General features: G+C 45.9%; 7 protein-coding genes across 13 annotated transcripts; 3 read left to right on the top strand and 4 right to left on the bottom strand.

Moving 5' to 3' along the window:
- Positions 1-4,372: 4,372 nt before the first annotated feature.
- Positions 4,373-8,259, bottom strand: INS (insulin; the record flags this gene model as incomplete). The annotated part of the gene is made up of 3 exons (XM_082058304.1): positions 4,373-4,509; positions 7,436-7,639; positions 8,181-8,259. The coding sequence occupies 3 exons, from the start codon at positions 8,257-8,259 to the stop codon at positions 4,373-4,375; spliced, it is 420 nt and encodes a 139-aa protein (XP_081914430.1).
- Positions 8,260-25,430: 17,171 nt separating this feature from the next.
- Positions 25,431-43,167, bottom strand: TH (tyrosine hydroxylase; the record flags this gene model as incomplete). Its single annotated transcript, XM_082058758.1, has 13 exons — positions 25,431-25,590; positions 28,478-28,611; positions 28,786-28,881; positions 29,481-29,537; positions 29,834-29,903; positions 30,036-30,171; positions 30,572-30,717; positions 31,703-31,753; positions 33,530-33,597; positions 33,814-33,902; positions 34,693-34,867; positions 38,320-38,529; positions 43,078-43,167. 13 exons carry the CDS (start codon positions 43,165-43,167, stop codon positions 25,431-25,433), a joined length of 1,482 nt encoding a protein of 493 aa, XP_081914884.1.
- A 61,013-nt stretch (positions 43,168-104,180) lies between these two features.
- ASCL2 (achaete-scute family bHLH transcription factor 2) lies at positions 104,181-105,804 on the bottom strand. Its single transcript, XM_082059088.1, has 2 exons — positions 105,030-105,804; positions 104,181-104,920 (listed from the first exon to the last, which is right to left on the bottom strand). The coding sequence occupies exon 1, from the start codon at positions 105,557-105,559 to the stop codon at positions 105,041-105,043; it is 519 nt and encodes a 172-aa protein (XP_081915214.1). The 5' UTR covers positions 105,560-105,804; the 3' UTR covers positions 104,181-104,920; positions 105,030-105,040.
- Positions 105,805-113,542: 7,738 nt separating this feature from the next.
- TSPAN32 (tetraspanin 32) lies at positions 113,543-144,469 on the top strand. Of its 2 annotated transcripts, none has more exons than XM_082059553.1 (8): positions 113,543-113,700; positions 115,716-115,830; positions 117,008-117,105; positions 123,911-123,985; positions 136,933-137,034; positions 138,618-138,710; positions 140,282-140,365; positions 142,540-144,469. In XM_082059553.1, the coding sequence occupies exons 1-8, from the start codon at positions 113,635-113,637 to the stop codon at positions 142,633-142,635; spliced, it is 729 nt and encodes a 242-aa protein (XP_081915679.1). In that variant the 5' UTR covers positions 113,543-113,634; the 3' UTR covers positions 142,636-144,469. The 2 variants fall into 2 exon arrangements, with proteins under 2 accessions (XP_081915679.1, XP_081915678.1); XM_082059552.1 differs by lacking the exon at positions 113,543-113,700 and adding an exon at positions 113,954-114,097.
- An 8,401-nt stretch (positions 144,470-152,870) lies between these two features.
- CD81 (CD81 molecule) lies at positions 152,871-188,886 on the top strand. The gene is made up of 8 exons (XM_082059506.1): positions 152,871-153,029; positions 165,147-165,261; positions 177,197-177,294; positions 180,233-180,307; positions 183,128-183,235; positions 184,168-184,269; positions 184,601-184,690; positions 185,399-188,886. The coding sequence occupies exons 1-8, from the start codon at positions 152,964-152,966 to the stop codon at positions 185,459-185,461; spliced, it is 717 nt and encodes a 238-aa protein (XP_081915632.1). The 5' UTR covers positions 152,871-152,963; the 3' UTR covers positions 185,462-188,886.
- Positions 188,887-196,116: 7,230 nt separating this feature from the next.
- Positions 196,117-200,161, top strand: TSSC4 (tumor suppressing subtransferable candidate 4). Of its 6 annotated transcripts, none has more exons than XM_082058846.1 (4): positions 196,117-196,227; positions 196,769-196,894; positions 197,735-197,858; positions 198,849-200,161. In XM_082058846.1, exon 4 carries the CDS (start codon positions 198,937-198,939, stop codon positions 199,975-199,977), a length of 1,041 nt encoding a protein of 346 aa, XP_081914972.1. In that variant the 5' UTR covers positions 196,117-196,227; positions 196,769-196,894; positions 197,735-197,858; positions 198,849-198,936; the 3' UTR covers positions 199,978-200,161. The 6 variants fall into 6 exon arrangements, with proteins under 6 accessions (XP_081914972.1, XP_081914973.1, XP_081914971.1 ...); XM_082058847.1 differs by having other exon boundaries at positions 197,735-197,797; XM_082058849.1 differs by lacking the exon at positions 196,117-196,227 and adding an exon at positions 196,285-196,407.
- A 344-nt stretch (positions 200,162-200,505) lies between these two features.
- TRPM5 (transient receptor potential cation channel subfamily M member 5) lies at positions 200,506-242,816 on the bottom strand (the record flags this gene model as incomplete). The annotated part of the gene is made up of 24 exons (XM_082058844.1): positions 200,506-203,390; positions 204,470-204,560; positions 205,569-205,641; positions 207,688-207,820; positions 209,076-209,254; positions 209,979-210,147; positions 212,322-212,496; positions 214,981-215,113; positions 215,643-215,761; positions 217,055-217,313; positions 219,703-219,798; positions 221,156-221,268; positions 222,032-222,177; positions 224,194-224,317; positions 225,473-225,604; positions 228,029-228,379; positions 229,026-229,144; positions 229,985-230,087; positions 231,904-232,095; positions 233,983-234,047; positions 236,459-236,639; positions 239,856-240,022; positions 241,570-241,750; positions 242,700-242,816. The coding sequence occupies 24 exons, from the start codon at positions 242,814-242,816 to the stop codon at positions 203,293-203,295; spliced, it is 3,516 nt and encodes a 1,171-aa protein (XP_081914970.1). The 3' UTR covers positions 200,506-203,292.
- Between the last annotated feature and the right edge of the window lie 977 nt (positions 242,817-243,793).

Raw genomic sequence — 243,793 nt, forward strand, 5'->3', positions numbered from 1 at the left:
TGAATCTGTGAGTGCACAGAATAATAGGCAGAGTTCTTATATCTGTGGCTTCCTGGAAAAGGAAATAATACAGTTGGATTAGCTCTGGGAAAGTGGCAGCTTCCCTTCCTCTCCAGATAAGCTGGAGCAGTGCAGCCCATCCAGCAACCCGGAGGACGTGGTCTGTCACCTGGCCACCGGGGTCCCCACTAGTCAGTGCCCCGCAGCGGCTCCTCTCCATTCCCATTTTGGTGTGCGTCGCTCCCTTCCTCAAAACTGGAGTGGAGTCCTTTTGAGGAAGGCTTCGCGCACTTGGGAAACGGGCAACTTTGGTCCTTTCTTTTCTAGGCAGTGTTAACAACTCGGCAGCCCAAAGAGTTTGTCTTGCAATCCCCTCTGTGGCTCAGTTTCAATTCTCTATTCAAGCAGCATGAATGAACTGAAGCCTTTATTTGCATTCTCTTCAAATTGCCCTCCACCGCTAGCATAAGACCTTTGGAAGTTTGTTGCAAGAGTAGCAGAGCCAAGATATTTTAGTTGGGCATTATGCCCCACCGCTACCACAGAAATCACTTCAAAGCAACTGCTGAGTCAGAATAAAGGGGGCTGGATGCATTTGCTTCCCAACAACCACAATGCAAAGCCCAACGGGAGAAGGAGCAGGGAGGGAGGTCAACGGATGTAGCATTCCCTGTCCCTGAGTCACTTCTCCTGCAGGAATTCATAAAATCCGGCATCTCCTAAGAACATCTGAGAGCAGGGAATGGCTTAGGCAAGGGCACAGGAGCTTGAGGGAGGCTTTATAAAGAAATTTCATCCTGGACTACAGTTAAGGACACGCCAGGCTCTTGCCCATCATCAGGTTTGTGTGGGGTAAGTGGCTAAAGCTTCGCGACCTGTCACAGCACAGGGTCAGTGAGCTGGCAGCATCACTTTTGCAAGCCAAGGAGCTGTGTGTTCCACACAGGGTTGCCTTCAGGCTTCCTTCCCTGGAGTCCCAGGAAAAAGGGTAAAAAGTACCTTTGTTCTCCTTTGGCCTTCACCTTGCTGCAGCTTTTATAAGTGAAGAGCTGTCCCTTTGTGTTATTTTCAGTCCTGGAAAGCAAAGTGTATTCATAAGGGCTTTTTTTTTTTTTTTTTTTTTAGGTTTTCTACAGCTTTTAAATTGATGCAGTATTTTCTCCTGCACCTCCCGCAGAGTGGAGTAGATCACCATATGCCGATATGCCGTACACCTCTGGGACAGCTCTTGCTTTGGGGAGGAAGGCAGCAAGGGCAGCTGCATGCGCTCTGCAGAGAGCTCAGACTGGCTGGGTCCCTAAAGCAGACATGTGGCCATCCCTTCCTCCCTGACCCCATGTCATCCCCACTCCCTCCTTTTCCCTTCCCCAACAAGGGACCTGCTGACTCCTTTTCCCAGGAAGCACAAAGGCAGGGGAATAGTGAGGAATGTCCATCATGGCCCCTTTCTGCTCCTCACCCTTCCCTCTTCTGCTCCAGCCCAAACTAATCACCAGCTGTGCCCCTGGTGTGTCCAGACCCCTGTCCCACCTGGCATCCAAAGCTGGCAAGAAAATATCACGCTGCATCTTGAGCTGGATAGGAGAGGATTGTCCTGCCCCATCTTAAGATTTCAAAACAATTCCCACTCTGTGTTTGCTGAAACCTCCTGGAATTTTTCAGCAGAAGGAGATGAGTCCACCTCGGGGTAGCCCAGAGCTTAGTGGTTAGCATGCGGTCTTGGGCAACTGGGCACAGAGGATGAAATCCCTGTCCTGATGCCTGCAGAAGGAGCACCTGAACCACCCATGTCCCTTCATCTTGCCTTGCTAAAACCAGTCTGGTCCTGTGGGAAGTGCTGATTTTGATGAATCAACATTTTCCAGCAAAAACGTGGCATTTGCAGTTTCCCAACCAGTCCTAATTGAGAGCATTCAGAAAAAGCAAACAAACAAATAAGCAAACCAAACAATGGCAGAGAGCAGGAAACGAGCTGGGCATCTCCAAAGAGCTGTCCTCACCCGAGCGTTGCTGCTAGAGCAGGAGTGCCAGCAGATAAACAGCTCTGGGGTGGACACAGGAACCACCATGCTCTGTTGCAGACACTCAACATTGCTGCGACTGCTCATCCCGTTGATGCTGAACATGTGTAGGCTATCCCTATAATGAAAGATGCAGCTCTGATATTACAAATGAGGACTCTAGACCACTCCGGTCTGCACTTGTCCTTGGCATGACCTGTGTGCCCCATTCCTAGAGAAGCCAGAGGTGTCTCCACAGACTTGGCTACATCCCTTTTCTTCTAGCTCTCTCCACCACCACTCTTCAGCACTTGGAGAAGTGCTAGTACCAGTCTTGCAATCAGGAACTCAAGGCTCCTCCTATACCACCTCCTTCTCTTCCAGTATTCACACTTCCAACTTTTCCCATCAACAGACCTGTACAATTTTGTCGGATAGGTACAGATGGAAGTCTCAGATTTGCACTAGAAAGTCTGAGTCTTGTCTCAGGAGAACGTCTCTGCTAACTTACTTTCCATGGATCCCTGATGCTAAGTGTAGGATCTCAGTCCTAGGTGATGCAGGACAAGTCCAGGTGACTCCAACAAATCTTTGGTTTTAAGCTGTGAAAGGAATCGCTTCTCTTTGATGAGCTTTCCCTCCAGACCATGGAAGCAGACATGAAACTCTGCCTTTGGAATCAGAGTGCCATCTCCTTGGGTCGAATGGATTTATGGAATTGCCAGAACTCGGTTGTGTGCCTGAATATGATGGTGGCCTTACCATGAGGAATAACTCCGCTGTTTTTACTGCAGTAACATCAGTCCTGATCTCATGGGCACCAGGACAAGTAGGAGAATTGTTTCTAGGGAGTCCCCTTCGGAAACCACTGCATCTATGTGCTGTGAGGTCTGGTGGGAGCCAAGTAACTCAGAAACAGTAAATGTCTTGCCATGCTTCCACAGCCACAATATTTGGGCCCAAGCCTGCCTGTCACAGTTGTGAGCACTGCTGTTGGGAATATTCAGTGGGGCCCAGAAGAATGGACAATGGAGAGGGATGGAGGGTGGTTGAGAGGAGCAGTACCAGCATAGCAGATCTAGTCAGCCACAGCTGCAGGAGGGGGCCCTGCAATGGGTTCTTGGATGCATCAAGGGAAGCCTGTGTGGGGGTCACCCCAGGGAATCACTGGTGCTTTCTGATTTTCTGTTTTATGGCTGTGTCTTCTCAGCAGCTCCTCTGGCTGCTCTTCCAGCCTTTCAGTTTGCAGTAGTTTTGCCAGTTTTGTGCTCACAATAGGAGCGGGAGCAATGCATCCTGGCAGGGGTGAGATGGCAGCTTCCATCTGCATGGCTACGACAGAGGCAGTCAGGTTTGATTTGGGAAAGGAAGCTGTTAAAACCACAGCCTCCTCTCAGGCTGCTTTCCAAATGTGCCACCAGCAAAATGCAGCCCCAGCCACTGCTGCCACATCTGCCAGGCTGTGCCCATCCCATGGAGACCTCCTGCACTGGCACAGGAGGCCCTTGGCAGAGGGGACATGACTCTTCCCCACGCTCTTCGCCACCCCAGCCAGCTGGCATTGCCATGGCAGTTTTTCCACCCAGAAGGCAGCAATTTGGGGGCCAGATATTTGAAAGAAATTTGCAACAGCAGGAACAGCTATGATGCCCTGAAATGCCCAGTTCTTGGCCAATACATTCAAAACTCATTTTGGATTAAATCTGCTTTCTGCATGTGACTTGTCAAATACTTGTGAATAACAAGCATGTCCCACAGCAGGGACTCTGCCTGGGCCACCCACAAGCAGAAGGGGGAACTGGACACCCTTTCTAAATTGGCCATGGTGGTCATCCCTGATTTTTCTAGGTACAATTAATAGGTGACTTAATTCTTTGCTTAATCTGAACAGTTTCTGTTATGCAGCTGAGGAAGCTTCATCTCCCAGATGCTGTATTTGGACTGTGAACTGCAAGAAGCTGATCAGCATGACATTGCCACAGATGTTCCCCTGTAACATTTCCCTAGAAAGGGAACTCCCATTCAAACCTCTCTGCCCTCTCCTCCTTGTCCCCTGGGGGTACCAGGTGCTCTGTGTACCCACTTCAGTGCTGCTTAATCCCCCTCCTCCCTCCCAGGGAGCTCCTTTGGATGGCAGAAGAATAGTGTGAAGTGATGGGTGGCTCCAGGACCTTTTAAAACTGCCTTACCTGAGCATGGATGGCAACACCCTAAAGCAAACACCAGTGGCCCCTCCTCAATCCATGGACACATGAACCAGCACAGTCCTTCAAACAGATCTACAACATTTATTCAGTTTCTTTGAAGGTGCATTAGCATTAAGTGCATGTTTCTACCCATGGCCGATGAACTCCCTGCTGCTGGCCTGGCCACTAGTTACAGTAGTTTTCCAGTTGGTAGAGGGAGCAGGTGTTGTGGCAGCATTGCTCAACGATCCCTCGCTTCACTTTCTCGAACTCCTCCTGCTGGAAGGGCAGCTCTCCTATCTCACCATGCAAGGGACCACTCACTGCCAAGGAAGAAGAAGATAAGCTGTGGGACATAATACAGTATCAGCCCTGGCTGTTGAGCCCTGCAGACACCCCCTTTGCAGACACCGGAATTTTAAGCCAGAGTTGGCTGGAAAATGGGGAGGAAGTTTCAAATGTTTCCCCAGGTTGATGCTGTTTGTAGCACCTTCATACTCTGTGTTTCCTCTCCCAAAACAATGCTGTGGTGCACAGAAGGAGCAAAACTGAGTGGATATTAACAGTGTAAGGGTCAAAGAGATACAGGGGCTTTATTGAGGAAGGTATGGAGAAGAAGAGAAACCCTACACCCTCCCTGGGGTTGAGCAGCCGGCAAGTAAGAGATAAAACAGGCTGATCTGCTCCAGAGATGAGTTACTTGGGGCTGCAGCCACCCTCAGACAGTTACTCCTCTTCTAAAAGCCTGGGCAAACAACTGGAGCATCCATGGAACTGCAAGGAAGGTCCAGTCCTGGGGCTAGATGCATTTCCCAACTGGTCCTGAACAGCCTGCTCCTGTTCATAGCTGGGGACAAGTTTTTAGAAGGAATAGTGAATTGGGGTATTCAGACACAGACAAAACTCAGAGTGTCTCATTTGCTGCTTGGAACTTGGAAATTTGAAGAGAGAACTGTTTGGGTTTTAGTTGCCCAATTAAGATACAGAAAATAGCAAATAAACTGGTGATTTTTCCTGGAAGAAGAAAAGAGCTCCTAACAACAAAAAGAAAATGCTTGGAAAGGGAGAATGAGATGTGGTTTCTAGGGCAATACAAAAGTACAGCACAAGATGCAAAATCCCCAAGCCCCCAAAGCATGATACGATGAATGAGGCACAAGAGTAACAAGAAATTATGCTAGTGTGCTAGGAGGAAAATTTAGGAAATATTTAGTCCAACATTAAGTAGAAGAGGAAATAGCTAGTCAATATTTTGTGATTTACTTTCCTTCATCCTTCAAGCCAGCTGCGAGCAGACTGTAAACACAACCTGCTTGTGTGACCAAGAGGTGGTTGGCTCAGGCAAAAATCCTGGAAAATGAAGCGGAAAACGAAGCAGAAGACCCTCAGACACTTTTGAACTGTTTAGCCCCAACAAAATTCTCCATATAGTATTTAGAGAATTTGACTAATGAAACTTCCAAACCATTTGTGGTGGTCTTCAGAAACAAATAATCAGAGAAAGGAGCAACTAACAGCCCAACTGGCTATTCGAAACAAATCATGGCAAACCCTCTGCTATGACATTACCTTGCTTCACCTTCCAAAGACCTCTAAGAATATTTCACAGGATGGTTACATATGCAAGAGAAGGAATCAGATACAAATTAAACCAGTGTGTGATGGGGAAAGAAATGGTGGGAGAGGTGTATTGTAGTCAGGAGAAGATAAGCAACGGTCCTTCTTAAAACAAGAGAATTGAAAAGGCTGGAATTCAGCAGAGATCTCTTCTACATCTATTCTAGCTTGGAAGACAGAAGAGGGAATGTGCTTGCTGGGTTCTTAGAGGGGCCAAAGCTGAGAGGAGCTGCAGGTACCCATCTCCTCACATTATAGCTGGAGCATTACAGGTCCTGTCCCCATCTAGATACAAACACCATGTTGAAGGGCAGCTCTCTGGACTGCTTTATGCCACCTGCATTGCCATGCAGACAAAAAGTGCTGGACCAGGGGCAGTGAACCAGCACCACAGGGTGTGTAGGCAGGGCTGTCATCTCCTCCTGCCTCCTGGCTCTTGCACTTGTCAGCAGTCCAGAAGTTCTAAGAACGGGAATGAAAGCAGCTCCAACAGCATTTCACCACCATGAAATAAGAGATGATACAAAGCTGTGGGTGCTGTAAGCTTCTTGAAGGGCAAGATTAGCACTAAAAATTACCTTTGAAACTATAGAAACACTGAAAAGATGGGAGACTGTTCAGTAAAAAATTAGAAAGGTGCTAAAGGTAGTCAGGGAGACTGTGCTGCACATCCAGAATCAGGGTTTGACAGTGACAGAGGTCCTTCAGGGACTGCTGATCCACCTGAGGGATGGCCAAAGTGTCCAAGGGAGGCAGTGATCACTATCAATCAACATTTCAGTGCTGCTTTGAAACAGGCAAACCACCTGTGTAAACAGAAACATGGTTTACAAAACATGCAATACCATTCTTCCAGTTTGTTCACTCAGCACTGGCAAGACCTCAGCTGGGGTCCTGTGCAATTGTCCAGGCATCACCAGTCCATAAGGATGTGAACCAAATGCAATTTGAATAGACAGACATCTAGAAAACTTGACCTAAGAAGTTAGTGTGGGGTTGTAGAGGGAATTTGGCTGAGAAATGGCTAAAACTAGACACGGGAGCAGTTTTCAAATATTTTGAAAAGTGGCCATAAAGAAGAAAGGAGTAGACACTTCCCAATGTCCACTACGGAGAAGAAAAGAAATAATTTACAGCAAGAGATGTTCAGGTTAGGTATCGAGAGGAAACACTCAAGAAGAAGGTCAGTTAAGCATGGGAACAAGCAGTTTCAGAAGGCAGAAGCAGTTTTCTCACAGAAGGTTTTACTGCACATACTAGACAAGGGTGGGTCAGGAATAGGATGGGGACAACCCATCCTGTCTTGGGCCAGAAGGAGGCTTCCTGGGTTCCTTCTACCTCTATTTTCTCCAAATGCTCCCAGGGCAGCGTAATGGCCACACAAAGAAATAGACAAGTTTGAGCTTTCAGGGACAATTCCTTTTGCCTCACCAATCCTCTTTCCCTGCCTGCCCTTACATCTGCCTTTTTAACTTGCAGAGCTTTTCATCAGCAATGTGATGCTGTTGTTAAGTTAAAGGTATTCCTGGCATTCCCCAGCAAGGGCATTTGTGATGTCACTGTCAAAGATAGGCGATTGCTGCATTTTTCATCACATGGCATACAACTGCGTTCACAGTCAGCCTGACTTACCTAGAGGCTGCTCAATGTCCCGTCGGGCTTTGGGGGAGTAGAAGAAGCCCCGATCTCCGCACACCAAGTAGAGAGCCTCCACCAAGTGGGAGCCACAGAGGTGCTGGTTGGCAGCTGCATGGCTGGTCCCAGGGCCAGAAAGAGCGAGCAGGGCCATGAGAGGCAGCGATCGGATCCAGAGAGCCATGCTGAGCAGGATGAGTCCTAGGGTTAAGAGACAGAGAAGACACAAGGAAGTCTAGGAGGGAGAAATAGGTTGTCCTCAAGCATCTTACATCCTTCAGCTCCTTTGGCATGAAAATGATACCAAAGTAGCAGATGGACCTGCCAAAGATGCCCTAGCTTGAGAGTGAAGGGCGTCTTTCTGTATCAGGCTTTACAAATCACAGTAAATGACTAATAATTATAACCAGAAGCTCATCTCCATCCACATGTTCACATCCCCTGCTGTCTTCCCCTAAAAGGCTAAACTAGACTGGAAGCACCATCCCACTGAGCCTTGTAGCATACATGCCAAGGAGAGCTGAGATCAGCAGACACCTTCAGAGGAAAAGCCCTCTCTTCCATATCAGAAGGGCCTGTTATTTGTGATGATGACCCAAAACCCAGCACAATATGCTCAAAGACCTGAAGAGACCTTATTTTCTTGAACTAGCAAGCCAGCACTTATCACCACCAACTACATCAACTTAAGAAAACAGCTTTGCAAAACAGGTAGAAGCTGAATGGTAGCAATTAGACTTACCCAAAGAAGTGGCAGCAAGAGATGGAGAGAAGTGTGCTCTGAGGGATGAGGGCTGTTTGGTTGGTAGTAATATCCCCATTCTCTCTTTCCCGTATTTATATGGTCTACATTAGCCCAAGTGACATAAGAGCTAGCACGAGTCCCACCTCCTCAATGATGCTCTAGCCAAAATTTTGCTGTTTGTGCACATTAATTTCCCTCTACATAGCATCCACAGGTCTTTATGCAAGTTAAGGTAGAAGCAACAGTTTGCAGTTTCCATCTCATTTCATCCAATCTGTTTTTGCTTCCCTGAAGCTCTGTCCTAAGCCATCAGTGACCCTTTTAGCAGGAGATAATGGTGCTATTACAGCTGCAATGATTACTAATTACACTAATGCTGGCGATAGGCACTGCTGGCATTGAGGTAGCTCAACAGCTGTTTCTAAAAAGTAAAATTAAAGGCAAACATGTTGATCTGCTTGATTAATATCACCTTGGAAAGTATGCAGTGATGGGACTAAGTTGTCGGTGAGACCATGCTACTGTCAGGTGTTCGAGGAAGGAAAACACATTATTGTGCTGAGGCTACCTGCTGCCCCACTCCCTGGCCATGCGGTACATGGCAAGAGAACCATGCATTCTCAGCTTGACCCGGGGGGAGGAATAACATCTGCATTTTGCAGGAGACCTTGGGTCGTTGTTTTAGCTCAGCATGGGGCCAGAGTTAGAGCATTTGAAATTTTGTATGGGAAAAAATAAGCCTTTCTGCTTTTGCCCACTGAAAGGCAGGCCCCTTCCTTCATCTTCCAGGTGCCCTTTCAAATTCTTGTTTGGGATTAAAAAAGAGCAGAGACTCAGTCTCTGCGGTTTGCAGGTGAGAGCTCTGTGCACCTCTTCTCTTTGGGGCTCTGCCCAAAATTTTGTCTTCGACACCAAGAAATGTTTCTGGTAAATCCCAGTGAAAACCAGGAGATAGTTGATTATCTCCATTCTGGCTGGTAAATTTGCTCTTAATAGGAGACGATGGGCAGGAGTGATCCACTGGCTTTCATGGGTCTGATTTTGGCAACAGGTCTAATGCTCTCTCACAACATTACCTCATTTTTTGATACCTCTGTGCTCAACATTTCTGTCACCAATAGCACACATATACCTTTTTTCTGGTTAAAGTATACTTTTATTTTTTTTCCTTCCTGGAAAGGCCCATTTTAAATGCTGGGGATGGGATGATCTTCAAGGTTCCCATTGCTCTAAACTTTGAGACTGCAAGTTCTCTGCACCACAGAAAGGAAGGCATTTTCATCTGTTTGAACTCTGCTGCTTGTTTAACTTAGAATAAGCCTGATTGTCCATACATAGTATATCAGAAAAAGTTCACCAAAATCTTCAGAATGCCTTGAGACTCAAAGCAGACCCTTGATTCCTTAAGTAGCTAAAGCAATTTCATCCATCAGCATCCACGAGTTAGGAAATCTCACATGCCCCTGTCATGGCTTAAAATGTGAAGTATCATATGTTTGCTAAATGAATGTGATTGCAAAAAGGCTCGTGAAAAGCGCTAAATCTCTGATGAGCGTATGGGGATGGGACTCATTTGCTCAAATAGATGTGAGACAAGGTTATCAGTTACATCCCCTGCCATGTGGTTCTTTTGGCCTCCTGCTAACAAATCCAAGTTGTGATGCTCAACTACACTTAATAGCATCTCTGCACAATGTGTAACACTATCTCTGCCTCACTTCCCCTCAAAAAAGATATGGGATGTACTTGAATGACCTAGTGGTATACTCATTAAGAGCTCTCAGGTTTCAGCAAGATATGAGTAGAGGGAATTCACTTACTCAGACCTTCTTTCTACCTCTAGAAAATAGGGAATTAGCAGCTACACAGGATAAAACCTGGCAGGCTGTCAAAACCAGGTGCAGAAGACTTGTGCTACTCACACTTCCTCCAGAGCAGGAATCTCCCACCCAGCATCTCACACGGAGGGGACAACTTGCCGAATTACCCTACAGATCTCCTTAGTCGTCATTTTCCTGCAATTACCACACTGCATGTGGCTGGCCTGATGGACCTCAGTTCAGTGGTCACCTGGGAAAGGCTCCAGAACATCCAGAGCAGCGTGTTCCGCAGATTAATCACACACACTGAGATTTGCCATTCAGGAGTTTATTTCTTGCACTTTTGAATGGTACCGAAGCTCACCTGAACTCACGTTTTGTTGATGGGGGACTTCGTGAGGAGGCTTCCTCTATCCATTGTCTTCTCCCTTCTGTGTAGCTTCCCTGGTGGGCTTTCTCCTTCCCTGGGGCTTACCCCAGTGATGTAGAAAAAAAAAAATATATTTTATTTTGCATTGGAAGTGCCATGTTATTAGTCTGTTTCTTCTCTTATTCTTGGCTAACCAAATCCTGAAAACAGCTCATGGCATTTCTGCAGCCCCAGAGGGGAAGGGCTGACTGTACCCGAGCTTTTAGGAATCCCTCTTGGCTCGCTATAGTTTGGGTGCAGAAATAAGCCAGAAGATTTATTGGAAGGAAAAAAGATATCATGTTGGCTCAAAGTTAAGCACAGACCATTTTTTTTTTGCAAAAGTTTCCCACTATGATTTTTTTCCCCCTTCCAAAATATGATCCCTTTGATTATTTATTGGAAACTGTATTTTCTTACCATAAATGGTCCTTTGGAATATGAAAAATGCTAGCAGTGATATAAAATGGATATAAACTATGGAAAGTTTTGTCTTAGAGGGAAAACTCCCATGTCAGCAGTGAACTGAGAGAGGGGGACAACAGGGGAGCCTGTTTCTCGACACTAAAGCTTTTTCTACAGAAAAATCTCAGCTCACTCTTTCCAGGTTGTGTTTCCCCATGATTTTCATGTGACTAGGCAGTGATGGGCTAAACACTCATCCATCGTTTCAGTTATGTGTGCCTCTCGTGAACCCCACAACTCCTCAGGTCCACATTGGGGTCCCTTGGCCAAAGGGTGAGAGTGTCTGAGTGGGAGTGGGCTGCTTCTGGCTCCTGCTGTTGGTGCTAAACTACCTCTGGATGTGACCCGAAGCCACCTCCCTCGATCACATCCCCTTAACTACGAGTAGTTGCGTAAGTAGGAACAAGGCTTAGGCAATCCCTAGTGTCATGTAATCAAGTTTTACAGTCCATCGCCAGCACAATAAAGTCTTTACTACTATAGATGTCTAGCATTTTCAAACCTGTCCTGAAAAAATAACAAGCCTGCTATGGGAGAACTAGTTAACAATTACAAGTTTGTGCAAGTTTTACTGACAGCAAAGGTCAGATCTGGAGGTGAGTGAGTTCTTGGAGAGCACCTGGGGACCCTGAAATGCCACCCGCATCTTCGCTGCAGTTCTTACACTCGGCAACCACTGCTGGGGCTGCTCTGCCCGTCCCCGGGTGTGTGTTGCCCCCAAAGCAGAGCAGAGAGCACCACAGCAGGGATGGTATGCCTCCATTTCCCTCAAGGGCAAGTCCAGGAGCTTGTGAAACAAATAGCTCCTGAGGAGGTGCTGCCTGCCAATGCACCCCTGTGCTGTGCCAGCAGCCTGCCAAAACACAGCCTTGAAGCACCCAGAGGGGTCTACACCCCCAAGAGCAGCTTTTGGGGGTGGCCAGCCCCTGGGACCTGCCCCAGTGTGGCCACTGGTAGCTGGACATGTGCAGTGGAGGTAATGCATTCAAACACATGGGCTGTTTGAGCTACAGAGGTGTAGCTTTTCACTTGGCACGGGACAAAGGGACCCTCTGGGGCACAGCGGTTGCCCACTACAGTCTTTGCTCTGCTCCCCGTGCGGAGTGCTGCAGCAGCTGGTCGTGTGGTGCAGAGTGGGGAAGCCGGCATCCTCTGTGCTGCTTGTCTCCATGTGGTTTCCAGCAGCTGTGCTCCTGTTGATGTGTCCAAGCACCCCTGGAGTGGCAGTGTGCGACCATCCTGCCAGCAGCATGAGATGAAGGGTGGGAAGGTGGACCCGGCACAGAGGAGGGTGCTTAATCATATGCACGCTTGCAACCAAATCCTGCGATACCTGCAGAGATACATAGGGCAGGTGGGGCAGTCCCTGTGTGCTCAAGAGGGGGTGGAGATGGAGCTGCTATAGCAAAGGGCGAGGCGCTGCGGGTTATCTGGAGCACACAGTGAGAGATGCCCTTGCTTCAAAAGGGACATTGTGCAAGCAGAGAAGGGGGCCACTCACTGGGATACAAGTAATCTCAGGTGCTTCCATAAAATAATCCAGGCGGCCATCTGGGTGCAGAGCATGTGAGACATCCCCATTGCCCCACTGGACACCAGGCTCAAGGGAGATGTTTCTGACAGACCACAGATTTCACAATTTTCCAGGCTCTTCCAAGCCAGGGACATTCATAAAATGTAACCCAAAGCCCGGTGTAACCCAAAGCCCATTGTAACCAACCAGGTCTTAACCATTTGTTTCTGTTACCTTTGGGTTAGCTGCTAAGAGTGGAGAGGGTTATGAGTACATTTGCGCCTCTGGAGATGCAGCTCACTGGTAGAAGATGCTCCAGGGAACAACTCCAGAAGCTTTCATTAGAGGAAAAGGGAGTTTCCCAGGTGTGCTGGGGCTCTGAAAATGGCCTACTGAGACTTAGACCCCTTGGCCGCACCTCCTGAGCACATCAGGCCTCTTGGCAGAGAAATGCTGACCTTTGGCCAGCCCAGATCACCAGGGACCATGGTACCTGCAAATTGGTTTGGCTGCACCTTGCTCAAGCACCCCTGGCCTCTGCAGGCTCAAACATCTACACAAGTACAGCTACCGGAGCAAAACAGACCAAATGGAATGATCTCTAGATTAAAGCTCTCAAAACCTTTCCCATCCACCTTGGGAAAAGCATATGCAAGGTTATAAATATAGATGGAAAAAACAGGTATGCTCCTTTTAACCCCATTTAAATATTACTGGCCACATTTTTTTTTGAGAAGGTAGAGGAGAAAATAGCACCTAAGAGCTACTAATAGTTCCTAGACACAGCTATTAGCAGATGCAGCAGAACAATTAGTTTGTTTATCAATGAGAAGAAGATTAAATCTGTGGCTATTAATGGCCCAAAAGTAATCCTTGTCATAGATAGAGAAACATTAGAAGAGGTGATGATGCCCTGCTAGAGGACAAGTAACGAACAACAGAAGTAACAAATAGCTTTCACAGAGTGGAGAAGTGCTGGAAAAATAGCCTGATCAGCACCGATCCAAAAATACACATTTTCAGCACTGATACCACACCTATCCTTCTTCAGGTCATGGAAGTCCATTATAAGAACCAAAGAGGATCTTGACCTGGTCATCAGGAAACAACCATGAGAGGGGCCATGGAGTTCACAAGCGAGTTTTTTCCAGTGTCCACAACTGTAGGCACTAAAGTTTCATGGTTCCATCAGCATGTATTCCACAGCAGGTGGCATCACAGACACCACTTGGAAAGCAAAGGCGTGGCTGACCTGGAGAAGCCTTTGGGAAAATAGAGAAGAAGAAGACCTGGTCCTTGGCCATGATGCTGGAAAGCATGGGCAGGCCACGAGAGAGCAGCAGACACAGCAGAAAGTGATGGGTGCTATAATCAGCTGGCTCAGACTGGATTTGTCCCCTGCTGTAATGTGGTCTTATGGATTTAAAATAAATGATCATGTCACATGCTTCTGTGTTTTCTGCTACTGCTTGTTTCTGTACCTGTGGGTGCACCATGAACATCTGCCACAGTTTCCCTGATGACGGCCAGTCACTAGTGGTGTTCCCCAGGGGTCAGTGTTGGGTCCAGTCCTGTTTATCATATTTATTGACGATTTAGATGAGGGGATTGGGACCATCATCAGCAAATTTGCTGATGACACCAAGTTGGGAAGGAGTGTTGACCTGCTGGAAGGCAGGAGGGCTCTGCAGAGGGATCTGGATAGACTGGAAAAATGGGCTGATTCCAATGGGATGAAGTTCAATAAGGCCAAGTGCCGGGTGCTGCACTTTGGTCACAACAACCCCCTGCAGCGCTACAGGCTGGGCGCAGAGTGGCTGGAGAGCAGTCGGACAGAAAGGGACCTGGGGGTACTAACTGACAGGAAGCTCAACATGAGCCATCAGTGTGCCCAGGTGGCCAAGAAGGCCAACGGTATCTTGTCCTGTATCAAAAATAGCGTGGTCAGCAGGACAAGGGAAGTGATCCTTCCCCTGTACTCTGCATTGGTGAGGCCACACCTGGAGTATTGTGTTCAGTTCTGGGCCCCTCAGTTCAGGAAAGAGATTGAAGTGCTGGAGCGGGTCCAGAGAAGATCAACACGACTAGTGAAGGGACTTGAACATAAGACCTATGGGGAGAGGCTGAGGGAGCCGGGGTTGTTTAGTCTAGAGAAGAGGAGGCTTAGAGGTGACCTCATCACTCTCTATAACTACCTGAAGGGAAGTTATAGCCAGGTGGGGATTGGTCTCTTCTCCCAGGCAGTTAGCAATAGGACAAGGGGACATGGGCTTAAACTCTGCCAGGGGAAATTCAGGCTGGATATTAGAAAGAAATTCTTTACAGAGAGAGTGGTCAGGCATTGGAATGGCCTGCCCAGGGAGGTGGTGGACTCGCCGTCCCTGGAGGTTTTTAAACTGAGATTGGACATGGCGCTTAGTGCCATGATCTAGTAAATGGACTAGAGTTGGACCAAGGGTTGGACTCGATGATCTCTGAGGTCTTTTCCAACCCAGTCGATTCTGTGATTCTGTGATTCTATGATAAAATCAGGGGCTGCAAGTAATACTGTGAGAGCACATTGAAGAACTATGTACTCATTCTCACACCACATTTTCTGCCAAGTTTAAATACAAAGCTTTGAGACCCCATTTTCTTGAACAATCTTTACTTTAAAAGCACATTTTGCTAGTCAGGTGCTCTTGGAATTTTTGGGTAAAGCTGCCCTGATGCTGCTGCCCTAAGGCCCCACTTTTACCTGGGAGATGTGGCTTGCCATCTGGAGGTGCCACTCACTCCTTTGCCTTTGCAGGATGCTCTGAGCTTTAGCACTTCAGATGCGTCCATCTGAGCTGGGGCTCAAAACAGAAGCTGTGATTTCTTCCTCCTTTCCCCTCACTCCCACAACACCGTCCACATGGGAACTGTTTTTTGCTGACCGGCACAGCTCTGCACCAATGGACCTTTCCTAACACAGCATCCGGCAGCAAATAAGACCAAACCCACCATTGCTCTCGTGAGCAGTGGCTGCCCCCAGGCATCCATCTCTCTGGGATTATCACCAGCTGCACCAGCTATTCCTAACTCCCGGGATGCTCTGCTAGGGCCGGGAGGTGCCAAGGATTTGCAGAAGGGCTGACTCCCTCCCTGCTCGCAGTCAGACGGACCCCACTGTAGAGTGCTCTGATCTCCCTTGCCAGGGCATGGGGATTCCCGGGTCTGATATCATTAATTATCACCAGGTAAGTGGATTATTTTGAGCACTTAAAGCTACTTTAAGGATTTGGATGTACACCGGTAACTGGTCTGCAGACTTGCCTATGGGTTTCTAGACAAGGAGGTGTAAATCCTACCGATAAGGCTTGTTAGTGTTAGGGGGCTGGGAAGCGGGAGGCAGGGGTGTGTTTGGAGCCAGGCACAGGGATCTCCAGGGGTTGGGAGGGGTAAGCCCGCCACTGCAGCCCCCTCCTCCTGCTGGGGAGCCCCGGGCCAGGGGGAGGCACTGGGGTGCCGCGGGCAGTCGGGGTCAGGCTGATTTACAGCAACGGAGGAACTGGGGCTCCTAATTCAAAGTTGCCGCTTATCGGTGTTTAGAAAGCAAGCTCCAATCTGTTCGTTAGCGATTTGGCCTTTGCCGTAAATAGAGGGGCCCCGTGCTTTGCTTTGACATTTTTGTCCTTATTATCTTGTCTCAGCCTCCGAGGGAGGTGAGAGAGTTATTTAAGGCTGACCTTAGTGCAAAGAAAATGAACAACTCCCTTAACCCACCCTGTTTTTCTGTCCACTGTCCTGGGTAACAACTGTTGCATCTAACTATCTGTGTGAAACACTTAATCCTCCACCATCCCTGCAAATATTTTCTGGATCAATTCACCCTGCTGTGCCCAGAGAAAATAATCGCAAAGAGACCAAGTAGAACTAATGTCAGGAGTGAAAAAAGGATTTTGCATCATTATCTCTCCAGGAAAATGAATGAGGATGGGCCTTGACCCCATCAGGCACTGGAGCTCACCACTGAGCCTGTCCAGTCTTGCATCACTGTGTTTCGGGTCTAATTCAAACCTGTGTTTCACATGAGTTTCAAAAACAGTTGCTCCATCCCGAGCTGAACCTCTGAACATCACATATAGAAACATGTGATAATGGCTGGTTGGAGCTGGAGAGCAATTTGTATTTGGGGAAATTTAGGTCTCCTCTTCTGGAGGTGGGGATGTGGGGGATGCATGAGGAGTCTGGGTGGGTCCCATCGCTGTTGGGACGTATGTGAGTTTGGGAGGCTTGCAGTGCAAATGTGAACATACGCATGTGCTCCAGCTGCTCCTGGGTGGTATACACCATGTACAAGATGGTCAAAGTGAATTTGTTAACAGAGACATGAAGAAATCCCTGTTCATTTGAAGCACGGTACTTGCAAGTCTGAAAAACATCTAATCCCCAGTGATCATTTTATTGACCTCCCACTGCCAACAGTACCAGCTGCACAATGGGAGTGCTGCAAGGCTATGATAACACATCTGTGGTGCAGTCACATAGGGTTTTAAATAATTTACCTAATCTTTGCAAACCTCTCTATTCAGTTAAAAAAAAAAAAAAAAAAAAAAAAAAAAAGATCACTTCTCAAGATATTTCAGACACTTTCTGCTTGCAGCTGTGCCAGGAAAGTGTCAAAAGATCATCTTTCCCCTAGAAAATGTAGCATTTTCCCAAACATCGTAATGAGCAAGTGTAGGAAAACTGAAAACAAATTCTTTGCAGTGGAAAGTGGAGTACCTTTTCTGGTCCCTGGCGGAAAAGAAAAAAAAGTCTGATTTGAGCTAGATTGGCAGCACAAATGACAGCTCAGGTCAGCTGCAGCCGTATCTGAATCAATTCCCGTCTCTGGGGGGCGCAGTGCATGTGTGCACAGATACCTGTGGCTATAGGATTTGTAAATAATTGAGTTCTTCTGATCCATACCATCACAGCACAGAAAGATTTGGTCCTGAGGGGGCTGACAGAGGTTCAAGCCCCAGATCTGCCACTTAGACACTTCTTCCCAAAGCTGTTTAGGCATGTAATTACTTTTCAGGCTCTGTGTCTGGTCTGAGTCTCTCTGATTCTGTGCCTCCTTTTATCCGTCAGCCTTTTACAGGGACAAGAGTACTCCTCTACCTCCCAAGTGTGTAATGAAGATGAATTCATTACAGTTGTAACACTTTAACGAGCACTGTGAAGATACAGGGTATCCTTACAAGTCCTAAATTAGGAAACTCCCTCTCAGACAGTGCTGGGGTGCCTGGATGCATGGTCCAGACCTGTGCCAGCAATAAATTAATTCACCTCTGTCCATGATTCGGGAAGGGATTTAACCACAGAAAGAGTCTGGCTTTCACGTAAAAGCCAAGCTTTCAGAATTACTGGATTTAGTTTCCGTAAACATAAGGAAAGCTCTAGAGCAGGAAACACTTATGTGGCCGTGGGCATCTCTTCTGATCTCCAGGGATGCATTCCAGTTCCTGGGCATCCTGTATCTCACTCCCACATGGTTGCAGCAGATGCCTTAGGTCATCTAAAATAGTCTCTATGCTTAAGCAAGCAGGACCCACCCTTAATTACTCTTAGAAGGGTCTTCAATACATTTAGGATTGGGGTTGCATAGCCTGGTTACATGCAAACCAGACTACATTAGCAGGCACCAGTGCATATGCTGGCATTCCTACACAGCCAGCATTACTGGAACTGAACAGAAGTAGTGTGAAATGCTGGGAGAGAAAGCACGTAGCAAAGGCAGGCCCCCTGGTGTGTTACCATTTAAAAGAGACCTCCCAACTACTGTTCCATGCCTAATTGTGCAATTGGTAATATCCTGGGAAAGAAAGGCTTAGATCAGCTCATCTGCAAACAAGGGACAGTTCTACACCTCCAAGTCAACAATTTGCATGAGCCCAATAATGGGCCCAGGGTTGGATTTTATGTGCTGCCTGAAGGCAAGACGATCAACTTGAATCTGGACAGCAGAAGGATGCAAGAGCCAAACTCAGGATGCTAGACCAGAAATATATATTTTTTATTCTTAATATAGTGTCAGCAGCAGCACAATTTCAAAATGAAAAATAATTCCGTTTCATTTTTCTTTACACAGAGAGACACACAGACAGATCCACCCACAGCAGCAGCAGCGACAACAAGAGACGACTCAGCGAGGCACTGGGACACGCATATACCAGAGGGTATGGCAGGGCCTAGCTCCAAGGAAGGCTTTTCTCCTTTCCTCCTCCCTCACCAGCCCATGCTCCATCTACAGGAGGGTTTAACCTGGGCTGACCCATCACTTTGGCTTTCTCCAGGTCACTTTTTATACATCTTGCAGCCACGTTTGGTGAGGTCTGATGAAAAGGCTCCTATGACCCACTCAAAAGACATGAGCTTGTGCTTAGGTCTAGCTAGGCACATAATCCTACAAATCTTCTCCATGGTCAGGAAAAGGGAATTTATAATATGTTTTGGTGGAAGGTGTGACTGGGTAGATTCTCTAAGTCTTTTCCTCTGAACAATCTTGTTCAAGGCAGCTCTACAAATCTGGCCAGCCTTGTGCACAATACTTAAGGGATACCTTAAGATGAAATTTAAAGCATGGGAAAAATCTAAAAATACTCAGGAAAAAGTCTAAAACCAGGAATACTGGAGGGCTACGGGAAATCCCAACTATATCGGAGATTACAGCAGGGGCTGGCACCTCGCCAGCCCACAGGAAGCCGATGGGTGATAGAGACCTAGTGTTCCTCAATATGGGAGAGCAGATGAAAGAAGACTTGAGAATACATCACCTCTATTAGTGGGACTGGTATGACATGCAGCAATAACCTATGCCAACAGAACCAATGCAACATCAGAATATCAACTGCTTCAATGGGAAAATTGTGTTTTAAGAGTGACTCAAAATAAGTTTGTCTTCAGAAAAGGAATACCATCTAGTGGCCCAAAAAGGCAATAAGGAGGAGCAATGGCAGTTAGAGAATCAGATGAATTTAGAAAAAGAGAATGAAAAACTGCAGAAGTAAGGAGAGGGATTAACACATATAGTGCAATGATTCACCCTGGAGCAAGGGAGAGCTCAAAAGGGACCTGATCATAATAAATGCAGAGCTAAAATTAGACACTTGTGAAAGCAGATTGGGATGCAAAAATTAAAAATAACGTCTGTAGCTGCAGGAAGTGGTGGAGAGAACTGGACTGGGAGCCACCAGAGGAAGATGATCTCAAGGATGATATGGGCAAATTGGAAGAGAAGTTGAGAATAGCAGCTTATCCCACAAAGTCTACAAGTGCCATCCCAGGGCAGAGAGGTATGACAGATCAACCTGCTATAGCTGTTAAAGAGAAAAAAAATGACCCCAAGTCAGGTAGCTGCAGATATGAAGCCACCGAAAGAAAGTACAGCAGTACAGTGGAGTGTAAGACTTAGAGAAACTGCTCCAAACTTTGAATTAAATGGGAATTAAGCCACAAATTGATTAGAGCTTGTGCACCACCAGCTTTTATTCACTGCATGTTGGGCACCTCCTTGATGAACATTTAATCATGCTATCATGGGCATTTAATCAAATTGCCCAGGAGAATGGCAAGACAAGGATGAAATTGGCAGCACTAACATCACTCCATAAGCTTGAGGAAGATGGAGACTCTTTAATGAACTGATGGGGAGCTTCTTGAATGTCAGCAGGACATGACACCATGTACCAACACACCCACTGCCAAGGAAGCACAGGGATCTCCATTGTCCTGGCAGCCCCAAGGCCGAGTCGGGCTCCTTGGACAGTGGGTGAATTAGGAGAGCTAGCAGCACAAATGCACCCCCACGATTCACAGCAAACTCACATATGGCAAAATGCAGGGGAAGAAGCAATCTACAGAGTCGCTTTCACATTAAGAGACAAACAATATACTTTTACTTGCATCCCACAGGGCTGAGCACCTGCCCTGCTGCACATGCTTGAAGTAGGAAAGTGTTTGAATTATGGTATCCAGGTGACAAAGAAAAGAAAATATCTTATGTGGATGGTATTTGAGGGACAGCTACGGAAGAAGAGGTACAAGTAAGAAGTAGCTGAGTTTTAAAATTAATAGACCAAATGGGATTTAAAGTCAATTTGAATATGGCACAATTAACACAATCCCAGGTTAACTGCTTGGGAATTGGAACTGCTGAAAAAAAGAAGATGGATAGATGCTAGAAAGGTTAAGCTTTCTGTGAAATAAATACTCCAGCTAATCAGTCCCACCTCTGAAGAGTGCTGGGAGGATTTAATTTCTTATGGCGGTATATCTATAACCATGCTAGTATCTTATGGCAGTGTATTCATCTTTGCTAGTACCAGCAGAGCATTATGGAAATGACAGAAAAAGAATCAGGAAGGGAGCTGGAGCAAAGAGCAAGACAATGCTTTATCTAATGTGAAAGAAGCTGCTTGAAGAGCTCCTGCACTAAAATTCCCAGTCAAAGGAAAATTATTTGTAGTAAGAATTTCAACATGAGCTGATTCTGTAGAAGCAGTACTGTTACAGAAAAATAGTGAAGGAAAATGGATACCAGTAGGATATGAGTCCTCCCCTTTCAGGGGGCTAGACCAAAATTTCCCTGGTCATGAGAAAGGCTGGTTAGAGGCAGTGATGGTCTTCAAGGCTTTGCCCCTGGACAGTCCACTTACACCGCAGTCTACTCATACTCTGCTCTTGAGCACAAAAAGAAGAAATGGATATTAATGTGGATATCCTTTTAAATGAAACCAGTAATAAACCAAAGACATTGTGCATTTATGGGAGTGCTAGATTTGAACAAGGAGGAAAAATAATCCAAGATACTGCTATTAGTGGAATGACAGAACAAATAGTAAGAAAACCAGAGAATGGATCGTGCCAAGCAGTTTACAGGCTGTCAGTAAAAGACAGACCCCTCTACACAATATCTCTCTGCAGATAGTTACTATGCTGATAATAGAATAAAATACTGGATGCATGATATGGAGAAAGGCAATGCCAAGCACGTAAAGGGATTCCCATGAAGAAAAAAGGTTTATTTTACAAGCTTAGAGGGACAGTGAGAATAAAATATATGTAAAAGATGTTAAAGTACATGGGAAGACTGAAAGCAACACTGAGAAACAGTGTAGTGAGCAAGTAGATTAATTGACTAAGAGTTTGTTTACTGCAGCTTCAACCAGGAATCAGCTAAAAGAGAAGATGGGATGGATATTTTGGCCAAGCTGAATGAGAACAAATTATTTCAGACTGTCATAATAAGTTACATAAAGGAGTACAGGGCACATTGAAAAGAGTGCAAAGAATTTCTATTTGGCCCCAAATGAAGCAAGAAATAGAGAACATGAATAAAAACTTCATAAGATGTGCAATGATGCAAAAGCGTACTAGTAAAAGAAAGCTGCCAAGTCTACTGCATTGGCTAAATCAAGGACCTCAGCAAATACTGCAAAGGGATCATTCTGATAGGAATACAGCCCCTGAAACTGTAAAAACTCTGTTAAAGAAAACTGGCCATAGGTATGGAACAGTAGCTGAGATAGTATGAGATGAAGAGCAGGGGGCTTGTAAGTGAAGTAGCTCGAAACTTAATGAGTAACCTGGGGATTAAACAAGGGCTGCAGATACACCATCACCTGCAATCCTCCAGACTGGTAGAAAGAAATGAGTCAGACTATTAAAAATAGACTAAAGAAAATTGTAGGAAAATACCCAAAGTGATGGGCTGAAAAGTTAACCTTGATATCAGTAGCTTCAAGAAGCAGTGACAGAATAAGGATTGGCTTACAATCCTACCACACTTTTTTTGATAGCTCATTCATTGGTCGCCCTGTGTCCAGGACCCTACAGTTTTATGTCAGGATAAGGAAGAAAACAAAGTTTAGGTAGAAGCAGCAAAATGAGAAAAATAAGTAAAATGAGAAAGGAAGAATTCAATTCATATATGGCTTATGATATAAGGGGCCAAGTACCGTATTTGAAACTAGATAGAAAGGAGCAAGCCTTGGAGACAAAATGGAAGGGGAACTATTATGTTACTAATAGGATAAATCTTCTAAGATATTAAATGGATGAGGGAGCAGTAAATACAAACGGGTTCATGTTTCTTAGATGTTCCCCTAATGGGCCTAAAAATTCACGGACACAAAAAATATCCCAAAGAGAAATCTTGGGTGCCTGTTCAGCCTGAGCCCCTGCACTCCCAGCATGCCCAGCACCACCTCGTCACTGGGAAGCGAGGGGATGCAGCCTGAGTGCTGCTCACCTCCTGCCTGGCTGCAGTAGATCTGTTTATATGCTTGCATACCAACAGGGCTGGTTTAGGCTTTAAGTTTTGCTTATTTTCTATTTTTGTAGGGCAACAGATTTTACTACAGCTCCTCGAACAAGCAACAGCTGACAGAGTCACAGAGCAGCAATGCAAACTCCGAGGCAAGGCGGAGGAGCTAAGGGCTCCTGCAGTTGCAAGGATTTTTAACTTGGCTTTTCGCCCCATATTGATAACTTTGGTCTTTTTCTAAATTACATTAATTTTAGACATTTGACAAGACAGATAATGACTGTGAAGTGCTTTGGAGAACTAGAGGTGACCACCTTGAGACCTTTATGGGTTTGGAGCCAGACCAGAAAGCAAAGGCCTCCACACAGACTCCCTGCTCGGTCCTGATGAGGAGCCTGGTGTCACTGCAGGCTTTGCAGCATTCTTGCTGTGCTCATGGGTTGTAACACAGGAGCTGGAGAATACCAAAGGAGAGGACAAACAGCCATGCGCAAGCCAGTAACATGGCATTGTCATTGCTAACAAGGCCATAAGCTGAGCATTAACTACACAGGCTTCATTGCTACATCTTACCTGTTTATTTTCTTTATTTTAGTCTGTTCTACTGGAGTCACCAATCAGATTTTCAGGGCTGGATACCTAACCTATGACCTAACCTGCTTTAGTCTTGCAGAGCTTACCCCAGCTGCCTAATCTAATTGTAATAATTTAAGACCCCAAATTAAAAATTGTTACAGCTCTTAAGGGAGCTTTGAGAGTTACTGTCAAGATCTGGATCCACCCAGATTGGGAAATCATAGCTGGAGCTTTGGAAAAAGTGCTCTAAAATTACAATAACTGAATGAACTTAGTATTTTTATTCACTTACAGGACAGTCCTCTGAGGATGAACAACTTGAGGAGAAGCAGTTAGCCCTAGTGTTGAACTGCTGATTTCAGTAATGGTCTTTTAAGCAATTTAGGAGGAATTTTGGAGGGGGATCAAGTAAGAAAGGAAACGGAAAGGAGGGATTAAAGCGGGGGGGGAGACTAAGTGCTGTCAGTAGCTAAGTAGTTAAAATTTGAGAGAACTAGGGGTTAAGCATATGTGTGTAAAGGTCTGAAAAGGGATAAAGCATAATGGATTGTACAGTATTATGACTCAACTATAGTAGAAGTAACATTGGAGAGCGATGGTATACATAAGTATTGGAGGGTACTTACACCTAATACCCAAAACTTAACAACTAAGCCTTGCATTTCTTTAAAGAGGAAATTATAAAAATCATATATAATGGTTAAGGATGGTAAAAGTCTACACAGAAATGTTATAACTGATCATGCAAACAACTATGTGTAATTCTCCCCTTTGCAGTCCCCCACAGCTGTTTAGCTGCCTCCACTCATCCCAACCCCAGCTCTGATACTGCACAGCTGCATAACCTTGGGCCAAACTTCTTAGCAAACCGCTAAGTTATGAGACAGCCTACAAGAAGATAAGAAGGGCAAAAGCAGGGGGAGGAAAACTGAGAACTTTGCATCAGATTGAGCCATTAATATCTACAGTGAAAGCTGGATGAAACTGGGTTTGAGCATCCTAACCATATCTTACCTTCTTCAGAAACGGCCAGCAACAGCATTAGTCACACACCTGAGCTACATCAGGTGACAGTGATACAGGGATATCTAAGAGCAAGACAATGCTGTACCTGTATAATAGACTGAAAAAGTGAAAGCACGTGAATCCCTCCCTAAAAACTGGCAAACTAGAGACACCAAGGGCCCCACTCATTCTGCAATAACCAATAAACTCAGGACACCAAGAGGCTGCCGAGGCTGCCCAGGGCCACCAGCATGCAGGAACATCGACAGCTATGACTGGTATCTGCTGTGAAGGATGGCAGCTGGGCTCTTGAGCATTCCCTGCTGTGGGAGCTTTTAAACAAGGGCTTGAAGGCAGTGTCCGTGCTCTGGTTCAGGGTGGCCAGGGCTGGCTCTGTGGTGCTTGTACTGGGGAGGATACAAGTAGATCAGGGCTGCTCTAAGCCAGACAGGCAACTCCTGGCTTACGTTAATTTAGAGGTTCAGGGAAGCTACAATGCTTATTACAGCCTGGTAGGGTGGTGCAGCTCAGGGGTTCATGCCTAAGCATCCCCCTGTGTGAGACCCGAGGGGAGGCCGGGAGATTAAATTTTAAACCTCATAGGGTTGGTGCAGGCTTCTGGAGCAGCTCTGCATTTCCAAAATATACAAGGCTGCAAGACACAGGAGATAGTGGGTTCTGAGGATCCCTCATTAAGTTGCTATAGGAGTTGCTTTGGGGCTATAAATACAGGCGAATATATGCTCTTGAATGGCAAAATAGAGATTTTTCTCCTTTTTTTTTTTTGTTTGGTTTGGGTTTTTTTTGTTTGTTTGTTTTTTTAGTTTTTGTTTTGTTAGATGAAGAAGCTTTTTTCCTCTTCGTTGTACCTAGGAGCCTAGCACACAGCTCTTGACTTCAGATTTGTAGCCTGGCCATGCTTTTGGTCTGTGCTAAGCCTCTTCCAGCAGTCAATAGCAGAGCTACCCAAAAAGCCATCAGGCGTTGGGTCCATCACTCTGCCCTCCTCTGAGCTGGCCGTACTTACAAAACTGGGAAGCTGCTGGGGTCATGGGGTGATAGGCAGCAGTGTAAATGTTTGGAGAAGACAGGTAGGAGTTATCAGCTGGGAACTAGGTGAGGGCAGAGCAGGTGGTTTGGGGGCTGTGAGGGAAGAGAGGAAAGAAAGACCCCAGTTCTCCTATTAACTGATAACATTGAGCGCGTTAATCAGCGAGTGAAGCTCATCCCTTACACTCTCCAGGGAGTGACAGATCGTCTGAGGGCTGTCCAGGAGCTCAATGCTGTGGGTGTAGGGCTCATATTTCACTGAGAAGGGCCGCTTGATGTGTGCCGCGTAGTTCCTGCAAGGAGAGGGATGAGAGGGTTTGGTACAAGAGCGGAGTCCTGAGTCTCCCTCCTGCCCATCACTACTTACCCAGGTCACAATGAGTTAATGCCTTCTCTAGGCAGTTTCTAGGTTAGCACAAAAGCTCTGGTTTCCCACCTTTCCAGACCTATAGCAGTAGTTGAGATCTCTCCTGTTCAGCAAGGAAGACCATGCGTCTGACTGCAGGTTTCTGTGGGCTGAACACATGGGCTTGCATCGAACTGGAGGATGCACTGTACTGGTCACCTCTGTGGCCATCACCAGGCATCCTCTACTTTAATTTATGCTTTTCTTTTTTGAAAATGCCAAGGAGATTTAGAAGCTAATTGCAGGGAAAGCCTATGGTATTATAGCATTATATTCCTAAATCCTTTCTGACTTTCATTTATTGACTAATCTCTGCTTGGGGAGGGGAGAACCAGCTGCAAGCCATATTAAGAATAGATTTGACAGACTGCAGCTCAGGCCTGTGAAAAAGGATGGGAATAACATCACCAGAGCCATGTGCTTGAGCAAAGTTGCACTACTGGACCCAAAGCCAACTAGAGTCTAGATCTCAGTGATGAACCTGACTTCACCTGAGACCTCTCAAGAGCAAGACCTTGTTGCTGTCTTTCTAATGGAGAAGCGCATGGTCAAGTGAAAATAAATCAAGGGTAAGATTTCTCCAAAGCTGCTCATGTTCACCTCCAACACTAAGATTTGTACACTCAAAAAAGTAGGGTTTAGTGGCTGTGTAAATATGAACCTGGGAATCTAGATGTAGGTGCTCATGGCTATAGTGTCATGCTGGAAAGGCCTGGGCAAATGAACGGACAAACAGCACTAGCAACAGGCACTCTTCTCACCTCTGCTGAGGCTTCACCCCTTCACTCCTGAATTGCTTAGCTTAGGGTACCCTCTTGTGGCTACCGCGGGTCTGCTCGGGCTCAGGGCTCAGGGAAGAGCATCCCATTCTCGGGGAGATGCTCCTCTGGCTGCTACTGAACGCCGTGGAGAAACCTAGTCCTGAATTGCCAGGATTTGGAGGAAAACAGGACCTAGAGGCAACATGGCCAAAGCCGCAGGCTTGTGCTTGCAGGGAGCTGCCATGCTTGCAGGGGAAACAAAACAAAACAAAACAAAACAAAACCAAAACCAAAAACAAACAAACAAAAAATCAAACTTGCAAACAGAGGGGTTTTCTGTCCACCTCCTAAAATATGTGGCTTATCTCAGTTCTACCAGGCAAGGTCCAGCTCACCTCGCTTATTTAATGCCATCAGCCACAGTGATGACTCACAGCACATCTTCTAATGGTTAGAAACCTGCCCTCCAACACGGGTGTGTTCACCTGACACCTTTTTGAAGCATTTAAGTATGACATGGGTGCCTGAAAGGGCACTGAGAGTGTGCTCAAAGTTTTATTTCTGGGCAAAGAGGCTTTTCTTGAGAGGTAACACTGACAAACAGGTCTATGGTGGCAGCTGCCAGTAATGAAAAAATATAGATGTTTTAATGTTTTCACTACTGAGTAACATCTGTGTGGTCTCTGAGCTCTTTAAAGAGGATCATTTCCAGTGCTTGTCACTGTCAAAACCCTCTAGCCTAATCTTGGATGTGTATGTGGTATATTTTTTCCTTTTTAAATGCAAGGAAATGACTCATGAGGCAACAGTTGTGGGTTTTTTTAAAGCAGCCTAGTGTGTGTGAGAGAACAGGCTCTCCAGGTGCTTGCTTTTGAGCAGCTGGACTCTGAGTTGTATGGACGGTGCAAGTGAGGGTAATAAAAGCAGAAATTGAAATATAGCAGTCCTCACCACATTATTTATATGAATTACCCCATTTGCAGGAAATGCAAAGTCATATACATTGTGTAATACTTCATTCCATCCTACCCCTTTCCTATGCTAAGACAAAATGGTATAGGCAAAGTTTTCCTCTGTCGGTCAAATGTTAAAGGACTGAACTTTCCTTCTTTGGGCAATTCTGAATATTGTCCAAGACAATTCTCTTCTGAATAGATGTCCATGGGTAGAATTGTCTCTCTCCATTCTATTTGCAGTCCCGTAGGATAGGGAAACTCAGTTACAGTGGTGGGATGCTGTCTGAGTTCTGCTAGTCCAAGTTAACCAGCCTAGGAAACAAACATTCCTTTTTTTTTTTTTATGGTTAAAACTATTCACACCAAGCAAATATTTTTTTGTTTGTGTATGAGCTACTAATGATGCTAGGGATTTTTTTGCTAGTTGAATGATAAATGGGTAAGTTGCCCAGCAGCTGCTCAGAAAGTCAAATGTCTCTCTGCACCCTAAATGCCACCATTTCGAGCAGCTCTTCAACCCTCCCCCAAAACTTTCACATGATGCAGAAGTTCATGTTTTAGGACACATGCTGGTGGGTGCTCTTGTGAGGGACAGCCAGTACCTGACCTGAATCATTTGGCCCTTCTGCATCAAGGAAATAGAGAGGATCCTGGTGAGTGCTTTGGGTCTCCAATTTCTGGACCACTAGCCCTCAAGTTTGTTGCTTGACATCACCAGGGAACTGAAGATAGTCTGTAACTCCTTCCTATGAGAACTAAGGAGACAAGCTAGATTTATCTTGCTCCCTCAGTCTTTTATCCACAAGTGCCTCCATCCCACTCCTCCACACCCAAGCCTTTGAGTCCAGGATGTTTTGGGGAGTTCTGGGGCAAATCCGAGGGGCTGAGGCTGGACCCTGTGGGAGCTGGAGAATCACTTTACTTGGACAGACCTGACAAAAGTTTCCAGAGTACTTCTGAGACCTTGAACTGAAAGCAGCCATGGTGCCAAGCCCCACTTCAATAGGTTATAGCTTCATTTCCTTTTCTTTGGATCTCCCTCACCATCCAGTCCTACCTCAGTTTATTTTTTGCATCACTGAAGCTCTCAGACACAAAATACACAGACTGGTAGTTCTGGTCCTGGTAGGGCTGAACAGCAGCAGCATCAGGGTCGAAGTCCCTCACCTCTGGTTCATCTGACAGGGAGTGCTATAGACACAGCAGAAAAATGCCAGAATAAAATTAAGAGGATCATAGAGCATGTATGTGATAGACAGAGATGGAGAACAGATCAGGTAAAGTCATTGGAGCTTTGCGGAGGAGGAAGGTGTTTGCTATACAGGATCTAGAGCAGAGAGAAAGGCAAATTATGCTGGGACTTACTATGAGCTCCCCATATGAAGACAGAAGCCCAGCTCCATAGGCTTTGACTATCCCATTCTGTCTGCAGAGTCCAAACTCCACTGTAAACCAGTAAAGCTGTGAAAGGAGAAAAAAAATGCATAGGGGACACAGCTTCACCTCTTCATCTCCCTGTCACTTCTGAGCACTTGCATAGCAGCCAGGGTCTAGGCTTGTTTAAATGAGCGGGTGCCTGGCACATTGTTCTCTTGCCTTACCCTGCACCCATCACTGCCACAGCAAAGTGCTAAACTAAATTGCTGCTATGCCAGGAAGAGATGGAAACTGAGTCCCCAGGCTGGTCCCCTGCACACCTGGCCATTGCATAGGCTGCCATTCAGTGCCCTTGGAGCAGGATGGGTCACCTTGCAAAGGGAGAGCCAAAGGAAGTGGATGTCATTTAATCCCTTCCCAAAGAGTCCCAGCAGTGCTGTTGCTAGAAATACAATACTTCATGATACTCTAGTGTCTGAGAAAATTGGGTTTATGTGCAAGTGAGCTCCGCTGTTTGACTAATCTCTGCTCTGCACAATCACCATGAAAGCAGGGCTGCGGCTGCTCAGGTAGGTGCTCTGAGCCTGCGGATCTGGGGAGACTAGTCTGGATCAGTCCCCCCGATACCACAGAGATGCTGCTGGAGGGGTCGGAGACCCCACCCAACAGAGAGGAAAACTTACAGTTGCAAGTTTCTCGATTTCTTCATCAGTTGCTCCCAGAGATGCCAGCCCAATGTCCTGGGAAGAGAAGGGAAGGGGTGAATGTCAGGATAGATTAGGTCTGAGGGCCTCTGTCTTACTGCCTTGAGACAACACATATTGTTGCCCTGCACTGCCGTGCATCTGCTGGGGATTCATCATGCTTAGACTAAAACTGTTTTGCTGCAGAGCCTGATATTTTTACTCTATATTCTCAATCAATCACTAGGTCTCCTCAATATTGTTTTTAATATAAATACATCCTAGAACAATAAATGCTTAGGTGGTGAGACTGTGGTTGGCTTGGGTTCCCACCTCATGCCCTTCGCCCTTACCTGAGAGAACTGGGCAAACGTCTTGTCAGCCAGCATTGGGATGTGCCCCAGCAGCTCGTGACAGCAGTCCCTGCCAATGCCCAGGGGAAAGGTGGAGAACGCAGTCAGCAGCAGATAGAGTTTGCCCATTAGGGAGAAGGTTAGTTGCTGGCCAGGTGGGATGCCCAGGCAGCGGAGGCGATTGGGGCTGGGTGATACTCACGGCTCGGGGGAGTGCATGGGTGAGGACGCGTGGCGGATGTACTGCGTGCACTGGAAGACACGGAAGGCCAGGCTGGCGAGGAAGTCCCGCGCTGACAGCAAACCAGCCACTGGCCGGAGCTGGAAGCCAGTCCTCTCTGAAACAGCACAGACCGTCTCTGCAGGGGCTGTGCTGGTGCCCCATGTTCCCCGCACAGAGAGCAAAAACATCAGTGCTAGAAACTAAAAGGTTTCTGCTGTGTCAGGCCTAGTCTTTCTGCTCCTGCTAGGGAGCAGTATCTGTTCTTTAGATGCCCAATGGGATCATTTGACTATGGCTTTGACCTTCAGTTGCAGCTCACTGTGTTTAGCTGCAGTCCCCACTGCCTAGGGTCTACTCCTGTCCTCTGTGGGCAATACACAAGCCTCCAGCAGCTCTCCTCCCAAGTGTCTGCCCACACACTCCTCATTTGGGTTCAGCTTTCTTGGCTCTAGCTGCCACCACCATGCTGGAGCCCTGGCAGAACCTGGGCCTGGGTGCTTCAGGCTTGTACCCACCTTTTAGGAAGCGGGAGACCTCCTCCAGCTGAGGGATGTTGTTCTCATTGTAGCCACAGAATTTCTCCAGTAGACTGAAAGCTTCGAGGTACTCCTTGCAGGCATGGGTGGGGTATAGAGTCTTCAGGGTGCTGTACACCTCCTTCCTTCAGGACAAGAGATGGCAGACACTCAGTGGCTTGTAGTGTTTAGTCCTCTCCTGTCCTCTGGTTATACACTATCAAACCTCTAGATTTCTTGCCCTTTCTCCTTTCTCCACCACTAAGTCTATGTCTGTGTGTGTTGATAGGGGTATGTAAACATACAGACACACATTAAAATGAGCCTGCAAAGTCAGCAGCTGTATCTGCACAGAACTATTTCTGACCTTGAAGGTCAGAAGATTGTATAAAATGTATTAACTGGTATTAAAATATTCCCTGTAGGTTACCTCCTGAAGTTGTACTATGAAGACAGTCAACATAACCAGGAGATGGCCTTGTTTAGGAGCCTGTGTACTCAGCTCATATAAGCTGGCCGGCCTTGTTTTCAGAGACACTCCTGCAGCAATACTGCTGGAAAGTAAGTTCAAAGTTCAAAGTAAGTGTTTTCATGAGTGGGGACAGCAAGGTACCCTCCAGATATTCACCATGGGCCTCATACTTCTTTCTGCAGCTATGATAACTGCCCTTTGGAGGCTGCTACTAAGCCAGGTGCTCTTGGAGAGGCAGGACTCCAATTTATCTACCTCACTCTCTGGGGAGGATCCTTTGCAGGAAACTCCTGGGGGATGCAGCGTGAAAGTGCTCTTGGTGCAACCCCAAGAGAGGAAGAGACAGAGCATCACTGTTTTGGATGTAGACTAGACTAGACTAGAAATGTCCTGAGTTGGAAAGGACCCACAAGAATCATCAAGTCCAACTCCTGTCCCTGCATAAGACAACCCCAAAATTCTGACCTTGTGTTTGAACTTACGCAGTTGCTACCAGAAAACACCATGCATTGAGTTACTGCTTTTTGTAACAAGACATTAAGTGGGATATTTGCACTGCTGATACATTTTTCAAGAGGTCATATCCTAACTGTTTAGGTTTTGATTACCAGCTTCTAGTGGTGAAGCAAATACGTGTCGCAGATTAAATCAGTGCTCACCAGGTAGCAAGCTCCTCTGCCGTGTACTCCACGTGAGGGATTGGGTCCCCACTGCAAGGCAAAGGCACCATTACTGACAGCAGCAGAGTACAAGCCAGGCTCCTCTTCCCTTTGAGAAGGAAGCACTTTGGAGAAACTCTGCATGTCAATCGCTCTTCTTAAAACAAAACAGGGGGGTGAGAGGAGAGACAAAGCTTTAGTATTGGGTCAGTGGTACAGGTGCAACAAACACATAAACACAGAAAAAAGCATTAGTCTAGCAAGAGGTTATAAATGAACAAGGGATGAACTTAGATGAGTTATGCTTAGTAGGCATAACACTAAAAAAAAAAAAAATAAATTTAAGTTTTCACTGGAAAAAAAAAAGAAACTTTGTGTGAAAAAAAATTAATTTCATGTGCCTGAACTTCAGGGGGCTGATGGCTTCAAGACTGAATCAGTGGCGGGGAAATAAAAGCAGCGAATAAGGAAAACTAAATACATTTGAACTGCAGGAAAATATATTGTCAGTAAGACTAAGGGCACAAAGACAGAAAATCTTAATGCTGTTGTAAGTGGGAATTAAATAAGACTGACACTTCTGCCTTTTCTGCATCATAATTAGCAATTGCATTTCCTGAATCCTTCTGTTCTGTATTTGAACAAATGAGATATTCACATATTACAGCAATAAAGCATAGTTCTTTTTCCATTAACAGCCTGAAGGGATGCTACACAGGGGCTCATAAATGCCAATCTGCAGATGAGATGTGAGAGAAGACATCTTAAATGGGTGCATCATCTTAGGACAGTATTTTTTCCTGTGTCCCTCAGGACTCTCTTGCTGACATAGTCACTTTCTGTGCATTTAGTATTAGTACAGGATAAAAACGTCAATGTCTATATCCTGGGCTTCAAATCTGCAAAGAACATGGAACCTAATAAAGCAGAAAGTCATTCTGGGATCACCCTAGTTCCAGGAGTAGCTCAAGAAGGTGACTCATATAATTTCCATAGCCTGCTTTCATATGGCTCGTTACAGAAATCTACATTTAAAGTCCTGCTCGGAGAGAGAGATGCTACGGTGAAAGGCAGTATTACTGAATAGGATCTAGGAAATATTTTACAAACCAGACTGAATACTAGAGTTCAATTTGATGTTGTAGTGAAGAGGCTGAGTGCTATTACTGCATATATCAGAACAGAAGTATTAAGTGGGAGTACAAGAGATAGTCTTAAATCTATATAAGACAATGATGAGACCATTACTGGAATCTATTTAATTTATCAGACAGAGTTAGGAGGTGAACAATTCAGTCTATAAATACCTTCATAAACAAAACAAAACAAAACAAAAAATGAAAATCTGATAGCAGAATTCAATCTAATAGATGAAAGGCATGTGTGATCTATTGGGTGAAAGCCAAAGCTAACAAAGTTCAGTTTAGAAATAAACCCTACATTTTTTCACAGGCAGGATAATGAACCACTGGAACAAGTTTTCTGGGAACGTGGTAGCTTTTTCAGTACTTGAAACACTGAAGTCAGGATTAGATGTCATTCTAAGATGCTACAATTCAAAATGAAGTTGGACATCTGATGGAATTATATTTTTGTTATGCAGGAAGTTTATTTAGGTTTTATCAATGTACAAATTAATGACCAGAGACATTTTTTGATTAACAAGAAACCCAAATACATAGAGAGAAGAGGCACACAAAAAGAGCTGGCAAGGCTGAATGGGGAGACAAAACGTAAAAGATGTCTCATGTAAGTAGCACAATGAGTTCCCAACAGGTTGCATTGTCATGGCATTATCCCCACATGGATGTTAGGAAAGAGACTTACTGCTTATAGTGAAAAGCAATTTCTGCTATTGATTTCCTTCTCTGGCGATATACTTGGTCAGAGTAGCCCTGTGATGACAAACAGGAACAGAGACAAGATTTTTAATCAACTACTAAAACTTCTCACCCAACAAAGTTCATCAATGGCTGGAGGAACTTCTTTCCTGGTGGTGACTGCACTATAGTTCCCTGATCAGCTGAAATAATAGGTGTTCTCCAGGTGTCTGCTTCTGAGGGAAGGCTCAGGACTCCCATGTGAGGATGTGGACACACAGACTAACTCACCGGGTGATCCAGATCCAAGTCAGGGTCAAACTTGGTGACCAAATGGTGGCACTTGTCCAATTCACAGATTTTTCTGGGAAACCAGTGAACTGTGGGGAAAGAAAAAGATAAAAACTAGCTGCGGAAGTGAAGATGGAGCATCCCCTGCTGAGTAGCGAGCTTGAATAGCACACATCTGACCTGGTGTACCAAATGCACACGCACAACATCACAGGACACAGCTGTGCCTTCTGGGAAGTAGTCCCACACTCTCAGCACTCCTGTCCTCGAGTCAGGTCTAATGCCATTATCTCCATTTCATTACTTCCCTGCCTATCTCTCAGCAGAGTATTTTGTGAAAAATGTAAACAATAAGATGAAAATTGGATTTTACTTGAAGATTCCAGACTTCACATTAAAAACAAATCCAGAGGTCCAGCTGATCATAGAGTAATTGCTGCAGATCTCTAGGGATATTTTACAGTAAGAATCACCTGTCTTATGAACAGGATGGCATGGGGGGGTGTCTTGTAATTTAGTGGTGGATCTGTACAGGGTTCCTGACACATAGTTAGGAAACTACTTTACATTTATAATAAAAAACAGTAGTAGGCATGGAAAACTCTGGGACAGGTGTGAACAAAACATGAAATTTCATAATCTATTTCTATTTTTTCAATCTGGTGACAGAAGAAATGTCTATGGACTCTGCAGTCAGTTGAGAAATGGGCAAGGAGGGAAGTGGCTTTCAGGATTCAGGTGTCCCAGAGGCACTCTTTTCTGATTTGCTCAAATTCAGTATACGGTAGCCCTTCCGCTTTTCTGGGAATAACAAAATCTCCACTCTGTGTCTACAGCTCAGCCTGTCCACAAAACTGTAACAGCTTCTAAGTTACTTACATTTGTCTTCCTTAGTGGTCCTCACATCTTCCGCTACCCTCTTGATGGAGCTAATGAAAGTATTGAGGTCAGAGCTGTGTACTTCACAGCGCACAAAGTACTCCAGTTCAGCAGTCCCTTCACGGGGCTTTCGGCTAAGCCTGGTCTCCAGGTGGTGAATTTTGGCTTCAAATGTCTTTTAGGACATGGAAAAGGAGAACAAAAACATTAAACAATACTTGAAACACCTGCCTGTACTTCCCAAAGGCGCCCATATGGATACATTTGGGAGGGACAGCCCTTTGTATTTTTCTTCTACTTCCCTTCCCTTGGGATAAACACACTTCTCCATTAATTTCACTGTTTTTCCTTCTTGCACAGACAACCAGTGAGACTGGCCAACAACTATCAACAGAAGACTTCCACAGTGGCAAAGAAGATCGTATCAAGCGGGGAAACTGATGTGGCAAAACACCACCTCCCACGACCCCCTTCCCATCCGTCTCTCAGTTGAGGTGAAGGCGCTTTGGGGCTGGTTTGGGGTTGTGGGGTGGTGACGCGCAGGGGTGGGCGCTGCGCGGGCAAGGACCGGCGGCGCTGGCCACGGTGCTGAACTGGCGGGCCTCGACGGCAATTTGGGGATCGCTATCAGAGCTGGGATCGTTCGGGACCATTATTAGAATTGACCGTCCCCAAATAATAAGAAGGAGAGAAGATGGAGTCTATAGTCTTCCAAAGGGCCCTGGTAGATTTGTGGATATTTCCTCAGTGAAAACTGGCAGTACAAGCACAAATCCCTGGGCGGCAACCCAACCTTCCCAATGTATCTGTGAGATCTTTGGTAGAGGAAGGGACATGATTTCTTTTGTTAATTGGAGGCAAAAAAGATGAGAAGGAACAGATGCAATGCCACAGGTAAATTAAATTTAGGCCTGTGTTTTTGAATGTACCTACCAATTTCTCTATTACATTGTCGCCTCAACAATCAATGCCTTTGCATTAATCTGTCAGCTGTGATTGCATTACCTATGCTTTGGCTGCATGAAACACATATAGCAGAGGGAAACCAGCTTCCCTGCAGCCTGGTTCATGATGAGGCAAATGTCATTATGCCCGTCTGCTTTCATATCTTGTACCTGCATTGCCAGAGGGATCTGGGAAATGAATCTTCCTCTGCCGTGACTTGACATGCTTGTCTTTTTATTATATTTAGAGCTCTCTCTGTGACAAGCTCAAAGAGCCCTTTTTTTTTTTTTTTTTTTTTTTTTTTTTACCAGAAGAGATCTTGATGAAGCAAGTAAATTGCTCCAGGAAGAACAAAATAATATTTGAACATAAGCTGCCCTTGTTTCTTGCTTGATGTTTTAGAAATTGTTTAGATTATAGTCTTTAAATGCAGTGTAACAGAAAATATACCAAGTACAAGAGCCTACATTTCGATGTTTCATACCCGCTAAGCAGTGTATTGCATCTGAAATGTTACACTGATGGATTTTTCATGCCTCATCTGGCAGCTGTGCACTTTTAGGAAGGAGACCTCAACTAAGGCTTTTGTCTAACAAGCTTGTCTTTGGGATTCTTTCAGTTTTGATACAAGAACAATGTTTCCCAGAAAACAGCTTTTCTTGCAACAGTCCTCCTAGAGAAGATGCAAGATATTTTGTAATTTCACCCAAAGGGTGGTGGAGCACTGGAACAGGCTCCCCAGGGAGGTGTCACAACCCCAAGCCTGACAGTGCTCAAGAAGAGACTGGACAACGCCCTCAGACAGATGGTATGAACTATGGAGTTGTCATATACAGGGACAGGATTTGGACTCGATTATTCTTGTGGGCCCCTTCCAACTCAGGACATTCTATGATTCTATGATTTTGTAATTGCTGAAGATCTTGAACACTTTTCATAAGATTAGCAGAGATAGCACTACTTGGGCGATGAATAGCTAGAATGCCTACAATTTCAGGGAAATACTTATCAACAAAACACACTTTTTATGTGTTTACAGCTGCTAGGCAGTGGGTTTGCTGTACAGTGTTTCTGGTGAACTCTTTTCACCCCAGAAGTGGTGGCATTTCGTGGGGATGGTGTTATATAATTATCATGTGTATTAATATATGAGCTAGCAGCATGCCCTTGTGATGAGAAAGGCCAACCACATACTTAATTTTAGTAGCAAGACTGCAGACAACAGGTCAAGGGAAGTGAATCCTCCTATCTATCTGGGATGACAGAGACCACATCTGGAGTACCATGTCCCATAGAAGAAAGATATTGATGCGTTGTAGCAGTTATAGTGGATGGCTGCCAAGATGCCAAGGGGCCAGAGCATAATGTTATATGATGAAATACAGAAGAAATTGGATTGTTTCAGCCTTAAGAAGTGAAGGGGCAGGGAAGATTGAGTCACTGTCTACTCGTACTGGTGGGAGGATGTAAACAACACAGAGATTTGTCTCAAAAGTACACAGTGGGAAACAAGAGGCAATGGGCTCAAGCTGGAAGCAAGAACATTGGGAAAAGCAAAAAAAAATGCAAACGGCCAAACAAAAACCAAACAGATAAAATCTTTTTATCACGTAGGCTGTCAAACACTGCTCAAGGGGTTCAAGGAGACTGTGGGATCTCAAGCTTGGTGATTTTCAGCATGCAACAGACATGTCCCCGAGCAACCTGCTGTGACTGGACCTGCTCTGAACAGGAGGTTGGACTAGAGACCTCCAGGGGCCCCTCACAATCCATGTGACTGATTAACAGGAACAAATTGTCCTCTCCCCATTGAAGTCAATGAAATTAAACTACTGTAGATAAAACATGGCTCAGAACCTCAGTTTGCAAAACACTTTTGAATCCTTCTGGATGAAAATATACTACATAAATGCAAGTTGTCATATTTTGATTACTGTTTAAATAGTCAGCGCTTGTCTCAGTCTTTCCATTCATGGTAATGAAATCCTAGATAATGCAACGTTATATTGCTGGCTCAGGGGAAAATCTTCAATTAGTTACCAGTTTTCCTTGATACTAAAACCATATACAGGTTGCATCTCTGGGGGGAACCAACAGAACCCTTAACCCTTAACCCATAACTCATCCCTTAAGTAGGAAGCTAATTTTGAAATCATTATGTAGGTTCTACACCCAGCATGAAAGTTGTTCCTGTAACTCTTTGAGCAAATAACTGTGGCATTTCCATTCAGAGACTGCCAAAGCCTTGACCCACAAGCAGGGCAGGTTTGGTCTTTAGCCACAAAGGGCACACGGTATGTTTTGAATATGGGATCAGAGCCCTGCATATGAAGTTGAAGTGCTGAGCAGTAGAGGGAACTGTCAGAGCATGGTACAAGCCACAAGGATGTGGATTGTGGGTGTGAAACTGTGTGGTTGGCTCCAGTAATTAAGCGAAATTAAGCCCAGAGCTTAACAGCCCTACCAGGCAGAGACATGATGCATTCCTAGTGATGGAAAGTGAGGCCACACTGGGGCAGGAGTAAAGCATGACTGTGGGGACATCAGACAATTAAATGATAATTGGCAGTAGTCAGACCTAGTCTGGGTCTTCTTTAGCTGACTGAAGTGATATTTCTTACAGAACAGCCAGGAAATGTGTAGTGTATTCCTTGATTGCAACACAACAGTTTGGGTACTCACCTCAAATACTTTAAATGCACGGGACAGTGGTGAAGTCTTGGTTCCTTTGAGCATGAAGAAGAGGTTCAGCATGGCTCTCCCATCCTTCTCCTCAAAAACAATGGTCTCCGTAGACTCTGTGGCATCAGAGGCTGCAGCTGCAGCTGCAGCCTCTCTTTCCTTCCTGGCATCTTCAATGAGGCTTTGGCGTCTACCAATGAACCGTGGAGACTGAAGGCAGAACAGAAATACATAACACTTCTGATAGAGCTGTAGGGGAGATCAGAGGCAACACTGGTAGCTGGGTGAGGTGTGACAAATGTGCCTCAGCAGAGAAAGGAAGGTTGGACTGACTTGCCTGGCTTTGTAGAGGAACATCTGGTAAAGAGTACTGAGGCTTAAGAATTGAACTTTTAGAAACGTTGATGTTTAGGAAAAATCTGTGTAAAATATTATTGTAGCATGATTAGAGAGTGGGCTTCACCCCTCACTTTCCCTAGCAACAGTTTTCAATATCCTTCAAAAAATAAAAATGAGAAAGGATCTTACACAGTTTTCAATGTCTGCTGAACTCAAGAGAAGAGGCATTAGATTAACATCTGAGAAAAGATACACTATGAGGGACAGCTGAAGCCCACAGCTGTGGTCAGGCCCAGAAACATTAACTGTTTGCAGGTATATTAGCAGGGCAGCTTAGCTAAACTTCTTCCAGTATCCAACGTGACATTTTCTTCTGACATTAAGTTGATGCTTGCCCATTGAAGTGTAATTGAAACCACATCCATATACACCAAAAAATAAACTCCTCCAACCAATCTATAGGTTTGTTTTGTCCCAACGAACTCCTGCAGGTTTCTGTTACTTGGAATTGCACCTAAAATGCTGCAACACTGTGCCTGGGATCATGTTAAGTCACTTGTTTGTATTTATAGTGAGCTACAAGCTATTTCCATCACTACTGCTTCTTTTGTTATACAAATAGCTCATATACTAACTTATTTGTTCCTGGTCTTTTTACAACCAGGTTTCCATTTAGAGGTAGCTCAGCTGTTTCCCATTTTCAGTGTTCAATGCCCAAACTACATGACAAACCCTCAGAACTTGGTAAAAGAAACATTTTACCAAGGAAGGAGCAGCATATAAAGCCATCTAGCATCTGCCACAGAGGGAGACAAGCCAAAGTTTTCCCTCTGATTACACTGAAAATATTTGGAAAATATCTTCCCTACCTTGTGAAAATTTGGATAATGTTTTCCTTTCAAAAAGCCTGCTCGAATACTAAGCCCATTTTCTCTCTGATTTTCAAAGCCTACCATCAGTAACTAATGTTTCCTGTGAAAATCCTCTCGGACACTTTAGTGGTGTAAAGCTGACATTTTGAATGTAGCCTGAGAAATACTGCATGTTTAGGTGCCAGCCCACACATTTCTATACAGTTGTTTTTTAATAAAGACGCCCTTCTGAAATTGTATTTGCTGATCCTCAACCCCTTTATTCCTTGTGGCACAGAAAAACTCCTTCTAACAAATAAGCACATATGGCTGCTTGTCTAAATTGAAAGTATTCATGCCCTAAGAGGAAGACATCTAATAAGTATCCTCAGCCATAACTTTTAAAAGCTTGTGAGCATCTGCTCAGCTTTAAGCGTGTGTTTTATATTGCTACTGTGTTTGAAACTAAGCTGGTGTTTACTTTAAAGTGCCTGCAATAAGTAGGGCAAACAGCCTTGTGCTAGCCATGGTAACGGGGCTCTGCAACGGTCCCAAGCCAGGTAGTGCGTTAGCCAAGGATGTTTTATCACAGTGTTCCCCAAGGCGCAGAGGTGCAGCAGGATTTTACTTCTAGAGTGGAGAGGATGGAAATTAGACACCCGTGTTTAAGCTACAAATCAGGTTAAAATCTGAATAGGGGAGTCTGAATAGTGAGTAGACCTGTACGACTGGAAAGCTGCACTGGGAGCATCAGTCCCAACAAGTCAGACCTGTTAGCTGGGACTCGGTGGCCCCTGGCAAGCAGGAGAAGGGGATTTTGGTCCCTGTTAAGGGGTCCTGGAAGCTGTTTAGTTCCACGCTGGCATGTTTTAGGTGGATAAATCTAATAGATAGATAGATAGATAGATAGATAGATAGATAGATAGATAGATAGATAGATAGATAGATAGAAGGCTGAATTTTGCTTGGGAGAAGGGAGCTGGGAGGGGTCTGCCTGCCTGCCTGTGCGCTCCCCATCTCATCGTCCTCTCCTCTGCCCCTCACATTTACGCTCATCAGGGTTTTACCTCCTTTTGCTGGAAATTAGGAATCTGGGATATAAACTAACCAAAATGATCTCCCATGACAGATGCCTTCCTTTCTTTGGAAGGTGCCGTTACATGGTATTTCCGAATTGTCTTGAAGACTAATTCCCTGAGTGTATATCTAGTTACAGCGTAAACTTTAATTCAATTTTGCAAAGTATTTATTTGCCTAACCAGGGCCTGATTCTGATACAGTCACTAACCTCTTAAGAAGTGTTAGTTTGTTTTTCCTTTTTTGAATTTGCTGCAGCTCAGAGTGCCCAGCCTGAGTAGTGTCATTAAAAGTACTGTGTTCTGAGTTAAAGTATTTTGGCTTTTTTTTTTCCTAGCTCATTATTTGCAGTAAGCAGGAAGGACCCTAAAGACTATTTCCCTCCCTGCAGTGTGGGGACAGTAATGACCCACCCCTGCTTCCCTAGGTGCTCCTTCCTGCTGGTTTGTCTCCAGCTGCCGTCTCCTGCCTGGCTCTGTTTGTGTGCTCTGTAACCAAACCCTGCCCCAGTCGTAGTCCCAGGGTGCCTTTTAAAAACTATTAGCAGCAGAAAAACTAAATACATAACAAAATAATTTTCTGCAGTGTGAGTTTGGCGCTTGGCTGGCCCAGCTGACGTGTAAAATACCTGCTGGTGTAGATGAGTTCTGAGAATACAAAGGCCATTTTTTCCCCACAGTTTGGACAGTTTCCCCTGCAGCAGGGTGCTGGTACCCAGGGGTCAATGGCAAGAGAACACCTCAGAACACCTCAGACCTGCCAGAGCTGGTGTGGTGGTGGGCAGAGACTGCGCGGCCAATTGCTCATGGTCATGCCAGGAACACGCACTGTCACGTACAAATGCAGAGTCATGCCTCTTGCCTGGTACAAGCTAGTAAAATAAATGATGGGATTGTGGAGAGCTTCTGTGCTAGGTGAGTGCAAAGGGCAAAGCAATTTGTGGAGCCTGCTTTCAGAGTGATTCTAACAGGGCTAAGGGTTTTTTTAAATTATTATTATTTTTTTTTATGAGAACTTCCATTCAAAGAAGGGATGCAGGGACAGGCTGAGGTTTTATGTCTGCCCCAGGCTGGATGAGCTGCTCACCCCAAGCAGGCTGCCACACTGCTGCCAGCACACCTGGTGAACCCAAAATCATTTGGTCCCTGTGTTCAGTGGCCCATTTCCCATCAAACTCAAAGCAGCACTCCAGAATGTGTAATAACCAAGCATTCGTCCCTTCTCCAGACAGCAACAAGCGTCTCAAGTATCAATTTGATGAGCAGCCTGGAATATACTAGGTTTTCAAGAACCACTTGAGTGTTCATTATTTTGTTAGAATGAAAAGGAGTGTGAGAGGGAAACCTTTCTTCATCTGCATTTATGAGAGAAAGCAAGCTTACTTCCTTGTTTCCTAAATGTTTCTGTTCCCTTCCAGCACACTCCACTCTACAAAACACCTCTTGCTGCCTATGTAGTGGCTGATTTTACCGAATCAGAGCATCACACAGGGTTAAGAGGAGAGTGGGTGAAAAAGGCAGTGTGTGTAGGGGAGGGAAACAGGGAGCTCTATAACTGCCCTGCTGGAGTCACCTTACAGACATCTGCCAAGCACATCTACCCCCTAACCCAGCTTGATTCGCAGGTTTCCACCTGCCGAGCATCCTGAGGGATCCCCTCCTGCTGCACCCACTGCCACGGGCTGCTCTGGCTCCTGCAGGGCCATCCACAGCCTGGCCACATTCCTTACCCACAGGACTGTCCCATGCCAGGAGTCTCCAGGTTTCTCCTGCCTGTCCTGGCATTCGGGTTAGGAGGTGAAATGTCCCTGTCCCTACAGCCAGTCCAACGGGTTGGCCAAACTCAGCTTTCTAAAGACAATTGTCAGCTCAACAGGAAGTTTTCCTTGCCCTTCCCTGCCACATACAGACCTGGTGTGCGTAGAAGCATTCCCCAAGCTAAACCCAGGGCTGAGAACACACCAGGCAAGGCTGGGAACAGAAATGGGAGTGGGATGTGCTGGGAGAGAGTGAAACTGCAGACACAGCAGCAGTGAACAAACTGATTAAACTGCCTGTGCCTCACACGTTGTCTGAAATAACAGGTACACTTATTCATTATGCTGGAACAGGTGAAATCTCTGGAGTTTTTTGCCTTGAAATCAGGAGAACATTAAGGTTTTCAAATTCCCTTTCACACTGGGGATTCCTTGTTGGTTCTGCCTTAGGTATGCTACAGGTTATTTACCTTGCTTTTTGTTGCCAGCGGCGGGATGTTGCATTAGTTCAAGCTTTAATCTACCTATAAGTTTGCATTTCACATGTACCACTATGTAGAGAGAACTGTTCAGGTAATTTTCCTTTGCCAGCCTGGAGCCTGGAGGTGCCCATCTGGGGAATCTCCCACAAAGGCAGTGTTGGTCCATCTATCCCTCCCTGTCTCTGCGTATAGCTACAGGAGAGGCTGCAGTTTTTGGAAGAGAAGGGAAAGAAGTGGAGTAGCTTTGTCTTACCATGATGGCCTCAGCTTGCTTGGAGTCCAGCTCTGACACCGCCCTGCGGAAGCCTTTGGCTGCAGAGGTGGAGATGTTCGGGGTTGGCATCTTTGCTCTTCCACGAGCTCTGATCTCCGCTTTCCAGCTTCTTGCCAGCTTTTTATAGGGCAGGGCTGACGTCAAAGACTCTTTCAAATCTTCTCTCCCCCCGCCACCTCCTCATCACCACCTCCCTCCTTTCTCCCCCTCGGGCTGAGAGGAGGAGGGGACGTGAAGGAGAGAAACGTTTCTGTCCCATTAAATCTAATCACTACAAAGATTGCAGACACCCTGCCTTCGCAAATCAGACACTCCCCCCACCTGTTTGCCTGCACCCAAAAGATTTCTACTCTGTTTTTTTCCCTCCCTTCTTCTTGGTGGAATTCACTCTTGTGCTATGTTTCTACCCAATACATTTGCTTTTCCAGTTTGGGAGGTATAAGAAAGGATTTTGATTTGTGAAAGGACCAAATAAAAGGAAGGAAGAGCCCTCTCTAGCCCTTTTTTTCCCCCTTGTTTGCCTTGTCATTGAGACAGTAAATGGATAGGAAAATAACACCGATTCCCCCAAGGCAGCTGTAGAACTGGATGCTTTTCTCATGTGCTCACCTCCCAATGCCTGGCCCCTGCAGACACTGAGCATTTCAGCACTCTCCCACAGCCTGATGTCTTGGCTTGACCATGTAACCCTGACAGCAGAATCAGGCCCCTTTAGTCCTCAGAGATGGAAAACACTTTAGAGAAAAAGAATGGGCAAAAATCTTCTCAATCCTGCCTTCCCAATGGCTTTGCTCCTCTTACAGTAATTCCTAAGACACTGCCTCAGCATATTGAATTACTTAGTATACTACTTCTTATGGAACTTGTTTAGAAACTGCTTATATAGAATTCACTTAGCACAAGTAAGTTTGCTTAAAGTGCAAGCAGTGAACTTCTGATCTTTCTCCCTCATTAAGCAAAAAAGGCCTCAGAGTCAGGTCAAACTACTAGATAAGGGGAGCTTTTGATTGCTGGTGAGAACTGCGTCCCTGGAGATAAGTAAAAGAGCAGAACAACATGTCTAAAAGAAGATGACAAATAGGAGAATGTTTTGTTTATTGCCAATAACTTATTTTTCTCCCCAGCTGCAAGTGCAAAATAATAACTGAAGGTCAGGACTTTGATGTCTAGTCTGGTCAGTAAAAAGACCACTACCCACAGAGATAAGAAATGAAGAGATCCAATGATGAACAGAGAGACCTCAGACTCTAACCTTACCATTGGCCTGAATTGATGCACAAGAGGTAGGAAGTTTATATTGTAAGGGTATAATTGCCCAAGGGTTTTTGGCTGGGAGTCCCTCTTCTGGAGGCAACCTGCTCAAGCTGGTCTATGCTGTATCTTGCAAATAAATTATTTAAGAAGAATTTCTGGAATCCATGCTTGAGTCGCTGCATCAGGAAACCTAGGGAAAAGAAGCTTCCTTAACAGATATCAAATGTCCAAGGACCATTGTGGCTATAACAGTCAGTGACAGCTCAGGACCCATCCTGGGACTCTGCTTCACTGCGAACGAAAGTGGTCTTTACCTCCTGGGGGAGTTGCAGCAGCTCTGCCACCCCAAATAAATGCTGTGGGAATGCATGGTCCTGCTTTGTGTGAGCCACCACCAACCATGCTGGGAGCAGGCCACCATCCGGCACAAATCCCTGTGGTGGGGAGGCCAGTGACGTTTCAATGGTCAGTTGCCAGAGAGCACACCCACAACCTTGCCAACTGCAGTGTTGCTCTGGAAGATGCCTGCTGAAGACACCTGATTAGCATGGGTGCTCATCTTTCCCATGGTGGGACAGCTGAGCTTGTGTCAGTGTGCTGATGATTTTTGCAATGCCAAGAGCCCTGGGGGATCAACATCACATTGACCTTCTCAAAGCTGTAAAGCTTCTTTACGTTTACCATCTCCTGTGAATACTAGGGAGCTGACAGCATGATCAACACTTCCAGCCCCACCAAGGCACCTTGGGAAGCCCTAAGTGGCTAAAGGTTTGTAGAAGTTGTAGCTAGAGTGAGCAGCTGGCAACAGCTTAAGATTTGGTCCAGTAGTGAGCCAAAAATAACTTAAACCCAGGTGGAGTAGCTTCTCTTACTACAGGTGTCAAGGATACGCTGCTCTTCAGCTCAATGGAAACCAGAGGAAGGAGCTAGGCAGCCATCGGATCTCCTCTCTCCCCAGCCATTGCATATGGCTGCAAGGTACCACTTCTCATGCTGAGAACAGCACTTGCTTTTGCTTTAATCTCATATCTAATCCCCTTTGAGTCTCCTAAACCTTCTGTTTTGCCTCTACTAAGCCATGGATGCTCGAAACACAAAATAAACCCCATCAAACTGATGGAGGGGAATGCTGCCTGGTGTCGTAGGATCTCCTTGGAAAATATTTTGGAGGCAGGTCCTGAGTCATCCCCACTGCCCAGCAGCTGGGCAGGAAGCGGCACTGCAGGCTTGGTCACCTCCTGGCTGGGGGACACGAATTAGCACAATCCTACAGCTGATTATTTGGTGCCACTGGCTGAAGTGGACCATGGTAGCTGGACAAGCTGGGATGTGGTGTTAGATAGTCTAGCATGAAGCTGCAAAGGTGTTAAGGGCAGAAAACCATAGTTAGGCTAAGTACTCAAGAAATGTTTAAATAAAACCATTCTGAGACTTTAGCAGTGTTACAATTGGAGTGTTTTCAATGAAAAGCCTTACCAAGACTTGGCCAGCTTCATTGGTATTCCATTTGTGAAAGAAAAAAAACATCTGGGGTAGGATTTGAATATTTTTATCAAATAAACATTTAATTTTGGATGAACTCTTCTGCATTTAAAACAGCATGTAGAATATGGGATTTCAGCTCTTTTTTTTTTATGTTTTCAGTTTACTTTTAAGACAAAACTGAATTTCAAAATACTTAATTTAGTGTCTTTTCCTTCATCCTGTTTTCTCGCCTTAAAATCAGAAAGAGAAAACATTTTGATAGACCTTTTATTTTTGGTAACTGATTTAATTTAAAAGTCTCTTTAGAATAGAATTTGCCAGGGATGATAAAACTAAAATCACCCATCAAAGCAAGTTCTAGTTTTCCAAATTTGTAATCAATTTGCTGAAAGGATAGCCTTAAAATGTCAGTTCATGTAAAGAATTGAGAAAATTGGTAATTAATAAATATGGGAACAGAGCGAGTCACTCAGCCTTCCTCCAGGCTGTAGCATATTCAGAGATCACTTGTGAAGGTTCTTCAGACAAATAGTGGCTTTAAAAAGCACTGATAACAAGTTTTTGAGACTATTGTACAAATAGATGGGATTTTTTTAAATATACTTTTCTGGTTTTCTTTTGTCTCATTGTGTATTGTGTCTCTCCTTGTGAAATCCAGCATTTTATTTAAGCTCATCAGTTTTTCTACTTAGTTATTTCATCCCAAAGCCCTTGATTTTTAATCCTTCTTCTTTATATGGATGATAAATTAGACATACAACTCTTTTCTTCTTTAATCCCTCCTAATATGTCACCCTCCATCCCTGCATGGTGATGAGAGTCCTGCGTTGAATGGAAACACACTACAGCATGGAGGGTCCATGTACCCAAAGTGAAGTCCTGCTTTCCATGCAACCAAGGGCAAAACTTCCAGATTGCCATGAGTGATTGTAAGACTTTCTCTGATAAGAGTAGGAAAATCAGGTTGGTTCTCCTGTCATGGAGGAGCTGACAGGGGTTATATGAGAGAAAGCATGTGGCAGCAGGTTTTCCTATTGGGCTGGAAGGTGGGCAGCAGATAGACATTGTTCAGAGCAGTGTTATCAGCATAGCTGCAAGAAGAAAGGCATTGCTTTTTCCAAGCTGGTCTGGTGCAAAGCTGCAGACATCTTTCACCTGTGTACTTTCCAGGTAAAGTCTAACTTTTTTGGAGACAGCGTGGACATTTCCATGTCTTTGTGTCTCTCCATTTCTATAAGCCACCTGTCTGGGTCCATGCCTAATTTCTGCTGATATCAAGCATGATATGCCATGTCCTGCATTTGAGTCACAACAACGTGCAATGCTACAAGCTCAGGGAAGAGCTGTAAAGTGGCTGGAAAGCTGCCCAGCAGAAAAGGACCTTGCGGTGCTGGTTAACAGCCAGCTGAACATTAGGCAGCAGTGTGCCCAGGTGGACAAAAAGGCCAACAGCATCCTGGCTTGTATCAGGAATAGTGTGGCCAGCAGAGCTAGAGAAGCAATTGTTCCACTGTACTTGGTGCTGGTGAGGCTGCACCTCAAATAGTGTTCTGTTTTGGGCCCCTCACTACAAGAGACATAGAGGTGCTGGAGGGAGTTCAGAGAAGGGCAAGAAAGCTGGTGAAGGGTCTTGAGCACAAGTCTTATGAGAAGCAGCTGAGGGAACTGGGGCTGTTTAGCCTGGAGAAAAGGAGACTCAGGGGAGTCCTTATTGCTGTGTACAACTATCTGAAAGGAGGTTGTAGCATGGAGGGTGTTGGTCTCTTCTCCCAAGTAGCAAGTGAGAGAACGAGAGGAAATGGCCTCAAGTTGCACCAGGGAAGGTTCAGGTTGGATATTAGGAAAAAATTCTTCATGGAAAGGGCTGTTGGGTATTGGAACAGGCTGCCCAGGGAAGTGGTTGAGTCACTGTCCTTGGAGGTGTTTAAAAGACACATAGATAAGGTTCTTAGGGACATGGTTTAGTTACACTGTTAGGTTAACAATTGGACTCGATGATCTTGAGGGTCTTTTCCAACCAAAATTATTCTATGATTCTTTGACTTCTGAGAGAGAGTTTGTTTAAACCAGGCCAGGCTTGTATCAGCTTTTGTCATGTTTGACTAACCACCAGATTTGCTAATGAGGAAGAGGAGCCTTTAGGAAGCTTTATGAAGGAAATACAACAGATGGATGGGTCTTCATCACTGCTTTGTTTCTCACACTCCAAACACATGACCATCCTTGAATGTGTGCAGGTGCCATGTGTATCCAGCTGTGTGTTTTAAGGGATTAATCTGACATAAAGCAGAAGCAGCAAACACTATTGGATATTGCTTAGTGCACTAGTCCCCTGACAGAAAAGCCCACAAACTGGGCAGCTCTGACTGTGCCCACCTCGAGGGTAAAGCAGACCAAAAAAGGATCCAGAAATGGCATTCAGGTGCAGAGCATTGCTGGTCCTCAGGAGACTCATTTTACCTGCCACTGGTTGCAGGATTGGTAGTGCAGAGAAAAAAAACAAGATGTCTTCTTTGGCTGAATTCATATGGTCATTTTGTGCATCTTCAAGCATTTTTTGCAATAATCACCATTCCTGAGAACCTCAGGTACAGGTATCAAGAGGAAAACCCCATATGCCAAATTAACATCCTTCATCGTGGGAGAGGAAGAGATTTCCATGCAACAGCCTGTGGTCTTGATACAAGTCCCAGTGTGAATCAATCAGTGGCAAAAGGCAGTTAAATCTCAGCCCAGTGAGAGTGTCTCCAGTGGCCCAGGGAGCCACAAGGACAGGGTTTGTGCTGTGAGAGTGCCCCACCAAGGGCCAAAGAAAGGAACAGTGTACAACAATGTGATGGCAAGCTGCTATCTCCCATCACAACCAAGGCAATCCTGATGGCTGTGTGGGGTGCTCAGGCCCCCTTGTTGCTCTTTCTCCCACCCACCTGCTCTCTTTCCCTCTTCCCCTTCACAGCCTGAATAATTACAGTCTGCCAAATGAAGCAATTACGGGGGGTGGTTAGTCAGCTCCATCAAGAGATGTATTTTTCTCTTCTCTTCTCTCTTCGCAGTTCCATTCAACATCCCCAAGGGCCACAAAGAAGTTTAATAACCCATAATGACACCTCAGGCTTCCACATCATTGCAGCCTCCCTAGGACTGGGGCAGCAGCAGGAGGAAAAAAAAAATAATTAAAATTCACATCTCCCTCTCAAATTTGCAGCCTCCTATCTCCTATTATCTAGAAACACTGGCTTCCGTGCTCACACTCCCTCACAACTGATGAGCCTGGGAGACGGTGGGCTGTGACACGTTTCCTGCCACCCTGGGAGAAAAGCTCTGCCAGATCAGATCAGGTTTAGCAGCTTCAGACCTGTTCTGGTGGACAGGTCAGATGTGGAGTTCTGGCCCTCCACTCCCCTGCTGCAGAGGTGACCATTAAGACATGAAGATCTCCAATGCAGGGGTTGTTCTTCCAGCCAGTGGGTAAATCTCAAGGCAAAATCAAAAAACTTGGCTATGTTAAAAAAAAAATTAAAAGGTGGCAGAAGATACACTTTCCTAGAGAAGATGGACCAGAGCTGTGCAACCTCCAGCAGTGGCTTTTTGCCTTGGTATGTGTCAGTATATTTTCACAGTGCAGTGTACCCTGATAGGTGTGCTCCGCAGATGAAACCAATGATTTAAGGGTCAAGGCCAACACCTTCAGCAACTAAATGCAAACCTCTGTGTCTGAGATTTCACATTTCAGAAGGCCGGGTCAGCTTTTAGCTACAGCTGAGAATATTCCTATTAATTGCACACAAAAAATGACCTCCCACCCCACTTTTTGAAGCGGGGGGCTGGTTGGTCTCACAACTCTGTTTTCGTCTCCATATTCAGATTCAAAATGTTGTAGTTGTGCTTCTCAAATTTTGCCTCAAAATCCATAAAATCTCCTCTTGTTGGTCAACAATGAAAAGGCAATTCTGGGAAGTTTTTACAGCAATCAGTTTTTCAGAGCTAAATAACCTGATTTCTAGCAAAATAGTGAATGGTTTGGGGAAAGGGTATTCAGAGGGAAGGGGAGCTGCTTGGATGGAGAAAAAAGTCAGCCTCTCCCCAGGAACTGAGAATTTAGCCCTGAGTTTTCACAAACAAATGCAGCGGCAATCCTTCTCTCTGTCACCAAATGGACATGAAACAGGCAAGTGAAAATTCAGAAATATTGTATTGATGATTCACCCACCACTGCAGAATCCGAAACAACCATCTTGTCTCGGATCAATGAGGAAGCACTTAGGAGCAATTTTCTCTTTGGAAACGCAGGCAGCAAGCAGACAGTCAGAAGAGGGTGGCGGAATGAAATGCACCGTCTCTCAGAGCGTGCTATCTTGTGGGGTTGTAAAACTAATTGCTGACACCTATGGATCACTGTATTTCACCTCGTAGACAACTTCTTTAACAAGGTCATCAGGGAACATCACCTTCATGCAGAAAGATAGCCTACGTGTATTGCAATAGGTCTCCTCCTGCACTATCAGTCCTCGTGATTTTAATTTATGTCTTTCTTACCCAATAATTTAGTTCCAGTTCCTGAAGTCAGCTGTCTTTAAAATAAATAAATAAGGCCCTTTTGAGAGGAAAGATTGAAAAGGAGTCTTGGAGCTCCTACAGAAGGGGGAAAAACCCTCCAGAAATAGTAATTAACATATGGAGATCTGGCAGAGAATTTTTGAACATTGAATTTTACAGTGAATTCACCTTTCTGGGAAAATAAATAAAAAATAAAGGTTGTCCAGGTAAACAACTGCCTAAAAACTCTAGGGCAAGAAAAACCAAATGTCCAGCACTAATCCTATTGCTGATAACCAGTGCAGAAAACACAGGGCTGCCTTTCTGATCGCTCAGCACATAGACATGGGCAAGTCATTTAACTCGCTGCCTTCCTTTCCTACCTTCTACCTCGAAACTGGTAGTAGCTGTAACCTTCAGCTGCAAAGAAACAGTTAATAGTGGGCAATAAATGGAGAACTCGATGGAAATGTTAGGCACTTACCTCCCTTCAGTCCTCTCGCCTGTCCTCTGATTGCCCATTAGGCATTTGCGTTGCTCAAAACATGTGGAAAAGGCACTCATGATACTGACTATTTTTTCTCCAGATCCTTGGAAGTCCCAGCACTAGAGGTTTGCTGTGGCCTGGATCCTCCAATTCTTTCTCTGGATGAAAAGAGAAGGTTGAGGGCATGTTCCCATCTTTTTGCCAAGTTCAGTAAGTCCCAGTTCTACTGTATTAAGTCATTCTTGAAAGTGGGTTTGGGGACACTTCACTAGTGACCATGGTGTCCTGGCCTGGTGTGTTTAACTCTCTTGCTCATCCACCCACACCATGGAGTAAGACATAATTTATCTAACCCATGGCAGCATCAGAATGGAGAAAGACAAGCTGTGGTGAGGGATCCAAAATGAGTTCCCGTCACCCTTTCAGAAGGATTGGGAACACTTCACTGTGCATTGGTGTGGTTTAGCATGACTGAAGCTGATGGCATGGGACCAGAAGGGACTTTGAGACATTGACACCAGTCCCCTGTGACTGTGAGGACCTGCACTGCAAGGCTGCACAGTGTGGCTGGGATGGGTCTGGACCCCACATCTGCTCTTGGGCCATTCCCCTGAGTGTTGTTTTTCCTTCATTTTCCTGTCACCCAGCCCCTCACTGCTCTAGCTCTAAAAGTGAATGATGCTTAAAGAAGCCAAGAATTTTCCAGCAGTTCTTTGTCAGTGTTTGCCCAACACTCTCCTTTTCCATGAACATGTCAGTTCTTTGACGTGGATATATCTCTTTGCCCTTCCTCTTACCCCCTTTTTCATCTTCCTTAATGGCAGCTCCAGGTCAGCAAGGTGGACCACGGAAATGCAGCTCAGTGCTACTTCTACATGAACAGAAAATCACTGACTTCTTACCCACTCAGCTCCCTCTCTCCTCAGGCACCTGAGGATAAAAACCATCTGCCTGTCAAACAAAAGGTCTGAAGTGATTTTAGCATTAGGAGTCACACAAAGGGCCTCAGACCTATGAAAATGTCACCATATTGACTTCATACAAATGTTTATTCATTGTCCTGTTTATAGGCAGAAAGCCATTTTGCATTCAGCATCAAATGGATGAGATCTATTATGGAGACACAACCAGTTTTGAATTGGAAATTGTCACCAGCATTTCACAGTGAAGTCAATGTTTTCCTATTGATTCATATCTGCTCAGGATCTCATCTGTTATTTCTAACAGGTAGTTATCAAGTAAATTCATAGGAAGGTGCACGAGAAAATATTTTCCTTTCCTTTTTAGAGGATATGTATCAAAGGAATGTAAGTGTATCAACCATGGCAAGGTTCATTCCACCCAGCAGGCTTAAGAGGATGACTCATCAAAGCCCTGTGCTTCTCTTCTGGATCTTCAAGGTGTATCAACAATGTTTTATTGATCCACAGTTATGGAAAGTAAAGAAAGAACAAAGTCTGAGATCTATACTGACTTGAGTAATTCTCCCATTAAGCTACTGGGATGACATGATGGAAAAACAGGGTCTACGACATTACATTTCCTATTCTCCCAGTGATATGATACACATACAGACCCCTTAATCTGGTGGAGAAGAGAAAAAAAAAGATCAGTAACTGAAAGTTAGGCAAAGAAGAAAAGTTCAAGTCGGCAGTAGGACATATATTTTTAATAGTGATGGTGAGCAAGCCCAGTGGGCATCAGGAAAGCCATGCTGCCCTTTGCTTGAAGCATCCTAACCAGAAAGGCTACCTTAAGATTGTGTCTACCAGACACAGAGACAAGACAGGTTAAGAGTAATGGGGATGGCACAGCCCACATGCTGCGCAGGAGGAGATATGGTTGTGATGACCCATTGCCACCAAGTGCAAGCCGGAGCAGGGGCACCTGCTGTCCCAAGCCAAGAAGACAGGTCAGACTCCTACCAATTCCCACCAGTACAGCACGGCTGAGGTCCTTCTACCTTGCACTGGCCTAGGAAACCTGACATTTTTAGTGAGAAAACATAGGTAAGAAAACGCCATCCCTCCAGAGGAAGTCTTTAGCCCTCCCACGTGTACCAGCTGGGAAAATGCATGTCTCTACATCAGTTCATGTGGTGGAAATTATGTGTTGTGAGTGCTCATCCTTCCCCCTTCCCCTGGTGGTGCATGTAGTGCCTGCCTCAGGAGAATTAATAGTACTTTCACTTATTTAATTTACATCAGGGACGTGCTATATGGCAACGAGATGTGCTGGTACAGGAGGCAAAGCACCACAGAAGACAAGAGACTAAAAACCCCCCAGATCTTCATTGTTCTTCTCATTCCTACCCCCAGAACATCACCAGAAGCAAATAACTGCCTTTCTGGGGGGAGCCAGCATATAATTTTCTTCAGTGATCTCCTCTTTCTCATATTGATTCCCTGCCTCTGCCGTGGCTTTGCCTTCCCCCAGCTCACCGCCCTCTTCCTCTCCACCTACACAGACAGTGGCAGGAGCCTGGCCATAGCCTGAAGGGATTTGCCTTGTGCCTTTAGTGGGATGGTGTTTGGTTTCCCTTATCTGTCCCCGGTAGGGCCATGTGTTCTGTCTCTGCTCCCCCTCCCTGTAGATGCGTGGTTGAGGGCAATGGGAGACAAGGGGTCCTTGTAAGTGACTTATGATAATTGCAGAGCGGCAACTGCTCTGAAAATCTAAATTCCTCCCTGACATTTCCAGTCTAAAGCTCCCACTGACTCAGCTGCCGCTTGTGATATTTAAACAAGGATTATCTCCTTTTTTATTATTTTCTTTCTGATAATGGGATGACAGAAGGTTAGTTTAACACTTTCCTACAGTTTGCTTGGCTGTTACAGATGCACTGGTCTTCAGGACTGTGGCCAAATCTCCTCTTCCCGAGTCAGTCGTTTGACATGTCTGAAATGAACAAAGGCTCCCATGATACTTAAAAAAAAATAAAAATCTTTCCCTGGATTGTCATGTTTTCCAAATATTGCTTCAGCATGAGCTTTACTTCTTTGGGTGTAAAAGGACTTATCCTATGGGCTTCAGTACATCTCTAGCTGACTTATCCCTCCAGGTCCTCACACATTCTGTCTCAGAGTAGTTTTCTGTATATGAAAATAGATTTTATTTAGTAGGGATGCATCTCCACAAAGGAAACCTAAAGAATGCTCAGGGCACTTTTTGATCCTCAAGAAACACAAGTGTGGCATCTCTGGGAGGGGAACATGCACTAGTCACAGCTTGCCATTAGTTCTGAAACTATTAATATCTGAGAGGTGAGGGACAGCCCTGCAAGTAAGTAATGCCATGTCGGACCCCCATCACAGTGCTGCAAAAGGGCACCCAAAACACAGTCAGTCCCTCCCATGAGAACACCAGACATCCAGCCCCAAGCCTTGGGTCATCCTGAGCAAGCCCTCCATGCCCTGAAGGACGCACCAGGGCAGCCCCGCAGCACACAGGCTCTAGGAGGGTGCCATGGGGCTCAGTCTCTGGGGGCTGTGAGGTGCTGCAGCCTCCTCGCCAGTGCTCAGAAATCAGAGTGGAATCGATGTGCCTGATAACCTGTCATTATGGCACGCACTGAGCCAGATCAGCCCTTCCAGTGCCCTGCCGTTAGCCAGACATTTATCCCTGAAATTGGCTGAGAAATTGCTGAGGATGAGGTGAGGGGCAGCCAAGGAGGCGATGCAATCCCAGCCCTGCATGCAGGACGAGCTTCTCACCCTGGCACCAAGGTGTTGCAAATGACTGACCAAAATCTGAGCATTTTTCTGTGCTTTTCAAAGAGATGGAGGGGTTAGGGGGTTGTAAGGGGGCTCTCTCATGCCTCGTGGTGGAGGTTGGGGTGGGGTGGACTGGACAAATTTAAGGACTGCAGATATGTTTGAAAGCAGGGAGAAGGTGGGCAAACGGCTATGAGCTGGACCCGGTGGAGGTTTGGGGTGGGAGTGAGGGTCTACCTGTGTGCACAGTCATCTAGAACTGACACTGGCAGCGGGAGTCCCCATGTCTCACCGCAGCCCCTATCAGACTGCCGCAGTCAGGCAAAGCAAACACATCCCTAAATGGAGATGCTCCCGCTGCCCGGACGATAAGCAGCACAGGGCGGGTGTGGAGGCAGCTGCCTGTTGTTCCCTGTGACGCAGGGCTGCTTTTCAGCCTGGAGAAGGCCGCTGTTAATCCCCTGTTTGATCAGAGCCAGTGCTGTTTGGACTGCATCCTTGCTAGGGAAGGCCAGCACCTTCAGGCATCTTAAATGAGAAAATGGTGCAGAGCTGGTGTGGCCCTGTTGTCTGTTTTGGGTCATCATCCCACTCTCATCACCCCCCCTCCCAGTGCCAGACTTTCTTCATGTGGCAGCCCGTAGCCTCGTGGAAATCATCCAGGCCAGGAGTAATACAGATGATGCCAGACATCCAATGGGCAGAAAAGCTGGTCTTCATCTCCATCTCCTGGTCCTCTATGACTCAGGGCACCTGTTTCCACCCCTGGGATGTCCCCATGGCAATTGCAGCTCCCTGGCAGTGGAGACCCAAGGCTGAAATCCAACACTGCTCACCATTTTGCTCTTTGAGAATAAAACTCCAGAAAAAGAGCATGCTCTTCTCTTCCAGTACAACCTGGGGAGCCAGCTGCAGCATATGTTCGTGCACTGGCTGTGTGCAAGATCTACTCTCCTGGTGCTATTCTCTCTCCTAGAGAGCAGCAGGTAGTCACCAAAGCATGGTCAAAGCAGTGCGGTTTAGGCACAGAGCAACAATGGCGGCTTGGGTGCCAGGGTGAGACCAGTTATTTTTAGAGCATCCTTTCTACCTTCTTTTTTTCAAATTAACATCTCCCCCTGGTCCAGATCTGTTTGAAAGGCCTTCTGTGCAAGCAGGTCTCACAGCATGTTTCGGTCTGGTCAGGTGAGAATGTGTTTTGATATTCTACATCAGAGAAGTCTATGCCCCAAAATGGAAAACACCTTGCTTTTAATTCCCAATAGTCTTTTGGCCTTAGCCACTTCTATAACCCCAAAAAGGGCCAGGGGGTCTCCTCATGCCCAGGAAGAGCTTAAAAGTTAGACGTGAATTGAGACTAGCCTCCGTTCCCCAGACTGTGATACACTTGATGGCCAGATGATCATGGTGTCCTTTGGGGAGACCTTGGTAGGCTGGAGAAGTGGTCAGATGGAAACCTCAGCAAGTGAAAATGCCAAGTCCTGCCCCTGTGGGGGAATAATCCTATAGAGCAGCACATCCTGGTGGCCAAGTGTCTGGAAAGCAGTTTTGCATGGAAGGCTCTAGGTGTCCTGGTAGACCCAGCTGGATCCAGCCCTGTTGAAGCTGCTCCACCAAAGCACCTCCATCATAAATTGAGAGAATAGGAAATAAAAATTTAAAAAAAAAAAAAAAAAATAGTAGCTCTTGAAAAAGATCCTCTTGAAAAGCCCACCTGTAAAACCTTTAAAATGAAAAAAAAAAAAAAAAAAAGACTCTCCCTCCAACTTTTAACTGATTGATGCACTTTTCAGTTTAATGGGAAAATCTTCATGTAAGGTCCACTTTGTGCTCTTGTTAATAACATGGCACCTCTTCTAATTGCCATGGCATGTCAGAGTTGCTACCGGATCACCCGCAGGGCTCCTTGCTCGGTGCCATCAGGTCCCCGATGCCTGCGAGCCATGGAGACAGAGCAATGGTGGGGCCAAGCAAGCATGGACAGGGGTGACTGGCTGCTTGTGACGTGCCTGGTGGCCTGTTGTCTCTGCTGGCAGTGTCGCAGAGTGACTCAGCATTCCAGGCTGGGCCCCATGCTGAGTCATGACATGGGAGGCTCCCCTCCCCATCCTCCAGCCATCACTGGCACAGGTGGATGATGAGAAACAGTGGCTCACATGGCTGATGTTATCACCAGGGAAGGGTCTCGTCCTCTTTTCAGAGCCTCTTCAGAAGATGGCTGATATATGTCCATCTCTGCAAGGTGCTTTGGAGATCCTAGAAAAGGAAGATGCTGCATTTATGTTCAATAGTAGTAGGAAAAGTCATATTCACATCCTTTCTAAGGCTCTTCTGTAATTATGACACCCTGTGCTGCTCCCTTCCTTGTCTCCCATAATGGGTGCCTCATCAGACCTCCGACACACAGTAAACAAAGCAGGTTGTGTTTCCCACAGGTACCTCACCAGCTCTCATAATATCTCAGTTATTTTCCTGTCTCACTGTCAGATTGACCATGGGTAGGGCAGTCTCTGGGATTCTTTTCTTGTTAGCAAGACCTGAAAAGTGGATCCCTTTCCTCCAGAACACACAGCTGTGCAGGACAGTAGAAATGTTTTATTTCTGTCCCCTTCTCCATGTGCATGGCTGAAAGAAATTCCATTTTTGTGCTTTCTTGAGAAGAGGAGGGGCCTGGAGAATTCTTTGAGACAGTTCTGAAGCTGAAATCTCTTTCTGAGGGCCAGCTTGCCCTAAAATAGGAGCTAAAGCCTGTCTAGAAACCTACTGTGCCTATTTTGTATGCAAAGCAGATATAAAGCCCCATAGCCATCAGCATCCTGCCTTTTGGTCAGTGATATCAAAACTCCGTTAGGTCTCAAAGAACTGTAATTAGAGATGCACCCAGGAAGAAGAGAACTCCAAGCCATCCTCTCAGCTCCCTTCTCCACTGTGACTCAACATCCGCAAAAGGAATTGGTCACAAACATGCCTGGTGTTCAAGTCTTCTACCCTTCCTCTGAAGCCTTCCCTCTGCCCCAATGCAGACTGCTGGTGGTCAGCCAGGGGCTGAACCAGGAGGCAGAAACCCAGAGCTGCTCCTGTGGGTCCTCATGCCAGAGGAGCTCTGCCTGGGGGACACCCATGCCAAAGGACGATTGCAAAACCTCAGCAGCTCTCATGTCTGCTCCTCTCCTCCTGCCCACTGATGGCCGCTTCTACCAGGAGATGGCTGCAAGGAAGAAATGTTTTCCTGAAACAAGAGGGGCTTGGAACAGGTCTCCTTCTTCCAGTAAACACTCATTTGTTTAATGGGTGGAGATGGGAATGAGGGAGCCTGAAATCTCATTCCCCTGCCGAATTTCCAGGAAGCCAAGCATGCTTATTCCAGCTGGACGTGCAGCCCCAGCCCACAGAAGCCTCCTGTCCTTTGTCTGCTCATGACAGCATGTTTGCTCACTCTCTTTCTCCCTTGCTTTGACCCTTTCGTTTGGATCCTGCTTTGCTTCAGGGTGACTGTGAATAATCTCTCCCTCCCCATCAGCCCCACCTGGAGCACCATGTCATGTCAGCAGGCAGGGAGCAGCTCCAAAGCCGAGTGTGCGCCATGGCAGGGCAGCACTTGCAGCCTGTCTACTCCCCTTTTTCACAGTCAAAACCCAAGCCACTCAAAAGGCTTCAGTTCAGACACCTGTATTGAAGTGATTAATCTGGACCTGATTTATGGAAAAGATGCACACTTAGGTAACTTTTGAAAAACTATCTGGCTGTTGTGAAAATGGGGTCACAGGCTTCACCTGAAACTGTTTCTAAAAGGTCTTAAACCACTTGTTCTTAACATATTTTTTTAAACCTGATTTTTCCTTTCTTCCCTGTTGTCCTTATTTTCCTATAACTGGAGGCATGGGGCAGTTTCCCTTCACTGCATTTCTTTTCAGCATTAAATATTGACCTCCTGAGGTAGCTCAGGGATGTGCTGGCATTTTGCAGTCTTTTATTAGGCAGTGGTCCACTTACAGATGCTGAAGAGGGCTTAACCATTGTGGTTGTCAGGAGGCAGGGAGAGGCACAGGAAAGGTAATTGGGGGTTTAGACAGTGCTTCTCTTCGTGAGACACATACCATCAAAATCAGGCAGGTCTATCGATCAATTTTTCAAGTGGTCTGCCTCTCCTATTAGCCCTTTCCTGGGTGATGCAGATGGTATTAAAGAAGGATAGATTTTTGGTTGCACTTTGCAGTGACACCAGAGGCAGCTGGAATTGTGTGGTGCAGGAAAATAGGAAGACGTGAAAAGGTTCCTGCTCTGGGCAGGTCTTCATTGCACTGTCACCTTGTGGGGAGCAGCGCGTCAGAGCTGGTCTGGGGCAGTCCCATGGCAAACCCCTTTCAAATAATGTAGTCTTAATTTAAGGTACCCAAAAATGACAGGCTGAAAGCTTTTCTGTTTAGGGAGATGAGGAGCTGAAATTGAAAGGAGAGTTAGTAGTGCAGTATAAAAACTGTCAAGAACTAGCCCAAAGCAAAGCACACTTAGTAAAAAAGAGGACAGCATCCTTCCTGGCCAGTGCTGTTTGATATTTTAACCACTGCTCTGAAAGAAAACTGTGGCAGCTGCTAAAACTTTGCAGACGGGGAATAAACTGATGGTGAATACTGAGAGATCTGTAGTTTTCTGTATAGTGTGTTTTAAGATGGAAAACAGATTATGTGATCCTTGCAAGATAGGGACAAGCTCTGCATGTCTGAGACTATCAGGAGGGAGCTGGCTGTGATGAACAAGTGTGTTCCTAGCAGGGTGTACCACGAGGGGCTGCAAGGTGCAGGCGAGGGAGCAGGGGCTGGAAGTGGGGACACCCTTGTTAAAATCCTCCTGCTCCTATGGGCTGCTTCCCTTTGAGGATACCCCCAGCTTGTTCTGAGGCTGAGGTTGCTGTGTGATTGGTCTGTGCTCTGCTTTGGGGCTCCACCGCCAGCACCTGGACTTCACATTCTTTGCCCAGGTGGAGCTGGACAAGGGCAGGGGACCATTTGTGACAGACGAGGCACGGGCAGGAGGGAAATACTGGTGCACACAGGGGAGATGTCATCGTCTTGTGGCCTCCATGTAGCACTGACTGTTGGGACGTCTCAGTTGTATGCCTCACGGCTGACGAGCTGTGTCCCGTGTGCCTCGGCATCCCCACGGCAGAGAGGATTCTGCTGCTCTGCTGCCACAAAGGCTGTTCCACCTGGGGAAGGCGAAGGTGGGGGGAGCTGGGCGGGACGGACCGGCGTTTCGGGACTCGCAGTCCCGAGCCATTCCCTGCTGAGCGGGTCCCGCGGCGGTGCTCCCCGGCCGGGCCGGGCGGGCAGAGCGGCCGCATCCGGCCGCAGTTCGGCGGCAGCACAGCGGGCGGCGCTGCGGCTCCGCGGCATCCTCCTCTCCGCACACCCCCGCCGCTTCCCCGGGCCGGAGGGAGCTGCAGGCAGGTTTGCGGAGGAGGGAGGGCACAGGCAAGACCCCCTCCTGAGCAGCAGCACACAGCCTTGCTAATAACAAACGAAGGAGAAACCTCTCTGCTAAAAGAGCAACGTGTGGTGCAGTGTTAGGGACAGGTCTTGCTCTCCCTGTCTGGAGGCTGCAGGTGTTCTTGCTGTCAGTGTAAGGGTACAGCTGCAAAGCCCCTCTCCAGGCCTACATCAGCCTGCACCCAAAGCATTTCATGGTTTACCACAAGGTATAAAGACAATGCTTTTTTCCTTTGAATTTAGATGCTGCAAATGCCCTAGGACACAGCTTCCACTTATAGAATGGATTTTTTTTCGGGGAAAATAACTCAGTGAATGAGCTTCTCACTTCAAAAATGACAGACTTCTAAAACGTAATGCAAAGTATTGATAATCCTATGGTAGTCTCCTGATGTTGACAGTGACCTTCTGTTTATGATAATTTGCCTTAAAGTCTCTAAGGAATTTTGTCCTGAGTTCAGTTTAACGAAAATTCCTACAAAATTCAGTCAGTTCTTCACCCACTGCTCTCCTCCATCCCTGGCCACTCCATGCCATTGCTGGGTTCCCTTTGTTTCTGATCAATGGTACCTCCAGAAAGATGGATGATGTACAGGTGACAAGTTGTTCAAGAAGGTTATGAGGTGATGATTTACAGTAGTCCCTCCCTTGGATGCCTGGTGACTCCTCCATTTACCCTGAAAGGCAAGATGGAGCTCTTAGCACTCCATGGATCCCATCACAGCAACCTGGCTTCCTCCCCTCCCTTGGGGCAGGTGGCTTCAAGATACTGAGCCACAGCAGTCAACAGTTCAGGGTCTTAGAAGATTGGCACCCATGTCTACATCTCAGACACCACTTAGTCCCTTCCCATTGGCTGTTACAGCAAAGTGCTGCCCGAGTAAGGCTGTCACTGCTGGTTTGACACTGGTTAGGGCTGTTCCAGTTAAGCCAGTCACCTTATCCTTGGCCAGCTGCAGGAGAGCAGTGCCAAGCTGGGCATAACTCTGAAGGACACTTCAATCATGGCTATGAGCCGTGCACAGTGCTACCTCTCCTCTGTTGAAGCTCCTGGACTTTCACAATCGACTCTTCTACACTCTGGACCCCAAGAAAAAGCAACCTTTGCCTAGAACATGGATATTACTGGTTTCTGCTATCTCTGGGGCTACATGGCCACAGCAGCTATCTCTGTCAACACAGCGGGACTGGCCAGTGCTTTATAAACATGCTGGGCAGACACATCCACCCAAGAGGGCACGTTTTCTGCCAGGATGCTGGCAGAGGCCCCAGGGCTGCTGTTGTCTTCAAAGTTTGGAGTTTTTTTCAAAGATGCTTCAAAGTTTTCAAGGCTATGTTAAGGGTTTAGATTTCAATCTCAGCAGTCAGTTCTAACCATGTACCCGGTCTGTCCCACACCATTGTCACCACTGCAGCATTTGAGCTCTTCTCAGATACAGATTCATTTCTCAGCCCCTGCTGTGGCACCACACACCTCTGTTCCTTGCTGGTAGCAGTGTTTCCCAGTCTCAGTCTAAGTGCTTGAAGGATCGTAGGAAACCCCACTGTTATTTTTGGCAGATAGACAGGCTCGCCAGGCTGTGGCAGACACAGTCTGCTTCTCTGCATCCCTTTGCATTTCTTCTGTTGGAGCTACGGGGGGAAGCACAGCCCATTTCATGAGACATGACTTGCAGGGATGTCAGGCGGGAGGGAAGGAGGAGAAGCAAGAACAGGAAAACTATTTCAAGTTTGCTGTGAATGAGACAGCATCACGGTCTTTTCTGACAAGCAGAGAACCTGCTGGGAGGTATGCAGCTTCCTTGTCACACAGCCAGGAGAGGGGACGATGGTCACCCCATAGCATTGGCTCCAGCTGATGAACATGCAGCTCCTCAGAGAGGGGCGCCTGAGGTCCCCACCACACCATCACCCCCCACTCCCTCTGCCTCCAGCACATGCTTCTTTCTTTTACCTTCTTGATGGAAGAGCAAAGAGCTCAGATGCTGCAATCGGGCTCCAGTAATGGAGCAAAGAAAAAGAAAATGCCAGCACAACTCAGGGCTCACTAAAAATACTCTTATTGGATGTGGAAGCTTTGGTCTGCTGTAGAAAAGGCTGGGGTCCAAAAATAGTCATTGCCCTCACTCTGCTTTTGCTATATGTGTTTGCATATAAGAGTATCTCCATCCAAGCAGTGCTTTCTTCGTATGACCACACCGAGACCAGAATAAACAGGTTTGGAAAGTCTCAGGCAAGCATTGTCAAGGTCTTCTTATCTATGTCTCATTCAGGGAAGTGGAAACAGAATCCAAAAGGAGGAACGTGTTCATAAAGCTTTGTTCAACAACTGTGTTTTACCAAATTGGCACCTGCAGTCAATTAGAAGCATGATCTGCACATTCCCAAGACCAAGAAGATGTACAGCCCTGGCTATCAAGTCTAAAGAGCAGAGCCTGTCCTATCCCATATGTTTTGCCATCATCTCCTTTAATATATCCCTTAAAGGCAGATTCTAGGTAGCCCTATAATAAAAGTAATAGCATTAATTATTATAATGAAGAGTAAACAGGACCTGTTCACTTTAGAGTCAGAGGGGCAGGCAAAGTGAACAGGTCCGCAGAGAAGCATGTGGAGCACAACTTATAGAAGCAGGAAGGCAGCAGAGGCTGTAGCAATGTGGCACGGTGGGGAAGCATGTGGCAGTTTGGGGGCCCAGGTGTGTGTCCCAGCCCTGCTGCTGCTCCGAAGAAGAACTCAACCCAGCTACAGTTTACATAGCCAGACGCATGTGCACCTTGCAGGGCAAGAGGCTGGGATCTGCCACGGGGCAAATTCCTCTCCTGTGAGGGAGAACATTTTTAATCTAACTACTAAACCTGAAAACTCATCCTGGATCTCACAAGCATTTTTTTACAAGCAATTACCTGTAGCAGGTATCCCGCAGCATTGGTACACCATCTTCTTCATCAGGTCCTGCCACGGTTTGAACCGGAGCAATATGCTCATCCTCACCATCTGCCCCTGCTTACGGTAATGTAAGCCACTGGCTGATCCATGTGATGGGTTGAAACCAAAAGCCTCCCCAAGGCTGGGGAGCATTAAAAGTCACTGCTGCTACAGTCAGTGGATGTGACTTTGACAGGGAGATGTAGCAAGGCCTCTTGTTTCAGAGATGTCCCTTTGCAGAGAAAGAAGGGGAAGGTGAGAGCAGAAGGAAGGTGAGAGAGGTGTAAATTCCACCAAATCTCTGTCAGGCATGGGAGTAGGTGCCTTTAAGTCCCTGGGAGCCCTCTTTCTGCAGCACAGAAATGGGGTAGCATGAGCATCACTGCTGTGGGATGCTCTGCTTTCCACCAGCTCCAGATGAGCTTCCCCCATTCCACCCAGCAACAAGGGTCCCTGTGGATATACAAAACAGAGGGGTCCTCTGCTGCCCTGCCAGCCGCTTACTTGAACAAAAAGCCTAGGGCAGCAGGGCCACCTCCTTACTTGCTCCCATCAGGAAAAACGCAGTTCTTCCATCATTTAAAAAGTGAGACTAGGGTACTCCAAAGCAGCTAGCCATCTTATTTTCCATGGTCTGAGCTTCTTCCCAGTACTAAGTACTACTCCGTCCTTTCTCTGAGGTACAGCCTCCACATCACCCTGTGACAGGTGATATGTGCTCACGTTGGTGTCTATATGACTCAATGCAAACAGCAAAAAGCACAGGAGATATATTCCTGGGGGGGGGGGGGGGGGGGAATAATAATAATAATAATAAAATAAATACAACAGAACAAAACAAAAACCAAAACAACAGAAGTTGTATCATCTCTGCTTGAAATGTCTCTTTGATGGGATGTACTTCACAGTATCAGTATCACAGTATGTTTGGGATTGGAAGGGACCTCAAAAGACCATCTAGTCCAATCCCCCTGCTGGAGCAGGAACACCTAGGTGAGGTCGCACGGGAACATGTCCAGGTGGGTTTTGAATGTCTCCAGAGAAGGAGACTCCACAACCTCCCTGGGCAGCCTGTTCCAGTGCTCTGTCACCCTTACTGAGAAGAAGTTTTTTCTCAAATTTAAGTGGAACCTCTTGTGTTCCAGCTTGATCCCATTACCCCTTGTCCTATCATTGTTTGCCACTGAGAAGAGCCTGGCTCCATCCTCATGGCACTCACCCTTTATATATTTATAAACATTAATAAGGTCACCCCTCAGTCTCCTCCAAACTAAAGAGACCCAGCTCCCTCAGCCTTTCTTCATAAGGGAGATGCTCCACTCCCTTAATCATCTTCGTTGTCCTACACTAGACCCTCTCCAGCAGTTCCCTGTCCTTCTGGAACTGAGGGGAACTTGGCACTTGCAGATATGCTGGGGCAGCTGAGTGCCACTTCTGGAGATTGCTTAAGCAGATACTGTGCATAAAAGTATCTCTCGTTAAAATAGCATCTGCCTCCTTGCCCTTAGGCTTTTTGGGAAGGGCTCATGCTTCCAGGTGATCCAGAAGACCTTTGGGCTTCCAGAATTTCTGCTTATAATGTACAGCTTGCATCAGAGCAAACCCAGCTGAAGGAGCACAAAGATACCAGGAGTTGGGTACCAATTCTTGGGACTTCTGGTAACTGCTACCTGCCAAATAGAAAATGCATGTTATTGAATCCATTTTAGCTTTCTCTTCCACACCACCAGTTCATACCTTTGTCCCTAAGAACAGCAAAGATTTGAAAATATTTAGTTTTTACTTCCTTTGGTCCTAGATCTGCACTAAGCCAGGAGTCGCAAAGGGATTTTCTTGAGGTCTGCCTTTCTTTTCTTCTCCAAATGCTCTCCCCACTCCTTCACAGGGATCTTGCTTCAACTGAACTGCAACCGTAGCACCAGCTCCAGCAGCCTCTGAAAGAGAGGCAAAAGTGGGGAAGGATCCATCCTCTAGAAAGGAGAAAAACATCTCTACATGTCTTTTTGGCTGTAAATGGTTAAATGTTGAGAGAGCTTGGAAGCAGCTTGCAGAATTGCCTAGAGAGCAGCACAGGCACAAAATACAATTAAAAGAGCAAAATGACAGCTTGGCACTGGAGGGCTTCAGAAGCTAGAAGAAATTATTTTTAAAAAACAGATAGAGAGAGAGATCCATGAGGAAGTTCCCACAATGGCTGGGAGTGAAAACCAGATCTGCTTGCAGTTGGGGGGCCCCAACTGCTGTCATCTCCACCCCCGTCCCGTGCTCTGTCCCCTTTTCTCACTCCCTCCCTCCAGGCGCAGCAGTTGCAGTGGGTGCCCTCTGAAGCGCCATGGGGGACAGGGAGCTTGGCAGCTCCTTGACTGTGCTGAGAAGTGACACTTGGAGACAGAAGAAGGGGAAATGTCAGAATGTTACCCTCCTGGAGCCTGGGGACCCGTCAGCTGGGGGGACATGGGCAGTTGGGGGAGCTTGCACAGGGTGGCAGCTTTCTCTCTGGTTGCCCTTTGCACCACCATTGTCCAAGAGCAGCCGAGGCTGCTAGGGATGCTCAGAGGTGCATGTACAGCATCCCACACCCAGGGATGTCTGAGCTGAGCCAAAAGACACCCACACACAGCACTTCCTTCCCTGCCACACCATCTCTTGGCGAAGAAATTCTGTTTTGTCACCATGCATAGGAGGAGACCTCCTGGAGTTGTGTTGGAATGGGCAGGAGCCCAGGTCCATGGCCAGCCACTTGTTAGGAGTCCCTGGGGATTTTCTGCTCTGTGCCCTAAGCACCAAACAGCCCTGGAACCACGCACACTACTTACTTTCCTAATGCCATGCACTTTCGCACTGTAAACTGGTGGAAACATCATGTTCTCTTGTAAAATTACATATTAAATCCCACAGGAAAGCTCCTGGCAGTTTTAAACAGACAAAGTCCAGCATGGGTGCTGCTGGAGAGTAACAAGTATTTCTTGCAGCCTGCAAAATACATATGCTTAGTGGTTACTCTTGTCCCAGAAATCTGCTTTTTCCTCTCTCCCTTGCTTGCAGGCAGCTCAGGCAGCTCCCGAGCTGCCGGCCGTGTGCTAACACCAGCTGGCTGCTTGGATGTTGCTGTTCCCAGGGTGTCTCTTAAAGGGTGTTTTGAACCCCAAAGAAGTCCTTTCCATTGCAGCAGCTCTTAGGTATGATGCCCAATCTGCAGTTCAGTGAATATCTCACAAGCAACTTTTCCAAGTTCTCCAATGTTTTTCTCATCTTTTATCAAGAACATGCTGCTTTTGCAGATTGCTCTGGAGTAGCCAGAGCAGGCACAGCAATGCATCTTGCAGGCAGGTGATTTTGGCATTCGGCTTCTTCTTGCTGCCCCACTGGGGCAGCTCTCTAGTATGGTGGTGGGTGCTGCCCTAAGGCCATGGTAGCAGCCTGAATTTGGTAGTGTCCTCCCTGTGCTCCAGACCCACAGCAAGGAGGCAACAACACAACTGAAGTGCTCCCCAGGTCATGGGGCTGCCAAAAAGCAGTTTTCCTTCCTCTCACCTGTCATAAACTGCTGGTTGTGCAAGGTCCTTGGGGCATGAGGGGGAAGAGATCTTATGTCCAGGGGCAAGAGCTTTCCTGTCTGCTTCCTAGGGCATGCGCTTTCCCCTCAATCTCATCAAAACTGCTTATCTTGAAGCCCTGTGGGTTGCCTACAGCTCTCCATGCCTACACAGAGCTGGAGTAACAAAACCAAGACCTTCTTGTGCCCATTAGCTTACAGCATCTCTTCCACTGTGGTGGTGGGAATGGCACAGAGACCTGACGGGCAGCATCTCATCAGGCTCTGGGTGTAAGTCTATCAATATTTGGGTATATTTGGGTTGTTTCAGGTGGTACTCAGGGAGGGGAGAGCAGTGTGCCCCCACAGCTGGTTGGCAGCTGGATGCTCAAGTGTTCCCCAGCCGGGTGCATGAAGCCTGGCCCCAGGCTGGAGGTGGCTCTCCCAGCTAGGGCTGCTCGAATCAGGGGGAGATACAGCCTCACCTGGGGCAATGCATTTTCGAGCCTCTGCCTGCCAAGGTACAGAACTTCTCAGAGCTGCTGGAGGAGATATGTGGGTGGGGAGAGCAGGTTTGGTTTTCTTGTGAGCCAGCTCCGATTTTGGAAAAGTTGTGTCTGCATTTCAAACCTGAAAGCATCCCCTCCCCTTCTCCAGGGGCCTGGAGTGCCCCTGTGTTAACCTCTCCCGTGCAAGGAACTCCCCCAGGTTTTGAAACTTTAATGTCATAACCTGTTTGTCCTGTTTAAAGCACAGGGTAGGGCTGGGGAGCTGACAGATCCTGAGCAAGCTACGCCTCCAGCTATCCCATGTCCTCACAGCTCAGCAAGGGAGAAGGAGGGGGAAAAACAACCCTTAAAGCCTCACATTTTTCTGTCTCAGTGTTGGTTTTTTTTTTTTCCTTCAAATATATCAGTGAGCCAGTGTTCGGATGAAGATCTTGGCTCTGGCAGGGCAACTCAGTGATGAGTTCAGTAGCATGTTCATCTGAAGGCTTTGCTCCCAGACCTGTGTGTGAAGGCAACTCACAGTGATCCCTGAGATGAAAAGGCTCCTTACCTATCTCCAAAACAAGGCTGGCACCTCTCATCCTGACGCACATCGGGATGTGTGCACACACAGAGCCATGTGGTTGCAAGTGCTCCAGTGTACCTGCAGCACGGCTGCTCGGCACCAGCGTGCCTGCCCAGACAGAGGCACGGGACAGTGGTTAGGGCTGGATACCAAAAATCACCTCCTTGCTTCTTTGTCGAGCCCACCACCACTCACCCTTAAGTAGACCCCACTGAAGAACTCAAAGCACATGAGTTTTTGTGCTCGTGCAGACTCCGACGCCCTTGATGGCAGCATGCTGGGCAGTGCTGTGTTGCTTTTCTGGGGGATGCTGAGCTTTGCTGCTAAGCCAAATACATGCCTGGAAACACACATACCAGATACCTACACTCCTTTGACACAGGCATGGCATGCTGAATGAGGGAGGTAGGCAGTACCTGGAGGTGATGCTGCTGTTATCCAAAAGGTAAACAGACAAAAGAGAGATAAAACACATTTTTTGTGTCACCAGAAATGTGTCCAGCACGTGTCTTCTCTGGGATTTCTGTCACTCTGGATCTCTGACACTTTTGATGCAAATTACTGCTTGACAAAAGGATAGGGCTTCGAAACTTTCTTGAAAAAAAACATGATTTTCATCTCTTTAAGGCATGACATAATTGATCAAGATTACTTTCAAATACTCAAGGTCCTACATATTTGTAATATATTTGTAGAAATAAGGGATTTATGTTTTGTTCTGCTGTTTAATGAAGAAGACAGTGCCAGTGTATTGGTTTGTGCCTGGATATGATGAAGTCTTTGCCAGGCAGGAGATGGCCAGCACGGAACCCCAGTGTTGAGTGTTGGGGGTCCCAGGCTGCAGGACTTGGTGAGCCCAGAGGTGAGGTCCAGTGTAATCCCCGGCCCCTTCACTGGTCAGGAGCCAGCCTGGACCTGGTGTAAGATGTCTGAGCAGTTGGCCAGAAAATATTTTAAAACCCACTTGAAGTGGCAGTGAGCAGTTACATGTTACCACACCTTGTTTTCTTCTGCTAGTCCCCACAACTGCATTTGGAAACATGCTTTCAGCCTGAGTACAGATACAAAGGTCCTTTTGCGCGCACACAGGCACGTAGAGGAGTGAAGCCGTAGGACTTGGCACTTCCCGGGGAGGTGGTGTGCAATGCTCGGTCGCTCAACAGTTGCACGACACGTGCCCAAAACAGTGCCAAGCACCTTCGCCTGTCGGTAGCGGCAAACAGAAAGCCGAGCACCCCAGCCACCCGACAGGAAACATCTGCAATCAGTGAATCATAAAGCAAGCCGGTCGTGTTTTATCCCTTCTCTTTTTTTTTATTTTTTAATGACAAAAATAAAACGATAAGTTCACTTTGAAACTTGTTCTTGACTTTAACGCCTAGGAACTTAAAACAAACTGGTTTATGGTCCCCCCTCTGATATCTCTGCTTGCAGGTGGCAGAGGCAGGCTCAGCCTGATAAGATTACTGATACGGGGCAAAACTGCAGTACAGAGCAAATGTGCTCATTAAGCAGGAATCTTAAGAAGTTAGGGATATTTGCCTAATGCCCTCCTTCTCCTCCTCCCCATCATCTTAGGGGCCAGGCAGTGGCACAGAGGGGAGCAAAGGGGCTGGGAGGGAGAGCCAGGCTGCCCCTTGCCCAGGCTTGGCCGAAACTCAAGCAGGCACAAGGGGAGCAGGATTCAACAGGTCCCTTGTCATCGGGATTGCAGCCCAGGCTGGATGCAGGTCCCAAAAGGTCTTCAGAGCTGGTCCGGTGAGCCCGAGCTAAGCACCTACATCAAAGTGTCTTTGGGACTGCAAGTCTAAAGAGACCACCACAGAGTACCTCCAGATTTAGGGTCATCATTGCTCTTGCAGAGCGATAGCTTGCTCTGGGGTTAGTGCGTGATAAACATCTTAGTCATCATAAGCAAAGATAGGAGAACGGGCCTGCAACAAGCACAGCTCTGTTCCACCTTTGTTTGAAGACTAGTTGTTAAGCAACCAACTTTTCTTGGCCTTTTTAGTGGTTTAGTGGTTGCACTAGGCATGTTTCGCTATTGCCTTTTTCTTTTCAGGAGGGGATAAAACTGTCACCATGAAAGGAAATCAGTTCCTCGAGCTCATTTCTCTCTGTTTTCTGCTTTTTGGCCAAGGATTTTTATATGCCTGAATTCAGAACTTCCTTCTTCCTTATTTGTTGTTAATTAAAATAATAGTAACTGCCGGATGCTGGGGTAGCTATGAGGGGAGGGAGGCACCAAATGACTGCCCATCAGGGATGGGGTGTTGACTCCCTCCCTTGCTCTGCTCCTTTCCTCCCCTTATGGAGCAGGTCAGACAGCCAGGGCCCCTGGCCTCAGGGTCAGCTCCACTGTCTGCAGTTTGGGGTTGGAGTTTTACATGTCATTAGTGAGATATAACCCTAAAGAGCATAAATGTGGAAGGTTTCAGCTAAGAGGATCACAGGGAGAAAGGCTCCAGGTCAGAGAGGGGACAGATGTGGGAAACTCAGAGTCCTTCATGAAAGAGGATTTTTGGTGTTTACACGATTTTATTCACTACCCAGGAGTAGTAACACCCCTGAGAAAGAAACACCTGGAAATTTAAAGTGGGATTGCTATAATTTGGTGTATTTATAACTTGGTTTGATTAAATTTCTCAGCTTGGCTCCAGGAGTTTGGAAACTTATCGAAGGGTAAAGACAGGTCCCTATCTCCATGGCTGCACCCCTCTGCATGCAGCATGTCCTCTCTCCAGGGCAGCCTTCTCTCACCACGTCTCGTCTGTCAGGTCCATTGCAATTACTTAGGGAAAAAGATAACATGCAAACATGGTGTTAGTATTCGAAGCACCCTGCAATATCAGCTCGTGTAACCGCTATATAACAAAGCACAAAGACCACAGATTACAACCATGACACTGGGCACTGCCCAGCCCTATGACTTGCCGGGGGAAGCAATAAGAGATGTAAACACAAAGGCAGCACCACGATCTCTTTTGCATGTTAACTGAGCAGCCAGGGCAAATCACAGGCATGGCACACCAGGTCGGTTTCACTGAGCGTCCTGATCTGCTACCATTCCCTGTACCAGGAGATGTTTCACCTCTGTGTACTCCAAACCTGGGAGGCTTCTACTCATGCTGGCTCAGGTAACTACTTCTCCTTCACTTGCACAATCAAAACTACCAAGATTTTCTCTCAGTGCAATGCACTGTTCGGTGCTCTGCAAAACTCACTTCCACCAGCAAGACATGGCCTGAGTGGACAGCAGGGAGATCTTCACAGACTCTGCATCAAAGAAACAGTTGCACCTCTTTATATGCCATGCTGAGGGTTTCACAACTGAGTTGTGAGGCAAGGTGTCATCTAACATGATAAAGCACAGCCCCACAAAGATATGAAGCAAATGGGGAAGGGTGTGCAGAAACAGCACAAGTAGAGGATGGGAAAAGGGGTTGGTGTGGCCTGGAGGGATGGAGGACGGGATCAAGGTGGGTAGGGGAGCGCAGGGCAGGACAGGTATGGGGCGCAGAGAGGAACAAATGGTGCAGAGGGGCTCCTTCTCTTGCTAGAGCCTCGATTGCTGCTTCTACACAGATGGGCTGGCAAGGACAGTGATTTACCTCGTCCAACAGCAGAGATGTGGCAGAGAGAGCTGTGGAAGCAGACCCCTTTTGCTCAAAAGAGCACAGTGTGCTGGCCATAAATAGTTGGGCCCTTCCAAATAAAATAATAATTAATAATTAATAATAATAATAATAATAATAATAATAAAAAAAAACAACACACACACAAAAAAAAAACCCACCCCAAGTGAAACTCTCTGACATTCCAGAAATAACAAATCTGTATCCCTCAGTGTCTAAATCGCACAGGCAGGAGCTCAAGCTGGAACACGCTGGCTGGGTTCTGACCTGCACTGCATTTTAGCCAGCTCTCCAAAGCAAACCAAGAGCCCCGGCTCCTCCTTCCAGGGAGCTGAACAGCCAGCAATAAAGAGACGCCCTAAATTACAGTGAGCAGAAGTCTTGCTCAAGGCTGGGTGGTGCCTCTGCATGGATCCATGTAAAGTAGCCGGCATGAGAGGACATGACACGACCTGCCGCAGGAATTGTAATGAAACTTGGAGCATGTCAGAGCAGGAGAGCATCAGGGCAATGACTGATGAAGATTAGCCTAGATAGCAAGGAGGAATGGTATGTCAAAGAAGGAGGGGAGAAGCGATATGGCTACAGGGAAGGCAGGCAGGGTGGAGCCAGTGATTCGGACTGGTGCCCTGCCAAGGTACATATATGTTAATTGAGCAATCCTGTTCCTCTGCTTCCCTGGCAGGTAACAAAAGGCATGCACACCTCTATGAAAAGGGTGGATGAGGAATGCTCCACTGACAGCAACAGTGATGGTGTGGAGCTGGTCCCCAGCAAAGCCCTCACCAGACAGGACCTCTCAGATGTGGGATGGGCTAGAGTTCACTGTAGATGCTGCCAAACTGTAGGAGAGCTGCCCAGGATAAAATAAAATAAAATAAAATAAAATAAAATAAAATAAAATAAAATAAAATAAAATAAAATAAAATAAAATAAAATAAAATAAAATAAAATAAAATAAAATAAAATATAAAAAGGCCAGTGAACCAATGGCGGGTGTATATGAGATGGGCTTGCAGCCACTAGTGGAGGGATGGAGATGAAAGGGCCCAAAGAGGTTTCTGGGTTGCTGAGGACAAGGCAGCTGGCCAAGCGTTCACACTGCAGCGAGGAGAGGCTGGCTGCTACCTCAGCAAGGGCCACTGCTTCACGCAGACATCTTTACACTCTCAAGAGCAGAGCTGTGTTGTCACTGTCCCAATCACTGCTGCTCAGCAGGACCCTGCCATCTTTATCCCCAGTGGCCTTCAGCTCCTGAGCTTCTGCCTGCATGTATTAGCTTTGGCACTCCATTCCAACATCTGCACCAAGTGATGAGTATAACTGTGATTTCACGGCATAGAAGAGAAACCCAGGAACATGCCCTCTCTATACAGCAGCTGTGCTCTGCTGCACCAGCAGGTTCAATGCCACTTTCTGGCATAAGAAGCATTGCGCTTCCATGACAGCTTGGTTCACCAGGCTGCAACACTCCTGTCACATACCTTTATAGGTTGGCTGCTGATACATATGAGTAATGCAAAGCTGCCTGAATGTCCATAATAAATAAGACAAGGGAAAGGCAAGCCTAGGCAAGGCTAGAGATTAATGATCTAAAGTTAGGGTTTTATCAAGACCAGCAGAGTCCATTGCAATCGTTGATGCTCAACCCCTACAAACCATCTGAACAGCCAACCCAGACTCATAAGCCAGCACATAAAAGATATTGTGGGAAACATTGCTTGCCTTCATAACTTCTTTGTCTTCCCATATACTCAAATGTTCTTTTTAAAGTCTTTTTTCCTAATCATCATACCTAGAGCAGGTCTTCACATGGCCTTCAAAGGTGACAAGTACCTGGCAGGAGGGTTTCACAGCAGCCCAACACCTCTCTATTACAAAGCTGCAGTGCTGTTACCCTTTGGAACCCAGGCTGTCCTCCCGAAGAAGGACCACAAATGTTTCCAGGGATGGCTGGGATCTAGATGTGGCCTTGAAGGGCTCTCACAGCCTGCAATGGCACATGTGCTGTGTCATCGGTTCTCCCTCAGGCATGCACTGGGTTTTGTTGCTGTTGGGATTGTTACGTTTGTTTTCTTATAGTAAATTCTGATGGCACCATTACAATGCCAGGAAACCTCTCTGAGCCAGTGAAGAACAAGGTATTAATTTGCTTTGTTACCCGCCTGCAGCCCACATATCACAGCTGATCCTTTCTGATGGAAACCCAGGACTGGGGGCCATGGAGCAACCAGGGCAGGTCCTTCTGCTGGGCAGCAGCCCTGCCTGCAGGAGGAGTGGGGCTGGGGCCAGCCAGCGGGTTACCAAGAGCAGGATGAATCCCTGGGGCCACTGCTGCTCCATCAGGAAAACATGCCACAAAGCGTGAATTAATCCTAAGTAGCAGGGGTTCGGGTGGCAGCTCCTTCTCCATCCCCCAGGGATTCCTGTGGGTGCCTGCAAACTCTAATCAGCTCTTAAAAGCACCTACAAAATAGGAAGCACTTGTACCTCTCCACACAAGTATATATTCCTGATGAGAGGTGTGCAGGGCTCTGGAATCCTCACTGCCTTTCCGTGCTGCTGGGAAGCACTGGTGTGGCTTTTAAGGAGAGAGGCTGCATCAGGTTCAGTCTCCACTTTGTTGTTTGCCCTTGCCCAAGCAGTGCTAAAATACCAATAGGGCTCCCAGAAATTAGGCGTTTGCAGGTTTGCACTGCTCCATTCCAAGAAACAGCGTAGATCACTGCTTTGCTGGTGCCTGGCATGGGGAGAGTGAAAGGCATCACACATTGTAGCACGGCTGCCTTAGCCTGAGGGGTGTCCCAAGCTGGGAACCCTCTGACTGCAGTGAGAGACTGGTGTGGTCCCTAATCACATCTCTTGCCCTGTATCAGTGCAGGCTACCAGTTCACTTGCACCCACAGGCTACCAAAAATGTATCCCTTGAGGGAACAAGGAGGTGGAGGTAGCAGTGTGAGTTGCACTTGGATTAAGGCATGACCAACCTGCCTGTTACATTACAGGGTATAAAGGCTGCATAGGGCCACTGGCCTCCTTTTCTTCTCAGATAGCCTGGATCCACCCAGAGCAATGTCAGTTGCGACTCACCTCCAGGACCGCACCCAGGATTCCCAGTGTCCTTTCATCAAAGCACTGTGGTCTGTGACACCAGGCAATGCAAAATGCACCTTTTGCACACGCATTACAATTCTTGGGGTTGCCAGTGGGTTCTCCATAAGTTATAATGTACAGGTGCCATTGCATGCTTCAGCAAACAGCACCTTGTCCTTCTATGAAACAGCAACCATTGGACACAGCTGACACCCAGCATTTGCATGGATTTGGTTACATGGCAGCACAGACTTGAGCCTTTCTGTTGAGAAGCCAGAGAGAGAACATCTCATTTGCCTTCCCCCATTCACTTCCTGCCTTTGTGCAAACCAAGGTTTTGACTGATGGTGCAACAAAAGACCCCTTGGCAAAGCACAGCCCAGAGGGAGTGCCAGTCAGGGGAAATCAGAGCCTTGCCATTCATGCCATTTCTTCACTGCGGTGTGTTGTGCTCAGACTCCTTGGTGGAGTATGCCAGGCAGCTGGCAGCCCAGGTTCACAGGGTCTCTGCCCAGCCAACAGCATTTCTATATTGTCCTGACCCAAAAGCAAAATGGTAATGATGACTTGCCAAGAAATAATTGCATGAATTTTCATGAGCCCGATTTTCTTTCTGTTCTCGCCTATCTCCATTGTTTGACCCTTGGGGAAGAGGCATAAATGAAGATCTCTCAGACAGTTCTGTCATGCTGATGGATCTATTTTTCCATTTGAATGCAGAAGATAACTGATGCTTTCACATTAATGGGGTGAAATATGCTTTATTTCTTGAGGACTGATGCAAGAGCAGAGAGTCTGAGCTTTCTGTTTTGTAAAGCAGTACACCACCACAACAAAGTGGAACTGACCCTCCTCATTGTCAATGCAAATTATGTGATACTGGCAAAACAGAAACACTTCTACAAGAAAGATTTCAGCTATCAGCAGAAGAGAGGCTTGTTTGCTGAGTGGAAAGCATGAGCACCATGGCTCTTCTTAGGTCATGCTTTGGCTTGACACCAGCTTTGCTCTCGCTGCCTGAACCTCTAATTTCCCACACACACATCTTTACTCTGGGTTTGGTTTTCAGCTGAGATGAACAGCAAATTGACACAAATAGCAAGGTGGGAAGGGAGAAGTAGAGAGGGCAAGCACACTCAGGGGTGGTGAAACAGTATTAGCATGAAGGAAGTTGCAAAAGGCAGCACTGAAGACCCAGTGGAAGGAAATCACATGCTGGGACCTGTTGAGGCTTAGAGAGTTGCTTTTAGTATCAGTGCCATTATTATCCCCACATATCCTAAAAACAGAAAAATAGCGTGGATCGAGATGTTACCACGTGCCCATTAGAGGGAAAATGCGGCATGACAAATTATGAACGTTCTCATGCAGGGACCCATACATGCGAGTCATCTGTACAGCAAGGGCAACAGAACAGAAGCAGTGAGAGAGCCATTGGATCTCTTATTAAAGTAACATTCAGTGAAACTGTACATTTCAGAGACAAGCTGGACTCTGAAAGGGTAACTTTAAGTGGCACCAGATTGAGCAGTCAAAACATGTAACGCTCAAGCAATGTAGGCAGTATGTGCACAGGACCCAGTCCTCGCTGAACAGCTCTCTTTTGAGATGTGCATATTTTGTGACCACATCTGAGGCACCTGTTTTTGAAAATATAGCCCCAGGGCTTTATTTTATAGCTGTCTTTGGTGATAAACCCTACCTCCAGCCAGCCAAAGAATGCAGCTACAAGCATGGCCAGCTGTGAGAAGAGCAACAGCTCATGAAGTCTCTTTATAGACCATGCTCTCCCAAAGATGTCCAGCTACTTTGCAGAGATCAACCCTATCATCCCTGCTGGTATAAAAACAAGAGAAGGCAGGGGAAGGTAGGATGAAGTCCCAGAGGTCATGCAGTAGATTGGTGGCATAGTGTGGCACCTTGCTTGCAGACTTTTGGTGCACCAGTGATCTCTGTGCAAAAGAGGTCTCAGGAGCCACCCATAAGGCTGGATTTTTCACTGGGCACCAGAGCAAGTACAAGGATCTTCCTGAATCTATCCCTTTAGGAGGGCTTGAGCACATTTACAGTACAGCTGCCTCACCCCTTTGCAAGATGAGGTTTCATCCACCGAATCACACCAGTCTGACCAGGCTGCTGGGGCCTTTCCTTAAGCACCACGATGCTGCAATGAGGCAACGGGACCGGAGCTGTACCCTCACAGGCAGCACTGCCACCCTCCAGTCTGCCTGCACCGTGATGCTCCAGGATGCTCCCGCCTCTCCCTTAGCCCAGCAGGACACACAAGCAATGGGAAAGTGCCTGGGTTTGGGGTTAATTGAAGGGAGATGGTTTTGAAGGACTTCTTCAAATTCTAAAACTTAGTCACATAGGAAACTTCATATATATGCACACCCCACCCCCCCCCCACCCCACCCCCTGCAAAGATTTAGAAGCCTTTGGAGCATTCAAAAGAGGTTTAAGAGCTAAAGTGTTGACTTGGGTGCCTAAACACACTGAGAAGTCTGTACCTAAAAATGTAGATGACAATTCTGGTGCACCCTGCACGGAAGTGGGCTTCTGAAAAGCTCGGGAGGTGCTCAGCTGTCATAAGGGCCTGAATCAGCATTGTTAATACATGCTTAGCCAGTATAACATGTCTGAAGAAACATTTTCATTCATGTTACCTGCTGTAAAATGTTATAGCATCAGTATAGCTCCTATGAAGAGATCTTTTAAGGATACAGGTAGCATGGGAATCAGAATACTTATCTGTTACTACAGAAAATATTATTGCAGAAGAAAAAAATGACAGACTCATGTTAGAGGTCTTCTGCTGTGACAACGAATTGGAGGCAACAAATGTCTCTTCTCTGAATCATTTCTGGATCAGGTTTGCAGACATCTCAGATAAGAAAATCAGAAACTCAGCCCATGGTGAGGTTCCTTCTGTTACTTTGGTTTGCTTCGCTCACATAAACTTTCAAAGTCAAAACTTCATCTCGTGCTCAGCAGCATCCCGAAGAGCTGGCTTGGAAAAGCTGCATGCTCTGCGTTGAAGTATTTCTTACGAGTAAGCTTTATCCACTTTGGCAATGGGAATAAAAAGCATGATTATTCTGGTCTCGGTGTAGTCTAAACTGAATAATGATTTCAAAGCAGTTATTATGGTAAATTATTAAGTGCAGTGGAACGAGATATTTTGAATGAGTAGCTTATGGTATTCACACTGTCAACAGGGCTTTCCACTTCTGTTTCCAAAGAAAGCTCTCAAGATAGGTCAAGGTCTGCGCATTTATTGGGTTAAACCTTCATCCCTTCTTGCAGAGATTGGCACCAGGCTTGTAACAGGCCACCCTGCACAGCGAAGCAAGTGCCAAACATCTTCAGTGATGATTGATGGGACCATAATGGTTCAGCGGACATGGCTGGGGTGAGGATGGAGAGGACCTCCCCAGATGAAGAAAGGAAGACCACTGGGACAGTTGGGTGGGGTTTAACTTTCCCACTTCATCTGGCTCAGGGGTGACAAGTGGCATGTCCCCAAGGGGCACTTCCATGCAGCAGCGTCACAACCCATCTTCCTCCTGCCTGGGATGGAGGGGACTTATGAAGCCTAGAGACACCTGCAAACTCAGGGGAGTAGTGAGGGACGTGGGGACACCAAAGGCCATGTCCCCTTCACCTGGGCCAGCAAGGAAGAGCAGTCAGGAGGGCCAGTGGTTGAGGGGGCCAGACGAATAACACACACAGTCTCTCCGGTCTGACTCTTGTTTCCTGGAAGAAGTTTTATTGCCACTGAAATGCTTCAAGCTCTGTGAAGCCTTTGCCAGCTGGAATCGTCTCTTTGCACCTGTCTTTTTGTTTACACAAATCCCTTCTCTAATAGAGCTAATCACTTCGCTTTGATAAATCTGCCAGGCCCCCGATATGAGCTCCCTCAGCATTAAACAAACAGACCATTGTCTCGGCGGGGCCCGCCAGCCTGTTAATGGTTAAACTGGGAGCGGGCGGGATGGGGGGAAGGAGGCATTGGTGGCAGGCATCCCTTTCCCCCCACTTCCAAACAGGCAGGTTTCCCCATCCTTTGCAGGGGCTTGCAGCTGTGTGTGGGTCCCTGCTGTTGGCTGGGAGACCTGAGCAGGGTCTCTGATGCCTTGGAGACATGCGCTTCATTGGGGAACACCTAGCACCAGGGCATGGAGTAGGACAGCCATCCCTGAAAGAGGAGTGATGGGGTAGGGAGAGGTACTTTTAGAACTTACAGAACTTACATTAGGCAGGAGAGAAAAAAATCAATGCAGAATGAAGTGAAAGTGAGGTCTAAGAGCGTCCCAAGTAAGGAAAGGTGAATATCAAGAGGAGAAAGTTAGAGACAGAAAACTGAAAGCTTGGGCTTAAAATAACGAAACCCAATTTTGAAGCAAGAGACAGGAGACATTTGACTTCAGCAGTGCTTTCCTCCAGCAGCTCTCCTCCAGGGCTTTGGAGATCTGACCAATGCTGAAACCTCAGAATAATGCAGCACCAACAGAGCACTGTGTTGTTCCCTGAAGTCTGCTGCACCCACATAACCCTAGTTTAAAGTGGGTGATGCCACCACAAAGACAATTTTGTTGCAGATTTCCCTCCCCTGTGGAAGCACTACAAGAACTGCTCCACACCACAAGGTCTTGGCTAGTTGTTTTTCAGCTTGTGTTGCCAAATGAGACTTTTTGGACAGTTAGCCACCTCCAGTGATACAGGCTACCCAAATTCTTCTGTATGCTTAAGATGAGCAAATGCAGAGGTTTTGATGTGCTGAGCAATGCCTGCAAAATTTGGTCATGCAGTCCAGCTCCAAGGTACGACAGCAAACAAGCATAAGCCACCAACCCTTCACTGGTATTAGCTGCATCTATAGGAAGATTTTTGAATGTAATAGCCAGGGAAACTCTTTAGTAAGTTGTAATCACCCCCACGGTGTTCAGATGAAACCAGTATACCGTTTACACAAGCTAACAAATCCATCAGCACATGATTTCGTGATTGCTTTGCTTGGACCTGTGGTGTGCCCCAGGCAAACGTTATTTGTGTAAGCAGGAGACAGGAGGTGCCCTGGAGGCAGCTCTGGTAGCCTCAGTTACACTCCAAGCACCGGACAAGGATTCAGCCTGCATTTGCATCCTGTCCAGCCCACCCAAACCACCACCACATAACCCTACGTGCTTTGATGTCCTTTATGGCTAAAAGAGAAGCAGCAGCTCCCAGATTACTTTTGCTTGGAGATGCTGTGCATAACTTAGGGTCTCAACCTAAAATGTGCACACGGGCATGTCAATGCTTTAGGTCCCTGAAGCTCATGAGAGGCAGAGAGCTCTTCAGCTGAGGTTGGCACAGGTTTGGGTCTGGAACAGGGGGAGGGAAATGGCATCAGAGCTGCCACAGCATCATCCACCCCTGAGCCCCCACAAGCACTGGTGCTCCGCACCCGAGGTGCCATGCACTTGAGGCCTGCAGAGTAACTCCCTGCCAGGAGGGGTGAGGTGGCTCACCGGGAGATTGCCAAACCGGATGATTAGTGACTTGTTCATGCATGGTCTAATCCTTGTCTATTGCTTGTGTGGGTGCAGGATCCTTCCAGCTCCTTTATACCCACCCCCAGAACAGGACACAACTTGTGCCTGAGGAACTCAGTGGTGCAGGAGATCTGTGAGGTCAGGAGCCTGACAGCTCCCAGCGAGGGATTACACATGGTACACAGAGAGAAAACAATAGCGGGAACCAAGAGTGATACAAGACACTATGATGTTTAAAGAGCCAAGAGCTTTAGAAAGCATGCAGATCCTCATCCATCACCCGGGAATTAAGCTGCAGGGGCAAGGAGAAGCGGATGTGGGGCTGGCACCACCAGGTTTGGGTGCAAGGGTGGGTTTTGACACAGCACCCATGGACTCCCTCGCACACCCTGCACCCAGCATTGCACCCCCTCCAGCCCAGCAGCACCCACTGTGGCACAGCGCTGCGCTGCTCGCCTCCCTGGTGCTTGGCACACGGGCACGTGGGCACACGGGCACACGGCTGCACACGCGGCAAGAGGAATTTTTATTTTTTTTCTCCTTCCCCAAACAATTAATGTCAATGCAAGAGGCAGGTGCTCCTGGCATGATGCCTTCCATTTTGTTTACAGAACTCTCCTTGAAGATTATTTGTGTTGAAATCTTTTGGCTTTTCTCTCTCTCCTTCTTTTTCTTCCCCTCCCGCTTCCCTCCCCCCATCTTGTTAGGATTCTTTCAGCCAGTTTTCATGCCCCGCAGGCCCTGGGGGACCAGCCCACTGCAGCCTGCAAAACGGCAGGGAGCCCCAGAGGGGCTTGGCCCCTCGCTCTGCCCCAGGCCAGGGGAGAGCAGAGAGGGGCTCCTCCGGCAGTGTCCCCCCCATTTCTTTGTGGCTGTGGGGAGGGAAGTGAAGGCGGCTATTGTCCAAGGGCTGCTGCTGACCCTGCCATTTCCATGTGAAAAGCAGCTTTCATGAGAAAGGGGCTGCTCCCCATCCCTTCCACTTTGCCTCGCCTGCCGGACCCCTTCCAGCCTTCTCTTCTCCCTCACTATGTACTGAGGCTGCCTGCCCCCTCCTTGTTCCTCCTGCTCTTCCTCCTGTCTTCTTCCTCCAGCCCCACCCTGCACCAGCATCCTCCTCCTCTCCCGGTCTCCTCCAGCTTGAAGAGTACCAGCGCAGGTTGTCCCAGGTGAAAGAGAAGGGAAGGAAGTGAGAACAAGTGAAGCAGCTCCAACCAAAGCCCTCAGGGGGATGTGGGCTGCTCATCTCTCTATGGAGCATGAAAAATCCCAGCTGTGGCTCTGCAGAGGCTTTCACTTGCCTTTGTTACCCACCTCAGCCATAGAAATCTTTCATCAATGTTTATAAAGAGATAGCACAGGGTCAATGGAAAAAGCATAACCTCTTTTCTTCAAACCCCCTTACAAGTGTGCCCTTTAAATGGTAAAATGCATGAAAAATTATATTGCTGGCTGTATAACCTTCCTGAGAGGCAAGTGTAGCAGAACAAGGGATTTGCAAAAAGAAATCACCAAGCTCCTGCATAGTGCCTTTCAAATCTGTTCATTTGGGTGCACATTTCTACCCATTGCTCCCACCAGGCACTGGGCAGATGGGGGTAAGGTTTCCAGAGCACCCTTGTTCCTGCCTGCCCCTGCCTGGTCCTCATGCTGAGTCCCCCTCAGGGATCACAGAGCCACCGCCGCGGGGCCTGTGGCATTTCAGAGTGAGTCACCCAGGTGAGACAGATTATAGAGAGCTTTATGGTTGTCTTCTCGCCGTTTCAAAACAGAAAGCAGCTGAAACAGGTTTGAGGCAGTGTTTGGAGGTTGCAAAAGACTGAGACAAAAGGCAACAGTGCACTCATTTTTTTAAAAAAAGGAAACAAGACGTTGGTGGCACTGAAATCTGTTGTAAAAATTCCCCCTGACTCCATGCCCAACAAAATGTCACCCCACATGCTGGGGATGGCTCCGCTCAGCAGATGCCCATTCTCCTCCTTGCAATGCAGAGGGGGGCTTCCAGCAGCTCCCCATCTGAAGGAGTCCATCGCAAAACGCCAAGTGAGTATCCCTAACACCCACTCAAAGGGACGAGGCAACCTTGAATGATATCTGCATCCACTCAGCTCCTCCTTCGGGTTCCCAGGCAGTGGTCATCAGGCTGAATTCTTGTTCCACCCAGTTGTTGAGTTCTGGCAAACAATGAAGGATGCTCTGTATAAACCGTTGCAGCAGTATAGCTCAGCCAAATATTTATCTGCCTGTAAAATAAACAAACAAAAACTGTTTAAATCGATCATAGGAAAAAATGGTACATTGTGGTATAAACTCCTGATGCATTAAGAAACTACATGGAGAAACTGCCCAACACAAAATGAGGCATACAAGCCTTCATGCTTTGCAAACGTATAGCTACCACATGAGCGGGACAGCTGTGTGTAGTGGTGGTGGTGCAGAAGAGATTTACACAGACTAGTACAATATTTCCAGCTGTGTTTTTAGCATGGGAGATGTTCAAATCTTCATCTCAAAATGACAGGCCCAATGACTTTCTGTCTCTTCATTATGGTCATGTCATTGCTTTTGCTGCTGCTGCTGTTGGTCCTAGCCCAGGAGCCAGCATTTCTGACAGTGGCTGTGTTGATTTTGTAGTGCTTTGTCCCATTTACCCTGTTGAACTGAGTTCAATATCTCCAACAGGTTTATCATGGCAGAAGTATCCCAGCCAGCTAGGCAGTGAGGGCCATTGTGCAGCCAGTAGCTCAGGCAGCCGGCAAAGAGCTGCCCAGCAAGCTGCAAGCAGCTGCTCCACTCAGCCAAGGCTCTCGGCCAGGCGTGCAGGCAGGGAAACAGCTCTGGAGCCACCAGCAGCTCCCTGGAGCTATGGTTTCTCTCTGCCAGGCAGCACCTAAACATGCAGTTTCATGGGTCATACAGTTTTCTATTTTTTTCAGCCCTAAGTTCCATTTCCTACTCATCCTGGAGCACCAGGGGCTATGCCTTTGTGGAGGATTACTGCACGGCTCAGGTGCTCAAAGTCACACCCTTCAGCCTGGTGCCTCCTACAAGGCCTGCAGCAGAGCGAAGCCCCAGGCGGCAGCCCTACTGCTTGTCAGGTTGCGTTGCTCATGCAAAGCACACGGAGCTTGCCCTGCCACCACTGCATTTCCCCCAGCAAGAGCAGTGCTGCTCCAACACACTGCACATGGGTGCAGCATCCCTCCTCACGCTGGAGCCAGCAGTGCCTGCCTGTCATTTATGTAGCTTTATTCTTGCAACCCTCAGCCTCTTTTTGTAGAGAGCTGGGGTTTGGAACAGGCCAGTTGCAATGCAGAAATATTTCTTGCTGAGCATGTTGGTTCATTTTCAGACCACAATGTTGGTCCTCATTGAGAAAGGTGGGTATAACACCTGGAAGAGAGACCAACAAGGCAGGCAGCTGCCGTGTTGCAGCTCCCACCCCTTCAGCTGGTCACAGCAGGGGAGAGGAGCAGCTGTGCCAACCCTGATAGTGGTCCCCATGCAAGCACAGAGAGGGAAACATCGAGATGCAGCCCACTCCTTAGCCCTGTGTGACAGTGCAACAGGGACAGGGCCCATGGCCCCAACACAGGGTCTGCTTCTCTGCCCACCAATGCCAGGGGAAGTGCACTACTTATATATAGTGTGTGCATCCCTCTGTTTGCATATTTGCATGGGTCTCAGGTGTAGGTGTTTTCTGGGAGGACAAGCTGTCAATGTTGTAAGGTTTTTCAGGGAGCTCCCTCCAGACTTGAGAGTAGCACAAGGCTCCTCCAGGCTGCACCCCAGAGCAGGAGGCTTTAGTCCTGGGGTTGGACAGTTGGGCAAGTCAGATCTATGCTTCTGAGCAGCCATCTTGCATCTTCTTCAGGCATCTCCATGCCAGCGGCAGGATGGGGCAAGAGAGGTGCCCAATACAAGGCTTTCAGCAACCAGCCCAGCAAGAGAAGTGTTTCAATAGCAGCTTCCTTTTGAAACCAGGAAAAAAGCAAGTGAGCAGTTTCACCTAATCCTTCTCTCAGCATGTATGTTGTTTGTGTACATGCACAGCTGGCTAGCTCTCCACATGCGCATGGGGGAAGGTTAAAAACCCCAAGAGAATAAAGCAGAGTAGAAAACCAGTCCCCCAAGGAGCAACAAAAATGAGTGGATGGATTTTAGTGACACATTTTTTTAACCAAGAAAGGCAGCCCTGCAAAGGACTTTCTAACTCATTGTCTGGGCACAAGACTTCCTTGTAAAAGGCTGCTGGGCTTGTTGCAACATATTCCAGGTGTGTAAGTGATGCCCTGCCTTGCGCCTTTCACAGTATAGAGCCTGGGGCCTCGAAGTGAGCAGGGAGGAGGAGGCAAGGAGAGGTGTGTGTGTGTGTGCGTGTGTTCAAATTAAATGAAGCAGAAAGGGAAAGCTGGAACCCGCAGTGCCTGGGGCACCACTAATTGAACAGGTTGGACCTGATAGCAGCACAAGAGACGTGGCAGGAGTGATCTTCCAGCTCCCAGCTGGTGGCAAGGAGCTGGGCATGGGTTAAGAAACAGAGTTTGAAAAGCTCAGGTGGTGGGAGAGGGGGGACAAGGTGAAGAGGCAGCTTGTTTGGGGCTAGAGGAAGGAAACTTCAAAAGAAAAAACTAATTCATCATTAACATGACAAAAGGAAGCAAATGAGAGAGGGCATGCATGCTCTTATTCCCCTTGCTCCTGAGGTCCCTAGCTACTGCCTGGGACTTCGTGGGTGCTTGCTGGGATTGGCTCTGTCCCACTGGAGGACATGGAGATGCAGAGATGTGGGATGCATGAGCACAGAGCCCTGGGGGCTTCTCCCTGGCTTCATCCTTCACAGATCCCAGCTGCCACCACACACAGAGCTCCCCTTCCTTCCCCAGCAGTGTCCCAATGCAAGGATGTTGTCCAAAAGCCAGGGCATGGGGAGAGCTGTCATCTCCTTCCTCGTCTTAAATGGAATAAAAACGACTAAAAATCAGGAAAGTTCCCATTTTCAGGCTTTTTTTTAAGGTGACCTCACTAGACAGTTGCCTGAGGATTGCCAGCTATTTATTCTTCAGGGACTCAAGCTACCAGCTGATAACATTTTCCTTCTGGCTCTTATTTGAAGAATCAGCCAAAGGGGGTGGCGGGACCCAGTGGGACAGAGAGGTCCCTGGGAGAGAGGAGGAGGGTGAGGAGCATTCAGGGCAGCAGCAGTAGGACTTGCAGGTGCCTGCACAGCCCCAGTGCTGAGAGTGTCCAGTGCTCCCCAGGTCCCTCCGCTGTCCTGGGCACACCATGAAGCCTGTCACCTGTTTTTTAAACAGCAGGAACTCATTGGGAGGCTGGGAGACAGAGGAAGAGGTAGTCAGAAATGCAGGAGATTTGCAATTCAACAGCAATTCTCCATTTCTGCTCAAGGGTGCCAAGCAAGGGCTTGCCTTCCTTTGCAGCAACGATAGATGGCAGCTGGAGGAAACACCCCTATTTAATTAGCGATGCCCAGAAAATCGGAGAGCCTCTGCCATCTCCCAGGCTCTGGGATTGCTGTTGTATTTCAACCCACAAAGGCTGCAGGAGCTGTCACCACTGCCCAGGGCTGCAAGCCATGAATTTGGGGCTTCATTCACTCATCCTCTGGCTGCCTCCCGTCCTCCAAGAGAGCCACATCTCCACCCTCTCACCTGCAAGGTGCTCCCTGTCCTGCATGGGAACTGGTGGTGATGGGGTGCTGCAGAAAACAGTGCCAGCACTTCTGTGATGCCCTCACATCCACTCCCACTTTCTGCTCCTGTCTCAGCCCTGCTTGGAAAGAGAAAAGGCTCCCTTGGTGGGCTCACAAACAACCGTTGACAGGGTCTAGAAGGTCATGCCTCTTTGGTTTTTCCTTTTACATTTTTGGGTTTTGGTGGGGTGTTTTGTTTGTTTTGGTTTTGTGGTTTGTTTTTTGTTGTTTTTTTGGGGGGGAGGGGGTGGGGTTGGTTGTTTTTCTTGTTGTTGTTTGGGTTTTGTTGGTTTTTTGGTTTGTTTTTTTCTCCATCTCCCTCTCTGTCCATCTCCATCTCCCTCTGCACCACAGCCCCGTGAAATAGCCTGAAGGGGAGAAAACATTACATTGAGGAGAGGAGCCCCTTGCCCCTAATGACTCTGCCAAAAATAGGTGACATGGTAAATCAGTGTCCTTTCTGGACTTGGTTCCTCGCCGCTTGGTGAGTTCTGCAGGTCTCCCCAAACTGGGGCCCCCACTGGTGGCCCCATGGCAGAAATGCTCCAGTGTGGTCCTCAGGACGAGATCCATGAACACATCTCTGTCCCTTGCTGCTTAAAACAGAGCAGTCTGGGTGTGCTTTTGTAGGTAAGCTCTTCAGGGCAGGTCCTCTGCCCATGTGGGTGCTTGCTCACCGGACAGTACAGTGACTCCGTGCTGCTAATTCAGACCTGTAGGCATTACTGCAATATAAACTGTGAATAGTCATCATAATAATTAATAAACATGCTGAAACAAAAATGTTCTGCTTGTTTAATTAATGTCAGTCTTCAGTGGCTTTATCTTGGGATGAGTGGCTACTTTGTTGGTGCCCTGCCTTCACACTGTGCCTTGCCCTCCGTGGCAGGGCGGGTGAGTCTTTGCAGTGCAAATTGGAAAGTCTCTTTTTTGCTCAAGTTCCTACTCAATGACTTTGAATCAGCATCTTGCAGCCTGCCTCTCACCTGAGGGAAAGGTTACAGCAAGAGAAACAGCAGCCAGAGAAGCCTAGTAGCTATCTTTACCTTGCTGAGAATAGAAGCTGAGTACATCCAGGGACAAGCATTAGAGCCAAAGGAATACTAGAAATGGAAAGCTTTTGGGCAAGCAGGCTGAGAAATAGGATCATAAAATTACATATGGCTGGAGGTGAGAAGCTGGCAGGCCCCTGAAGCAAGTGACGTGTCCGTACATGTACATGGTTCCCTTGAGGAGCACAGTGCTTCAGGGGGGCATTGCAGGTTCAGGTGTGGGGGGGTTACCTGCAGGCTGCAGAGCCTCCCCAGCATAAACCAGGCACTGGCTGGCAACATCCAAAAAAACTTCAAGTATAGCTGGGGAGTCACAAGCATTAGGTGCCTAGTCCTCACCCTGGTGTCACAGCTGGCTTCTGAGGGGCTCTGAGCAGCATTTGGGTAAAGTCTCTGGAGCAGGAGACCTGCCAGCCAGGTGCCCCATTCAAATGTATTCCCAGATAGGGATGTTGTGCTGGCCGCACTGAACACCAAGCTGAGATGACTGGAAGCACACATGGAGCTCCAGCCTTGCTTGTGTCTCCCTCCCACCCTACTTATCGGGGCAGCTGAAGGCTCAGCCCTTGACCCCTGGCAAGCAGATGGGGTGGAAAGGCATCCCCACAGGCTCGTGTGGCCCCGGCAGGAGCAGGGTGGCTGTTTGCCTGCCCCACACTCCAAACTCTGCTGCTTTGAAGAAGCACATCTGTAATCTTTATGAGGCCTTGGAGATAGGAGTACTCTGGGTACATGCTCAACCACGCCAGCCATCTGGTCCCCTCTCCCTCTGCTTTCCCCCCAGTCCTACCCCACTGAACTAGTCTGAGCCATAGACGCTGCCATGGCAGTGAAGGGCTGTACATGCTGACAGAGAGCCAGGTAAATTCAAGTTCCTGGCCTCTTCCTAAGGCAATTGGGAAGGAGGTAATGAAAGGGAGGAGAGCCAAGGGAGAGCCACACCAAGAGACCAGGCAACATCTGCAGCTGAAAAGGTGGCAGAAAAAATGGACAGGCAAGGCCGGCGCTCAGATATCTCCTGCTCGGCCTCATCCTGCCATCACCCTAATGCTTTGTGCCTTCAGGAAATGCCCTGCTCTGCTGCAGGGCTTATTGGGGAAATACAGACCAGAGGGGCCATCAGAGCTGGCACCAGGGTCCGGGCAAGTGTGTAATTCCTACAGTCTTGTTGCTGCCTGTTCAAAAAGGGATGTAAACATACACACCATGCATTGCAGAGTGCAAAATGGAGTGCTCTTGACACCTGAGCTGCCAGGCCACACTGGGCTCTTAGTCCAAGCTGGGCACCACAGTGGCCACAGAGGCATTTTCCAGAAGAGCTCACCCTGGGGAGCACAAAGGGCTTGGGCTTGCCAAAATGGGGCCAAGACGGGGGTACTGGGGACCAACGTGGAGCATGCAGGCTCCACTGGTCCACCAGCCATGCCCTCTCCTTCCGTTGAGATTTGGGAGATAGGGCTGCGGCTCTCCCGGCCACCTGGGTATGCTGAGGATGCAAATGTACATGCAGGCTCTTGCAGGCTCAGGCTTTCTGATGGGGATCTGCTGTCCTCCTGGATTTTTAATGAGAACTTCTTGTAATCGCCCCTGTAAAAGTCAGGGTGGGGAGCTGTTACTTATTAACATCTGTTGTCTCCTGGGAAGGTGGAACAGGGGATCCGCTGGCAAAATCAGCGTCAGATGGGCTGCAGCTCACCATAGTATGGCAGAAAGGTACAAACACCCGCATGTGCATGTACCCCCATGCGCACCCATGCTCGTCCTCTGGCTGTCTGGTCTGAGATGACCTCACCAGCCCACCTCTGCCACCACGTCCTTGGGTCTCTGCTGGTCCTAGAAGTTCTTTGCAGCAGACCTGCAAAGCAGGAATGATAGCAGAGGTGCAGAAGTCCTTTCTGGTGATTAATACATCATGTGTACAAAGAAGGCCTGTGGTGAACAGAGGCTGGAGCCGGGATTAATTGCATACCTTGAAGTGGAGAGATTTATGTAAGGAAACAGACTTGGCCGGCTGCCCTGCTCCGGGCTGTGTTTACCTGCCTGCTCCTCCACACCTGTCGTGCTGCAGAAGCAAAATATTATTTAATAACATTTGAAGGGAGATCTTAATAGCTGTACACCCTCCCCACCTCACCCCACCTCGCCCCACCTTCCCAGGTGCCGTGGTGAAGCTTGACCTCACTTTTCCAGCCTCTTTGCTGGGCTCCATGGGCAGCGAGTCAGCCTGCTCCCCCCCCAGCACTGATGCTAACCCAAGTGGCTGCCCAAAATCCATGAGCAATGCAAGCCCTCCTCCTCCTGAGCGTGACTGAATGCACAAACATTTGCATGCATGCAGGACTGCATGTATACAACTATATGTATGAATAACACAGTTCAAAATGTTCTCAATGTAAATTCAAATAAGAGACAAATATTTGGTAAAACCCTGTTCAGAGGTATGAAGCTGTTTCTTTAAAGGGATTTGGCTATTAATTGCCATTCGTTTGTTAATTTGCATACTTATCTGCAAAGGACAAGGCCAAAATGGGCCCCTTGAGCCTCTACTGAGAGCATGTGCAGCTTTACCTCTTACCAACAAAGCCTCTTGATGATTATAAGCAAATAAGGGAGTGCTAAGGACTGTTGGAGGACGGAAAGGAGAAGTGCATCCCACCTGCCAGAGTATGACCTCTCCCACCAGAGCTTTCCTCCTGAAATTACAAGGCCTGGGTTGGTCCCTACCGAAGGTACTGCCTGTTTCACACACACCCTTGTGTGTGGCCCATTGGATGCTCATCCCAAACCAACAGCCTTGCCTGTCCGAGAAATGCAAACCCCAGCCATGAGCCACCACCACGCAGGCAGGCAAGCAAATTCTCTGACCCAGAGGTATAAACTTTGGCCTTAAACACCTTCAGTTAGAAATACCCTGCATTGACAGAGAGCACAGCAGCAAAACACCGGGTGTAGTTAAAATGGTCTTGTTGGCTTTTCCTCCTCAGCCTGCCACAGAGTGCCAAGCCAAAGTGGCAGTGAGTTCCACGCACACTGCTGAGGCAGGGCCAAGCTCAGGGCAACAGCTCCATTTTCACCAGGAACACGAAAAAAAATCACTGGAGACTTCCCTTCATATAGACATGCCACCTCTGTCCCAACAGCATGCGGAGTGCACTGTGCCACATCAGGGCAAACCATGGTGATGTTTGCAAGGACATCAGCCTGGGTTCAACTGAGCAACCCCATATACAAGCACTCAGCACAGGCAGAAATAGGAGCACCCTTCCCTTTCCACCCCTCTCCAGTGGCAGGGATGAACAAGCCCAGATGAAGCCATTAAATGACGTTGTAACAAACTAAGACGTCATTACCATCATTTCTTGAAAGCAAGGACTGTATTTCATCCTGTGTTGCTACAGCCCTAGCAGAGCCAGGGTCTCCTGATACTATCCAAACAGGAGAGAAAACAGGGTGAGGTCAAGTGGAACTCTGTCCCTTATGGTAATTCCCCACGGTTTTACACTTTCTCTTCTCCAAATGAATGTCACATGCTGCACGAGACAGGTGAGCTAACTTATTTCAGCACAGCCATTGCCACTAACCCTGACTGTCCCAACACTGGCGAAACACTGGGGTTTGTTGTTTTTTTTTTTTTTACCCCTGCAGAACAAACTTCAAAGGATCGATTGAGACCTCGCCATTTCAATATGAAAAGACCAGAAGATCTGTTCTCCAGGGCCCCGTACATACGTATGCCGCCTCATTTCACCCGATAATCTCAGCGGGGGACTCCAGAGGGGAATGGATGGCCAGGGGGAGCAGGGGGACAAGGTTCCCCAAGGTTAATCGCAAACTGCCTGCCGCATTCATCGCAGCGGTGCCTGATTGATGGGCACCATTAATCACTGCCCAGAGAGGCTGGAGGTAAGGCAGGAGCACTGGGGGGGGCTGTGGGGACAGGGAGAGGGTCCCAGAACAGGAGCAGTGACACCCAGCCAGTGTGGGCTGAGAGACACACAGCTGCCACATCTGCTTGCTTATAGCAAATACATATCTGATAGGTCTTCTTTAAAGGCAGAGAAGTGCATGTGTCCTCGCACTCACTGTCTAGCATATACATGCCCTCCTGCAACGCAAAGGACAGAAGTGGAGGCAGAGAGAAGTTCTCTCCGGCCCTTTGAAATTCCCCATGGCTTTCAGTGAGGGATCAGGATCTGAGATTCTAGCAAGGAGGAGGGCTCAGGGCAAGGTAGGGTTGGGCTTTTCTCAGAGCCACACAGCAATTAATAGAGTTTCCACCGTCTTCATGGACTGAAATTTATCTGTGGCTTTTATAGGAAGAATGAAGGCAGTAAAAGCCACCCAGATGAGGTCAGATGAGGAGTTCATGTCAGAGAGTGACTGATTCCATTTAAGAAAAAGGAGACCAGCATGTAAATTTTCTGTCATTCCTGACAATTTCATTCAGATTCTAGCTAATGCCCACATTTCTAGGCAGGCTGAGGCTCCTCCTGTAGTAAAAAAATTCCGCATCAGCATTAACTGGTTGCAAGTGACAGCGAGGGCTTGCAGCAGGGCTTGACATGCTGCAATGTAACCTGCCGCATTATGGAAGCAAGCATGATTTCCACTGCAGAGGTATGGGCTCTGCTCAGGCAGCTGTGCCAAGAGGCTTGGGATGATTTGCTTGTCCCACTGCCATTGCTTCTGACGTGGGCTGCAAGACAACTAATGTTGCTAAATGATCTGGTGCTCTCACTTGTCTTCTTCATCCCACCTCCTGATGTCCTTGGCCTTGGCCACAGGAGTTAGTGCCTCAAGAGCGTGTGCAGTCCTTCTCCTAAGGCTCTTGTCCAAAACAATGAGAAAGAAAGTGTGTTTTCTAGCAGAAATATCCTGCAAGTTCACTTTTTTAATTGTTTCACATAAGACAGCTGTTTGACATTTTCAGGTTTTGCACTTGCAATGTCAAAAGCAGTAGCATTTGAATCCCATATGACATGAAAAATATGTTGCTCAGCTTTTGCTGGATGCATTTAGTGCCATTTAAAAATGAAGACTTGATGGTCAGTGAAGGAGGTTGCAGTCTTTTTCAGTCTGATCCATGTTTTAGGTCAGGTACCGTGACCACCAGCAATAAAGCAGGGTCCATTTCCAATACTGCCTCAGATGCATTGCTATAGACAAAATGCAAAGGCCACTGCTACAGCAACCTGGACTTCAGTGAACTTTGGGCTGAATACTTGTCATTTCAGATATGACCTCTTGGATGGGGGGAAGTGCTTCAGCCTCCATGAGCACTCAGATATATAGGGCAGGAGGCAACCCATCTACCTGTGACCACCTAAAGCTGGCTACAACTGACGCATCAACTCACCACCAACCCACCTGTAGCCATCAGGAGGGAACAGCATCACCCAGGGGCGGTTGATCCTATGTCAAATAGTCATCCCACAGCAAGCAGAATGAATTGCTCTCAGAAAATGCTTCTGTCTTTGTGGGCTATTAAAGTAGATGACTAGTCAAATTACTAACTTAAGGAAGACGCCACACTCCTAGATGGCCAAAAGGAGATATTTGGGCTGGATTTTTAACCTCTCCAGTTGCACCCACAAACGTCTCTTTCACCAGAGGCTATTGACTTTCAAATAGAGTTTCTGCAACATCTACTGACAGAGAAAAAAATTAATCAGAAATGTGGTTTTCTTTGATTTTATTATATTCCTTCCAAAACTAAGGCTGTCAGGATTGTGACAGGGTCATTTTTTAAGTACGGCCATATCTGATCCCCGGATAGGGCTCTCTAATTCAGGAATTATGCTGAATTAATTTGCTCAATGTCAGTTATCTCCTCACGGCAACACTTCTTTCTTTCTCTTTGCTCCTGTCCAGAGCTGCATTTAGCCCTTTCACAATGAGGACATTTTAACATAAGAATTTTCTCCCAGAGAGTTAATTATCAATAGCTACCTTACTTCAACTCCCTATTTTAATCTGAATTACATTCCCTGTGTAGACCAGCATTAAACAAAAATATATATATATGAGTCCCTGTGAAAATGAGTGCCATCATCACCCAGTTGCAGTGTTTCTGGACACTTCCAGCCTGGTCCATGGCTTATGGGGGTCTATGGAAAAATTCAGCTCCATCAGGAACCTGTGCTCAGGCTTCCTCACCGTCTCAGGCAGCCTGGGTGAATCAGCACCTTTTACCATCACTGCCACCCTTTTATTTCTGGGTCTTGTTTCTGCCTTACGAAATCTGCCTGTTGAACTGCATCAACAGGGATGAGGGTGGGCTGGACATCTCAGAGTGAGCAGCTTCTTTATGTGAAGGGAGACATGGTCCTTGAGCCTGAAAACATTTCTAAGTCAGGGTTGTTTTGCCATCCTGGGTGCATGTTTCAACGGCAACATTATTGTAAAACAGCTTTGTGTTTACTTTGTGTACAGAAAAGATAAAATCAGCATTTATATGCAAACATGAACCAACAAGGAATTTCAAAATCCTGCCATTTCACTCCTCTGAGAAGGAGAGCCAGGGTTATTGTGTAACCAGAAACATCTGAAAGCAGGGGATTTTCTGGTTCTAAATTCAATTTAGATTATAAGAGGCTAATTTAGGATCTGACTGTATCACCTTGGGCAGCCAAAATAGGATCTGAAACACATGAAGACAAGGACTTTGGGGTGGAGAGTTCTCCGTTTTGGACAACCTGGGGCACCGCGTGGATCTGAGCTCTCCCTTTACAAATAAAAACGGTGAAGAAACACGAGCCAGATGCTCAGCTGGGGCAAAACACCCAAGCCTGGTCTGATGTCCCCGTCTGCCTTGAGGGACAGGAGGTGTTCATGCACCCATCCCAGCCCTGCTTCTCCAGGACAGCCAGCATGCACGGCTGGAGCAGAGCTCAGCAGAGACGCAGCCGCTTGAATGTCAAAGCCTGAGAGCATCAAACATGCAAAATAAGGGCTTTTACTGGAATTTCATAGCTGGAGCACTGTATTGTGCCTCTGTGTGTTGTTGCTCAGGGATGCATGTGGGGCTGGGAGGGGTTCAAACCGACAGTCGCTCATGGTTTTCTAAAAGAAAATAGCCACAGTAAAAACTTCAGGACACAGGTGTTATCTCTCTCTTGGAGATCTTGATGCCTGTTAAGTACCCTGGAGAAAAAGGCTGACTCCATTTAATGCAGAGCTTCAGCCTTGGGCATGTAGTCTGAGCAGCAGGGAGTGTGGCTCTGCCTCTGGCTGATCAGACCCCATGTGCCTCTCGTTCACCCAGTGGAGCTGCACTTCTAAATACTTTCACCAACTTTAACAATTATATGCCAGGAGACTCTAGTGCAATGAATGCTTAAATCTGTTCTAGGAGAAAAATAACCCTATGGGAAACACTTGCGAACAAGACCACCTTCTTCACCACATCTAGTGCTCTGCCATCACTCCTAAGGGTGGGTTCAGCTCCCCATGGGCAGACATCCCTGCCTGGGAATTGGGAAAGCAGGATGCCCTGCACCACCTTGCTGCCTGTCTGCCTGCAGGGAAGCAAGGGGCTGGCAGGACAGGATGTGTTTCTCTGGTGACCTGAGAATGAAAAAGAAGAGTGGTGCTGGCTGAAGGGACCCCACTGCAGCGCCATCCCTTGCAGCCAGCCAAGGTGAAGCCTTCGTCCAGGGACACAGCCCCAGAAAATGACTGAGCTCCACCAAAGCAAGTGGAGACTAATAAGGATTGATAAAACAGCAGTAACCAAAGGGAAACAAATGCAGTGAAAGGCCAGGAGGGAAGCGAGCAGCCCACAGGCACAGCAGGACAAGCTAAAGGCAGGCTCTTGCTGTGCCTGGACTAGCAAATGTGACCTTTTTTCCCCAGCAAACATCCCTGGTGTATGTTGTGGGTGGATATTTGTTCCTCAAAAGCACACATGCCCAAGCCTTGAAGGCCTCTGCCACCCCAGCCCTAACCTGGTTCTACCGCCTCCCACAGGGCCAGTTCCCATGGGCATTTATATAAGGTGGGAAAGAGGATGCACTCTCTTCTGGGGCCAAATCTTCAAAAGCTTTCTGCACCCCCAGCTCACTGCAGGATGCTGAGCAGGTTGATCCACACCCAGACACAGGCCAACCCCTCATACCATGCCCATGCTGGTGCCCCCAGTGCCACCCCTGCCTCGGCGGGGCTCGTAGGCGTGCAAAAGGGAGTATCTGCCCCAGGGCTGCCCCCTCCCCACAAGCATTCTCCCTTCCAGCTTCCACTCTCCTCTCACCCCAGGGGTTTATTTAGCTGGAGATATGAGGATAAATGAGGATAAGGAGGTAGAAAACATCGGCTGGGTGATGGCCACAACAGGGGATATTGTGCATCCGGGGAGGGGACAGAAAGGCCTGGGGAGACAAGGGCACTTTGATGCAGTGTGGATGAAAAGGGAGGGGGGAGAAGAGAGGAGGAGGAGCAAACAGGGGAGGGGAGGACACCAAAACCTGAAAGACAACAAAACCTCTCCCAGCTGGGACACAAGTCAGGACAGTCCCTTTATTTAGATGGATAGAGCTGGCCACAATGCAGGGCGCCTGGGGCCACCCTACTCCTGTGCCCCCTCAGCCCTTTCAAGCCCTTCCTACCCCTTCCCCCCTCAGCATCTCACTTTCTTCCATTTTTTCCATTTTCTTTCTTTCTTCACTACTCTGCTCCACCTCTCGCTTCCAGCTTTCTCCCATAATAAAAGCACCGAGAAAGAAAGTGAGGTGATATATGATGCAAAGTTAATTTTAAGTAGTGGTGAGGAGAAGAAGATCGAAGGCAGCGGTAGAGGAAAATAGACTCAGGGAGCCCGTGAGGAGACCACTTCCCTACAAGTCATGGGTCTGTGTTTCAGCACGGTACCGTGCTCCCATGCACTGCAAACCCTACGGCAGGGCTGAATCCTGGGCAGAGAGTGCCTGGAGCTGTCACACCATACGGACTCCTGCCCTCTGAGGTGCTTCAGGAGCATAAAGCTGGGGCATCGAGGCTACCCTCACGGCTTGAGGATTTTGGAGACAAGCTGTCCCGTGTATCCACACCTCTACAGAAACCCCCAGCTGTTCGTATGGGGTTTGCTGGGGGTAATTTCAAGTCGCAGTGGTGGCTGCAGCCTGGGGCATTGCCCCTCCTGGCTTGAATCTCCTTGACATTTCCAGCCCCTCACTAAGGAAGGAGGTCCAGAGTCCTACTGCCTCAAGTCAAAACATGAGGCGAGCAAACAAAACCAAAACCCCACCATACATGTTATTTCTTCCAACCTGCATGGCCACCTGACTTTTTCCAACACGGACTTGCTGGCACTTTGTTAAAATAGAGGCAGAGCCCAGGATTTTTATGGCAGCCCAGATTTCACCGCTATACTTTAATGCTATAATTCAGAGGTGCTCCAAAACTTCCAGAAAATTGAAATTCTAAAATACATTGCCCCAAAGTGGAGTCTTTACTTCAGCAAACAGTCTGTTGTGTGTTTTGACCATGAAAAACTTTGGAGATTTCAATAAAATGTCTAACATTTTGGAATTAAAATCTTCCCATCAAATAGCTCATGAAATGGATCATTTTGTAACCCAAATACTGTACTTCTAAAATGTTTCTTATTCACTGCATCTGCTTTTTTACTGAAGAAAAAAGCTACACGGAAAAAAATCTCAATTCAAACAATAAATTTTCAGGGGAAAGAGAATAGCAATAAATTCTCCACTTAGTTTCTTTTCAATAAATATCTTAATCCGCTCTGGAAATTAATAGTTTCCATAATGCTCAGCTCAGAACTTAGTTGGAAGTTCATCACTTGCTTTGCCGCACACTAACAAGCAATGCTTTAAGTGAATCATTTTAACTCTCCTACAGAAGCCTCAACTCACTACTCTTATTAAAACAGAACAAAACAAATCTGAATGGGCACGAATAAAATAACACAATAAACTTACTTTGCACTTATCTTAATTCTTCTGGCTTATAATAATTTGCTAGAAAAGAGCTATACAGCTGTTTAGGTTGCTTCTATCAAGCAGGTGTGCATCGTGACCCGCTGCCTGACTATGCAGTAGCTCTCTCTGGAGCCAGAGCTGCTCCAGCCATGCAGTGTGTCTTTCTAGCAGGTTGAAGTAGCCCATGCTGAGCTTCTTCAGGGATGCTCCTTGCTGTCTTTGTACCGAGCTTCCTCCACAGTGGCTGAATACAGCAGCCGCAAGACCTGATTATCGTATCCTGTGCGAGGATGCACTGATGCAATGGCACACCGACACAATGATGATGCTACTTCATTGTGTCAAGGCTGATGGTGGTAAGAAGTTGGGATGGGAAGGTGGCAGCACAGTGCAGGTGGCTGTTTGGTTCACTCACAAGGAACGGTCCCCAATCCTGTGCCCCCAAACATGGCAGGAGCAAACAACTTGCAGGCAGCCTGCCTCACCTCCCACCCCAGCCTGTGCCCTCAGCATCCTCAGAAGTCCTCATACTCTGCTCCTCGTCCAGCTCTGAGTGATTTCTGCCGCATGCACACCAAGTGCAGCCACTGTCCTAAATCCCAGACCCCAGGGTTCCTGTCCACGTAGCTCAGGCCCGACCAGCCATAGGATGTGCAAAACATGGACATTGTGCTTGCATTCTCCAGTGGGTTTTGCTGCACAGAGAGGGTTGGTTATGATTTCTGCTGTGCCTGAAAGACTGCCCAGAGGTCCCTTTAACAATTTGTGTGCTTCTCTTTAATGGCAAGACTTGCCTGCCAGCAGCCATTAGTTCTCTTCAGCGTCATAAACAGAGTCGAATTCAGCTTACACCACGTCTGAACTTGGCTTAGGCACTAGTTTTTCTGCAAGCACATGGCTGTTTTCAACTCCAGTCAGCACTGGTTTGAAGTTATTACTGTCTGGTGGTTGGGGTTTTTTTGGTGGTGTATGCATCCTAAATGAGCTTTGTGGTCTCCCCACTTCAAAAGCCTCTCTGCTCTCAACCCTTTTTACTGGCTGTCCTCTAGCAAGACCAAAGTCTGAAGGGTATAAACTATCTCAGTAGCTTCCCAGGTCTGTGCAGCACACAGGGAAGCAGCCTGAGGGACAGTCATCAGCTGCTTGGAGAGGGGGTTTGGGGAAGTCAGGCAAAGAGACAATGCAGGGCCATACCAAAGCACATTGCAACCCAGTCCCCAACCTCTCCTCCATTCAAATCAGACCCAAATACAGTGCACACTGCAAATTTCAAGCTGCTTAAAGCAGGTTTCACCCTCTCCGTTTTCCAGTTTGCTCTGGTGCCAGGCATCTCCCAGGTAAGAAGCAGCGCTGGCAGCCAGTTGGCCATCACAGAGCCCCCTCAGCAGGGAACCAGGCGCAGGTGCTTCACCAAGGGGAGTAGCCACTTCCACCAAGACGAGCTGGCTTCCCCTCAATATAAGCAAGCCCATGCTGAAGGCAGGCTGGTGCTGGGATTGTGGAGCTTTGCAGGTACTGCACTGGGAAGAGGGTGGTCATGTTTATTAATTCTTCTGAACTAGATTTTTATTCACCTGGTGGCTTTCAGCTGTTCTTTCTGTGTATGGTTTTGCTAAAGGGACTGTGGGTCCTTTGACGCGCCTTGAAGGAATTTTGTGTGTGAAAGTGGGAAGCAGAGAGAAAGGGAAAATATGTTATAGTATTGTAACACTCCCTCCTAGTATTTAATATCCTGACAAAATTAATCTTTCTAAAAAAATAATCTTGAAGTGCTTCACTCAAGGGAGAGATATTTGCTGTGTTATAAAAGTGTCAACATTTCACTTACAAATTGGTCATTCTTTTGGCAGTGACTTTTAACAGAAAATTCCCCTTGGGGCTATCATGCCTCTCTGTTGGTTTTTCTTCCCCTTTAAAAAAACAAAAACAAACAACTTAAAAAGCAAGCACAATTTACTGGGTCTGGTGACTGGATAGCTATTGTACTTCAGGCTTTAAGTGGTGGGGCTGAGGCCAGGAGATGAAAGGAGATCAAGAAGACAGAGAACTGAGTCTTCTCCAGAAGCAAGGTGGATGCTCGTAGGTCAAAGCTTGGAGTGCTGCCATGGTCCCTGCAGCCAAACAATCATCTTACCAGAAGTTTCTGCTTTTCTGCTGTTTATAACTCTGATCTTACTAAGATGTACTCATAAACAGGAACATTTATACAGTTGGGGGGAATGTCACAGCCTAATGCTTGAAGTCATTTCTCTGTGCTTCTTGCTCTGATTTAATGCACTATGCCTTCTGCTCCTGATCACTTTCTTGCACTTCTTTCTCCTTTTCATTTCCATGTTCCTCTACATGACTGTTTATTTCTCCTCTGTTGTAAAACAGCCCTGATAACAGGTATTAGATGCCTGTCTTGTCTTGGTTTCTTCCCACTCATTGTGTGCAGATGCTGGTGTTGGAGCCTACCAGCTGGCTGGGGTTTCTCTGGGGATCTTTCTCCTACCTCACCACTATGTAGCACAGCTGTGTTAGGACTTGTGTCAGTCACTTCAGTTATTCTTTTGCAACCTTGTTGTGCCCTGGGACAAAAGAGTGGTGACAACAGGAGTAAGGGAGTGGGCAACACTCCACAGAAAATGAGAGTTTATTCATCCTGATCTGAACAATGATCTCTGGTTGATTGTAGGCTCTCAAGAAGAGGGGAGAATCTCCATTTAAAATGCAGCGGAAACCCCAATCTCTGTTTTTGCCACACTTTCCTTAAGCTAAGGATAATACTGATGTTCCTCTTCCTCAGTACATCTTTATTATGGGAAAATAATGGATGGAAGAAATTACTTGGACATAAGAAGACTGATCACTGGCACGTGTAAAACCTCTCCATGTCCTCAGACACTTTACCAAAGAGCAAGCACCAGGGACTGGCTTGAGAAAACCTGTGGTGGGGTGCCAAGGGATGCTCTGAAAGCACCTGGCACAGCTCCTCTGTTCATGTGTGCCAGGGCATGCCCAGAGCTCAAAAGGAGCCAGGGGCTCATGGTGTCCCCAGGATTTTAAGTTGTTATACTGCTCAATAACCACTTAACGGTGCAACATTAACTTACAATTACAGCTGGTGCTGCATTAATCGTGTTAGTCTCATTACTACTAGGTATACTTTTTGCTAATGCTTCATTGACGGTAGTTTGTGGGAAGAAAAATGAACCCTTGTTAGCTGATGCCTAAACCGGGGTGCAGCCAGGCCAGCTCTGCCTTTCTCTCTCAGCTACGCGCACTCCCAGGTTCCTGGCCTGCATCCAATCCAGATAAGAAATTACTGAAAATTGTTACTGTTAGCTGGCTATTCTGTGACCTGCAGGAAAACAGTGAAATGACCTCAGGACTAGTCTTAGCACACAGCCGTCTGCCCACAAAACATGGCAGGCGAAGAGCCTTGGTACACAGACAGGGGCTGGCAAGACAACTATTTTCCTGGCAGCTGCTCCCTGCAGATGGGAGGGGAGGCAAAAGCTGATCTGCAGCAGCTCACCTCACTGCCTGCTGCGCTTGGGCTGCAACAAGATCTTCATGAGGTGTTCGTGTAGAAGTGCATTGTTATAAACTGAAACCAACCACTGGCTGTTCTCTGCAGGAGGATCTGTAGTAAAGCTGGTGTTTGCTGGTGATACCATGTGGTGGTAGGAACAGGAGAAATCCCTCTTCTATTGGACTCTCACCTCTTAATGTGCTCTGAGGCAGGAATCTGCTGGAGACCGCTGAGGTGCCTGGGGGGGCTCTGCCACAACCACCTGCCCTGCAAGAAGGCGCAGCAATGCCATCCTGCCATGGAGATGCTGCAGGGCACGCTCGTGCCTGTTTCCTAGAGCTTCCTGTGGTGCTTGAGTCTTCAAGTGAGATGCATACCCTTTTCCTCCAAAATGACTTTTTTGTAATAACATGAAGAAATTTGGAAGGAGCATAGCCTTGGAGCTGAACATGGTGCTGTCACCCCTCATGGGTTACCTCATTTAAACACTACAGTGCAATAATGCAAGGTTCATTGCAAGGAAGTATTTTTACCATGTGCTGGGCTTTATGTGCTTTGGGTAACAAGAAAAGCTTTAGCCTGAGCAACTCAAAATGCCGAAGAATGTGGTTGAAAATTGAAGGGTTCTTTCAGCCAAGGGAGAGGAGCATCTAGTCCTGGCACTATCCTGCAACTTGTTTCTGCTTCATTAGACATGACTGTGATCTGTGAAATGCTGCTCAGGAAAATGGGAACCCCTTGGTAAATGTAGATAGATGTAGATTTACAGAAGTACAGTTTGTAGCTGCATAATCAAAAGCCTGTGCCTCCTGGCGCCCTTGGCTTGCTGCAGCTTTTTTTTTTTTTTCTTAATTCTCAGAATTCCTCAGCGTATTTCTTCTGCCTGAATCTGACTCTGGGACAGTCCTGTACTTAGGGCTGGGTTTGTGTCTTCCTGGGGAGCTGTTTTTTCCATGTGAAGTACTGAATTTCTAGTTATACATCTAAAGAGAAATTAGGTGCTCACAGAGACATTGCCCATCCCTGCTGCAGGTGTTTCAGGTAGCAGTTTAGGCAGGCATTCAGGCTCCCTGGAAGCCCCCACAGTAGCCCTTAGTGGACAGCAGCTAACTCAGACAATGAAAGTCCCTCTGTCATGTGGAGGTTGCTACTCCAGGGAGTGGAATCACCTGGCTGAGAAAGAAGATCTAGTGTTACTCTTGCTGCTTAGAGCTGACTCTCATGGTCAGAGGGCTTCCATCGCCGCATTTTTGCTCTGGCACTATTTCGTATAAATAGTGTTCTAGGTGTGAGCTTTTATAGTCAGGAATCTTCTCAGCTCGGTCTAAGGAGTATTCAGGTGACTGGAGTTGAAGAGAACAGGAGTAAGTCAGACTGGCTGAAGGTACCTGCTGTCTCTGCAACTGTCAAAGAAACTACTTTGCATTCTTCCTGATGCTTTCTTAAAAGGGCAGAATGATTCTGGTGTAGTCTCTTTAGCAGCTTGATATGAGAATCTGCTAGTGACTTGTGGTCACCATGGCTGGGGAAAGAAGTTCCACTGTCACAGAATCATGGAACAGTTTGGGTTGGAAGGGACCTTCAAAGGTCATCTAGTCCAACCCCCCTGCAATGAGCAGGGACATCTCCAACTAGATCAGGTTGCTCAGAGCCCTGTCCAGCCTGGCCTTGAATGTCTCCAGGGATGGGGCATCTAACACCTTTCTGGGAAACCCCTTCCAGTGTTTCACCACCCTCATTGTAAAACATTTCTCCCTCATGTCTAACTTGAGTCTCCCCTCTACTGGTTTAAAACCATTACCCCTTGTCCTGTTATAACACATCCTTCTACAAAGTCTGTCTCCATCTTTCTTATAAGCCACTTTTAAGTACTGAAAGGTTGCAATAAGGTGTCCCAGAGCCTTATTTTCTCCAGGCTGAACAACCCCAACTCTCTTAGCCTGTCCTCATAGCAGCAGTGTTCCAGCCGTCTGATCATTTTCGTGTCCCTCCTCTGGCCCCTCTCCAACAGGTCCATGTCTTTCCTGTACTGAGGGCTCCAGAGCTGGATGCCGGACTCCAGGTGGGGTCTGACCAGAGCATAGTAAAGGGGCAAAATCACCTCCCTCGACCTGCTGGCCACACTCCTTTTGATGTAGCCCAAGATATGACTGGCCTTCTGGGCAGCAAGTGCATGTTGCTGGCTCATGTCCAATCTCTCATCCACCAGTATCCGCAAGTCCTTCTCCACAGAGCTGCTCTCAATCCCTTCATCCTCCAGCCTGTACTGATATTGGGGGTTGCCCTGACCCAGGTGCAGGACCTTGCACTTGGCCTTGTTGAACCTCATGAGGTTCACATCTTGTGTTTCTAAAACAGGCATACATCCCTCTCCCTGCACCCTCTTTACTCTCAAGTGTTTGGAATACTCATGACTGCCTTGTTTTTTTTCAAAGTAAATTGTATGTTCCTGCTCTCTCCCTATTCAGTTTCTACTGAAACACAAGCTGACAGCATTAAGGTAACTTGTGATGCTGACTAAGCTCTTTTTTTCCCCTAATATTACTTAAGTGAAAACTGGTTGCAGCTGATTTCCTGCCAATATAGTTACAGTTGATGCTGCTTTAATGTTGCTGCGATCTGATTAACCTAGAAACGATGCTGGGAGTCACTTGACTGAGAGTTAAATATTGCTTTTGCAAATATGAAAATTATCAGTGCTCCTGTGGAAGGAAAACAAACACCCTGCCAAGCAGTAGTAAAACTCTCTAAACAATTACACTCTGCCATAATGGAACCCTTGTGCAGATAAATTCAGCAGTCCTGACTTTTCTAAATTGCTTGGAAAAAAATTGCATGCTGATATTTTAGAATCTGCTGTTATGTGAGAATCTGCATGGGTTTACACCTGACTGAATTTTTGGAGGTCATCTGTGAGGATGAAGCCCCTAAACCCCCACTGAGGAAGGGTACCATGTCACCCCCTACCCCACCAGCCTTGTTTGCTGCTGCCAAGTGTAGCAGATCACTTAACACCCAGGTCATCTCACAGCTCCCACTCCTACCTGTGGGGCTGTTGAAGAGCCATACAGGGAAAAACCTTTGCAAGCAATTTATTAAGCACTTGAATTCCCAGAGCCTTACAAAGGGCATGTTTATTGAAGTAACTTTGATTAAGGAATGAATGTGAAGTACAATAACTACTGCTCTTGCTTTCAGGTTCCTAAATTCTACTTGCTGTTAGAGCCTGCATTTTCCTTTTTTTTTTTTTTCTTCTCTCTTCAAATTGAATCATATATGTGGAATACTCTTGTAGATATGGATTACAGAGCACCCCCTGCAATTACTGAATTTGGGACTGCTGAGTGATCATTCTCCTGAAAACTTCTACCTTCCCAGTACTAGTGCAGCAGAGAGATTATACATGCAGTCCCTGAAAAGTAGGTCAATTTTAATAACCCTTTCTGCTTTGTGTTCACTCAGCATATTCTATAGGCCAGCCCGTTTTGCTCCATTTGACTAGTAACATTCACTAGGGCTATTTAAGGGAAGTAACAGCCTCTGGTGTAGTTTTTCATGCCATCATCACTGTGTTTTGTTTCACAGAAATCTGTCTTGCCTCTGGCTCACCTCCACTGAAGCAGGTCTTCAGCATGAACCCAAAGTAATGGACAGAGCTCAGGAGACTCTGACAGTAGTTTCTAAGGAACAATTAATGTTTGCTTATTGCTTTTAGATAAAGTGCATGCACATACAGCTGAAGTTAGAGTAGGTCAGAGTGGCACATTATTGCTTATGTGTGGATGTTAAATGGCAACACTGTCCTCAGAAATGCAGCTCCACTGAATAAAGGCACCCCAAACTAACTGGAGAGGAGCTGTCAGGACAAACAGCCTCCTGATACCCACTCCTTCCTTGCTGCTCCTTATTCCCTTCTGTGCACAAAATCTGGTTCAGGAGAACTGCCTCTCTGCTGTATCACTCATTACTCCCCTTTCCCATCCCCTCAGGCAGAAGTGACCTCGGGCAGTTCCACCAAACACATGCATCTTACAGCCCTGAAGTAATTTATAAATAGATTTTTATTTATAAAGTCAATTTACATAAAATATGATACTCTTTTAAAAACTGCATATATACAACTTAAGAAATCCTAGCAAGTGCATACAAAAATGCCTTCAATACATTTAAAAAAAAACAAAACAAAACTTCAGTTTTCAGAGAAGTGGACCTTCACACCAGGCAAACTCAGACACCACATTAAGACAATATAACTGTACAGTCTTTTACTAAAGTGTTTGGAGAGAAAAAAAACACAACACCTTTTTATCTAAACTGTGTATGTTCCCAAAACATCCTAGCTGGCAGTGTTCAAGAACAAGGGAATAGGACTTGCTAAAAATAGACCCATCTCCTCACCCCTTTTATCTAAGGTTTCTTGTACAAAAATAAGTCTTCATACACCAGTGTTCCCCTAGGCAGTTCAAGTTACACATAAAATAGAATCTGACATGATAAAAAATTCCCTCCTCCGCCAGAAACAAGGAAGCATCAAGTGGTTTTGTGTGGTTTTTTGTTTTGTTTTTTTCACCCCTCCAAAGCAACACCAGAAAGCAGCCGTGAGGTGAAGCGGGGTCGCTCGGGCCTCCTGTCCGTCGCAGCAGCCGGAGGGCAGGTGGAGCCGCTGCCCCGGCGCAGGTAGCGCGGAGCCCCGCCAGCCACTGACACCATTGCACTTTCCACAGCCTGGAGACGAGGCGCGAAAGCAGCCAGCGGGTCCCGCCGGGGTCGGGGGGGAGTGTTTTGGGGGATGCTGGCTGCTGCAGAGAGCGAGGGCGCTGAGGTACTGCGGGCTGAGCGCGGCTGCGGAGAGATTTGCAAAGAACCCCGATGGGTATGTGTCCCGCTCCCCCGAGCGCCGGGGGATGGGGGAAGCAGCACCCACTCTCCTCCCCTCCGGCTCCCCCCTCACCTCCCGCCGGGTCAGTAGCTCCCGAGCCAGCTGGTGAAGTCCAGCAGCTCCCGCTCCTCGGGGCTGAGTGCCGCGTCGTAGCCGCTCTCCTCAGAGGAGCAAGGCGAGCCGGGCACGGAGGAGCCGAAGGAAGGCGAAGCGGAGGAGTAGCCGCCGCTGCCGCCTCCTTCCGCGACGACCGCCCGCCCGCGGCCGTCGGGGAAAGCGGCGGCGGCGTCGTGCTCGTCGAGGAGCCGCTGCAAGGCGCGGATGTACTCGACGGCGGAGCGGAGCGTCTCCACTTTGCTCATCTTCTTGCTGGCGGCACCGTGGGGGACATGCTGGCGGAGGGCAGCAAAGCCCAGGTTGACCAGCCGCACGCGGTTGCGCTCCCGCTCGTTCCGACGGGCGACGGCGGCCGCCGCCGCCCCGGTGCCCGGGAGAGCGGCGAAGGCCAGGCGGCGCTTGCAGCGCAGCAGCTCGGGGGAGGCGGGCCGCCGGCGGCCGCGGGGGGCGGCGGAGGGTAGCGGCGGCAGGGCCCCGCCGTTCATCGCCGGTTGGCCACGGTGGCAACTGGCGGAAAGCGCGCAAAAAAAAAAAAAAAAAACAAACTTAAAAAACACCTCAAGCAAACAAAACCACTAAACTAAATGCAAAGGGAGTGGGAGGCAAATGGGGGTGGGCAGCGCGGGAGTGTTTATTCCCGCCGCCGCTCCGCGCCTCTGCGGCCGCCTCCGCCGCACGGCCCTTATCAACGCGCCGCCGCTCGCGAGCGCCGGCCGGCCGCACGCGCCGCGCACGCCGCGCCACGCGCGCCCGCCGCCGCCGCGCCCCCCGCCCGCCCTCCCCCGCGCGCGCCCCCGCCCCCGCGCGCGCCCGGCGCGTGGCGCCGCCAACCCCGGCAAACCCCCCCTCCCCTGCCCTCGGCCGCCCCGCCCGCGGGAGGGTGCGCACCCCTCCCTCCTGCTGCAACTTCTTCCTTTGGTCGGTCACCGTTTCTTCTCTTAGATTTTTAATACTTTAATTTATTTTTTCATTATTATTCCCGGGAGGGACTCCTCTCTCGCCCCGCCTCCCACCCCCCCGCAGAGCGGCGCGGGCACGCACAAGCAGCGGGGCCACTCGCCACTCGTGACCCCGGTGCGATGCTAGTCCCGAGTCGTGTTCCTCCATATGTGCCATTTCTTCCCCCTCCAGCCCGGGCACCTCGCTGGTGGCAGTGCCGGGGAAGGCAGCGGTGGCCTCGGGAGTGCGGCTTCCCCCGTCGGACTTTCCCCGCGGAGAGGCGAGGGGAAGCGGCCCTGCTATTAACCAGCGGCTTCGGAGCCGTGGGGGCACTGGTCTGCCGGTTGGCGTTTGTTTTGCAACGCGAAGGGATACACCGGGACTCTGCTTTATTACATGTACAAAAAAAAAAAAAATAACACTAATAAAAATTTATAGCAATTGTGTGAGTCATCTTACAAAGGCCATTCTTTGCAGGCCAGCTTTTCAGGCTTAAATGAGAGTTCCAAGGATAAAGGCATGGAGAGGAGAAGAAAAATGCAAAGCTTTTGTGGCCAGGGTTTGCAGCCGGGCTTCCCTGTCCCATGGCAAGCAATCCCCCCTGGCTGCCTGTCACAGCTCCCGGCAGAGGAGCAGCAGGGTGAGGTGCTTCCAGGTAGCGGATTTTGATGGGGAAGACAGAGGAGCTGCTTCATAATATCCTGGGACCTTGTGATGAGAAATAACTTGCATGGTGGTGTGCTCAATAAGCAGAGCAGATCGGGGGCTGCTACATGCACCCACTGCTGAGGTGTGGCTGTCCACTCTGGGCTTCAGCATGGCTTGCATGATGTGTTGTGCTGGGGGTTTTGCTCCTGCCCAGCCTTTAAAGAAAGACAAACCCAAAACAGTGTGATGCTAAAATACCTCTGACAGACCCTTTCACTGTCTTTGATGGGGTCAGCTCAGGCCCTTCCTGCCTTGTCCCCCATGTCAGCCACCAAGCTGGTGCTCATGTGGCCTATTGGTGTGCCCATCTGCAGCAGCTGTTAATTTGAGAATGCTAATTGCCTTCTACAGGGTTTCCCTCTATCCAGAGGTGCGCAGAAAGGAAAATTCAAGGCAGTCACTTACAGGGCTTCATTTTTTTTGGCAGAGAATATAACCCCATCCCAGGAGGATGCCCAAGGCTGGTGTCTCTGGCAGCAACTTGGTGTCAGGGACGTATGCATGCCCACAGCAGAGCCATCACCACACAGGTAGTTGCCAGCGAGGCTCTGCAGCATGATTCAGGTATCAAAGTAAGGATCTGTATCCCCCTGGCTACCTTGAACTGCACTTGTGCTGTTCCTAGGGTGTAACTAGGCCAAAAATAGCTATATAAAGAGCCATCAATGTTTTCCAGATGTGACACTGGGGAAGCTTCTTTTTGCCTGTGCGGGGTATTTAGGGAGCAGCAAGGCTCCGTTCTGTTGGAAGATAAATATTTTTCCTGGGGATCAGTTGCAATGGCAGTGGGTTACAGGAGCTATCCCCCCTGCAGCATCACAGGCAGCCTTGTTGAAATCCCTGAAAGCAAGAGGAAGGAGCCTGCAAGTGTGTTTGGAAATCCCACCCGAGCACTCATCAGGCTTAGCACCCAAATTCAGTGCATTTTGAGATGTTCTTGGCCATGCCATAGACCTGGTGAGAAAACCTTGAATAGCCATGTGGCTCCTCTGAAGAGTTTGATCCACAAGGAGCAGCCCATGGCATGCAGCACAGGTGGGAACGTTTTACCTCGTGGGCTCCTGGGAAGTGCAGGGGAACTGCTTGCACGTGTAAACGTGCTTGTGTGTGTGAGCAGCCAGAGGATTGTTCGCTCAGCTCAAGCCACATAGCATTGGCACTTGTCTTCAGCATCTGCAAAGCTGGCTTGACTAGTGCAGGGGGTTTACCTCGTGCTCTCTAGCAGTAGTGGCTTAGGCAGAAAGGGCGTTACTGCAGTGGAGCAAAATCAATATTCTTTTATTACCCTGTCTTTAATTTCTGATGCAAGGTTTTCTTGCTGGAAAGAGGAAGCTTCTGTCTTCAAAGCTGTTCAAGAGAAAACCTTCTGTATTGAAGAGCCACACTTCAGGGTAATAACTGGATTTCTTTCGTATGAAAATAACTACAGGGATTTTTTCCATTAGTAATGCACCATTCAAACACCAGTAAATCCAGTCTCAGGGGAGAGCATGAAGCCTCCGGTCCCAGTGATCCCATGCTCAGCTCAGGGACGAACCTGACTTGTCCAAATTTGCATCAGGGCTGCTGACGGCAATGTGTGTTTCCAGCCAGACGTGGCTGTTTGGTCTGGGCCTCTGCACAGCATAAAGCAAGTGCTTTCTTCACAACACAGATGCTTTTCCAGTAGTCTGAAGGTAAGTACATCTCATACCCTGAGAAATGTAATCTTACTTGAAATCTGTTTATAAAGTTAATGACTATGTAAGATCCAGTAGAACAAGACATCATTAAATGCTGTCTGTGTTCACAATCAACTTCCTGATTGTAATCTGGGGAGAGACAGCATCCAGCTATGTGCTACCCGACCCCAGAGGGTGGAGAGAAGGAATTCTCTCCTGGCACAGGTAAGGCAAAAGTGAGAGACGCATGGTTGGCGTGGACACCTTGCAGCCTTGCATGTCTTCGGCCAGCAAGGTGCAAAGTGGGGAAACTCTGCTTGGAAGGAGGGTAATTCTGTGGAGAAGGGCCTCCAAGCTCTGATGCTATGTGTTATTTCTTGCATCTGCCAAAGGTGAGGGCAATGTGCTGCCCCCGAGTTGGCACTTGTATCCGTGGGAATGTGGCAGACAAGGTGCTGGGTTGGTCCCATTGTGACCTGTGCGTTACAGGGAGCTGACATGAGCTCCTGGGGTTTTTTGCCAAAACTTGGCTGGACCTTAGTGGAAAGTAGTAGATGTCCCATTGTGATAAGGCTCAAGACAGCAAATACCAGAAATTAACGTCGAGCGTCGGTCAAGCAGTCCCATTCAGTCTGGCGAGCAGGTGAATCCCTGCTTACCAGGATGGCTTCTGCTCACACTGGTTTTGCTGGGAGTGCCAGACTTGTGTCTCTAGGTCTATCACCAGCACAGCTGGCTCCTGGGCAGTTATGGTTTGCAATTAGATACCACGTGGGAAAGAAAAATGAATTTAGTTAAAGTAGGGAGGGTGTGCTTTACAGCTTTGAGTACAGTTGTTTCACTTTTGGGGGAGAAATACATTTGTTTGAGTTTATTCTTTGAAGGCAATTTCCTGTCTTCAGCTTATACTCTTTTCAGACATAATCTTTCTTGGGCTTGATGAACTTTTTATAGTAACTCTTCTGACTTTTTTTTTTGCTCACCTACAATGAATTTCAAAATGCTTGAGAATCACTGGAGGATTTCTGAGACATACTTCAGAAATAATAATAAATAAAAAAGTCCTTTGGTGATTTTATGATTTCTCTCTGGTTTTGTTTCTTCCAAGGCAGCCTCCAGCCAGCCTTGTTTCCATGCACAGTGCAGTTGTACGGTGCATCTGAAGCTTGGCAAAGCCCAGCACCTCCCCCTTTTCTCCTCTCCTTCCCTTCTTGAAAAGACACAGCCCCGGGTTTAAAAGTTGATTTTTAGCTTTGATTGTGTGTATATGCTATATGAATGCTAAACAGCCTTTACAATGAATCCTTGTGATGCACCCGGGAAGGCAGACATGGGCTGTGAGGTCTCCTTGGCTTCCCGTCATTGATATAGCTTCACTGCGGTTTGATACGGGCATATTTTATTTACGAGCAAGCTTTAGGGTGAATACAGCTGTGTCACGGGCAGTAGTAGAGGGACTAAATGGGCTGAGCCAGCTTCACTTGTAAATCTGCCACATTTTGAGCTATTTTCTACCATGGAGGAGAGGTATTTTCCCTAATGGCGGTGTGGGCTGGCAAAGGAGGAGGCTCCTGAGAGGCAGCAGGGACCTGCCTGGACAATGGGTACAGTTTTGCCTCCTGGGGCAAACTCCTCTCCCCAGCCTCCAGCCCATCCTTTCACGGGAGCATGAGTAGCAGCACCCAAAGCCCATGGGGAGGTTTCTCATACCTGCTGCCTGGCTGGGGTGCTGCAGTTGCATCGTTGGTGGCTGCGCCAATGGAGCAAGAGCCAGAAAAGCGGACAGCGAGAAAGCACTAGTGTGAATTCAGCCTCTTCTCCTCCATTTATGTTTGGTCTCCTAAGTTCACCCCATGCAGCATTAAAACCTCAAATACCCCATGTCTTCAAGGATGGCCATCTGACAGTGTCGGCAGCATTTCCCTCCAGCTCGGAAGAGGGTTGGAGGTTTTTAGCTCTGCAAAAAATACGATCTGGCTTTGTTCCCTTTTTTTAATTTAATCCTTTCCTTCTGGACAAGGTGGCAGGTCTTTCTGACACCCACGCAGCTGGGGCTAGAGGAAGAGGGCACCTGGGTTCCGTGGGGTGTTTTCAGCCCTGCTACCCACTTTCTGTGCTCCAACTCATAACCAAAGATAAGGGAGGAAGCTGCAGATGGGAGCTGTGGTCACTTGTGGTTTTTGCACCACTTTTGGGAGTGATAAGTTGTGCTCTTGCAAAAGGGACCAACTGATAAAATCCAGCAGGGTGGGCAAGAGGCTGAGCCTTGCCAGAAAAGCCACGCTGCCATCCAGCCCACAGACCAGCCACCAGGGTGGTTCCTCCGGATGCCTCCAGGCCTGCCTCTTGTCCCACTGGCACGGGGCTGGGGGGACACCCTGCTTCTCGACAGGGCTCCCTGGGCAGAGAGCTGCCAAGGTAGGTGTGTGCCAATGACAGGGCACCCAGAGGCAATTTAATCCTGGAGGAAGGGAAGTGTTGTAGAGACCCCCTTTTGATGGCCACAGGTGAGATGAGCACATGTGCTCCCCCAGCAGTCACTTCAGTGGTGCTTTTGCATGCGCCAAATGTGCCTCCTTCAGGCAGGGCCCAGCCTTGTAATGCCCCAGGTCTACTAGTGCTCCTACTATTGACTTTCATTTGGGGGGAGGGAGGAACTAGTTTTGCTCTTTATTATTTTTTGATGATAGAAATTCACATATGCTCTGCTCCAAACAAAAATCTTTCAAGCCGTACCTCTATGGGATAAAGAATAAGATGAAGGAAAAAGAAACAGCTGAAAATGCCTCCACCCCCAAATCCAGCGCAGCACCAGAGCAGGTAGTTCAGGGAGTAGGCACAAAGGCAGAGCACCAAGCGCCGGAGGTGGAAGAAGCATCTGAAGCATCAGAGCACATGGACAAACTACCCAGGAACAGGCATTCACAACCAAACCAGAGAAAACACTTGTTTAAACCCATGTGTTTAAAGTTACAGACCTGCTCTGAGAGCTTGGTGAGGCAGTGAAGGTGCCTGTTTTTATGGTTCAAGACAAAAGGAGGTAGAGCATCTTTTGTGGAGAGATTAGGGAGCACTTCCAAGGGATGTAGATGGTGATTTTTTGACCTTTCAGGTGGTTCTGCACTGAGCTGCAAGGCTCCTGCAACAGTCAGACGACACCTTTGGGGAACGGAGAAGGTAACTGCCCATTTATTCTCTTCAGAAAGCCCACTTAAGACATCCAGGCCTTCGGGAAGGGTTTCTGTTGGTCTGTGGGGACCTCTAGTGTGAGATCTGGCTTTGCACAGGTCTCTGGTAGCGAGCGTTTAGGGTTGGGGAAGGAAGCTGGGGTCTAGGGGAAAGTAAAACTGGGCTGCATGGTTTTTCCCATGTCCCTTCCAGTGGAACAAGCTCCAGATGTGCCCACCGTGTGCACCATGCTGGGCCTTCACTTCCAGCTCGCCACTGCTCTTGGTCGGGTTTCTGTAGATACACAAAGCTGTGCTTCATACCTTCTTGCCACCCAGATTTAACCTGTAACTCCTCCACCTGTGGACCAAACCTGCTGCCTTTATACCCATGCACTCTTGGTGGTCATTCCCCTTGAAAATGCAGGTGACAACACAACTGTCTGTCCCCTAGCGCCAGAAGAAAGGACGGGTGCTAACATCTCTGTGTTTGGACATAGTCCTGACTCCACCACAGAGTTTTATAAGGCATTTTCCCCACCTGGCACATGGCAGTGACCATGTGGACATGGTCATCGTGCAGCTGTGCTCCTGTCCCCTGGGGGTCTGTGCTACTGCAGACGGTGTCTGGTTCCTGCTCCTGGACATGGATGGCTGGCCATCAGCTGCCTCCCCAGCCTGCTGGCCTCTCTCTTTAGTCCTCTCCTCACTGCTCCCCTTTCCTGCTGTCCATCTGCTGGTCTTTCTCAGGTTGTTTCCAGCTGGTGGCTGGAGTAGGAAGCTCTCTGTGTGCACATGGATATATCAGTGTCTCCTACTGGGCATCAGGGAGCACCACCAGGGCAGGAACCCGTAAGCTATGGGGAACACCTCTTTTTGGAAACAGCTGTGGCAGCTCTCATTGGTGTCTCAAGAGGTTGCAAACAAGATGTTTTGCAAGAAAGCTTGCAAGAAGGCTAGTGATGTAGTCAGAAAATCATGACATGCTTTTTCCTGTGCAACTCACTTTCTGTTGCTTCTATTTGCTCTACAAAATGCATGTTCCTTTTTTCACTCCCCTCCTCTTTCTTCTCTGTTATTTTCCTGTAGCTACAGTTACTGATGTGGGATGGTTCTCCCTTTTTCCCCCCTTTCTTTGCCACCTGGGGGGAGTGCAACTATTTTCCGTTACTCTGTTTCACCTCTTTTCCACCAGTCTAGCTCCAAAATTAGGGATGATGAAGGCACTCAGTCATTCAATCTCCCTTTAGACAGATTGTTCTTGAGGCTTCTTTGCAATTTACTTTAGGGAAATATGTATCTGGCAGCTGGTTTTGAAAACCAGAAGTCACCTGAGTCTTCTACAGCTGTGGGCTGATGAAGTCTTCACTGCTGGGATAGGGGAAAAGAGAGAGTCAAAATGTCCGTGGACAGCATGGACCTCCTGAGCAGGGGGTTATGTTTACATATAGCCATTTTCCTGAATAAAATACTACCAAAGGGATTTTTTTCCCTCATCTGCAAATAAAAGTTTTAATAGAGTGTCCCCAAAGGTTATTGCCATCTAGTAGTTTTTAAATGGGGAAGGAAGACTGTTATGCAGATCTGTTTGAGGGTTTTGATGTCTTGTTTAAACAACAGGTTCTTTTTTTCTAAATAACATTTTCCTAAACTTTTTCCCAATATACTATTTATGCAGATTTAAAAAAATATATATACAGCTAGTGACAATGGTCATTAAACAAAACTATATCCCAGTAAAAGCAAAAAACAGGGTATTTTGATACTGAACCTTGACTGAACAGTTTCAAAAGCTTTTTTAAGGAGCTTTGCTCCGAACTCCATGAAAGGCTGTTTTTCTCTATGCCTCTCCTCCTTTCTCAGTTTTCTGCATGTTGGAGCGGATGGCAGCTCACAGGGAGCGCAGGCAGAGGCAGCTGCTCTGAGGAGGATTTAACAATCAGGCAGGAGGAGGTGCATTGGCACGTGGTGGGGACTACACTTCCCGAGAGGCCCCGCTGTGGCCATGCCTCCCTTTGGTGGAAACCCAGGCTTTATCAAGAGCTGGAGGGACCAACTGACAGCTCTCACTGGGGACAAGCAGCCATGGGGCCGAGATGTGGGATGAGGACCACCAAGTGCCAGCTGCTGGCGACCAGCCTCTGTGTCATGGTGAGCAGGCGGGTTTGGGGGGATCTCTGCAGAACTGGGGTGTACTGTTGTCTTTCCCACACCCGCTCGGAGAGGGCCAGTTTTTCCCACGTTCTGTTTTTTGCGGGTGGAGGGCAAGCAAAGCCAACTGCCTGAGTTATCATTGCACCCTGGGTGGTTATCGCCAGCCGCCAGCATTGCCCCCCCTCCACTGATAGACTTCTGGTTTCTCAGGGCTGTCACGCCACTGCAGCTCTTTCACAACCTGGCGGCTGTCTCGAAGCAGAAAGGAAAGGTTGCTGCTGGCAGAATGGGTGGTTTTCAGAAAAAAATTACTTGCTTCTGTCTCCTTGGAGCAAAAGAGGGAGGATGGAGCTGCTGCAGTCACACTTGTTGCTGGGAGAGTGGTCAACTGCAGGTGGGATCAGTGAGGATACGAAGTGTGTATGTTGATGGAAGTGTATTCGTGAGACCTGTGGATCCACACTGCAAAGTGAAAGTGATTCTAGGGATCCTTTTCAGCAGCTCCTGAAGCAAATTGAAGGGGAGCTTCTTGACATCTGCTGTCAGAGCTGATGGGAAATGGTGGAAACCTGGGAATGCTCCTCCTGGACATTTTCAAGTTTTATGTGCTTGTTGCTTTTGCACTTCGTCAATACTTGAGAGCTTAAAGTAATAATAATAATAATCTGTATTTAGTTCAAAGATAAATGGTGGCTTGGAAAGAGTATCATTAAAAGGTAATGCCTTATTTTTCGCCACATGGAATTTATAGTTTGTCCAAATTTCAGGACCACTGGCTGTAGTGGTCTTCCAAATAGCAGAATATGTCATTTTGAGAAAATCAAAGCAGGATTGCTACCAAAGGTGTTCAGAGGAGATGCTAAGGCACAGCTGCTGTGGATGTCAAGAATCACATTTTTGCTGTTGGGAGGATTTTAGACTGGTGTTTCTCGGCTATCTGAGTTCACTGGTGTCGCACTTAGCATTTTGCTGAGTGTGGATTGAGATACGCAGTAATGCACAGAATGAGGGATCAGTAGGTGCCACAAATTATGTTATTTGTAAGCAGAAAATTCTATGGTTTGGATGCATTTAGTCTCTGAAACTATAACTCTCCAGCAACAGCTGTTAGTCTGCTCTAGAAGAAAATGTGGGGATTATGTTGACACTGGACTGTCACATTTGACGCAGGGATAGCTGCCTTGTGTTTCCATATTGTAAAGGCACAAAATTATGAAACCTTATCTTAGGAGCTAGGATTGGCCTCACATCTTGTGTTTTCCAGGTTCATTACAGTATAGTTGTAGCTATTTTTAACTGTCCTGCTGTTGATGCCTCTGTCCCAGCTCTGCCACTGGTCATGCCGCAAGGAGCCCTGCCCCAGAGCCAGGTGCCATCAGAAATGTTCCCTCTCCATCACCTGGACTTGCTCTTGGCAACATAGAGGGTAACGTGCTGCTAGTCACCCCGTGCCTTAGGCATACCAGTGCTCTCGGGGATGGGACAGAAACACGGACAGCCCAGTGCATGCTGCAGAGACAGAAATAAACACAGATTACTTAGAGTAGTGCAAGACTCAGCTCTTTGCACTCTACATTAGGCAATACAGCCAACAGCAGGCAATGGGACTAGCATTGCAAAGATCAAAGCAGAGAACATCATCCCTGACTGAAACCACTGTTGAAGTTGTCATCCCTCAGAACTGCACGTGCATACTCTGTAGAGCGGGGTAGGACAGCGCAGGTGTGGGTTTTCTTCATGTGGTTGGAATTTCATCCACAGACACTGGCCAAGAGGGCTGCATGGTGTCACATGCACACATTATGCAATGGAGAAATAGAGCTTTAGTATGTTTAAGTGTCTGGGGTTTGTCCTTTTACGTGAATTTAGGGGTACATACAGTGGGCTTCAAATGATCAGGCTGTCCGCATCTGTATGGGGCTTGGGAGTATCCATCTACACGTCAAAGCTTTGTGTGTGCTCAGCAGGAGCTGCCTCCTTGTCAATCCCTTCCCAATAACTGTATTTTCCAGCTGCTGGGGTTGTCCATTGCCACGCTGAGCACAGTCACCCACTACAGACTCCATTTCACCCTCATCAGCAATATCTCCCTGGAGAGCAACTCCTACAGGTTCATCCACTACGCAGGTACGTTGCAGTCACATCTCAGTGAGACTTTCAGTGAACCCAGGAGCTGCAAAGTTCCCCAGAGCAGTCGAAGTGCAGAGGCATCACAAAGGATGCATCAGGGCTAACACAGTCCCACAGACACTTTTTCCTGTATCAGACCTGCTCACCTGGCACCGAAGGATGCTGTGGGAGCACAGGGCATGCAGGTGCGGTGGGACTGGAAGGGCCCTGGGAGCACAGGGAGAGGGACTGTTATAGGAGTTGAAGCAGAGCATAGAAAATTGAGGCTGGGAGGAGAAAAGCACAGAAACACCTATTTTTGGAGGAAATGTGGGGGTTTTCCCCTACACAAGGGAGAAATATAAACTGAATCTTGGGTACAAGTTTAGAGCAAAGAGATGAGAACAACCCAGATGCTAAAATATTCTACTTGCCTCTGCTGCTTCTTCCAAGATATAGTCTGGGCTTAAACATGCTCATACCCTCTCTAGATCCTGGTTCTCAATTTCAGTTTAACAAGGCAGCTGTAAAGACTACGTTAGCCCAAAGCTGAAGTACAGCTCTTGCCCTTTCCTACGCACATCAGGGATTATATAGATTGGCACTTAACCCAGCCTTGCAAGCTCTCCCAGTCACCAGTCTCCAGCAATGCTTCCACTTGCTTTGCTTGCAAGTGTTAACTCTGCACGGGTAGCCCTGAGTGAGGGCTGCAAAGCCCTTTGCAGTGGCTGTGGCCCCTGAGCCCTGCCCTGGGGTACCAGCTCTGACCCTGCCTTAGCCAGAAGGAAACTGGAGGGCGAGTGTTGCACCAGATTAGGGGCACACAAAGTCCTGATAGGGGCCATGGGACAGCTGCTGTGTGTCAGCACCCCTCATTTGGGAGGATCCTTATCTGAGTGCCAAAACGATTGACAGCTTGTGGTCTGTTGGGTGGGCTGTCACCCTTTTAGGGTGCTCAGCTGGAGCTGTGTGAACCACTCAGAGGTTTACAGCCCTGCCAGACAAGAAAGTGTATACACATGGGGGGTAAATTATAAATTATAAAACATTTTGAGTTCTGCAACCTGGTCCTCTTGGACCAGCTCCCCATATTGCACTTTTTGGCCCCTCTCCGGGTGAAAGTATCAGACCAGGCCTCTGTTAGCCCTGAAGTCTTGGTTTCTGACCGCAGCTCCCATGTCCAACTTCCTTCCAGCTTTCTACTTTGGCATCTGCCTCAGCATGACCTTGATCCTCGCAGCCCTGCTGAGCTCTGCTGCCACGGTGCGGGAATCGCAATGCCTCACTGCCATGGTGCGTATCTGGAGGGACTGCCTGGGAGGGGCTTTTTGTAACCTTGGGCTGATACCCTTGAAATGTGGTGCTGGGGCCTGGTTTGCCTTCTGTCCAGGAGTATGCACGCCTGGGGAAGGACATCCTGTTGCTGAACGCTGTGCTGCAAAGGGACATTTTTGTAACAGGCATGACTCTGCAGATCTGCTCCAGCTGAGGATTGCATCCTTCTGTGCCTTGCTTCTTTTGCCAAGGAGCTGTGTATGCAGCTTTCGGAGTAGTGTCAAAGGGAGGTGCTTATCTGCCAAAGAGATTAGCAGCAATGATGATTCACAGCATATCTTTTCTCACCAAGCCAACACACGGTTTGTGTGGAGAAACCTTAGTGCAATTTTGAGTCCCACATTGTTCCTCTGACTTGTGACAGCAGAGTTAGCCCCCATCATCCCTCTTCAATGCAAACATCCACTGCAGTGGTGGCACAGGACATACAAAGCATGGCAGCAGACACAGGGGCTTGGAGCTGGACCCTCTGTTTCATCCCCAAAAAGAAGGTGGAAGGGTACCACAAGAGGTGAAATGCTACCTTTCTTCTCTCCGTCATCCACAGTTAAGTGTGCTTTTGGGCTTGGACCGTGCCAGCATTGGTAAAGAGGACTGTGAGCTTTGCTCCATTTAAAACCACAGCCTGCACATAAGGCTGAGTCTGAAGTGAGCAGCTTCCAGCCTCGGGACTGGAAGGATGAGTGGAAAATGCTGCTCACTGCATGTTTGCCTGTGTTGTGTGAAGGGCAGTAGTTAACAGGTAGGTTGCTGTGCATGAAGCTGTGCTTAATACGAAATCATTGCATTGCTGTCATACATAAACTAGCTTTCAAGAGATATATCTTATCTTTGTAATAGGTGAAAATGATACTGATGGTGGAACTGAGAAGCAGACACCTTTAAAACTTAGTGTAAAGCAGCTATTGAACTTAATGTTTTCGCCTTCTCGATACACGGTCTTCCTCTTTCTGGGATGCTAAAAGCAGCCTTAGTGACATGTTTCCCATGCATACTGCTAGCAGAGTATGCATAGTTCCCCTCCCTTTTGCTGAAGTATTCTTTAATGTGTGCCTGCAATTATCACACCTAAAACAACAGATGGGTATGTACATGCTAGGAGAGATTGTCACGGCTGCCTGAAAACAAGCTCCTTTGTGATGTTTATTTGGTCGCCTTACTCTGTGTACAGCATGGTCAGTGACATGCCACTAGGTAAAAGAGATTGTTTAAATTATAGCTGTTTCCTGAAGGGATAGTTGAAGAAAAACATATCCTGTGCAGTCCAGCATTGCTGTCCTCCTCTGAGAGCCATCTGATGATGCTTTCCTTTCCTCTTGCTGTGGAAGTGAGGACAGGCAGGTCCTTTCCTTCAGCCCCCCATAGACTCCCCCAGCAGGTCCTTTCCTTCAGCCCCCCATAGACTCCCCTAGACTGGCTGGTTTGGTGTAACAGCCAGGCTCTGGCCACCAAAGAAACCCTTCACTGGCAGAAACTCCGAACTAGCCATTTACTTTTCTCTGTGGCTCCTAGGGCATCCTGTTCACTTTGCTTTAACATTCACAGCTTGGGACCTCTGGGGGAGGTGGCCGTCTTCATTTTGCGTCTCCGGTGTTACCATTGCACTAAACACACGATATCATTTCCTTGTGGGAAGAGGAAGAAAGGTGCAAGGTGTTTACCGCGTGGCTGTGGCAATGAGACATCCAGCCCACTCCGCTCTCAGCAAGGGTTAACGGGATGCCGCTTGGTTGCCTTGAAGCTTCGTTTCCACCGCCTCCGGCAGCGTGGGAGGGCGTGTGGAGGTGCAGGGCAGGGTGCAAGGGGTTGCAGGATGCAAGGGGAGAGGGGCAGCTCGCACCCGAGCGAGGGGCCGCTTCCGCGGGACGGGCCGGCACGGCTGATCCTCCGCCGCTGGAGGGAGATGTGGGCCCGCCGAGCTCCCCGCTCCCGGGCCCGCCGTGCCGAGGCACTCGGCACCGGGAGATGCAGGGCAAATGCCCTGTGTAAGGGAGCATCCAGTATCGCCATTGCAGGGGGTGCGGGGGTGGCATGTCCCCAAGCCTTCAGAAATTAACGGGGGGCCCTGGGAAATACCCACGAGCTGGTCACCAGCAATCTTATTCTCTGGTCCTCCTTGTTCAAGCAGCTCATCAGCATCTTAAATCACCTAGGGAAGCTTTGCTTATTCCTCCAAATTGTCCCCCCTGTTCTAACTATCAGTACCTTACAGCAAGGACCAGCCCGTTGCTTGTTTTCCCACCAGTTCCTTCCCGAAACTCGCATGTAATCTCTGATCTGCAAGCAGCAAAGCAGGCAGGGAGACCCAGCCCCTGATGGCTGCGGTGAGATGTAATCACAGGCCCCTGTGGGGCTCTGGAACTTGGTGTTGCGTCCTGTCCTGCTGATCCCCACTGGGCTGCAGCTGGCAGAAGTGTTCAGCCCCCCTAGCTTGTAGGGTTTTTTTCTGCCTGTTAATAGAGAGGATTTTTCACCTTCTTCTGCTATTGATTTTAAAGAACTTCTCCTCCCCTGCAGAGCATGTGTCTTGTTTAGAAGACCATTTAAATCACTCTTTAATCAGAGAGGAAAAACACCAGAGCATTGGTGCCTGACATCTGTGGCTGTATAGGAAACCCAGCCATGCTTGAGGGATGTAGCTAATCCACCACAATGCCACTTGGTAAACCAGCTGCCCTGGGGAAATGCTAGTGAGGATGCAGACAGGCTTAGAGGAGCATTGCCATGATCACTGAGCTGTTGAGTGGATTCCACCTCCTTTTTGTGTCTCAGTTTCCCAACTAACTTTTTTTTTCTTGTCTACGTAAATTACAAGCGTTCACCTTACCTGTGTATCTGGAGGCTTGTGCGCATACAGAGGAGGGGCCCCAGGCTTGACAGGCCTTACTGATGCTGTTCTAATTATGGTGATGGGTGCACAGTGGTTAGAAACCAGAACAGGTCAAATTGGTTGAAGCACACATATCTCAGAGTTCATATTGTACCTGTGTTAGCAGCATCACCACACCAGATAGGTGCTACTGTGCATCCACTGACACTTGCCAGGAAGCTGCTTTCTAGAGAGTAACTGAGAACTTAAGGATTAAAAAAAAAAAAAAAAAAGAAGTTTTGAAATCTTGGACTATTATCCCCAAAGCTCCTCCTACACAGGGAGAATAGTGGCAGGTTTATTGACTGTCCTTCAGTTCTGGCAAGCCCTGTTTTTTGGTGATCCATGGTCCATCCTGCATTCAGTCCTGAATGTAAACATCCTGCAGCTCTCATGGCCCCTGAAGGCCATGTTGCTATTGAAGGGGAGGAGAAGGAAAGAAAACTGCAGTTTTTCTAGTACTGCTTAAACAAAGGAAAGACTCTGGCTTCAGTGAGGTTTAAGGCATCCTGTGCTGATATCTGGTCAGATGATGGAGAGAGGGGAGGAAAAAAAAAGATCAACATGCCAAACGGAATATCCCAGCTGAAATTCTTACACCTGAACTTTCCAGCCTAAAAAACACTTGTCTAGAGGAAAATTTGTGTTCAGGATGGAGTAGCTGTTCCAAGCACTAGTTCCAAACAATTTCTGTGCTTAAAAAGCCTCAATGAGTGCCCAATATAGCCCAGTTTTTCATGGAGAGTGATGTGCCAGTAGGGCCAGCACACAAGCTGTTTGCTTTACTGTTTCCAGGTGTATCATTGTAGGCAAAGATGTAAAGGATCATTAATAAGACAGTAGTGCACTTCAGCATCTTGCTTTTGCAATTTATCTGTTTCCTGTGCTCTCCCTTGTGGTGCAGCGCTCCCATGCAAGGCATCTGTGCTCTCCAGGAAGCAGGCACGGGCAGAGCTGATGTACTCAGCTGGAGCCAAGCCCTGATTCCCCCTTTGGACTGAGGTCTCTCGCTCATGTTTGTTATGTGGAAAGGCAAAAACATCATGTGCTTTCAGATGAACTGGGTCAAGGAGGGAGGGGTGCAACCTGATGGATGCAATCTGAAATTAGCTCCCCCCTTCTCCACCCTGGGCTGTGAAGTAGGTAGGGAGCTGGCCCTTGTAGTGGCCACAGCAGCACCAAAAAGCAGCTGGAGCTGAGCAGGGAACAGATCAGTTTCCTCTCTGGGAGTGTAGGGGTTTGGCAGAGCTGCTGAGTTCAGCCTTAGCAAGAGGATCCCTCCCTCTTCCATGGCAGACCCCCGTAACCAAAGGGGAAGCACCAGAAAGGTGATTTAAAAGATACACCCGCCAACAGACAAGATGCTGCTTCTGCAAATTCTGCCAAGTCTCTCGAAGACAAATTGTCTCTTGCAGCAAGGATGGAAACAAGGTCATTCATAAAAGAGTAATTGATGTCTGACTGGTGACAGCCCTCTGCGGGCTGATGTGGTTACAAAGGGAGCAGGCAGCAGCTCACAGCCAGTTCCAAGGAGCTCCAGGGGTCTGGGAGATGGTGAACCAGCCTCGACCCTTCCACATTTCGTATGCTAACTATGCATTGCTTTTTTCTTTTTCTTCCAAATGTATTATAATGTAATTAGAAAGTTGCTCTTCCAAAGGCCTTTTGGCTGGGAAGGGAAAAAGTAGCGTATAATTCATTTATAAGATGTTCTTAGAGCCACGTAGTTGCTCCACACCAGCACGATGGAGGGGGAGCTTTCCGAGGGGCTGCGTCTTGGTATTCCCAGGCAAGCTAGACAGAGAAAAAGGGGGACCTGATGCTGGAGGTGAAGGACTGAGATGTGGGGTGGAGCTGAGGAAGGGAAGATGAGCAGGATTTTAATCTGCTGAGGTTGTAAGTGCTGGAGCTGGTGTGGGAGGGAAGAGAGAGCACAAAGGGAGAAACGGAAGTGGTGCCACTGGCACGCTGCTATTCTCACTCTCCAGGTTCATGGTGGATCCTCTCAATTAAAGCTTTGCTGTAATGATGTGCAGAAGAGCTTTCACACCGCTATCAGTGCTGTTTTTTTTCATCTGCCATTATTTTCTTTTTTCTTGTCTTTGAGCTTGATTTTGGTGAAAATGTTGACTTTGTCTGGGAGGGAAGTTGTTGGAGGAGGTACAAAATGCAAGGTCTGGTCCTCGTGAGGAGCAACCTGAAATGCCTGTGTAACTTCACCTCTCCCCGCTTCAGTTTATGCTGTACCTGCAGGGGCTGAACCACCCACCCCAGCTGGGTTTGGGCTTGGTCTTTCTATGCTTTGGTCCATAGCAACTCACTCTCCGTGCTCTTCCCCATCTTTGCTACTTGTATACCCCTTGTCACATCAGCATTTGGTCGGACTTTCTTCTCCTTTAGAGTCCCAGTTCTCCTGTTATCCTGTTTCAGCTTCTGGCAAGGCAGCAAGTGATCTCACTACCTGGCCAGGCAGCTGTCAAAAAAAATAAAAGGAGAGCAGACATATGCAATTTAAGGTTTTTCACAAGAGCCGTACCAGGGTGTTCCTCAGTGTCTGGTGCAGAGCCTGAAACAAGGCAGCCCTGAAAGAGTGGGGAAAGCAGGCAGCAGATGGACAAGAACCAGCAAAAGGCAGTTTGTTGGCATGTTCATGTTCATTTCCAGCATTTAAAGTAACACATTTTCCTTTCTTGCTGCATATGGAGGTGTTTGGGGCTTTTTTTTTCTTGTTTTCAAACCATGCTTTTTTAAGCAGAATTTTTTTGGTGAAGCAGAATTGGTAGCAGCAATGCTATTCTTCCTCTCCTTAAGCTTAAATTTGGTAAATTTTCATTAAAGATTTAATCTTTTTTTTACGTTATTTCGGTTATATCATATTATTAAAACACTCATAGAAAAAAAAAATAGAAACAAAAATAAGCTTCAGTCAGTTGGGTAATTTTCCCCTGCTACATAATTTTGAATACAAAAGAGGGACAGTTGCATGGAAAAATTTGTAAGGGCATTAATTTTCCACTGGTGCTTATTCATCATCTTTTGCCATTCCAAGACTAAGCTGTGGATTCATATTTGATGAGCCCATTTGGCTTTCAAACATTTTACAGGCGCTTTTTTTCTTCCTTTTTTAGTTTTGTTGGGGTTTTTCTAATGTGAACAAGATCCTTTGGTCCAGCTGTCACAACAGGCAAGCGCTGTTTACATCAGGGTTTTTTTTTGGATCAGGTTTGTTCAAATAAAGAGACAACACATCTAACTTCCAGCTTTGCAAGCACAGGGAAGAAGGCAAAAGTCAAGCCTCCTCTTGCATTGTTGCCATTATTGTTTAAACATTTCAAGGTCAGTTGCTGGCCTTAATTATATTTCTGACGTTCTTTTGTCTAACTGGGTTGGTGCTGAATTAAGGAAAGCAGCTTTGTCATCCAGCTGCCACCTTGCTCTCAGGGTCCAGCTCCTTTTCCAGAGCAGATTGCTCTTCATCCCAGTTTTTCACTTCTTTATGGACTGTTCATGTGGATTTTCCCCTATTTGAAATGGATAGCTTAGTTTTAAACATGGGGAATTGAACCCTGTGAGTAAGGAGGTGCTATTGTGGGGCACAGTCCTGCTACAGAAGAGGAGCGTACTGTAAATATAATGTTTTTCTCTCTATTTTTTTTTTCCAAGAGGAACAGTCAAGTGTAATTAGAGGTCTCCTGTTGGTGAATCACATCATTATCTATCTTACTTCTTTTAAGGAAGCAGCATTATGAGGGATACTAAAAGAAGGGGCTAATGAGCTTTAACTTTAACTAAACTTGCTCAAACAAGCATATTAAATGTGTCCCAACAGTGTTTTCAAATGGGTATTTTTCTCCCCATGCTGTAACTGATGGTACTTTTCCCCTTTATCCTCAGGGATTTTTCTGTTTTGCTCTGGCCTTCTGCGGATTGATCCCAGCTGCCTGCTGGAGATACATGCACAGCACGGAGGTAAGCATCGGCTGCTAGGAAATACCACCAGCATCTCGTCAGATGGGGATATTTTTGTAGCAATGATTTCTCCCATAAAAGGGACATCTGGTGGTAATAAAGCCGTCCATGTCGAGGTCTATCAGATGCACGCTCTGTCGCATCTGTCCTTTGCAAGAACGGGGCCGCCTTCATCAGCTGCCTCTCCAATGGGGTTGTCTGAAGGGAGAAGCCATGGAAACCCTCACGCAGGGCAAACACTTTGTCCTGAAGGCAAAACAAAATGCAACTCTCATTTTAATTAGCTTTGGGATTTTATTTTGCAGAGGATGTTCATTTTACCTGAGATGCTTGACTTTTGAAAAGTCATTTCCACCCAGCTCTGGTTCCTGCTAACATCAATTATTTATTTTAAGGCTGTGGCAGGTTGTGACTGTTCATGTTGTCTCTGGCAATGTCCAGGAGAAACACCCAGGGGGTATGTTCATTAACCAGCAGCAGTGGCACAGTAAAAACACTAGTGTGAAAATTGTGGTTTGGGTCACTGTCATGCTGGACCAGGAAGAGAAGTTTGTATGAGGTCAAATTTGCCAGAAAGCTGGGGTTTTAATTGTTAACCCAGAGCTTTCTGGTGGTGTGGTAGGTGGTGTTGGAGATGCAAAGTGCTTGGGAAACTGAGTCAAGGCACACAGAGCTCCTGAGGGACAGCCCTGTGCATCACAGTGGGTACCCTTACCCTGGGGCTGGGGTGCCCCTGGGGCTATGGTACCAGGCTGCTGGGGGAAGCAGAAATTGAAATTAATTTTTAGCAGCCTAAAGAGCATTATAATTTTTTTAACCCTTTCTTAGTCTGATATAATTTGCTTTTTGTATATTTATTTCTCTTCTCACTCAGAGGAATTTGTTGCTGCTTGGTCTTAATTCCCCTGCATTAAAAATAAATAAATAAATAAATAAATAATTTGAAAGCATTTTGAAAGCAGAACATAGATACTTTGGGCAAGCATCCAAATGATCTAACAGTAATTCAGATAAGCATTTAGGATTTTGATAGACATTTCATGCAGCACGTTGGTCCCTGTCTCCATTTCGTTCCTCCCCAGCCACAGGCATGTGCTGCAACCTGCAATGTTCTGGCCAGTGATAAGGACATGGGTGATATGAAACATCATGCCAGTGGATTAGGGTCATGTTGATGCTGCCAGCTCATCTCTTTAGGGCTACAGATGTTGTGGAGGACTGAAGAACAGTGTATCAGGAAAAGAGTATCAGGAGACATTTTGTTCTGTGCTGGAGGAGCACAACTGCATCAAAAACCTGGAGACTCAATGCATGATAGAACTGCAGGAATTGCACTTGTTGGGGACAAGAAGCCCTGTCCCATAATGGTTCAGTGTCCTGTGCAAAAACTAAAATCCAGTCCTTCTGGAAGCAGAAGCCTGAAGGGCAATATCAAGGCTAAGGGGAGGGATAAGGTTCCTGCTTCTTCAGAAAGTTTGCCCAGAGCTAACCAGTGGCCACAATAGTTGAAAATCCTGTGAAATATGCAGATAGCTATGCTGGATCAGACCAAAGGTACCCACTCCCAGACAGGCACACCCACTGTTTGCCAAGCTAGGGGCATAAACACCCAGCGAGCACAAAGCAATGCTTTTTCAGGTGCCAAGAGCTGGAGGCGCAGGTGCCTGCTGGTGGCACCTGCTTGTGCCTTTGATGCCCTCAGTGGATTTTTCCTCCATGAATTTGTCCAGCTGCTTTGCAAGCAGCAGGGTGAGTGCTGATGGCACAGCAACATCTTTTATCTCTACCCTTACTTGGCTGAAGTGGATTCAGAGCTGAGATACTCACGAAAAAGAGTCTTGCCACAGCCTCTGTATATAGTTTCCCTGGTTTCAAGCAAAACTTCTGCAGAAGTTTGTAATGAGAGATTGAAACAAAAGTTGTGTTACTGAAGGAGAAATAGCACCAGAAAATCTGTTGGTCTTGTGAAATTGCATTATCCAAAGAGACTGGTTATTCTTTTTACTCCACAAAGGTGGAGTAACGTATAAAAGGTCACAAGAAAAAGTTGTATACTAAGTTAATACCAGGAGGTGCCATTCAACAAAATATTTTGCTGAAAATACTTAGAGGGGAATGACTTTATGTATGTCTTAATCACTACACCTGGTTTTACTTCAAATTATTATCCTGTTGTTTTGCTTTGAGTGCCCTACCCAGAAAGGTACCCACGTGTTAGCTTCAGTAGTTTGTTGGGTTTCTTTAGGCAAAACACTTTCCACTAGGCAAAATGAGGGGGTTTTGTAAAATGTTTACTTGTTGGGCAAAGAAAAATAGCAGCATTTCTGACAACAGAAAAATTAAAATACCATTAGAGATCCTCTTTGGTTCCTCTGCTTCCTAAAGTGCAAACAGAAACAGGGGATAATAAATGAGGAAATGTTTAGTTAGGGTTAGGAGAGTCACTTACAAAACATATGGAAATTCAGTTTTGCTTGAAAGCTAACCTGTCTCACCAGTGAGAGAAATGCAGATGTGAGAGAGAGAAATGCAGATGAGGGAGAAATACGGATGTTAATGTCCCTCCAGGACAGAGAGACAGTGCCATGGTACAGAAAACTGAGCGGAGCAGGGGGAAGACACCTGAAGTGCCATTATAGAGCAGTTTGTTTGTCTTTCTCAAAATAAAGAGCAAAATTAAAGCAGGTATTCTCCCCAGCCTACTGCGTGTTGGTTCTGCCAGAAAGAGTTAATTGTAGTAATAAAGGGAAAAAAAAGAAAACTTAGCTAAATTGACAGGTCTCTTGTAAGCCTGATGGGATGTACACAGTTACCAAGAAAGGAAGGGAACTTGAGGACATAAAACTAAATATGGATGAACATGCCCATTGCAGGTGCCTCTGAGAGCACCAAAGGACTATTACCCTTGTGTTCATGGCTAAACCAAAAATATGCATTTCTCCCATGCAAAATAGGTTGACTTTCCCATGAAACACCAGGCAGAAGATCAGCCTGTTCCGTTTGGAAATGCCAGGTGGGAGCTGGCATCAGTAGAGCTGTCCTCTCCCTCCCCATGGGTGAGGTGCCGAATGCCGCAGCGCACAGCGGAGCCCTCGCTCCCTCTGGACCCCAGGGGTGGGAGGTCCCTTCTGCACCCAGCCATGCCAGATGCTCTCAGGGGTTTACTCCTCTTGATTAAATTTAAATATATATATATACATATACATATAAAAATTTTAAAAATCTATATTTCTTTCATAAAGCAGACCCCTCTTACAGAAAATCAGCTAAAATGGAAAAGCCCTATTTTCAGTTGAAAACTTGTTTTGATGGTTGTTTTCAAGAGGCAGTAGATAGAAATGTCATTTGAACATGATGAAAGCAAGTTGCCCGTTTTGCCTTTGTGATTCTTTCAGAGCCATGTTCACAGTACCTCTTAAAGAGAAGCTACACAGGACAGGAGAAAAATAAGTTATTTGTAAATATTTGATATTTTCAGACCTGGGCACTGTAAACAAAATGTGAATCTTCTCATTTCCCATTCTTTTCTGTTGGTTCCTGAACCAATTCTTTCAGACAGATGCCATCTGTTTTAATTTCAAGTTACCTGCATCCCAAACAGACTCAGGGTCACCACAGTCTTTATTCTTAAAATAACATATACTGTGCATGCAAAAATCATGAATCTGAGATTTATCATGCTTTATCCTAAAAGGGTAGATTTATTATGTTTTACCTTCTGTTGAGCATCATAATCATTCTTCTCTATTGAATGGGTTTTGAGAAGTCCAGGCCTCCTTCATACTGCCTTCTGAGGCTGGTTTGCATCCATCTGCATTGTTCCTTTAGCAAGGAACTAATAACCTACCTATTCCCAAAATGTGGTTGCTTGGTAGGTTCTGCAGAGAAAATGGTGTACAAAATGGGGAGGAACAAATAAACCAGAGTAACATCCCAGATCCTCTACCTGTCTTGCCAGCACGTGTAATGCAGCCTTTCTGTTAGGGTCTTCTCCTGGTTTACAAAAACTTTGCCTCTCAGCCAACGGCACCAACAGAAAAGGTGCTGCTGTGACCTGGAGAGGTGTCAAAACTTTCCTGGGCAGGTCAGCTGCTCAGAGGAAAACCTGAAATTAAAATAATTGTAATCTGGAGGTTGTTGAAGTAACTTTTCTCCTGCTAGCTATAGTGCTGAGCCATTCATATGTCAGTATTTTCTATCTTGGCTTGTTGCTGAGCCCCACCATCACCTGCAGCACTCAGCACTCCTCCTTCCCCTCTGTCCTATCACGCTCTTAAGGCCATGGCTCCAGAAACAGCCCAGCCCAGCCCCCAAAGCCCTGTGAAACTCCAGTGTGCTTTACTGCCTGGCACAAATCACTTGAGAGAATCAATCCCTTCCCACTTCTGACCCAGTGCAGACAAGGGTCTCCATGAGGATAAGGACCACATTTGGTTGCCCTCCTTATGGGCCATTGGGCCAAAATATGGTCTTGGTGGGAGATGTGGTCTTGGTAGGAAGGTGTCACAAACCTGTCTGAGGACCAACAGTGTTGATGCAATCAAAACAAATGAGAGATCGACATACAATGGAGGGCAGGGAGGATAACCTGTATGCAAGCACCTTTGATGGAACAGCTGTGGTAACCACAGAAATGTTGAGGTTTTCAGCTGGTTTTCAGCCACATTAGGAAGACTTGTTCCTGAATCCAAAGAGCTGAGTCTTGTTTTGCAAAGTTATTTTTATGGCAGCTCCTTTCCCACAAACCACTGCCTGTTCAGGGGAGGTCTCTTAGTCATTTCCAGCACAGCCTAATGCAGCTGGGACCTGGGATGTGGAGAAGGATGTAGGAGAGACTTGTGCCACATCTGGCAGAGCTGGTGCAGGAGGCTGCTGCTTCTTCCTCTTGCTCCCCAGCTTTCCTTCTCTCCTCACCCATTAACCACTGCTTTATAAACTTGGAGGAAAGGGTAGCTTTGTATTTGTGGTATAGAAGATTTTTGGTATCCTTGCTAGCCAACACTGAAATAGGTTTGGGGGTTCATTCTGGGCCCTGCTGTGACAGAGGCCAGAGGAAATTCACTGTCATGCCATCTTCTGCTGTTCCTCTTCTCTGCAGCAGCTTAGAAGATCCTTCCTGCAGCCCTGCGATCTGGCCCTATAAGCTGGTCAGGATGGCAGGGTGAAGTGACAAAAATAAAATTGCTGCAACGTGGAAGGAATTTTGCAACAGAATGAGCTTTTTAATTACAGATATTCATTCGCAGGTAAATGTTAGCTTAAAACCAATTAAATTGTGATTTCCCAATTTAGGCAAAGAGTTGAAACTAAGCACTGGTGCAAATAGTTGCCTGTACTTCTGGTATAAAGGCCCAATTTCCCACATCCTTTAGATGAAGGTGTCACTTGGATTTGCACTGGCTGCAATGATGTGGCAATCTCTTAATCTTCAGATGGTCTGTGAAGTTGCTGGGTGATTTCAAATGCAGGTTCCACCAGGGGCTTTTGGCTCCACGTGCAGAGAAAGGCATTAGCCTCTTCGCGTTACACTGCATAATACTCAGAGAATAAATGTGAGGATTTAGCTTTTTATGGGATGGGGAACACAAACAAGCCATGCACACTCTGTTCTCCTGCAGTCTTGCTCTGCTTGAAACTTTCTCCTTTGTAAATGAGCAAGGTGGCATCATTTGATGTGATGGTTTGCTAGCAGAGCCTAGGATGCAAAGCTGCGATTGACAGTTGCAGCTGTTAAATAACAAGCATGGCTACACCTGGAGCCTGATCCTGAAAAGAGCAGCTTCTTTATTCTTCCCTGCATATGGGATCAGTGCTGGTCTTCTGTTTGTGGCTGTTCCTTCTAACCAGCACTTTTGCAAAGTCAGACGCAGCATTGTCTGGGTTGCCAGGAAAAAAATTCTGGTTTTGTGTGCTCAAAGCCAGCATGTGCACTTGCATTACTTGTTTTTGCAGGTATGCAAGGAGTGACCCAGTGTTTTCCAGGTAATATCTTAAATGGAACTGTAGAGGTCCTTCCAGCAGCAAACCCAGTCTGTGTTTTTTCCAGGACATGTTTGTTTCTGTCACTCATGCTAGCAGTGTGTGTTGGGACAAACTCCTACAGGGTGTAGTCCATCTCATCTGAAGGCCATGTTTAGAGGCAGGCTTAATTCCTAGAGATTTCAATTGGACTTTAACACAAGCTGAAGGTGTGTTCAGGTGCTTTCTGAAACCAGACCCAAAGCATACTGGTAGCTTCCTTTTGTTTTCTGGTTCAGTGGGGCTGGATGGGGATTGTAGCCACTCACGGGGGTCTTTCAAGAAGCATTTTGAAAAATCAGTGATTTCTCTTCCAAAACACTGTGAATAATGTGATGTCCTCCTTGTTCTTGCTGTTATTCTGCCAGGCACAAACACTTGAAAATAAGCAGCAAGCTTTTCCCAGTCTCTGAACTCTATGGGAAAACCAAAAAAGGGAGAAAACCCTCCCCCTTCCTTAGTGCTTTTAAATATTGTGACTCTTTCCTAGTATTTATGTTCTCATCGTGCAATAACAGCCTGCTCCGCCCAGCGAGACTCTGGTCTCTTTTGTCTGATGTGCCACACAGGCATTTGTACACATGGGTTTTATAATTCACCACTGGGCTGACACTGAGCCTGTGCAGCCCCATTTCTGCTGCTTTCCGTGGCAGAGCATTAGCTGGAGCTCCTGTCTCCAGCAGTGTCATCTGAAGCCGCTCAGATGGTCACTGTCACTGTGGCATATCCAGCCTTCACATGGCTGCAGGATGCTCATCACGGCAGGGCAGCCACCGCCAGCTCCGAGGTGACAGTGCTGCCCTGGGGCTAGTTCTATTGCTGATACAAGTCTTTCTAAGCTAAAAGAGTTTTCAATGTTTTTCCAATACTTTTCTGTTAGGAAACAGTCTTGCCTGGCACTGGTTTCAAGGACTGCATGTGAGAAAAGGGGTTTAGTTGGTTGTTTGGGGTTTTGTTTTTGATTCTTTAAAAAAGCACACCCCTAAACCCCCAAGAGGACCTTGATACACGGAGGCTGGTGTCACTCACAGCTTTGTGAGGCTTTGCTTTTCCTGAAATTTTTGTTCCGCTATGGTTTTTGCTCTGTCTCCTTCTGTGTATTCCCTCAGTGATGGAACAAAAGATGGTCAGAGGTTGCCTGGTCCTTTTCTGATACCAGAAAGTGGGGGGAAGTGCATTTCCTTTTAAGATATGTATAGAGAGAGAGACAGAGAAATATAAATTCTGTATCTAGATATTGGAAATAAAAGGTGAAAACCGTTTAGCTAAAAGCCTCATCTGGTTCTTCTCGCATCAGCAGGCTCCAGTGACCGTCAGCAGTCAGAGGGGAGCTGCACCTTCTTAACTTGTGCAGTTTTTAACAGGGGGGCTCAAAGGCTGCTTTGGTTTGCAGCACTGGCCAGATTTCTGCAGCTGGGATTGATCTGCTTCAGGGAGGCTGGAGAGGAGCTGATGTGCTATTGAGGAAATACAAAGCTGTAGCAAATTGTAATGACTGTGTTAGATATAACAATGAAAGCCCAGTCGAACATGGAACAGGGGGAGCCCATCTTACCATGTGCTAGATCCACGTGATGGGAGTTGCTCTGAAGCCTGGCTTAAAGCACTCAGAGTAGTTTTCCCTCCTCTGTTTCACTACAATTGCATCATTGCTTTATCCAAACCAAGCAATTCTCCTTTGTGACATGTGGTGAACACGTGTATTTCTGCACACCATAGAGGAAAGGCGAGACAGAGATAGTGAAATGCAGAAGTGTTTGTCTTACTGGAGCAAGGAAGGATTTCGAGTTGGTCAACCACTTTATTCCAGTTTCACATCTTAACTGACTAACTTGCAGTTCATAGCTAAGTGAGGGGTTCTGCGGTAGCCACTGCTGAAGGGATATTTCTGAGTGATGGTAGTGAGCACATCCCTTTTGGCGACACTGAAAGAACATGAAGTGCTGAGGTTGCAGTTTCTTCTGAGGCTGTGGCACATGTGCTGGGCTTGGTACCTCAAAGGCCCAGAGAGCCACAGGAGAGGAGGATCCTCCTCTGGTTGCCATGCTTGCCTTCCTCCTCTGCTGTGTCAAGAGTTTTCCTGTTAAGCAGAAAAGAGAAATATGGATTTGTCTTCGAAACAATCCTGACAGCTCCTTTCACAGTGTTCTCCTTGAGCTCCAGCTCTTCAGAGACATTTTTGGACAGTGACTCTTGCAAAGATGGCTCACTGATTAGGCCTCAGACTGTTCTTGGTACAAGTCTACATCAGTTTTTCAGCATAGATTGAAGCAACTAGTTCAGGTTGCCTGAGCACGGGTATTCACTGGCAGTGGAAGGGAAATTCATTGACAATTCTGGCTTGCAAAGGGATCAGGAACTAAAGAATGACCTCCCTGTCTGATCTTTCTGTTCCAAATCCAGTTACAGGAAAAAATTATCCTTCATCAATAACCTAAGTCAGTTTTCCTCTTGAAGGAGGTAAGACTGAAATTTGCTTTAGTTTCTAATAGCCAAGGGCAAGGATGCTAATGGCTTAGAGTAAATGCCTTCCTGCAGTCATAAATTCTGCTTCTTGGGGGATAAAGGATATAGAGGATGATAAACAATCTCAAAATTCCTTCTTTCTTTTACTTTAAGTGAAAAATGCTACTCTATTGAGTCAGCTGGAGTCAGCCACATCAATCTCTGTGGTGATTTTTCCATTCGTTGTATCCAACAAGCCATCAATATCATCCCTAAATAAATGTTTCATTAAGAAATGCAGACAGAAATGGGAAGCAGCAATTATTTGACTAATTTAGAGTTGGAACATTTCACCCAGCATATTCCAGGAAAAGAAAGACTGTAAGGTGTAACCTCCATATCACTTAACTTGGAGAGTTTCCTTAAGCAAAAGCCCAGCTGATGCTTCATCTTCAGCTCTTGGATTTTTTTTTTACTGACAAGCACCACAGGCACAGTCTCCTTCCAAGGGAAAGCTTCATCCAGGCATACTTCTCCAGCAATGGGTCACAGCATGTCACTAGGAACAGGAAAATCCACTGTGACCATAATGATGCTAATGTCTGGGGGGAGTGTAAGACCTTTCAAAAAGAAGCCCAGACAGACTTCCTCTTCTCCAGCTGTATGGTCCATTATGTGCTAACTACTGTCTGACTTAAGCGATGGGGCACAGCTGTGGTTTTCTTAAAGCATGTTATTAACACTATCAGCCTAAGCACTCAAACTCAGAAGGCATCCTGTTGCTTAACCATGAGAGAAAGCACCCTCATTTTTTTTTTCCTCCAACACCTGGTGTAAGAAACAGAAAAATAAAATTATTTTGAGGCAATGGACTGAAAGTTGCCTGTGGGTGGAGTGTGTGGTGTCAATCTGCTGAACAGGGCACAAAACAGTGCTGCAGTCTAGCCCTTCACTGTGTTAGGTCCCAGATCAAAGGAAAATATAGGGATTACTTACATCTACTAGGTCATATGATGTTGCAAATAAGGACAGGTCGTGAAACCACCTGGTGACTTTGTCTCGTGCTTTTAAGTTTTATTTTTTACATCATTAGGCATGCATCAGTTAGTATGCCATTTTGGGCTGGATAGATGCTGCCATGTGTGACCAGTGCTTCAGAGCTTGGCTGCAGCTCTAAGTATAAACATAACCCCATTCCAGGCAGAAAAGTTGCTAAGATGATGGTCTTTCAGTGTAATCTTTCTTGCTCTTGCATGTCTCCTTGTTAAACCAGACCTCTCGTATGTTTTGTGGCACGATTGCCTGCACAGAAGCAAACACCCAGTGGTAAATACTGAGATTTATTATTTTGTACTGACCTTTGAAATATTTAAATGAGAAAGCTCTCTGCAGTAATCTTTGAAAGCAGATCACCACATTGTGTGAAGACAGTAATTTTCCCTCTCCAAAATCAAATGATCTGAGAAAAAATCAGAAAGATTATGTAGAGGAACTACAGTCAATTCACTCTTTTAAAAATGGTTTTATAGTTTGATATTCTCTTACCAAGATTTGAATAACATATTCAGGTAGTGGCTGGATATAATTGCTAGATAGAAATGCTGAGAATGATTAATCAGCAAATTGTACTCTTAGGCTTGCCCAGACATGCATTCTAAAAGGAAATTATTGCTATAAAACATTTTACGCTTAATCATTTGTGCTTTCAGTTCTTGGAGACTGCTTGACAAAATTTAAAAAATCAGTAAATAACTGAGAAACCAGCTCACAAATGAGCTCAGAAAGAGAGTGTAATTGAAGTAATCTTTATTAGTCATTATGTACCTGGAGATTACCCTCATCATCGTCACCATCACTCTAGGTGAGCTGGCCATGATATGGTCACCATTCATGGTTTCTTCCCTTATTGTTTCCAGCAGTTGGAATAATTTTCTGCCATAGGTTTGTAATGGCAATCTTGTTTCTTCCATTCTTTCCTTTCCACTCCTTGCCTTCAAACAGCCTTAGGTGCAATGGTCGATGTCATTGCATGGTACCTAAAATAATGAAGAATGTGCAAATGTGCACCACTGCATCAGGCCGGACCTATCCTGGTCAAATCGATTGTTTTGTGAGTTCATGCAGCTGCCAACATCTGGGCAGCTCATGTGCCATCCTACCAGGGTCCTTAGTGTTGCATGACCACCTAAGAAGCTGCTGAGGAGGATATCTGCTTCAGTTGGGCCCTGAGGCCCAACAAAACCCAAATAATCACTGACCTTCCTGCACAGTGAATTGGTTCTGGTGGCATGGTCAGAACCTGCTGTGCTGCTAGGGAGCCTGTGATGGTCTTTGCAGATGAAACATCACTGGAAAACGTCTCATCTTGCCTTGGTTTAAGTTGAATATAGTTGTAAAGTAAGCAGACAGAACTGGCCCAAATTCCCTGCAAAGGAGCATTTTTGCCAGTTTTCATGAGGCTTTGGGGCATGTGTCCAAGCAAGGCAGAAGGTTTAAAAGTACCTGTCCAAACATTTCCTGGCCCTGTGTTCAGTAGACCTTTAGAAGTAGTTAAAGTCCAGTACTGCTCTCAACCCTTGGACCCTTGCTTGAACCTAGCAACTTACTTGAACCCGTTCTTAATTTTTTTTTTTAAGTCATCCAAATTCAGGTCTTTTGGAGTGAAGGCCAGCATCCTGAATCTAATTATTAACATGAAAAGGCAAAAATTGCACACGCAGAACCATTATTCTGTGAGATCCATATGTATGTTGTCACAACACAAAATAGTTTTTATTCCTGGATCTGAGGCTAGAGTTGGGATATTCAAAAGGTTAAGAAGACAGCTGCTCTGTTCTTCCTTCCTTCCTCAGCAACACAAGGCCATGAGAGGAGGTCAAAAGATTATTATTTTTTGTCGTTATTCTTAATCCAATTCTTCAGTGGAAATGGACACTTGTTATTGAATCATTTTATTTAATTGGTGCTACTGGAAAGCTAATTCATGTCCCACAAGTAGTTAGAAAAGCTTGGTTGTTTTCCTTTTTATTGGAGTTCCAGGTTTTCTCGGGGGAAGGGTGGTGCACAAGTCTGCTGATGATCTTGTCCTACTGCTGCACCCACCCTGCTCAATGCACTCTGGTACACAGGGGTGACAAAATTAGTATCCTCCCTCCTCACTTGTGTGGAGTAGCTCAGCACCCTGCACATTGCTACAGAGGATTTTTACCTTGTCTCAGAGTATCTGTGCCTTGTCTGTCATCAGAAATCTCTTGTTAAAGCTGGGTTGCTTCTGCCTCATCTACTGATTGCTCTGTGGCAGGTGATGGAGCATCCCGAGGAGCAGAAGCTTTGCTGCAGATAAATCCAGAAAAAACCCCAAGCCCCTCCGCTTCTTCGACATGTTGATAGCTGTGGAAAATCTGCCAATGTCAGCTGGTGGCACAGGGCTGAGTAGGATACAAGTAATCTTCTCAACCTACCTCTCTACCCTCCCTGGTTATCAGCTTCTGTTAGTTGCTTGCATTTTGGACAGCCAGAGGGGTAGAGCAATATTGCAGTAATGGCTGTAATCACCTCGAATGACCCCGCTTTCGCCCCCAAGCACACAGCATTGGGCTTTTATTCCCCTAGAGTAATTTCCAAGCACAACCCCTTAAGACTGAGCTGAAAAGCCCTGCTGAGAGATGGCTCTGCTCCCGGAGTGCCCGTCCCTCCCCACGCAGCCACCCACTCCATCTGTCTCACAGATCGATTTTCCCTCCTGAAAGCCGAGGGCTGCCTGCAGACCTGCTAAGGTGGGTGCTGGCGAGGAAGCGAGGGAAAACAAAAGGGAGAAATAAGGTTTTGACTCTAGGCACTGAAGGCAATTGTCATATATTTTTTCCTTTGAAACCCAAGTGGGAGTTGGCTGGGATTTGTCAAGCTGGGAGTTCTCACACATTTGGTAAATATTTAGTGTCTGATTCACCACTGAATCACTCCATTATTTTTTTGGTTCTATTCACAGGAACTCCTCTGTCAGTGAGATAAAGCCAGACATCTGAGGTCCTCTCACCTTTTAGTTTTAGCATCTCACAGTCATGTGTGCCTGTCCTCACAGCCCCCAATCAGGAAAGGGAGACAGTGTCCTCCCTGTCCAGCAGAGAGACTTGGAGACACAACAGTCACAGGCACCAGGAGACACTCTGACCCTAAATCAAAAACCGACCAAAAGGTCCAGCCATCAGCTGGTGAGATCCTGACATGATTCTGAAGGGTCCACACGTAGCAGACAGTGGTACACATGCAGCATTGCAGCCTCTCTCATGGGACTCGCCATGCTGGAGATGCCCTTTGGTGTGTGGTGGGTTGTACACTACTGCATGGTAATCATTTAATAGCTGCACTACTTGTCTTCCTATACCTGGGAGACCTTTGAGGTGATGCAAGAGGAGCATCAAAGCACCCTTCAAAGGTGACCACAGTCAGTGTTTTGCACATACAGATTTCTGCTTTCATCGCAGGTGGAAGACAGCATGATGGATGTGTATGATTTTGTGTACGAGGAGGTGAGGAGGAACTCCTCCAGCTTCAGGAGGCATGAGCTGACTGCCATCCATGAAGCAGTAAGTTGTCTTTCAGCCTTAACAGAAAGCCTTGCCCTGGGGAATCTTCCTGGTGGTTTTAGCAGGCTGGGGCTGACGCCTGTGCTCTGCCTTGTGGATGCTGCAATGCCATTTTCCTTTGGGAACCGACTCCTCCAGCCCACTGTAAAGTCTGCTTTTCCCTTCCTACTCTTCCTTTCCCAGGTTTAACCAACCAAATTATCAACAGGAAAAAAGTGTGACCTACCTGAGCATCACTCTGGTGCAAGATCTTCAAAGCTTCCACTCTGTAGCTGATATATACAGGGGGTTTCAAAGAGATGGACCAAATTTGAAATCACTACTGCTTTGAAATCAGGTCCAACTTTTTGAAACACCCTGTATATTGTCTGTCTTAGCAGACTCTCTGCCGTGCTCCCTATATGTAGTATGAGAAAGTGGAGATACACCTCTCTGGTGTTCCTGGTCAGGTAGAGAGAGGGGGGGAATTCCACATTGTCCAGCAGATGTGAACTCGGTTATTTCTGTTTACCCTTGACCCTGTGGCTGAGGAGTACTGGAGGCTATGTGGCCTCTTGCAAAGCTGGAGACTGCTAGCAAGCTCCCAAAAAACACCACCCAGGATGCTGTTGGCACAGGGGACTTCTCTGTAGCTTAGCAGGTGTGCAAGGGTGGTTGCCCAGAGCACAGGGAGGATGCTTGCCCTCAAAGCCACAGGAGGTGAGTGAGGATGTCCCCTGCGGTAAGAAACTCCCGAGTCCCCGCTGTGTGAAGGAGCTGCATCTCCTTGCGCAGCAGGCCCTGTTTGGGTAGTGAGTTCATGGCACACAGCAGGGCTGGACAGGAAGGCCAGGTCCACTCGCATGTTTCCAGACACCTCCCACACAACTCCCTTTATCATTCTGTGTTTTCTTAAGACATCGTAACAAGTACTTTCCAAAGCTGCTTTCATCTGTGTTTCTCAAAACACAGAAAAGAGCAAATGTTTCTCATTGCAACAATGGTGGTGGCCCTTAGGGGCATGACCAGGCATGGTGATCCTTGCTCTGCAGGTTTATGGAGAAGCACACCCAGAGTCTCCCTTAGCAAGGAGAACCAGGCATGAAACCCAACTTCATTGGTTGCTTATGTTCACCACTTTCATTGATGGAGAAACAGCCCTTCTACTCCTATTTTTTTTCCCATTCTGCTAGAGCTCCAAGCTGGCCAATTGACCTTGGTTATAGGAAACCAGTTCCACAGTGGCTGTTGCTGGGGACCTCTCCCAGCCCATAACAAGCACTCGAAACATGACTCTGCATCCCTGGGTTTTCCAGAGCAGCCTCTGTGAGACATGGTGTGACCATGAAGGGAGGGCATGGCCCCAGCCCAAGGCAGCAGTCCTGGAGGAACACGGGCAAGTTTGGGGCCAGATTCAAATCTCTCCTCTGAATTTAACCTCCATTGCTGCAGTTGTTGCTTGCATACCTACGTGGTTCACCCTTTGCAGCCCTGGTTATGCAGCCCTGGCTAGGCCAGCAGGGAGGAAGGGTGGCCCATGGCCAGCAGTGGCAGCGAAGTAAGAGCCCCAGTGGGCAGCTGGCAGGCCTCTCCCTCTCTTCCAGTTCCTGTGTTGTGGGAAGCACTCTCCATTTGGGGACACGACCAACGTTGAGCACAAGACATGCCCATCCGGACAGATACGCAATGCAGGACAGGTAAGGGAAATATTTCTTCCACCCCACACTGGGGTTTTACTGCTACTTCCTATCTGTTAAAACCTCACTGGCGTTTATGTGTTAATGAGAGTTGTGGCTTTTTTGTGGTTTGGGGTTGCTAAGTGTTGGGGTTTGTTTTGTTGGGGTTTTGTTGTTTCAATAAGGAGGCATCTCAACTGCTGGAGGAGCCTTGGTGGATCAGCGGGTCTCAGACCTGCAGATGCTCTTACATTCACAGCCCTAGAAAGCCTTCAAAATGCTTGAGCTTGCAGCCTGTCGCTTCTCTCCAGCTTCCTCCTCATCTCCTGTGCATGCACAGAGCGTGAGATATCAGAGCCATGTGTCTGAGCTCAAAAAGCTGTTGGACTTTTCCACATAACACTAGCTTCTGAGGCTTAAAAAGTGTTCCACTAGCAGCAAATGTGGAATTTGCTGTAATTCCTTTTTTCAAGGGCATTAAATAGGCATTAAAATGAGAAACTCATGAAGCAAGATGATGATGCCCAGCAGTAGCTTCATCAAGTATACTTCATTCCTCCTCTTTGCAGTATCCCAGTAAGGCTGACAGAGAAGCCACCAGTATAAGACTACCTCTGTGCTTAGGCTGTAATGCAGACTTCATACCCTCTGAGCAAATATGTTGTATGATTATTTTTCTTCCACTGGAGTAGCCAAATCAGCTGAAGTATGTTGCTTTAGCTATACAAAAACGTTGTTAGGTGAATAAGTCAAGTGCTAACAGAACGTCATCATGCGCAGGCACGCGTCTGCCCACAGGGCAGTGTTGCAAAGCACTGCCTCTGGGAATGCCACATCTCAAAGCAGGGTCGAGTTTGTCTCAAAGAACAGGAAGGGAGAGCAGAGCAAAACTGGGTACTATATGGGTGGCTCTGTTCCCCCCCTGCTAATGGTTTGCATTTCCTCCAGTTGCAAGCTGGGGATGTGAGTGGGAGGATGCATTTTGCAACCTGGGGAACCGCAGTTTGGTAACTGTAATACATTCACTCTCTGGCTTTGAGCACTCTTACCTCGCTCTGAAAAGCACTTCATCAAGGGCATGCTCTTGCATTTTTTAAATGGCTCTCTTGGCTAACACCTCCTGGATTTCCCTGGGGCTGCTGGCATGCTTAAGGCTAATGTATATTAATGCTTGAGACACCTTGTGAAATTGAGCTGTTCATTAGTATCTTTGGGGAATGTATTTAGCATTACGATGTGCTCTGCTTTTCCATCTTTTCATTGCCCTCTTTCCATTTTCCACTGAGTGGAAACAAAAAGCTTATGCATGACCATGCTTACCTGCGCACCTGCATGGCCACCACAGTCCAAAGAGCATCATACCAAGAAAATTGTAGGCATATTGTAGAAACAGAAAATATACCACAGATGTTTTTCTTCCCAAGTTGCAGCAAGCAGCAGAAAGGAGAGTGGCCCACGGAGGAGCCCAGCTGTGCAATGCTGCATCCCCCTCTTGCTTCCCTTTCTATCTGGGGTGGTGGCCAGTGCTGTTGGGGGGACAAAACCCCCACTTTACTGCTGCTGTGCTGCAAGGGGTGTCTCTCTCCTCCCAGGACTGCCTGCAAGAGATCCGAGACTTCCTGAGGAAGCACATGGACTTCATCTCCACACTACTGGGTGTCACCATCGGCTTCATGGTAGCTATGTCTGTTCCTGTGCATTTTGGCCTGAAGGGGCAGGCTCCAGTAGGGGAGGCATATCCTAAATTAGCACCCAGAAGCTAAGATTTCAGATTATTTTAGAGACTGGCAGCAGAGAAACAAGTGGTGGTGGATGCCACCATAGAAATTAAGAAAGACCCAGGACCTGTCTCTGCTAGGCTAATGGCCATAGGGGTTTTCTTGCAGGAATAGGCTTGCTGCACCGTTTTTCTGCCCAAACTAGGCATGGCAACAGCATTTGCATTTCACCTGCCCAGACCTGCCTGCACATCTCCTGCAAGCGAGAGGCTATGTCACCTGGAACAGGGCTTGCAGATCAGGTAGGAAGCCAGCAGCAATTGTGGAAAAGGAGATACAGGAAAATCTTTCAGGACACTTGCTGCCTCCCCTTGCCCAGCGCTCACCAGCTGCCTGAAGTCGCTTTGTGTGGCTGGGGCTGCAAGGCCTTGAAAGCCAATGAGCACCAGCTGGAGAGCTGTGCAGAAAGGGAAGGTCTCATCCTACTAAGGAGTACTAACGAACCTCATACAGGTGCATCTCGGGCAGTGGATGGGTGAATAACGTAAGGAGCAGGCTGCAAAGGAGAGGAGCAGTGTGTTGTCTGGGCTCCCAGGTGCTGTATTGGGACCTTGCAGAGGCAGGATAGGATCATCTTTGGAAAATGGCTTCTGTAGAAAGGATCTGTGCTGAATTTATGAGTCTTATTTTGGGGAAAAGAAAAGAAAAAATGAAATGCTGCAAGAAGGGCATGTCCTGTGGTGACGGGGCTCTGTGGCTGTGTGGAGACTGTCCCTTCAGAGCTGGAGAGTACCACTAATTAAAACGAGCCTGCTTGTATGCCCACCCACTACTTGGCAGAGGTATATCACTGTAATTACCTCTACACAAGGGCCCTGCACATGTGGTGAAGCATGCCAGAAAAGACTGCACACCAGGAATCTCGTTTTTTCACCATGAAGGGAGGTTTGGTCTGCTGTGATATCTACATGCTGCTCCCCAGCTGGAGTTGCCTTGCCTCACTGTGCAATTGGAGATTGTTTTATTACTCTTGTCTGCCTTGGCAAAATTATGGGTTAGAAGACTCTTGTCCATCTAAATAAAACCCAGAGGAACTAACAATACTGTATTTTATACTGCAAGTAGTAAATTGGGAAAACCATCAGGCATTGCTATGAGGCTACAAATGTAAAGTCATGTGGTGCCGCCTTCTGATTTTTCTCAGGTATAGGAGGAATATCATTGCAGCTATATACAGACAAAATTGGGAGCATTTTTATTATCTATATCTTTTCTTCACAGCTTGATGCTATAGCAGATAAGGCGGCTGTCTTTTGAAGTGTCTGTGAGAGGAAATCTCGCTGCACGGTTCACTATTGTGATGGCAGGGTGCAAAGGAAGTGCACGACGAGGGCTATAGCTGCTCTGATGTCACTGTCCCTTGGCCAACAATGCACACATGTCCCCACATCAAGCCACAGGCAAAGGCGCTTGCACGTTAAGACAGGCTCTTAGGAAAGAGCACATTGTTGCAGCCCTCGTTATCCTTCCCACAGTAGCCTTACCTTTGATATGTTGCCTGTGTAAATCCTGATTTGTGATACCAGGCAAAATATCCCAATACAGAGGAAGCATACTGTCCTCTGCATTCACTACCATGCAAATGCCTGGGGTGGGGTTTTGGTTTTGTTAGGGTTTTTTGTTTTGTTGGGTTTTTTTACTCCAAACAATACATGAGGTTTGGTTTGGTTTGGTTTGTTTTCTCCCTATGTTATTTCTGCAATAGGCTATTACGAGAGAGATATGTTTGTTCACATAGGGGAATGTTTTTGCGCCAGGAATTTGAAATCTGAATTTCCTGGTTTCATCTTGTTTCGTGGTATTTTTAGGACCGGGTTTGAGCTGTACTATGTTAATGCCAATCAGATGTTTTAACCACATGCTGTGGGTTTTTTTCTCCCATGTTGGAATTGGTGTTCACGGTTTTACTGAAAAACAGCTCTGTTTTAAGAAAAAAGTAACATCCTGATACGTAAATTCAGAAGTGCCAAGTAGACTAACAGGGAGCTTTTATGATTGCTTATTTGCACAGACGGAGCATCATGATCAGTTCAGCATTTAATTGTGTGCCCGTCTAATTTATTTCCTTTTAGGTTTATGGGATGATTCTCACTTCATTCCTCTGGTTTTCCATCCACTTCAGCAACAACCTGGACCGTAAAGGCAAATACATCCTGAGAGAAAGGTAGAAAGCCACTGCCTGGGCATCCCTACCAGGTAGAGCCAGCTCTTGGCACAGGAAGAAGTCTGAAGTCACCCACAAAGTCCCCTGGGAAGGTGTTGTGTGGGGGCAGACAGTACGTCACGCGTTTCCCCTTCCTGCACTACTGGCTGTCGTGCATTTCTGAGCTGGTTGGGGTGGACGATGCTCTGCGGAGGAGGAGTCCCACATCTTGCCAAAAATGGGCAAGGACTGAGACATGCACCTGGGCTCAGAGGGACAGAGCCCCTCACTAGGGGACACAGATGCTGTAGCTCTGTAAGCAGGACACAAACAGCCCCTTGGGGAAAAAGAAAAAAAAAATCAGAGAGAAAAGCCTACTAAAAATCGCAGCATTAAACCAAACTTCTCCTGCACTGTCATCTAAGTAGTTCCCCGTGACCCCCAAAGATGCCATGTTACTAGGAAGATGGCTTTAGATCACAGCCCAGGACCAATCTTGTGCTATCAGCAAGTACAAAGACACAAAGTGTGCCATTTCTGATGGGAAATGCGCTCTCCTAGTTTGGACACTCATAATGATTGACTTTGGGCATGTTTCTGATCATGCTTGAGTATGTAGGCATCCAATGACCATCGACTGTTTTTCCGCTGTTTTCAAATATTGACAGATTTATATAGCTTTTGATAGAGATCAGAAAAAAAGATCAGTGCATGAGCTTTTAAACAAATGACCAGCAGAAGGACATATCCCCTCTGTTACCCCTCCTTGCTAATGCAATACACTATTAATTTTTAATTCTTAGGATTTAGTGAACCTCCGAGGCCATGATACCACACTGATTTCATAGGAGCTTGTTCAACTTCCAGCCTTAGCTCTGTGTTTATCTAGCTTTACTAACCCACTGTGCTGCTGTGCAGCACAAAAGGACTTTGATATCACACATACACACAGGACTGAAGTTTAAATCTGTAAGAGAATAGGACTGATCTCCAGCCAAGTCAAACAATACAACATCCAACTACACGTCCTCTTTACATCACCTTATCAATAACAAACAGAAATCTAAAAAGCCTCAGTCAGCTGAAGAACTCCGCTCTCCATCTAGCTCAAACAACAGCTCCCTGGTGTGCTTTGCCCTCATTGCAAGGAGGCAGAGCAACTTCTGAGCTGAAACCCATCACTGCAACAGATTTAGCACCTGCTGTAATCTATATGGCTATGTGAAATGTCTGTTGAACCAGAACCAGCTCTTACCCTTCTCCATCATTGTGGCTTTTAGACGTGAAAAACAGTAAGTAGCAGCTGTTTATTAAGATGAACATGGAAACCCCCATACTGATGTTCAGGACTGGTCCTAGTACTCAGCTGTGGGCTTGCTTCATGTACAAGAACAGCAGTATAGCCTACAGCACCTTCCCTATCTTGGCTAGAATTTTAACATGGCTGCAAATATCTTGCATTGGAAAGAACTGTGTTGAGGAAGGGGAAAGCACTATTGCTCCCAGTCCCTCTCCCTTGGGACCAGTGGAGCTTCACCATTGACTTTGCTGGAAGCAGAATCAAATTCAGGCTGCTCCAAGTGTTACTCAAGCTACCTCCTGGCAGTCACCAACATGCTTCAGTCTTGCAGGGATTTAGTGGTGATATACACTTGCCAACATACCTGCTTTCTAGCAGTAGGGAAAAATTCATTTTTGTATATATATGTACTATAAAGTATATTGCTCTCTGGAGATAAACAATCTCCATTGTGAGCTCCAGCTGCTATTGTCCAGGTCACTGCTATTGTTATTCCTCAGGCCAGCTGGCAGCTCATGTGACTCATGGTTGCTTCAATAAATATGAATTCCTTGCAAAAGGCCATCATTCCTTCTCTTTTTCTGCCATGCATGAGGCTGCCTGCATTGCTTGGAGGTTTGTGTCATGGAAAGCCTGCAGTAATCCTTCATGTGCTGGGAAGAGATATTCCCTGGGCAGCTGGTGGTCACCTAGCCCAGCAGCACCCAAGAGGGAGAAGATGGTGTTGATCCTTTGGAGGAAAAGGAGCCACTCATCAGCCTCATCCTACCCTTGGCCAGCTGCTGGCAGAGCAGGCATGTACCTTGTGAGGAGTGATGCAAGCAGGGGCAGGAAAAAAAACTTGAGGACAATGTAAGCAATAAAGACCAGAGTGTTTACAGGAGGTAAATCTCTAGTGTTTCACTTTTTAAGCACTAGGTAGTTAAGTTTTGCCCACAGCTCTGTGTTGGCAGGACAACTGATAGTGTTCTACCATGTAAAAAAACATTGGAGACTGAGCAAATGAGTGGAGTGTATGTTATCAGTGTGGGTTACCTGGTTAAGCCTCATAAACTTTAAAGTCAGGTAGAAAAATCTCTGTTAAAGCCTCACCACCAGGACTGCTAAAGCTTTGGGTGCTCCTCCTTCCCAGGTCAATTTTTAATGGAAAGGATGATTAGAGACAGGAGTAGTATATATATGATAAAGAAACCTGAAAGTGTGTTATATCCCCCTCCCCCAGGTCTCATTTCCCTTGAACCCCTTGTGATCACGGCAACTTCACCAGAAGCAGCAGGTGCCTTTCCAGCACTGGCTGTGCAGGTGTGCATAGCTCCTGTTTTCACACCTCTGTAATGATTTCTGCTGTGAGGGTGGCAGGGATAAGAACATGACCTGCACCAAATAATCTCCCAAAGGGATAATACATCTGGAGAGTGGTAATTTCTTCTTCCCAATAAGCAGCAGATTGGAAACATTGTGCAATTTCTTGTCCCAGGGAGCCAGAAGGCCCTTCCTTCCTCTGATAGCCAACTGTGGGGTTAAGGTAGTTTTCTTTCTTTCAAAATACTCCAACAAACTATAATTAAAGAAAACAAACAATAAAAGCCAGACTTGTTCTGTATGTACGCACTGGCCATCTCATGATCTTTATTCCCGTTTCACCCACTGCTGGAGTTCCCCTGCAAGGAGCAGCAGCCTGAATGACCGGGTGGCAGAGTGATGCCCAGCCAGACACTGTCCTCTAGCAGGGCTCGTGCTGTGGGATCCTGCTGCCCGCAATGGCATCCTGCTGTCGTTTTCAAGAACAGGAAAGCAGATACCTCTGACTCCTCAAATTTTAGAAACCTGTTGCAAAAAAAGTGTAGTGTTACCTTTATGTTTGCAGTCGTAGAAATGGCAGTGCCCAGGATGGAAGCTGAGAGGTAGGTGTCTGTCATGAGGGGTTTTTTACACCCGTGCCAACAAAAAAATCCCTGTCCTGCAGTTTGCACTTACTAGTCTCTACTTTGCTGCTCGCTATGGGCAAATTACAGCTCTTGTGTAACCAGAGCAAAACCCCAGGAACATATTTGTAAGCGTTGCTGAGATTTACCTGGTGTTGAAAGAGCAAGAAAGAGATTTTGTTGGGATAAGAGCACAGAGCTGAATAGTAGGGATGCAAAGCTGGCAGCCAGGCTAGGAAACACCTGCAGAGCCAGCGAGCCTTCCCAGGGCTTGCAGAAGCGGAAGCTGGTTGTTATAAGCATATCAACACTCAAACTAGTAGGAAAGAAATCACTATTTATGTAGGAGGGAAAAAAAAATTAAGAGGGACCAAAGGTGCAAAGTTAAGTATTTAATTGTGAATTGGCTCCATTTTGTTGTCAATTAAGCTCCAACAATTATCTATTAGTTCCACTGAGGTCAACTGGGCAATTGCAGTTTGATCTCTCTATGGATATGAGTTAGCTTGTGAGTTATGCTTTTCCTTTGATTTTAGACAAACCCCAAGTCCCACCTGAAGACACAAGAAGTGGGAGCAGCCTGAGGCCAGGCGATTACCTACAGGGTTCAAGAGCATCAGCCAGTGGCAGTGACAAGAAGCCTTTTGTGCTGCTCTTCATCATTCGCTGCCCACGCACCACTTGGGTCCTGCCAGCAAGAGCATTAATTTCCCCCGAGGCCTTACGTGGGGCCCCGGCGTGCCCATGGGTTGTGTGACTACAGCTTGTTTATGAACTAGGGCAGAGTTACCAGCACCTGCTCCGATGGCAGCAGATACCACTGTTTCAATGTCCTGCTCATGCAGAATTGCAGGTGAGCAGGGTGCAGCTTTGCACAGCAGCCGAGGATGCTCAAGGTTTCTGCAGACTGGGTTCTTCAGTACCTGGGAAAAACCCGAGGAACTCAGACAAGTTGCAGAAAGCATAGGATAAGCAATTTACTGTTTCTCTAGAGGGATTCAGTTGTGAGGAGAGTGGGAATCTCAGCGTTGTGGTGTGCTGGCTTGGCTCCAAAATGTTTTGTTATTTCCTGCCCTGTTGACTGTGCGTCTGCCAGTTCCCACTGCCATCAAAACACAACTTCCTCATGCCACAGCCCCTTTGCTGTGCAACTCCGAGTCATGCTTGCAGCAAGATCCTGAAGGAGTGAGATACTGCTGACCAAGTCCTTCCAAAACCTTAGGAATTGGCAAAATCAGATAGATCTTTGCAGTGCTGGGGTGGTAAGGAACCTCCTGCCAAGGCAGAGCTGCATTTCTGAGCTGCAAACATATAAAATAGTTGATAGACATATTATTTTTAACCAGGTGCAGAAGCAAGCATTTGCAAAAGCAGCTGGCTATAATTCTCCTCTAGAAATGCAGTCAGAGGTGGTAGGTGCTCCATGCAGATCTCCACCAGCACGGCTGAAGGCGGGTAAGGTCTGAAGCTGCTTTGAATACACAATCAGATGACACACACCCTGCAATTTTCACATGAAGTGTCATTGCAGTTCTCTCTTTTAGTAAAATACTATACTGGGGTGAAAAGGATTTTTTTTCTTAACTGCATAATTCCTCTTCTGGGAGGCTGAGCAACCAGCAGCAAAGATCAACGTTGTCTGCTGGGAGCCATTACAGGGGTGGGACAGTGGAGGAGAGCGTGGAAGTGAAGAGATGAGAGTCTCAGAGACTGGTTTGGAAAAACACAGGCCATGCATGTTTTGCAGCTTTCAGCCATCGCTGCCAAACCCATGACCAGTCACAGGCCTGATGGTGAGGCTGCTCTGCTCCCCATCATGCCATCTCTCCCGCTCCCAGCATAAACCCAGTGCTGTCTTTAGTCATCTGGCATCTTGGGGGTCTGCCAAACAAGTCAATGCCTGGAGGCAAGCTACATATCTACCCCAACCAGGAAGATCGTGAGAAAAAAAAAAAAAAAAAAAATCTCTTTATCTGGAAGAGACACAAGGTGGTCACTCAACTTGCGAGGAATCAGCACATCTCGGGAGAAATGCTTTCAGCCAAGCCCTGAGATACCCACCCACAGCTAACACCCTCCTGTCTGCCAGATGCTATTCCCTTAGACTCCAGCAAGTGGAAAGGAAAGGTCCTTCTCAGCTTTTTTGCCAGGCAGATGCGTATCCCTGCATCGCCCTCCCTGGATTCGCTGGCAGCCGGCTAGCTGGGTTGTTTATGTTGTCCCACAGCAAAATCCCCCCTCTCTCCTCTTAGCATCACTAAGTGCTATTGTTTAACCCCCATGTGCACCAGCTTGCTTATGATCATGCTCGCTTTCTTTTTAGCCTCGTTACATCAGCAATAAGCTATTCCAGTCTTTATTCACTTACTAATGAATTATACATTGATTATACAATGGCAGCTCTCTGCATCAATGGGCTGGGCTCTTTCTCTCCCATATGGCATCTCGCAAAGCACAGCTAAACCCAGCTGTGGTTCGGCCCTCTCTGATGCTCTGAGAAAAATGAGTGTTCACTTTCTGGGCTGGTGAGCAGTGAAGAGGGAGTGCCTGTGTGGAGTGGGGAAACCCACTCAGGTTTGCCGTAGCTCCAGTGGGAGCTGATGCTGTTCTTCCCCACTACCCCCCTCTTCCTCCTCCTCCTTATATAACCTGACCCATCACCATAGATACATTGATATAAATATTTAAAGATGGCAGAGAGACAGACAGCACAGATGGGAACCATTTGTTGAGTTTATTAGAAACAGAAACTTCAGGCACAGCTACAGGTCTCTGCTTGCCACAACTCCCCTCTGAAGTCTGCAAGGCAAACATGACACTTTGGCTGAATTTGCAGAGCCAGGCACAGGGGTTTTCGGATGAGGAGGCACGAGCTGCTCCCATGGGGACAGTGAAAAACTGTCCTCTTAGACACATGATTGAGATTCTTAGTATTAGTTTAAATTACTCAAAATGAAAGCACTGGCTGGCTCTCCAGGTGTGCAGACTGGTGTGTCCTAGGGTGATGGAGCTTCACCTTCCCACTGCCATAGGCCAGTTCTTGCCCTGCAGGTTGCCCTTGCTTAGGTCCCTGCCTTGAAAAACAGTATTGCGTGGTGTTGGCTGCCTAGGAAGTTACTCTTCTGTGTTCTGGGACTACTAGTCTCCTGCAGGATGGATTTCTGACCTTCTTTTCATGCACCTCCAAAATGCCCTATTTAAAGATTTTTGGTGATGCTGCTGTTGTTTTTTTGTTTTGGTTTGGTTTTTTAATATCATCACAAGTACATTGGAAATCCAGCCTATTTCTGTCATATTTGCCACAGAAAATAGGAAGCGGTGGTTAAAAGCTAAATAAGACCTCACCTGCAAAATTATATGCATTTTATTACTACAATTTGTCCATCATTTTTGCACTGGCTGTGAGGAGGTCAGGGTGATTGCCACACAAATTCAAGCCGTGCAGCCACAGTACCACGTCAGTGGCCATCCCGTGGTCCTCAGTAGACAAGAGACGCCCATCTACTCCCCCAAATCACCCAGAGCCTGGGTGTTGAGTGTGTAGAGCCTACCTTGGTGCTAATTTTTTCACACTCTGGGTGCCAGCTCTCCAGGCACAAGTACCAGGTAGGAGGATGTGGGTCAGTTCTCTACCCTCATCCGCCTCCATCGCTTTTTAAAAAACACAAGGGTTTTTTAAGGTGGAGATACTGGAAGGCTGGTGGGCATCTCCCTGGGAGAAGCAGGCTGGAAGCCGTGGGAACTGGGTGCTGCTGGTAGGGGCTGCTCGCTGACTCTGGGGCTGGGAGGCAGCTCCAGTCGCATCTGCTCTAACGGACCCTGGTGACTCATACCCGTAGATGTCAGTGACGCCAGAAACCACAAGCATGATACTGACTTTTATAAACAGGTCCACAAGAAAAGAAACAACCAAGCCCTTTTCAAAGAAGAAACGACCCCAAGCCCAGCAGACAGAGGAAAAACACTGCATGTGCCTCCCCTCTCTGCTGCTTTGCTCTGCCTGCAAACCCAATTGCCAAAGCAAATTCAAATGGCAGCTCCAGGGCAGGGGTGTGGTATTTGGGGTATTTTCTTTTTTCTTTTTCTTTTTTTTTTTTTTTTTTTTTACTTTTTTCTTTCAGTGATGCAAGGCTTGAGACTACATCACAGACCTGCCTGCAGCTGGCTGCTCTGTAAACGACTATGCCCTAGCAGGATGCACTGCTGAGCACTCCAACCAAGCCTGTCTTCTAAAGAGGGAAGTCATCAGCCCTATTCATAGTGCTTACACTTGATACCGGCATGTGACACCGATACACAGACTGAATTTGTGCAAATTAGTTTTACTTATTTATACAGCAGCATTTTATAAAGAGCTGATAAAGCCACTGAGAGTCTTTGAAATGCAGCTCTGATATTTTATGGACTGTACAGCAAGAAGTACAGCATGACAAATGAATATACAACATCTGAAATCATATGTAATCTTGGGAAACAGTATAAGTTATCTTGACACTGTGCCACAGTGGTGTGTTTTTTTTTTTTCTTTCTCTACAATAAGGTCAAATTTTCCAGTTGAGCTGCTTTAAAAAAAAAAAAAAAAAAAAGGGCAAAGCTTAATATCCTTTTCCACTTCCAAGTTTTGGAGAGGACTTTGTTGGTACAGCGAGATGGGTGAACTGAATTTAGACCCAGTAGGCTTTAATCTGTAACTGGGAGCTTCTTGATGTAGGAGACAGTGGGGCTGTGTTCCTGCTCCCCCTGCCAGAGCCCTGTACCTGAGCCCTGGGCAGCACATGCTCCAACACAGCCTGAAAGAGGGTCCCAGAAATGGGACTGTGTTGGCTCCAAGCCAGATTGTTTGCTAATACAATTTTTGGAGGGTAAGAAAACGTTTTATTTCTCATTTTCCATTTTGCTTCACTTTTCAACATAAAAGAAAATTTAAAAGGCAGAAAGAAAAGAAAATCTAGAGAAATCTAGAGTGACCAAAAAAAAAAAGAAAAAAAGAAAAAGGCAATCCTGAGCTCCTTAGAAGCAGTTTCAATGCCAACTTTGTGGCCGTGATTGCAGCTGGGACTGCCTGCTCTTCAGTGCACGAAAGTTGATTTCAGAGTAATTTTCCCTCCTAGCTGGTGCTCAAGACCTTATCAGACCAGTTTGCAGCTGGTTCCTTCCTCTCCCTCACACAGACTCACCAAGCGGCACCTCTGAGAATTTTTCTGGAAGGAGCCACAGAAGCGCACAAGCGGCTTCTTGGTTCATGTAGCCTCCTACCTTCAACCTCTTCATTTGTCTGGGGGGAGGGTACTTTTGTTTTAATATCTATAGTTGGAAAGGATGAAGGTGCAGAAAAAAAAGATGTTGTGGGATGCCATGAGGTAGTAAGTGAGCAGCTTTAGGATCCTGCCATTAACCTCTGGATTGATGAGCAGGAGCCACACAGGATTACGGTTATTGCTGTAACCAGATGGGTCATACTGATAATTTGGGATGGCAGTTACATGCATAAATAGTCTCATAAACCTCTGACTTCATTGGTAAGGCTGGATGAATGAATGTGGCTTAGAGACAAAGGGTTTATGCATCCATGGCAAGCCCTCAATCAGGGACGTACTCAGCATAAGTAATTGAGGAACAGGGCCAACTTCTATTCATCTCCTGTCCCTGCTGCTGCAGAATGTTGTGGGCTGTTACTAAGGGGCAAAGAAGGGTCTGATTAAAATGCCAGAGCCCTGGACCAACTCATCCCTGAGTGCAATGGGGTGATTTTGAACCAAGATGACTCATTTTCAGCATAAATGTGTAGGAAATGTGTGCTAAGGTAACAGCTAATTCCTGCTTACGGAATGCATGGCAGGGAAGACTCCATCAAGAGTAAAAATGTCTGGCTCAGAAGCTGTTCCCAGAACCGGTTTCACTGGAGGGAAGTGCCCGGGCAGAAGAGGGCAGGTTTCCATATGTGACACTGCAGGCAGGTGCTCAGTTCATATTTAGCACAGAGAGGTTCCGACCTTGGCTGGCACTGCCGGCCGCTGATTTTACCAGAAGCCCTCTTATGCTCTGATTATGTGACCTACTATCTTGCCCCTAGAAGAAGTGAATGAGCTTGCTGGAAGCATAACACGAAGTGAAAGCAATTTATATTTCTAGGGAGGAGCAAGTGGGCTAAAGTGGGTTTTGCCTAAACAACTGGGAAATTTCATCATGCTTTTGCGGAGCTTTTTTTTTTTACTAAAATTTAACCAAACTTTCTGAGCCATCATGTGAGACTTACTTGAACTGCTGACATGTGTCTCTCAAATCTCTTTGGCTGGCAGCCCTGAAGACCCCCAGATGCTCATGTGACCCAGTAACCAAGGGAAAACATCCTAAGTGGTTCTACTGAACTTGATGCAATAGCTTGCAGTAATAAAGACACAAGCTTAGGCAAAAAGTGTTCAGCAGATCAGAGCTTAGGATAAAATAGGAGGGGGAAATGCATTACAAAATGCTTCTCTGAATTTCAGACTGTGAGTTTTACTGTAAAAATCCTTTCCTCTTTTTTTGCAGTAGGAGGGGGTTCGCATGGACGCAACCTTAAACTTTTGTATACAGAAATAAATATCCTGCTGCACCCTACACCCATTCACAGCAGTTTCTCTCCTGCCCCGGGCTGCCTTGTGAGGTTTAGGGGATGGCGATGAGGTTTAAGTGATGGTGGTCAGATTTAGGAGATGGTAGTGCTACAGTCCCCCCAAACCCCCTGCCCCATAGCTGGCTCTTGCATGTGGGAAAAAGCACACACAAAACCAACCAACCAACCAAAAAGCAACCAAGGAGGGGGAAAGAAAAAAAGGGGGGGGAAGGTAAAAGGAAAAAAGGGAGGAAAAGGAAAAAATAAAAATAAAAAAAGGAGAGAAAAAAAAAAAAGGGCAAAGGTCCCCAGGTTGCGGGAAGGGCTGAGTGAGGTGCGCTGTGCGCCGACCCCCCGAGCCCGGAGAGGGTGCCGTGGGCGGGGCAGTGGCCTCGTGGGGCGGTGCGTTGTCCGCCGGGGGCGGGGCATTGGGGGCGGGGGCGGGGCTGGCCATCGCCGCCCGCACCACCGCCCCAGCCCGGCCGCAGAGATTGAGCGGAGCCGCAGCTGCCTCCCGCCTCGCCCGCGCCGCCATGGGGGTGGAAGGCTGTACCAAGTGCATCAAATACCTCCTCTTCGTCTTCAACTTTATCTTCTGGGTGAGCCGCGGGGCACTGCAGGGGCGGGGGGTTGGGGGGAGGCTGAGCCACCCCAGCGCTTTCAGTAAGGGGGCTTCAATATGGCTCGCCTGCCTCTGCCCGGTTTTACCCTCTTTCCCCCCCACCTTCGCCCAGTATTAAGGCTTGTTTCCTGCGATATGCCTTAGAGGCTGGTTTGTTGGTTTTTGGTTTGGCTTTTTTTTTTTTTTTTTTTGGGGGGGGGGGCGGGGAGAGCTGTCTGTTTATCCTTTACGTTTTTTTTTTTAATACGTGTATATGTTTATTGATTTGCACGTGCATATCTATTTATATCTCTTTTTATATAGATATACATAGGGAAATACGTTTATATGCATTCTCTGTGAGCGGATGGGTGGAAGGTGCTTTGCTCCCGCGGGGGGGGCAGAGCTGGGGTGGGGCGGGGGGTGCCGCAGCGAGTCGGGGTCCCCTTTGGGGGCTGCCGCTCCCCAACGGGAGCTGTGGGTCTGCGCTGGGGCAAGCGGCGGTTCTCAGCCGGCTGGGGAAGGAAGGACAGAGGGAGGGAGGGAGGGATGCTGCCAGGCGGGGGGAAGGAGAGGCGCTGGCCCAGCCGTTTGCTGCAGAGGAGCAGGAGAGGAGGCGTTGTTCAAAAAATATGGGCGATTTGGGCAGGTTTCACCCTCTCCGCTCCAGGAGTTGGTGGGAAGCAGACAGGGCTCCACAGCCCTGGCACCGTGGCAGGAGCTGGCCTCAGTGCCCACATTTGGGTTGTGCCCAAGCTGGGGACTGCTGTCTCCACCACCTGGGAAGTTATTTTAGGATGAAAATTTTACCCAGGCTGGAGAGGTTGCCTTTCCTGAGAAAGTTTCTCATGAAATAATCTATCCAGACATGCGGCTAATTTAGCAAAAAGCGACGTATCCCAGTTTCCCTGCAAACCGGGTTTGTCCTGGTTAGGAGCACTCTCCGGCAGCAAAGGGCTGGCATGGCAAGAAAGGCTCTCGCCCTGCTCCTGTGCCCAGGAGCAACGAAATGTGCCCAAGCAGGCTGCTTTCTGCCTTTTTTTTTTTTTTTTTTTTAAATAGGCTATTTTCCATTCCCCAAAATGATGTTTTTCTCCTAAGCAAGCCCAGCCCCACCTTGTGGAGGCAAGGTGCCGCTTGCTAAGTGCAGGCTGTGTGGTCAGGATGGGCCCCTTGTCTGACACCCTGTTCTGTTGACAAGGAGTTTGGTGTTTTTCTTCATGTTTACTTGCACCAGTGAATGCAGTGAGGAGGGTGGGGAGGGTAGCGATGCCTTCCAGAGCAAACCTTCCCTACTCTGCCTGGCTGGAGCCTCCGCCTGCCACCTTCTCCCTGGGGGTGCGCAGTGAAGCCCTTGAGGGGGTCTCCCCTCCTGGGAGGCGTAGGGTTGACAGCTGAGTGGGAGTGAGCGCTGTCAGATCCAGCATAATTTCAGGCCTTTTCGCCTTGTTTTTGGGTATAACATGGACCAAGGGGGAGATGACGAGCTCTGACGAAAGTGGTGTTAATTGATACCTGATGCGTTGCCAGCTGCAAGATGAATGCAGGACAGTCCTGTTTTTTTTTTTTTTTTAACCTCTTCCTCCACCCTTAAAATGGCAGGATGGAGGTGGGTAGGCTTTTCTCTGAAGTGTTGTTCCTTCCGAGTTATCACGCTTATCCCGGGGCTTTTTCTTCCCTTCTGGTCCTAATTTCCTGCCATTCTTGTCGCTGAAGCTGCCGGGTGTGGATGGGAGGGAGGAAGGGTCTCCTGGGTGGCAGGAAGGATGCAGGGGGCTCTGCAGAGCTGCCTCTCCAGAGCAAGCTCGCTCACTCGCCCCAGTGTGTGTTTGCAAAACAGCTTATCTTTTAAAAGCGGGCATTTTGCTTCCAAGAGGACTAGCCAAGCCATTCAATTTCCCTGTTAGGACTTCTAGTGCCTTGCCCTACACCTCAGAGGGAGCCTGATGCCCGTTCCCTGTGAGCATTGGGGAAAGGTGTTCCAGCTTCTCCCAAGGAGAGGTGCCTGGGAGCTGCGACCCTGCAGCTCCCCAAAACACCTCTCAGTGCTGAGGTTCCCTGCACTTGGTCACCTCAGACCACCTTTGGTGCAGATGGGGAACCTGGGCTCTGTTAGAATTAGCAATGCTTTCTTGCAAGGCTGGCCAGCTGAAGGGTGTTTGAACACCAGGTCTGATGGTTTTCATGTCCTTTTGTGTTGTTTTTTTAAACTAGTCAAGGGGAATTTTAGGTTTACCACCATGTGAACATGGTTAGCAGCCAACCTTGCATCCCCGGCCGAGGAGTGTTGCCTTGGTTGCCACCAAAGCTCAAAGGTTCTTTTTACGGGGTGGCATTTGAAAGCTGGACATGGTGCTGAGCACCCTTGCTGCAGGGTGCCTGTGTTGGGACTCCAGCTCTGACCCCAAAGAGGTGTGAGTTGGGGCACTCCCAGACCTGTGCTTCTGCCAGCTGATAAGCATTCAGGGGCTGCTGACCTCCTTGTGCTCGTTTGCTCATTATTTGCTTATCGTTTGTCTTGAGCCCAGCTGAGGTAGGGTGCTGTTGCTGAAAACAAGCAGGAGGCAGAGTCCAAAGTTTGGCAGGCTCTGCATCTTGCCTCTAGCACCTGAGAGGAAGAAAGGAAGCAATTCTTAGTCTTAACGATGTTAACAATTAAGAAAGAAACTTTGATAACTTTTTGAAGTAGCTCTGCTGTCCTGCTGGAGTATAAATAAACTGACACCCCTCCAGCTTCCCCCCCTTCCTTCCCCTGGCAGAGCAGGGGGAGTTTCACAAAGCTGCTGTGTTGAAGAGGAAAAGGCAGCCCCGTTGCCAGCTCCCTGGGATGCCTCGGCAGCTCTGACTGCCCGAGATGTTTCAATCTGATTTTATTTTTGGGGTTGTTTTTTCTTTGTGAATGCACTTTTGAAGAAGATGCCAGGGTTATGTGCTCAGTCCAGGGTGGCTCTTGAGGAGGGAGCAGTGGCTGCTACACAGGCCATGTGTACAAATGGGTGCCCATTCTGGGAGACAAGGGGTCCCTGTGTGTTTCACAGCAGCATCCACTGACCAGAGTGGTGGAGGAGGCCATGGGCAGCACCTGGGGACCTCACCTGCTTAGCAAAACACAGGGCTGGTAAGACAAATGCTTTTCTGTGCTGCAAACTTGCCCTGAAACCCTGGCATGGTTGGTGGCAAGGGGATGCTCTGCTGCCCTGCCATGCAAGAGGGAGCGTTGGCGGTACCATTACCGGTGTGATGGGCAGTCCCAGCTCACCCTAAAGCAGCTGGGCTGGGCACATGGTGGGATGGAGCTGCTTCTCCATCCCATTCTTGGTAGACAGCTGGACTTTGACTGCTCTCCTGAGTTATCTGAATCTGATAGCAGAGGGTTGAACTGACCACCTCTGCAAAGAGTCCCTGGAGAGACCAAAGGAAGTCCAAGAGCTATTTTAAAATGTAATTAAACGTAACTGAGGAGAAATTGGCTTGCTCGAAGAAGGATCGCTCAGCTTATTAGCTAATACACCCCATGGCAGCCTTCCAGGTCTAGAGCACCGCTGAGTGCCCTACCAGAGCGGTTTCTAATTAAAAGGAAGATCTTGCTCCTAATGCCATTTTCCAGGCACCATTCAACTGTTTTCTCTTGCTTGTGTTGAGGGCATGTGGTGCATTTGGGGTGCAAAGGGGAAGAAAGGCAAGAACCAAGGGAAGTTGGAAGTGAAAGTCTGTCTTGACAATGGCGTTTGGAAGGGTGAAGGAGATGAGTATATTTTTGTGCAATGCTGGAAAATCTGTTGGCTGTCCCCTGGAGTCCACAAAGTCTACAAAATATTTGGCTTTGGTGATTAGAGGTGATAGTGGGTGGTGGTGGCAGCTGTCTGTGGTGGTCCCATGGTGAGAACTCTGCTGAGTGGCTCCTCACTCTCCTGATGTGACAAGGAGCTCAGCTGGGTACTGCTGTTCACAGGTGTAAATGGAGAGTGGAAGAGCTAGTGGATCACATGGCGTGCAGCTCTGAAGCATGGGTTTGAAATAACTCCCTGGACTCACAAAGCAGCTTGCATTTTGTTCTGGTCGCAGGCTGGTGCGGAACACTGGTTAAATGCTGTTAGTGACAGCAGGTAGCAAGCTGCTCTGCTGCGGAGCGCAGCGTTTGGTTTGGGTATTGGTCTCTCTGGGAATCGCAAAGTCCTGTGAGCAGCGAGGAGGTGGCACTGGCCCAGCATCTTCTACCACCAACTTTGGGTTTGATATCTTGGAAAAGTGTCCAGGAAAGCGTATATCCACGTGTCTGACCCAGCAGCTATTTAATGCTTGTCTTTTAAGGGCAAGGGAGGGGTTTTCTTAGTAAGCACAGTAGCTGAGTCCAAGTTTTCCTGCCGATGGCTCTCTGAGATGTGTTTCTAGGCTCTCTGTCAAGTGAACACATTCCTGCCATCACCTACAAAACCTCTTCTGAAACCTGTATGTGCAGAAGGCTATTTAAGCAGGTCTTTTGAAGAGATGGGGGCCCTGCCCTATGAGGGTACCAGATTTCAGGTGATGGGCTGGGCTGCAATCACAAGGAGGGAGCATCACTGGTGGCTGGAGCGGGGATTGATCTGTTTTCCTAAGGTTATTCTTCTATCAACATCTGCAGTGCTTATCTCCTGCAAGAGTATTAACCCACGTACAGTGCCTTGAAACATATTTTCTTCCTGTACTGAGCAGTGTTTTTCATGCATGGGGCCAAATTAATTTTAAAGCAATATCTGAAATTGTTTTCCTCTCTGCTGAGGATGATTAAACCCTGCTGGTAGATGTCAATGTTCTATCTGCAGCGGGGATCGGGCTGTGGTGGGTGGGGAGCAACTTGAGGGCTCAGTGCTCCCCATCGAAGGACCCCACTCCTGGATTTTGGTGTGGGATTCCTGCTCTCTTCCCATCCATCAAGCTTTATTTGGCCTCTGGCATGCTGCTTCTCTGGGAGTGTTCCTCTGGAGCTTGTTTTGAAAAGCCCTGCAGTGTTGTGGGGCTGGTAACTATAGGCACCAGTGGACAATTTCACCTCAGCCAGCAGCTCTATTAATAGCGGCTGCTGGGAGCAAGCAGAGACTGCTGGCTGCCTCCTCTGTCTACCGGCAGAGCACAGGGCTCCTCGCAAACACCATCTGCAGCACTTGGTAGTCCTTGCCTGCAAACTTTCAGCCTGACCTTTGGTGGCCATCGAGTGTGATCATCATGGAGAGACCTTGCCTGCAGTTTCCAAGAACAGTCCTATCTGTCTCTGTGAGTGCCTGTGCCAAGCTCGGTGAAGAAGCTTTTATGTTGTGTGACTGTCAAAGTGCAACTACATTGTCTGATTTAAGTCATGTTCTCTGATTACAGCCCCCAAAAAGTCTTGTGGGGGTCTGTCCTGGTTTTGTTAAAAACCAAGTTTCTCTTTTAGTGAATTTGCCTGCCAGCTAAAGCTTTCATATTACCTGCATTTTCCTGGAAAACCAGATACATATTTTGGTAAACATAGCAATGGAATGCAAAGTTATTGATAAGGACAGATTCACATGTCACAAGAGGGGCAACAAGAAACAGGTGACCAAGGAACTGATCAACTGAGTATAACATCCCATTCATGTGAATACTTCATATAAAAGTGGGAGATCACAAGGATCTCGTCCCTTTTGTTTATGGCCGACACTAGGAGAGGACCTTGCTAGTCATCCCTGTGAACTGAGGCCTAGTGACAGACTGAATCCAGCTCCAGTTGGCTGCGGAGTCCAGTCCAGGACTTCGGGTGCCGGCTCTGCAGTTGCTGGGACTTTCAAGATTGGTTTTGTATAGTCTGTATTATTTCCTCTATTCTTATTAGTAGCATTAGTAAAACATTTTTAAATTTTCCAACTCTCTTTTCTCTGTCCTTCTTTCCCTCCCAATCGCCTGTCCTTAGTGGGAAGGGGGGAGAGGGAGGGGCTAAAGGGGAAAGCAGGGAGAGAGGAGGTTAACAATACATCTGCCAGGGTTTTATTGTCACCCCGCAATCAAAACCCTCAACAGGGTCCTGATGTGTTGATGCTCTAGGGCATCCCACAGTCTGCCACAACAAGCAGCATGGGGCTGTTCTGTAATGCTTCTCATCTAAAAATTTTAATTGAATTTTTGGTGTGAAGTCCCACCTTTGTGACATGAAGACGATTGTAGCATCAAACCAAAGTTCCTTGGTTCATGGGCTTCTGTTCAACTCTCAGCCACCTGCTGCACCTTTCAGCACTTCTGCAGGGCGCATCATTTTGCAGTAGGAAAGAAATTCAACTTCTGCTTTCCAGGAAGTGAGGTGCAGGGTGCAGGCAGGATCGGTGCTGCCTCTATGTGTGTACCTGCCACCAGTGGTCCTGTGCTCATCTCCTTGCCCACCTCCATCCTCAAGGTGGTAGTGCAGAACCTGAAAGGTCCTAACACACATCTTGCAAGGGCTTGTATTGCCCTTCCAAAGGTAATTTCCATCAAGTTATGAATCTCTAGTTCCTTTTTTCTCCACTCACACTACATGTGGCAGCAAAATATTTCATTATTTACGCTGTACATATTGGAGAATAGGATATCCACTATTCCATACAGAGATCCACAAATGACCTGGGAGCAAAAGATTCAATGCCAAATTAGCAATTTGTTCCTGGTTGTGCAAGGAGCTTCTTGTGTGGCAAGTTGCTTCAGCCTTGGCAAGCCATTTCATCCTTCTTTGCCTCAGGTCCCCACACCTAAAAGGAAGAGGATTCAGTTTTACCGCATCTTGGCTGCTTTGCAGGTTGTGCTGGAGAGGAGCCATGGGGAGCCCTTGGCTGGGCTTCCTGAGTGGGGTCTGAGTGCCACCCCCTCAAAGGGCTCAGCTTCCAGGTGGTGTAAGGGAAACTGCAAGCCTGTGCAGTGTGAAAACCTGTCTCTAATCATCTACCTGAGTCATAAAACAGCTAAAATCCATTAAACTTTCTTGGCAGCATCCTGCTTCTTGTTCGTAACTGTGGTATTTCACAGGCATCGTGGCGCAGGCTCCACCAGCGGCGTTTTTGCAGCAAGGCAGGAGCTCCCCTCGGCTCCTGTGGGGTGGGAAGCAGCATCCTGGCGGCAGCGCCGGCTGTGGGAAGCGGCGCTGCTAAAAATACAGCATTGTGAAACCTCTGGCACCTCCACTTCCCTCCGCCGCCGGCTTGAGCTGCAGGATGTCTGCTTCACTTTGACATGGCCGGCAAGCCCCTCTATAGCCAGGGCTTCTTCCTCTTCTTCCTCCTCCCTGCCAGGAAACCTATTTCAGAGAAGGAAGCAGGAGGAAAAGGGCTGGGGGCCGCAGAAGGGACAGGGGATGATGCACGTCCTGGCATACGTGAGTGTCTGGGGAGCAGCAGGCAAAGGTGGGGGTAGCTCAGTTACGGGGTGCATTAAAAGGGGGAAGGAGGCCATTCCTCGCAGCCGTAAATCATGGAAATTTCTTTTGGAAGGTAGGAGTGACTAAGCTGGGAAAGATGGGGTTGTTCCCTTGCCCCACAGCTGGATCTGGGAAATTTTAGGCTGAATGGCATATCATTTGGTGAGGCTCAATCCAGAAAGGAGCCCCACTGTGCATGGTGAATGGGGCAGGAAACTGGGGCTGCACACCTGCCTTCATTGTGATGCTCAGAAGGTGATACCATCCTGTGAGTACCACCACATCACTTCCCGGGGGCTGGGAGGCTGCCTTTTCCCTCCTCTAGGCAGCATCCAACCGGGGCTTCCTCCTGCCCTGCCGAGCAAGAGCGGCGTCCCTGTGCAAAGCAAGCCTTGAACAGGCAGGATCCAGCTGGAAATTCTGTCTGTCTGTGGAAGAAGCAATAAATCTCTGGAAGCTGGAAAATAGTGGTAAAGAGGAAATGTTGGAGCCTGCCGCGCCACCTCTGCTGTGCTCGGGGCACAATCTGCAGGGTCAGCCCCATCCCAGACAGCACTAGCAATGCAATGGGGATCCTGTGCTTGGGACTGGGTACCCCTCGAGACTCATGGTGGATTTGTGAAGGGGTGAGGAAGGTGGAGAAGGTGTTATTTTCATTGAGGGGTTGTTTCTGTTTGAGGGTTATGTCTGTGGGATTTTATTATTTCTTTTTCATTTAAAGGAAGGCATAAAAAAGTGCATGTAGGACAAGGCAGCAGAATGAGAACTTAAAACACTCCAGAGCAGAGGAAAGTGCAAGGCTCTAAAAGTGGCAGAGAAAGTTAGTAGCACTTAAAATGCTGGAAAATAATCCAGGTGCTCCAAGTTGGAGCCCGAGCAGTTGCTTCTTCCAGCAGCATCCACCTCTGCAAGTGCCTTTGTGCCAGCTGGGGAGGTCGGCTTGTGGAAAGCAGATCTACGAGTGTAGTGCTGGCATTGCTGATACTGCAGCTTTTAGGTTATTTCTTGCATTAAAGTAGTCCCCCAAAATTTAAATGCAGAGTTGTGCTGGGCACCTGGGGAATATCTGCAATGCGTGGCGGCCTCAGCCTGTGAGACATTGCTGTTTGACTAGCTGGGCAAGCACATAGCAATGGGGTAACCTGCATGAGATCAGACACGTACAAGGGAATTAAAAAAAAAAATATATATATAGATATATATTTAATGTATGAGGATGCACAGCCTGGAGACCAGTGTGACGCTGCCATTGGTGGTTGGAGCTCTTCTGGCTCTTGTGTTGGCAAACAGCAGCAGCTGTAGGATGGGGAGAGAAGAAAATACCAAGCTTATATCTGGAACAAGTTGTTGTGTTAAAAATGAGATTATCCCAAGGAAGGTGCAGTGGAAGGCAGTGTTACTGTGGCAAGCTGATGAGGTTGTCTCCCTCTTGTCGTCTTTGGTTTGGGAAGAAAGATGCCTTAATTACGTTCTGCGCTTCTTGGTGTTGGAAGGATATACAATTTTCATGGAAAAAGTTACTCATTGTAGCCTAAACCCTGTTTTCATTAGTATCTGAACGTTGCTTTCTCTTAAGAAATCCAGCTGCCGTTGGATTAAAACTTCCATTTGGAAGTCCTCCATGCTCTATTAAAAAAGCAAACGGAGTCAGGCAGTTGAGGGAGGGACGTGGGGTGTTCCTGGGTACATTGGAGCTGAAACTGGGAACACCTCGAGATGGTTCAGCTGGCTGCAGTAGGCAGATCTCACTGATGGGCTGGGTTTGATGTGTCAGAAGAGGCTGTATCCCATCAGCTGATGCTCCCAAAGAAGTAAGAAATATTTTGAGGCTAGCCTGCAGCCTGCTTTCAGTCCTGTGTTGGGCGTTTTAGGGCAGGTTTGATTGGAAAGCAGCTGCTGCTGCTCCTCACACTGGTGTTGCCCCAGCTTCGCCATGGGTGGCTGTGGGTGCCAGGATGGGCACTGCTGGGTGCGGAGGGCAGCGTGCTGGGGCAGAGCAACGTTTCCTTGAGAGAAAACTAAACCAAAAAGGGCTACAGCCTTTTCTTCACCTCTCACAGGCAGCACAGAAACGCAGATCTTCCTTGGGATCTCTTCTCCCCTCAGAGCCACTGAGAGACCTTTACTTTAAGAGGTGCACTGATTAATCTGGGGACATTCCCCTTCTCCTGAGAGGATAAACACGGGCTCTGTTATGCCCTCAGACAATGAGCGAGCTGTGCCAGGCTGGATTTGGGTAACTTTCTGTGAAGCCACAAGCTGCCTTATTTGGAGCTGAATTTGAGCACGGACCAGCTTTCGTGACTTTTCTTCATAGCCAGTGTTTGGAGAACCTCAGGCTCTCCCAAGTGCAAGAGACATCAGGGACTGTGCCAGCAAGGAAGTTGCATTGGTTGCTGTGGGAGAAGTGTTAAAAGCTGATTATTTTGGTAGCAAATTGAGGAAAGGCAGGTAAAATCTTCTCTCCCTCACCAGGGAGCTGGGGAGGATTTTCTCTCTCCAGTAAGTGGAAAAACCTCAAGGCCAGTTTGCCCTATGAGTCTTGCACAAATTTTGTGGTTTTGCCCCAGCTTCAGTGGAACCTCTGTGAAAATCTCTTGGCTGGGATTTGCAGAAATGAGCAAGGAGGAAAACCACCAGCTGACCTCCCGAGGGGCAAAGCTGGGCTCCTGCTGACAGCCTGTCTTGCAGATCCCAGTCCTTGTGTGTTCACCAGGCCTCTGCTGTGCTTGCACAACTGTAGACTTTACACTTTTACTGAACAAACTCTCTTTTTTCAATGTGACCTTGCTGGTGCCTCTTATATCTGGAGCTGACCTGACTTGGACCCTTTTGAAAAAAATAGTTTTTCTACTTCTGTACTCTTTGGCAGTTATCTTCCTCTTTTTAAGATGAGTGGCTTCAAGGATTTAGAACACTCAAAATTAAATTGGCATTTGAACACATACTTCCATCCTTTTGTAGAAGTGATATTGAATTCTTAAGTGTTTTTTTCACATGTATATTTCTTTCTTTGCCCTGTCCCTCTTGTTTTAAATGGAAGGGGAGGTGTCATGGAGAACGTATTGAGTTCTGCTGGAAATGCTCTGGTGGAGCTCCTCTCGGTGACGCCTTCTCCACTACAGTGTCCCCCATCTGCTCCCATCCTCCATTGCCATTCCCCGCCCCTCCCTGGAAGAGAAAGCATTGAGGAAGTCAGCCATAAAACTTCCCATTACTTGGACATAAATATTCCAGTGGTAAGATGGGTTGATGCTCTGTAGGCAGAACATTTCCTCCTGTGTTTGAAGCCTGTTTTTGTCCTTGCCCTGGGGTCTCTGTCACGCGTGTCTGCAAGCACACACATGTGTGTGCAAGTGTCTGGTCTTCTGCTGGATGACAGCACGGGCAAGGCAGCAGTTTCAGCCTCATCAGCTCACAGAGCTGCTTGGCCCTATTGAGCATCTTCATGGTAGCCTCTAAAAGCAGCATTGCTGTGCCTTGGCCTGAACTGAGACTTTGCTCTGCTTCAATCCCTGTGTTAGGACGTTAAGGAAAACCGTATGTGCAGGAGGAGTGGGAGGGCATGGTCCCAGCTCACAGCCCACCCACAGGGACCTGTGTTATGGTTTCTCTTTTTCTATTGTGTTACGAAATTAAACGGGCAGTGAAACAAGCAGTGGAAGCGATGGCTGCAGGGGTTCCCATGCTCATGGGACACCTTGGAAGTGTGTCTGAGGTTCTCCAAGACACACTTGATATTCCTCCAAGTGATGCTGCAAGGGCAGCTGGTGTGAATCCCTGTCAGTTCCCTCCTGATGGGAGACATCCCTGAGACCCATGGTGAGGGAGTAATGGGATATAACACAAAGATGCTGCTGCAGACATTACCAAGTCCCACTGAATGTAGTTTCTTAGTCATCTGTGTGCTCCTATACACTGTGCTAAATGTCAAGATGTGGACATCGTGAAGAGTGTGTTTGGGAGGGGTTGGAGGAATTTTGGATCCCCTGCAGGTGGGTACAGCACCAGTTCAAAGCCACGTCTCTGCCTTTGCTCTGCATTACTAGCAGTTTTTACTGCTTTTTGGCATTGTGTTGGTTGAACAAGTCTCCAAGGCAGAGCAGCTTTTGAGGGTGTAGAGAGCTCTGTCCCATTAGGTCTGCTCAGACTGGAAGTCTGACCCTGCATGGGAAGTAATGTGGCTGTGAGACTGGGGCAGAGGGAAAAACTGATGGTTCCCCACTTTCTGAGCCACAGTCTCCCCATCCTTCCTACCCACTTCTCAGCAGATCAAATAAAACCCAAAAGTCTGTTTGTACATCAGAGACATGAAACAGGGTGCTAACAGCCTGTTGGGAAAAGGGAATAAATGGGCCTGATCCTAACTTGAAAAGCTCTCCTAAAAACCTCAGTTGCACATCTCATGCTTCTTGGGTAATGCTGAGCCTTCCATTTTAATAGAGTAATGAAATAACTCTTAGGAAAGAAATCACCTGCAGGAACTGGAAAGGGCTTTGCACATCCCCAGAACGAGGAGGCTTCTCATAAAGCAGGGAAGATTGTGTGGCTTATGTGGCATAGGGCGCAGAGCTGGGATGGCGGCTAGGAAGGATGTTCTTGTACATGAAAGGAATAAATAAGAATGTGCAGAAAGACGAAAAGCAAGCCTTCTGTTCCCACCTGAAAATGCAGCTCTGGGTCTGGCATGGCTGGATCAGTGGATGACGGTGCTTCCCTCTGCTTTCTCCCCAGCTGGCCGGAGGCATCATCCTGGGAGTGGCCCTGTGGCTCCGGCATGACTCGCAGACCACGAATATCCTGTACCTGCAGCTGGGGGACAAGCAGGCCCCCAACACCTTCTATGTTGGTAAGTAGGTCTGGGGATGCTGGCATCGCTGCATGGGCATCATGCCCCAGGGTATGCTGCAGTGTGCCCAAAAACAGGGCAGAAAGCTCTGGGTGAGCAGCAAGGAAGGTAGACTAAAAATAGTTCCTGCTCCCCCCATACTCCCCAAAATATCCCCTGCTGTGCCAATCAAAGTGTTCACTAAATGTTGGCTATGACCCAAGCACAGAAACCAAAGCCATGGTGGCTAAAAGCACAAAAAGACATGTTATGACATAGTGAGCTTTCTCCAATGCAGCCTCCCCCAGAGCACGTTTGGGAAGAGCGGGGAGACTTCTTGGAAGCCTGTCTCATTTCCTATCCAAAGGGACGTAAAAGTAGCCGACGGAGCGGCTGGCGGTGGAAAGTGAAGCTCAGCAAGCTCGTGACTCATGTTCTCCAGGAGGGGCATGTGGAGCCTCTGTGTGTTACGGCTAAGCTTAGCACGATTTTTCAAATTTGATGGCATGCTGGCGTGGTAGAAGATGAATATCCCTATTTTTGCCCTGTTCTCTCATGATACCTTAGAGACAAGGGGGAACAGCTTGCAGGAGGGGCTGCCTGCCAGGCAGGGGCTGGCTTGGAGTGGAAGCTGCCACAGCTGGGGCAAGGACCCGTCTGATCCCATGTCCTGTTCTCCCCAATAGCTGAAATTACCTTCTGGAAAGGGTCTTCCTTTGGTTTTCTCTGCTTACCCATGAAATGGCATGTTTGAGCCCTTTCCCTGACTGTGCCTGGTTACAGTAGATGCTCCTGCTGTAAACTGTGGTGTGTTTTCCTCTCTTGCTGTCCCTCCCGCTCCTGCCTCGCACTGAGAGCTGTATTTACAGCATTTCTCCCTTGTAGACTTCAATTTTAAAAAGAGAAAAAGCAACTGTTAAGAAGTTAAACCCTCTCCTTTTTGGGAAATAGCCCAAACATCTCCTTCCTTCTGTAAGCCAGCAACTGATGCCTCCCTAGTTAACACATTACTCCCAGAACCAGGGGGACCTGGAGTGTTGGTGTTGAGTCCTCCCTTCCTGCCTGTTGGGCATCTTTTGCTTTTCCACCCCTTTTTGTTTTATCTTTGTCTTTGGCCTCTGCTATTTAGAAGTCAATGGGGAACGGACTGTGGGTCACACCACCGTGCTGGCTTTCTGACACCCGTGAGCGGCCCATGATTTGAGGCTGACTGTCTTTTTAAAGTTATATTCAGCAACAGATCAGCCTGGATTCCTTCTGGCAGCTGTAATTTCCATGCAATAATAACAGCAGAGCATTTATTTCAGCTGCTGCCTCTCCCAGCCAGCCCTCTGGACCCTGAAGGCTGGGATTTCTTTTTGCCTTTTTTTTTTTTTCCTTCCCTTTTTCCCTCCACCCCACAACTGATACTCCCTCCTTTTTCTCCTCTGGCATCCAACATACATATGAACATGATGTTCCTGCTTCGGGAGCAGGAACCTCTCTGGGGTTGGCCTCCAGAGCTGTTGCTTTTTTTGTTGTTTTCTTTTCCCCTTGCAAACCACTTTCTGGTGTTTGGCATGGTGTGCTGGTCCTGGGATCCATCAGGAGGCTTCTAAAGCCTGGCCAGGCTTCACCGCGGTGCTGCAGGACAGGGGAAGGAATAGAAACTGTCAGAGGAGGAAAACTTGCACCATGGAGCTTGTACTGAGTGAGGAGGGGGAGTGGGAAAGCAGCACTTTGGTGTCTCCTGGTTTCTCTCTGTGTCCTTTCCCCTGCCCTAAATTTGGATCTGTTTTGTTAAAGGCTACTTTCCCACGATGTTTGTGTGTTGCAGGAGAGGAAGAACAATTAACACAGCCAGTTGGTGTGTGGGATTTGACGGCAATGGGGAAGTGGGAGAAGGAGGATGTGGGGAGCAGAGCAGCTCCTGGGGTACCAGGCATGATGCTTATCTGCTGCAGGAGCAGGAGAAGGGGAGCAGTCCTTGCTCTCAGCTTCCCCTGCACCCAAAGGCTGCTGGCAGCCACTCTTGCAGCCCCCGTGGGCACAGGCAGCTGTTCCCTGCTTGCCTGTCCAGCCCAGGAGGAGGGAAATCCTGGGGTTGGGGTTTCCCACAAGCGGTACCCTGTGGCACTTTAGCACTGTGTCCAACAAGTTGTCTTGTGGGCTGGCTTGGGAGGTTATTAAACGAGCTCTTCTTCACGGGCTTTTCCTCAACGTGGCTCACAAACCATCTGATCCCCTGACCACTTGTTGCAGTCTTGGCTTTTAGCATTTCCATTTTGGCTGTGGACACACCGCTCCAGCAAATTACAAACTAACTGCTTCAGCGCTGTAAAGACTAGCCAGTACCAGGGATGAGGATAGCTGATGCACCATAGTTTCATGCTTTCTTCACTATAAAGGAAAATACTTGCTTTTCATCTGAGCTAGGCTTATGGTCTAATATGCATTTATTTGCTTTATCTGTAGTTGAAAACCTAAAATCCTTCTTGCCCTTGTCTAATACTGCGTCTCAAGTGCTCTGTGTGTCTGGAGGCTGGGCGAGGTGTTGATAGCAGGTCAGAAAACATCCTTCAAGATAGCTAGAGGCATTGATAAGTTGAATGCGAGCAACCGGTTAACCACTGCTTAGATATTTATTTACCCTACCCATAAAGACCACCATTTAAAAAACAAAAAATGTAAAAAACTGTGATTCAATGATTTATGAGAGCCCATGGGAGAAGGCTGAGCTGGCCCATCTCTGCAGATACCAGTACAAACTGGAGCAAGCTCATCTCTGCACAAAAAGTTGGTGCTGCAGTGTCAGTGGTTTTAAGAGCCCCTGGGGATCTTGAAGAGGCAAGTGACACTGGACTTATTGCTTTTGTCCCATTTTGTTGGCATCATAATGTGATAGGGGAAGGCCAGGATGCCCATCCTTCAGGGATTTGGTTATGTGATGTCCAGAGATGGCCGCTGCAGGCAAAACGCATTCAGCAGGGTGGGGACAAAAGCCTCGGCTCTTGTTTGAAATCCAGGGGTAGGGATTTAAGGCACATTTTCCCCCTTGCTGGGCTGTCTGTGCATTGGGAGCATCCCCAGGCCTTTGTCCCTTCCCGTGCCTTCCCCGAAGCTGCCTGGCGAGGCGGGGAATGCAGCGGCCGGATGGTCTGAGCTTCACTCTTGCCTGCCAGATCCAAAATAGGAAATCTGCGTCCAGCTGCTCTCGGGGAGAGACAGGGCGACACGACCCGCTGCTCTAATTAGCTCGGCCCTGGGAGCAGGGCCAGCGCGAGGAAGAGTGCAAAGGCATCCAGAGCTGGGGTGTGGTTTTCCGTGTAGTTTTGGGAGTGAGGAGGGGGTTTGTTTTGCTTCTGTTTAGTTTTTTCATGTCTTATTAGTAAATCCTCTGCTGGGAAGTGTTTCCTCCCTGGAGCACGGCAGCACTGGTGCTCCTTGGGAAGGGTGTAAGGTTTTGGGCAGGCATGCAGTGGCAGGTTAAACTTGGTCACTGAGGCTGCTGCCACCCCCCCATTCCCAGCTGTCCTGCTGGGTATCCCTGCCCCAACAGAAAGGCAACAAGGGCTTTTTTATTCTTTTTTTGAGGGGGGCATTCCCTAGCAACAAGGCTGTTGACTGTGTATCTGGGTCCCAAGCAGGTCAGGCAGCAAAGCTTGTGGGAGACGCTTTGGGCTAATTTTAAAGCCATTAGCACGCCTGCAACACAGTGTGCTGCGGTGGGGCTGGAGGGGAGGCTGGCTAATGAGAACACAGGCTTTCTAACAAGGTGGATCACAGACTCTCTTCACCGTCCTGCTCTGTACAAATACAATCCAGTATAATGATTTCTGCCCTGGAAATGAGTTCAAGCTACTTTTCACAGAGACTAGGCTGTGGAAGAAATGGGCCAGAAAGCACAGGGATGCTTTGAAGTATTTGTCACAAACAAGGACGCATCTGAGTTGAACTGAGTCACATCTGCACACTTGTCCTTAAAGTCAGTGTGACATCCATCCCTGGCAAGCTTTTGTGGGGGGTCCTCAGGATTTTTGGAAGTGCTGTCTTGCTGGCCTCAGGGGGGTCTGACCCTTGCAGAGAGGAGGGACTGCCGAGCATCAGTGCATAGTATGGATTGGGACACCTGCCTTAGCTCCCCCAGGGCTTGCCCGCTGTCCTTACAACATGTGAGGATGCTTCAGCTGCTCTTGCTGTGGGTCCCAGCTGTGGCCAGCAGTGCAGAGCATCCCAGCACGTCATCCAAACAGACTTGCATTGGCTAAGTGTGTGTGGGGAAGCTGTGCCTCTGTCCATAACAGCAGCTTGTTTCTCAATTAGCCTTTTCAGGGCTGCCTTGGACAAAAAGCAGCGATTCCCAGGGTTTTAGTTGCAGAGGGTGTTGTGATGAGCTCCGGCATTTTGCAAAGGCTCTGGAAGCCAGTGGTGCTACAGCGAATGTGGACCTGCCATGAGCAATGGGGGGCTCTTGGTTTCTCTTAAAGCTTTCATCCTCATCCCCATCCCTCCAGAAATATTAGGCATCTCTTAAAGGTGGTGCCAACTTCTTTTTATCATGTGGTTAGACTCAACAGGAAGCCTTTTGCTAAACTTGTTGTGAAAGGGCTAGAGAAGAACCCAAGAGTCCTGGCCTCTAAGTCCTGTAATAAACACTAACGAAAAACCGCTTTCAGTTTTGGCATGAGGTGCTTCAGCGATCCCTGCAGATGCACACAGCTGGTTCAGCACTGGGTTCTTCTCTCACCTCTTTGTGCTCTGCTCTTTCAAGGCTCCATGTGTCAGTGGTTTGCCATAGAGACACGAGCTGTAGTCAGGCTTGTGTGCTTGGGAGTGGAAACTAAGGCTTGCATTTGGCCTTGAACCACAGCGAGCAAAATGAATTATTTAAAATAATAATATAGAAGTGGATTCTTTTAAAACAGGAGTACATGCATTTTTCTCTATTGGAAATAAACTTATGTACAGCTAAGGGCAGTTTAATTATTTAGTCCCTTAAAGGAAAACAAAAGCTGAGGTTTACTGTATCTAGATTTCCCTCTAATCCCTGTCAGATAGCTTCCTTCAATAATACTGGAATTCCTTTTAAAATAGTAGTTTTGAGGCAAAATACTTTGTCGGTACTTCCCTCTAAGTGTCTGCTTTATGCTGTATACCTTACAACACAAACAATCCTTTTGTTTGTTTGTTTTTATTCTTATCATAGAATTCAATTTCTGTTTAAAAAAAGCCAACTTGTATTTAATTGCAATTCAGTCTACCTTCATTGTGACCAACTCCTCCCATTCATTTACTCTGTAGACTAAAATTGGTTATGACTTAAGGCCATAAATTGGTACCATTGGGTTATTTTGGGTTCAGATATATCTGACTACAAATAATGTAGTTGTCCTTCTCCTTTGCCCTCCCCTGTTGGCTCTGCCACCGGGGACCTGTGCCAATGGTGGCTTCTTGCTCTTCAGAGTTGTTTGAACCTGTAGCTTTGACAGTTTTCCTTAGAAAACCTGCCCCATGTTTCGACACGCAAAGCCCACAAGAAGCCCTCCAGCAGCATTTGGGCTCTGTCAGCAGGTGAAACCCTGGGGCACACAGAGGTTTCCAGAAGTGTTGCAGGCTGGGGCAGCAGAGGATGGGCCAGCGTCTTCCAGCCTGGGTCTCCTGTGCTGTGCCACTATCATCCATCCCAGTGCAGGAGATGTGCCATAGACGTCCTCCCAGCTCTCATGGGTATGCAAATGTTAAAAAACCTCCTGTCTCCTTCCAGCATTCCCTGGGTAGGCAGAGGAGAAGAAATCTGACTGTGGCATCTCTGCGTGAAGTCATTTTGGTTATGGGTGTGTGCACACAAGGACATTGTTTGGGACCTTCTCCACCTCGCCTTTGCTTTTCTGATGGAGATGTGTCCTCTGCTTCCTTCTTGCCGTGTTCTCACAGGCAAGGGCAGCATGTACAGCCATTCATCTCCCCGTGTGAGCCATGCAGCCCCAGGAGAGCTCGCCATGCTTTGTGACACTGTTGCTCCATCTGGAAGTCATTAGCAGCCACAGAGCAGCGATGTTTTTCTTGGGAAAGGGAGTGGAGGGGAACGGAGGGGCTTCCCAGTTATCGTCCTCCAGCAAACCCTCTCTTTTTCCACCCCCTCTCTCTTACCCAACTTCCAAGAAAGCTCTGTCAGTTCTGCTCGGCCAGTTCCACTGGGCAGCTGGACAAAAATGTCCGGGCGACCCTCCTGTGCTGGCTGGGTGGTGCAGTCACCCTTTTCCTGCCCCCACCCCACCCTGGAGGGGCTGTTTGCTCTTTGCCTGTCTCTTGCCCCCAAGTTGCAAGGAAGCCCATCATGGTCGTTTTTTGACTACGGAGAGTCTGTTCATCCAGGATTTGTGGTGTGGGGTAGAATGAAGTCTCCCTTTTGCCACCATCTGATGATCCTACCCATTTCTGCAGCAGGGCTGGTGGTGAGCCTGTGACATTCAGCATCTCCAAGCCAGAAGCCATGGCAGGGCAGGCACCACAGCCACCCTCTAGCCCTCAGAGGCTTGCAAAACTCTTGGGTGTGCAGGGTCTCCCCTTCAGGAGTCTGCCTGTTGGGGGAAAAACCACAAAAATCTCTCTTCCCTCTGCTCTCAGCCCCTTTCTAAAGCCCATCCCGTGGAGAGGGCAGGCATGGCTTGGAGAGCTGCCTGGGCTTCCTGGGAAGTATGGTGTGATGCTGGGGGGTTCTTTTTTATTATTTTTTTGTCTTTTGGAAACATCGCCATGGTGACCTGGGGGAAGAGACTGGCTTCCATTAGCTTAACGAGCTAAAGCTGCTGGGAGAGGATTGAAATGGGTCTGGTGCTGCCCAGAAATGCCCATGCCTGGAGCTGCACAGCATCTCTGATGGGGATGGTGGGCACAGGAGGAGGGCTGGCCCACTCCCTGATTATTTTAGATGGACTCTGCTGTGCTTGTTCCTCCTTTTATTTGTTTTTCATCATGTCCTTTTTTTCAGTTCTGTTCTCTTCTACTTGTTTTGTTATTTCTCAGCAGGGAGAGGACATGAGTTTTATGACTTTGCAGGCACCAGTTATGCTGCTTTAGTGCCAGAGCAAGTACTGACATGGAATACTGCCTTTTTATTTCCCTTCCCTGCTCCCAAAACTGAGCATCCCACTGCCTACCTGGCCGGGAGGCAAAGCACCTTCCGCAGAGGTGTCATCTGTGTGAGCTGGGAGCTAGCTGGCCTCTTGGTTGCTTTTTTTAATTTCTGACCTAGCACCATCCAGAGAGAAGTGCTCAGTTACGCTCAGTCCCCTGCATGTGATGTTCAGGGGCTTCCCATGTGGCTAAAGCTGTAGCCCAAAGCAGCACATGCCCTGGTTGTATCAGGGAAGGGGGGGTGAAGTTTGGTCCATTGCTGATGCTTTTTCTGATGCATCATGTTCTGATGCTGTTGAGCAAAGAGTTCATATCACAGTTGCTGTGCCTCCTGCTTTGAATTCAGACAGGACTCTGAACTTCTGTGTAACGAGGAGGCGAAAGGAGATAGAGGACTCCAGGCAATGTTGAAACCACTTGTCTCTGTTAGTCCTCCTGTGACTTCCCCGACTCCGAGACACAAGTCCTGCAGCTCACAGCTTGCCGTCGTGGGTGGCTGGTTGTGTTTGGCAGCTTTAGCAATGTTGCTTACTGCTGCTGTATCAGAGAACTGTGCCATAGGGTTACGAATCACGCTCTAGCCTTGCTCAGGGATGTGGAGGCACGTTGGTACCTGTAAATGATTTGCTCACTGTACCTGTTGCTGCAGCTCTGGCTATTCCCAGGGTAATCTACTGCAGCTGGAGAGAGCAGCATGGCTGTATGCACTGCAGTTTACATTTTATACCTCTCTGATTTTTTTTTCTCTCTTTTTTTTTGTTTATGGCAAACAACATATATTGTTTTAAAACTCCTGAAAAAGTGGCAATAAAAATGAGCTGGGAAGTGGCATGCGAAAGGCAGATGGAGCCTTGCTCATGCAGAACTGTGCCAGTTTGGGTAGAGCCCTGAAGGAGCAAATATTAGTTTGGTGAAGCATTTCTCACCCAGGACAGCCAACAAGGAGTTAATCCCAACTCTGATGCTTACATAGTGAAGAGTCTTGTGCTGGGGGGAGCCTTCTCTGACTTTAAGGAGGATAATGTGCCATTCAGGATGAGGATGACAGGTGCCTTGCTCACAGACACAGAGCCCAAAACCATGCTGGCCGTCATCCCCGCCGTTGCCAGTAATGAAAGTTAAGACGTGTCAGGCTGCTTTCTGGGAAAAGGGCTTGGTCATTCCTGTCTGGGCCGTGATTGCCATGAAATAGTCCCCCAGCTGCTTGGCACCCAGTCTGGAGGCAGAGACGCCCCACCGGCCCCATCCCTCAAGGGGAAGGATGGGTGTGGGAAAACAAACACCATCCAAAGCGTGTGGTTGGGCACTTTGATTGCCTTCATTGGCATTTCCGTGGAGAAACACCACTAGCATTCATTGTACAAGATGCTATTGTTGGATTAAATATTTGTGCTTGTTTTTAAATAAACTCTGGAGCAGAGTCCGCACTGTTGCTCCCGGGAGGCTGTAGTGCTCTGGCCGTCGTTAACAAAAGGCGACTCCACTTGTTTGTGCCTGGCAACGAAACTGGCCTTTATCCCAAAAGCCTTCCAGGGTTTTTTGTGGTTTTCCAAGTTCAGGCCAGCCATTGCCGCCCTCTCCCCGGCTTGGCTGCATGTTCCTGTTGCTCCAGCCCCACAGGTCGCATCCGCTGGGCTCCAGTCAGGAAGCCGCACGTGACGCACGTCTTCTTCCCTTCACTCCTGTACTTCTTGCTGTTTGCTTGCTTGACAGCAGCGCTGGCTTTGGTGAGGGGTTGGCAAAGGATGAGCAAGGAGAGAAGTGGGACCTCACTTGTCTGTCTGAGGTCTGCGCAGCTTGTCTGGGGTGGGAGTTCAGCAGGTTGAGTTTGGTTTTGGTTTTTTGAAGCTGCATAAACCCCAGCAAGAAGTAAGTACAGAGGCCTCCAGAAGACCTCTATAAAATGGCAAATGTCTCTTAGTCTCCTCCATCAGTTGAGGTTCTTGGTGGGCTTTTATCTCCTAGTTTTCAGAGCAAAACTTTCCTACCTGCCAGTGGCTTTTATGTCTTCCTGATGATCTCAATATAGGATCATCTAGGCTCCCTTTCTCACAGGAGGCTGGACCAGATGATCTTATGAGGTCCCTTTCAACCTGGGCTACTCTGTGATTCTGTGATCTCCTGGCTATATTTGTTCAGCCTGGAAATTGCCTTCAATATTCATTTTGAAGAATGTGAGAATAAAATCTCCTGACCATCCATGGGAGTGACTTGGTCATTGGGGTCCCCTGCAGCATCATGCTGCTTGGTGTCCGGATTGCGGCATCTGCTTATTACCCATTTACTGGGGTGGTTAGCATGACTAGTGAATTCCCAGGCATTGAAGTGACTTGCCCCCAGCCCAGCTTTGTCTCCTCTCTGCTGACCCAATGTGAGAAGAAGTCAGAAGCTGCTGCACTCAGGGATGAGCAAAGTTTATTTTCCCAGAGGGCCTTGTGATTAAGACTCTCCAGGGGAGCCACCCAAGGCTGTAAGATGGAAAAACCTGATGGATTGAACACGTTAACCGTCACCATTGCTGGTACAAGCTGGAGCAGCGAGGGCTTGGTTTTGGGCATTAGTAGTTTCTGGTGACAATAAACAGACTTTTTTTTTTATACACTACTGATACGTTGTTCTTCTTTAAACAGCAGTTATGTAGCCTCTGAAAATCTCTGTCAGTCTCCCTGGAGCTTGGCAGGCATCCAGCAGGAAGCCTTCATTTTACAGGGTACATTCCTGCCTTCCCATCGCTCCGGCCCCCTCTGCCCTGTGCTCACCCAGCGTGCTGCTGGCCATGGGGCTCTGCCCGGCTGCCGCTGCACCTCCCATCAGCTCCACACAGCCTGTAAAGTCACCTAATACTTGAGGCAGGCCCACAAAACTGACGGCCTGTCCTTTTCAAGAAACTCCCGGGCAGGTTTCTTTTGCTTGTTTTTCTCTGCTCTTCCTGCCTTCAGGCAAGGACGTGTCCTGTCCCCCAGTATGGAGCTTCAACAGCCCGCTGGGTTTTTGTGGCTACCAAGTACTGTTGACACCCCCTCAATATGCATTAGGAGGTGCAACTCACGCCTTTTTCCCCTTCTGCTGGTGGTGTTGCTGCGAGGACATTGGTGTCACCAGCTGCGGAGCTGTCAGGGTTTGTGCCAAGGGGCTCCCTGTGGGGTCAGCATGTCTCGTTGTGTTGGTGTGTCCCTGCAGCGGTGTCCGCCCTCATCTCCCTCCTCGTCTCCCTCCTCGTCTCCCTCCAGCAGCACCTTGTCATGGCGGACGGCATCGTATGAGTGTGGGTCGGTGGGAAACGCCGTCCCCAGGGTCCCTGCGCTGTGGACGCTGGGCCGCGTGTCCATCACCGCTCCACCCAGTTGGCCCTTGTGTTGTTTGGATACTGGTGGCTTTTGTTTTGAAAGAGGGAAGACGCAAGAGCCAAAGTTGACCCTTTCCCAAGTTTTGCATATCCAGGAGGGGATTTTAAACAACTATGTATCTGTTTTTTCAGATAAAGGTTTAACGGCTTAACTCTGTTCTCAGTGCATGCTCTTTAGACTTTGCACTTAAATTATCAGAAGGTTGTTTAAAAGCACAAACAAAAATCTCAAACATGATGGGCTTGTACGAGCAATTTTAATCTTGAGCTCTGTTTATACTTTAGTGCTGCTCCTAGAGGGGAATTGACAGACTGATACAAGTTAAAATGCTTTTATAGTTATTTAACAAAATAAAACATTTAATTGTAGGGATGTGTCTCCCAAGCACTAGCGAGATGCACTGTATTGCCATTACATCTGGGATGTCCTGTGTACTTCTATTCTCATCCTGGTTTGGTTTTTTTCCTCACTATCAGCTAAAAATGGTCACTGCAGTCTTGTCTCATTTGGAATGATTTCTTTGATTATTTTTGCATGTGTCAAATTGCTTTTGAATGGAAGGTAGGATTCACAGTAGTAGAACCACAATACTTGAAAATATTAGTTAACCAAAAATGCATTAAATATATGGGATACACTAGGAGAAAGCTGTGTTTTTAGAAAAGGAAGCAAATTTAATTGAGGTGGTGGCGTTTGGCCAAGTAATCATCATGGTCTCGCCAGTCTCATGGTTGATGAGACCATGGTGATTACTAGAAGCAGCAGACCTGGGCCTTGAGCTAAGCTCTTCTTTCCTGGATGAATAAACTTTAATTCCTCTGCTTTTTGAGCCTCACAGTACCTAGTTTCCCATCTTTGAACTAGTTATGGAGTAAGTTGACTGTGCAAATTTAGTAAGTTGAAGTAAAAGTGTCTTCCTCTTTGCAGAAGAACCTATAACAAACAAAAGCCAGATTTTATGAAATTAAATGCTTAAGCAGTGCTTTTCCTTTAGTTTCGTGGCTCATCTGTCTTTAAAATGTTAGCCAGATAAATATTTGCATGACATTTAATATAAATAAACTGTATGCTTTACTGTTTATTTTAAAATATATGCTAACTAATAATTTTCATCTCCTCTCCTTAAATATTTAAAACAGTATGTATGCCATGGGAACTCCCACACTGCAGCATTTTGGGGGGCTGGAAAGCCTTTGTCCTGCCTGCTGCATCCTCTGCCTGTTACTGCTCAAGTTCTCTGCGCTTCTTCTGGTTTTGGGGGTGATGGGTTTTTAAGTTTTGGTGTTAGCAGTTTCAAACACTTGGAGATCCAACTCATGTATGTTGTGTTCTTCTACTACATCTGCCACCACCTCTATCCATATCTCCTGGGCCTTAATTCTGCACACCCCTATTAAACGGCCCAGGGGAGCCAGCATGTCCAGCCTGGTGCTACAGGGTGCTCTCGTACAATGCTCTGCAGTAACACATTTGCCTCTCGCTCTCCCTTGCAGGAATCTACATCCTGATTGCGGTTGGAGCTGTCATGATGTTCGTGGGGTTCCTGGGATGCTACGGTGCTATTCAGGAGTCTCAGTGCCTTCTGGGAACGGTAAGAGGCAGAAAGCTTTGCATGGTCCTTGGCACTGTGGTGTCCATACCATGGCCGTGCCTTCCTCGCTGGAGACTTCTGCAACAAAAAGGGCTGGGAGGATGTGTGAGCATGTAGGTGGGAACTAGCTGACCCCTGTGAGGAGGAAGGCAGCACTATTTGGCTGAGGGCATCTCTGCCCAGCATGCTGGAGCTCCGGCTGAGCTGGCAGGCATCTTGCAAGCTCCTGCTTGTGCCTGGATGCAGGCCAGAGGCTGAAAGCAGCAGAAGAGGTGCAAACGGTGGGATTCTTGGAGATTCGTTTTCTCTGTTATATCTAGAACCCACGCCCCTTGCTTTTTTTCCCCACCGTGGTCTGGCTGTCTTATCAAGCACCCACTAAACTCTCTTTCTTACTAATGTCCCCTACAGCTTCCCCTTTCGCTCTCTTTTAAGGCTGCCTGTGGTGATTCCAGTTCTTTTAAGGAATCATCTGCTATTTTTATCTGTTTGGACAAGGAAACAGCAAAGATTTCCCACAATATGTTAGTGAGGACATCTAGGTGCATCCTGGAAAATCCATTACTGAAGTGCTACAGGCGTCCTTGATGTGAGGCAGCAGCTCAGGATTCCTGGCATGGGATGAGCTTAATTGTGTAACCCGTGGCCACACCAAAAGCCTTTGCCTTAGGGGTAAGGGAGACCCATTTATTTAAAGCAAGTTCTCACATGTGGTTCAGCTTTAAACTCACTGAAAAACAAAAAGAAAAACAAAAAAAAAATGGAGAAAATAAAAAAATTGGAAGGACTTGCCAGCCCTTGGCTTTGTTGGGCTGGGAAATTCTTGGTGGTGGTGTAGTGGCCCATGAGTGTGGATTCAACAGGGACAGAGGGAAATGGAGCTGCTTTCCCTCAGTCTCACCAATGGATTAACCTCTAGTTGCCTCTGTTTCCCAATAAGAAGGGGGTACTTCTCGCTGGCTTTTGTAAAGCACTTCTGAATGTCGGTGGATGGAGCTGCTGTAGGCGTTTGCAGGCCTTGTCACTGCTGCTGAGAATAGGAGCCAGGGCACAAATATGACAGGGGTAGTTGTAGTGAGGTCTGGCAGCTTTGCATTATTTCTTTTTGTTAACGTAAGCAATGACAGAACTTGACCTACCCCTCACTCCCTCTTCAAGTGTGAAAGAGGATTAGAAGGGCAGATGGTACAACATACCTGAGGTCTGACAGGGAAACCGGCTGCTTTGGCTGAAATTAGCAGCTCTAGCTGCTGTGCACTGCCCGTGTTTGCTCACACCTTGGCTTGCTAAGAGAAGGCTGGAAACACCTCAGGATGGTGCTTTCTGCTGGCCAAGGCTCCCACCGTGTTCCAAGGACATTTCCAGGCAACGTCCTTAAGGTGTTGCAGGGAAGGAGCCACACTTTCCTCTCCTGCAGCCAGCTGGTGGAGTGACTACAGGCTTATTGCAAAAGGGGCAAGTACCAGGAAGCTTCACGCTATCAAAATCCTGTGCCAAAACTGGTGTGGAAGCTGAACGGCAAGACCTGACGAAGGCAGTAGGGAGCCGCTTAGCATGGAGCGGGCTCTGCTCCCTGGGAAGGGGCTGGGACCCATCTGACCACCTGGCTGGGAACACCACCATGCTCCCATGGCATCAAGCTGCATCTCTGCTGTTTTGCATCCAGCTTGCAGAACTGCATCTGCAGGTAGTTGTACCTCCAAATTTGGGATAAACTAGCCATCCTACACTGGAGGGTAACCCCTGCAAGAGTGAGCCCTAGTGCTTAACCAGAGAATTACAGTGGCATTGCACCCGCAATTTATGGTGATGTGATTCCTTGAGTGGATGTGAGACCCAGTCCCCCAAAGATGTTCCTGGAGAATCAGGGACGGATAGGTATTTAAATAGGAGCTGGTTGTTTGAACAAGGATGTTGGAAGTCCTTTCCTGCTGTCAGGTCAATAGTCTTGTTTCTATTTTGCTGATAACCCTTTGCTCTTACACATGAAAGCCAGGTCAGAGCATCATTCTAGAAACTCCTGTTTCCTCTGTTGTTGAAGAAAATGTCCTGAATGTGTCTGAAACAGGGACTTCTAGGAGCCAGGGGCTGTCGTCCCACCCCATTCTGTGATTTTTGTCTTCCTCTGACTGCATTCACCTCTTTTGCTCCTTTACTTCCATGGCAACTCTCTCAATTTGGGGCCTTTCCCAGGAAGAAGTCACTGTGGGTGATGTTGTCGTGGAGGTAATGTTGGCTGTGTGTGGACTGTGCCCGTCCATGCCTTCTCACTTGGCTCTGATGTATGAGCTTTACAGCTTCCCATTCCCAGTCTAACAGAATGACCATCACGATGTGTTCCTGGGATCTGAACAAAAAGATGGAAGGAGGCTTTGGGGGAATGGCAGGGAGGAGTGCTGGAATTGCACAAACAGGGCACGACTGTGGGAAAACATCAGTCTCAGTATTTATGCAAAAAACTGCAGAAGCCTTGCAGAGCTGTGGATGCCAAGATTGCTCACCATAAATCACACCCTGACTCCCTGCAGCTCCTCAGTAGTTGAAATGTGCTTTTAACCCTGCACTGGCAATTCCCATCCTCAGAGCATCTGTGGCAAAGTAAGAAGCTCGTCTGGATGGTTGGGCAGGTGCACAAGGAGGAGCAGTGTGTCTTGTGCACAGGGCATCCGCATCCCTGCCAGTCCTGGTGTGGAAGGCTCTGCTGATCCCCAATCAGCCATCCCAGTGGGATCTCTGGATGGGCGGGTGCATCTAATGAGTTATAGGAAAGTGTGTTTGGGCTAAGTGTGTGTATGAGAGATAAAAGGGGTTAAGCCAAGTGATGCCTTGCTTTGTTCTCCATACGTAGAAGTGCTGCTCCACTCTTCTACCCACCTAATTGGTGCTCTTGCCTGTAGCCAGAAATGTTAATTGTCCTTCTCTTGATTTGTCTTTGCAGTTCTTCACTTGCCTGGTGATCCTGTTTGCCTGCGAAGTTGCAGCTGGAATTTGGGGATTTGTCAACAAAGACCAAGTAAGATGACTCTGAAACCTGCCTTTGTGGGATGGGGAAGCTGGGGCAGAGCCACAGCAGATCCCAGCACGAGCTGTTCTGCTCTCAAATTGCTCATGGACTGAGTCATGGGGGCTTGGATTAGTGATGTGATCTGGGCAGGTCACCCAATTCCTCTTGGCTGGGCTGATGAACTTTAAATGTGAGCACTTGATGGTACCAGCTGCCCCTTGTGGTATATAGCGCAATGTCTGGAATAAAAATAGGCTTGTCTCACTTGGGTCTCCTCCTTGCTGCTACACTGTCAGTCACAGTGTGAGTTGATTCATGGATGAAGTCATGAAGGAAAGCCATCTGCACATCCTAGGTGCCAAAGAGCAAAGTGCAAACGTGGCCCCGAAGGGAGGGTACACCATCCAGGGAGAGCCCGTGTCTGCATTAATGGGATGCCTGATGCTTCCTGCTCTTTGCCACTATCATATAATCCACTTTGGGCTGTTTGTCTGCAAGAACTGAGCTTGCTGCTGATCAATATGCTTTGCATGTGCAAGGGGTGGAAGTCATGTGTCTGTCCCAGGCACCCTGCTAGAGACTGCTCAGATGCAGTCCACTGGCTGGAGGGGGTTAGGTAAAGGGTAGGACTGAAAATTGCAGCTTTTTACCTTCCCTTTCTGCTCACCTTCCCTTCACATTGGCCACATATGCTCATACACACGCAGAGTTTGGTCTCAAAGAACAAAACTATCAGTGCATGGGAGCCATGGCCATTCTGCAGCAAGCAGCATGCTGGGTATTGATCCTCAGCCGTTGAGGGTTTGGAGGAAAGGAGGGGACTGCTTGTGCTCAAAGCCAAGGTTAGACTCTCTGGTGGAGCAGGAAATGTGTTTACTAAGAGACATAAGCCAGCTGCGTAAGGAGGTGGTGGCCTGCTCAGCTTTCACATGCGTGTAGGCCACAGATGACCAGCTCAGCCGTGAATGGGAACACCCCCTGTAGTCATTCACCAGAGAAAGCATGACTTCACCAGAGTAAACTCTTCCGTGGCTAAACATATTATTATGCAGGCAGGGTGCTGTTTCCTAGCAACTTTGGCAAGCTAATTAACCTTTGCATAGGGGCTTGTGCTTCCTGCAGATGTTAGCTTGAGAATCCTGAAGAGTCCAACATGTGTGACTGAAATGACAGCAAAAAAAGTAAAGCCTGAGTAAGGAAGGACCTTATGCAGTTTTCCATGCTTGGCCATCAGAGTATAAAAGCTGAGAAATGTAGGGTTTTCCAGTACAAGAGTGATGACCTCAGCTCCCAAAATTAATTGTGGTGGCAGTCTGTTGGTCTCAGCTGCTTCTGCAGCCTTGATAAGAGGATGGGCTATTTGGAAGTCCCCACTCATGAGGCAGGCAGCTTGCTGCTCCCTGCCTCGGTTGGGAGCAGTGCGGGCTGGGAGGGAAGCGCTGAATGATCCCAGCCACCCAGAGCTGCTCCCAGAAGGGATTCAGTTCCACCCAGGTTTGCAGCCCTGACCAATGCCCCTTGGGGACACAGTCGTGTCCTAGTGAAGCAAGCACAGGGTGCTCTTCCACGGAGCTGGAGCAGTCTCTCCTGGAGACTGCCTTCATGGAGATACTGTAGATACAGGATGGAGAAGCAAAAAGTAGAATTTTTATATATATATATAATTTTAATTTTTTTTTTCTTTTTTTGTCACACACCAGAATCACACAGTAGCGACCATTGCCCTCCAAAGCACGCTATTTTGAGCAGTGATGGAGAAATGCTGGGATAATAGTTTGAAATCGACCTCATTCTTGCTACAGTTTCTTTTTTAGTGTGCTAATCCAGCCTGTGCTGCTGAGACCAGATGTTCTGGAAAGCATTTTCCCTTTCATACTTGCTCATGTTGTACTTCTTTAGCTTCTCATGCATGTCCTCCTTTCATCTGTCTCTCCCACATTATTGGAGGGTGTTAGAGGAGAAGCCACAGGGCCATTTTCCCTGACAATTAGGTGTTTTTGCATTGTGGAGCAGATCCCCATGGGTGGCTGCAGCTCACCAGCCCAGGTGGCAGGGCTAGAGCATGAATGAGACTTCTCATACAACCATTTACAGGATGGGGGTGCCCAGCTGCAGGTAGGGACCTGGTAGAATTTGACATCCATCTGAAATGCCTAAGCTTACTGACCCAAATGAGCTGCCTCACTAGGCTTGAGCATGTATTCTCTCCCAAATTCCTGACGTCCCCTCCAAGCCAGACAGTAAGCCTACTTAGAGGTGGCCTCGTTTGCACACCCCACCCCCTCCTGACTTCCCCAGCGTGCCACACAGACTCACACAGAATGGTTAGGGTTGGGAGGAACCTCTGGAGATCGTCTAGTCCAACCCCTCTGCAGCCTCGGTGGGACGCGTGTTGCCTGCTTGCTTTGTCTCCATGTGTCGAGTGGTTCAGAATAAGACATTTCTGCCTTCCCGACAGCAACAGCAAATCCATGCGGGCTGAAGGCCGTCTCAGCTCCTGTGGTTCACCCTCTGGGGCTTGGCTGTCTTTGCCTGCTAGAGAGAGCTCGTGGAGCGCTTGCGTAGCATTGGCTGCAATCTGCTGGCTGGTGGATGAGGTTCTTGATATTTGCTGCTCTTAACGTTCTACAGTTGGAGGGACTTGAGCCCTGTGAAAGACAGGCCTTTTTCACACACCTGTGCAAATAAACAAGGTCCAAATATATTTAAAAACTGCTCATCTACCTGCGAGTGCCATTAGAGGGAACCTGTCCCTTTTAGGCATATCTGCTGGTTGGATTTCCTTCTTATTCTCTGGCTGAAAAGGACTTTTTCCCCTGTTGTTCCTAGATAGCCAAAGATGTGAAGCAGTTCTACGATCAAGCATTTCAACAAGCGCTCATGGCAGATTCAGAGACAAACAATGGGAAAGCTGTAGTGAAGACCTTTCATGAAACGGTAAGACATTGGCGGTCATGCTGCACACTCTGCTTAGGCTCCTGGAGTTGGCCAGAGCAGCTGCTGATGGGTCCTGCGTGCTGCAAATTAACCTGATTCACATCTGTGCGTGGTTTGTCAGCGGGTAAGTGGTGAGGAGTGACTGTCGCTGTGTAGAGACTGATCCTCCCCACCCAGGAAGAGGCAGTAAGTTGAACTACAAGTCCTAGGGCATTGAATGAAGTCAACACTGGATTTTTTTGATGCTTAGAAGTGAACTGGATCAAATGTGTTCTCAGTGCAGGGATTTTGCTGCCTGCTTTCCAAGCTCTATGCAGAAATATCTCTATAGGAGTTTCTTGCAGGCAGAGGAAATGAGAATGTGGGAGGGAGGAAGGAGACTTAAAAATAGGGGTCAGGAAAATGAATGGGAAAAGCAGGGACTGAAGTAGATGATGCTACATTCAGATCTTAGCCTGTCACGTTTGCTGTTCTTACAAGTCAAGAAACAAAGCTGCACCCTCTTCAATATTCTGACCTTTGCACTGTGCTGGGAAGTCTGGCCCCAATTCTAATAAAGTTGCTTTTCATTTACCTCAGCACCCCTGATTAAGTAAAATCCAATGGATAAAAAATGTTGCTCTGAGGAACTAATCTTGATACTTACTCTGCTCAGCAGGAAACAAAATCTCTGGAGATAATTGGGTTCACTTTCCTTCAGGATACCAATGCCAGACCTGTCTGGGATTATCATAGGAAGCAGCTGCATTGCATGGAAAAAATAATAATTTAATTTGGAGAGTTATTTGCCCTCGTTTTTTCCCCCCTCCAAGAAGTCTCCTTGGTCTTGGGTGGCTTCAAAGATGTTTAATGGTGGGAAGAGCATCGCATGAGTGTTTGCTGCCTGCTAACACTGGATTTTGTTAATTGTTTTTTTTCTTCTCTCCATTTAGCTGGACTGCTGTGGTCCCGATAATGCAATAGGAGTTATCACTCCCCTGTGGAGAGAAGACCTCTGCTCAAAGAAGGACTCCGTCCTGAAAACCATGTTTGAGGTAGGTACGGCTGCTCTTTGCCCAGCACAGCTCCTGCAAGGAAACTCAGCTACCGGGGAAATTTGGTGATTTATTGAGGATTAGATAAAGGGCAGAGATTTCATTTATTTGGGGCTCATGTTGAGGGATGTCAGAGGTTCATGTTGATACTTCCTTTGTTGTTCCTGCTTGAGGGGGCTGGCACATGTGGAGGGTGAAGTCTGGTGGGAAGTCCCAGAGCCAGGATGCAGGAATGCAAGCAGGACCAGGGGGAAGCAGAACTGACTTTCTAGGTGTCAGGAGCCAGTGAGGGGAAAGCAGGCTTTCTGACCAGTCTGCTTCTCTCCTCCAGACCTCAAACTGCCACAAAAAAATTGATGAGCTGTTCTCCGGGAAGCTGTACCTGATCGGTATTGCTGCCATTGTGGTCGCCGTGATCATGGTAAGTGTGACTGCACAGTGCCATGCTGTTGTGGGACAGGGAAGAAGTGCCTTGGGGTGCCCCAGTCCTGTTCCAGCTGGGCTGGATCTGTCCCTGTTCTCAGATCCCCCTGCAGCTCAGCGTACAGCGCCAGCGCTCTGCACCCCAACTGCTCTGGGATATGGTGAGACCAAGGATGCCATCATCCCTCGAGGGGGTCAGGATGTTGGGGCAGGTGCCTGGTGAGCATGGTGGAGCAGGAGCACATGAAACCCCATCCAGAAGCGCAGAGCACTGTTGAGCCTCCTTGCTGCCTCCAAAACCGCTTGTCTCTCAGATGCCATGTTTTGTCGCAGGGGTCTGCAGTGGGAAGGGATTCGCTTTCTTTGCCATGGTGGGTTTGCTCCCCAGTGACAGTGGGTGGTGTGGGCTGGTAACTAAGCACCTGCCCAAAGCTTGGGCTGTAACATTGTGGGGATCTCAGAGCATTTGCTGCATAGCTGGCAGTTGGGAGGGTTGCAACATATCAGCACTGCTGCCAGCAAGGGCAAGGGGAGCATTGTCTTATCTCAAATTGGCCAACTCTTAATAAAAACAGCAGTGAAGACATAGCATCTCTGCCCTTAGCTCTGGTGTGAGAGTGTTTACATGGAGTGTGAGACCTTGGGACAGGGAGCTCCCAGGCTGTATGGGTCAGCACCTCACTGGTACCCCTGTATCTCCCCACAGATCTTCGAAATGATCCTGAGCATGGTGCTGTGCTGTGGCATAAGGAACAGCTCCGTCTACTGAGCCGTGAGAGCCAGGGAGGGGAAGGGGGGAGCAGGGCGGACGGCGCTAGAGGGGACCCCAAGTGCCACCAAGTGACCAGGAGACATTTCAACAAAAGACAAAGGAAACTATGTATATAAATACTTCCAATATTACCATACAGTACTTACCATTTTTATTTTGAAGTACTTTTTTTTTTTAATAAATAAAACTTTCCCATATCCTTGTGGCTGAGTTAGTTACACATCAGTTTTGTGTGATGGAGAAAGCTGTTGTAGCAGGAGATCAAGTCCTTCCTCCCCCTTCCCCACCTCCCATAACTCAGAAATAGTGTTGGTGGAAGATGTACAGAGGAGAAGGCTGCAGCCTGTTATCAGAAAACTTTGCCTTGGTTTTTACTCTTTTTTCAACACCAACTTCTTTTATATACACAATCGGATGCTGAAGCAGGTTTTAGCGTTTGTACTTATCTTTTCCTACCATCACCCCAACTCCCCAGCATTTCCAGGCAGTCTGAAGGGAAGCCTGGCTGACCACCTGCAGCCTGGGAGAGGGGAGAGGAGGGGAAACAGCCCCCATTGCCCGGGTGCCATGTGTCCCAGGGGAAACACTGGTGCTTTGTTCCTCTCTGACCTGTTTGCATCACTAGGTCAATCCTTAACAGAAGACACGCTTAAATTTTTTTACTTTCTGAAGAGTGGGAATGTTCTTAGCTTTTTGTTTTTGTGGTGTGTTTTGTTGGTTTTGGGTTTTTTTTTCCTTGGGGCTATAACTTTATAAATTGGCTCATTTTCAGTGATTTGTTACATTAAAGGGTCAGTGGCTGGGGGTGAATTTAGTCCCAGTTTTTCAAATATAACAAACTGAAAATTAAGTCACTTTTTAACCTCCTTCAATGTTTCTATGTTTCTTTATAGACATATGTTTTTAGGAGAGTCTAGTTCTGTACTAAGTTTCCACTGTTAAGCTAATGCTTGCATACCAATGATATTGGGAAAAAAAGGAGAACACTGAAAAAAAAAAATGTCCTTAACCTTAGAAATCTGTCATTCATGTATTGCAGGATGATGCTTGGGCGTTCCCAGCCAAATGCATACATGTTTAAAATTTCATCTTTGTATCACTTTCTTGTTCAAATGAAATTTTCCTTACTTATAGCATATTGTCGCACACTGTAACATTGCTGGGAAATTGGAGGAAAAAAAAAAAAGCTTATTTTTTAAGACCTTCCATTTACAGTTACATCAACGGCGGGAGATCAGCTTATCAAAGCAAGGGAATTCAGGATTTTAGATCGCACCAGTTGAAACACTTTCTTGTGACCTGGTAAGCTCTGATTGCCAGTTTGATGTATGTGGCTTCTGTCGTATGCCACTCTGTTACCATGTAGATAGAGGGGGAGAGTGACCCAGGAGCTATGTAAGAAAACCAGAGTGTCTCTAAAAAGATGATCTATATGTATAGTTCTATAGATATATATTTTTAAGCAAAGCCTTTTTCTTAGCTGTATGGGCACTTGAGCTGGGAACAATAGTATCTTTTAGCTCTTTGCCACCTTGAAGTAGGTAAGGGGAGGAGTTGAAACTAGTGATCAGCTTCCCCACTTCAGGAGTTATTCCTGTTTCCTGAAGTATGTTGCTTTCCACCTTCGTTGCAACAAAGAGCTCCAGATCGGATTGGGGCAGGTAGAGACCTGTGACCATTTTAAACTAGTACCTTGTCCACTGCACATGGTTGCTGTGGCCTTTGCCACCACAGGACAGGAGATTCCTGCACTGGGGCAAACTGATCCATTCGGAGGCTTTTTTTCACCTTCCACTCCCCCCTTTTCTCTTCCTGCCTTTTAGTATATAGGGCCTTTAAAAATTATATAGGTAAATATATCTATCAAGTTGTGCTGGGTAAGAGGAGGAAGTGCTTCAACAGAACTTCAGATTGAGGGGTTGGGCAAGAAAAGATTCAGCCTTAGAAACAGCCTTAAAGCAACACTGCCCTGAATGTCCACATTGTGCACATCGAGAATGAGATGAGGTTTTGCCATAGGAAACCCCTTCCCCTGCTCCCCAGCGTAGCTCCTTCAGGTCATCTACTCTGTTATGTGGCTATATGTATATGCATCCACCAAGCATGTGTGTTTACATATATGTGCATCGGGATTGTTAGCATACAGAATGGACGTGTAACTTGCCACCTTTTTTGTTGACTGTTGATAAATGTGTATAAATATGCCATTAAGCATTTCAATTCTGTTTTCTTTCCTTATGCGGTATTTTTGATATTGTTCAGTATTCAGTTGATGCTGTGTAAGTAGCTGGAGGTCTGTTTGAAGATGGGCAGGGTCTCAGTGCAGCTCAGGGGTGACCTTGGACATTGTAGCTTTAGGGGTCTGGGTTGTCCCAGGCAGGAGCAATTGGGATAAAGTGGTATTCAATAGGGAGTCTGACAGCTGTGGGAGGAAGAAGAGCGGGGTGTCTGCTCAGATCGTGTCCTGCACAGGCTGTGGTTTGCGCTCTGACACGTTTCAGAGGTGGCTTGTCACTGCGGCGAGCTCTGGCGGCAGCTCTGCCAACCACCTCCTGTCCCTGTGGCTGCTGCAGGAAAGGTGCAGCAGAAGGCGAGCAGCCAGGGCCTGGTAAAGTCGTGGGAGGGGGCAGAAGGAGTTTTGCAGGGCGAGGGCAATGCTTGCTTTAGAGTTACTAGCTGAGAGTCCCCATGTTCCATGGCCATCAGCTGCAGCAGGAGGGGTCAGCCCTGGGAGAAGAGGGACACAGAGGAACCATTATGCTTAAGAACACTGAAGCAGCTGAGAAACCCTCATGGAAAAAAACGCCCATTTGGGTCTCCTCTAGTCCAGCCCCCTGTGAAGCTGGACACAGGTTAAAATAAACTAGAGAGGGAGCTTTGAAGGGCTGTTGCAAGCACTTGGGATCCATAAGTGACAGGGCTATTCTGCCAGTTGGTCAGTCCCAAAGCTGGCTGAGATGAAGGGGAAAAAAACAGTAGGTAGGACCTCTGCCCTGTCTCAAACCCTCTAATGCATAACTGCGCATTTGTGTGCAACATGGGGCCCTGACCTGCGCCCCACCACACCCCCAAAAAACAAAGAATGAAATTGTAAATATAAATTGTAAATATAAAACCTTCCCTTTCCAGGGAAGCATCCTCCTGGAGCTAGTGATGGCTGAGAAAATGGCTGAGCTGATAGGAGGAGGAGGAGGAGGAGGAAGAGGAGGGAGGCTGGTGGGGAAGAAGAGAGTCAACTGTCCAGGTCTAAGTTCAAAGACCACATCAAAAGGTCAAACAGAGCTGCTGACAGCTTAACTGAATGCTTGAGTTTTTTTCATACTGTGGAGCATGCCACAAAGCAGTGTGTTTAACTTCTTTCTGCCTTTTTTTTTTTAAGAAATGAAACAAAAATCAATTTAATAAACATTTCTCATAGTGTGCATAGTGTGATGAACCGCAACAATTTTACAACCAGTTAACCTTAACACTAGGATGCTTTGTGAAACAGGCTTCCACAGCGTGGGGTTTGGCAGCCTCTGGGAGAGGGGGCCTGTGGGTAGGTTGGGGCCGCATCCAGAATGGTGCTGGGGGAAGGCAAAAAGTGTGCTTGCTGGCAGCAGCAGCTGCTGTGGTTGTGCCCTGCCTCGAGGGAACGGGGACACAGCTGTGGGGGAGCCAACGTGGATTGCAAAACAGGGCGACTGTGCTGAAATTTTGGGGGCCGCAGTGGCAGCACTGTGCACGCTCAAGGGGCTTCTCAAGTGACCGAAACCAGCGTAAAGTGCCCTCTGATGCCATCTGGCCAGGGGCTGGTCTGTTTTTTGTGGGTGGCCTGGTAATGCCACCATCGCTGCCACCACCTGCCCCTCCGCACCATCAGGGGAGAGCCTGACTGAGAGCGAGGAGGGAGGCGAAGCGCTGTGATCCCACAGCTGCCTGCCTTTCTGTGCTGGCTTGGAATTCTCACTGCGTGTGAGGCAAAGATGTCCTGCGCTGGCCACCAGCCACTGCCCATGCTGGTACAGAGAGGGAGGGAACGCCAGGCAGGGGTGGGTGATGTTCATCTGCCACCAGGATAGTCTAGCCCTGCTCCCGGCAGCTGTGCCCATGCTACATGATCACGCCCATCTGTTGTTCTTTCACTTGTTTACCTGAATGTTAATGAAGCCAGACATAATGACTACTGGGGGGGAATAAAAGTTATATTTAAAAAAAATAATAAAAAAAAACAGCAAAAGCCCTTGTTAGTGGATTTTTAATGATGTGTTGTCATATCTTGTTTCTTTCCATCACATAGATTTCTGCCACATCTTCCAAGGGAACAGGCTTGTCTCGTTCTTGTGTTCAAGCACAATTTGGGCTGCAGGGAAGGCAGTCCTTAGCTGACCCTTGAGGTGGCTTCCCATGAATGCGATGCTCTTTGCTTCATGCCTTAAAACATTTGTATTGTGGTGCTGTGCTGTTGCTCCAGATGGGGATAAAATTACTCCTATCTCTCTGGAGCTAGGATTAAGCTGATGTGAGTCACTGTCAGACTCGGACTCAGTGTTCAACCGGAAGAGAAATGATAGTGGAAACAACCTGGCAAAGCACAATACATATTTGGCATCCAGGGCATGTCTTGGGACCTCAGCCTGGAAACAGAGCTGGGCCCTGAACCCTTCCCTGGTTGAGTGCAGTCCCCTCTGCTTGCACCGCGGGTCTGACTCTAACACTGATGTGCTCAAAACAGATGAGATGTACATGATGCTTGAGCCGAGACGCTGAGAGAGGACTGGGAAAACCAGGCCCCTTTAAGGTGCTGTTAAGTGAAGACATGGGTTATTCTTGGCTAACAGCAGTCTGGCTGGGTAGGAGCATGTGAGGCCACACCGATAAACCACTGTGAGGGGAAGGGGTGGGTGGAATGCCCGCAGCCCGCTTGTTCTCACATTGCACTGACAACCCGGGCTTGCGCTTCTCTTAAACGTTTTTCTCCAGAGATCTGAAGGACTTGGAAAGTAACTGGAGACTTTACTGTGGACTTCCAATTCTTAAGAATATGACTGTAGAATCTTTTTTAGTGAAACAAGGATTTTCACAAAATATGACTGTGAATTTTTCTAAGCTCGACCAAGTTGGGATTTCTTCCAGTGGAATTCTTCTCCTCCCCTCTCCCAAACTGTTAAAAACAAAACACCCAACACTCTTGACTGTTTCTAATGAGAAGTTTTGGAGGTATTTTTTGCTTTGGCAAGCTCTATTTCATAAGCCTCTTCTGGGCTGGTTGTGTTGTAAGTAGCAATGTGCCCAATTGTTTCCTACTAAGACAGCTGGAACTAGCAGGGATAAATTGCTTGTGTCCATTCCCTTATTAGAGGTGGTCTAAGGTCTAACCAAGATTTGCAAAATTCCTACAGGAGGGGAAAAAAAAAAAGGCAGCCAGCTCTCTCATGTGAGAGCTGCTTATGGCAGAGGTTTCTGCAGAGGAAAGCACCCTCGCTGCTGGATCCTGGCTGCCCCCTCCCTCTGCATGCCAGCTCTGCTGGCCAGGTTGGGTGATGAAGGATGTGTTAGGTAGTGGCTGTGCTCATATTCCTGCTCTGAACTGCCAGTTTCCTTTGCTGGGCATGGCAGGGTGGCCCTTCCAGTTAGGGGAGAGGAGCAAGTTCCAGCTCCAGGGCAAGCTGCCGAAAACCGAGAAGACTGTTCTGAAAAAAAACATGAATATTTCAACAACCTCGTTTACTGGCAGGGCCACAGTAGGGCTGGGAAGAGTGGAAATAGAGCCCCCAATGAGGCAACATCTGCCATCTGTGGGTGCCGAAGGGGAGAAGCAAACAATTAACTTCCTGGCTAGCTCTTGATTAAGTGGTAAAGACACAAACTAGAGACCCCAAATCCCATCGGCACCACGCTGTGCAGTTGAACTAGAGGCACGGTGTTAATCTGTGTATTTTTATCCGACCACTCCTCTCAGTTTCAGGCTGGGGAGCATCAGGTTGCCTTGCACAGGGCATAACCTAAGCGGGAGGGCGCAGGAGCAAAGACTCGCTGTTCCATTGCAAGAACTTCAGCCAACCTTTGGCACCTTGTCAGACACAGGCAGGCTGGTGCTCTCACTTCAGAGCCCAGGGAACTGAAGCAAACAGAAGACGCCTCCCAGACGCTGAAACTGCTGCACAGCTGAAACCCGCGTTGTTTTCACACTTGCGGATACATTAGAGGGTACATAAACTTTGCAGCCAGGCATGCCAATGTGGACTGCCTGGTGTTTCTCCACTGGGTTAGACGGCCCATCTCAAGTGCCAATGGGTGCAAGTTACACTTCTAACTAGAGTTTAATCACACCTTTTTTTTTTCTTTTTGAAAAATGGTGTTTCATGGCCCTGCTCTACTAGGTCATTCCCTCATGTTAGAATACAGCTTTGCTGAGTACCAAAGAGATACTGGTGTTAGGCCAGCTGAGATGGCACACATAGCACTTTGCCTGCCAGCTGCCAGTCAACTGGTTAAGATTTCCTCCAGCAAGGGTTACTGGTGTTAAATGCAAAGCCCTGTGGGGGCTACAAAGTCATGCTGGTTAATGAATCTCCTATAGTTCATGTTCTAACAAGGTTTGGAGAGTTTTAGGGTTTTGTGGTTTGGGGTTTTTCCTTAATGTTCACTTCAAGGCCCTCAGCTGGTTCCAACAACGTGTTTCAGCCCTTTGCTACTGCTGTTAGTATCGGGCACACTGGGGCAAATAGCAGGAAAGAAAAACAATGAAGCAAGAAGTAGGAGAAAAGGTTTTTAGTACATACATTCTGTAGCTAAATTGTAAATAAACAGAGACCCTTAACTGTTTTTGTTTCTTTTTAAAATTCCAAATAATTGCAGAGTATTATTTTTGCTTTTAAACTCTTTCAGTTCCCTCCCACACATGCGGTGACTCTAACAGAAAAGGGGTTGTGAGTTCTCCCTGCACGTCCTCTCCAGGCCAGCAATAATACTGTTATTGTGAAGAATCAAGTTGATTAAGACCTTCATAACCTGCCTGCATTAAAACTCACTCCACAGGAGCTAATTTTATGCAGTTACCTTATGGGGAAAAAGCACCAACATTGGTAAACAACACTGAAATAAATCTAACCTGCTTAGCAGGTAAGCCAGGCCCCAAGGAAAGTGCAAAGTAAAACAGGTAAGTGAAGCTCAGTGTAGAGGAGAGGCAGTGCCAAGGACTGAATCCTGGAAACTCACCCCATGGGGGATTTCAAGGCCATGAACAGGCTTTCCTTCCTGCAAATGGGAAAGGGTAACCCAAATGATTTCCTTCAGCCTGTACCTATTCTGGCTTGGTGTGACTGCCTTCTCCCAGCAGAGAAGGATGTGGTGGTCACTACTGTGCTTTTGCTCTTTTGCATGCCAGGAAAATACTCCCTTCTCTGCCTCCCCTCAGGAGCTCCACCATCAGCTGTGTGTGGCCAGAACAGCCTAAATTCCCTATTCCTTCCAGACACAGGAGATGGTCACAATGCATCCAATCATTGTCTGGCTTGCAGGACCTGGGCAGCTGTTAGGGAATCTCCTGCCACTTTCCTATAGCCACAGGGAGGGGGGCCAACAGTCCCTGCCAGGCGCCTACCCCCAGGCTCTGAGTGCAGAAGCAGCAGGAGCTGCCAGTGAGCAGCAGAAACAGTTTTCAGATGGGGGCCAAATGACAGATTTCTTTGCAAGAAAGGAGGACCCGGCGCCCAGTAGCAGGGCTGAGACTGGTATGCGTTTGCACGCTCTGCCCCCACACATGGGGATGCACTGGCTTCCCGCAGAGCTGTGGGGCCATCTCTGTGAAGGAGCCAGCCCCTCGCACCCCCGCACCGGATGTGGCCGCTGGCTTGGACAATGTCCCGCGCTGCAGCTCAGGCCACCTTCCAGCCCCCACCCCCTCCCAGCCCCCCACCCCTCTTCAAGCCACCTTAGTTCATGCCGGCGAGGGGAAAACACTTTACCATCTGTTCGTCTTCAGAGTCTGACTCATTATTTTTATTTCTGCTGTCGCCAAGCAATAGCGAAAATCCCAACACACCAGCATATCCACCGCTGCAAAGTGTCTTGTCCTCAGTCACCAGAGAAAAAGCAGCTCATCCCCAGCTCTCCGCAGTCTGCAATAATAAATCTTCTGCAAAAAGGAGGAAAAGGGTAGAGTCAGCTTGTGAAGGTGACCTTGGCCATCAACATACACAGCATCCAGGCAAAAAATTAGAACTCCTGGCCTCTGGAAATGGTGGAATGGGGCTTGTCTCTGATGGCACCCACATCTACAGGTGATGGAGAGAGTGGAGGTGGTATTGCCCTCCTCTGCCCCTCTGAGCCCCTAGTCTAGCACTGAGCCAGGGTTCAAAACAAAAGAGCAACATTGTTTGCATCCATTTATGGTGTACACTGCTTGTCACCAGCCTTACAGAAACGGGACATGCCACTACTTACTTCACATTCTCTTCTTGCCTCCTCCTTATTGCCCTCAGAAACTTGCTCCTGGCATGTCCCTGTGTTGTGGTTTAACATGACAAGCAGCTGAACACCACACACAGCTGCCTGCTCACTCCCCCCCACCAAGTAGGACAGGGGAGAAAATGATGAAAAAAGATAAAGCTCATGGGTTAAGATAAAGACAGTTTAATATGACAGAAAGGGGGGGAGGGGGAGGGAGAATAATAACAACAGAACATATAAAACAAACTATGCATGATGCAATTGTTCACTACCCACCAAGCAATGGTCTCCCAGTTCCTAAGCAGCAGCCCCCCGGCTAACTTTCCCCCCAGTTTACATACTGAGCATGACATCATATGGTATGGAACGTCCCTTTGGTCAGCTGGGGACAGCTGCCCTGGCTGAGCCCTCCCCAACTTATTGTGCATCCCCAGTCCCCCCCATGGGCAGGGCAGTATGAGAAGCTGAAAAGTCCTTGGCTTACTGTAAGCACCACTTGGCAGGAATCAAAGTATTATCAACATTATTCTCACACTCGATCCAAAACACAGCACTATGCCAGCTACTAGGAAGAAAACTAACTCCATCACAGCCAAAACCAGGACACCCTGACACCCTGAACAGTGTTACACAGCACTGGCAGCCTTCACCCATGGTTTACTCTTGTCTCCCTTTGCCTGTTCACTACTCCTGCGATCCTCTCCTGCTCACCTACCAGAAGACTCATCTTTTCCTTTCCTCCTCCCTCCAGCCACAAACCCATTTGAATGCCTGTGACCGTACTACCATATGTGTATACATTAAAAAAAACAGGATCACCAAACGGGGAAACACCTCTAGAGCTGTTGTTTTAAAACTAGAGCACGACTCCAGCCAGATGGAAGACATTTTGCTCTAACCTTATCATTGCTGCCAAATGTATTCCAAACACAGCCCTCATCTCATAAATTACTGTAGTTAGCAACACTCCAGCAGGCGAAAGTATGTATTTAAAAACTGACAATGTAAATGAAGTGGCTGCAGTTTATATAATGGGGGACCCGGGTGAGGCCCCGCTTGGAAGGATCCAGTGAAAGCTCCTCACTCCGGGCGCAGCCTGAGCTCCAGCACATCCCTCGGCAGAGCAGCCGGAGTTGCAGAAGGGCTGAGAAGCGCCACTAAAATTATACAAAGTGGCACTACATGGTAATTTCTTCTTTTGTTGCAAAACAAGGGCATAGATGAGCTTTGCTTATACTCAAGGCCTATGGCAAATTCCTCAGAGCAGGGTCATCTGAAGACGTAAAGGCGCAGCCTTTAGAGGTTCAGGCCCTTTGCAGGTATTGATTTAATTTAATGGTGAAGCCCCAGGGCCAGGCAAGGCAGCAGGAGCCCGAGCCAGGGCAAGCATGGGGACAAGCATGGCAAACCTCACCTCTGCTTTTTCCTTAACACAGGGTAAACCAGCTAAATATTGAAGCCACTTTGGAAATACAATTCCACTGAAAATTTAAACTTTTTGCTAAAAGGCAGTGTGAGGGAATCGGGCATCTTTGGCCAACAGCAATAAAACATTTTCAGACAGGTTTCCACTTCTTGATGTGCACACAAAAAATGTTATTCTGGGACTGAAAATGGAAACTCGTTTTTTGTTTTTTTTTTTTTTTTTTTTTGGATGGATAGTGGTTTTATGTTCCAAGTGACCTGGGGCTTTCTGGTTAGAATATAAATACAAATTTTTAAAAAGAAAAGAAAAAAGCAGCAGACATTCTTCTGTAGTCTTCACTGTGGCCAAGCCGTGCTTTTCTGGTGAGAAAACAAGCTCTGCCTGCCATGTTTTCCCCCAGAGTGTCCGTGGGCGGCCATGGTGGCTCAGCCACCGCGGCGGCGGAGCCAGCGCGGTCACTCCCGGCCGCCGGCACCACCAGCGGCCCGAACCCGCCCCCGCGCCGGCGGCCGCGGCAGCGCCAGCTCCTCTCCATCTCCTCACAAGCTGCAAAATGGCGGGCGCCTTGGGACCTGTAGTGCCCCCGGCATCGTTTCGCGGCAAGCCCGTGGTATTTCCCCAACGCCCCGGCTCCTAAAATGTCCCCCGCCGGGGAAAGCGGCCGACTACAACTCCCGGGACGCACAGGAGAGAGGCGGTGCGGGGCTTCCTGCCCTTTCCGCGCCGCTTTGCCTGCCGGGAGTTGTAGTCTCGCCACCGGGCGCTGCCGCCCCGAGGCCGCTGGTGGGGACTCAATGTCCCAGCGCGCCCCGCGCGGCGCCGTGGCCTCGGCTGCCGGCGGAGGGGAGAGGCGGGAAAGGCGGGCGGCTGCCGTGAGGAGGCGTTGGGCCCATGTTGTGTCGGGGTACGGGGCGATTCCCTCCCCTTTCCCCGCCGTTCGCGCTGTGTGCCCGGAGGTGGCGGTGCGCCCCTGGCCTCCGTGCGCGGCCCCGAGCGGGAGTGGGGGGCGGTGGAAGGGGCGCCCCGGGCACCCCAGATCGTGAAGAGAAGGGTGTGGGGCTGGAGGAGGGTGTCAGCTCCCGAGGTGCAGAGGCCTGTGGGGGTGCAGGGGGGGTTGTATCCAACATGATCCCGGCCCGGGGAAGGGAGCTGGGCCCCGGGCGGGCAGGCGGGACGGCTGGGGCTGTGGGCTGCACCTGGTGTTGAGCAAGACCGCGGGCTCAGTGGTTCCCCCTCCCTGGGCGGGGTGCTCCCGGGGGGTGTGAGCCAGGCTCCGGGGGCTGCTGCCCTCTTTCCTGGCCCAGCAGCCGCTGCGGGCACCGTCCTGATGGATCGTGCTCGGGTTGGCCGGGGTTGCTGGCAGGCTGCTGCAGTGCTGTCCCTGTGCTGGGGACACCCTGCTCTTGGCCGTGGTGTGCAGTGACTGGAATCTCTTTTCCTCACAGGCTGCAGGAGGACACACAGAGCCTGTTTGATAAGACCGGGATGGAAGAGTCCAATGGGAACCTTCCCATCCATAGAGACACCATCCTGTCTGATGTGTGCTTGGATCACATCACCGTAACAAACCTGTGAGTCTTTCTGGTGTGCTGTAAGGGTCAGTATGCTTGGCTACTAATGCTGTTAAGGCTAAAACATTTACTTAGGAGCAAAATTCTTCTTTTTTGTGTAGCTGCCCTCAGATATGGTATACACCAATTCACAGTCTGTGAACGCTTATGCTGCCATTTGAAAATGGCTATTTTAGTAGTCAGTTATGCACTTCAACGTCTCTTCTAGGTTATAGTCATTACTTTTTTGTGTTATGAAACCAAGCAGAAGAATATATGATTTTCAGATGATTGTTTCCTGTTTAGGGGTTACACTGAGGGCAGTGCTTTCAAAAGCAGTCATCAGATCCCTTTTGTCAAAGACAGACAGACTTTACACAGCACTCAGTCTGTTGAATACTTCAGAAGTTTCTGTATGTTTTAATGCCTCTGGCCCGCGGAAATTCTGGCCCTAACTGTGAATATGACCTTTCTTTGAAAACATGCCTCTGTGGTATCCATGGTCTCTTTTTTCACAGCATTTCGTAGTTGCAAAGTTGCAATGCATAACTTATTTTATATTTTCTTAGCTGCAGTTAGTACTGTTAATTTAGTAATGGTTTGCTGCACATGCAAATTACAGGTCTATTTTTTTAAAACCTTTCTCCTGTTCTACAGAATAAGGTTGGCAATGTCAATGTGGAGACTGAGTAAATATTATTAGGCTGTGTGTTCTTTTGGCAAAAATCCAGGAATATCTGCAGACTTTTATACTAGCAAGAGTTTCTGTCTGATTTAGAAACAGCTTTGGATGATTCAGGGGGAAGGAATTATTTTTAAAACTACATTTCCAGTGTCTTGATGGAAATGTTTGTTTTCTAGGCTGGAAGTGCTGAGATCTTTAATTGACCCTCAGGAGGGAAGCTGACTCAGTCTCAAGAGAAAGTGAGTGACTAACAGACTCTATGTCTGTTTACTGCATCATTTCAGAAGAACCTATAATTAGGTTAGTTGAGCTTATTCTAATAATATATTAGAACTGTTTCTGTAATTCACGTTTTTGCGAGCTGAACTGAGGTGTGTGTTTGCCAGTTCTGTTTCTGATTGCCCAGCGAGCGCCAGTGTGATCATCAGCTGCCTCTGTTCTGCAAGGTTCCCTTCGAGCAGGTGGCAGGCTGAATCAGATGTTCCAGCTGCTAGTGCAAGTTAGGCTTCAAATCACAGTCTTTTTATTGAGTGAAGGGCCAGCTCTAGCAGACCCTTGGTTGCAGCCTCCCCTTGTTTCCATGCAGACACATGGCAAGTGCAATTAGTTTTCTTAATCCAGTAGGACTGATTTCTTGAGCTGGCTCATTTTGTGATTCCAGGAATCTAGTACTGACGTGAGAGCTTAAACCCAAGGAAGGAACAGAGCTTGTACTTTGTCACTTGAAAGCAATCCTGCAGCTGTAACCGTGATATTTTTGTGGCTTCTCTGACAGTGACCTCAGTCAGTGACAGTGTCCTTTATAATAGGCAGAACATGATGATTATTGCGATAGGAGGCTAATGCAACAAAGGATTGTAATAGCCAAAAGAAAGTGTGAGAGGTTAGGATGTGTTTTTGTGGGTTTATACAGTATGATAAATGCAGGGTGTAACTTGGAGAGGTCATTGCTGTCTCTTGGAAGATGTGTAAGACAGGTATGGGACATTCAGATTAGCTCAAAAACGTTATGTTCATCTTTTAGTTACTGGACCTGCTGTAACCTTTAAAAAAATTTGGTGTGCAACTTGATTTTTAATTACTTCATATTCTTGTATTGAGTCTTGTGCAAGTCTTTATTTTTAATGTGCATTGATTCCTTAGATAACATTTTCATTTCAAATTGCCTAGTAATCCCTGAAATACAGCTGCTTATGATATTGCAGTAATAATTACATTGCATGACACAGAATCACAGAACCACTTGGTTCTCCATTCACAGTTGAATTTTTCTGCTCCATTGTATTCTAGGCCTTAAACTTGCTGGACATTTGGAAAACCATACTTGCAGCTGTTCCTGGGCCTATGTGAGCGACCTCAGTGGAGCAACAGCTCAAAGATGGGAGATCAGGATGCAGGTGAACCTTTTCTGGGAATAGTGGCTGGTGGTGCCACAGACTATGAAGGAGTTCTGCCTTCAGACACAGTGTCACTCAGCGATTCTGATTCTGATGATTTGGGCTTAGCGGATGAAGCAGAAGTTGATACAATATCTCCAGAGGAGCCATCTGTAGATGATGGGGATCACAGATCAAGGGAGACCCCTGACTCCTCAAACAGCAGTCAAAGATCTCCTGTCCAGCCGTTCCATCTGAGGGGCATGAGTTCTACGTTCTCCCTCCGTAGCCAGAGCATTTTTGATTGCCTGGAAGAGGCAGCCAAGTTATCTGTGCCCTCAATGCCTGAAGATAATGTTGTTGATGGAAGGTTTAAGCGTCCATTGCCTCCAGCCACAGGGTCAAGTAACACGGTTCCAGAAAGCCTGGGCAAGCAGGCCAAGCCGGTGCACGCTCCCAAAACTACCCCTGCAGTGCCTGACTATGTTGCACACCCAGAGCGCTGGACCAAATACAGCCTGGATGGAGTTTCAGAATCTAGTGACAAGACTAACAGAGCAGTGGCCATGGAATTTCTAGAGGGTTTGAAGAAAAGAGGGGAGGAACAAAGCTCAGCTGCCCAACATAGCTACACCCCATACTTCAACCAGGACCCTTCCAGCTGTGGAGCTGGGAGGATTGTCTTCACCAAACCTACAAAAAGGGGTGTTGATGGACTGGAAAAGAAAACATCAGCATGGGAGGATGACAAGAAACATGTGACAGCAGATCCGAAAGGAAAATCTCTTAAGAAGACTGATGACTTGAGGGAAGAGGATAAGATAGAACTGGGGCACTTAAATAGTGCAAGTGGGAAGGCAACAGAAGAGGACGAGTGCTTGACGGCGGGGGACCTGAATACAGACACTAAGCTTAGTGCAAGGTTTAGTGGTGCAGGTGAAGAGCCACGGGTGGAAACAGTTGGATTTCATTGCAGTAAGAAGAAAAATAGGAAAAATTTCCGACCTAAAGTAGATGATGAAGGGGAGGAGGAAGAATCCTAAAGGCTGGAGCACATTGGAGACAATCCAAGGACTTGTACTGTCTTTGGATACGTTTGGTTTTTTTCTCTTTTTTTTTTTTTTTTTTTCTGGTCTGGAAACCATGTGGTACCTTTTTGTCTAATGGTTTGCATTGTAGCCATCAAGAACATTTTATGTTGTTAGAAATTAAGCTACCTAAAATACACTCCAGACTCTTTGTTCGTGAGAAGTCTGTGGGCACAGGATAGTTGCACTCTGGCAGGGGAGAAAAAAGTGCGCTGTCTTTGCTCGAGCTGCTCCCAGGAGCTTCTTCTGGAGCTGAAGTAGCCCTGAGGGCCAAAGAAAAAGGTGTATTAGCTAAAAGACTGCAAGGCTTCCTACTAACGCCCAAATTTAGAGCAGTTCCCAAATCCTATAGATTCTTGGAACAAGGATGATGAGCTCATTATGCAGAGATTTTTAAACAATGAAAATCAAGCCTAGTCTTCCACTAGATGTGATTTCTCCTGGCTCTGTCCCAGGGAGGAAGACTTTTTAAAAATAGATAGACACATCCTTCTCTCATTGCCATTGAGAGTGAAAGCACAATGATGCCCAATCATGAGTTTAGAGGGCCCAGGTGGGAGCTAGCAAAACTAATATTTTTTTTAAGGTGGGCTTAATATTTACCTTATTTTGTGTTACATGACAAAAATTTTTAAAAAACAATGTTTCCTGCGGAGAGGGACCACTCTGGATACATCCTGGTGAAGACACCTTCAGGATGGCATCAGCAGAGTCCCACCATGTTCAGTGTAGATCAGAATTTGCAACAGCTTCAGTTGTCAAGTTGGGCAGCAGCTTTTCCTCATACTGGTAGGCTGTGATGTGATGATTCCAGGCCTGTATATTTATGTGTCCTTTCCAGGTGGCACTGCTTCCACATTGGTTCTGTGTGTGGATTTGGTGGGAATGAGAGGATTTACACCAGAACTGGGTATTTTTTTTGTTCTTTGGGATTCAATAAACTTTCAGTTGTAGCTTGGTTTCTTCATCTCTTTGAACCCTGCTGATTAGTGCAGTGATAAGAGTTTTAACAAATACTCAGTTTGTTTGATTTGAGAATTGTCTTGAAAATCTTCTAGAATGTTACTCTAAGCTTACCCTCTGGTAACTTGTTCCTCAAGTCTTATATTTTAGATTCTAAAATGCACATTTTTTTAACATTTTCAGTCATTTTATACTATATAGAGAATCACCTCATAGGTTGAATCACATTGTAATGTATGTCAAATATACTAGTTCTTCACACAGAATGTTAATAAATTTTACAAATAAGGTTAAAAGAAAGGTTATATGATTTGAAACTCAAATTAGTTCAGGTCAGTTTGGACTGACTTTTTTGCCAGTTTTCTAAATAAACCAAGCCCAATGTTAGTATTATAACCGTGTAGTGAAAGAATACTTCTTTAAAATTTGCACTTCTTCCTGCTAGACTGTGCCTGCTCAAACCCTGACGGATATTTGAGGATGTTACTTCTTCTCTGAAGGTGTCAGCACCTTATCAATAATTGACTGGTAGGAGCGAATCATTTGGGTCTTTGTGTTTGAACAGATGAATCATTTGGTAGCAGAAGCAGAAAACAATGTAAAATGAATACTATTGCTCCATCTTTTGAAATTCACCTTTTAAATTTTAAAAGCTGAATGTGTTTTCTTGTGAGTATACAGTTCAATGCACATTAATTAATGGGTCATTGCTAAATAAATCAGTTGATCTAGTGCATGTGAGTAGGACATAACAGTTCTGAATAGCTAGATTTTGGTTTCCAGTGGATAATTAGTGTGCCATTTCAGAATGGAAGCTGCTGCCAAGAGCAGGACATGCTGGTTGTATGATATGCATTATTTCCTAACAAAGAATGTAGAAGTTTACTGGTTTTTAACTGCTGCTTGTCTAGGGTGAAGAACAGCTAGGACAGTACCAAAATCCCATCACTGTTAATGGGGTCACTGAGATCTGGGGCACAGCTGAATAAACTGGACAATTGCCTATTTTATGAGGACATCATAACAAGATTATTAATAAAAGACTCATATCAGAAAAGTATTTTTATCATATCTGAGATTTCTTATTTTCTGCTTCTGGTAAACAGAGAAAGTGTTTGCACAACCAACACTTACATTGCATAGAAGTGGTGTTATATGCATGAGGAAATTAAGTTCGTTTGAAGCTTATCAGTGTAAGAAAGACCACAACCCAACATTTCTCCCTTCTGATGCTGTTTATATTATTCCAAAGAAATTTACTTTTAAAGCATGATAGTAATATTCATTTTATTGGTGCATCTTTTCATGCAAAATTTTATTAAAGCATCTAACTTTTGTATGCTACAAATGTATGTGCCAGTTGAAGTAATCAAAAAATGACATTTTGAGTTCTTAGTTTGTAGAATAATTGTTGCTACGCATTCTTGCTTTAAAATCTCTAAGTGACTTTTTTTTTCCTGACCTTTGAGAGAGAAAAGCAAAATGCAATCAGAAAACTGCTAAGGTGTAGATGCAGTGTTCTATGTGGTGTGACATACAAAGCTTCCTTTAACAGCAGCAAGCTGGCCGCAGTTGTGTGGGGGTTGGTGTGACTGCAGGAGGGTCACCTCTGTTGTGTTTGGAAAGCCACTGCAAGGCACTGCACGCTTGAGGACCATGCCATGAGATTCCAGTTCCAGTTTCTGGGGCTGAGTGAGGAGCCCTCAAGAAGGAATACCAGCAAAGGAACAACACTTCACCGAAGGCAGCGTGAGAAGAAGATGGTAAGTGCAATCATTTGAGGGTTGTAAGAACTCCAGGAACTGTATGGATTGTAATAGTTCAGTATTCCAGGCCCTTTCCTGTGGAAACTATTTCTTGATTTCCTTTCCAAGCAACTCAGAAATATGAGCTTGCTTTCTTGGCCAAGGAAGCGGCTTGTTTTTAAGTGCATAAATGATCACCCTTCTAAAGGGAGACTCCCTTGAAGAGAGAAATGTGGAAATGAGCAATGTGATGTTGGACTGAGGGTGTGGTATTTAGAGAACAGAAGGCAGGTTGTAATTTCTAAAGGTGGTAGAGTCGCCCTGGAGAAGAAAGTTTTTAGTGTGATTTGTGGAACGGAGTTTTGGACAAAGGACCAAACAATATAAGAGCAGGAGGGAAGAAAGCCCAAGAAATTGAAGGAGGAAGACCAAGAAATCTCAGTAGTGTCAGGCATTGACAGTGCTTGGTATAAAGGCTTTGAGGCTTTTGTGAGATTAGGATTTTATTTCTATAGTAGTTCAGTAGGACAAAAGGTTTAATCTGAAGAAATGGGAGTGTAATTTAATTATCAATGAATGTGATGTCACTCTTGGACTGATCTGCACACTCTTCTTCTTTTCTTCCTGGCAAAGGCGCGTCTGTGTTTGCATTCATCACACCTAATAGGATTGTAAAAGCCATGTGCTTGTTTAAAAGCCTTAGGACAATGGGCACATCATAGTAATTACCTAAGAAACTTTAAAAAGTTGAAAATAATCCACGGTAAAAAGATACTGTAGATTCTACTACTTTGCATTTGCTCAGTAAATGACAGAAACAGGTTTCTTCCTTATTTTTCCAGCTATTTAAGTTTCTGATTTTTATGCAATGGCACTTATTAAAACGTCTGGGGAACATGCTACAGGATGTTTTTTCTTACTGGAATGTTGATAATGAAGGAATTTACATATGTGTTTTATAAGCTTCTAACAGAATTATGTCAACTTTGAGGTTAGTTTGAGTCTGAGTGATCTGAGGTCCTGTCATATCACAAGTTTGCTGAGTTTGCAGCTACTTCTTTTTCCCATATAGTACATATGTGTTCAGTTTACGGGTTTTGGAGATATTTTTATGCAATAGATAGTAATAGGTAGATATTGAAATAGATCATTAAGAAGAAGATCCAAAATCTTTATTGTGTTGGATATCCTGTGGTGGCTGACAAATAATCTGTTTCTGTCTCTGATGTTTTAAATGCCAAACGGTGGAGCCCAGGGACGCAGGACAAGATTTTTAACTGACATAAATAGTTTCAGCTCTGTAGGCAAATGAGCTGTGTTGATTAAAACAAAGTAGGAGGCTCGCTCAATTTTTTTTAAAGTGACTTGTTATCCATAATAAATGTTTTGGTAATACTTTGGTAGTTCTATCTTATTGACTCAAGAAACCACCAAGACACAATCATTTTAACAAATGCTGCTTACATCCTTAAAAGGTTGGGTGAGATCATTCTAACCCACACTAAGTGATAGTTCTTTCCATAAGCCTTTTAAATATACTTAACAAAAGGTATTTCTTTCATTCTGAAGTATGAATATTCTGTTCCTTGTTTATATTCCCATTATCTCTAGGTATATTCCTCTGCACTTCCTTCACCTCCCTAAGTGGTTCTTTTCCAATCTTTTTTTTTCCTTGCATTTTTTGACTAAATTGTTCAGCCGTATGAATTAGCATTTCTATTATTGTTTTCAATACTTACATGAATAGTTTGAAGCTGGTTGGTTGCACAAGAGGTTGGTTTGGGTTAGAACTTCTGCCATTGAGGAGATAACAGCTGTACAGTAGCAAATCTACAAAATATGTAGTGATTTCTTCATCAGCTAATTTTTGCAGTGCCCTACCCATTCTTAAATTTGCAGGAAAGATAATCTAGGCAGCACAGTGAAGCAGCATCAGAAATACCACTTTTTCTCTTATTTTTTTAGAAATAGTTGAACGGTGTCAGAGGAAGTTTTGTATTAAAGGAAGAGGAAAATTTGTATTAAATACCTAATATTGCATTATCTCAAGCTGGCACAAACTTGTTAAAGCATTTCTTGTGTGTTCCTGTTGGACCTGTAGTTGGTGTCAACATTGTTCATTGAATAGCATGACTTTTTTTTCAGGAAGCCATAAAATGGATAAGAAAGGAGAGGGAAACTGCAATGGCACTATTTAGATAAGGAACTTTCAGTGAGGCCAAAATTACACTGGAGAGTTCTAGGCACAAAGAAAACAATAACTGTTGTGCTATGTAGCACATGGTAATGCTGAGCATTTTCAGACTGTTTAAAAAACGTTTGTTTATATTTCAAGGTTTTGTCATCAAAAGCTCATGATACAATTTCCTTCTATTATTTATGCTTCACATTTGTATGTTAGACACTCCCTTTGAGAAGCTGGTATCTGGTATCTAAGAAAATTAGAAAAGCTGATGTCCAAGAAGATTAGTCTAGGTCACATCAGACAGAATGTGGGTATAATATATTCCAAGTGGTCAGTTTTAAAGAAAGAAAAGGTTGGGTGAAGGAAAGGATTGGAGGGGGGAAAAATGAAGCATTTCCTTAATGAAGGAAGTAAACACTTGTCAAGTAGACTAGCAAAATGAGGAAGAAATGATGTATTCTTTCTACTGGAGGTCAGAAATGTTTCTTTACATACGTATATCACCAGAGAGAAAACAATAAGGAAAGTGAAATAATACCACAGATCCGTTTATCCTTCCCTTAATCCCTGAAGAGGGTCTGCCAAACCACCATTAAATGAGAGAAACATGGGAGAAACAAGCTGATATAAATGCATATAAAAATACTACTTACCTGGGCTTCCATAACTTTAAATCGCTTTTCTTGTTCTTTCAATCCACTAAAATATTTGGACAAATTATCCACCCTGTGGAAACAAAGCAGACACGCTGAGCAAAAAAAAAATAAAAGGAAAGGCCTCAGAAGAAATCCTAAAACACAAAAAACACATCACTTGCTAGAGCTATGACCCCTCACTTGCAGTTCTGTGCTGCTGAGACATCCCAGAGCCCCCTAAAAGTTTTGTCCTTTTGAGGTGTTCCTGCAAGTATTTATCAAACAGAACAGCATTTCTGGGACACTCTCATGCACTTCTTGCCCAGGGACTCGGGATAAACTCTCACAGGTATCAGCAGCTGTTCAGCTCCTGGCAAGGGCCACTCAGCCCCAGCTGCTGTGGAAATGAAGGACAGCAGAAAGGAGCCTTAGGTCCAGCTCTGTCCCTCCAGCCACTAATGTCCCATCTGTACCAAATGTAGACTGATCCTGGGAGATGAGCCACTTAAAACTTAGATGAGGTTTCATTTTTGGAAACTGGTTTGACATTTAAATCCCTTTTTCTATGTAGTCCAAAGTGGCTGTGCAGAGAATTTCCATATAGTGCCTCCAATTTGATGTATTGTCTGCATGCTTTCTGCATCCTTTACCTCTTCTGCCATCAGTTCCTTATTCTTAGCATCCGATTCTGTGTAGGCTTCTCCAATCCCTCTCTGCTTTGTCCTAACTGCTGTTTCAGACTTTCTTCTAACAGGTTAAGTTCTGTTCAGGTCTATGTGAAAAAACTGCTGCTGGATGGGTCTAATGCATTTTGGGTCTGGTTCAATGCAAAGTTCAAAGAATCACTTTCTGAGGGTGTCATAAGCTTTGAAATACACACTGCTACCGCCTAAGAGCAAAAATAAAAAGCCATAGGTATAGTGGTGTTCATCTAAACCTCTTCCAGTCTCTGCTGCTGCTATACCAGAAATACTGTGAGGCCAGACTAATCCTGACTCTTCCCTTTCAAGCAGTAACTTCATCTACAATGTACTACCTTGAAAGCTTTTTAGGTGCAAAGCTAGAAAGAATATAATTGTGTCCTTTATTTGGAAGCAATTGTACACATATATATTGCTTGATCTCAGCAACTGAGCTCTCATTCCTACGGTTTGTCAGTGACCTGCTTATGAGAATAAAGTTAGTGCCAACAGAATAATTTTAAATTATTATGAATTAAGAGTTTATGTAGATTAGAAGAGTATTTTCCAGGAACATACTCAAGTACGCTGCTCTGGGCTCCAGCCATTCTGTGAGTTAGACAGATGGGAGTTTTATTTTGAAAGACAGCACAGAAAGAAAATGGCACAAGAACATATCCATGGAACTTTCTAATGATAATAGTCAGTTATATCATAAGAGGCAACAGCTGAAACTGGTGAGAAAAGCTTCTTTAAAGAAGGCTTTGCTGTCTAGCTTTCAGTTTTGCCTTAGATGTTTGTTTTCCCTGCATATAACTATTTTCTGTATCATTTAAAGACACAAAGTAAACATTTACTCATTCAGAATAAACCTCTGAATAATAACTTAGCACTTTCTAAATTATTTCTTTAGAATGCTAAACCAATTTAAGTGGTATTCCTAGTGGGAAAATAGAGAAGTATTTAAATGGAGACTTGATTAAATACAATTTTAGAGACAATATCATTAATTTCTGGGGAAAACTTTATGGCTTTATGCTATGAAACTACAGAGTTGTTCTTCTGCATCTATGGGCTGGAGGTAATTCAAGATATCCTAAACTTCCATTCAAAAGTCTAATTCAAAAGTCTATGTTTTATTTTTACGGGGATGGAAGGACATGCACTGCATTATAGGAAAGGAACTATTCTTCCACCATTTCTCTATGAAAATTATTGTCAATGACCTTGACTGCAGATTTGGCTGGAGCTTACAGCCCTGTAATTGTACATCAAGAATGCCAAAAACTCTTCTAATATTGTAGTGATGTTGACTTCTCACATTTTTCACGGACTGCATACTGTCTAACTGCATTCTTGTTGGACTCTTCATATAAGCTTTAGAAGCACCAGAATGTTTATCTCATGCAAAGCTGAAGACTTGGAATGTACAACTATTGTGGGTCAGAATAACATACTTATTAGATGTGGCTTTCAGCCTTTCTTCGTTGCTTTCCTTCCTTTCTTGTTCAAGGTTTCCAAGATACTTTTCTTTTTGCATGAGCTCCCATGTTATGATTTTTTGATCGAGCCCAACCGGAAGATCTCTTTCTGTAGGAGAAAAAAAAAAAAGAAATTAAGAATGATATTTTACTTCCTTTTTCTCTTGTACTAGTAGTGGAAGGCTGCTATGCTAAAGCTAAATCGAGTCTTGCCATTGCAGGAGTTTCATGTTATGAAAATACAGTATAAAATAAGTATTTTCTCCTGTTTTTCTTGTGATGGAAGGCAATAGATCTTTTTGGCAGTTGGATATGAGTTTTCTAAAGAACAGCACAGACCAGTATCTGTCGTTCCATTTAAACTCATTTACAACCTGTCTGGACTTACGATATATTTTAGCCCCAAATTGTTTAACGAGCAGAGCTTTATGTTCAGATGCAGTTTATCATCTAATCTTCTTTATTAGGACAATCATAAATAGGAGGAAAAACTGAAAAAATTCCTTCACCTTGAAATATAAAGCTTGTTGTTGTCAAGTGTCACAGCCAACAACAGACCTCAATTTCACAGACATATTTTGAATGTAACATGCTAGTTTTGTATCTTCCTGAAAACTGGTAAAAGGGCACACTTGGCTGGATGCTCCAAACACTGCTGAATGTATAACCTGAGCAGGCAGGTACTTGTTTTCTTAGGGGAAAAGAAAAAATTTTAAAAAATTAAGAATCTTGGGCAGTATGCTTTAATAGCCAGGTCCATTATTGGCCTGTGCATGAGGAGTAAATAGGTTTATTATCAGACACTATTAAACTAGACGGGCCAAGTTTGAAATCACTATAGAAAGCCCTCAAATGCCTTCTGTAATTAGCTGAACTTCATCTGCCCTTTTACCGATAACTTTTAAGGGACCACCATTTCTCTAAGTGTGCTCGCTCTCTTTCCCTGTCTCTGTACTAGGGAATTCCGCTGATACTAGTAGATTTTTAGACTTGGCATATGTTTTTGGAGTTGTCTGTACTTAATAATTACTAAAATTCAGAAGAAAATGAAATAACTAGTCATTATTCATTAAACCTATCTGTTGGTGTGTGGTCAGGAATCAAAGCCCTTTAACCAGTTTTATATTGACACCTTGGTTGTAGTAACTATGGTGCATAAAGAAATGCATTGTGGGAAACACTTTATAGTACAGGATAGATTATAAGCCTTAATTTTTCATTTGTACTCTCCTGGCGCTCTTTGTCAAAAATAAATTGTGCCTCTTGGCTTAAGGAAATCTTAATTGCTCTTCTGCTTTGCGTATGCAGCATGTTCTAGGGGAGTGTCAGGGTCTCCAGTTGCTGGATGCTTGTTAACAACTCACCCAGATGTTCTTTTTTATGTTCCATTTTGTTGAAGATTCTTCTGACAACCAGAGTTATGTGGTTAATAATGATAAATGGTGGTGCTAAGGCAGGCCGGCCATGATATTCAACAATCAGGTTGTAGCGCTGAATTTTCCAGAAAATGTCTGCATTGCCCTGAACAACTTGAAAAGTGTAGCTGTAATTGGGAGGGGAAAAAAGTATATAACTGTTTCTACCTCAACAAGCTAAAGCTTATTATTACAAATTTTAGTCCCACATTTACTTTAAAAAAGGAACAGCAAGTTCAGCAAGTAGTGTTAATTTAATCTAAAGTTTATGCAAATTCTTAGATATTAAAATAATTGCAGTTGCAGTCTTCAAATGTTAAAAAATACGTTAGGGTTTTTTTTGAAAGAAAAGTAATTCCATTTCACTCAGGCAAGATCAGCAAACATGCCATGTCAGTTCTCCAACCAAATGAATCATTATTAGCTGTGGTGACATCAAGCATTTCTCCTATCTGCAGATTATCCAGTGTTAAGTCTGCCACGTTTACAGCTGCTTTGCACCTGCAGACTTGTGCTGCAGCGCAGCCAGGGATCTGAATCCTCCTATGCATGTTTAATTGAATTTTAGCAGTAAAAGAGTCTTCTTGTCTTTAATGGGGCTAGAGTAAGGATGAGGAGAACTTAGGAACTATATAATCAGGGAAGCTTATCTATCTATCTATCTATCTATCTATCTATCTATCTATCTATCTATCTATCTATCTATCTATCTCTCCATCTCTCCCCAAATAATATTAATTAGGAAAATTACTACTGTATTCAAAAGGAACAGCCAACAGCAATGTAGTAAATGTGGGCATTCAGTTTCACCTTTGCAGCCTCCGTCTTGATTCCTACAGAAATCGCTCTTACCTGAACATAGCAATCAGGAGATTCATGAGGAGAACATTTGTGACCAGTAGGAAGATGACCAACAGAAGTATGACAAGCCAGTTGGCATAGCTGTTGGGACACGACGGTGAGTTCTCCTGCAGAATCTGCAGTGGATTAAACGTGCAGTTCCTGGGATACATTCGTGATGCTGCAAAGGAAGACACAGAAATAATAGTTTTGACAAATCTTACTGCCACGTGCATTTCTTAGAGTGGAGACAAAAGCTTTGCATTTGGGTGAGCAGAATATCTGGCTTTCAACAAAGAATGGCAAGAATTACAAATTATTCCTGAGGTCTGAAGTGCTGCATTTCATAGCTACTAGAATGCAAATAAAAATTGAATTAGTATCTCTAAACATGTCTTTTTTTAAGAACTAGTGACATGGATGGATGTGTGTATTTAGTACCTTTCATGTTAAGATACAAATCAAGGACAATCATGATGTTAATTACAAAAATGAGATTTAATCTTGGCTGCATACAAACAGCAGCATAATCTGGTTCTGAATATTTTACAAACACGAAAAGCTTAAACCCAATATTGTGGTAGTATTTTTATGCGGTCCAGCAGGACCGTAAATACAGGTCTCAAACCTATAAGGACAGTTCTTTGACTGCTTGGGCTTCTGAGCTTGCTCTTGCAGTTGAAAGATCATTTATGTGAATTAATATCCAATGTCTTTAATTTTGTGAAAGCGTAACATGCCACGTACATGAAGAGATGTTGCTTTAATATGCGAGAAGTGCACACCTCCAGTGGTTGTCACAACAGGCTTTTTAGTAACATTCAGCAAAGGGGGATTGTATTGCAAAAGCTGTATCCTTTATAGGTTAGTTTTGAGTTCCCAAAGTCAATCTGCCCTTGAGTATTTAGCAGTTGTGTTTCCCCACATAATTGTGTCTTCGCAGTCCTCACGCTTGTAGTCTTTTCCACACTGTCATGGATAACCCCACAATCATATTCCTTAGAGCATGCACTTAAGTCAAAGTTCACCACAGCTGGGACTGCTTTCACCAAGTGCATTACCTTATATTTATCTTCACTGAATTTTATTCGATGATTTAGCACTCATGAGGGTCCTCTGCAACTCTTTGGTGTCAGCTTTAGTCTTTACTACCCAGTAATGTGGTTTCATCAGCAAATTTTGTCCTCCTTATTACCCATCTCCTTTTCTGTATGTTTCATAAATATGTTAAACAGAATAAGCCCCAGAGGGCCCAAGGACAAATGACTCCCTTCTAGAAGTTACCTGTGTAATTAATTCTTTTTTTCTCTATATTTTAAGCAGATATTTATCCTTTGGAGTCTCGATAGAGAGAAACATATTTCTAGGGGATATTACATCTGACCTGTTTCCAAATGAGATGAATCCTATTCCAGAAATACTTTTTTCTCTCCAATTACTTTAATGGAAATAAGAATGGCTGGTTGTGCTGTGCATGCTTACACCATGGACATTTAAGGTTAACTGAGATAAATCACACCCCTACTCTCTTGTCTCATTCAGACTTTTTTGGCTTTTTTAAGGCATATGCTTTTTCTTATTAAGCAGAGTGAACTTGAAAGAATGTTTACTGGTTTGCATCGGTCTATGGGATTTTTTTGGTTCCACCCATATTTCCTCAAGCTTGGATCCTACTTCAATATTGCCACTGACATTTAGCACTGTTATTCTGGCTAATGCTGTGGCATTACTTCAGAATTCTCTGGGAGATGACCTGTATTTTACCTTCTTACCTATCAGAAATGCTGCCTTCTGAACCTTTATGTCCAAGTATTTCCATGTGTTGTGATTATTTTTATGTTGTTTTGTTTGAATTTTGCACATATGCAATTACTAGCTTTATTTGATTTGGGTAGCTTTACCTCCAGAGTCAATACAAATTCTCTAGAGGAATATTTATTCTAAAACATAAGTGTTTGCTTATGGGCAGAGCTGTACTGCTTTAACACTGTCTCATTAAACTACTGCCAAAATGTATGGAGGTGCTATTATTTCAGTTTACACAGGATTATCTGGGTCTAGGTTCAACTGGACAGAAATGGATTGAAGTGAAAGAAGGTATGCCAGCCTTTAAAACTGCAAATCCTTGTGTGAATATTTCAGACAGCTTGTCTAAATACGGCCAGCCCTTATGCTCTAATGTAATGCCATGCTGCACGTTATCTCTTTGCAAATACACTATTTATATCATGGTAATGTGAAAGCTTTGGCCTGTAGGACAAAAAAAAAGAGACAATACTGGGAAGGAATTCCAGGCTCTAATCGGAAGTGTGCATTCAAAAATGGCCAAGTTAGGGCGGAAAGAAATTTCCTCACTGTCTATTTCATCCAGTGGAATCTGGCCAAATATTTGAAGGTAGGGACGATAAAGCACCCTTCTGAATATCCATTCCACTCGGCTGTCATCGGGATGAAGCAGAGCTTGAGTTGTCACACCGTAGGCAATAAGCCACACGCTCAAGAAGAACAGAAAGAAGAAAACATCCTTCATCTAAAAAAGAGAGGGAAAGGGGAGAAAAGGAGGAGAGGTGACTGTAATAGTATAATCAGAGAACAGTAGTCTTTCTATATGAAAATGGCCTAAATAATTCTGTTTCTTTACAAGCTTGTTTAGGCTAAAGGAGGTGGAATAGGACACTGTTCCATGCACAGAATTCCTCTCTTGACCTTGCTGTTATCATATTGCTCTTGGCCTGTAATCAGCATTTTTCTTTGACAGCTCGTTTAGATAAAGACATGTTTTAACACTATACTCTTCGTTTGCTGTTTTTCTTTGACAGCTTGCTTAGATAAAGACATGTTTTAAATTAAAACCATGCTTTTCAATCATCTAACATTTAAAAATGAAACACATTTTACCTTTTAAGTGAATCTCATTATAAATTTAAAATCCAGATTTTTGGTGAGATCTCGCTACCATCGACTGCTTTAGTGTGAATTACAAGAGTTCTGCTGCAGCAGTGAATCCTGGCAACAGCCGGTGCTCACTGATGAATTACTGAACACTGATACAGCAGACACTGCAGGATCAGGTAGCTTCTGTCTTGGGTTTTCAAGCTAAGTAATGCATCTGAGGGACTGTTTTCAGAACTTCCTGCTTTTAAACATTGTGTTTCTCTACAGAAGCAGAAGTAATTGAATCCTAAAACACTTACTTAAAAAAAAAAAAAAGGTCTAATAAGTATTTCAAGTGCAATAATTTTTCCCTAGTGGAAGAGGAACACTTCATCCTCTTCCCATCTAATCTGACAGAGTTCATTAGGGAATGTAGATACATATCAATTAGATTACTGGATTCTGCAGTTACCCAAAAGCATAGACATTTCAGACCTCCAGGAGATTACTTGGAGTTCTCTTAAGAAAGAAGGTATCTAAGCTAGGCAAGATATAGCTTATGTCTCTCTGACTTTCACCAATCTGTTTTATCTTCTGGATGATTTAAAATTCAGCAATGCTGCAGGACTGTAACTGTGATGTAGTTAAGAGAGAGCGGTGGCGAGTCTGGAAATATTTTTTTCCAGTCTGCAGTCTGTCTGTGAACAGGCATTGTTCTGGCATTGAACTCCCATTTTAGCAGCTACCAGACTTGTTTCAGCAATTCTGCAGCACAATTGAAAAGGAGAAACACAATAAGAGAATCTTGGATTGCTTCTCTGTTTAAGTAAGGGAAATGATCTTGCTTGAGCCCATTTGATGGACTTTTCAAGAAGGTATCATTGACTGAAGTAACTTTCACTGTTCTTTCATTTGTTGTAAGGTTCAATATTGAACTAGTAAAGGTAAGGCATTGGGTTGGCTTGGATGGGGGGAAGATGAAAGGTTCCATTTTATGGTTTTGTCAGGCTGCTGTTAATGTTCCCATTTGCATCTTCTTAATCTCTGTGTTATCTCATATGACTTCAGCTGCCAGCACATTAGACACATCACCATACCTGTTCCAGGCCCTGGTTTAGTTTGGTATGTAGTAAGGAAGGGTTAGGAACTGGAGATCTGACTTGTGCTCTTACAGTAAAAGTCTACTAATGCTGTAAGCTAGGTAATGTTCAAGAACAAATATTTACTTGCCATTTACCTTTTTGCTACTCCAAGCAAATGTCATGTTAGAGTTCCAGTTATTGCATTTGTAGACAAATCCAAATAGTTGGTAGTTATGTTTATTCAATATATAGGCTTGTTTAGACTGTAGGGCTTTTACTGAGCTCTGCTGTGAGTCACAAATCAAATATTTGTAGATTCTATAATAGCACTTACAATTAGACGAACTCCTCTTAATCAGTTACCATGAGCTAATTGGCCTAGAGGATTAACATGCCTAAATAAAAAGCTACTTCAGCATACCCAAGCACAGTAACTGTATTCCTAATGTCTCATTTCCTGACGGAGAGTGGTAATAAATAAAAATATTTTATCAACATTTTCCAACATATGCTCACAAAGTACTAATATGTTTTCATTGTAACTTGGAGTTACAAAATACAAGAATAACTCCTGTGGGAAACTTGCAATTATCCTTTTTTTTGCAGAATTTTATTTTCACACTACTTGCGAATAACAATCTCTTTCCCCAAGCGGAGCAGAGTCATTCAGTAAATGCTGTGCCCTTCTGTAAATGGCCTGTCATCTGTCTGAGGTCTTTGCTCTGAATGCACACAGCTTATAAAGCAGGAGGAACAGCAGTAAGTCAAAGACACTCCACTCTTCATTTGCCAGATCTGAGGATAAATGATTAGGTAAGGTAGAAAGATTAGTAAATTGTGACTAACTTATTATACTACAGAGCTCTTTGGAAGGATCTATTTCAAACTTATTTCATCTAATGCTCATGATAAAGAAGGGAATGTATTTAAAATTACAAGCCTTAAAAATATAACAATAAAGATAGACTATAAACTGATTTCCTTTGTAAAGAGAAGATTTTATACTCTCAGTTTTTAAGAAAGCACGAGTATTTGCCTGAGACAGACTGAGCACTCACCATCCTTTCCACAATTATGATCTTTGGTCCAAGTTGTTTGTGAATTGCAAAAATATGTATAAGTCTAAGTGTAAACACCATAAAATCAATGGCAAGTATTGTACGGCCAGCTTGAAAAGTCGAGTTCAGCATCCTGCAGAACATAAGAAATGAAATATCAGATCTCAGCAAGTACTTGGGAGAAGCATTTTCTCAAATATTATGCTCAGTTTTCAGGCATAGCCTAGTTAGGAAAAGGCAAGTGCTTCAGAGCTGTGGTTGCATAAGCAGGTAAGAGCAGTGTAACATAATGTCTGTACATTCATGAGAAATAGCTGGAAGATGGGGGGACAATGTATTCTCTGTCTGGGCTTCAATGAGGTTTTGGGTTTTTTTTAATAAAAATATTATACATTGACTAAAAGTGATTGGCAAAAAACAAACAAAAAGCAAAGCTTCCCTGTATATGTGTTTGAATACACCAACATGTATTTTTTTTGGTCTCTGGAGCAACTTCTGTGTTTCCACAGAATTTTAGAGGCTTTTATTGCAGAAACATGTTTCAAAGCTTGTAAAAGTAAATGTCATAGCCTCTCCTTTTGTGCCCATGAGACTCTTCTGTCAGCTGACATACATAGCCCCTGCTACTGATGCTGACCACATCACAGGGAACAGATACATACCTGCAGGTTACCCCAATTATGAAGAGGAAGATGGTCACCATATCACATTTATTCCAGTTATCCTCCACATATAGTTTAAATTTTTTCATTAAATTTGTGTCTTCATCTGTATAGAAACTCTGAAAAAGAGAAATAATCATCAATATTGATCTGTTTTCAGTTTCACTATTTCATTGTGAGTTTTAATGTAATACCTGTTCCTTTTTTCTCTTTCATTGCAAAGAACAAAACCAAATTCCTAGTGCATTAGGGAAAAAAAGCTTGAAAACATAAGCTCTGATTACTGTCTTAAAATTCAAAAATTGGATGAAAAAGAAAAAAATCAAATATTTTTATTCTTGTGATATTAACCTTAAGCATTTTTGAGGCCTGATTTATAATTTTGTCAGCATTCAGACTGTTAAACAATACAATAACTTCCAGTCAAAATTCAGTTTCTATACATTTCTGTCTAAATACCAGGAACAGTGTGGCTTTTGTATACTGGAATTGTCAGTGAGTGCACATTTGATGATCTCGGCAAAGAGTTGGGTTTCTTAATTGGGTTTTAGCCTGGCACTCTTCATGTTTTACAGGTTTATAATGAAATGTACTTTGATCCAAATATTTTCCATGTCCTCCTCTGGTTATAGCCTTCCTGCATAATTTCAAATAAATTGTAACAAACCGGGATCCCCTGCACTGTCCCTATTTCTTAAATAATGAACACCTATTTGTTCTTCCAGAGTAAATGTTTACAACTGCTTTTTCATGCCTAAAGAGGACAGCTTTATGCAGTTGGCAACACACTAGCACCATTGTTCACACATGATCTTGGTTGTTGAGCTGAGGACATTCCAAAACCAGTAACTTGGAGAGTAATGGATAAGTGGGGGCGGCGGGATTGTGGGTTTGTTTTTGTTTTTAAGAAAAGCAAACCAAAAAGAGATCTACTCATGTTTTGAGCTGAGAAGCATTTTAGGAAAAACATAAATAATCTGATTCATTTACTCTTTTTTTTTTAAACAATCCCCAGCAGGGAAGAATCTTTTTAAAAGATTGTCTGATGTGTTTCCAGGTGTAGAATGTAACTTCCAATTTACATTATTTGTAGTGGGAGGACCTAGTTCTGGGGAGTGAAATGAGAGAGATACTTCGCAAAGTGAAGGACACCTGATTATTAGCTGCCCCCCTGACTTGGCTACAGCAGGATGGAAAAACAAGAGGTGAAGCTCCAGGTTTGTATGGTGGAGAAGGAGCTTGCTCTAGGAGAGAGAGGTGGAGTGTTCTGGATAAGGTAAGTTCTATATTGCTCTTCTGTGCAAAACTGTACTGACACTTGAAAGCTTGTACAGGTATATAGATTGTAAATCTATTCAAAATATTGTCTTAAGTTTTACTGTGTTATTACTGAGGTGTTGTACGTGACTGACCTGTCGGATTTCTTCCAAGACCAGGGTAAAAACCCAGAAGTAAAGTATAATTTCTTTAGCAGATGGACCCTCAGGTGGAGGTGGTTTAAAGTCCAGTAAAAGGACATAAGTAAATAGAAACAGAAAAGCAAAGTACATTATAACATTCCCCATAAATACAGTTACAGGGGCACTCCAGAATTTTCTCCACCGAGTAAACATGAATGTCGCCCACGCTGTTTTTTCAGAAGGGTTCTGCTTTTCCAATTTACCATTTCCTCTGCAAAACAAAATGAATATAGTCTTGGTGATTAGTTTCTAAAATTAGTCCATAGGAATAGACTCAGTGTAATTCTATATCAATCTTCTTGTAAGATTGTAACAGGCAGAAGCTGGGCATAGCAAGGAGGAAGGCTGTAGAAGTCAGTGATCACATTAACATAGCAGAAATATTTCAAGTCAAAAAGAAGATTTTGAAAAGCAAAGTCATATCAGACTTAAATGCATGTTCTTGTGATTTCAGTTTTGTTACGTTAATTTAATTTGTAACTTCAATGTGTTCCTGCACATAGTACAAACACTATGCAAACACACAAGGAGAGCCGGAAGTGGGCTAATTGCTCTTCATTGTTCTAAACAATGGGAAAGTAAATCAAATGGCTAATGCAGTTTTCGAATCAGTTGTTAATTATTTTGGGTCTAAAAATTTCTAGTAATGCTTTTATGCAGAAATTCTTGTTGTTGCTGTGACTTTAAACAATTCCTCTTTTTGACCCAGTCTCAAAAGTGCTGGATCATAGTAAGTGTGTGTTTCTTGACTATCCTTGCTGAAGCCTGAGAGAACTACTGAAGGAATGCTTCAGCCCTTTACGCAACTGTAAGCACTGGCATCTTGCCCTTTATGATTAAATTAAATTGCAGAAAAAGTAATATAGAAGCCTTTTAGCAAAAAACAGTTGGCCTCATACATTATTTATTATTTGACTATTGTGGAATTATGCAAGTATTTTGGTAACTGAAGGGAAATTTGACCTTTACTTCTCCAGTTGTTTTGCTGTGTTTTGGAACATGAAGTGCTATCTGTTGGCAATGGAAACTATCCTCTGTAGAAAACGCAAGTTGCCTGAATTTGATAGCAATCTGATCTTAGTGTGGAGCTTTGTTTCCACATAAATTGCACTCCTGTGTAAACTAGGGATGTTATTGGATCTTTAATTTTGTGATTCTGACACTGAGAGGTGTGATCTCTAAGGAAGGATGTGCACACTAGGGTATGTTTTTAAATTTCACCTCATAAAGAATAAACAATGACTCTCCACTGGTGTTACCTTCCCCTGACATTCTCGCTAATTATTAAATACATTTGTTACAAGGAAAAGTTTCTTCTCACAGCCAGTCTTTTCTATGTGCCTGATTCTGTAATACCTCTCAATTTATGACATCATAAGATACATTCCCATGGTAACAGGCTAATAAAATAAACAGATAATTGCAGCTTTACCGTAAGATGCTGAAATAGATCTGGGAGAAGAGAGCCTCTTTGTCAAAATAAATTGCTAAGATAATAGCAACTGGAATGCACAATGTAATGACCAAACCACACTTCACTTGGGATATGGAAGTGCTTTATGACATTGCTTACAAATAGCTCCCAAGAGGTAGATGCTTTTACACCTATTTTATAGGTTAGGGAGGGAGAGAGAAGAATGAATTATTTTCTCCAATATACTGGCAGTTAAATGTCAGAGGTAAAACCAGAACCTAATAACTCTGACTTGGTCCAGCACTGCATACTGCAGATGATGCTTCCTCACCACTGTTGTTCATATATTCCTGAAGTTCTCTTCAGATCCTTGAAAAGCATATGCTCAACACAAGTGGCTGTTGAGCACTATTTAGCCATTAAGAGGACTTTGTGCTAATCAAAAGTCTTTCTATCCTGACTTAAGTCCTCGTGGCCTCCCAGCGTTTGATGATGAGTATGTGGCAGAGGTATGGGATGGGATTCAGAAGTTCTGAATCACAGATGCATGCATGACCACGAGCAACTAACAAAATCTTTGTGCTCAGTTACATGTTTGCATAACAGTCCCTCTTTGTCATAAGTCTGTTGTTGTACTTCAGGTTCCTCAGGGCCCATCTTTTAAAACGTAAATGAAGAGCTCTAGTACGGTGGGAAGCTGACTTAATATAAAATTCCCAGGTATTGACGTTTGCAAGTACTTCTATTGCTGCCTTTGTGGGAAAGTATGTAGTGATGCACTCAAATAACGTAAGGTTTTGCTGAGAACCTTCTTTCTGCTCCGCTCGGTAATCTGATAGGGGCTTAGTTTTGAAATCCAATGTGTATCAGGCATCATGAGCTGAAGGGTATCTCAGGAAATGCTTCCAATCCTCCAGGTATTAAGCAGATTCCTTGTTCTGGAGAAACTACCTGCTCAGAACAAGTAAAGTTGTGTCTCCTTTTAACAGTGATATATCCCATTTATTTTTTGTATTCCTTTTAGAGAGCAACAACAGCAGTAATCAGAGGGCACAGCAGTTTTTGAGGAGTAATGACTTTGGTTGTCCTTCAGCTTTAGATTATTAGCTGGTCACTAATCCACAAGAAGTGTCTGTTCTTTGATTGTTGTTGCAAAAGTTGTATTAACTAATGGTTTTAAACTTACCTGTCTTCTTCCTTGGAAAAAAACAGAGTCCTCTCCGTAGCTAAACTGTCCAGCTCTCTAAATGGCTCTGGCTCATTCTTTGATTGTTTTTCCTCACTGTAAGGAAATAAACTCATCAGTTGAAAGATGATGATTAGCAATTTTTCACTACTAAATTTGCATTCAAACAGAACTGCTAGCATGTACTTATCTTGGACTTAGTCCACGGAAAAGCTACCAAATAACGTGTAATCCTTACCTCTGCAAATTCTGTTTATTTGTAAGGAGAAGGCTGAAGTCACCCACACGATTTAGAGAAGTGATAATTGCCATGGTTCACAAAAATGGAGCAGGAGGCTCAAATTACTTAAGATTTGACCAAAACCAAACCCCTTAGTCCTAGAAGACAATACCCAGTGTTCTGTTCCTGGTTACTCTTAGTAGCAATTAAGAGAGGAAATGCCAGAAACAGTAGGCAACATGATGCCAACTCTTGCATTTTCAGGGAAAGGAGGCAAAAAAATGTCCTCAACAGAACATATTAGAAAAGGCTTACATTGTTTATGAATCATAATTTAAACCTTTCCATGAAAACTTTGCCCAAATTTCACATCAAATGACTCGAATTTGTGAATTTGGCTGCCACTATGGCAAGAAGGTCATCTTTGGCGATACTGGCAGAAGGAAAGTCTTAAGTTAGCAGTGCCAAACACATGCTCCTCTTGCATTTTAAGTAGTTCAACAGTTCAAAAACATATATTTCATAATAGCATGTCATTCCATAATGCCAGTTCTGATGATTCGTATATGATTCTCACAATATTGGGAGGTTTTCTTAAAGTTTCAGTTTCTGGGTTGTTATCACTGCCTAAGTATCTTGGCCTCCCCTCCCTTTTTTTAAGAAAGCCTGAGATTCTAGCCATCTTCAATGTAACAAAATGCTGAAAATTACCAACTCCAAAGCTATGCCTGCATAAGATTAACAAAGAGATCTCATAAGACATTGAATCTGAAAATCTTAATTGATTTCATGTCAGTCCTGTAATTTTAAGTTTGACTTATGGTTATCGAGGCTTGTGGCTGATAAAACTGCTTTGTGATGGCTGTTATTCTAGATAAGATATTGAGGTTTGAACAAGGCATCTCCAAATCTAGAAATAGATGGTGCTATACCTGGAGATATTCTACATATTACTGTGTAGAATCTGGAGCTGCCAGAATTCCAACAGTCTTTTCTGTGGACTGTGCAAAATAGAACTGATCTATGTGAAACCACGGCATTGATCTTTTAAGTGTTAGAATAGGCACTAGCACAGGACACACAAATCACTCAGTACCCTAGAAAACTTATTTGCAGTCCTTCTGTTGACACTTAAAGGCAGTATTACAGTGAGAAATTTTGAGTGTGGATATTTTTAATGGCTTATTTTTCATCCCTTACTTATCTCTTGCACCCAAATACTTATGTTTATACCTGAATGATATTAAATTTGTGTAGATTAGGAAAGGACACCAGAATCCACAGATTAACTTCAGAATTTGTGTACTTGTAGACATGTCTCCCCACCATATTCTTGTCAGGAAGGCCTGAAAGTCAAGAAAACAAGAGATGGCTTTAACATCTCAAAAACATACATGCAGATGAAGTGCACCTATCTTCTGTGGCTTCTAAGACAGTGAAAGCTCTGAAAACCTAAGGAGCAGGCACATCTTCAGAGAAGACAGGTGCTCTGCGCGTCCCTCTGCAGATGTTGTTGAGTATGCAGAGTTACGAAGAGGACGGTGGAAAGAAGAGCAAGTCAAATGGGGTTAAGCAATATCTATAGTACTAAGAAAGTGCAAGTCAGGCACTGGGAGCTAAAAGCACCATCACTCTTAATTTAGCTTTGTGTATGTGGACAGAACTCGGGTTGTGAGAGCAAAGCTGAACAGTAGTTTGATTTAACTTTTATCAGTGAGCGCTTCCTTGAATATGAACAAGGAGTTACCTCACATCTTGGAGCAGCCTCAGGCAGAATTAAAGTGCTTTCCTGATGCTTCGCTTTCAACAAGGAATGAAGAAAAAGCACAGGACAAAATAAGGGCTAAGCCTCCTCAGTGTGCTGTTTTGCAAGCTAACAGGATGAAAGGGTGGGAAAGGGGGGAACTGTGTTTCTTTGTTGAGGATGGGGTTTAACATCCTCTTTGTATGGTGCTAGGGAGAGGGAAGAGTCCCTCCTCTGAAGAGTATCTCTTTGGGGAACACATTTCATGTGTTTGTTCAGTTGCTGTCCTATCCTCTTCTGTAACCAGCATCATGCTTCAATGTCCTGCGGGTAGAGGTAGTGAGAGAAGGGTCTGTAAAACTTACCTGGACACCATCATGTGCAAAGAAAGACTTTGCATCTGCTTCTGTAGCCAGCTGAAGGCAGGTGGTTTTGCTCCAGTACTGATTTTTTCTCACCAACAAAGCAAACGCTCTCTCCTCGCTGTTGTGGTAGCATTCACTGAACAGTTCTGCCAAATGAAGGAAACGTTGACAAACAGATCTTGTAATTTAAAAGAAAAAATAAAAAATGAATGTAGGGCATGTGAGTGATGCGCATAGGGCACAGCCTGCTGGCAGGAAAGCCTGAGCACTGCCATATGCTCCTTGCTGCACCAGAGAGTTCTGCGAGGCTGAAGTAGCTTAGAAGAGCTAAGAGGAGGTTGGAGGGAGATAAGAATGGTGCTGGACACTAGAATAATTTGCTATGGTTTTATCCATATGTGTACATGTGTTGGGACAGAAGGCAAACTAAATAGATTTGTCTTGGTGAAAGAAAAATCACTGTAATTTTAAAATTCCTGCTATTTGCAAAATGGTATGGAGTAAATCTCTCAGTACCTCCCTCTCACCTCTTTCTATTGGCATGTTCCCTTCTCAGTCTGGGGCTTCTAACAGGTCTTTTTTTTTTCTATTGTTTGAGTTGAAGAGAAAATCTTCTTTCTCAGTGTTTCTACAGACAGCATGAGAAACTTACTGGAAAGATGTCAGTATTTGTTATAGTCCCTCACCTGTAGCTGCCTCATGTGGAGCTTTAGGCAATATCAAGCAAAACTGTATCTATTGGATGATCCTCTGACACTTTGAGGGATGAGTTGCCAAGCTGTCCCCACTCTCAATAGACTAAACAAAAAAGCAGCTCAGCTTTGGCTTTTAGCCACCAAATGCTTGGTTTTAAGACATAACTATTTGACATAAAATAATATTAGACTTGGTAGAGTGTGGCATAGTTCTGTTTCCAGGGAAGCTGGTCTTAGAGCTCAGAAACAAGGATAAATGGTCCAAAAAGTCAAGGTTTTCTCATCAGACAAGGTCTGACTTCTTGTGTTGTTTCATCCTGCTGGTTCACTTGATTATCTCAATAGTTTTCCTAGGCCAGCCTACACCTTGTTATGCTGTGAGGGATGAGGAAAAACTCAAGTTCACTTAAAATAAGCTAATATACAGAATTCTTTTGCAGTTTATGTGGTATTTATCATTCTTCAGGAATGTTCACTCTACTTAGTATTGACAGTGTTATCCAGGCCAGAAATGAAAACTGAGGATCTGACCTAATACCAAAGCCAAGGAACAGACTTCTGTGTATTGGATTATGGCCCTGTAATTCCCTGACTAAATTACTGGAGCCCTGTGATTATATGAGAACCTGACTTATTTTTTGTAAATAATCATGGCCCTGTGAGAAGAGAGGAAAATGTGATCTGTGTATAAATAATGTAGCAGTGTCTGCATGAGCCTTCAGCTGCTTGATATATCAGCTTTAAGGTGGGAGAAGAGCCTCTGCATTTCCACATGTGGTGTACTTTAAAGCCCTCTGTTCACAGCAGTGCTGCCTTCAGGTACGGATTGGATTGGAGTCAGATCAGCAGAGAAGCTTGTGTGCAGGCATCTGTTTTTAAGCCAGGCAAAGGGGAGATGGCTTGGTGCTCCGGCATTGCAGATGTCTGAGCTTTCTGCTGTAGGGAGGGGCGGATTCTCTGCTGTGAAGGAAGGCTGAGCCTCGCTCACAGCTTTGCAGTGCAGTTAGCCCTCTTCTGGGTGAGGTAATCTTGAATTATTTTTAGCAGCAAAGACAAACCTTAAACTTGTTGTTCTAGTGGCCCTTACAGAGCAAGCTTGATATTGCAGGAAAACCGGGCTGCTATGAGCCTCAAAGTGTTTTGGTTGTTCTTTCTTGCCCATCACTGTAACACACCCTGTATTGTAAACATCAGACACTTAAACCACCAGCATATAGCAGGAGAATAACCTTTTTCCATGCAAACCACGGGCCAGTCTTGGAACACTGATTTTTCCAAAATGATTGTTTTTTAAGTCCTTCTTCTGTGGTATTTGAATGTTTGGGACTGCCTGTGCTGCAAGGCTTTAAAATTATTTATGACAGTTGACCTTTTGCAACTGAAACAGTATTTTTTTTCACTTGCTTGCCTTCCAGTGGCAGTCACTTCTTAAATTTTTGATGCTGCAAAGAAGGTGCCAATACTTACCAACAGCGAGCTGCTCATACTTGGCCTCTTTCATTATACGCGCAACTTCGGTTTCTGTCTCCAGGTGGGACATCTCTTTAAGGATCTTGCAGGCTGCCAGAGCTGAAGCTACACCCTCCTGACCCTGTAGAATTGAAAGTGGTGCTGTTGTTACCATCCCCTGGAAGGCATTTCTGAACTGGGGAGATTTCACTAAGGAACACATCTAACAACAACAACAACAAAAAGTCATACGTCTCCCCTTTGAAGAATCTTCCCTCAAATACAGACTTGAAAATCCAAAATGTCAGTCGAAATGAGAGTTTTGGTGGTATTTGAGGGCTGAAAACCACATATTGATAGTTCTTGTGTCTTGTAAGGCTGGAGACTTCTGGGTTCGATTGATCTTAGAGAGGTCTGATTTGGGGTAGCAGTCAAAGACTGAGAGGAGAAGAATGTGTTATGGAACTAGAGCAAAACAGTCTTATGTGCTAATATACCTTGAGTACAGCTGCGCTGAGACCCTGCATAAGGATGCATTGGAAAGGAGGGAGCACAGCTGGCAGAGGCACAACAGTGGCGCACAGCAGAAACGTGCCTTCTGGTAATGGGGCTCCACAAACACGAGGCCCTGCAAGGCGCAGATGTGTCTGCATGCACACGCACACACGCTCCCTGGATGGAGAGCTGTGCTGCAATTTGTCCCTCCCCGTGGCTCCTTGCATGCCAGATGTAGCCGGTCTGGAAGCTCAGGGATGGAGCCCGATGGCTGTGTCTGGCTCTGTGCGGGGAGGGAAGCTGCGGCTTTGTGCTCCAGATGCACGAGACAGGGCCTCGGTTGTGGAGGGTTGTAAAACAGGAGCCAATTATGCCAGTTTGAAGCTCAGCCTTCGAGGGGGTGATGCTGTTGTTCCCTACACATGTAGCACGTAAGCTAAAGATGCTCGATTGCGCCGTGCTAGAACCCAAACAATTGACCTATTGTGGAAGGAACAAAACCAGAGACTGCGAGTAGTGAGTCACCAGCAGCAAGGAAGAGAATGGCCAGCTCTGCAGCTGAGGTTGACCAGCAGCACTTTGCGCTGTGCTGATTTACCTCTGCTCTGCCCTCCCTTGCTCTCAGGCCCCCTGGCCTCTGCTGGCATGAGCCACAAGGAGATGAAAGGCCCTGTAAATGCCACATCTCGTATTTCAGAAACAAACCTGTCTGTCATCTGAGCTGCGAGGCTGAGCAAATAACATCTCATATATTTGAAGCATGCCAATATTTTACCTGAAGCGGCTGCAGCTGAAAGCTTACCATAGCCCAGAAATAGTTCGCCATCTTGTGCCGGTTTTGAAGTACTGCCCATACAAACAAATCCCTCCAAGGGTTTTCAGTTTTCTGGTTCATATCCAAAGGCTCAGGTAATCGCTTCATATTCACTTTATCCTGAAATATGGTTTGTAGAAATTCAAACCCGCTTTGCAGTCTCATTCCATACAAATGACATGATCTAAGCTGCTCTTGGCCTTGCCAGCTACTTCATATTCTTTCGATTTTTCTTTTACTTTTTATTTTCTGTAGGACTGAGAGGTAATTAGCTCATTCTGTATTGAATCAAAGGACCCTTGTGCCCCCGATATAACTCAATATGTGTGAGAATGTCCTGGATGAAACCGTGACTCCATTGAAGTTGATGGTAATGCTCTCATTGACTTTATTAAGGCCACAGTTTCACTGCTGGTGTGTAATATCATACAAGACAAACCTGTGATTAGCTCATCCGAGCTTGCCTTCAGTTATATTGGATTCTGCTCAACTGCCACAGAGGACAGGGTTTCAGAGAAAAGGAAACAAAAGGCATTTTATTTCAACAGAAACAAATCTTGCCAAGGGCCTGTACAGGACAAGAATAGAGTATGTCAATGCCCTCCTTTTAGTCTTTCCTTTGAGAAACCTTTCCCTCATGCAGGGAGTATTTTAAGTAGAACACTGCTTGTCCCTTTAGCACTTGATAAAAATCTCTCCAGAGGAAGTATGGCAACTTAGGTCAAGTTCTGAGTTTTAAGTATATTTTTAAACTGCCTTTATATATATATTGTGTTATTAATTACAAGCAGCCAGAGTGTTGTGTTGTTTGGGGTTTTTTTTCCAATAAAAAAAGGTTTTGTGAGGATATATTTTTTTAATCGCTTAGACTATGGAACTCTGTTCACATTATTTTAATGGCATTTTGGGGGTGTTGGTCTGGCTTTTTTTTTGCTTCAGTTTCTAGTGAGCTATTTAATCAAATGAATTGCATTGAAAACCCTGCAGGAGACAAAGGTATCTCAAAAGTCTCATCAGTCTTCATAACCACTAGTTCCTAACTTGAAATAAGACACACAATTTAGCAGCAGGGACACTGGTGTTCCAGTACAGTGATGCTCTTTTTGTTGCCAGTGATAGTGGGATTGAGCTACTGGTGCCAGCCATGGGAAGAAGATTTAAAGGAAAAAAAGCTAGTAGAGAGAGTCATCTGGTATCTGAATTAGGCCTTATTTACAGCACTTGGCTTTAGCTCACTTACTGCCAAATCCCACAAAATTAAGTGAGATTTTGGGGGCAAATTCATGAGTCTGGAATCTGCTTAATAACTTAAAAGGCGTTGCCCCAAATTGTCTGTCCTTGTGCACAAAGAAATCCTGACTAGATTCAAACTTAGCTTTTCTTACTACTAAGTAATTTAGCTAGGCTTTACCAAACAAAAGTGATTTAAGCTCAAGTGAGTTGGTTTTTTTTTTAATTTATTTTTTAGTTTAAAGTGTTTTAAGATGAAACTAGAACTTGGCAAATACACAAACAAAGGTTTGTTTATTTTGTCTATAACTCTGATCTGAATTAAATTTCTCTGTTCCTCTCTATTTTGAAATCATGTGTGGAAACCTATTTGCAATGCTCTTGCAAAAACCTGGGTACTTACGACTTTCGGTATTAAATACACTGTCAAAATGCAAAAATTATTATATATCTATTGCACAGTTGTGGACAGTGCACTGTAGACATTTCACAGTGGTACCCATCACGTGTTATCCTTGTCATGTGCGGGCCAGAGTGCTTGCCAGGGCCACTTCACACCATTGTTCCTATGTGTTGGGGTGTGCTATGTCACTCAATAACAAGACTATAATGATCTAAAGGCACTGCACATTCTTGAATATCTAATCTACTTCTACCCCGTATAAATCTGGGAATAGTTTTATGCACAAAGTTTACCGTTTTCAGACCTGGGATTGAAAATGGCCATCACCTGCTTGTCTTTCTCCTAGAAAATACTCTTCAAGTAATTCTACTTGAAGTTCTATATGAAAAATGCAGACTGTTATTTTTATGTCTAATTACTCTTTACTAAGCATATCTCCTCATATTCTCCATATATCATTCATGGAATCTGTTCTTACACATGTGAGGGTTACAAGATCAAACTGTTCTCCCCATGCAAGGTGCTAGAAGGAGGAATGATCTGTGGAAGTTGTGCTAGAAGAGTGTGAGATACACGGACCTCTCCAGATCCTCAAATAGAGGCCGTATCTTAGCACTAGTTCAAGGTGGAGTAAAACCTTGCATAAAACCCCATGTGCAGAGGGGGAGAAAGAGGAATCACAACCAGTCTATCTTAGAAATTCCTTTCTTTTCCTTTTTAATTTTGAAATTTAGCTGTAATTTACATTTTAGCTGTAATAATAATGAGCTAGAAAAAAGGAATGAGAAACTGAAGTGACTGTTTCTCTTATCTTCCGTTTCCTTCTCTGCCCCCAAAAGCTAGACTTAGTTAAAATTTTTCAAGTTCTCAATTGGAAGGCAGCAGGCCTATGATGGAAAGTTGTAACTCACGGATCTCTTCTTGCCTCCATGTCTGAGGTCTTGATAGAAACCTTTGGATGCATCATGGAGAAGATCCTTGAGAACTCTAGAGACTTCACCAAGAGTGAAGAGTGGACAGATCTCCTTCTGCTCTTTATGCTGTTGACCAGTGAGCCCTGCCAAGGTCAGCTTGCTTTCTTCATGTTTCTTCAGCAGAAGTTCATAGAGGAGACATTTCTGAGAAATGGAACAGTAGAGTCTCTGCAGACGACTGTATGTCAGGAATTCAGATATGTTAGCTCCATTGTCAATAAATAATTTTACGAATTCTGGTTTGTCATTGACCAGAGCATCCATCATCACTTCCTCCAGGTCACAGGACTAGATTGATGAAGGGAAGAAGGAAGAGGGTAAAAAAAAAAAAAAAAAAGGAAAAAACCAAGTTTTTTGGCATCATCATGGACGGATAAGGAGAGAGGTAAGATTTAACATGAGGACAAGCACGTTTTGTCTTCCACCAGGTCAACAGTGAGTACAATGAGAAAAGGAGGCAGAACTCTTTTCTCTCTGACAAAACATATATGTAAGCAGCATTGTTAAAACATCAACACAAATAGCATGCTGTAGGAGTTGTGGTGATGTTGGGTACCCACCACACTGAGTGTTTATTTACATGGCAGTTGGAAACAGTGCTGTTCTTCCTACCATCTTCTCACAGTAATATCTGCATGCTTTGATTTGTAAGCTCAGGTTTGTTTGAAGTCGGTACAGAACGGGGAAAAAAATTCTTGCCCCCAAAGAGCTCAAGAAAGACACCATGACCACTGAATTATTCCTCTGTCTTTAGCCATTATCACATAGGGGACCAGAAGGACAAACAGCCTAAGGAAGCATATTACCACTGCCCAATTTCTTAGTGGAGAATGCAGGTAGCATTAAAAACTGAAACCTTTTATCAGGATGGCTCAGTGTCCTGTACACATTGGATATTACACAGATTGTCCTTTAAGGCAATAAAACCTGGTACCTTCCACTCCACGTCACCATTGAAAATTTCACTTTTAGCTATGTCCACTCTGTTCCAGGCCACTGCCAGCTTCAGTTCATCCAGATATTCCTGAGCTTCCTGACTGTGACTTTTACAAGCTGGCAAAAATAGGAAATGCAAATAAACTCAGTACTTCACACTTGTCAATTTACCAATGCTATATTAAATTAAACTAGCAATATGAGCACTCTTCTGGCTGTCACAGCATTTTTTTCCTACCTTAAGAAATATTTTTTGTTTAAAAATTTTTTTGTTAACTGAATTATCTATTAAAACATTACATTTAATTCTCTGTAGGATTTTAAGGGACACCTTGGCTTGCAGAAAGGAGGGGGCAGGACTGGCGGTTGTTTTTGTCTTTTTTCTATTAGCACATTAGGAATATATTGTTGTTGGTTTTGGTTGTTTGTTTTTTTTTTCCTTCTGCTAAATTTAGGCTACCACAAACCATTAAGTTAATGCAAATTGAAATGGGTGGCAGAGCAAGTAATGTCTTCTTTCAGAAGACACACTGAAGATTTCTTAAAGGAGAAATTGATTGTTTCTGGAATTAAGGCAGTTCAGGTCTACTTGCGTGTTTCTTGTTTGTTTCTTTGTTTTTAAATGGCTTGTAATTGGAATAACTGCTCCACTGAGTTTCAGGTATTCTATAACTTCTACTACTAAGAGAAACAAGTAGTGAAATACAGGAGCTATTAAAATAGTACTATACAGTAGCATAGATTAAAAAACAGACACAAGTTTAAAGCAAGGTTACAAGAGCTACGGTAACTGCCGCAGTTCATTTGTCAATAAGCAAGCAGCAGAACTCTCCATCAGTAATGAAATTTGATCTAACAGCCAACAGAACTTTCTCTGGACAAGAATGAAATATATTCATAGCATAGAAGAAATCAAATCAAACAAGTATGATACTGTGCTGTGTTTATTGTTCTTACCTTTTACTAAAGCTTTTAAAATGACTGTATCTAGGTCTTCTGAACCATCTTGCTCAAAGTTGTGCAGGGTTAGAAGATGTTGATGTGAGATAATGTTCTGAATCTATTGAGAGTTGAACAAAAATCATTTTACCCGTTGTCCTACTGCTATGTATTAATGCCTAAGAGCCCAGTGGAGATCATCCATACGGTGTTTCCCAAAGAACTTGTGTTCTAATTGTAAAGCTGAGATTTGGCAAGGAGACAAATATTATTAGTTTCCCATATATAAATAGGTCCTAAGGCAAGGAGGGAGTTATTGCCTTTTCCAAAATCACTTAGCAAGATAGGAGGAACTGAACTTGGATATCCTGAGAACCAGACCAGTGCTTTAATTAAAAATCCTTAACTCACATTCTTATTTGATTCATAGTCATGTTGTGGCCAGCATACCACTAGTTTTGTTTTACCCTTTCCTGCTTTGACATTTAGGTTTTGCTCTCAGAAATGTTTATTTAAAAGTATCGTCTCTAAATCTTACTTGAGTAAAAGTCATCAAATATTGATATATACGGTACTCATTCCTTCTGCTTCTCTATTTATTGAGTTTTCTTTCTTGCAATGCAGCTGCACCAAGACTTCATGAGCATCTGGCAATATTGCTTCTACATGCCATTCCATTCCCTTTTGTTAGTGATCTGGCAAAGTTCTCCCTAATGGAATTAATATGTGGAACTTTCAAAGCTAAGGATTATGGCAGAGGCTTCAAAGAATAAATAGTGGGTCAGATTGAGTAGACTTGGTTTATCTCAGAGGCACACAGTGCTCTTCAATCTTCACATAAAGACAATGTCAAAGTGGGTTTTGTTTGTTTGTTTCTTAAACACTTAGGCATAGTGGTTTAAGTCCACCAAGTGTGCCTCAAGACAAAGAGTAAAGAAATATCTGTGAATGTTTTGTCTTTCTTTTTAAAAAACACACATAAGTAACAGTAGGATAATTTCTAAACACCCTTCATAGAATCATTTTGGTTGGAAAAGACCCTTGAGATCATAGAATCCAACTGTTAACCTAACACTGCCGCTAAACCATGTCCCTTTGAGCCTCATCTGCATGTCTTTTAAACACCTCCAGGGGTAGTGACTCCACCACTTCCCTGGGCAGCCTGTTCTAATGCCTGACAACTCTTTCTGTGAAGAAATCTTTCCTAATATGCAATCTAAACCTCCCCTGACACAACTTGAGGCCATTTTCTCTTGTCTTATCACTTGTTACTTGGGAGAAGAGACCAACACCCTCCATGGTACAACCTCCTTTCAGGTAGTTCTAGAGAGCGAAGAGGTCTCCCCTCAGCCTCCTTTTCTCCAGGCTGAACAGCCCCAGTTCCCTCAGCGGCTCCTCATCAGACTTGTGCTCCAGGCCTCTCAGCAGCTTCGTTGCCCTTCTCTGAACTCACTCCAGCACCTCAGTGTCTTTATTGTAGTGAGGGGCCCCAAGCTGAACACAGTATTCATAATTCTTTTTAATTTATTCATGCTTATCCACAATTAGGTTTCCATTTAACAGCTGTAGATCATGACTTGAGTCTCTTCTGTCACAGCTGCACAAGCTCCACAGCTGTGGAATACAAATAACGGTTCACGTCCTCCAGAAGGATTGTGGGGTTCCTGGGTGCTGGCTGTTACTTGAGGAAATAATTGAGGAAGGACAGAGCCCTAAGTGTTCAGCTGAATCACTAGAACAAAGTAGTTTGTGTGATCAGCTGAGCACTTGCTTTTAATGTTAGAGGGATATTCTGATACTAGCATCATAGCACTGGAGTACCCAAAACTTCTGGGCAGCTTCTTGCCAAACGTTTATTAAATAAAGTACCAAAGCTAGAAATAATAGGAGAGAGGTTGTGAATGTAATGAATGTAATTATCAAACATATGAGCTCACTGTTGCTGTCCATTGGAGAATGTCCTTCCACAAGAAGCTTTCTGCAGGGAATTTCTCCTTGACTTGCTTTTCAACAGCTTCCGGTGTGATAAGCTGTGGGTCATTTACGAAGGCAGCTAAGATGTCAGCTACACCTCCAGACCCTGCTAAGATAAGCCAGGGAGCAGAATTTTCCAAACCGCTGCAAATTCTCTGTAGTTTAAAAAAGTACATTTTTAGAATTCATATATGGAAAGAAAATGGTATTCAAAAGAAGGATTTCTTACAAACTAGGAATAAATGTGTACCTAAATTAGATTAACTATGGAGCTGGTCTGGACTCCTCCAAGCTATTACAATTTTTCTGATTCTGTTGCAGGTTGTCCATGTATAGGCCCCTGACTATACTTCTTTTCATGACACTTTTGCTAAGTAGCTAAGCAGTCTGATTTGGACACACAATGCATAAAACTTCTTTGTCCCTGACTTTCCCTGCCCCTGCAGTTTGTGTTTGAGCATAGTCAAGTGCAAGAGGAGCACTCTATAGGAATTCTTAGCAGGCTTTTATGGCTGCTGAACCTGGTGATGTGTTCTGAAAATGAGGAACTTGCCTGTCGGAATAGACTATTGGGCCACAGGAAAAAGCCACTGTAGCACAGCAACTACAAGGGTTAAAGGCTGATAATTCTATTACTTGTGCGATTAGAATGAGGCAGGCAGGCTGTTGAGAGAGAAAACCAGAAGCCATAGCATCAGAATTGCAATAACGGCTATTTGCTGCCAATCTGTTTTTTACTCTGGAGTTATGCAAGAAGCTAATGAGTCTCTAAGAATCTATTGATTCGTTGTTGAGTAGAGTTGGGGCTTTTTTTAGTTTGTTATGGATTTTTGTTTGTCTTTTTTTAAAAAAAAACAAAACAAACAAAAAAACAACGAATGTTGTAGTCCTTGGTATGTATCATCCAATTTGAACTTAAGAAACTGATATTCTAAAAAAAGTGCAGTTATCCATTCCCAGCACATGTACATATAGGGCAGCTCCAGCCAGTCACCTTTGGTCTCCAAGTCACTTTGTCCTCTAAAACTTTGGAAAGAGGATTTATAGGCTGTGATATGTGATTTTTCAACACCCTAGATACTCTCACTGACATTTTAGCTTCTAGAAGGGAAGCTCAAGAGGTGACATAATGCTAGTTTAAACAGTGACACTTCTAGTATCAGTGTGTTTTAGTCCAGCTGGCAAAGATAGGACAAGATACAGAGACTGGAAACTGAAACTAGAAAACATTACCAGAAATGAGTTGTTATTCTGAAAGAGGTTAGCAGCTTGTGTGGCAATCTAATCACTTAGAAACTTTAAATTATGATTAAATGTGTCTCTAAAGGTACTGCAGAGTACTCCTTTTCATCTGAGAGTTATCAGAGAGAAAATGCCATGTGGACATACAGGCTGCTACAAAGTAGCAAAATAAAATACCAGTAAAAGTAAAATAGAAATAAAAGAGTATCTCCTAGTTAACAGGTTATTTGGGTTGTAGAACTAGTCAGAAAAAAAAACAAAACAAAACTGATCCTTTGCTGAAGAAGTGATGGGATTGTTAGCAGACAACTCTTCAGTCTTCTATCTGACAATGTATTTTTGCTCAGTGGAACTAGGACACCAGAGTTTTAGATGGCTTACCTAGCAAACCTGCTCTTGTACTTCTCTGAGCTCTGTGACAGACACAATTGTCTCACTGTTGCTGGACAGCACTGAATGATTAATCTTTTTTTGTATTGTATAATAGCACAATATTTCTATTTTGCTAGATTTGGAGCTGGCTTCTGTGGATTTGCTTTGGTTTTGGATTCCTTCTTCCCACGGTATGAGCTGGTAATGGAAGCTTTAATGATCAGCTGGCACCTATTTGAAAGGAAATCTTTCTCCCAAACAAATACTGGCAAATTTAATATTCACAGGATTCATTTTTAATGGTGTATGGATATGAACTTTGACTTTATGTAAAGTGCCAATACATGCATTTGCCATCCAGCCAAATTTTCCAGTAATTACTTATCACCAGTTAGTTTATTTTTCTAAAGTTGTAAACAGCTGCTTACCTCAAGTGTGCCTGGTCCTCCATTTACCAGTAAGCAAAGCACGGGGATCTCAATGCTACCCGTTCCTGTAAAATAGATGGTTTAATTTTTGACAAGTTAACAGCTTTCACAAAACTAATGTGTTTCTGCTGACTCCTTGAAAATACTTCTCCTGTTATGTGCTGGTTTGGTACCTACCAGAACATGAGCCTGCACAATGCCGGCAATTGCAGAAGTGAATGGCAAAGGAAGAGAATAACACTGTGCCCTGGCAGATGGGGTCCTAGTCTAAACATCTTTCCCTCACATGTCCTGCATGATCCCTGGCAAGCAGTCCAGTCTGTTCTCACCTCAGTACACCTCGGCTGCAAAATATGGATATTGGCACTTCTTTATGTTGTAGCACTGTTGACTTTATTTATTTACTGCAAGGTGATCAGATAGTGGAGTATTGGAGCTGCATTAGGGTGCAAGGCAAGATTGTTAGGTTTTCAGACAGGCAGCTACCATTATTTACATTAAGATACAGTTAGAAGTGAAAAGCTGCTAGTTTGTCCCAGGTATTATGCTCGTGCAGGAAGGTGTAGTGGAATTCAGGAGAAAAGGCTGATAAAAGGAGGATTTAAGAACACCAAGAAGCTGACTATGCAAAGCAGCTAGGGTAAGATGAGTCAGATGTGAGTTGATAGGAACCATATACTCTTTGTTACTCTGGTTAAACAGCTTAATTTAATTCAGCACAGTCTAATGTTGCAATTATTAATAACATAATCTTATACATATGAAAGAAATCCTAACTAAATATATAATTTATGTTATGGCAGCAGGTGAAGAAATTATGTAGGCATCCATGTCCTTTACCATTCTCCCACAGGGGCCCAATTATTTCTAGATGGTTTATACTGTAAATGCTGAACTCTGTAATCCAAAGGTGACTATAGATTGGCCTAAAAGACCTACATCAAAATAGTAGCATCATGAGATTAATGCCTCTTTCAGCTGGAAGATAAAAAGCATTTGGTTCAAACTATTTTTTGATGTTTCCCTTTGTAGGTCTCCCAGAGCAGTGTACAGATCACCACTTACTACTCGTTGGATCTGTTGTGGGGTGACTACAGAGATGACGTAGATCTGAGCTGTAACCAGGACATGATTGGCAAGTAACTTCATTTGTTTTAGTGAATGGCATACTATTGTCATACCTCAATAAGGTGATGTTCTAGTTTGAAGAGTGACTTCTGTGACTACAGGTTCCTCAAGATACGTTTATGGCTTCAAATATTCTTCATTTAGATAAAAATTGGCACTGAAAGGAGATGGGGGGGAGCGGGGGAGGAATGATTCTGACTTTATGCTGAGAACGTGGGAAGTCCTGAACTGCAAAGAATATTCAGCACATCAAAAATTTCTTCTGAATGACTTCTAGGTATTTTTTTTAATAAGGCAACTCTGCATGACCTTATTAAAGTGTTTTACTTCAGTAAAGTCGCATAGCTTTGCTCAGCTTGAATATAAATGAACGACATTGGTTTTGTTTATAGAAGATATCAGTGAATTCAGTATGTTCCAGTAAAATATTTGTCAAATGAATCAGCATTTTTTGTCAGAAAATTGTTCCACTGAGATTTGTTCAGATTGGGTTTTCAGGCAGAAAGAGGCTATTTTCTAACTCTCAGCACTGCAGCCTCAGTCCACCCATGGCCTTTCCTATCTGAGTCACCAGATAAGCATTCTTCAGCTGCATTCACGCTCTCAGGTACATTTGTGCAACCATACCATGGGCTATGTAACTGGGTATTCCATTGATGCATACAAGTTGAAGTAATTGAGCTCTCCCTTCTGTTTCAGCTGTGCTAGTGCTGCAGGTATTACAGAAACAAAAGAAAAGTATAATAAAAGTAATTGTATTAGCACTGCAACTGAAGTCTTTCCACAAATAGCAGTAGGAGGCCTGTCCAATAGTCAGTTCTCATTATAAACAAAGGTCACACAGATTTAGATGTACATGAGATGCTATGTTGTTTTACCCAGGATAAGATTTTATCCTGAAATAAATACGGCTTAAAATATTTTAGAGGGCTTTGGAAGAAGTCTCTTCTTCCAGTGTGAAAGCAATTCAAGACCCTGTGTGCAAGAAGGGATAAAAGTATACAACCATGTACATCCAACTCTTACAGCCACTGGTTATGGCACTGAAAGCTGGATTTATTTTCCATTTGTTGTGTTTTAAGGCAATTTGAACAATGCTTTGAAGACTGGCTTTGAGCTATGTTTAAGGAGATGCAATAAAAATCAGGCTTTAAAGAGCAGCTTCCCCAGCTTCAGAAGTCACCTTAGTTCTGCCTCTTACATAATGACAATTCTGTTCATTTGATCTTGCTTATGTTGATGATTGTCCAGTTTGAGAATTTGACTTGCCTTTGATAAAACCAAGGGCCCACAAGTGTCACTGTAATATCAGAACTAAAGTTAGCTTGCCTATATAGAGTCTACTTACCACCATATCCAGTACGCTGTTCTGAAATATGCTTCTCCAAGGCGAGACGTAGCTTAGTAGTTCCATCTGGTTCATCTGGTGTTATGTGATCCACCAAAATAAAATGGGAATGGTTGTGTTCCAGGGAAAACAGTGGGCCTTGGATATTATCATCTGATTGGTAGTGTACAAGACTTTCATTCTAGAGAGTGGAAGGGAGATGTTAGTGTTCTCCACAAAACACAGTCCGTGTTTTTATGTGCTTCATCACCATTTTTTTGTTGTCTGCACCGTGACATAACACACCACCTTTGAGACACCTGAATAGATTCTTTGAGAAGGTGCCAGATTTGACAGGACTGGAAGCTGAAGTCCCTGAAGTTTCCCTCTTGGGCCCTGCAGAATACAGTGACATCGGTCATCCTGTGTGGAATGTAGGCATCCATTCAGAGCTTTTGGAAATGTTTGTTGGACAAATGGAAAAGGGCCATGAGACCTGATAATTGTGGATGAAGCTGTAATGTCTTGGAGGGCTAAATTCTCAGTCAGTATAAACAAGGGCAAACCTATTCATTTCAGTAGTGTTTTGTCCATGTTTAGCCTGGTAGTTAAGATAGCCTGCTAAACGTCCTTATCAATTTAAATGCAGCTTTAGGTAATTGACAGGGTTATGTGAGGTCTAATGGTCATTCTCAGTTTGGAAATTGCATTCTAAAACAGCGAGTGACGTACTTTAGAAAAGTGCAATCTTATTATTTTTTATTTGGGTGAGGGATGTTATATCTTGAAACCATTATTGAATTTTTGCATAAAGTCACTATCTGGGTAAAACAGAACATCAGTTATGGTCTCTTGTTCTAAGGATTGTGCTACATATCGTTTTCCATACACATGCTTCTTCATGCTCCCCTCACTTCCTTAATAAATCTTACTTTTCACTGTCGCACATCAACTTTGATACATCATTCCTAGTTGCAAGCCAGGCTGTAATACCTGCTTAATCTTAATTTCATTCTTCACTATTCTGTTGCAAGTAAACCAGATTAAAGCAAGTTTAAAATCTGCATTTCCTTCTATCACACCTCTTTTCCACCTGCTGCCTTTGAGTTGATGAACAAAACGGAGACAGTCTGCTTGGCTCTTGTGCCTGTGTATTGCATTTTCCTCCCACTAATTTTTGTGGACACAAACAGGTTTTAAAGCCTTTCTAGACATAGCAGTGTAACTATGCAAGTAACCTAGTTGTTGTTAAGGTACGGCAGAGAGATTTATGTTCTGGTTTTTAAGAGCCAGATCTTATGTAGAGACTTTCTTAATCTCAGCTTTTGACAGTGTCTTCTAGAAAGAGCAGGTGCCCAGCTGAATCCTGGGGGAAGTTCAACCCAGGGTTATCCAGGTTCTTCTCCACAGCCAAAGCCAAGACTGATGTTGTAGGGGCAGTGAACATGTCACTAGGGGCTCATAGCAGCACTACTAATGCCTAAAAACATTAAGTAACCCAGAGGACAAGCTCCCTCATGCTGTGAGAAGAAGGGTTGAGCACACTGCATAGTGTGCCCTTAAGTGGCTTTCTGAAATGAAGCTGTATACAGTCAAACTGGAGAAACCCCCTTCAAATCAAGGTGAAAAGGGCTATAATCGAGTGTGTTCCTATGGCTTCTTTCCCTGTCATCAGCTCTGGGATGTGTAGGAACATCAGAGGCTATTCCAGGAAAAAAGCAGTAAATTTGCTTGTCCTTTAAAGTGAACAAGTGCCACAAATTTCTTTTGCCTCCTTGTTGTCTCTCATTTGTTGGGGAAAGCTTCTTGACGCAATTCATTTGCCTTCAAATTTTGTTTTGACAGAGGGCATGACTATATTCTGTTGCCATGTAACACTAAGCATACTCAACAAAAATCTGGCCTTTGATTAGGACATGAAGGCACAACAACCAATTTAAAAGGCCCTTGAGGATTTTTGTATTCTCTGAAAACGTGGAAGTGATCTTTCAATGATCTTTAAAGTGTACCATTAACATAGAAGAGATGGAAGGGATCCACTGATTTCAGGGCTTGTTTTATTCCTTGGTAGTGTGGATTGTTAGCTCTATTTTATACAACAAGCTGCTTGTGTTAGTGCCAAGTATAAAGAGAACTGGGTTTAGATCAACACCTCTGTCTACAGTTCCTTTGTCTTAAAGTTACTGATTAAAATCCAGAATGTCTTCGGGTGGAAGCAGTGCCAGAAGCCATAGGGTCAGGAACACTCTACGTGAAATATCTCTTGACAAAGAATTCAGGCTCTAGTTAAAGGGGAGAAAATCTAATGCAGTAAGAAGACCAGTGCACTTGTTTTGTAGCTGCTGGTGGGAAAAGATCCAGATGCATTTCGATGACTTATCCCGTGGGGGAGGTAAAATAGCTCGCATTAGCCAAAGAAACTTTCCCGAACAAAATTCATAAATGCACTGAACTGAATTATTTCCTCTCAGATCCTTTCAGACCAGTTCGGCCACACAAATAGGTTAAAGTCTTCCAGCTCAAGACTCCCACCAGGTAGGGCACACAGGTAGTTGTTCTCAGCAAAAAAGGTGGGAAGAGGTGAAGCCCAATGACAATAAATTGCTGATATGGTCTGGCAGTATCCCAGCTGGTACTTGCTAGCCTACCTGAGAGAACAACTAGGAATGAGTTCAAAGGGCTGTGTTTGTCACTTGTTTCTTAGCTTCTGCAGGAAAGTAAAATAGCAGAGAGGAACTGTCATTCATTGTCATTACACACCTACTTTATTGTTATAATATTCTGCTTAGGACAGACTGTATATCCAGTGACAAGAAAGTCATGACATATTTTTGTTTTCTCCACCTTCAAGACAATACAGATCAAATTGTCTTCACATTTTCAGCAACTGTTTTGTTGGCGGAGGTGGGTTTTTTTCTGTGTTTGGTTTGTGTTTGTTTGTTTGTTTGTTTGCTTTCCAAGAACTCTCAAAAACTAGACAAAATTCTGCATTTTTTGCCTGGTGTGTTGAGCAAGTTTTTGCTTATTAGACAGCAACTCAAGGAAACTTGGTCTTGAAATATTTATGGCTTGTCTTCTGTACTAGAAAATAACTTTTTACAGTATTTGTGAAATAGCTTGAAGTAAGTGCTTCTGCAGTAAGTGGACAACGGAAAAAAATATTAAAGGTATCTTATGATACGTGATTTTTTCCCGATGGTCATCCTTACTCTGGTCGCTGAGCTAATGTCCAATGCTGTCACCTGCTGGATATTGGCAGAATTGCTGCCAAGTAAACAGTACGCAAGGTACAGCATCCTTAGGGTCTAACACACTTTAAACCCCGGCTTTGTTTTTAAGTTATATCAACGTTGTTCTGTCTTCTACTTCCAACTTACTCCTGAACTCCTGTCTCACGAGTAAAAGAAGCAAAAAATACCTTTGTGTTGTCCAGAATTTCGCTGTGCTGAATTTTTCTGAGTGAGGTTATTCCTATGGCAATCACTCTGACTTTGGATGAAGTACTAGCCAGTGCATGATCTCGGACTGCTTGCACTAAGTGTCTTGTTATTCCTACACGTAAAGCGCTGGTAAGAATCCAGGCACCTGAAATTGTTTTTTAAAAATAGTTAGACAATTTCTTTATAATTGAACATGGTTTTATGTCAGGTAGCATCACTTGCAGTACTGGATTGAAGGGGTTTTTTAGATAAATTGTAGGCAGGTCTTAATGCACTGTAACTTTTAGAACTAAAATACATACGAAGTATATATAACTTTGATAAGGAAAACAAGAAGTTATATGCCCAAGCAAACAGGCTTCACATATCATGTGGTGCGATGTTGTTGTCGTTACTCTGATGTCAACACACCCATGGAGAATGCTGTGTCCAGTCTAGAGTCACTTACTGTCCAACTATGGGCAGAAACATCCCTATACCTAGCAGGTCTGATTGTTGCATGAGGAAGGGCAAAGGGACAGGGTGTGGGAAGTTGTTGGCTTGAACTGAGGACCAAACAGTCCCATGCAATCACCTGGCAGCAGAAGAGCTGGGACATAACCTGCCTAATCTGGTGCTCTCTTTCTGTTGTTCTTGTGCATGTTGGAAAGTGAATTCTTCAGGAGAATAGGATTTACAGTAGTGTCGTTATGGTGAAAATTTTGAGAACCAACCTTTTTCAAATATGCGACATAAAGGAACTGGAGACCTTGATGCTGTTCAGTGTTAAGTATAGAAGGCAGCTGGAGATCAAGAATATCTGTGTGGTACAAAAGTACCAAAAAGAGCTTTGGTATTTGGCTGTTTCATTACAAAAAAACTCCGAACTGTTAGAATATTTTGTGGACCGGTGAAACTAAACCAAGAGCTTGCTTTGAAATGCTTACAGGTGTTTTCGCTTCATTTTGTAGGTATTTTCATAAAGCTACGGGGGAAAAAAATGTAATCTTAAATGAAAGCCAGTTCCATGTACATTCCCAGACATTGATTTGTTTGGTTTTGCTTTTAAATGCTTTTCACTACTCTTTTCATTAACGTGAACAGCCAGGGAGAAAGTGAGCTGACTTATTTTGTATTATACATTACAAAGATCTTTATGTTTAAACTTGAATCCAGTCATAGAGTGTTTTACTATCAAAGTCCGTTCAACTCTTAGATATGAAGAAAACAATCTTCAAAAAAATAAAACCTATTGTGACATGACTTTAACTGATAGCTAAAAAGTGAGAATGAAGAAAACAAGAATTCTTATTTTTGATCTAAATTCACTCTTGTTGAAGTCAAATTGCTATGCTATCTTAAGAATGATTTTGTTATCGCACCAAAGAGGAACAATGTATTTGGTCCCATCTCGTGCTATCTTTCTGCTGTCATCTCTGAGGGAATAATGTCAGGTAATGTCAGGTAATTTTATACTTCAGGAATTGTTGCCTGGAGTAATTCAGTTTTAAATAACTTACTTTTGTTATTTCTATTACAAAACTTTAATTTTCAAAGCTATTTGAATATGGGTGTAGGCTGCATTCAGCAAAGCCTTGAACTTCCAAAAATAATCATGTGAGCAGGTTCATTGACATTAAAAGATGGCTGGATGCTAGGTGTTAAAAATCCAGTAGGAATATAAATTTATTCTTTAAAGCCTAAAGCACTAACCTGTGCTTTGAGCTGCCTTTATAAGTCCTTTTTTTAAGGTGTCCCTTAGCCAAGGCTTCATCTGGAAATTTTCTTCTTCCCCTACTAAAGAGACAACCAAATTGGGAGCAGGTAGCTTCCATTTGTTGAGCATAACTTCAAATATAATTCCAGGATGAATCGTACTCGGGACCTTAATAAACTTCAACAAAAAAAAAAAAAAAAAAAAAAGAAAAAACAATGAATAATGGGACAGTAGAATACAGGAGATACTGTTAATGGTGAATGCAGAGGGGATTTCATCATCAACTTTTTAAGAAAACTTTATTTAAGTGAGACCTGACAGAGAGCTAAATACTAGGATGAATTTAGCAGGCTTCTGTATAATTGGGTCAGTTCCATGGGCTGATTCTGTGTTGCAGACTGACGTATTGCTCCCTCCTCCAATGCTGCTGTTTGTCTTGAACTGCCCTCAGTTCCATGGCAGTCTAGCAGAGCCAACAATTTTCTTAGGTATTTCTACACTAGCTGAAATATTTGCCTAATTTCATGTCTCTTTTTCAAGGGCACATTACATGAATCTATTGCTTCTTCCTGTTCTGTATATATTTGGGCTTTGTGCCCAAATGTGTATATGTTTGGACTTCATGATGAAACACAATCTGAAGGCAGATTTCTGATGCTAGAGCAGAAGGGACCAGTGAGGAGCTGAGTCTGTCCATGTACATTGTTCTCTGCATATGAACAGAGCAGAGAGACAGAACTTTAAGGAGAGTCTTGAAGTGGCTCGAAAGTAAAATGTTGAAAACCATAGTGATTAATTTTTGGCAGAAATAGTTTAAAACAGGGAAATTATGCAAAATGAAGGAAGCTGGGCACATGACTGATTTGTTTTTTTTTTTTAGGAAAAAATTATCAACTGTACTTGTAGCATGTCAGTGCAGATAAAGTTATTGATTTCTTTATATTAATAGGCATTATTTTAAATCACATTCATGTTCAGGAAGCTATAGTCCCTACTTTGAGTACAGTGCAGTGCTCACACTGTGGCACATTGACCCTCACTATTACAGTCTCTACATTTAATGCTAAGAAGTAACAGCTGAAAAACAGCAATAGTGATAAAGGGTTAAAACTCCCTAGTGCTGTACCTTTCCACGTTTCTTCCCAGAAGCTGTGAAGTCTATTTCTCCTGTGCAGTATGATAGTTCTCTTTTGAAAACTTCTTCTTTGTCACTGCTGCTGACCTTGGTTTCCATTTCCTCCATTGAATTCGTAAGGTGATTGCCAGTAGACTGAGGTGTTCACTTAGATGACAGAAAACTAGAAAATGAGCAGCTGTTTAAACTGGAGAGGCCACAAAATTCATTAATTTACATCTAGCTGAGGTTTTTGTTTTGTTGGGGTTTTTTTTTGCTATTACGCTTATAAGGTTCAGCTAAAATTGGATGTGTTTGTACCAAATGTTGGATGTTATATACCAGAGGAGGCAGATTCCACACCAAAGCTATGTAACTTAGGCTATGAAAAGGCATGAAGGAGTAGGGCTCTCTTGACTCATTTAGCAGACAGAGAGCTGAGTTGCAAGCTGCAAGATCCTGCAAGATCCTGCAATCTGTCCAAAGTCATGTGGGATATCTTGGACACCAAAGGTGACCCTAATTCTACAAGAGAGAAAGAGAACCTTCAGCCACAAACTATTGCAAGCAAGAGCAAAACTGTGTCAGTGAGTGTCTGAGTCATGGTTTCTTGATGTCATTATACATCGTGCTACTATGACTTATATAATCCAATGTAAACACTAAATAACTAAGTGATGACACTGTATTCACTTCAAGATACTTTGGGAGAGGTTTACTCTCTGTTTGCTGTAGGAATAGGTTATTTACTCATAAGCCAAAGTACAGGGTGTTTCAAAAAGATGGACCTGATTTAAAATCCCTATATCTTTGAAATTAGGTCCATCTTTTTGAAACACTCTGTATTTAATGTCAGGCTGTACTTGACAAGAACAGAGTTCAAAAAGGCAGGTGGTTTTCTCTATAAAGTGGCTACAGGAATGATGGCGAGTAATCTGTCCTAGAGCAAAGGTCATATAACGAGTTGTTCTTCTGCATGACATGAGACACTGGAAAGATCTGCTTGCTTTTCCTACATTCCTGTTTGACTGAACTGATATAACTGTGATTTGAAAAATATAGATTTCAACTTGTATGCCTTACTTTGTTTCTTTTTAAAACAAAAG

The sequence above is a fragment of the Streptopelia decaocto genome, assembly GCF_964273445.1.
Source record: "Streptopelia decaocto genome assembly, chromosome: 7".
Lineage (NCBI taxonomy): Eukaryota > Metazoa > Chordata > Aves > Columbiformes > Columbidae > Streptopelia > Streptopelia decaocto.

Coding starts and splice junctions, on each gene's coding strand:
- CD81 (XM_082059506.1), top strand. CDS start 152,964: ATGGGGGTGGAAGGCTGTACCAAGTGCATCAAATACCTCCTCTTCGTC. Junction 184,270..184,600: donor TCCTGAAAACCATGTTTGAG/GTAGGTACGGCT, acceptor TCTCTCCTCCAG/ACCTCAAACTGCCACAAAAA. Junction 184,691..185,398: donor TTGTGGTCGCCGTGATCATG/GTAAGTGTGACT, acceptor ATCTCCCCACAG/ATCTTCGAAATGATCCTGAG.
- TSSC4 (XM_082058846.1), top strand. CDS start 198,937: ATGGGAGATCAGGATGCAGGTGAACCTTTTCTGGGAATAGTGGCTGGT.
- ASCL2 (XM_082059088.1), bottom strand. CDS start 105,559: ATGAACGGCGGGGCCCTGCCGCCGCTACCCTCCGCCGCCCCCCGCGGC.
- TSPAN32 (XM_082059552.1), top strand. CDS start 113,990: ATGGGTGGTTTTCAGAAAAAAATTACTTGCTTCTGTCTCCTTGGAGCA. Junction 117,106..123,910: donor CGCAATGCCTCACTGCCATG/GTGCGTATCTGG, acceptor CTTTATCCTCAG/GGATTTTTCTGTTTTGCTCT. Junction 123,986..136,932: donor GATACATGCACAGCACGGAG/GTAAGCATCGGC, acceptor CTTTCATCGCAG/GTGGAAGACAGCATGATGGA.